The following is a 288,358-nucleotide window of genomic DNA, read 5'->3' as shown; positions in this document are numbered from 1 at the left end:
CACTCATTTACCCCAGCATTCTTTTTTATTTTCCAATATGTACCTGATTCCCTTTCCAGATGGGACTTTAGATTTTTTAGTAGAATATTTCATTGAGATTTAACTTCCCTTAAAGAGTAAGAATTTTATTAATGATTAATCAAGCACTCAACTCACTTTGGTTATGGTGGATTTTTTTTCCCTTGGACTATCTCTGACTCTATGATGAAGCAATGAGAGCTGTAAAGATACAGGTTTTGCTCCTGAATATTGCTTCAAGGCACTGTAGCTTTCAAAGTTGACCTAGCATCCACATTCAACAATTCTGGGAACACCTGGCACATGTGCAGAATGTGCATACTGTTGCCAATCTCTTCGCAATGAGTGCATTTCAAATATTGGAACCAGTTATTGTTCCAGTGTAAATGCTGTGTGAAAATGTACCAGCCGTCTCATTCTTGAGAAATGCACTACACAAAATACCAGTGCATCTCAGCTGCATGGTATGGGAAAGACATTTAATTACCATGGATTGTTCAAGTAGTTGGATCTTTAATTCCAAACTTTGAGGACAAAGCAACGAATCCCTTAGCAAAGTAAGGTTAGTGTGTCATGGTGATGTTTGCAGAGAAACTCTTTACAGTAAGTAGTTCTGGTTAAATTCATTTTGAAACTTGATAAAAGCTTCAGCTTACTGTTATTCATTTGTTTAGTGAATTGAAAAGCAGAGCTCAGCCTACCATCAAAATGGAAAGTCCTGTTTGCTGGAAGTATTACAGCTGATGAAAGGACATGACACAGAATTAGTGTTCCTAATGGTTCATGTAGCTTTTATGAGACTCAAAGAGCCAGTTAGGGCAGGGAGTACCTGATGTCCCTGCCAATACTTGTCCCTCAAACCACCAAAGAAGAATAACTGACCATTCAACTCACTGGTGTTCCTGAACTCCTGCTGTTTAGGAGATGACTCATTGCACTTATTTGGAACTCCCTTTCACTGTATTGGAGAGACTGAGGTTAGTTTTCTTCACCTGTGAGAATCTTTGGAGCTTAGTTTCATTTCTTAATGTTTCACCATTTCAGGTAGATTGGGAGCTGTTTTGATCTTTTTCATTTTATGTTCATTCCTTTTTAAGGTGATTTTCGATTTACATCTTAATATATTATTATATCTCTGACAGCTGAATGTGGAATCTTTGGTCTCTGATTGGAGATGTTCTGGCACTGGGTGGGGAACTGAAAGAAAGAGATTTCATTTGAATTAGAGTGGATTCATAAAGGCAGATAGCAATGTAATTGTGATTTGTTTGGGGGAGCAGAATTTGTCTCCTTTGGCAGAATGCACAACCAATGGACATATCTATGTTCACGTACCAGAACTAGAGCTATTAGTATTTCCAAACTTGTACTTCTAATCTATCAAATGCTGTTCTGCAAACACAGTGGTGTGTCTCCTTCCTTCTCTCACTTTCACCTCCATCTTTGACTCTTTACTTGATTTCACTGTTTCTATATTTGGAGGATAGTCTGTTCACCACCAATATCCACTACAAGCTCACTGACTACCATTGTTAGCTTGACTACATTTCCTCCCACCCTTACTCCTACAAAGGCTCTGTTTCATTCTCCCAATTTCTCTGCCTCCATTGCATTTATTCTGATCTTTCGACCTTCCACAGGAATGCCTCCAATGCATTCTCCATTAGAGAACATAGAAAAGTACAGCTCAGCACAGACCCTTCGGCCCACAATGTTGTGCTGAGCATTTACGTTAATCTGAGATCAACCTAACCTACACACCCCTCAATTTACTGCATTCCATGTCCTTGTCCAGCAGTTGCTTAAATGTCCGTAATGTCTCTGACTCTGCGACCACCACTGGCAGTGCATTGCACGCACCTACCACTCTGACATCTCCTCTATACCTTCCTCTAGCCACCTTTAAAATTATGATCCCTTGTGACAGCCATTTCTACCCTCGGGAAACATCTTCAGTTATCTACTCTATCTATGCCTCTGATTACCTTGTACATCTCTATCAAGTCATCTCTCATCCTTTTTCTCTCCAGTGTGAAAAGCTCGAGCTCGCTCAACCTCTCTTCATAAGACAACATGCCCTACAATACTGGCAGCATCCTGGTAAATATCCTCTGCATCCTCTCTAAAGCATCTACATCCTTCTTATAATGAGGCAACCAGAATCCGATACGATGTTCCAAGTGTAGTCTAACCAGCGTTTTATAGAGCTGCAGCAAAACCTTGTGACTCTTAAACTCAATCCCCCCTATTAATGAAAGTCAAAACACCACATGCCTTCTAAACAATCCTATCAACTTGGATGGCAACTTCGAGGCATCTATGTACATGGAACCCAAGATTCCGTTGCTCCTCCACACTGTCAAGAATCCTGCCTTTAACTCTGTATTCAACATTCAAATACAATGTTCCAAAAGGAATCACTTCGCATTTATCCAGGTTGAACTCCGTTTGCCACTTCTCAACCAAGCTCTGTATCCTGACAATGTCTTGTTATAGCCTGCAACAGCCCTCAACACTATCTAGCAACTCCACCAACCTTTGTGTCAAACTATCTAACCCACCTTTCCACTTCTACATCCAAGTCATTTATAAAAACTGCAAAGAGCAGAGGCCTAAGAGGCCTTAGTCCTTGCAGGACGCCACTGGTCACCAACGTCCAGGCGGAATACTTTCCGTCCACTACTACTCACCTGCCTTCTTTTGGCCAGCCAATTCTGTATCCAGACAGCCAAATTTCCCTGTATCCCATATCTTCTAACTTTCTGAATGAGTCTACCACAGAGAACCTTATCAAATGCCTTACTGAAATCCATATACACTAGATCCACTGCTCGACCTTCATCAGCTTGTCTCATCACATCGTAAAAGAACTCAATAAGGCTTGTGAGATATGACCTGCCCCTCATAAAGCCATGATGACTACCTTTAATCAAACTATGTTTTTCCAAATAGTTATAAATCCTAACACTCAGAATCCTTTCCAGTACCTTGCTTACCACAGCCATAATACTGATACGTCCATGATTCCCAGGGATTTCTCTGTTCCCTTCTTTGAACCAAAGAAAACATTTGCCTCCCTCCAAACATCCAGTACTACTTCCATGGAGAGTGGGGATGCAAAGATCATCACCAGAGATGCAGTAATCCCATTCCTCGCTTCCCATAGCAACCTTGAAGATATCTTGTTTGGCTCTGGGGACTTAACAACTTGGTGCTTTCCAGAATTTCCAGCACATCCACTTTGTTAATATCAATCTGTTCAAGCCTATCAACCTGGTCCATGGTGTTCTCACTATCAGCAAGGTCCTTCTTGCTCGTGAATACTGAAACAAAAAGCTCATTTAGGCTTCCCCGACCTCTTCAGACTCCAGGCACAAGGTCCTCTGTTATCCCTTATCAGCCCTATCCTCTCTGATCAGTGTCTTATTCCTCATGTAAGTATAGAACGCCTTTGGGTTTTCCCTAATCCTTCCCTCCAAGGCTCTTTCATGCACCCTCTGAGCTCTCCTCAGTCTATCTCTGAGTTGTTTCCTAGCCTACAATCCTCTAAGGATGTGCCAGATCCTTGCTGTTTCAACCTTAAGTAAGCTCCTTCTTCCTCTTGATGGGAAGCTCCACTTCTCTTGTCATCCAAAGCTCCTTTACCTGACTATTCCTTGCCTGTCTCAGTGAGAAAACATTATCCAACACTTGCAACATGTGCTCCTTAAACAGTCTCGACATTTCTCTGCCTTTCCCATAGAACAATTGTTGCCAACTTATACTCCACAACTCCCACCTAATAGCAGTATAATTTCCCCTCCCCAATTAAATGCCTTCCCACACTGTCTGTTCCTATCCCTCTCCATGCCTATGGTAAAGGTGAGGTAGTTGTGGTCACTGTCGCTGAAATGCTCTCCCACCAAGAGATCTGATACCTGGCCTGGCTTGTTGCCTAACACCAAATCCAATATGGTCTCCCCCTAGCTCCATCCAGACCATCTGCACTAAGGAGGTTCCAATCAATATTGGGGAAGTTGAAGTCACCCATAACAACAACTCTGTTACATCTGCACCTTTCCAAGATCTGCTGTCCAATCTGTTCTTCCATCTCTCTGCTGCTATTGGAGGGGTCTATAGAAAATGTCCAATAAAGTGACTGCTCCTTCCCTGTTACTGACTTCCACTAATACTGACTCAGTAGGCAAACCCAACTCAACAACCCCCCTTTCTGCAGCTATGATGCGCACTCTAATTAACAGTGCTACCCCCCCTCCTCTTTTACCCACCTCCCTGTTCTTTTTAAAAGATCTGAACCCTGGAACATCCAGCAATCATTCCTGCCCCTGTGAAATCCATGACTCCGTTACAGCCACAACATTGTAGTTTTTCCTCAACTAAGGAGTCCTCCTCCCCGGCAGTGTTGACATGGTTCTCAGCTGTGTCTGATCCATGTCCTCTATTTCTGCCCTCACCCTTGACCCTCCCTCCAAGAACAAGAACAGGTTTCACCTTGCCCTTACTTTCCACACCAGCGCCCACATTCATAGAATCATTTCCCGACACTGTGACCATTTCTCACAGATTGCCACCACCAAACTCATCCCTGTCCTCTATGGTCAGCTTTCCACAAGGAAGTTCCCTCCCTGACATCCTCATCCATTCCTCCCATCACCATCACTCCTAACACTGCAGGCCACCTACTCTACCTCCAAATTGGGATCTTCTCAAGGGATTGCAGAGAGTGAAATAGTAGACCTTTGACCCCCACCCTTCTTACTATCCAATGCTCCAAACACATTGAAGCAGCGATTTACTTCTACTTTCAATCTAGTCCACTACGTTTGTTGCTCACAATGCAGCCTCTTTTGTATTGACAGTATCCAATACAGACTAAATGACCATTTTGTAGTAAACCTCTACTCTACTCTGTAAGAAAGACCCTGACCTTCCACTTGCTTGCCTTTTCAATACACCGTCTTTCTCCCATGCTATCGTTTTCATTCTCTGCCTGCACCTTTCCAAGATCTGCTGTCAAATCTGTTCTTCCATCTCTCTGCTGCTATTGGAGGGGTCTATAGAAAACACCCAATAAAGTGACCGCTCCTTCCCTGTTACTGACTTCCACCAATGCTGACTCAGTAGGCAAACTCATCTGTACCAGCAAAGCTGATTATACGTTTGAAGAACACCACCACATTTTCTGCAGTTGCAACCTTCAGGACTCAAAATTTTAAATCTGTAAGTTCAAAGTAAGAATACGGTCATCCATTTTGGTTCACCCCTGCTTGCACATCCTGTTTTTAAGCTTACTGCCTTTGGTCTCAGCAGAGCTGACATATTGTCAACTAGGCAAAAGTGAGGACTGCAGATGCTGGAGATCAGAGTCAAGAGTGTGATGCTGGAAAGATACAGCAGGTCAGGCAGCATCCAAGGAGCAGGGGAATCAACGTTTTGGCAATAAGCCCTTCAAGAAATATCCAAACCTACCATTAATACCTAATTACATTTGATCTTCTTCCATGTTCTCTCAGTCTGCCATGTTCTCACTGTGTTCATTCTTGTCAACAGAAGTCCTGAAGTCCAGGCTACGAAGGCAGCTGCTGGCACAAAGAAATATGATCTCGCCAAATGGAAGTATGCTGAACTGCGAGATGTCATCAACACCTCTTGTGGTAAGAATCCTCTCAATCTAACAATGTTTTCCTCTTGGCTACAGTTCATGGCTCAAGTCCACTTAAGAGTGGTATTGGTTCACTTGAGACAGTGGCATACTAACTAAAGATTATGTCTTTATATTTATTTAATATCAGTATATTTCCAATAAACTGATTTTTAGAATTGCTATATTTTATGCTTTATCAATGTACAGTAGAATGTCATTCTTGTCAGTAATGTAATAACTGAAATAAGATGTGATTGCACTGGAGGAGGTATAATGGTGATTCATCAGGATTTTGCCTGGGGTGAAGCACTTTAGCCATGAAGAGAGGCTGAATAGGCTCGGGTTGTTTTCTTTGCAGCAGAGAAGGCTGATGAAGAGACCTGATCGAGGGGTATGGAGAGGGTGGATAGGAAGCAGCTGCTCCTTGCAGTTGAAGGGTCAGTAACGAAGGGGCACAATTTTAAGGTGTAGGACAGGAGATTTAGAGGGGACTTGGGGAAATTTCTTTTCAGCTGGAAGGTGAAGGGAATCTAGAATGCACTACCTGGGAGGATTGTTAGATTAGATTAGATACTTCACAGTATGGAAACAGGCCCTTTGGCCCAACAAGTCCACACTGGCCCTCCGAAGAGCAACCCACCCAGACCCATTCCCCTGCCCTACATTTACCCCTGACTAATGCAACTAACACTACGGGCAATTTAGCACGGCCAATTCACCTGACTTGCACATCTTAGGATTGTGGGACGAAACCGGAGCACCTGGAGGAAACCCATGACGACATGGAGAATGTGCAAGCTCCACACAGACAGTTGCCCGAGGCTGGAATCGAACACTGATCCCTGGCATTGTGAGACAGCAGTGCTAACCGCTGTCCACTGACTATGATTGTGGGAAATCAATCTTTGCTTATTTACATCCTTGCTTAACCTATGACCAACATGACTCCGTCTTATTTCTATGCGCTTTTCCACCTTTTCTAGCTGAATGGAACTGCCTCTTGCTCTGTTCTACTGTCCACTATGCAGTGATAGCCAGAGCTGCTTCATTGTTTCTGAGTCCCCAATGATTTATCTTTGGCCTTCCTTTCTCATTGCCATTTCCCTGATGCATGACATAATCATCTGCAGATACGCAATTAAATTCCATAGGTTTGTTGGAAACACTCAGTTTTATGTCTCTTCTGGCTTTCTTGACCACCTCCACTTCTCTTGCACTATTAAACTGCTGATCCAACATGCAGTTTGATCAGCATTAGTTTCCTTTAGTTCAGTGTTGGTAAAGCTGAAGCCCCTGTTTTAGGCCTGGCTAACAATGCTGCATTCTTGTTGCGGAATCCACTCCCACACTGCTTTCCCAATCTGAACCAGATTGTTTATTATCTTGATATCCAAGTTGAACCTACCCCTCCATTACACAGACCACCCTTGATTCACCTCTACGACACCACTCAATACGATCACTGCTATAGCTAACCTTGGGCTGAAGTCCTGATTGAATTTTTTTTATCCCCTCAAGGCTCAACTATTCCTATACACTCCCTCCCAATATTTCATTGTCCATCTTCTGTAGTCCCAATTTCCCACCATCCCTGTGCTCACTTGTGTATCTGACTATCTCAAACTTGAAAGTAAACTTGTATTTTAAATTTTTACTATAAAGTGAAAGTACAAAATGTGGAAATTACTTAGTCTAGCAATGATTCGGAGATGCCGGTGTTGGACTGGGGTGTACAAAGTTAAAAATCACACAACACCAGGTTATAGTCCAACAGGTTTAATTGGAAGCACACTAGCTTTTGGAGTGACGCTCCGAATCATGACTACTATCGACACCACTAACCACCACAATCACCTGATGAAGGAGCGTCGCTCCGAACACTAGTGTGCTTCCAATTAAACCTGTTGGACTATAACCTGGTGTTGTGATTTTTAACTAAGTCTAGCAACATAAAAGTGAACTGAAAAACTCAGTTAATCGCTATCTGTTTACAACTGCTGAGTATTTCTGGAAATTTGTTTCTGATTTGTCTTTCTGGCTTTTGTGTTGACGTTCTTGTTGTTTGTAGGTTGTTGCACTTTCCATCCCTGTTAGTGACCTGCCCATCTCTACATTTCGTTCCTGGCTTCTCAATTCACTCCACTACTAGAAATTGTACAGATAGCTGAAGGGACCTTAAGCATTAGAATATGTTTCCTTGAGCCACTCCATTTAGAGGCATAGAGATGTACTGCATGGAAACAGACCTTTTGTTCCAACTTGTCCATGCTGATCAGATATCCTATATTAATCTAGTCCTGTTTGCCAGCACTTGACCCATATCCCTCCTAACCCATTCCTATTCATATACCTATCAAGATGCTTTTTAAAGGTTGTAATTGTACTAGACTCCACACTTCCTCTGGCAACTCATTCTATACATGCACCACCACCTGCAAAAGAAAGTTGCCCCTTAGATTCCTTTTAGATCTTCCCCTCTCACCCTAAATCTATGCCGTCTAGTTCTGGACTCCTCCACTCCAGGGAAAATACCTCGTCTATTTATCCTATCCCATGTCCCTCGTGATTTTATAAATGTCTATAAGGTCAGCCCTCCGCCTCCAACACTCCAGGGAAAACAGCCTCAGTATATTCACCTCTCCCTATAGCTCAACCCCTCCAACCCTATCAGCATCCTTGTAAACCTTTTCTGAACCCCTTTCAAGTTTCACAACATCCTTCCGAGAGGTGGGAGAATTGCACGCAATATTCCAAAAGTGGTGCAACGAATGTCCTGTCCTGCTGCAACATGACCTCCTAACCCCTATAGTCAATGCTCTGACCAAACTCTGCCATCTTCTCCAACTCCCTTTTCTACTTTATGTCCCATTATTTCTATCAAATTTTTATGCATCCTTCCAAAAAACCTGTTCTTTGTTTTTAATGTGCCTGCCTAATTACATTGCTGGGAATGTTTTCTTGGTTAATGGTGTTATAATTAACTTCAACTCCCTAGTCTATAGAACAAAAATGTCAGGCAAGTTTCCTGTATCTGACTACATTCTTCTGGAAAGTGTACGAATGTGACTATCCGGTAAACCCATACTAAAGCATAACTGAGAATCTCTCCTGACTAAACAAATTTCTGATATACAAAGTCTGGATTCAGAGATAATTGAACAAACAATGTTATTCAGGTGTGTGTTGATGTCTGAAGATGGGGAAGGAGAAGAATTGGACAACCCTAAGACAAGGAGCTGTGTTTTGGTATTCAGAAAGATGGCTGTGCCTGAACTATTTCTTTCTTTACCGACTTGTTTTCCTCCAATGCTGCAACCACAAAACATTCCTGTCAGAGAAGGTGAGCAGTGATCTGACAGGTTGTTAACATTATAATGCAAGCAAGGTAGATGCAAATTCTTCAAGAACTTGCTTATCTCATCGCTTTGGGAGAGTTCCCCTCTCATTATTGCACTTTCAGAAGTGACCAACAGAAGAACTCTTCCTGGTTGGATGCCAATGAAGAATGGGGTCTTCATTGAATAAATATGTCCTCAGTCCTTCCTTGAAGAATCTGACTGTACTCAATCATGTATGTTACTGCAGATATTGAGCTGTTAGCAGCATGCAGAGAGGAATTCCATCGGCGGCTGAAGGTCTATCATGCCTGGAAATCCAGAAATAAAAAGCGCAATGCTGAAGCAGAACAACGCGCTCCAAAATCTGTTACTGATTATGGTAAGAACTGGAGTAATTGAGCACGTAATAAAATTTGAACTTGTCAATTCTATTGGATTCTATTGACATCTGGATTTTTGATGACTGGTCTGTGTATCTTTCTTTAATATTTGGTTCTTTCCCTGTTTATGTCTCCTTAGTCTTCTTACTTTGGATTTGTATCAGTGTTTTGGCTAATACTTACCTTTTCAATAAACATCACTCTAAAAGAAAAAGATTAGATGCTTATTTCATGTTGTTTGGAAACATTTGTACTTGACATTTCTTAGACCAAAACAATGGGGTACGCTTTGAAAGAATTTAATTGACTGGAAATCTTTGGCTGTTCTGAAATCATAAAAAGTAGCTGATAAATTCACACCTTTTTTCCCTTTTAACTTTCCATTATAAGAAATAGTTTTTATATGAATCAGAAGAAAAACCATCCCAAGCTGCTTTAGAGATTGAATCCGAAGTCTCTTCTGATTCAACCTCTATGTCAAAGCTATAAGAAAATGAAATACAGATTGCATGTTTTCTAATAGCTATATTTAATAAACAGTAATTGTGGGATTAAGGGAGTTGTGAAGTCTGCTGTTCCTACATTATTGAAGATTTTCATTACTGGTTACAGCTGCCAGTTTAATTCTGAAGTCCAAGTCTGATCCATATTGTCATGAAATATGCTTATTCATTTACAACAGCTCGGCAAAATCCCCCTCAGTTACAAGCTCGGCAGCAGGAGATTGCTCAGAATCGGACCCAGCGCTATTTCCGCATCCCATTTATCCGTCCAGCTGACCAGTACAAAGAGCCCCAGAACAAGAAGAAAGGCTGGTGGTATGCCCATTTTGATGGACCTTGGATTGCACGTCAGATGGAACTGCACCCAGACAAAGCCCCCATACTCCTGGTAGCTGGTAGGTGTCTCTGTGTGTGACAGCTCTGTCTTTCTGTGAACTGTATGCATGAACTCTGCTTTTTACAAACCTTTGCACACTTTACAATAAAGCCTCATCTCTATTCCATTTGACATAAGCTTGTGTCTGGTTCGGCACATTAATTTTATCCTTGAATATTTAGCATGGAAGCACCTTCTTGGCAGCAATGAATCATCAAGTGCACTGTAACGTGTCTGGTGTAAGTAAAACTTTCAAATTAGAAAGTAGGCCAAAAGGTTTCTTATTGTTTTTGCTCGATGTCTTCTAGCTATTTTTAAATATGTGTTCATTGACCCTTAAAGATACATTTGTTAAAATGCCCAGATCTTTTTTTCTCTGCCTTCTTAAATGTTTTTTTTTCACATGATGGGTGGTTTAATGTTATTCTCCATGTTCTCATTTATAACTGTTTTTAAAAGAAAGATCCCAATCTCCCGTCTACCTTTTATATATTGGAGCATTGTCTCCAGTACTACTACTTAGAGTCATGGAGTCCTACAGCATGGAGACAGGCCCTTTGGCCCAAACTGGTCCATGCCGAACAAAATGTCTCTTTGTGCTAGCCCTGTTTCTCTGCACTTGACCCATATCCTTTTAAACCTTTCCTATTCATGTATTTGTTCAAATGCCTTTTAAATTGGTATTAATGTATCCGCTTCAACCACTTCCGTTGGCAACTCATTCCATATACTCCCCACCCTCTGTGGGGAAAGAAATGTTGCCCTTCTGGTTCCCTTTTATTCTTTCCCCTCTAACCTTAATGGGATACCCTCTAGACCTCAATTCCCAACCCAGAGAAAAAGACTGAATATATTTACCTGATCCATGTCTCTCATGATCTTATACACATCAATAAGATCTCCCCTCAGTCTCCTCTGCTCGAAAGAAAAAGTCCTAGCCAGTCCAATCTCTCCCTAATAACTCAGTCCATTGAGTCCTGGCAACATCCTTGTAAATTTCTTCTGCACCCTTTCCAATTTAATAACATCCTTCCTATAGCGAGGTGACCAAAACTGAACACAATACTCCGCGTGGGGCCTCACCAACGTCCTGTACAACTGCAACATAATTTCCCAAATTCTATGCTCAATGCCCTGACTGATGAAGGCCAGTGTACCAAAAGCCACTTTCACAGCCCTGTCTACCTGTGACTTCACTTTCAGCGAACTGTGCACCTGAACTCCAAGGTTCCTCTGTTTCGCTACACTCCTTAAAGTCTGACCATTCAACATGAATCTCCTACCTAGATTTGACTATCCAAAATGTAAGACCTCACACTTATCTACGTTAAACTCATTTGCCATTTCTGGGCCCACTTCCCCAGTTGATCAAGGTCCTGCTGCCATTTCTGATAACCGTCCACAATGTCCATGATACCACCTATTTTTGTGTCATCTGCAAACTTACTAATCGTGCCTTGTACATTCTCATCCAAATCATTTGATATAGATAACAAACAGTAATGGGCTCAGTACTGACACCTGAGGTACTCTACTAGCCATAAGCCTCCAGTCTGATAGACATCCTTCTACTATTCCCCCCCTGCTTCCTACCCTCAAGCCAATTGTGTATCCAGTTTGCCAGCTCCCCCTGGGTTCCATGTGATCTAACCTTCCAAAGCTTTATCAAAGGCCTTTCTGAAATCCATATGGACTACGTTTAATGCCCTGCCCTTATCAACCTTTCTGGTCACTTCATCAAAGAACTCGAACAAATTTGAGGCATGATCTCCCACACACAGTCATGCTGACTGCTCCTAATCAAACCCTGTCTTTCCAAATACATGCACAGCTTATCTCTCAGAATATTCTCAAGTAACACACACATGTTAGGCTTACTGATCTATAGTTCCCAGGTTTTTCTTTGCAGCCATTCTTGAATAAGGGCACAACGTTCTCTACACTCCAGACGTCCAGGACCTCACCGTGGCTAATTCCTTGAACATGGGTGAGGTTCTGGAGGACTGGAGAATTGCTAATGTTGTCCCCTTGTTTAATAAGGGTAGCAGAGACAGGTAATTATAGACCGGTGAATCTGACGTCAGTGGTAGGGAAGCTGCTGGAGAAGATACTGAGGGATAGGATCTGTTCCCATAAAATGGGGGGAATAAAAATGGGCTTATCAGTAATAGGCAACATGGTTTTATGCAGGGAAGGTCATGTCTTACCAACTTAATCGAATTTTTTGAGGAAATAACAAAGTTGATTGAGGGAAGGGCTGCACATGTCATATACATGGACTTCAGTAAGGCATTTGATAAGGTTCCCCATAGGCTGATGGAGACGGTGAAGTTGCATGGGGTCCAGGGTGTACTCGCTAGATGGCTGGGCAACAGGAGAGCAAGAGGGAGATGTAGTGGAAGGGAGTTTGTTAAAATGGCGAACTGTGACCAGTGGTGTTCCACAGGGATCTGTGCTGGGATCACTGTCGTTTGTGATATACATAAATGATTTGGAGGAAGGTGTAGGTGGTCTGATTAGCAAGTTTGCAGATGACCCTAAGATTGGTGGAGTAGCAGATAGTGAAGGGGACTGTCAGAGAATACAGCAGAATATAGATAGATTGGAGAATTGGGCAGAGAAATGGCAGGTGGAGTTCAATCTGAGCAAATGTGAGGTGATGCATTTTGGAAGATCCAATTCAAGAGCAAACTATGTAGTAAATGGAGAAATTCTGGGGAAAATTGATGTACAAGGAGATCTGGGTGTTCAGGTCCATTGTTCCTGAATGTGGCAACGCATGCCAATAGAGTAGTCAAGAAGGCATAAGCATGCTTTCCTTCATCGGATGGAGTTGGCAGATCATGATACAGTAGCATAAGATTTTGGTTCGGCCATATTTGGAATACTGTGTAAAGTTCTGGTCGCCACATTATTGGAAGGATGTGAATGCTTTGGAGAGGGTGCATTGGAGGTTCACCAGGATGTTGCCTGGTATGGAGGGTGCTAGCTATGAAGAAGATTGAGTAGATTAGGATTATTTTCATTAGAAAGACTGAGGTTAATGGTGGACTTGATTGAGGTCTATAAAATCATGAGAGATATAGACGAGGTGGATAGCAACAAACTTGCCCCCACAGTGCGGACTCAATTACAAGGGGTCATGACTTCAAAGTGCGACAGGGGCAAGTTCTTTACGCAGACGGTGGTTGCCTGGAACACATTGCCAGTGGAAGTGGTAGAGGTGGGCACAATAGTGCCATTTAAGATGAATGAGCAGGGAGCAAAGGGATATAGACTCTTAGAAAATAGGTGACACATTTAGATAGAAGATTTGGATCGGTGCAGGCATGGAGGGCCAAAGGGCCTGATCCTGTCCTGTAATTTTCTTTGTTCACTGTTCTTTGCTGCAAAAATATCAGCCAGGCCCCCACAATTTCCTCTCTCACCTCTTGCAGTTTTCTTGGATATATCTGATAAGGACCAGGAGATTTATCCACCTTCATACATTCAGTGCATCCAACACTACCTCTGCTGTTATGGACTGTCCCTAAGATATCACCAGTAACTTCAAGTTCCCAAATCTTCATGTCCTTTTCCACGGTAAACAGAGAGAAATATTCATCGAGGACGTTGCCCATCTTCTGCAGTTCTACACATACATGAACACTTTGCTCCTTGAGAGGCCCTATATTCTCTCTAGTTATTCTTTTTCCTTTAATACACTTAAAGTACTTCTTTGGGTTCATCCGAATCTTCTCAGCCAAGGCTATCTTGTGCCCCCTTTTTGTCCTCCTGATTTCCTTCGGTGAGCTCCTGTGTTCCCTACATACCTCCCAGAGATATTAGTTGATCCTAGCTGCCTGTACCTGAGCCATGCTTCCTCCTTTTTTCTGGTCTAGGCCTCAATATCTCTTGTCGTCCAGGCTTCCCTATTCCTGCCAACCTTGCTCTTCACCCTCCGAGGAATGTATAGATCTTGAACTCTAGCTATCTCACTTTTAAAGGCCTCCCACTTGCCTGTACAGGACATTGGTCAGGCTTGAGCTTATAAGCAACAATTAACATTGAGAGGTAGGGTGCCAGTGAGCAGGAGAGGCCATTCCAAAATGGCACCGATTGGATTTCTCAGCCTTAGTCATTTTGAGTTGTAAATATTTTGTCGTCAACTTTTTCAGAGGTTCTGTGACCCACCTTTAGAACAGGTGGGACTTGAACTCAGGCCTCCTGGTGCAAAGGTAGGGATACTACCACTGCACCAGAGGAAACCCCAGTCAGTTGTATTCTACAATGAAGTCCTTACCAGCTGTGCTGAGGGAGGATATTCCTGGAAATACATCCAGGGAAGTTATTTGGGTGGAACTGAGAAATAAGAAAAGGATGATTACCTTATTGGGATTGTATTATAGATCGCCCAATAGTCAGAGGGAAATTGAGAAACAAACTTGTAAGGAGATCTCAGCTATCTGAAAGAATAATAGGGTAGTTATGGTAGGGGATTTTAACTTTCCAAACATCGACTGGGACTGCCATTGTGTTAAAGGTTGAGATGGAGAGGAATTTAAGTGTGTACAAGACAATTTTCTGATTCAGTATGTGGATGTACCTACTAGAGAAGGTGCAAACCTTGACCTACTCTTGGGAAATAAGGCATGGCAGGTGACTGAGGTGTCAGTGGGGGAGCATTTTAGGTCCAGCGACCATAATTCTATTCGTTTTAAAATCATGATGGAAAAGGATAGACCAGATCTAAAAGTTGAAGTTCTAAATTGGAGCGAGGCCAATTTTGACGGTATTAGTCAAGAACTTTCAAAAGTTGATTGGAGGCAGATGTTCGCAGGTAAAGGGATTGCTGGAAAATGGGATAACAGAAATGAGATAACAAGAATCCAGAGAAAGTATATTCCTGTCAGGGTGAAAGGGAAGGCTGGGAGTTATAGGGAATTACATTAGATTAGATTACATTACAGTGTGGAAACAGGCCCTTCGGCCCAACAAGTCCACACCGACCCGCCGAAGCGCAACCCACCCATACCCCTACGTTTACCCCTTACCTAACATTACGGGCAATTTAGCATGGCCAATTCACCTGACATGCACATCTTTGGACTGTAGGAGGAAACCGGAGCACCCGGAGGAAACCCACATAGACACGGGGAGAACGTGCAAACTCCACACAGTCAGTCGCCTGAGGCGGGAATTGAACCCGGGTCTCTGGCGCTGTGAGGCAGCCCACAAATGCTGGATGACTAAAGAAATTGAGGGTTTGGTTAAGAAAAAGAAGGAAGCATATGTCAGGTATAGACAGGATAGATCAAGTAAATCCTTAGAGTATAAAGGAAGTAGGAGTATACTTAAGAGGGAAATCAGGAGGGCAAAATGGGGACATGAGATAGCTTTGGCAAATAGAATTAAGGAGAATCCAAAGGGTTTTTACAAATATATTAAGGACAAAAGGGTAACTAGGGAGAGAATAGGGCACCTCAAAGATCAGCAAGGAGGCCTTTGCGTGGAGCCACAGAAAATGGGGGAGATACTAAATGAATATTTTGTATCAGTATTTACTGTGGAAAAGGATTTGGAAGATATAGACTGTAGGGAAATAGATGGTGACATCTTGCAAAATGTCCAGATTACAGAGGAGGAAGTGCTGGATGTCTTGAAACAGTTAAAGGTGGATAAATCCCCAGGACCTGATCAGTGTACCAGAGAACTCTGTGGGAAGCTAGAGAAGTGATTGCTGGGCCTCTTGCAGAGATATTTGTATCATCGATAGTCACAGGTGAGGTGTCGGAAGACTGCAGGTTGGCAAACGTGGTGCCACTGTTTAAGAAGGGCAGTAAAGACAAGCCAGGGAACTATAGACCGGTGAGGAGAAAGTGAGGTCTGCAGATGCTGGAGATCAAAGTTGAAACTTTATTGCTGGAACAGCACAGCAGGTCAGGCAGCATCCAGGGAACAGGAGATTCGACGTTTCGGGCACAATTCTTGAAGAAGGGCCTGTGCCCGAAACGTCGAATCTCCTGTTCCCTGGATGCTGCCTGACCTGCTGTGCTGTTCCAGCAATAAAGTTTCAACTATAGACCGGTGAACCTGACCTCAGTGGTGGGCAAGTTGTTGGAGGGAATCCTGAGGGACAGGACGTACATGTATTTGGAAAGGCAAGGACTGATACTCAACATGGCTTTGTGTATGGGAAATCATGATTGAGTTTTTTGAAGAAGTAACAAAGAAGATTGATGAGGGCAGAGCAGTAGATGTGATCTATATGGACTTCAGTAAGGCGTTCGACAAGGTTCCCCATGGGAGACTGATTAGCAAGGTTTGATCTCATGGAATACAAGGAGAACTAGCCATTTGGATACAGAACTGGCTCAAAGGTAGAAGACAGAGGGTGATGGCAGAGGTTTGTTTTTCAGACTGGAGGCCTGTGACCAGTGGAGTGCCACAAGGATCGGTGCTGGGCCCTCTACTTTTTGTCATTTACATAAATGATTTGGATGCGAGCATAAGAGGTACAGTTAGTAAGTTTGCAGATGATACCAACATTGGAGGTGTAGTGGACAGCGAAGAGGGTTACCTCAGATTACAACAGGATCTGGACCAGATGGACCAATGGGCTGAGAAGTGGCAGATGGAGTTTAATTCCGATAAATGCGAGGTGCTGCATTTTGGGAAAGCAAATCTTAGCAAGACTCATACACTTAATGGTAAGGTCCTAGGGAGTGTTGCTGAACAAAGAGACCTTGGAGTTCAGGTTCATAGCTCCTTGAAAGTGGAGTCGCAGGTAGATAGGATGGTGAAGAAGGTGTTTGGTATGCTTTCCTTTATTGGTCAGAGTATTGAGTACAAGAGTTGGGAAGTCATGTTGCGGCTGTACACAACATTGGTTAGGCCACTGTTGGAATATTGCGTGCAATTCTGGTCTCCTTCTTATCAGAAAGATGTTGTGAAACTTGAAAGGGTTCAGAAAAGATTTACAAGGATGTTGCCAGGGTTGGAGGACCTGAGCTACAGGGAGAGGCTGAACAGGATAGGGCTGTTTTCCCTGGAGCGTCGGAGGCTGAGGGGTGACCTTATCGAATGTTTATAAAATTACAAGGGCCATGGATAGGGTAAATAGACACAGTCTTTTCCCTAGTGTCGGGGAGTCCAGAACTAGAGGGCATAGGTTTAGGGTGAGAGGAGAAAGATATAAAAGAGACCTAAGGGGCAACTTTTTCACGCAGAGGGTGGTACAGGTATGGAATGAGCTGCCAGAGGATGTGGTGGAGGTTGGTACAATTGCAACATTTTAAGAGGCATTTGGATGGGTATATGAATAGGAAGGGTTTGGGGGGGATATGGGCCAGGTGCTGGTAGGTGGGACTAGATTGGGATGGGATATCTGGTCAGCATGGACGGGTTGGACCGAAGGGTCTGTTTCCATGCTGTACATCTCTATGACTCTATCTATCCAGGTTAACCAGTTAACTGTAATTTTCAGCATTTTGGCCCAGTATAAATTGCAGCCACTATTGCATGGATTTTCTTTCACATGGAGACACTCCTTCCTGATGAAGGGCTTTTCCCCAAAGTGTCTACTTTCTGCTCCTTGGATGCTACCTGCTTTTCCTGCATCACCCTTTTCAACTCAAAGTCTTAATACAAAGTCACTACTAATCACTAGATTCATATGATTAACCTTGAATACTTTGTTGGAATGCTGACTTTTAAGTTTGATTTCATGCCATATAAAAGTGTATTCAAACCTTGGGAACTAATGTTACTGCCTTTAGGATTTACTGCTTGCATCTCTTCCTTTCTAGACTGGAACGATTAGCTTTCTCCTCTTCTGTAGGTTTCATGAAATATTTCTGCATTATATTTTAGGTAAGGATGACATGGAGATGTGTGAGCTAAGCCTGGATGAGACGGGACTCACTCGGAAACGAGGAGCTGAGATCCTACCACGGCAGTTTGAAGAAGTGTGGGAGCGTTGTGGTGGAGTCACATATCTCCGCAATGCAATTGAGAGCAAGCAAGCCAGGCCCACATACGCCACAGCAATGCTCCAGAACCTTATGCAGTAGAATGGAATAGTTTTTGCCCTCATTACAAGTAGTGGTTTAGATGAAAAGACTTGTGAATGGAACAAAGGGAAGACTACTCCTCCCTGACAAAAATAGATCTCTGAGCTTGAAATAAATGTGTTTTTTTAACTTCCAGAATTCATGAGCACTATGTTGTGCAATGGTAATGAGTAAAACTAATCAAATAAAATTAGGAATAATATTCAGTGACACTAACCCAATTTCCTTAAAATTGTTTTGTAAACAATCAGGAGTAATGCATCTGGAGTGAATTACGGTTTATCAAAAATGCCACAGTGACATTTGCGATATTAAGCAAAGAATGAAGGTGGCTGATCTACAAGGTGTTAGTTCTTTCAAAGTCACATTTGTTGCGAAATATATGGTTTTATCCAGAGTAGTTTAAAAATCCGCATGCTATCACTTTTGATTGAATTGTTAGATGTTATTTGTTGCTTTGTAAAAGACCTTAATGGGAACAGCTGCTACTGTCCATGACCACCAATTTAGAGACCCTAATTCAGTAGTTTGAACACTGATATCACATTTCACAGCTAGATTATAAAATTATACTTGAAGGTTGCAGTTTTCCGGAACTATGAAATAACCTGCAATCCTTATAATTAGTGGGTCCTGATATTGGGTTCTTAAAAAAAATTACTTATTTATTTCAAGCCCTACAATTTTGGATAATCATGTTGTGCCTCTTTGACCCAAATAGATTTTGTTAATTGTAGGATGTTTTATTAATTTCTAATTATGTGATGTTTTTTTTGTGTAGTGAAGTCTTTTTTTGGTGTACTCTAATAATCAAACACATTGACCTTTCATAAACACTACAGTGAAATATCTTAAAACTGGAACTGTAATGCTTTTTGTACCAGACCCTTCCTTTCAAATAATCTGTTCCTGGAAATGGTTGGGGAATCTTGCAATTTCCCAGATAAGTTAAGCACAGTGCTGTATCTTCTTTAGCTTCTCATGAAAGAAGTATAATCTTTAAGAATGAGCTGGAACACAACCTTTTCCTTTAATATCTCTAGTAAAATTTGATCTCACTCCTTTCACCATTCCAACTTACTAAAGCCATATGCAGAAAGTTTTTCTTGCTGAGGTTAATGGTGACAAGTTGCCTTTTCAGAGATTTGGATAAAAGCAACTTCCTAGTCTGAAAGATGGAGTCTGTTGGCTCCTTTTGTATCCTTTCATTGCTGTTGAAATTAAAAGAAATGCATTATCTCTGCAGATGGGATTTGTGTACAGCTGACTAGAACAGGGGAATAAAAGTGTCAGCCTCTGAAAGTAGGCCAGCATAATCTTGCACTGCATGGCAGTTATAGTTTTTGTGGAAACCCCCAATCTCTCTTTTGTCAAAGTCTTAACTTGATAACTGGGTAGAATTTGCTGTAAGTAGGCTGGTTATTTATTTATGATTTCAAATGTGCAAAGTGATTCTCTAATAATCTGATTTACAAGCTCGACCTGAAAACAGTTCATGTTTTCATGATTCTTCCTGAATCACTTGGAACAAAGTCTGTTAAGATTTTACACAGTTTTACCATTTGATTTTGAATGATCTGTTTTCAATGGTGGCATACAGAAAATAAACACATTCCTTACCTGATGTCTTGGAACATGTTTATGCTTTTGTATCTTTTGCTGATGGTGTCAACTCTTCTGGTAAATTATGTATTGTTTCATTTTTTGAAGCCAGGAAGGGGTTTGACTATCTAACACATTTTACAATACTTTTTTTGTTGAATATGTGTCACTAGTAGCATAGTCAGTGACCTCTTTAGTCACTCACTTGACTTCATGAAGGTGTGATCGTAAAGTTGAAGTGTCTTGATGCCATGCTCATTGTTTCATTCAGTTTGTCGATGGATTGTGTGTCATGGCTTTTTTTAAAAAGGTCTCCTCATTATCCTGAGCAATGTTAACTGTTTCATGTTGTGCTATTGATAATTGTATTTGAAACAGGAACTTCCCTGTGAATATACTATGGATTTCAATATGTATTTGTAACAATCACATTTCCAATAGTGCTGTAATACCCTACCTCGTATGAAATCTGGTACGAGCTATTCTGGTCTCTCAAGTGATCATCTCAAAAGGTCAGGCAGTGCATGGGATCTTCGTTCCCCGCTAGCTGCAAAATTTGCATGTCTGAGCTGATGCCCTGGATACCATATGTGTTTTCCTTATTGTTCAGTATAGACCAAGACACACATGTTACTAAAAGTAAGCTATGAATTAATTAACTCAACTTTACTGACTCACTAGAATGTACATTATTTTTGATTAATCTATTTTCTTGAATTGCTCTAGGGTTATTTATTATAATTCACATAAAACATCATTTAGAAAAATTCCCCTGTTTGGTGTAACCAGTTCCGATTTTATTTACTCAATTACTTTTTCAATTGATACAACAATTGATACCATTAATTTCATTCATGTGAAACCTTTATGCCCAATCCAATATGATCACATTTTTAAAACATTGAACAAGCTCCTCAATTTATCTAAATTATGAAAACCTTTATATTTTTTAAGGAGCTGTTTCCCCTGAATATGACCTAATTCTGTTTTAATCATTTCAAAATGATTCCAAATTAGTCCTGTTAGACTGGTCTTATTTTAAGAAAATAAAATTAAACCTAGACAAAACATTTCTGCTTGCTACCTAAGAACCACATAAGTTCTCCCTTAAAGAAAATTTAACCGTCTCCATAAACTTCAGTTCTGTTTCACTCTTTCATTGCTCAAAAGAATAGTTCCTTTCAATTAATCTTAAATTCTAATTTCAGAAGCAATTTGTGCCCAGACTTAGTGATTTACATTAGAGATAACTGTTTGCAAATTTGTCCCATTTCAAGTACCCTGTCCTGGACAGCAACTTCCCTTAAATGGGTTAAGTCTTAAATTTTGAAAGGCAATATTTTAAATTCATATTATCACCTGTGATGTTTGATGTCTATAGGTAACTTTTCTAAACTGCTGCGTCTCTTCCTCACCATCAAAGCCATTTGGTTCAGAAAATAGTGTCTCCAAAAGATGAACAGAAAATCTGATGTGCCTCTATTTAAAAGAGCCATGGGGTTAATTTGTCAATCTATAATTTTCCTTCTGATTATTTGTGTATGAGATTAGTACATTTTGCATTCAGCAATAAAATGCTGTCAATGGAAAGACTTGGCTTGTTTGGAGGTTTGAAAGAAGACAGAGCATCACCTCGAGAAGCATCAATGTGTTATTTCACTTGAATTTGAAAAACCTCTTACATTAATAAAAGAATTGTGACATTTGTATCTTTTTCTAAAATCCAACCTTTTTTACCTTTATAAGCTTGCACAACGTTTCCTGAGGCCAGTAAATTCAGAAATTTACTTACAGCTCAAAGTTTGTGCGAAGATTTGTAGCTCGGTATACATGTGCAGCAGGTAATCAGAAAAGCTAATGGAATGTTGGCTCTTACTTCAAGGGGCCTGGACTATAAGAGAAGGGAAGTCTTACTGCAACTGCACAAATACTGGTGAGACCACATCTGGAGTACTGTGAACAGTTTTAGTCCCTATATTTAAGGAAAGATATAATTTCATTAGCGGCTGTAGAGAGAAGGTTCACGCCTGCTTGGAGAGATTGCTTTATGAGCAAAGGATAAACAGATTGGGACTCTACTCATTGAAATTTGGAAAAATGGGAGATGATCTCATTGAAACATATAGGATTCTTAAGGGGCTTGACAAGGTAAATGCTAAGAGGATATTTTCCTGATTCAGTGTGTCTAGGACCAGAGGGCAGAGATGCCAGGTTAAGACTGATGAGGGGGCATTTCTTCTGAGGGTTGAGTCTTGAGTACTATTTGCCACAGAGCGCGGTGGGGGCAAAGTCCTTGTGTATATTTAAGGCTGAGATAGATTCTTGATCAGTAGGGGAATCGAGGATTATGGGGAAAACACAGGACGTGAGCAATGTTGGATCAGCTATGATCCTATTGAACAAGTTCTGGGGGTCAAATAGCCTACTTCTGTTCCTATTTCTTATGGTCAAAAGTGGTGGGAGGGGGTGGTTGTGGGGAAGCTTGCAGTGCTTTGTAAACTTAGGACATTGTGACCTCATTTGAAAATCACTTTTATTTAAACAGCAAAAAGCAACAGCAATTTTAACCTATAGTACAATTAAAACAAAACATTTTGAAAATTTCATCGCTTTGCAAGTAAAGTTTAGTGAAAATATCTATACTGATGTCTTTAACCTAGTTTAGTTCAAAGATTTTCTACCAATTCTGGGTGCATAATCGTAAATTAAAATGAGTAATAGTGAAATGTTGAAATATTCCTTTCTGTAATGAGTTATAAATTCAAGTGCACAAATATGAACAATTTGTAGTTGAGTTTAAGGAATAATGATACTGACCATATTAATTCAAAATCCAGACACATCATCCACATGTCTTAAAAATAAAATGTGTAACAATCAACAAACTTAAACTTTGCATTGAGCTCTAGGGAAGATGTGAATTAGAAATTTTTATGCTTCCAATAACAAAGGGTTAAGCAGCCTTCTGGCTCTGTAAATGTAGTAGTGGAAGCTGGTAAGACCAAAAACAAAATCTCAGGCACTTTCTTTCAAGATAATCTTTCATTCTTGGGTCAAGAATTCTCCCACTTCTACAAGTAAACTCTGGTGTATTACCTTTTTAATACTAAAATCCAAACATACCGAAAGAATCCATTTCATCTTGTTGCAGTGTTAACTTTTGCTGTAGGCCTTTTAACTTTTGCTTTTTCCTAATCCTATTGTTAGATTTCAAGTATCAAACCCAGTGATTTTATGGACGGTTTTGTCCTCAACAGTTGTATGCTGTGAAAAGGCTGATCATGTCTTAAGTCTACAGTTTCCTATGATGCACGGTCTCAACTCAGCATCTATTTTCTCAGTTGACTGCAGAGCAGATTATGGTGTCTGTCACTACTTTTTGAAGGATAGTCTCTGGGAAAAGTCCTTGTTCTCAAATTAACAATCCAATGAATACTGCTTTCCTTAGTTCCTTTTTTACTAGTACTAGTCTACACAGCTTCTCGAGTTAAACAAATGTAAGAAATGGCAGATTTGAAAATCTTCTAGAAATAGCTGTCAAAGCAGGAATTGTGGGATTTGTTTTCATAGTTTATTTTCTCTCTCCAAACTTAACAGGTGAAAACCATTCATTTCCCTCTGTAATCAAACATGTATTTAATTTATGCATCTTGTTTAAACTCACTTCTCAATAATTTGGTTTAGAAACATTTATGAGCTTGACCGCCTTTTAAGGTGATCCTTGACCAAGGCTTAGTGCTGTCAGAGGTAGGAGTCACTGGTTGAGAAGCAACTATTATTTAAACACATTTGGAGAAGTAGCTTAAAGCTGAAAATGTGTTGCTGGAAAAGCGCAGCATTCAAGGAACAGGAGAATCGACATTTTGGGCATAAGCCCTTCAGGAATGAGGAAAGTGTGCCCTCGCTGAAGAAGGACTTATGCCCGAAACGTCGATTCTCCTGTTCCTTGGATGCTGCCTGACCTGCTGCGCTTTTCTAGCAACACATTTTCAGCTCTGATCTCCAGCATCTGTAGCCCTCACTTTCTCTCAAAGAAGTAGCTTAAAACCAGGATTATGAAATGTGATCGCCAGAAACTGCAGTATCTACCTGTGTGCGATTCATAGTCAATGAGAACTGTGTTTGACCCACCGGAAATGAAAGTGAACAGAGGCAGTCATACATTGTAGAGAATATATCTTAAAACGCCTAACCTGGCTGAAACCTTATACAAGGAAGCAAGAGTCATGGAGACAAAAATTGGCAGTTGTCCTTTTGATGCAAGAGGCAGCTATTTCTCACTGTGCTTCCAGAATTCAGGTTTGAGGGCAAATTGACCTCTCTCCCTTGCAAGAGATACTTGTTAGCTATGCCCTGGACTGGCAAATATCTTGCCAACATCATAGATTTCAAAGTGGTATACTGTAGTCTCTGTACCCTTTTGTTTCATCAGTCTGATTGAGCCACTGGAGCTGACCACACCACCTTGCCATTATTGTGCTGGATGAAACTATTGGTGATGTACCCCTGTGTGAGGTAGCCAAGTTTGTGATTGCCATTGAGGTTACTAGTTCTCAAAGCAGTAGTTGGATGGTATCCATATTATTAACCCTTCCCACCACTGCTACTGTACATGAAGTAGATTTTTCACAATTGACTGTAAACCTTTATATAAAAGGCATGATGTCTTATTTCAAATCATTCATGGTTGAATGGAACCTGTCTCTGTAGGTAAGGTTAGGGCACATTCTTACTTCTCAGACTCCCTTGCCAAATGCAACTCCATACCAGAATACAAAACCGGTTGCAGAGGCTCTGTGGTCAATCCTGATCAGCCATTGGCCCAGTCAATGATCTGCCTTTCCTGCAGGCCGTGTGTTAAACCCCATCCACCACTTTTATGTAGCATGAGTAAAGATGGTTCCAACCTTGCTGTTCTACCCTATGTTGTCTCTCAGGATGATATGAACTACCAACCCAATCAAAGATAGTATCACTGGGTTGCCTAGGTTCATTCAACTATGGAAAATCAATTGTTGCATGCTCCCTCTATCAGAGAATACTACTAGTCGATGGTTTTACTGGTGAAGCTTTCCACTGTGACCCTCTATTCAGACTTAGGCAGATTTTGAAGCAAGTCTTAAAAGGTGTCTCTCTGCCTGGAGCAAAAACCCAAACAACCACTACAATTCTCCATTCTCGTTACAAATAATGGTCTGCCCTGAGCATACTTCCAGCTAGATTTTTTTTAGCTCTTCCCATTAAATCTTCTAGATCCAGGTACTGTCTGCTGTTGATAGACAAATTCACCAAATGTGTAGAGAGTTTTCCCTGTAAGATGAGTACAGCTCTCATGCAATGAAACTACTGTTGGGGGAGGTTGTCAACAGGATAAGGGAAATCACATCAGGTCAATAACTATCCCACTCATATTTCACAGAGGAAATATTATTGAAACACCTTAAGAAAATTACTCCCATACGTCAAAATTAGTAGAGAGGAGCAACCAAACTAGCAAAATGAAGTTGAGGAAATCTCAGCAGACCCTCACAGAATGGATTAAATGTATTATCCATGTGACTGACAGCCCTGGATACTAGCAGTCCACCATACTTAGCAGTAATGGGTCAAGACTAATGGGGAGCTGCCCACCTCCTGACATTCACTCTGGCCCTATTCCTGTAAGTGGCAGCTAGTTGGAAATAGCTACAGTTGATGGTAGGATTCTAAGAAGGGGACAAATCACCATAGTTGAGCAGACAAATTAACTGGTATGATATTTAATGGAAGAAACATACAATGTGACAAAAATAATGGGTAAATCAGAGCATGAAGGAAGTTTTAAGAGATAATAAATGATGACCAAAAATATAATAAAGAGGGAGAAGATAAATTATAAGGGCAATAAGTACCATAATAGCAGACACTAAGAATGGCTTCAAATATTAAAAAAACGTGAGAGGCAACAGTGAACATAGGCACTTGGAGAATAAGGCTGGGGAAATAATAATGAGGATCCATGAAATAGCTAAAGAGTTGAACAAATGCTTTGCATCAGACTTCATGGTAGAGGATATCAATGACATTCCAAACTTACTAAATAATTGAGAGGCCAAGGGGAGGGGCAAGGAAATAATTATCACCAGGAAAAGAAGTACCAATGAAGCTGAGGGGCAATAAGTCCCCTAGAACTGATGGGATACGTTGTAAGGTTTGAAAGGAAGTAGGTGGAGGGATAATAGAAATCTTCCAAGAACTTTTAGTTTCTGGAAAAGTCCCATGATTGACAGTTTTTCAATGTAATATCCTTATTCAAAAACAGTGAGATGTAAATAAAACAGGTACCCATATTCCAGTCAGCTTAATGTGGGTATTTGGGAAAATGCTATAGTCTATTGCAAAGGATGTCAAAGAAGAACATCTAGAAATACATGATGTATTCAAGCAGAGTCAACACAGTTTCTTAGAATAAAAGATGGAAAAATGAGATTGTGCACTTTGGCAAGAGAATAAAAGAGTTGCAGCACATGGATTTGGGGCTCCTATTGCAGCAATCACAAAACTCTGGCATCCAAATTCAGAGGATCATAGGGAAAGCAAATTGAATCTTGGCCTTTATTTCAAAGTGACTGAATCATAAAAATAGGCCTTACTAAAACAATACAAGACACTATTTCACACCACACCTAGAATACTGTGAACAGTTTTGGTCCCATTATCTCAGGAAAGATATACTGACGCTAAAGGCAGTCCAGAGATTCCAGGTATTGAGGGATGTCCTTATAAGACAGGCTAAATAGGTTGGGCCTGTTCTTATTGGAGTTTAAAAGATTGTGAGGACACCATTGAAACATACCAAGTGTTTCAGCAACTAGACAGAGTAGATGGTGAGAAGTTGTTTGCTCTTGTGCAAGGAATCACTCACTTAAGATAGGAGGAGCAATTTCTTCTCCTGGAGTAGTAAATCTGTGGAATTCTTTTCCATAGAGAGCTGTTGAGGCTGGACAATTAAGTATGTTCAAGACGGAGACACAGTTTTTTAATTAGTAAGGCAATCTAGGGTTATGGAGAAAATACAGGAAAGCGCAGGATCATCAGATCAACCCAATCTCATTGAACAGTGGAGCAGACTTAATTGGCAGAATAGCCTATTTCTGTTCCTATGTCCTATGGTCTTATAAATGGTTTAAGGCAATCTAGAATGAGAAAGAGCCTAATGCTCATCTGGGACTATGGTGACTTTATCTTGTTATGTGTAGGCTCATGACCAACAATGCAGACTGCTCTCCAAAGAAAAGGAAACACCAGAAGTACAAAAAAATGGAGAAGTTGGAAGAGAAGAATGAAGAATAGGTTAAGCACAACATGATGACATCTCTTTAAGAAGACAAACATTTTAAATGAGCAGTAAGCCAGCGCAGCGAGTGGCAGCAGACAGCTGGAAAAAGCTGGAAATGCTCCAATAACATATTTCTAAAAGCCTAAATCAGCCAGAACAAAGGGAGATTGGTGAGGACTAATGACAGTTTCAGTAAAATAAGATAGGAGCAGATCCAAGTTGTCATCTAGCAAAGTGAGAGTTGCAAAGTTGCTTGTTAAAATGTCAAAAATGATATTGATACTTTTGAGGTCTTAAAAGTATTTGACAATTATTCTGTTTTATGAACCAATTGTATTCGGGAAAGGAAAGAGATTCAATAAAAGTGTAGCATTTCCTGGAGAACTTCTTAACAATTTCATCAGTGATCTTTACATGTTGACTAAACCTTGTGAATATGGAGCATTGCCACCAGAATTAATTACAGACGGTATTGTTGTCAGAATTTCTGATTCATCTCCTTCCATGTTTTTACAATCAAAGGAAGATGTCACACTAGAAATAACATTCAGCTTGTGAAACCTTCTGGGGAACAGAAGGATAAATTTACTTCAGAAAACCTCAGATCATATCAACCTCATATTATATGAGCATTTCAAGCAATCATGAGACAAAAAGTGTTTAAATTCTTTGTTGCTATAAGTAACTGGGGTAGCATGGTGGCTCAGTGGTTAGTACTGCTGCTTCACAGCGCCAGGGACCCAGGTTCGGATTCCAGTCTTGGGCAACTGTCTGTGTGGTGTTTGAACATTCTCCCTGTGTCTGTGTGGGTTTCCTCCGGGTGTTCCAGTTTCCTCCCACAGTCCAAAGATGTGCAGGTCAGGTGAATTGGCCATGCTAAATTGCCCAAGGTGTTACAGTGCATCATTCAGAGGGAAATGGGTCTGAGTGAGTTACTCTTCAGAGGATTGGTGTGGACTTGTTGGGCCGAAGGGCCTGTTTCCACACTGTAGGGAATCTAATCTAAAACTGTCCAAGATGTGAAGTAAACTAAAAATGCAGACAAAAGCAATATCCAGCTGTCTTAACAATATCACTTTTACAAGAAGTGATACATTTTAAAAAGATGCATTAACAAGAAACAATCCTTAACCACAGAAACAATGTTAGTTGCATTTGTAAAGTCAATATTTTGTTCCAAATATCATTAAAGAAATCTGTCGACTCCTAATGTAAGTCTCCAGAAAATTTAAAGGAGGATTCCAACCATCCAAAAAGTCATGTGCCATTGCCCAACTTGACATATGTCAGTAAGACTTTACTGATCTCAAACAATTACTGAAAACACAGCAAGAAGAAAACTAAGATCGGAGACATTGGTGTTATACCAATGTGTATTTTTTAAAAATCCTCTGAACTGAGGAAGTTGCTTACTTGTTCCATGCTGATGGAAAATCTTCAAGCTTTGACTTCCAGAAAACCTGGGTATAACCACCATATGAACATTTGAAAACATTAGTGGCCTCTGAAGAGAGCTGGTCCAGAGACCACAACTATTCGGAGAAGTGACTGTAAACACAACACAGCTAGAGCCACTGACAACAACAAAACCAAACAAAACAACATTGTTACAAGGTAGAATTATTTTAACCAAAGTCAAACAAAGATTATTTCTTTCACCAACTCAATTATCCTCCATTGCATGCTTTGAGGAAATTACAGATCTCTCATCAGCAACAGCGACAAATGTGTTCAGCAAAAGACATTTTCAGAAGTAAGAGATCCACCAGTCACATAACTTCAAGGAAAAGATAATCTATCCATCTGAACCAGGAAGAATGTATGGAGCCAGAGGCTTGGGTCAGGGTGGGTAGGAGGAGATAGTGATAAACATGATTTACTTGTTTAAGAATTGTATATTACCCAAAATTAGGAAATAAAAACTTGGGGCACTGTTGTATACAACAGTTTGCCTGAAAGGGTTCATTCAAAGCTTTGGAATAAGTCCACCCAATAATATATAAATGACTGTCTGGAAGGAGCTAGTCTTAGATTCATACAGCACGGAAACAGCGCCTTCAGCCCAACTCATCCATGCTGACTAGGTTTCTTAAACTGAACTAGTTTGCTTGCATTTGGCCCAGACCCTCTAAACATTCCTATCCATGTATTTGTCCAAATGTATTTTAAATGTTGTATTGTATTCACCTTTATTACTTTCTCTCGCAGCTTGTTCCATGTACGCACCGCCTTCTGTGTGAAATATTTCCCCCACAGGTCCCAATCTCATCTAGTTTTGGATTCCCCCGCCCTGGGGCAAAGATCTTGGCCACTCACTTTTTCTATGCCTAAACATCTATCAAGGGTCACCTCTATAAAGTTACCCCTCAGCATTCTATGCTCCAGGGGAAAAAGGTCCCAGCCTTTTCAGCCTCTCAGAGTCATAGAGATGTATAGCATGGAAACAGATCCTTCAATCTAACTTGTCCATACCGACTAGATATCCGAACCTAATCTAGTCCCACCTGGCAGCAGTTGGCCCACATCCCTCTAAACCCTTCCTCTTCATATACCCATGCAGATGCCTTTAAAATGTTGTAATTGTACCAACCTCCACCACTTCCCCTGGCAGCTCATTCCATACAAGTAACACCCTCTGTGTGTAAAAGTTGCCTCGAGAGTCCCTTTTATATCTTTCCCCTCTCACCCGGAATCTATGCTCTCTACTCTGGACTTCCCCACCCCAGGGAAAAGACTTTGTCTATTTACCCTATCCATACCCCTCATGATTTTATAGGGAAAACAGTCCCAGCCTATTCAGCCTCACCCTATAGCTCTCCCTATAATCCTGGCAACATCCTTGTAAATCTTTTCTGAATGCTTTCCAATAGGAAGGAGACCAGAATTACACGCAATATCCCAAACGTGGCCTAACCGATGTCCTGTACAGCCACAACATAACCTCCCAAGTCCTATACTCAATGCTCTGACCAATAAAGGAAAGCATACCAAACTCCTCCTTCATTATCTTTTTTGTTCAGCAGCACTCCCCAGGACCTTACCATTAACCCCATCCACCTGGACACCCCGTGCTGGCCTCTTACCCGCCCTCGATCTCTTCAAGCCAACTGCCACCGCGACATTAACCGCCTCAACTTCTCCACCCCTCTCACCCACTCCAACCTCTCACCCTCGGAATGTGCAGCCCTCCACTCCCTCCGTTCCAACCCCAACCTCACTATCAAACCAGTAGAAAAGGGAGGCGCGGTAGTAGTTTGGCGCACCGACCTTTACACCGCTGAGGCTAAACGCCAGCTCGCGGACACCTCCTCCTACTGCCCCCTTGACCATGACCCCACCTCCCACCACCAAACCATCCTCTCCCAGACCATCCAGAACCTCATCACCTCAGGGGATCTCCCATCCACCGCCTCCAACCTCATAGTCCCACAACCCCGCACCGCCCGTTTCTACCTCCTGCCCAAAATCCACAAACCTGACTGCCCCGGCCGACCCATTGTCTCAGCCTGCTCCTGCCCCACTGAACTCCTCTCTGCATACCTCGACACGGTCCTGTCCCCCTTCGTCCAAGAACTCCCCACCTACGTTCGGGACACCACCCACGTCCTCCATCTCCTCCATGATTTTCACTTCCCCGGTCCCCAACGCCTTATCTTCACCATGGACATCCAGTCCCTGTACATCTCCATCCCCCATCACGAAGGACTTAAAGCCCTCCGCTTCTTCCTTTCCCGCCGTACCAACCAGTACCCTTCTACTGACACCCTCCTTCGACTGACTGAACTGGTCCTCACCCTGAACAACTTCTCTTTCCAATCCTCCCACTTCCTCCAAACCAAAGGAGTAGCCATGGGCAACCGCATGGGCCCCAGCTATGCCTGCCTCTTCGTAGGATATGTGGAACAGTCCATCTTCCGCAGCTACACTGGCACCACCCCCTACCTTTTCCTCCGCTACATCGATGACTGTATGGGCGCTGCCTCGTGCTCCCATGAGGAGGTTGAACAGTTCATCCACTTTACCAACACCTTCCACCCTGACCTCAAATTCACCTGGACCGCCTCAGACTCCTCCCTCCCCTTCCTCGACCTTTCCATTTCTATCTCGGGTGACCGAATCGACACGGACATTTACTATAAACCGACCGACTCCCACAGCTACCTGGACTACACCTCCTCCCACCCTGCCCCCTGTAAAAACGCCATCCCATATTCCCAATTCCTTCGTCTCCGCCGCATCTGCTCTCAGGAGGACCAGTTCAAAAACCGTACAACCCAGATGGCCTTCTTCTTCAAGGACCGCAATTTCCCGCCAGACGTAGTTGACGATGCCCTCCACTGCATCTCTTCCACTTCCCGCTCCTCTGCCCTTGAGCCCCGCCCCTCCAACCGCCACCAGGACAGAACCCCACTGGTCCTCACCTACCACCCCACCAACATCCATGTACAACGTATCATTCGCCGTCATTTCCGCCACCTCCAAACAGACCCCACCACCAAGGATATATTTCCCTCCCCTCCCCTATCAGCATTCCGAAAAGACTACTCCCTCCGTGACTCTCTCGTCAGGTCCACACCCCCCACCAACCCAACCTCCACTCCTGGCACCTTCCCCTGCAACCGCAAGAAATGTAAAACTTGCGCCCACACCTCCCCCCTTACTTCTCTCCAAGGCCCCAAGGGACACTTCCATATCTGCCACAAATTCACCTGCACCTCCACACACATCATCTATTGCATCCGCTGCACCCGATGTGGCCTCCTCTATATTGGGGAGACAGGCCACCTACTTGCGGAACGTTTCAGAGAACACTTCTGGGACCAACCAACCCAACCACCCCGTAGCCCAACACTTTAACTCCCCCTCCCACTCCACCAAGGACATGCAGGTCCTTGGACTCCTCCATCGCCAGACCATGGCAACATGACGGTTGGAGGAAGAGCGCCTCATTTTCTGCCTGGGAACCCTCCAACCACAAGGAATGAACTCAGATTTCTCCAGTTTCCTCATTTCCCCTCCCCTCACCTTGTCTCAGTCAAATCCCTCGAACTCAGCACCGCCTTCCTAACCTGCAATCTTTTTCCTGATCTCTCCGCCCCCACCCCACTCCGGCCTATCACCCTCACCTTGACCTCACCTATCGCATTTCCAAAGCCCCTCCCCCAAGTCCCTCCTCCCTACCTTTTATCTTAGCCTGCTGGACACACTTTCCTCATTCCTGAAGAAGGGCTTATGCCCGAAACGTCAATTCTCCTGTTCCTTGGATGCTGCCTGACCTGCTGCGCTTTTCCAGCAACACATTTTCAGCATTAAGTGTGTAAGTCCTGCTCAGATTTGCTTTTCTAAAATGCAGGACCTTACATTTATCTAAATTAAATTTCATCTGCCATTCCTCAGCCCATTGGCTCATCTGATCAAGATCCTGTTATACTCTGAGGTAACCTTCTTCGCTGTCCACTACACCTTCAATTTTGGAGTCATCTGCAAACTTACTAAGTATACCTCCTGTGATCACATTCAAGTCATTTATATAAATGACAAAAAGTAGTTGACCCAGCACCGATCTTTGTAGCATTCCACTGGTCACAGACCTCCAGTCTGAAAACCAACCTTCCACCACCACCCTCTGTCTTATACCGTCGAGCCAGTTCTGTATCCATGCCGCTAGTTCTCCCTGTATTCCATGAGATTTAACCTTGCTAATCAGTTTCCCATGAGGAAACTTGTCAAACTCCTTCCTGAAGTCCTATGGATCATGTCTACCTCTTGGCCCTCTTTGTTACTTCTTCCTCTTTGTTACTTCTTCCTCTTTGTTACTTCTTCAAAAAACTCAATTAAGTTCGTGAGACACGATTTCCCATGCACAAAGCCATGCTGACTATCCCTAATAAGTCTTTGCCTTTCCAAATACATGTACATCCTGTCCCTCAGGATTCCCTCCAACAACTTGCCAACCAGTAGTGTCAGGCTCACTTGTCTATAGTTCCCTGGCTTTTCCTTACCACCTTTCCGGAATAGTGGCACCACATTAGCCAATCTCCAGTCTTCTGGCACCCCATCTGTGACTATTGATGATACAAATAACTCAGCAAGAGACCCATCAATCATTTCCCTAGCTTCCCACAAAGTTCGAGGGTATACTTGATCAGGTGTTGGGGATTTTTCCATTTTTATGCATTTCAAGACATCCAGCATCCCCTCCACTGTAATATGGACACTTTTCAAGATGCCACCATTTATTTCCCCACATTTCATATCAACCATGCCCTTCTCCACAGTAAACACTGATGCAAAATACTCATTTAGTATCTCCCCCATCTCCTGCAGTTCCAGGCATAGGCTGCCTTGCTGATCTTTGAGGGGCCCTATTCTTTCCCTAGTTTCCTTTTTGTCCTTAATTTGTTTATGAAAAACGCTTTGGATTCTCCTTAACTCTATTTGCCAAAACTATCTCATGTCCCCTTTTTGCCCTTCTGATTTTGCTCTTAAGTATACTCCTACTGTATTTATACTCTAAGGATTCACTTAATCTCTCCTTACATATGCTTCCTTCTTTTTCTTAACCACAACCTAAATTTCTTTAGTTATCCAGCATTCCCTACACCTACCAGCCTTTCCTTTCATGCAAACAGGACTCTCGTTATCTCATTTTTGAAGGCTTCCCATTTTCCAGTCATCCATTTACCTGCAAACATCTGCCCCCGATCAGCTTTTGAAAGTTCTTGCCAGTACCATCAAAATTAGCCTTCCTTCAATTTAGAACTTCAACTTTTTGATCTGGTCTATCCTTTTCCATCACTATTTTAAAATGGATAGAAATATGGTCACTGGCCCCAAAGTGCTCCCCCACTGACACCTCAGTCACCTGCCTTGCCTTATTTCCTAAGAGTAGGTCAAGTTTTGCACCTTCTCTAGTAGGTACATCCACATACTGAATCAGAAAATTTACTTGTATACACTTAAATTCCTCTCCATCTACACCCTTAACAGTATGGCAGTCCCAGTCTATGTTTGAAAAGTTAAAATCCCCAACCATATGCACCCTATTATAGTTAACTGAAGTCCCGTAACAAGTTTGTTTCTCACTTTCCCGCTGACTATTAGGGGGTCTTTAATACAATCCCAATGAGGTGATCATCCCTTTCTTATTTCTCAGTTCCACCCAAATAACTTCCCTGGATGTATTTTCAGGAATATCCTCCCTAAGTACAGCTGTAATGCTATTCCTTATCAAAAATGCCACTCTCTCTCTTCCCTTGCATGCTTTTCTATCCTTCCTGTAGCATTTGCATCCTGGAACATTAAGCTGCCAGTCCTGCCCATCCTGAGCCATGTTTCTGTAATTGCTATGATATCCCAGTCCCATGTTGCTAACCATGCCCTGAGTTCGTCTGCCTTCCCTCTTAGGCCTCTTGTATTGAAATAAATGCAGTTTAGTTTATCAGTCCTGCCTTGTTCTCTGTTTTGCTTTTTTCTGCTCTGACTGTTTGACTCACTCCTTTACCCAACTGTACCAGTCTCAGATTGATCTCTTTCCTCACTATTTCCCTGGGTCCTAAGCAACACCACCTCTCCCCTTACTAGTTTAAATCCTTCCAAGCAGGTCGAGCAAATCTCGCTAGCAGTATTTTAGTTCCCTTCCAAATCAGGTGCAATCTGTCCTTCTTGTACTGGTCACTTCTACCCCAGAAGAGATTTCAATGATCCAGTAATGTAAGCCCTTCTCCCCTGCATCAATTCCTTAGCCACACATTCACCTGCTCTATCCTCCTATTCCTAACCTCTCTAGCTCATAGCATCGGGAGCAATCCAGTTGGTACTACCCTTGCAGGCCTCTTTTTTAAATTCCTGCCTAAATCTCTGTATCCTGCCTTCAGAATCTCACCCTTTTCCCTTCCTGTGTTGTTGGTTCCAATGTGGACAATGACCTCCTGCTGGCCCCTCTCCCCCTTGAGAACATTCTGCACCCTCTCTGAGACATCCTTGATCCTGGCACCAGGAGGCAACACACCATTCTGACTTTTCACTGCTGGTCACAGAAACATCTGTCTATACCTCTGACTAGAGATTCCTTAACACAATTGATCTCTTGGAACCCGATGTACCCCTCGTTACATTAGAGCTAATCTTAATACTAGGAATTTGGCTATTCGTGCTACATTCCCCTGAGAATCCATCACTCCCTACATTTTCCAAAATAGCGTACTTGTTTGAAATGGCGATAGCCACAAAAGACTCCTGTACTACCAGCCCACCCCTCCTACCTTTCCTGGAGTTAACACATCTACTAGACTGTATCTGCCGATTTTCTCTCTTCCTGTAACTGCCATCCATCACACTCCCTTGCTCTTGTAAATTCCTCATTGCCTCAAATTGCCTATCCAACCAATCCTTGCAATCTGATAGGATTTGCAACTAAACACACTTCCTGCAGACATAATCATCAGTAACATGGATACTCTCCCTGAACTCCCACATCTGACAGGAATAGTACATCACTCTACTAAATGCCATCTCTGCTCCCTCACAATCTACAGACCCAGAAAATAGCACTGTCTTTTGGCTTTAAAAAACAGTGCTCCAGGCTAACTTCGTATTTACGGTTTATACTTTTAAAATTTAATTAGGTCTTATAAATCAAATCCTCCTGTCTTTGTAACATCCTTGTACTGTAAATCTTTTTTGCACCCTTTCCAGTTTGATAACATCTTTCCTACAGCAGATCTGTATGCAGTACTCCAAATGTGGCCTTACCAATGTCTTGAACAGTTGTCAGATACATCCCAACCCCTGTACTTAGAGCACTGACTGATGAAGGAAAGCATACCAAATGTTTTCTTCATCACCCCGGCAAAAAGTGACGACTGCAGATGCCGGAGATTTGAGTCAAGAGTGTGGTGCTGGAAAAGCACAGCAGGTCAGGCAGCATCCATGGTGCAGGAAAATCAATGTTTTGGGCAAAAGCCCTTCATCAGGAATGAGGTTGGGAGCCTCAGGGATGGAGAGATAAATAGGAGGGGGATGGGGCTGGGGTTGAAGATGTAATGGGTGGATGGAGGTGGGGGTAAAGGTGATAGGGTCAGAGGGGAGGGTGGAGTAGATAGGTGGGTAGGAAGATGGATAGATGAGACGGGTCATGAGGATGGTGCTGAGCTGGAAGGTTGGAACTGGGGTAAGGTGGGGGATGGGGAAAGGAAGAAACTGGTGAAACCCACATTGATACCTTGATACTGTCCTATCCTCCCGGGCCAGGAACTCCCCACATACATACGGGACACCACCCATGCCCTCCACCTCCTCCAAGACTTCCGTTTCCCCAGCCCCCGAATGCCTCATCTTCACCCTGGACTTCCAATCCCTGTACACCTCCAGTCTCCATGATGAGAGCCTCCAAGCCCTCCGTTTCTTCCTCTCCTGACATCCCTACCAGTATGCTTCTACTGACACTCATTCATTTGGCTGAATAGGTCCTCACCCTCAACAATTTCTGCTTCTAATTCTTCCACTTCCTTCAGACGAAAGGGATAGCTATGGGCATCCAGTTGGGCCTCAGCTATTGTCGGCTACGTGGAACTGTCTATCTTCCACAGTTTCACTGGCACCACTCCCCACCTTTTCCTCCATTACATTGATGACTGCATCGGTACCACCTCATTATTGAACTCGATAATGACTGAATAAGGCTGCAGAGTCTTCAAGCGGAAAATGGGGTGTCATCCTTCCAGCTTGCGCTGAGCAGGTCTGAGACAGAGATGTTGGCCAGGGAACAGGGTGGTGTGTTAAAGTGACAGGCAATTGGAAGCTCAGGGTCTTTTTAGGGCGGAACATAGATGTTCTGCAAAGCGGTCAACCAATCTACACTTCATTTCCCCAATGTAGAGGAGACCACATTGTGAGCAGCGAATGCAGTAGACTAGATTGTGTGAAGTGTGGGTAAGGTGCTGCTTCACCTGGAAAGTATGTTTGGGCCGTAGGATACTGAGGAGGGAGGAGGGTAATGGGCAGGTGTTACACCTTCTGTGGCTGCAGGGAAAGGTGCTGTGCGGCTGTGGTGGTAGTTGGGCTGGGGGGATGTGGGGAGGGGTATAGTGTTAGGTGTGAAGGAAGGGTGGACCATGGTGTCCCAGAGGGAATAGTCCCTATGGAATACGGACAAGAGAAGGGAATATGTGTCTGGTAATGGCATCTTGCTGGTGGTGGAGGAAATGGTGGCTGATTGATCTTCTGAATGTAGATGTTGATAGGATAGTACATAAGGACCAGGGGAACCCTATCGCTGTTGTGGGAGGGAAGAGATGGGGTGAGGGCAGAAGTGCAGGAAATGGGTCAGCCAAGATTGAGAAGCCTGTTGATAATGGTACTGAAGAGTCCTCGGTTGAGGAAGAAGGTAGACATTTTGAAGGCTCCCTTGTTAACGTTGGCCTCTTCGGAACATATGCCACAGAGATGGAGGAACTGCGATAATGGAATGAAGTCTTTACAGGAAATCGTGTGAAGATGTGTAGTCAGGGTGGCTGTAGATATCATGGGTTTATTACGGATATTAGTGGCCAGTCTATCACCAGAGATGGAAACAGAGATGTTGAGGAAGGGCAGGGAGGAGTCAGAGGTGAAAGTGAGGGTGGGGTGAAAATTGGAAATGAAATCGATGAACGTTTTCAATTCCGGATGAGAGAGGGAAGCAGCATCGATGATATCATCAATATGTCAGAGAAAGAGTTGTGGGAGTGGGGGCCAGAATAAGCTTGGAACAAGGAAGAGACGGGCATAACTCAGGCCTATGCAGGTACCCAGAGCCACCCCTCTGACTTAAAAAAATAAGAGGAGTTAAAAGAGAAGTTGTTCAGGGTGAGGACAAGCTTGGCCAAATGGAGGAGAGTGGTGGTGAGTGGGGAAGGTTCAGGCCATTGCTCCAGGAAGAAGCAGAGAGCCATGAGACCATCCTTGTGGGGGATGGACATGTAAAGCAATTGCACGTCTATGGTGAAGAGGAGGCAGCTGGCGACTGCAAACTGGAAATTCTGAAACTGGCGTAAAGTGTCAGAGGAATCATGGGTGTAACTGGGCAGAGACTGGACCAGTGGAGAAAAGAGGTAAAAACAATGACTGCAGATGCTGGAAACCAGATTCTGGATCAGTGGTGCTGGAAGAGCACAGCAATTCAGGCAGCATCCGACGAGCAGCAAAATCGACGTTTCGGGCAAAAGCCCTTCATCAGGAATAAAGGCAGAGAGCCTGAAGCGTGGAGAGATAATCTAGAGGAGGGTGGGGGTGGGGAGAAAGTAGCATAGAGTACAATAGGTGAGTGGGGAAGGAGATGAAGGTGATAGGTCAGGGAGGAGAGGGTGGAGTGGATAGGTGGAAAAGGAGCTAGGCAGTACAATAGGTGAGTGGGGGAGGAGATGGACCAAGTCAAGGTAGGAAGAGATGAAGAGTTCTGTGGGGAAGGCTGTAACAATGGGTCTGCCCAGGATATCCTGTTTGTGGATTTTCAGAAGGAGGTAAAAGTGAGCTGTCCAGGGCTGGAGAATTATCAGCTTGGAGCCATTGGAGGAGGAGATAACCAGATGAAATGAGATCAGTGATTGTGCTTGTTAAAATGGTCTAATGTTCCATGGTGGGGTCACGGTCCATGGGGAGATGGAAGGAGGTATCTGAGAGCTGGCACGCTGCCTTTGCAATGTAAAGGTCAGGAAGCCAGACTACAACAGCACCATCCTTATCAGCAAGTTAGGGTTAGATCTGAGCACAGAGTGCAGTGTTCAAACTGCACTCCCCAACGATCCCATCTTCCTCTGAACTGACTGCATTCCACCTACCTCTCCAGTACCATGGTTGACAGGGCCCTCTACTAGATCTGACCCATTTCCCACACTTCTGCCCTCGCCTCCTCTCTCCCTCCTGCAATAGCAATAAAGTTCCCCTTGTCCTTACCTACCATCCCACCAGCTCCCACATCCAGAATATCATCAGCCGCCATCTCCACTACCTTCAGCGTGATTTCACCACCAAACACATATTCCCCTTGTCCACCTTCTGCAGGGACTGTTCCTTCTGGGACACCCTAGTCCACTCTTACCTCACTCCTAACGCCAATGTCTCACTCTGCTCCACCCCCAAAGCCCCATGGCACCTTCCACTGTAGCCACAGAAGGGGTAACATCTGCCCATTTACCTCCTCCCTCCTCAGTTTTCAAGGGCCCAAACATACCTTCGAAATGAAGAGGCACTTTACCTGCATTTCTCACAATCTAGTCTGCTGCATTCACTGCTCACAATGTGGCCTCCTCTACATTGGGAAAGAAAGCGTGGACTGGTTGACTGCTTTGCAGAATATCTGTGTTCTGTCCGCAAAAAAGACCCTGAGCTTCCAGTTGCCTGTCACTTTAACAGCCCACCCTGTTCCCTGGCCGAATCTCTGTCTCAGGCCTTTTCACAGCAGAGAGCGGCGCGAGCTGGGCGGAAGTGAAGTTGGAGCGCAGAGCTAGTCGGGAAGGTAAGTGATTGATATTTGAGTGGGTTCTAGACCCCAGGCCCTCCTTCCCATCCTCCTCCTCTAACCTAACTTTAAAGTCCACAGGTAAGCTACTCAGTGTTCTTGTTTTGGAGACGAAGTATAGAATAATGGCAGCGCAGGAAGTGGAATGTTCCTCCTGCCGGATGTTTGAGGTAGGGGTGACCACCGATACTCCTGCCGACTTCATCTGCAGGAAATGCAGTCAGATCCTGCTCCTCACAGAACGAGTTAGGGAACTGGAACTGGAGTTGGATGAACTGAGGATTATTCGAGAGGCTGAGAGGGTGATAGATAGAAGCTACAGGGACATGGTTACGCCAGAGAACAGAGGTAGCTGGGTAACAGTTAGAGGTGGGAAGGGGAGGAAGCAGGCAGTGCAGGGATCCCCTGTGGTCATTCCCCTCAACAATAAGTATACCGCTTTGGATACTGTTGGGGGGGGGACCTAGCAGGGGTAAGCTGCAGTAACCAGGTCTCTGGCACGAGGTCTGGCTCTGAGGCTCAGAAGGGAAAGGGGGAGAGGAGGAGAGCGCTAGTTATAGGAGACTCTTTAGTTAGAGGGACAGACAGGCGGTTCTGTGGACATGGGCGAGACTCTCGGATGGTTTGTTGCCTCCCGGGTGCCAGGGTCCGAAATGTCTCAGACCGTGTCTTCAGAATCCTTAAGGGGGAGGGTGTGCAGCCAGAAGTCGTGGTGCACGTTGGCACCAACGACATAGGTAGGAAGAGGGGTGGGGAGGTCATTCAGGAGCTCAGGGAGTTAGGCTGGAAGCTAAAAGCGAGGACAGACAGAGTCGCCATCTCTGGGTTGTTGCCGGTGCCACGTGACAGTGAGGCAAGGAATAGGGAGAGAGTGCAGTTGAACACGTGGCTGCAAGGATGATGTAGGAGGGAGGGCTTCAGGTATTTGGACAATTGGACTGCATTCTGGGGAAGGTGGGACCTGTACAAGCAGGATGGGGTGCACCTGAACCAGAAGGGCACCAATATCCTGGGAGGTAGGTTTGCTAGCACTCTTCGGGGGGGGGGGGGGTTTAAACTAATTTGGCAGGGGGATGGGATCCGGACTTGTAGTCCAGCAAGTAGGCTAGGATTTGTCAGGATGTCCAAGAATGTAGGGAGGCTGTGGAGAAGGTAGCACTGACAGGGAGTACTTGCGGACACAGAGATGGGCTCAAGTGTGTATACTTCAACGCAAGGAGTATCAGAAATAAGGTGGGTGAACTTAAGGCGTGGATTGGTACCTGGGACTACGATGTTGTGGCCATCACGGAAACGTGGATAGAAGAGGGACAGGAATGGTTGTTGGAGGTTCCTGGTTACAGATGTTTCAGTAAGATTAGGGAGGATGGTAAAAAAGGAGGGGGGGGGTGGCGTTGCTAATTAGAAATGGTATAATGGCTGCAGAAAGGCAGTTCGAGGGGGATCTGCCTTTGGAGGTAGTATGGACTGAAGTCAGAAATAGGAAAGGAGCAGTCACCTTGTTGGGTGTTTACTATAGACCCCCAATACCAGCAGAGATGTGGAGAAACAGATTGGGAAACAGATTTTGGGAAGGTGCAGAAGCCACAGGGTAGTAGTCATGGGTGATTTCAACTTCCCAAACATTGATTGGAAGCTCTTTAGATCAAGTAGATTGGATGGAGCGGTGTTTGTGCAGTGTGTACAGGAAGCTTTTCTAACTCAGTATGTAGATTGTCCGACCAGAGGGGAGGCCATATTGGATTTGATACTTGGTAACGAACCGGGACAAGTGATGGGCTTGTTAGTGGGTGAACATTTTGGTGATGGTGACCACAATTCTGTGACTTTCACCTTGGTTATGGAGAGAGATAGGTGCGTACAACAGGGTAGGTTTTATAATTGTGGGAAGGGTAAATACGATGCTGTAAGACAGGATCTGAGGAGCATAGGTTGGGAGCATAGGCTGTCAGGGAAGGATGTCATTGAAATGTGGAACTTTTTCAAGGAACAGATACGACGTGTCCTTGATATGTATGTACCTGTCAGGCAGGAAAGAGATGGTCGTGTGAGGGAACCTTGGTTGATGAGGGAGGTTGAATGTCTTGTAAAGAGGAAGAAGGGGACTTACATAAGGTTGAGGAAACAAGGTTCAGACAGAGCGTTGGAGGGATACAGGATAGCCAGGAGGGAGCTGAAGAAAGGGATTAGGAGAGCTAAGAGAGGGCATGAAAAATCTTTGGCGGATAGGATCAAGGATAACCCCAAGGCATTTTATGCGTATGTGAGAAACATGAGAATGACGAGAACGAGGGTAGGTCCGATCAAGGACAGTAGTGGGAGACTGTGTCTTGAGTCGGAAGAGATAAGTGAGGTCTTGAATGAGTACTTTTCTTCAGTATTTACAAACGAGAGGGACCGTATTGTTGAAGAGGAGAGTGTGAAATGGACTGGTAAGTGAGAGGAGATACTTGTTAGGAAGGAAGATGTGTTGGACATTTTGAATAACTTGAGGATAGACAAGTCCCCCGGGCCTGACGGGATATATCCTAGGATTATGTGGGAAGCAAGAGAGGAAATTGCAGAGCCGTTGGCAATGATCTTTTCGTCTTCACTGTCAACAGGGGTGGTACCAGGGGACTGGAGAGTGGCGAATGTTGTGCCCCTGTTCAAAAAAGGGAATAGGGATAACCCCGGGAATTACAGGCCAGTTAGTCTTACTTCGGTGGTAGGCAAAGTAATGGAAAGGGTACTGAGGGATAGGATTTATGAGTATCTGGAAAGGCACTGCTTGATTAGGGACAGCCAGCACGGATTTGTGGAGAGTAGGTCTTGCCTTACAAGTCTTATTGAATTCTTTGAGGAGGTGACCAAGCATGTGGATGAGGGTAGAGCAGTGGATGTAGTATATATGGATTTTAGTAAGGCATTTGATAAGGTTCCCCATGGTAGGCTTATGCAGAAAGTCAGGAGGCATGGGATAGAGGAAAATTTGGCCAGTTGGATAGAAAACTGGCTAACCGGTCGAAGTCAGAGAGTGGTGGTAGATGGTAAATATTCAGCCTGGAGCCCAGTTATAAGTAGAGTTCCGCAGGGATCAGTTCTGGGTCCTCTGCTGTTTGTAATTTTTATTAATGACTTGGAAGAGGGAGTCGAAGGGTGGGTCAGTAAATTTGCAGATGATACGAAGATTGGTGGAGTTGTGGATAGTGAGGAGGGCTGTTGTTGGCTGCAAAGGGACTTAGATATGATGCAGAGCTGGGCTGAGGAGTGGCAGATGGAGTTCAACCCTGCCAAGTGTGAGGTTGTCCATTTTGGAAGGACAAATAAGAATGCGGAATACAGGGTTAACGGTAGGATTCTTAGTAAGGTGGAGGAGCAGAGAGATCTTGGGGTCTATGTTCATAGATCTTTGAAAGTTGCCACTCAGGTGGATAGAGCTTGTAAGAAGGCCTATGGTGTATTAGCGTTCATTAGCAGAGGGATTGAATTCAAGAGTCGTGAAGTGATGTTGCAGCTGTACAGGACTTTGGTTCGGCCACATTTGGAGTACTGTGTGCAGTTCTGGTCGCCTCACTTTAGAAAAGATGTGGAAGCTTTGGAGAGGGTGCAGAGAAGATTTACCAGGATGTTGCCTGGAATGGAGAATAGGTCGTACGAGGATAGGTTGAGCGTGCTAGGCCTTTTCTCATTGGAATGGAGAAGGATGAGGGGTGACTTGATAGAGGTGTATAAGATGATCAGGGGAATAGATAGAGTAGGCAATCAGAAACTTTTTCCCCGGGTACAACAGAGTGTTACAAAGGGGACATAAATTTAAGGTGAAGGGTGGAAGGTATAGGGGAGATGTCAGGGGTAGGTTCTTTACCCAGAGAGTGGTGGGGGCATGGAATGCGCTGCCTGTGGGAGTGGCAGAGTCAGAATCATTGGCGAACTTTAAGCGGCAATTGGATAGGTACATGGATGGGTGCTTAAGCTAGGACAAATGTTCGGCACAACATCGTGGGCCGAAGGGCCTGTTCTGTGCTGTATTGTTCTATGTTCTATGTTCTATGTTCTAGGCTGGCTGCAAGGTTCTAGTGAAGCTCAGTGCAAGCTGGAAGAACACCTCATTTTTTCGCTTGGGGACCCTGCAGCCCTCCGGACTCAATATCGAGTTCAATAATTTTAGGACCTGAATTCCCCCATGTCCTCCCCCCCCAACCCACACACCAGGCCTTGTTTCACATAGTCTGCCGTTATACACTACCTATTGTTAGTCACTAACGGTCTCTATTAACAGCTATTCACCTTCCCAGACATTGAGTTGTAGAGATGCACAGCACAGAAACAGACCCTTCAGTCCAACTTGTCCATGCCAACCAGATATCCCAAATTAATTTAGTCCCATTTGCCAGCACTTGGCCCATATCCCTCTAAATCCTTCCTTTAAATGTTGTAATTGTACCAGCCGCCCACCACTTCCCCTGGTGGCTCATTCCTTACATGCACAGCCAAATTGTTAGCCACTCCTTTGTCTGTCCAATTGCTCTTCTCTCTCTTTGGATTCTATCCCTACCTACCCTTTCCGCGTTACCCCCTCCCCCTACTATCTTCTGCATATAAACCAACATTTTCCTAGCTCCCATCAGTTCTGAGGAAGGGTCACTGGACCCAAAGCATGAACTTTGATTTCTCTTCACAGGTGCTGCCAGACCTGCTGAGCTTTTCCAGCAACTTCAACTTTGTATCCAATTGGCTAGCTCTCCCTGAATATCATATGATCTAACATTCCTTTGATCCCACACTTTCCATTTCACCTGCTGAGAGTGCAAGTCCAGACTTTCATTCCATAATTTGGAATGACCAGATCAGGGAGAATTGAGATCTCCCAGCACTTCCATCTGTGAACAATGTACTATGTTTGGAAATATAGTCAGTGAAAGAGATAAATATTTCAGTCAAGAATGTTCAGAAAATATTTTCATGTCAGTATATTGGAAATTGAGGAATATCTGTACTTGGTAATGATAGGGGAGGGGTGGTGATGAGGTTGGGGAAGGAGAGGTAAAGATATAGTTTAAGTAATATGTAGATAAACTTCTGCAATAAACTGTGATGTCATGGAGACTTCAGTAGTCATGCACTGGTATTTTGCTAGGTGGTTAGAATCTGTATAGTGCAGAACATGCTATCCTGTAACATAACCATCATATACAGTGTATTAATAAACATTGTTTAACAGTAACCTGGAAGTCTGGCCTGCACTTTGAAGGTCTGAAAAACCCATATTAGAGAATGGATTGTTAATTCAGAGCCCCAGGCAAAATTCTGGGCACCTGTGTTTGAATCCTGCCACAGCAGATGATGGAATTTAAATCATAGCTTTTTATTGAATTCATGAGTCTAATGATAACTACAAATCCATTGTCAATTGTTGGAAAAACCCATCTGGTTCACTAATGTCCTTTAGGGAAGGAAACTGCCATCCTTACCCAGTCTGGCCTACATGTGACTCCAGATCCACAGCAATGGGGTTAACTCTTAACTGCCCTCCGGACAATTAGGAATGGGCAACAAATGCCTAGCCAGTGGTTTCCTTCTAATCCTGTTAATGAATCAAACAAAACAAAAAACAGGTGGCTTTGGAGTGTTCAGGGAGTGAGGAAAGGTGTGACTACAGAATGGTCAAGAAGATGCAGGCAGATGAAGCAGGAGCCTCCTCTCGCTCTCTCCAATCAGTATTCAGTTCTAATTGCTAATGAAAATGATGGTTCATTTCTGAGAATATAAAGACAGCCAAGCACTAGACAGGTCAGCTGCACAGAGGGGTGTGAGATTCAATAGTTATGGGAACAGAGAGTCATTTCTGCAGTGCAGATATGATTCCAGGATAGTATGTTTCCTTCCTGATGTCAGGATAAAAGATGCCACTGAACAACCGTATGACACCTTGAAGGGTGGTAGGTGAACAACCAGTTGTCATGGTCCACATTGGTACCAATGACATAGCCAGAAAAAGGGTTGTGGTCTTGCAGTTGGAATTCATCCAGCTCTGTAAGAAATCAGGGCCTCAAAAGTAGTAACATTGGAAAAACTCTAAGTATAATACGCCAATGAGTATGGAAATAGGGGGAGAAAGCAAGTAAATGTGTGGCTGAAATGTAGATGACTTTAGATTTCTGTATCATGCAGTTGGGAAGAGTTGGGACCTATACAAGTTGTACCTAAATAGAACTCAGACAATCCTCTTGAGGGGCAATTTGCTTGTATTAGGAAAGCCAGGTTAAAATATTAGACAGGAATGCCGATATGCAGAGAGCATTTGAGATAAAGTTGGGACTGGAATTGTAAATAGTAGGTTATTCAATGTGTTTAGAACATTGATGCAAGTAATAACAATCTAACTTACTATGACTCTGCTTGTAAATGGAAACTGATAAATAGGATTGGTGAGTTACAGATGCAGACAGCTCAGTGAAAATGTGAGATTGTGGCGATAATGGAGATATGGCACAAAGAAGGGCAGGACTGGGTGATCGATATTCCTGGACCAGGTGATCAGCAAATGGAAGGAAAGGAGGAGGGCTGGCAGTATTGATTAAGGAGAATGTTGCAGTACTGCATATAAAGGATATCCAAGCAGGATCAAGAACAGAATCTATTAGGCTCGAACTAAGAAACTTTGTCCCATTACAAAGTTCAGTGTGGCGTAGAGGCCAAAAGCTAATGGGAAAGATGTGAAGGAACAAATTTATATGGAAATTTCTGAGAATGTGGTTTGAATAGGAGACCTTTAAAAATTCATTCATAGGATGTGAGCAGCATCATTGGCTTGTCCTGCATGTATCTTTAGTTAGATTTGAGATGGGGATGATTAGCTATCTTCTTGGAATGCTGAAGTCCTGGAGTGTAGGTACACTCACAGTGCTGCTAGGAAAGGACTCTCAGGATTTTGACTCAGTAACAGCGAAAGAAAGACAATTTCACTCCAAGTCAAGATGGAGCATTGGTTGGAGGGGAAGTTCTAAGTGTAAAGTTCCCAAACGTTTGATGAACTTTACCTTTTAGGTAGATCTCAAAAGGTGCTATCAAAAGGACTTCCTAAATATAGCCTGGGACAGTAATAGTGTGAAGGATAGAAAAGATCAAGAATTCTCACAGTGTTGAGAAGAATTTTCCACAACAGTATGTTTCCAGTGCAACAAGAAAGGAGGCATTTTTTGATCTGGTTCTTGGGAATGAGGTGCATCAAGCAGACCAAGTGTCAGAAGAGGAACATATAGGTGGCATTGAGCTTTGCATCATAAAGAATAGTCTATGAAAAAGGGCAAGGAACAATGCAGAGTAGGAGAAAGCCAACTTCAATAGAGTAAGAATGGATCTGACCAGATAAATTGAAATTAAGCGTTGGTAAACAAAATGTGATTGAACAATGAGCTGCCTTTAATGCAACAATAGATTGGGCACAGTCAATAGAGGTGAAAGGTGGGCTAAACAAATCCAGAGCTCCCTGGATGAAGAAGGAGCTAGGCAAGAACACAAGGATGAAAAAGTGAGAATGTGACAGGTAGCAAGTTGATAACTTGGAACTCTCTGCTGCAGGAGATAGGGGTCATCGAATATGTGTAAGACAGCTAGATAGATTCTTGTTTGGCAGCTGTTTCAAAGGTTAACACAGGGAGATGGAAAATTTGGAACTCAAAACACAGATGAGACATGATCTTATGGAATGGTAGAGCAGGCTATGTGGCCTATCTGTCCTCCAACTTTGAATGCAATTTGTATGTATGCATAATACAATTATGAAACAGGCTAGACCTAGAAGGTTTAATGGGGAACCGCAAAAACAAATGAAGAAGAGAGATAATGAGAAGATAAGATAAAAGAGAGATAATAACTTGAGAGTTGAAAACTCTTTGTAAATGCATATTATTAATACAAAGATGATAAAAGGTCAGGGATCAATTAAGCACCAAGAAAGGGATTTTTGCAGGATGCAGGAACCACGGCTGAGATTTTAAATGAATACTTTGCCTTTACCAAGGTAATGCTGTATATGTCATGGTAATATATGAAGCAATCTGACCCTAGAGGATTTAAAATAGATAAGGAGGTATATGATAGGCTGTCTACACATAAAGTTGATAAGACATCAGGACCAGATAAGATGCAACTAAATATATGAGTGTAATGAGAGTGGATGATGAAAAAACACTGGCTATCATTTTCTAATCTTCCTTAGACTTGGGTGATATCAGAAGTCTAGATGTTACACTCCCTTGCTTAAAAAGGTGCAAGGGTAAGCCCTGCATCCACAGACTAATCAGTTTAATTCTGTGGTGTGAAAGCTTCTAGAAAGTATAATAAATGTTACACCCTTTTGAAAGAATGGATATAAAAGTTAACCAAACAACTACAGACCAGTTCAATTATTTTAGACCCAGTGGTAGGGAAACTCTTAGAAATTATAATTTGGGACAAAATCAGTAGTGATCTGGGTAGTTTCAGACTAATTAAGGGAACTCTGGGTTCTACTTATTGAGGACAAATTGTGTTGAAGTACTTTGCTGGACTTTTTTTAATTGAAATAGTAGAGAAGGTTTAATTGGGTAATGTGGTTGATGTGGTGCACATGGATTTCCAAAGACATTGGTAAAGTGCCACACAACAGGAATATGAACAGATTAGAGCTCACAGAATAAAAGAGGCACTAGCAACATAGATACAAGGTTGTCTGTGTGAAGGAGACAAAGGGTAGTGATAAATGGATTTTTTTGGACTGAAGTAAGTTTTACTATGGAACTGCCCAGTGTCAATGTTAGGACTTTTGCTCCTCCTGATTTATGTTAATGACCCAGATCCTGGTGTGATTAAGTCCTTTAGCAGGTCTTGAATCCAAACCTTCTGTCCCAGACGCAACAAGTTACAGCTGACATGAGGAAGAAAATAAGTGTTTATTCCACAACAAAACACTGAAGGCTGAAAATGGAAATTTAGGATAGAGAATACTGGAAATACGCATCAAGTCAGGCAGTGTCTGTGAATACAGGAACAGAATTAAATTTTCAGGTCTATGATCTCCCAGTCAGATCTCAAACCTCAATCCCACTCCACTGTCTATTACTGGTTTTCTATTTCTCTTCTTCAAATTTTGGTCTGTATTTTTATCCACCAATGTTGACTATTACTATGGACGTTGAAAACTGGAAAAACAAACAGAAAACACAAGAAATATGTGATCAGAGAAGTAGAATTAACCTTTCAGTTGAAAGTTGTGAGTGTGAAATATAACCACTGTCGTTGTTTCAGCGCATGCTATGTCCAAAGGTAAAGCAGCAATAAATCACATCCACACCAACCTGATAGATCAAAACCTCGCAGTGTAGAAAGACTTACACTCTCCAATATTGTAGAAATATCCTCCAAACAACACAATTAAGTGAGAAAATATTTAAAAGGATTCAGTACTTATTCCCACATTGTCTTTGCCATCACTGATGAAGTCCAGGAAACAGGTACCCACAAATAAAGCCAAAACAAAATCACATTAATATCAATATCAGAGGTGAACATTGAACAAGTTTCCTGTCCCAAGGGGTCTCACTGCAGCGTAAATCTAATAAACATCAGTCAGTCTCACAATGCGCTCTCAATTTCAACACTTCGAACAACCAGCCTTTTCCAAGTACTTCTGTAAGCTGGAATTGAGACTAACTTCAATATCAGTATTGAATACATACAGGGGCCATTTTCATCCTTCATTAAGTTTATTAAAAATAGTTCATTGTGATCTCAAAGGTGAATCTTTACTGATTTTCCTTTAAAACTGCTCTTAAAAATGAGAAGTACCTTTGCTTGCTATAATGTTCTGTTATTAGCATTAATGATTCAGAGGATCATAGCCTGTTTGCTTAATAATAAATGAGGTAGTTGATCAGAATAGAGTTTGCATTCATTGTGTTACATACTTACTTTCCATTTTTCATGTTCAAGAGCCTACGCATCGGTGATTCATTTAATTGTTGGCAGTATAGATTTCTTAGTTAATAAGCTGCATTTTCTATCTCCAACTCTTAGGGCTCCATTTGTTTCACAAACACTGATGAGAGCAATAGAATTGATTCTGTACTGTGTGGAATTGTTCATACCGTTACTGTTTAACGGTAGAAGCTCTTGAATTACCATAGCAAATTGAAATGCATTTACATCAATATTTGTAAAATATGGGTTTACATCTTTGATCTTGTTCCAACTGCGGAGCTAGATTTTCTCTTTACAGATGCTGACAAATCTATGTTGTCGACAAATATTTCCAATAATATTTAGTATTGAATTTATCAAGGTATGGGGTTTCTTGTTTGCTGCACTTTTTTAATAAAAAGAAACATTTGAAACATCTTTTCATACTATAGACACATTGAAACATTGGAACTGGAGTAAGTTATTTGGCCTCTCAAGGCTGTTCCGCCATTCTTTGCAATCATGGCTGATCTGTCACCTAACATCATATAGCCTACTTTGTCCCATATCCATTAGGACATTTGGTTGACAAAAAAAACTATCAATCTTAGATTTAACATTAGCAATTCACTTAACAGAATTGCATTCACAGAAGAGAGCTCCAAACTTCTACTACCCTTTGTGTGAATTTTACCCCTAAAATGTCTGGCAGAAATATGCCAATCATGACTATTACCCTTTACGCCCTCAACTAGCACAAATAATTTCTCTTTATCACATTATCATCTCTCTTCAATATCTTGGAAATTTTAACCAAATCACCACACAACCCTCAAAATTCCAGAGAATATGCAATTTAACCCTTGGGATTTCAGATATCTCTTTTTATTCATGGAAATATAAACAAAATCCATACAAGCTGTCCTCAAATTTTAAACTGCTCTGCCCTGGTTTATTTCTGGCAAATTTGGACTTCAATAGAAACTATTCTCTTCCTGAATTGTGGTGTTCCAAACTGAACACAGCACCCTTTGGAGGGTCAGTGTGGACTTGTTGGGCCAAAGGGCCTGTTTCCACACTGTAGGAATTCTAATCCTACTCTAGCTGGGAGATGACCAATATAATCAAACTAATAGATACCATCTTGCCCATCAAATTCCAGCCTTTATAAGATAATAGTCAACATTCTACTCGCCCATTAATTCCATGTCTACCCATTTATTAACTTTAAATAATTTATGTTCTGAGCTCCCATATCTTTGTTTCTCTGTGGTTCCTAGTTCCTCAATATTTACATAATACTTAGCTTGTCTTTCTTATTCCCAAAATTAGCAATTCTCAACATTCAGTTTAATTTATCATTATTTTACCCAAATACTTAATCTGTTCATGTCCTTAATTAAATTTATAAGAAGATGTGGACGTCACTGGCTAGGCCAGCACTGATTGTCCATTCCAATTTGCCTTTCTGAAGTTCATAGTGAGCTGCCTATTTGAACTGCTGCAGACCTTGGCACGTAGAGACAGACACAGTGCTATTTAAGAGGGAGTTTGATGATTTGGACTCAGTGCCAGTAAAGAAACCCCAAATCAGAGTGGTGTGTGCTTTGATGATCCTTATATGGAGGGATTATCTTACGAGCAAATGCTAAAATAATATTGAACTTTAGAAAAATGAGAGGTGAACATATAGGAAGTAAAACATATAGGATTCTTAGAAGGCTTGACAGGTTAAATGCTGAGAGGATGGTTCTCCTCATGGGAAAGTCTAGGATTAGAGGGCTTAATCTCAGAATGAAGGGGTGCCAAATTAAGATTCAAATAAGGCAGCATTCCTTCTTTCAGTGGGTTTGAGTCTTTGGAACACCTTCCCACACTCTGCAGGGATAGAGTCCTTGTGTATATTTAAGGCCGAGATAGTAAGATTCTTGATCAATAAGGGAATCAAGGGTTATGGGACGAACACAGGAAAATTGATGTAAAGAATGTTGGATCAGTCATGAAGCTATTGAATGGTGGAGCAGGTTTGATGGGACAGATTGCTTACTCCTGTTACTAATTCTTGTGATCTTATGGCTTAGCAGGAAATATGCATGTAGCGGTTCTTATGTATCTGCGGCCCTTGTCCTTTGAGGTGGTAAAGGTTGCTGATTTGGAATTCGCTGTTGATGGCTTGGTGAGTTTTACCGTGTAGTTGGTAGACACACTGCTGCCACTGAACACTGGTGTTGGATAGTGTGTCTTTCAAGTATGTCACTTTGTCCTAATGGTGTTAAGCTTCTTGAATATTGTTGGAACTTCATTCATTCAGGGGATTAGGGTGTATTCCATAACACTCTTGATCAATGCTATGTAGGCAATGGACAGACATTTGTGAGTTAGAAGGATCTGAAATGACTGAAATATAACATCCATATTTTTGTATTCAATTCCCCTTACAATAAGCATTAACATTTGTTAGATTAGATTCTCTACAGTGTGGAAACAGGCCCTTCGGCCCAACACGTCCACACTGACCCTCCGAAGAGAAACCCACCCAAACCCAATCCCCTACCCTATATTTACCACTGACTAACACACTTAACAGTGTGGGCAATTTAGCATGGCCAATTCACCTGACCTGCACATCTTTGGATTGTGGGAGGAAACCGGAGCACCCTGAGGAAACCCACGCAGACATAGGGAGAATGTGCAAACTCCACACAGACAGGCAGGAATTGAACCCAGGACCCTGGTGCTATGAGGCAGCAGTGCTAACCACTGAGCCACCGTGCTGCTTTTGAAATTATTCATTGTACCTCCATACTAACCATTTGCAAATCATGCTGTAGGATACAGATCCTTATACACATCAGAGCTGTGATGCTGGGCTATTTTTCTTAGCGTTGAAACATATCTATCCTGAGTCTTCTGAAATATTCCCTTGAATGTCTGCCACTGCACATCTAACATAATTTACCAATTCACTGTGACTGGTTTAGATTTTAGTGGCCGATATTGGAGTTTAAATCCCTAGTCTTCGCCCCAGTCCTCTCTCCCCCAAGTTAAATTTGAAATTCAATAATATTGTCAGTGCTGACACCCAGGGACAACTTTACCATGTGGTAATTGATCGATTTTATCTTGTCTCACATTTCAAAAGGGAGTGTAGCCTGTTCTTTGCTTGGCTCCAGAAGATGCTGTTCTAGGAAACTATCCTAAAAACTTTTTATGACTAGCAAGGCTATTTTTGTGAATCTGATTTTTCCATTCAGTTTGGGTGTAAATTAAAAACTCCCATGATTTTGCTATATCTTTCTGACAAGCCCCTACTGACTTCCCCATTTAGCAGTTAGCAGTAATTCTATACTTTAACATCACAACTGGAAATCTCTCATTGCTCCTTCAGCAAAGTATCTGAAAGTGGACTTTCTTATAGCATAGATTGGTGGTTGGGATTGGTTGGCATCAACTTGCCACAATGCAGACCAAAAAAAGCCCCTCTTCCTATGGGACTGTTGTCTTACCGATGGGTGGGCAGCCCTCTCACTAACAAACTGAACCAAGCCAGGGCTAGTGGTCTGGTACCAGGGAAATTTCTATTTTGTTAAGAAATGGGGTAAACCCCTCTGCTAATTTAAACCAGCCTCTTAGAAAAGATTGCTGGAATCTGTTAAAATTTGAGATGCAAAAGAACAATCCCAGAGGTTACTATTTAAAGTAAAAGTTAACAACTTTATTCTTTAAATCCAGAAAATATTAAAATAAACAATTAATTACAACTCCTTTTTCTTAAACTTATATCTTTTACCTTCCACTCTACAATACTAGTCTGATTTAAAAGAAAATCCTGATTAAGATTTACAAAAAAGAAATCAAGTTTCCAAAAACAGTCAGCTCTGCCAATTCTCCTTTGTAGATTCTCACCAGATTATCCTTTATGTTCTGCTGCACACTCCCCACAGACAGGTGCCTTTCAGAGAGCTCTTCAGCTAACAGTCTACATTTACTGGTCTGTGACAGTTATTGCTGAAAATGTGTTGCTGGAAAAGCATAGCATGTCAGGCAGTATCCAAGGAGCAGGAGAATCGACGTTTCGGGCATGAGCCCTTCTTCAGGAAGGGGTGAAGAAGGGCTCATGCCCAAAACGTCGATTCTCCTCTTTCTTGGATGCTGCCTGACCTGCTGTGCTTTTCCAGCAACACATTTTCAGCTCTGATCTCCAGCATCCGCAGTCCTCATTTTTCCCTGTGACAGTTATCCCCAGTTGTTCAAAATGTCTGCTTTTATACCCCAAAACATTGGATTATTCCATTGGTTTTAATACCATCAAAATACTAAATTCAAATTTGATTGGATTTTGGTATCTTGGAGCATAATTTAAACTGGTTGGCCAAATTTGAATTTGTTTTTTTGTTTCATGGCAACCCAGCTGCTGCTATTTCTTTCAATCAAGTGTTACACTGATACCTTGTTCAGGACTTTCTGTGCTTTGTCAGTCCTTGCTCACTTTTCAACTCTCCAAGGTGCAGTACACCCCTATACCTTCATAACAATTTCCACAGATAAAATGTTTGCTTTGTTTTAAAAGTTCAGCCTTCCTGGTGAATTGCACTGCTTTTAGCAATAAAGCCTTCCTTAGCCTGAAAGATAAAATCATATGATACCACATTGTCGTGGATTTATTGGAAGAAGCTCTATCAGAATTTTCAAAGGCCCATGTTGGCAATTAATCAGATGGTACATGTCATTTATGAAAGAATTGATTCTCCCTTTTTCTGTTGCACTGATTAAATTTGGCTGGACTATGAAGTAGTTTGACCCTAAACTAAAATAGGAGTTGAAAACTTGTATTAAGTCAACATATCTTTTGCTATCTCTTGTTGCATGCCTTGTCTGATGATAATGGTATTACCATTTGCTGTTGATCACTTCCAACAATATACTGGCCTTGTTTTTGAACTCTTATCAGGCTGTGACACAGTACAGTATCATTAACTAAAATGTCAGTGCTCCTTGATACAATGGTCTGGTCAGGGATACTCTGCATGCTCTGAAAGGTCTGGTACACATGCTGAGATAAATAGTCCACAGAGAATTTGACAAAATTGAGTTTGAATGTAGTCAAGACAGCCTTGTACCAACATATCATCCACCATTGAATGGTGCTGTAGAAATAAGTGTAGATTGGAAAGGTATCTTTGCAGACATATTTCTAAGGTGTCAGGCTAACCGGTAATGTTCATGTTTTCCTTAAAAACAAAACAACTTTTTGGTCTCAAGCAGAAAACCCCAAACAGGTTGCTACCTTATAACTTAATATTTAAACACACTGAAGACCAGGTCTAGTCTGTTTAAGCCTTGCATAAGTGGTAAAATAAGAGGAAAGCAAGATAAAGTGAAGATACTCCAAGCCTGTAACTTAGAGTTCAATGCTGGTCAGAAGGTCATAACAATACAATTGGAATTATTGTGTAGAGACTGAGTATTCACATATCTGTAAGAGATTGCAGGGAGACTGTTGGTGTCCTGCTGATTATTTGTCACATTTTATTTTTCAAGCAAAGGGAGAACAGGATAAAACATCCTTCAGCCCAAATTCCTCCTATGTGAGTGTCATGGAGAAAATGGAATTCAAAAGAAACCAACAGGTCTTCCTGTTTCACAAAAGTCTGCCAAAAAACCCATCTCCTGTCTCCCTATCTACAAGGCACAGGTTCAGGAGCGTGATGGAATACTCCTTATGTGGATGGGTGCAGCTCCCACAATACTGAAGAAACTTGAATCATACAAGATAAAGCAGCCCAATTAATTGGCACAATATACACAACCTTAAATACCTGCTCTCTCTGTCAAGGCCACAAATTGGCAACGGTGTGTCATATGCAAGTTGTGCTAGAATAATTCATCAAACCTGTTCAAAAGCACTTTCCAACCAGCTATCTCTACCACCTGGAAGGATGAGGGTAGTAGACATATGGGAATGCCACATTCAAGTTCCTCTCCAAACTGCACATCATCCTCACTTGGAACTGTCTCACTATTCCTTCACTGTCAGAACCTTTAGAACTCTCCTCCTCATAGCATTGTGTTTGTGCTTACATCAGACAGATTGCAGTTGTTCAAAACAATGGCCATTGACAATGCAATGAATCACCAGGCACAGACAACAAATGCTCTCCCTCCAGTAGCACTCACATCCCACAGAAGAATAAAAAGAAACATGATCCAGGATCAGAGGGGAGAGGGTGGGCGGGTATCATGCATTTTAATAGTACCTTTCACAATATTAGATAGTAGCAGTGATTTATAGTCAATGCTGTGCTTTTGTAACATCACTATTGTTGTGTGTATGGTAAGGTCTCACAAAAAGAGAGGAGATAAATCAAACATTAATCTGTTTTACTTATTTTGAAGTTTTTTCCCCCCAACAAAAAAAAAGTTGTTTGAACATTTCTGCCTATTAGCTATAAAGCGATTTGAGAAAAATGGCTTTTTGGACAGATAACCATGAATCATCCAATTGATGAATGTGTCTGTTCTCTTCCATAAAAGAAAACAGCACAGTAAGGCCCTTCAACCCTCAATTATGCACCAATCTGAAGCCCATCTAACCGACACTATTCCATTCTCATCCATATGCCTATCCAATGACCATTTAAATGCCCTTAAAATTGGCAAATCTACAACTGTTGCAGGCAGTGGATTCCATTCCCCTACTACGAGTAAAGAAACTACCTCTGGCATCTGTCCTATATCTATCGCCCCTCAATTTGAAGCTTTGCTCCCTCATGATAGACATCACCAGAGGAAAAAGGCTCACTGTCCACCTGATCTAACTCAAATTATCTTATATGTCTCAATTAAATCACCTCTCAACTTTCTTCTCTAACAAAAAAAACAGCCTCAAGTCTCTCCAACTTTCCTCATAAGACCTTCCCTCCATACTGGGCAACATCCTAGTAAATCTCCTCTGAACCTTTTTCAAAGCTTCCACATCCTTCCTATAATGTAGTGAACAGAACTGTATGCAATACTCCAAGTGTGGCCACACCAGAGTTTTGTACAGCTGCAGCATGACTTCATGGTTCCAAAACTCAATCCCTTTACTAATAAAAGCTAACACACCATATGCCTTCTTAACAGCCCTATCAACTTGGGTGGCAACTTTGAGAGATCTATGTACATGGACACCAAGGTATCTCTGTTCATCTACACAACCAAGAGTCTTACCATTCACCCAGTACTCTGCATTCCTGTTACTCCTTCCAACGTGAATCATTTCATACTTTTCTGCATTAAACTCCATTTGCCACCTCAGCCTAGCTCATCTTTATCCCTCGGTAACCTATAACATTCTTCGTCACAATCCACAACTCTACTGACTTTAGTGTCATCTGCAAATTTATTAAACCATTCTCCTACACGCTCATCCTGGTCATTTATAAAAATGACAAACAGCAGTGGACCCATAACAAATCCTTGTAGTACACCACTAATAACTGAACTCCGGGATGAAAATTTCCCATCAACCACCACCCTATCTCCTTTCAACTAGCCAATTTTTGTTGGCTTCTAAATCACCTTCAATCCTATGCCTCTGCATTTTGTGCAGTAACCTACCATGGGGAACCTTATCAAATGCCTTACTGAAATCCATATATACCACAAAGTCTTTAACCTCATCCCCATTTGGTCACCTTCTCAGAATTCAATAGGTTTGTGAGGCATGACATACCCTTCACAAAACCGTGTTGACTATCCCTAATCAACTTATTCCTTTCTAGATGATTATAAATCCTCTCTAATAACCTTTTCCAACACTTTACCAACAACAGAAGTAAGGCTCACTGGTCTATAATTACCAGGATTGTCTCTACTCCCCTTCTTGAAGAAGGGAACAACATTTGATATCCTCCAGTCTTCTGGTATCATTCCTGTAGACAATGATGACAAAGATCAAAGCCAAAGGCTCCTCAATCTCCTCCCTGGCTTCCCAGAGAATCCTAGGATAAATCCCATCCTGCCCAGGGGATTTTTCTATTTTCACACTTGCTAGAATTTCTAACACTTCCTCCTTGTGAACCTCAATCCCATCTAGTTTGGTAGCCTCTCAGTATTCTTCTCAACAACATTGTCTTTTTTGTGTGAATACTGATGAAAAATATTCATTTAGCATTTTCCCTATCTCCTCTGACTCCATACGCAACTTCCCATGACTGGCCTCAATTCGTGCTAAAGTCATTCATACCTATAGAAAGCTTTACAGTTTTCCCTGATCCTATCCACCAACTTCTCATGTCCCTCTCCTCACTTGTCTTAGGTCTTTCCTGGCTACCTTGTAACACTCAATCACTAACTGAGTCTTTGCATCTCATCCTAACATAAACCTCCTTCTTCTCAACAAGAGATTCAATATCCTTCATAAACGACACTCCTTTTTAGCCAAGATGGAATAATTACAGCCCAGGACTGTACCATTGGATTTTTTACATCTACTGGAGGGGGTTCAATAGGGTCATCAGATCTGGCTTGCCATATATCTGGAAATACCATCAGATCATCTGTTCCCAATAATCTCAATGGCAATATAATATAGCCATTTTCATGGCCAAACATCTACTCAAGTCAGGCTCTCATTTACCCTTGTTCATTGATTCATGGCTGCCAGTCACCCAAAATACTTGTTTTTATATCTAACAATTTTCTAATCTGAGTATCGCAGGAAAAGGTCTGAAAAATGTTCTATCTTGCACTCATTAGGATTTTCACAAGAATGCCACTATAAAGAGGATCAATATTTCATAATATAAAAGAGTGCTGATTAGTTAGCAAATTGATGATGGTCATGGCAAATGTTCCAGGTTGATGATAACTGACAGTTATCTGCCAAGCATTTTGTTTAGATTTAAACCAGGCAGGTTAACTCTGAATGGTCAAGTTGTTGTTCTGAGGAATGAATCAGATACTGATGTCACACTTTCACAAAACAGCATCCAACATTGGGTGTGATTCTGCGACTGCATAAGATTTGCTAAACAATTGAGCATGCCAAACAAAATATGCTGACAACCAGTTGTAAATTGTGCTACTTACATTGGAAATACATATAACACCACAAAGGGCCCCTTTTTCAGTAATACTCAATTTACAAGTATCAAGTTCCATTCTGGCCACCTCTGAAGTCCCCAGCATCACAGGTCCCTCTATGCAGCCAATGCAATTCAATCCACATGGTATCAAGAAACATCTGCAAATATGAAATACGCTGGAACATTTCATTTTGACTAAGCAAGTCTCAACAAATGATGTACACTTGAGTGAGGTAGGATTTTAAAAAAATTCCGAGTTAAAATTTACATCTGAAGATCTATGCCACCTTTGCGTTCTGAAGAGGTCTTAGGTTAATGGTAATGGAACTGGGCAGGATAGTTGTGGCCATGACAGAGCATCCCTGTTTGTTCAGGATGCTCTTTTACAGCCTACACCTACTTGCTGCATTATCTGCAGATGGGAAATTTCACCACTGAAAATTCTCCTCACTGTAGTCACAGGGCAACAGATAAAAAGCAAAAAACAAAACTAAAAATTCACACACAGTAGTTATATGGATCCCAATGAAAAATAAAAACTTTCTTGGATTTAAAGTGTTAGATTAGATTACCTACACTATGGAAACAGACCCTTCAGCTCAAGTCCACACCGCCCCTCTGAAGAGTAACCCGCCCAGACCCATTCCCATACTCTATATTTACCCCTGACTAATGCACCAACACTATGGACAATTTAGCATGACCAATTTACCTGACCTGCACATCTTTGGATCATTCAAGTTGTTCTTGCCTGTAGCTCTGATATTGTCTCCTGTACATTCAACTTAAGTACTAATTTCCAGATGGAAATGTGAACAGGAATTTCATCACACAAGAATTACCTCCACACGGAGATGCAGTTGGTTCTGAAACAACATTATTATTTTGCTCAAGGAAGAACTGTAACAGCAGCAGAATCCAACACCAGACCCTTAAGCCAAGGGTTCCCACCCTAATTATATCCTCTCAAATAGCGTACCACAACATACCAATAAATACTAACCTTTTGGACCAGAGAACAGTTGTGGGACTACCTTTCTCTCTGTAATCAAGCTTTATCACTTTCCAATATATTTAATAAGGATTACCTCACCATTGAAAACTCAAGACACACTAATGAAACATTTATTATGCACCACTGCATTTACATTTGCCCAAGACAATGTGTAAATGGCACTTTTTTCCAAGTTACTGACACGAACATCTACACACAAAACCCAATCACCTTGAACACACTTTGGGAGATTGGGAGAGATCCCAGCCAATGCTTCCATGGCATACGCCCAAAATTGGAAGATTTCAACCAGGCAGTTCCAACCTTTATCATTGCATTCCAGAGCTCAATCTCAATTGTTAACAATTGAGACAATATTCATTCACTATGCTTTACTACCATACAGTAGTTTCTGAACATATACAGCCTTGAGCTAAAGATTTCACATTACTTTGTGAAGAAGTCACCCATCCTAGAGATGGAGACTAACTGGCACCTAGTTAACTGAGGAGACCTTTGTTTGCAGGTTTAAAACTGCTGTGTCTCCTTTGCAGTGTTCTTTTGCTCATCCCATTTGCAGCCTCACTCCTCTCCCCCTCTTACTATCTCCCTCTCTAACATACCTCTCTCCCAACAACTACTCCATGTGAAGCTCCTTCCCTCAAACCCCCTTGCTTTTCAGACTCCATCACCTTTCCACCTTGCAGTGTCTCTCTGTCCCCTTGAATAATTTTAGCCCCCTTTCCTTGAAGCCTCCCTCTCTTTAAGTACATCTAAGTCATCATTGGACAAGTATATAGAATAGTGTAGGTTAGATGGGCTTCAGATTGGTATAACAGGTCAGTACAACATCAAGGGTCAAAGGGTCTGTACTAAGCTGTAATGTTCTATCTCTTTCTCAATTGCACCTTGCCTTTCACTCTCTTCTCCCACTTTTTTTTTTCCTTTCTTTCTCCTCCATTCCCTCCCCCAACACAGCTGTAACCATTTAATACCATCAAACACCCTCTCACCACTTCTCCAATACAGGCTGTTGCTCTCCCTTCTTTATTGCTGAAGAAGAGCAACAGCCCATGATTGGAGAAGCAGCTACTCAAGATTCTGACAGTCCAATTAAAAGACTTTAATTAACATACAAAGGTTCTTCAAATTATGAACACCTGGTTTACAAATGCTCACACAAATGCATGATTCAACAAATGGGTAATTTTAAACATCCAACCTACAATCATTTTGTCCACTTATGAATGGTTTCTTTATATTGTCCTGCATTATCTTCCACCTTGGATAAAAATCAACTTCCAAGCGGATTCCAGAACAGAACCTGTTTGCAATTTGGGGGGCTGTCTGTATCATGATTGAATTATCCCTGGCAATTTGGGATGAATTTGCCCTGCACCGCTATGAGTTTTGAGGAAGGTCCAGGCAGCGGGCCGTGGAGGGGGTCGTTAGGGCCGACTGCCTGCCCCTCTTCCGCGGTTATGTTAGAGCCCGGGTGTCCTTGGAGAAGGAGCACGCGGTGTCCACCAACACCCTGGAGTTGTTCAGGGAGAGGTGGGCGCCGCAGGGAGTGGAGTGCATCATTTCTCCCTCCAACTCTATTTTGATTTAGTCCCTACCCACCCCTTCACTGTTTTGATCACACAGCACTGCCCTTTGATGTGAAGGGCAGTGCTTGTCACTGGCCACCCGGGTGTTTTCCTATCTTCCTGGTGGTGGAAATTGAATAAAGATTGGTGCACTTTGTGTCTTTCACTGTGTCTCACACCTGCACACACACACCATGGGTGCTGGGGATAAAATAAGCACTACTGCACTTAGGTGGTAGTGTGGGGGTTAAATAAAAAACAAAATAGAAAAAAAAAGAAAAAAAGAAAAAAAGGAAAAAATAAATAAATAAATAAAAAAGAAAAAAAATAATAAATAAATAGGGAAAGAAAAAAAAAATAAAACTGCCAAAAAAAAAAAAAAAAAAAAAAATGAGTTTTGAGGAAGGTCCAGGCAGCGGGCCGTGGAGGGGGTCGTTAGGGCCGACTGCCTGCCCCTCTTCCGCGGTTATGTTAGAGCCCGGGTGTCCTTGGAGAAGGAGCACGCGGTGTCCACCAACACCCTGGAGTTGTTCAGGGAGAGGTGGGCGCCGCAGGGAGTGGAGTGCATCATTTCTCCCTCCAACTCTATTTTGATTTAGTCCCTACCCACCCCTTCACTGTTTTGATCACACAGCACTGCCCTTTGATGCGAAGGGCAGTGTTTGTCACTGGCCACCCGGGTGTTTTCCTATCTTCCTGGTGGTGGAAATTGAATAAAAGATTGGTGCACTTTGTGTCTTTCACTGTGTCTCACACCTGCACACACACACAATGGGTGCTGGGGATAAAATAAGCACTACCGCACTTAGGTGGTAGTGTGGGGGTTAAAACAAAAAGAAAAAAAAAAAAGAAAAAAAGAAAAAAATAAAAAATAAACTGGAGTGTTCACTACCGCACTTAGGTGGTAGTGTGGGGGTTAAATTTTTATATTAAAAAAAAAAAAAAAAAAAAAAAAAAAAAAAAAAAAAAAAAAAAAAAAAATGAGTTTTGAGGAAGGTCCAGGCAGCGGGCCGTGGAGGGGGTCGTTAGGGCCGACTGCCTGCCCCTCTTCCGCGGTTACGTTAGAGCCCGGGTGTCCTTGGAGAAGGAGCACGCGGTGTCCACCAACACCCTGGAGTTGTTCAGGGAGAGGTGGGCGCCGCAGGGAGTGGAGTGCATCATTTCTCCCTCCAACTCTATTTTGATTTAGTCCCTACCCTCCCCTTCACTGTTTTGATCACACAGCACTGCCCTTTGATGTGAAGGGCAGTGTTTGTCACTGGCCACCCGGGTGTTTTCCTATATTCCTGGTGGTGGAAATTGAATAAAGATTGGTGCACTTTGTGTCTTTCACTGTGTCTCACACCTGCACACACACACCATGGGTGCTGGGGAAAAAATAAGCACTACCGCACTTAGGTGGTAGTGTGGGGGTTAAAGGGGAAAAAAAAAAAAAAAAAAAAAGAAAAAAAAAAAAAAAAAAAATCCCCCCCGGTCTCTCTGGGGAAGAGGCACCGGCCCTCGGAGGGGAGGGACTCTCCTGCAGCGCGCCGGTGGTGCTGCCCCTCTCCGGGGGACGAACCAACGGTGCCCCTCGACCCGACTCGCCCAAACCCCCGGGGGCTACAGCAGGGCCTCCTGCTGCCTCGACTCCTCCGGCCCCTGGGGAGGACCTCGATGACCACGAGGGCCCTGGTGCGGGCGACGACGGAGGACCCTCTGCTGGGTCGTCGAGCGGTGGAGGGGAGGAGGGTGTTATCCTCGCTCCTCCCTCCCAGACTGTTTTTCCGGGGGCCTTGGCCCTGGGGGATGACCTTTTCCTGGGGGATGACCTTTTCCCCGAGGAGCCAGGCGTCCCGGTGTCGGGAGAGGAGCGGGGCCCCGAGCCTCTGCCGCCCGACGACCCGAACTCGGGGCGTTCCGGGAAGGGGTGCGCCGAGGAAGGTACCGCCGGTGACCCTGGGGGTGGGGTCGCCGGGGGTTTGAGGCCGGTTGGCGGCGCCGGACCAGCCCCCATCCTCTCGGTGGGGGAGGGGTCGGTGATCGAGGGCGACCTCCCGGAGGAGGGTTCGGGATCGGTGGCGGACACCGGGGACGACGCGGACTCCGTCTGCAGTGACTTTTTTGAGTCCCGGGTGCCCCCCACCGATCTCCCCCTCATCCCCCTCGAGGAACTCCGGGAATTTGTCGAGGAAACTCGGAGTCGCCGGGATAGAGCCCAACTGGCGCTCGACCGCTGGAGCTCTTTCGAGAAAGTTTACTGGTCGACCCTCGCTGCCCGCCAGGCGCCTGGGCTCGACATTAACGAGCGAAAGCGAGTCAGGAACTTCCTGGGGGCACTCCTGGTGAGGGCGAGGGACTTCAGTGCCCCTCCCTCGTCCTCCCTGTAAATTTATACGGGTTTGTTAATTGTACCGGTGGTGGTTGCACAAAGCTTCCGACATGGAGACGACTATAGCCAGCCTCAACATCAACGGCAGCAGGGAGTCGCAGCGCAGATTCCAGACCCTCTCGGTCCTTCGGGACGGGAGGTATGCGGTGTGCTTCCTGCAAGAAACCCACACTACCCCGGGAGACGAAGCCACCTGGCTCCTGGAGTGGCGAGGGGGGGTCTACATGAGTCACCTCACCCGCAGATCTGGCGGGGTGGCTATCCTGTTGGCCCCGCATTTTCAGCCGGAGATCTTGGGGGTCAGGGAGCCGGTGCCAGGCAGTTTGCTTCACCTGACGGTTCGGCTGGGGGGCGCGGTGCTTCACTTGGTGAACGTATACGCTCCCCTGGCCGGGCCGAGGCAAATGAGCTTCTTCGAAGAAGTGTCCGCTCATCTCGCTTCCATCGACGAGAACCAGTGCGTCGTCCTCGGGGGAGATTTTAACTGCGTCCTCGAGGGCAGGGACCACGGCGGTGCCCGCACTGGCTGCGCGTCGGGGAAGAGGTTGGGGGACTTGGTCAAGTCCTTCGACCTGGTGGACGTCTGGCGGAATCTCCATCCCGACTCCATCGCCTTCACCTTCGTGAGGCCTGGGGTCGGAGCGTCCAGAATCGACCGCCTGTACGTTTCGCGGGCGTACGCCTCCTGTTTTCCGAAGGCCTCCACGCGGCAGGTGTCGTGCACGGACCATCACCTGGAGTGGGCGGAACTCCTTCCGTTCGGCGCCAGGCTGGGCTCCGCGTACTGGCACTTTAACAACCTGCTGCTGGAGGACGAGCGGTTCCGGGACTCGTTTCGTCGTTTCTGGGCCGGCTGGAGAAGGAAGCGGGGAAGCTTCCCCTCCCTGAGGCTATGGTGGGACGTGGGCAAGGCTCACGTCCGCGTCTTCTGTCAGGAGTACGCGAGGGGGTCGACGAAGAGGCGGAAATCCAGGATCCGGGAGTTGGAGAGGGAGTTGCTCGACCTGGAGTCACGCCTCGGTCAGCCCGACGCGGACCCGGCCCTGCGCGGGGCGTACGAAGAGAAGAAGGCCGCGCTCCGGGACCTGCAGCTCGTCGGGGCTCGGGGCGCGTACGTGAGGTCGCGGATCCAGCTCCTCCAGGACCTGGACCGCGGCTCCCCCTTCTTCTACTCGCTGGAAAAAAGGCGTGGCACCCGTCAGCAGCTCCTTGTGCTGCTGGCCGACGACGGGTCCCTCGTCTCGGATCCGGAGGGAGTCAGGGCCCACGTCCGGAACTATTACACGGCTCTGTTCTCTCCGGATCCGTCCAGCGAGGATGCTCGCAGAGTTCTGTGGGAGGACCTGCCGCAGCTCAGCCCGGAGGACGCCGGAAGGCTCGACGCTCCCGTCACCTTAGAGGAGCTGACCGGCACCCTCGACCGGCTCTCGAGGGGCAAAACCCCGGGGCTGGACGGGCTGACTGTGGAGTTCTTCAGGGCGTTCTGGGACGTCCTGGGGAGCGACTACGCACAGGTCCTGGGGGAGTGCCTAAATGCCGGACTGCTGCCCCTTTCTTGGCGCAGGGCAGTCATCGTCCTGCTGCCAAAGAAGGGGGACCTTCGTTCTTTGAAGAACTGGCGTCCGGTCTCCCTCCTCAGCACGGATTACAAAATCTTCGCCAGGGTGTTGTCTTCTCGCCTGGCCTCCGTGCTGGCCCACATGATTCACCCGGACCAGTCCTACACGGTCCCGGGCCGGAGGATACACGATAACGTCCACCTGGTCCGGGACCTGATCCATTTCTGTCGACGGGCTGGTCTGCCGAGCGCCTTCCTGTCTCTCGACCAGGAGAAGGCGTTCGACAGGGTCGATCACGAGTACCTGCTCGGGACTCTGCGGGCATTCGGGTTCGGGACGCAGTTCGTCGCCCGGATCCGACTTTTGTACGCCGCCGCAGAGTGTCTGGTTAAAGTTAACGGGTCCCTGACGGCGCCCCTTCGCTTCGGGAGAGGAGTGCGTCAAGGCTGCCCCCTGTCCGGCCAGCTGTATTCCCTGTGCGTGGAGCCTTTCCTGCGCCTCTTGCGGAGGAGGTTGTCGGGGCTGGTTCTGCGCGGCGCGGGCACGGGGGTGGTCCTCTCGGCCTACGCCGACGACGTGCTCCTCACTTTCACCGACCCGGCTGACCTGGGGAGGATGCGCGAGTGCCAGGCCGTGTACTCGGCGGCGTCTTCCGCCAGGATCAACTGGGCCAAATGTTCCGGACTACTGGTCGGCCCGTGGCGGGTGGACTCTCTGCCGGAGGAGTTACGGGGGTTCAGCTGGAGTACCACCCATCTCCTCTACCTGGGGGTCTACCTCGGCCCGGCCGAGGAATCCTGGCCGGCCAACTGGCAGGAGCTGGAGGCCAAAGTCTCGGCTCGCCTAGGCCGCTGGACAGGACTGCTCCGAGTGCTATCTTACAGGAGTCGAGTGCTGGTCATAAACCAGCTGGTGGCCGCCATGCTGTGGTACCGGCTGGTCACTTTGGTCCCTCCTCCTGGCTTTGTCGCTGACATCCAGAGAACGTTGGTCGATTTCTTCTGGGACAAAAAGATGCACTGGGTCGCCGCGCAGGTTCTGAGTCTCCCTATTGAGGAGGGCGGTCAGTCGCTGGTGTGCGTCCGCACCCAGGTCGCGACCTTCCGCCTTCAGACCTTGCGGCGATACCTTTACGTCGAGCCTCCTCCTAGGTGGTGCGCCCTGGCGACGTATTTTTTCCGCCAGGTGCGTAACCTCAACTACGACACGCAGCTCCTGTTCGTCGACCGTGACGGTTTGGAGGTCGCCCTCAAGACGCTGCCTGTCTTTTACCAGGACCTGATCACTGTCTGGAACATGGTCGAATCGCGTCGCGCCTACCCTCCGGCTGGAGTAGCGGCTGTCGTCAGGGAGCCGTTGCTCAGGAATCCGCACCTCCGTACTCGCGGGTTCGAGTGGCTGTCGGAGGGGAGGGCCGCGGCGGCGAGGGTGACCAGGGTCGGGGACGTGCTGGGTGCCGGGGGCCTGGGCTGGACGCTGCCGCAGGACATAGCAGGCAGGGCGGCGGTAGACGTCCAGTACGTGGCCACCGCCATCCGACGCCTCAAAACGGCGGTGCTCGGACCCGACGTAGTACACCAGTTGGAGGACGCTCAGGTGTGCGGTGGGATCCCGTCCGAGCTCACCCCAGCCCGGACGGAATTTCACATTGGCCCCAAGGTCCCGTACTTCCCGCGGGAGCCTGTGCCCCACAACCTGAGCCGCCTCCGAAATTTTAATTTTGTTTTGTTTAAAGAAATAAAAAGAAGAGCCCTGTATCGACTGCTGCTGCACACCATCCACCTCTTCTCCCTCATCCACCGTCCGGACACGCCTTGGCGTGCCCATTTGCCACCGGGCGGTGGGGATCCCCAGTGGAGGGCTCTCTACGCGGGAGTCCTCCCCCTTTCTCTCGGGGATCTGGGGTGGAGGGTGTTGCACGCAGCAGTCCCCTGCAACCGCAGATTGCGGTGGTTCACGGACTCCCAGCCCAACTGCTTGTTCTGTGGCGCTGTGGAGTCCGTGGACCATGTATATATTGGGTGTGGGCGTTTGCACTCCCTTTTTGATTTCCTTAAAAACCTTCTCCTCTGTTTTTGGCTGCACTTCAGTCCCACGCTCCTGATCTTTGGGCACCCGGTACGGAGGAAGGAGGGCAGGTCTGAAGACCTCCTCGTGGGTCTGCTCCTGGGCCTGGCCAAGCTGGCCATCAACAGGTCCAGGCAGCGGGCCGTGGAGGGGGTCGTTAGGGCCGACTGCCTGCCCCTCTTCCGCGGTTATGTTAGAGCCCGGGTGTCCTTGGAGAAGGAGCACGCGGTGTCCACCAACACCCTGGAGTTGTTCAGGGAGAGGTGGGCGCCGCAGGGAGTGGAGTGCATCATTTCTCCCTCCAACTCTATTTTGATTTAGTCCCTACCCACCCCTTCACTGTTTTGATCACACAGCACTGCCCTTTGATGCGAAGGGCAGTGTTTGTCACTGGCCACCCGGGTGTTTTCCTATCTTCCTGGTGGTGGAAATTGAATAAAAGATTGGTGCACTTTGTGTCTTTCACTGTGTCTCACACCTGCACACACACACCATGGGTGCTGGGGAAAAAATAAGCACTACCGCACTTAGGTGGAAAGAAAAAAAAAAAAAAAAAAAAAAATAAAAATCAACTTCCAAGCGGATTCCAGAACAGAACCTGTTTGCAATTTGGGGGGCTGTCTGTATCATGATTGAATTATCCCTGGCAATTTGGGATGAATTTGCCCTGCACCGCTATGAGTTTTGAGGAAGGTCCAGGCAGCGGGCCGTGGAGGGGGTCGTTAGGGCCGACTGCCTGCCCCTCTTCCGCGGTTATGTTAGAGCCCGGGTGTCCTTGGAGAAGGAGCACGCGGTGTCCACCAACACCCTGGAGTTGTTCAGGGAGAGGTGGGCGCCGCAGGGAGTGGAGTGCATCATTTCTCCCTCCAACTCTATTTTGATTTAGTCCCTACCCACCCCTTCACTGTTTTGATCACACAGCACTGCCCTTTGATGTGAAGGGCAGTGCTTGTCACTGGCCACCCGGGTGTTTTCCTATCTTCCTGGTGGTGGAAATTGAATAAAGATTGGTGCACTTTGTGTCTTTCACTGTGTCTCACACCTGCACACACACACCATGGGTGCTGGGGATAAAATAAGCACTACTGCACTTAGGTGGTAGTGTGGGGGTTAAATAAAAAACAAAATAGAAAAAAAAAGAAAAAAAGAAAAAAAGGAAAAAATAAATAAATAAATAAAAAAGAAAAAAAATAATAAATAAATAGGGAAAGAAAAAAAAAATAAAACTGCCAAAAAAAAAAAAAAAAAAAAAAATGAGTTTTGAGGAAGGTCCAGGCAGCGGGCCGTGGAGGGGGTCGTTAGGGCCGACTGCCTGCCCCTCTTCCGCGGTTACGTTAGAGCCCGGGTGTCCTTGGAGAAGGAGCACGCGGTGTCCACCAACACCCTGGAGTTGTTCAGGGAGAGGTGGGCGCCGCAGGGAGTGGAGTGCATCATTTCTCCCTCCAACTCTATTTTGATTTAGTCCCTACCCTCCCCTTCACTGTTTTGATCACACAGCACTGCCCTTTGATGTGAAGGGCAGTGTTTGTCACTGGCCACCCGGGTGTTTTCCTATATTCCTGGTGGTGGAAATTGAATAAAGATTGGTGCACTTTGTGTCTTTCACTGTGTCTCACACCTGCACACACACACCATGGGTGCTGGGGAAAAAATAAGCACTACCGCACTTAGGTGGTAGTGTGGGGGTTAAAGGGGAAAAAAAAAAAAAAAAAAAAAAAAAAAAAAAAAAAAAAAAAAAAAAAAAAATCCCCCCCGGTCTCTCTGGGGAAGAGGCACCGGCCCTCGGAGGGGAGGGACTCTCCTGCAGCGCGCCGGTGGTGCTGCCCCTCTCCGGGGGACGAACCAACGGTGCCCCTCGACCCGACTCGCCCAAACCCCCGGGGGCTACAGCAGGGCCTCCTGCTGCCTCGACTCCTCCGGCCCCTGGGGAGGACCTCGATGACCACGAGGGCCCTGGTGCGGGCGACGACGGAGGACCCTCTGCTGGGTCGTCGAGCGGTGGAGGGGAGGAGGGTGTTATCCTCGCTCCTCCCTCCCAGACTGTTTTTCCGGGGGCCTTGGCCCTGGGGGATGACCTTTTCCTGGGGGATGACCTTTTCCCCGAGGAGCCAGGCGTCCCGGTGTCGGGAGAGGAGCGGGGCCCCGAGCCTCTGCCGCCCGACGACCCGAACTCGGGGCGTTCCGGGAAGGGGTGCGCCGAGGAAGGTACCGCCGGTGACCCTGGGGGTGGGGTCGCCGGGGGTTTGAGGCCGGTTGGCGGCGCCGGACCAGCCCCCATCCTCTCGGTGGGGGAGGGGTCGGTGATCGAGGGCGACCTCCCGGAGGAGGGTTCGGGATCGGTGGCGGACACCGGGGACGACGCGGACTCCGTCTGCAGTGACTTTTTTGAGTCCCGGGTGCCCCCCACCGATCTCCCCCTCATCCCCCTCGAGGAACTCCGGGAATTTGTCGAGGAAACTCGGAGTCGCCGGGATAGAGCCCAACTGGCGCTCGACCGCTGGAGCTCTTTCGAGAAAGTTTACTGGTCGACCCTCGCTGCCCGCCAGGCGCCTGGGCTCGACATTAACGAGCGAAAGCGAGTCAGGAACTTCCTGGGGGCACTCCTGGTGAGGGCGAGGGACTTCAGTGCCCCTCCCTCGTCCTCCCTGTAAATTTATACGGGTTTGTTAATTGTACCGGTGGTGGTTGCACAAAGCTTCCGACATGGAGACGACTATAGCCAGCCTCAACATCAACGGCAGCAGGGAGTCGCAGCGCAGATTCCAGACCCTCTCGGTCCTTCGGGACGGGAGGTATGCGGTGTGCTTCCTGCAAGAAACCCACACTACCCCGGGAGACGAAGCCACCTGGCTCCTGGAGTGGCGAGGGGGGGTCTACATGAGTCACCTCACCCGCAGATCTGGCGGGGTGGCTATCCTGTTGGCCCCGCATTTTCAGCCGGAGATCTTGGGGGTCAGGGAGCCGGTGCCAGGCAGTTTGCTTCACCTGACGGTTCGGCTGGGGGGCGCGGTGCTTCACTTGGTGAACGTATACGCTCCCCTGGCCGGGCCGAGGCAAATGAGCTTCTTCGAAGAAGTGTCCGCTCATCTCGCTTCCATCGACGAGAACCAGTGCGTCGTCCTCGGGGGAGATTTTAACTGCGTCCTCGAGGGCAGGGACCACGGCGGTGCCCGCACTGGCTGCGCGTCGGGGAAGAGGTTGGGGGACTTGGTCAAGTCCTTCGACCTGGTGGACGTCTGGCGGAATCTCCATCCCGACTCCATCGCCTTCACCTTCGTGAGGCCTGGGGTCGGAGCGTCCAGAATCGACCGCCTGTACGTTTCGCGGGCGTACGCCTCCTGTTTTCCGAAGGCCTCCACGCGGCAGGTGTCGTGCACGGACCATCACCTGGAGTGGGCGGAACTCCTTCCGTTCGGCGCCAGGCTGGGCTCCGCGTACTGGCACTTTAACAACCTGCTGCTGGAGGACGAGCGGTTCCGGGACTCGTTTCGTCGTTTCTGGGCCGGCTGGAGAAGGAAGCGGGGAAGCTTCCCCTCCCTGAGGCTATGGTGGGACGTGGGCAAGGCTCACGTCCGCGTCTTCTGTCAGGAGTACGCGAGGGGGTCGACGAAGAGGCGGAAATCCAGGATCCGGGAGTTGGAGAGGGAGTTGCTCGACCTGGAGTCACGCCTCGGTCAGCCCGACGCGGACCCGGCCCTGCGCGGGGCGTACGAAGAGAAGAAGGCCGCGCTCCGGGACCTGCAGCTCGTCGGGGCTCGGGGCGCGTACGTGAGGTCGCGGATCCAGCTCCTCCAGGACCTGGACCGCGGCTCCCCCTTCTTCTACTCGCTGGAAAAAAGGCGTGGCACCCGTCAGCAGCTCCTTGTGCTGCTGGCCGACGACGGGTCCCTCGTCTCGGATCCGGAGGGAGTCAGGGCCCACGTCCGGAACTATTACACGGCTCTGTTCTCTCCGGATCCGTCCAGCGAGGATGCTCGCAGAGTTCTGTGGGAGGACCTGCCGCAGCTCAGCCCGGAGGACGCCGGAAGGCTCGACGCTCCCGTCACCTTAGAGGAGCTGACCGGCGCCCTCGACCGGCTCTCGAGGGGCAAAACCCCGGGGCTGGACGGGCTGACTGTGGAGTTCTTCAGGGCGTTCTGGGACGTCCTGGGGAGCGACTACGCACAGGTCCTGGGGGAGTGCCTAAATGCCGGACTGCTGCCCCTTTCTTGGCGCAGGGCAGTCATCGTCCTGCTGCCAAAGAAGGGGGACCTTCGTTCTTTGAAGAACTGGCGTCCGGTCTCCCTCCTCAGCACGGATTACAAAATCTTCGCCAGGGTGTTGTCTTCTCGCCTGGCCTCCGTGCTGGCCCACATGATTCACCCGGACCAGTCCTACACGGTCCCGGGCCGGAGGATACACGATAACGTCCACCTGGTCCGGGACCTGATCCATTTCTGTCGACGGGCTGGTCTGCCGAGCGCCTTCCTGTCTCTCGACCAGGAGAAGGCGTTCGACAGGGTCGATCACGAGTACCTGCTCGGGACTCTGCGGGCATTCGGGTTCGGGACGCAGTTCGTCGCCCGGATCCGACTTTTGTACGCCGCCGCAGAGTGTCTGGTTAAAGTTAACGGGTCCCTGACGGCGCCCCTTCGCTTCGGGAGAGGAGTGCGTCAAGGCTGCCCCCTGTCCGGCCAGCTGTATTCCCTGTGCGTGGAGCCTTTCCTGCGCCTCTTGCGGAGGAGGTTGTCGGGGCTGGTTCTGCGCGGCGCGGGCACGGGGGTGGTCCTCTCGGCCTACGCCGACGACGTGCTCCTCACTTTCACCGACCCGGCTGACCTGGGGAGGATGCGCGAGTGCCAGGCCGTGTACTCGGCGGCGTCTTCCGCCAGGATCAACTGGGCCAAATGTTCCGGACTACTGGTCGGCCCGTGGCGGGTGGACTCTCTGCCGGAGGAGTTACGGGGGTTCAGCTGGAGTACCACCCATCTCCTCTACCTGGGGGTCTACCTCGGCCCGGCCGAGGAATCCTGGCCGGCCAACTGGCAGGAGCTGGAGGCCAAAGTCTCGGCTCGCCTAGGCCGCTGGACAGGACTGCTCCGAGTGCTATCTTACAGGAGTCGAGTGCTGGTCATAAACCAGCTGGTGGCCGCCATGCTGTGGTACCGGCTGGTCACTTTGGTCCCTCCTCCTGGCTTTGTCGCTGACATCCAGAGAACGTTGGTCGATTTCTTCTGGGACAAAAAGATGCACTGGGTCGCCGCGCAGGTTCTGAGTCTCCCTATTGAGGAGGGCGGTCAGTCGCTGGTGTGCGTCCGCACCCAGGTCGCGACCTTCCGCCTTCAGACCTTGCGGCGATACCTTTACGTCGAGCCTCCTCCTAGGTGGTGCGCCCTGGCGACGTATTTTTTCCGCCAGGTGCGTAACCTCAACTACGACACGCAGCTCCTGTTCGTCGACCGTGACGGTTTGGAGGTCGCCCTCAAGACGCTGCCTGTCTTTTACCAGGACCTGATCACTGTCTGGAACATGGTCGAATCGCGTCGCGCCTACCCTCCGGCTGGAGTAGCGGCTGTCGTCAGGGAGCCGTTGCTCAGGAATCCGCACCTCCGTACTCGCGGGTTCGAGTGGCTGTCGGAGGGGAGGGCCGCGGCGGCGAGGGTGACCAGGGTCGGGGACGTGCTGGGTGCCGGGGGCCTGGGCTGGACGCTGCCGCAGGACATAGCAGGCAGGGCAGCGGTAGACGTCCAGTACGTGGCCACCGCCATCCGACGCCTCAAAACGGCGGTGCTCGGACCCGACGTAGTGCACCAGTTGGAGGACGCTCAGGTGTGCGGTGGGATCCCGTCCGCGCTCACCCCAGCCCGGACGGAATTTCACATTGGCCCCAAGGTCCCGTACTTCCCGCGGGAGCCTGTGCCCCACAACCTGAGCCGCCTCCGAAATTTTAACTTTGTTTCGTTTAGTGAGATAAAAAGAAGAGCCCTGTATCGACTGCTGCTGCACACCATCCACCTCTTCTCCCTCATCCACCGTCCGGACACGCCTTGGCGTGCCCATTTGCCACCGGGCGGTGGGGATCCCCAGTGGAGGGCTCTCTACGCGGGAGTCCTCCCCCTTTCTCTCGGGGATCTGGGGTGGAGGGTGCTGCACGCAGCAGTCCCCTGCAACCGCAGATTGCGGTGGTTCACGGACTCCCAGCCCAACTGCTTGTTCTGTGGCGCTGTGGAGTCCGTGGACCATGTATATATTGGGTGTGGGCGTTTGCACTCCCTTTTTGATTTCCTTAAAAACCTTCTCCTCTGTTTTTGGCTGCACTTCAGTCCCACGCTCCTGATCTTTGGGCACCCGGTACGGAGGAAGGAGGGCAGGTCTGAAGACCTCCTCGTGGGTCTGCTCCTGGGCCTGGCCAAGCTGGCCATCAACAGGTCCAGGCAGCGGGCCGTGGAGGGGGTCGTTAGGGCCGACTGCCTGCCCCTCTTCCGCGGTTACGTTAGAGCCCGGGTGTCCTTGGAGAAGGAGCACGCGGTGTCGACCAACACCCTGGAGTTGTTCAGGGAGAGGTGGGCGCCGCAGGGAGTGGAGTGCATCATTTCTCCCTCCAATTCTATTTTGATTTAGTCCCTACCCTCCCTTTCACTGTTTTGATCACACAGCACTGTCCCTTGATGTGAAGGGCAGCGCTTGTCACTGGCCACCCGGGTGTTTTCCTATCTTCCTGGTGGTGGAAATTGAATAAAGATTCGTGCACTTTGTGTCTTTCACTGTGTCTCACACCTGCACACACACACCATGGGTGCTGGGGATAAAATAAGCACTACCACACTTAGGTGGTAGTGTGGGGATTTAAAAAAAAAAGAAAAAAAAAAAAAAAAATAACCAGAAGATTTCACGGTTACGTTAGGGCCCGGGTGTCCTTGGAGAAGGAGCACGCGGTGTCCACCAACACCCTGGAGTTGTTCAGGGAGAGGTGGGCGCCGCAGGGAGTGGAGTGCAAATAAAAAAAAAAAATAAAAAAAAATGAGTTTTGAGGAAGGTCCAGGCAGCGGGCCATGGAGGGGGTCGTTAGGGCCGACTGCCTGCCCCTCTTCCGCGGTTACGTTAGAGCCCGGGTGTCCTTGGAGAAGGAGCACGCGGTGTCCACCAACACCCTGGAGTTGTTCAGGGAGAGGTGGGCGCCGCAGGGAGTGGAGTGCATCATTTCTCCCTCCAACTCTATTTTGATTTAGTCCCTACCCTCCCCTTCACTGTTTTGATCACACAGCACTGCCCTTTGATGTGAAGGGCAGTGTTTGTCACTGGCCACCCGGGTGTTTTCCTATATTCCTGGTGGTGGAAATTGAATAAAGATTGGTGCACTTTGTGTCTTTCACTGTGTCTCACACCTGCACACACACACCATGGGTGCTGGGGAAAAAATAAGCACTACCGCACTTAGGTGGTAGTGTGGGGGTTAAAGGGGAAAAAAAAAAAAAAAAAAAAAAAAAAAAAAAAAAAAAAAAAAATCCCCCCCGGTCTCTCTGGGGAAGAGGCACCGGCCCTCGGAGGGGAGGGACTCTCCCGCAGCGCGCCGGCGGCGCTGCCCCTCTCCGGGGGACGAGCCAACTGTGCCCCTCGACTGTCCCGCACCGCGGCCCGACTCGCCCAAACCCCCGGGGGCTACAGCAGGGCCTCCTGCTGCCTCGACTCCTCCGGCCCCTGGGGGGGACCTCGATGACCACGAGGGCCGTGGTGCGGGCGACGACGGAGGACCCTCTGCTGGGTCGTCGAGCGGTGGAGGGGAGGAGGGTGTTATCCTGGCTCCTCCCTCCCAGACTGTTTTTCCGGGGGCCTTGGCCCTGGGGGATGACCTTTTCCTGGGGGATGACCTTTTCCCCGAGGAGCCAGGCGTCCCGGTGTCGGGAGAGGAGCGGGGCCCCGAGCCTCTGCCGCCCGACGACCCGAACTCGGGGCGTTCCGGGAAGGGGTGCGCCGAGGAAGGTACCGCCGTTGACCCTGGGGGTGGGGTCGCCGGGGGTTTGAGGCCGGTTGGCGGCGCCGGACCAGCCCCCATCCTCTCGGTGGGGGAGGGGTCGGTGACCGAGGGCGACCTCCCGGAGGAGGGTTCGGGATCGGTGGCGGACACCGGGGACGACGCGGACTCCGTCTGCAGTGACTTTTTTGAGTCCCGGGTGCCCCCCACCGATCTCCCCCTCATCCCCCTCGAGGAACTCCGGGAATTTGTCGAGGAAACTCGGAGTCGCCGGGATAGAGCCCAACTGGCGCTCGACCGCTGGAGCTCTTTCGAGAAAGTTTACTGGTCGACCCTCGCTGCCCGCCAGGCGCCTGGGCTCGACATTAACGAGCGAAAGCGAGTCAGGAACTTCCTGGGGGCACTCCTGGTGAGGGCGAGGGACTTCAGTGCCCCTCCCTCGTCCTCCCTGTAAATTTATACGGGTTTGTTAATTGTACCGGTGGTGGTTGCACAAAGCTTCCGACATGGAGACTACTATAGCCAGCCTCAACATCAACGGCAGCAGGGAGTCGCAGCGCAGATTCCAGACCCTCTCGGTCCTTCGGGACGGGAGGTATGCGGTGTGCTTCCTGCAAGAAACCCACACTACCCCGGGAGACGAAGCCACCTGGCTCCTGGAGTGGCGAGGGGGGGTCTACATGAGTCACCTCACCCGCAGATCTGGCGGGGTGGCTATCCTGTTGGCCCCGCATTTTCAGCCGGAGATCTTGGGGGTCAGGGAGCCGGTGCCAGGCCGTTTGCTTCACCTGACGGTTCGGCTGGGGGGCGCGGTGCTTCACTTGGTGAACGTCTACGCTCCCCTGGCCGGGCCGAGGCAAGCGAGCTTCTTCGAAGAAGTGTCCGCTCATCTCGCTTCCATCGACGAGAACCAGTGCGTCGTCCTCGGGGGAGATTTTAACTGCGTCCTCGAGGGCAGGGACCACGGCGGTGCCCGCACTGGCTGCGCGTCGGGGAAGAGGTTGGGGGACTTGGTCAAGTCCTTCGACCTGGTGGACGTCTGGCGGGATCTCCATCCCGACTCCATCGCCTTCACCTTCGTGAGGCCTGGGGTCGGAGCGTCCAGAATCGACCGCCTGTACGTTTCGCGGGCGTACGCCTCCTGTTTCCCGAAGGCCTCCATGCGGCAGGTGTCGTGCACGGACCACCACCTGGTGTGGGCGGAACTCCTTCCGTTCGGCGCCAGGCTGGGCTCCGCGTACTGGCACTTTAACAACCTGCTGCTGGAGGACGAGCGGTTCCGGGACTCGTTTCGTCGTTTCTGGGCCGGCTGGAGAAGGAAGCGGGGAAGCTTCCCCTCCCTGAGGCTATGGTGGGACGTGGGCAAGGCTCACGTCCGCGTCTTCTGTCAGGAGTACGCGAGGGGGTCGACGAAGAGGCGGAAATCCAGGATCCGGGAGTTGGAGAGGGAGTTGCTCGACCTGGAGTCACGCCTCGGTCAGCCCGACGCGGACCCGGCCCTGCGCGGGGCGTACGAAGAGAAGAAGGCCGCGCTCCGGGACCTGCAGCTCGTCGGGGCTCGGGGCGCGTACGTGAGGTCGCGGATCCAGCTCCTCCAGGACCTGGACCGCGGCTCCCCCTTCTTCTACTCGCTGGAAAAAAGGCGTGGCACCCGTCAGCAGCTCCTTGTGCTGCTGGCCGACGACGGGTCCCTCGTCTCGGATCCGGAGGGAGTCAGGGCCCACGTCCGGAACTATTACACGGCTCTGTTCTCTCCGGATCCGTCCAGCGAGGATGCTCGCAGAGTTCTGTGGGAGGACCTGCCGCAGCTCAGCCCGGAGGACGCCGGAAGGCTCGACGCTCCCGTCACCTTAGAGGAGCTGACCGGCGCCCTCGACCGGCTCTCGAGGGGCAAAACCCCGGGGCTGGACGGGCTGACTGTGGAGTTCTTCAGGGCGTTCTGGGACGTCCTGGGGAGCGACTACGCACAGGTCCTGGGGGAGTGCCTAAATGCCGGACTGCTGCCCCTTTCTTGGCGCAGGGCAGTCATCGTCCTGCTGCCAAAGAAGGGGGACCTTCGTTCTTTGAAGAACTGGCGTCCGGTCTCCCTCCTCAGCACGGATTACAAAATCTTTGCCAGGGTGTTGTCTTCTCGCCTGGCCTCCGTGCTGGCCCACATGATTCACCCGGACCAGTCCTACACGGTCCCGGGCCGGAGGATACACGATAACGTCCACCTGGTCCGGGACCTGATCCATTTCTGTCGACGGGCTGGTCTGCCGAGCGCCTTCCTGTCTCTCGACCAGGAGAAGGCGTTCGACAGGGTCGATCACGAGTACCTGCTCGGGACTCTGCGGGCATTCGGGTTCGGGACGCAGTTCGTCGCCCGGATCCGACTTTTGTACGCCGCCGCAGAGTGTCTGGTTAAAGTTAACGGGTCCCTGACGGCGCCCCTTCGCTTCGGGAGAGGAGTGCGTCAAGGCTGCCCCCTGTCCGGCCAGCTGTATTCCCTGTGCGTGGAGCCTTTCCTGCGCCTCTTGCGGAGGAGGTTGTCGGGGCTGGTTCTGCGCGGCGCGGGCACGGGGGTGGTCCTCTCGGCCTACGCCGACGACGTGCTCCTCACTTTCACCGACCCGGCTGACCTGGGGAGGATGCGCGAGTGCCAGGCCGTGTACTCGGCGGCGTCTTCCGCCAGGATCAACTGGGCCAAATGTTCCGGACTACTGGTCGGCCCGTGGCGGGTGGACTCTCTGCCGGAGGAGTTACGGGGGTTCAGCTGGAGTACCACCCATCTCCTCTACCTGGGGGTCTACCTCGGCCCGGCTGAGGAATCCTGGCCGGCCAACTGGCAGGAGCTGGAGGCCAAAGTCTCGGCTCGCCTAGGCCGCTGGACAGGACTGCTCCGAGTGCTATCTTACAGGAGGCGAGTGCTGGTCATAAACCAGCTGGTGGCCGCCATGCTGTGGTACCGGCTGGTCACTTTGGTCCCTCCTCCTGGCTTTGTCGCTGACATCCAGAGAACGTTGGTCGATTTCTTCTGGGACAAAAAGATGCACTGGGTCGCCGCGCAGGTTCTGAGTCTCCCTATTGAGGAGGGCGGTCAGTCGCTGGTGTGCGTCCGCACCCAGGTCGCGACGTTCCGCCTTCAGACCTTGCGGCGATACCTTTACGTCGAGCCTCCTCCTAGGTGGTGCGCCCTGGCGACGTATTTTTTCCGCCAGGTGCGTAACCTCAACTACGACACGCAGCTCCTGTTCGTCGACCGTGACGGTTTGGAGGTCGCCCTCAAGACGCTGCCTGTCTTTTACCAGGACCTGATCACTGTCTGGAACATGGTCGAATCGCGTCGCGCCTACCCTCCGGCTGGAGTAGCGGCTGTCGTCAGGGAGCCGTTGCTCAGGAATCCGCACCTCCGTACTCGCGGGTTCGAGTGGCTGTCGGAGGGGAGGGCCGCGGCGGCGAGGGTGACCAGGGTCGGGGACGTGCTGGGTGCCGGGGGCCTGGGCTGGACGCTACCGCAGGACATAGCAAGCAGGGCAGCGGTAGACGTCCAGTACGTGGCCACCGCCATCCGACGCCTTAAAACGGCGGTGCTCGGACCCGATGTAGTGCACCAGTTGGAGGACGCTCAGGTGTGCGGTGGGATCCCGTCCGCGTTCACCCCAGCCCGGACGGAATTTCACATTGGCCCCAAGGTCCCGTACTTCCCGCGGGAGCCTGTGCCCCACAACCTGAGCCGCCTCCGAGACTTTAATTTTGTTTTGTTTAGGGAGGTGGAGAGAAAGGCCCTGTACCGACTGCTGCTGCACACCATCCACCTCTTCTCCCTCATCCACCGTCCGGACACGCCTTGGCGTGCCCATTTGCCACCGGGCGGTGGGGATCCCCAATGGAGGGCTCTCTACGCGGGAGTCCTCCCCCTTTCTCTCGGGGATCTGGGGTGGAGGGTGCTGCACGCAGCAGTCCCCTGCAACCGCAGATTGCGGTGGTTCACGGACTCCCAGCCCAACTGCTTGTTCTGTGGTGCTGTGGAGTCCGTGGACCATGTATATATTGGGTGTGGGCGTTTGCACTCCCTTTTTGATTTCCTGAAAAACCTTCTCCTCTGTTTTTGGCTGCACTTCAGTCCCACGCTCCTGATCTTTGGGCACCCGGTACGGAGGAAGGAGGGCAGGTCTGAAGACCTCCTCGTGGGTCTGCTCCTGGGCCTGGCCAAACTGGCCATTAACAGGTCCAGGCAGCGGGCCGTGGAGGGGATCGTTAGGGCCGACTGCCTGCCCCTCTTCCGCGGTTATGTTAGAGCCCGGGTGTCCTTGGAGAAGGAGCACGCGGTGTCGACAAACACCCTGGAGTTGTTCAGGGAGAGGTGGGCGCCGCAGGGAGTGGAGTGCATCATTTCTCCCTCCAATTGTATTTTGATTTAGTCCCTACCCTCCCCTTCACTGTTTCGATCACACAGCACTGCCCTTTGATGTGAAGGGCAGTGTTTGTCACTGGCCACTCGGGTGTTTTCCTATCTTCCTGGTGGTGGAAATTGAATAAAGACTGGTGCACTTTGTGTCTTTCACTGTGTTTCCCACCTGCACACACACACACCATGGGTGCTGTGGATAAAATAAGCACTACCGCACTTAGGTGGTAGTGTGGGGGTTTAAAATAAGAAAAAAAAAGAAAGAAAAAAAAAGAAAGAGGAAAAAAAAATAACCAGGAGATTCACACAGCATCACACTTTGATGTGAAGGGCAGTGTTTGTCACTGGCCACCCGGGTGTTTGCCTATAGAAAGAAAAAATGAGTTTTGAGGAAGGTCCAGGCAGCGGGCCGTGGAGGGGGTCGTTAGGGCTGACTGCCTGCCCCTCTTCCGCGGTTACGTTAGGGCCCGGGTGTCCTTGGAGAAGGAGCATGCGGTGTCCACCAACACCCTGGAGTTGTTCAGGGAGAGGTGGGCGCCGCAGGGAGTGGAGTGTATTATTTCTCCCTCCAATTCTATTTTGATTTAGTCCCTACCCTCCCCTTCACTGTTTTGATCACACAGCACTGCCCTTTGATGTGAAGGGCAGTGTTCGTCACTGGCCACTCGGGTGTTTTCCTATCTTCCTGGTGGTGGAATTTGAATAAAGATTCGTGCACCTTGTGTCTCTCACTGTGTCTCACACCTGCACACACACACCATGGGTGCTGGGGATAAAATAAGCACTACTGCACTTAGGTGGTCGTGTGGGGGTTAAATTATTTAGAAAAAAAAGATAGGGATTCACACAGCACTGCAAAAATAGAAAAAAAAAAAAAAAATGAATGGTTTCTTTATATTGTCCTGCATTATCTTCCACCTTGGATAAAAATCAACTTCCAAGCGGATTCCAGAACAGAACCTGTTTGCAATTTGGGTGGCTGTCTGTATCATGATTGAATTATCCCTGGCAATTTGGGATGAATTTGCCCTTCACCTCTATGAGTTTTGAGGAAGGTCCAGGCAGCGGGCCGTGGAGGGGGTCGTTAGGGCCGACTGCCTGCCCCTCTTCCTTGGTTATGTTAGAGCTCGGGTGTCCTTGGAGAAGGTGCACGCGGTGTCCACCAACACCCTGGAGTTGTTCAGGGAGAGGTGGGCGCCGCAGGGAGTGGAGTGCATCATTTCTCCCTCCAATTCTATTTTGATTTAGTTCCTCCCCTCCCCTTCACTGTTTTGATCACACAGCACTGTCCCTTGATGTGAAGGGCAGTGCTTGTCACTGGCCACCTGGGTGTTTTCCTATATTCCTGGTGGTGGAAATTGAATAAAGATACGTGCACCTTGTGTCTTCCACTGTGTCTCACACCTGCACACACACACCATGGGTGCTGGGGATAAAATAAGCACTACCGCACTTAGGTGGTAGTGTGGGGTTAAAAAAAAAATAAGCAGGGGATTCCCTCTGCTGGGTTGTCGAGCGGTGGAGGGGAGGAGGTTGTTATCCTCGCTCCTCCCTCCCAGACTGTTTTCCGGGGGCCTTGGCCCTGTGGGATGACTAAAAAAAAAAAAAGCAGGGGATTTAAAAAAAAAAGAGTTTTGAGGACCTGGCCAAACTGGCCATCAACAGGTCCAGGCAGCGGGCCGTGGAGGGGGTCGTTAGGGCCGACTGCCTGCCCCTCTTCCGCGGTTATGTTAGAGCCCGGGTGTCCTTGGAGAAGGAGCACGCGGTGTCGACCAACACCCTGGAGTTGTTCAGGGAGAGATGGGTGCCGCAGAGAGTCGAGTGCATTATTTCTCCCTCCAACTCTATTTTGATTTAGTCCCTACCCTCCCCTTCACTGTTTTGATCACACAGCACTGTCCCTTGATGTGAAGGGCAGTGTTTGTCACTGGCCACCCGGGTGTTTTCCTATCTTCCTGGTGGTGGAAATTGAATAAAGATTCGTGCACTTTGTGTCTTCCACTGTGTCTCACACCTGCACACACACACCATGGGTGCTGGGGAAAAAAAAAAGCACTACCGCAGTTAGGTGGTAGTGTGGGGGTTAAAGGGATAAGGAAAAAAAAGGAAAAAAAAATGAAAAGACTGTCCACACACAAAAAAAGAAAAAAAGAAAAAAAAAAGAAAAATAAAATAAAAGAAAAAAAGAAAAAAAAAAGAAAAGACTGTCCACACACAAAAAAAGAAAAAGAGAAAAGAAAAAAAGAAAAAAAAAGAAAAGAAAAAAAAAAAAAATGAAAAGACTGTCTACGTTAGAGCCCGGGTGAAAACAAAAATGAGTTTTGAGGACCTGGCCAAACTGGCCATCAACAGGTCCAGGCAGCGGGCCGTGGAGGGGGTCGTTAGGGCCGACTGCCTGCCCCTCTCCGCGGTTATGTTAGAGCCTGGGTGTCCTTGGAGAAGGAGCACGCGGTGTCGACCAACACCCTGGAGTTGTTCAGGGAGAGATGGGCGCCGCAGGGAGTGGAGTGCATTATTTCTCCCTCCAACTCTATTTTGATTTAGTCCCTACCCACCTCTTCACTGTTTTGATCACACAGCACTGCCCTTTGATGTGAAGGGCAGTGTTTGTCACTGGCCACCCGGGTGTTTTCCTATCTTCCTGGTGGTGGAAATTGAATAAAGATTCGTGCACTTTGTGTCTTCCACTGTGTCTCACACCTGCACACACACACCATTGGTGCTGGGGATAAAATAAGCACTACCGCACTTAGGTGGTAGTGTGGGGGTTAAATTAAAAAAAAAGAGAAAAAAAATAGAAAAAAAAAGAGTTTTGAGGACCTGGCCAAACTGGCCATCAACAGGTCCAGGCAGCGGGCCGTGGAGGGGGTCGTTAGGGCCGACTGCCTGCCCCTCTTCCGCGGTTATGTTAGAGCCCAGGTGTCCTTGGAGAAGGAGCACGCGGTGTCGACCAACACCCTGGAGTTGTTCAGGGAGAGGTGGGTGCCGCAGGGAGTGGAGTGCATCATTTCTCCCTCCAATTCTATTTTGATTTAGTCCCTACCCTCCCCTTCACTGTTTTGATCACACAGCACTGTCCCTTGATGTGAAGGGCAGTGCTTGTCACTGGCCACCCGGGTGTTTTCCTATCTTCCTGGTGGTGGAAATTGAATAAAGATTCGTGCACTTTGTGTCTCTCACTGTGTCTCCCACCTGCACACACACACCATGGGTGCTGGGGATAAAATAAGCACTACCGCATTTAGGTGGTAGTGTGGGGGTTAAATTAAAAAAAGAAAAAAAAAGAAAAAAGAAAAAAAAAGAAAAAAAGAAAAAAAAATAAACAAAAAAAAAAGGAGAAAAAGAAAAAAAGAAAAAAAAAGAGTTTTGAGGACTGCTACCTGGTCAATGCGCCTGGGGTCATTAGGAAACAGTTTCTCCTGATTAGTACAATCTGCTCTTCCCTGTCTTCAGTGCTGTGCATAAAGGATGTGTCAAGAATAAGAACCTACTTCAATCATGGTGACCATGAAAGTATTTGGTTCGTTTATCTCCTTCAAGGAAGAAAACCAACTTTCCTAGATTACCCAGTTGACTTTTAACTGAGTCTGAGGCAAGGACATTTCATTGTTGTGGAAGAAAGTGTATGTTTTTGAATTCTCTCTGTTGAATGTTCATGTTACTATCCAGTGTTATATTGTTACTCTTTGGGGGCTTGACTAAAATTGCAGGCTCAGCACACTCTCTCCCTTGTATGCACTGTAAAGGGCAATGCCTGCAATCACTCTCAACAGAGATAATTAAGTTGTTGTAGTTGAACTCAAAGTTCTGTGAGCACTCTGTCGCATGTGAACAGTATTGACACTGCTGTTTTGCCATGCATTTTCTTACCTTGACTGATTGTGTTCCCATCAACAACCAACACACCCAGATGTCAAGCTCTTCCTTCTTTCACTCTCCAGTCTTCCACTCCCCCAACTCCATTTCACAACCACCCCCTTTACTACTGACTTAGCAGTCCTGACCCTCCAGCCAAATTGCTTTTCTTCTGCTCCCCTTTCTTGTGCTTCAGAATTCAACAAGGAAAATTACAGACCTCAGACACAACTGCTCAAAAATGACAGTTAAGTCACTTTTACATGGACCTGAAGTGGGCACCATGAGATTCTTGCGTATCAATAACCTTATCTTGAAGGTCAATCATAAGCTTAAAAAGTTTTATGTGAATTTATATTCATGGCAAGCAACTATATCACAAGTGGGAAACTGCTACAGGCTGGCATGAGGTCTCTAATGGAACAAAACACACCACTATCTTAATCTGCATCTCTTCCTTCCAAATTCCATCACCTCTTACACAGTGCGTCCCACTCTTGCAGGTTCAATTGAATGTCACTCGCTGGGTGAATTGGGTTTAGTACTTTGTATATATGTTTATTTCTTACAAGTATGATTCTCAACACAAGTAAATCATTTTCTTGCTATGATTGTACAAAACATTACATTACAACGATCAAGCATACAGACAAGGGAATTGCATTTATGTGACACCTTTAATGACAGAAAATATTCCAAGGCGTTTTATAGAAAGAGAGCAGAATAAAGAAAGAACAATGATCTTCAATGGAGAAATTAAAAGTAGGAACATAGTCAAATTGGTTTTCCAAGACTCTTTAAAGGAGGGAGAGAAGAAAGACAAGTTCCATAGAGTAGGGTCATGGGAGCTGAAAGCTCTGTCATGGATGGTAGGATGGAAGAGGAAGGTAAGGTAAATGTTCAAGATGCTTGAGATAGATGAGTCATGAGGCTACATTGATACAGAAAGGTCATGTTGATGAGCTTTTGAGAGATTGGTAAATGAGAAGTGAGGATTTTGAAATTACTAAACCCATACGTGGAGTATTGATTTCAATATTTGCAGCAATTTTGATTATTTTCTGTTAGGTCAGAAATCCTAATGAATTGTGCTTATAATAACAACTTACATTTATTAAAGCACTTCACCTTCTCCATTGTAATATATTTAAGGTGCCTCACAGTAATGTTGACAGTGCACTGTCATTGGTATTGGTATTAGGAAACAATTGATCAAAGAGGTAGGCTTAAAGGAAACTCTCACAGGAAGAGGAACAGATAGAGCCAAAGAAATCATTATTTTTTGAGTAATGTAGTAAAGTGTACATTAGCTGCTTGCATACTACTCTAACACTACATTTCTTGATTTTAAAAATTTTCAGCTTTACAGGTCTACTTCAAGAACATTATTAATTAGTCCTTCCCCATGTATACTATATCGTTGATTTCCTCAATACATAGCAGTCAATATAGTTATCAAAATACAGAAATACAAGTGAATGGAGTCATCAGAACTACTGTACAAGGCAGAGGCTTCGGGTGTCATGTGAATGCTGTCTGTAATTGAACTGTTCTTCAGAAAGTGGTCACTTCAGTAAGAGGCTCCATTTTCCATCTTGACGGGAGATTGTGGAAAGATGCACTATTCACCTGCAATTCTGGTAATGTCCAAAGCTGTAACAAATACATCAGTTGGATTAGAAACTTTGCTACTCTCAATCTCCACATTTACTATCAACTGATTAGACAACATGTTCCTGATCTCTGGAGTGGCCCCTCAGAATGAATGAAGCAGGAAGTTGGTGGTTAGGTACATTTTATTTTATGCATGAATGAATAGATTTGATGCAGTGGGCAAGCAAGCTGTTAGTAGATATCAGGTTATGGCAACAGATCCTTTTTTAATATATTGACGGAGAATTTCAAAGATTAGTGTAAAATTCAATCCAATTTTGTGTGGTCAACTATGTAGGATTGTTTTGAATACTTAGGGATTAAAGATGAATTTCCAGGACACATTGTCCATCTACATCTTAAAAGTCATGTTATTGTTCGTATGCTCACTTTCTTTATTAGCCACCTTTAGGTCACTTTATGCTTTGCCACATTCAACACCATCTTGCATGTTTCTATTCATTGTATATTTCTACTTGTATATGCCTGAAACACTTAACTATCCTTAATAATATTTTTCATTTTGCCATGTTTTATATAATTTACAAGCTTTGTTTAAGCTCTCTAAGTCAAGGTTGTTTGTAAGAATTGTTTTTAAAAAAAACAACGGATCTAAAAACACTGCAAACCATTCCCTGGCCTGAATATATGCATTTGTTACCACGATTGTCTTTGTTATCTTGTTCAAATGTCTTTTGAAGATCCACACACAATATCTGCTGTATTATCTTTATCAACTTTCACCACTATAGCATCACAGAAGGCAATCGTGTTAGTCAGACATGGTTAGCTTTTAATAAATGCATGTTGGCTATATTTGATTAATTGATTCCTTTTCAAATGAAATTTCATATTGTCTCAGAAGAAGCCGTCCCATTGCTGATGTTGACTGGCTTTTTGGACAGAATTTTAATTTTTCTTTTTTTTGTTGAGATCTGATATGGAGTTGAGCATAAAAGCAGAATGAAATTCACTTGGGAGGGATCAGTTTACCCAACTCATTATATATACATACCAAGCAAAATAGCAAATTTTATGGGCAGGCAGTTCTGAGACCAGTTTGAACCTTCAGAGCTCCAATAAACAGATTTAAAAGGTACCCATTTCACTCTCTGCAAACCAGGACAATTATTCAACCTCTGCTTATAATGCTTACACATCCTGGAGATGTATGAGAGTAGACAAATGTGGCACTGACCTTTAGCAATGCCTCCCTATAGATACTCCCTGTGGCTGTCTAGGAGAGAAGGGAAGTGCTTGTCCTGTGGATGACAACCAGAGATCATCTTGACTGACAGGCAGCCTGGACAGTGGTGGCTGAGGAGCACCTGGAGCTGCTCAAAACCTGTGTAGTGTCTAATCCATGTCTGTCACTTCATTGCAGCTACCAATGTAATACAATTGGCATCACAGCAATATTATTTCTTACACATCCATCAGAGTTCAAATGTAAAAGGCGCCATAACATTCAGCAGCTCACATCAGGTCACTGACCTTTCATCACAACTAGGAGAACGTGCACATCTTTTTCCATCAAAGGAATATGCTCAGCTGGTATCTGAACTCTTATCTTCACTGAATGTGCTCTCCCCTACATTGTCACATTATAATTCTGCTGTACTTCCATTTACCTGAAGTGTTCTGAGGAAGAGTCATACTGGACTCAAAATGTAAATTCTATTTCTCTCCACAAATGTTGTCAGACTTGTTGGGTTTCACCAGCATCCTCTGTGTTTACTTCCTTCGTTATTGCAGAGGAAACATACTGATTAGGGAATTCCTTGTCATCACATAACAGTAAAAATTCTTCTTCCCTACCATTAGCATTGAGTTGAATATCCCTCTATTGTTTTTATGGTCAGTTTTGTAGTAATGGAAAAGCACTAGACTGGCAGTCATGTCAGAGGAAGGGTTATACCCAAAACATCTCTACCTCCTGATGCTACCTGGCTTGCCATGTTCTTCCAGCCTCCTGCTTGTCTAAATTGTTGAGTTCAGGCATTCAGTAGAAGTGGGAATTCAGTGCAATGAAGAAGGAAATGGTGCTTTTATTTTGTCTGAAGTACATTGAGGGTGCTTTTCTGTCATCCCTAAGCTTGGAAGCAGTAACCTGCTATTAATTACAAAATGAAATAATTTAAATAAAAAGAACAAATAGACTTGGCAGGGAGATGGTGTGTTATTAGTGTAGCCTGTTTGTACAGACCAAGGCGACACAAACAACTGTCTGTTTTTGTTTTATCAGTTTACAGAATGTGGATGTCCCTTGCTGGGCCAGCATTCATTATCCATCCCTAATTACCTACAGGACAGTTAAGAGGCAACTACATTTCCTTGGGTTGGGAGTCACATGAAGCTAAATCAGGAAGAATGACAGATTTTCTTCTGTAAAGGTCATTAATGAATCAGATTGGGTTTTACAGCAATCAACGGTGGGTACGTGGTCACCACTAGGCTAATTTATAATTCCAGATATTTATTGAATTCAAACTTGATCTGCCTTGGAGGGATTCAAACCCAGTCCCTAGAGGATTAAACAAAAGCAGAGAGTGCTGGAGAAACACACCTTGTCTTGTAGCATTGATAGAGAGAAAACAGAGTTAACATTTCAGAGTTAACAGCAGAACTTAATGTCCAGAATATTCGGTTAAGTTATTAGACCAGTGATGTTATCACTATTCCACCACATAGCATCATTGAAATTCCTCAAGATGCAGACATTTAAACCAGATAAATTATATCTGGGTCTGTGGCTTGAGGAACTTCAACTCGAAGTTGCTGAATGGGCAGTACACTCCATGAGGCAGTCACACCACTTCAGCTAAGTAGAATTTTGAGCTGGTCAATGGTCAGGTACAGGAGGCTGTGACTGTTTTTACCAGATATGATCTTTATAGAGGTTTATAAATTCATGAGGGGCATGGATAGGATAAATAGACGAAGTCTTTTCCCTGGGGTAGGGGGTTCAGAACTAGAGAGCATAGGTTTAGGGTGAGGCAAAAAAGATATAACAGAGACGTAAGGGGCAACTTTTTCACGTATAGGGTGGTACATGCATGGAATGAGCTGCCAGAGGAAGTGTTGAAGGCTAGTACAATTGCAACATTTAAAAGGCATCTGGATGGGTATATGAATAGGAAGGGTTTTGAGGGATATGGGCCGGGTGCTGGCAGATGGGACTAGATTGGGTAGGGCTATCTGGTTGGCATGGACGAGTTGGACTGAAGGGTCTGTTTCCGTGCTGTACATCTCTATGATTCTATGACTCTATATGCCTTTAAGGAAGATTTGTTCCACCATATTTCTTGGAGCCAAACTATCTGCTCTGAGCTAAGCTAACTTCAGTTGTTTTTAAAAGTTAGAGCAACAGAAGCACCATGAAGGGATGGGGTTAGGCTCCCACAGAACCAGGATTTAGCTTAACTTTTAGTAATTGTTAGAGTCTTGAAGCTAACTATGGAAGCTGCTATACATCTCTCCATACTATAGCAGAATGTTTGAGTTTTCTCTTTCTCTCTCTGTTTTCTTTTGATGTTTATTCTTCCTGGATTGGAGAATTGCATGTGAGACAATCTATTTTACTGAATTTGCCTTTGCCAAGGGTGTGTTAATGTGATGTTATCATATTGGAACAGTTGCTGTTTAGTAAAATAAGGATTGTAGAAGCGTTACTCAAGTTTTACTAGATACAGACTATTCACAGGAATATAATCAGATCAAGGATCAAATTTTACATCAAAACTATTCAAGGAAGTTATGGATAACTTGGGAATAAAACAAATAAAATCCACTGCGTACCATCGAGAATCACAGGAGTATTTGAACAGTGGCATCAAACTTTAAAGGCCATGTTGAGGGCTTATAGTCAAGACCATCCAGAGGATTGGGATAAAGGAATTTCATTTGTACTTTTGTAGTTAGGAATACATGGAATGAATCAACTAAATTCAGCCCATTTCAATTTTTTTGGGGCATGAGATAAGAGGACCACTGAAAATAGTTAAAGAGAAATTGGTGAGTCAAGTTGGGAGACTACATATTTGGATTGTGTGCCAAATTTTAGATAAAGATTAAATAGAGTGGGCAAGCTGGCTAGACAACATTTGAAAGTATGAAGTGAAACAGGAAGCAGACAAGAAATTAAAAATTCACCATTTTGCTAGTGGAGATAAAGTGTTAGTGGTAGATGAACCTTTGAAGGCAAGGTTTAGTGGGCCTTGTCAAACCAAAGGGAATTTAAGAACATTAGATGGAAAGAAATCTCACAGGGTGTATCATATCAATATGTTCAAAGGTATTTTGAGAGGAAAGGAAAGCAAAAGGAGAATGTGTTACTGGTTACAAAACAGAGTGAAAAACTAAATTCAGATGATTCTGAATTGGACATTTCTCAAATTAAAATGGGCAATGAGGAAATTCTTAAATATCAGAATACATTTTTGAATTAAATTCCAGAGGAAAATCAAAATGACCAGAAAGAGTAATTACAATCACATGGGGAGATATGTAGGAAAAGTACTACTCTGATTATGCATGATGGAGATAGAGGAAATGCTGTTCCAATTAAACAACATGCTTATAGACTTAATTTTCTGAAGTTTGCACTGGTTCAAAAAGAGTCATAGAGGCGTAGAGATATACAGCACAGAAAAAAGAGATTATCTTAATTGAAGTGAGTTGCAATGAATGGAGCTCACCCGTACTAATGGTGGCAAAACCAGGTGGTACCCAACAATTATTTGTGGATTATCACAAAGTCACAAAATTTGACTCATGTCCTATTCCATGTTTGGAAGCCTGTATTGAGAAGGTGGGACATACAATTTATATTTTAAATTGGACTTCTCAGAGCATATTGGCAGGTACTTGTATCTCAAAGAACAAAGGACATTTCAGCTTTCATCGCACTGAATAGACTGTACCACTTTAAAGTCATGCTGTTTGGTATGAAGAATATGCCAGCTTTATTTCAAATACTAATCAATAAAATTATTTCAGGATTATCCAGTTGTATTATGTACATAGATGATTTAGTGATTTTTAGTCACACATGAAAGGAGCATGTGGAGCACCTATCAGAATTGTTCGAATGACTTTGGAAGGAGAGCTTAGTGATAAACCTGGCCTAAGAGTGAGTTGACAAAATCCCAAGTCATGTTCCTGGGCCACAGGCAAATGGCTTCATGGGACATGAAAACAAAATTTATTGGGGAGTTTCCCATACCATTGATGAAGAGGGAAGCATTACGATTCTTGGGACTGGGTGGTTTTTATTGAAAATTTGTACTGAATTTTAACAGTGTTGTTGATCCACTGACTGACCTGTTAAAGAAGTGGAGAAAATTTCAGTGGACAGGGGAATGTCAGAATATGTTTGACAATCTATAAGCTATGTTAGCCACTGCCCCAATGTTAACCACACCTAAGTATGCAAAGCCATTCAAGGTGGTTAATGATGGAGTGTTGTGGATGTAGATGCTGTACTCTTGCAAGACAACAATGAGAAGATAGAAAGACATGTTGGGTATTTTTTCCAAAATGTTGAATATTCATCAACAGAAATATTCCACAATTGAGAAGATGACCTTGAGTTTGGTGTTTGCGTTGCAACATTTAAACATTTCTGTTGCCAATAATGCATCTGAGACAATTATATGTACTGATCATAACCTCTAAAAGTTTTTGGAAATGTTTAAGGATAAAATTCCAGGTTATTTAGATGGAGCTCATTATAGCAGCCATTCAATTTGAAAATTATACACATGGCAGGATGAAAGACCATAATTGCCAATGCATTGTTATGATTTAGATGATTGAAGATGGAGGTGTTTGGTGGCAGAAAAAATGGACTGAGATGAGCTGTATAATTAATTTTTTAGAGTAAGTGGCATGTATATACACACACACACACACACATATATATACTACATACAATAGCGTACTAATAACCTGATAGATGTTTACAAAATTGTGAGAGGAATGGATACTTGGAGTCTTTTTTTCTAAGGTAGGAATGTCAGTTACTAGGGGACATATGTTTAAGGTAGAAGGGAGTAAGTTTCAAGGAAATGTGAGAGGCAATTTTGGGGCAGCACAGTGGCACAGTGGTTAGCACTGCTGCCTCACAGCACCAGAGACCCGGGTTCAAATCCCGCCTCAGGCGACTATCGGTGTGGAGTTTACACATTCTCCGGTGTCTGTGTGGGTTTCCTCCAGGTGCTCTGGTTTCCTCCCACAATCTAAAGATGTGCAGGTTAGGTGAATTGGCCATACTAAATTGCCCGTAGTGTTAGATGAAGGGGTAAATGTAGGGGGGTGGGTCGTGGGTCGGTGTGGACTTGTTGGGCCGAAGGGCCTGTTTCCACACTGTAAGTAATCTAATCTAATTTTTTTGCTCAGAGGCTGGTGCCTTGAGTGTGCTGCCGGAGGATTGGAGGCAGATGCAATAACAGCATTTTTAAGGCATCTTGACAGACACATGGATAGAATGGGAATAGAGAGATACATAGAGGAAACAGTTTTTAGTTTAGAAAGGCATCATGTGTTGACACAGACTTGGCTGACCAAAGAGCCTGTTTTTGAAGTTTGGGGAATACTCATCCTGTGATTGAATGAAGTTGTGGACACAGCACAGGACAAACACAGTTGCAGGAAGTGTCATTGACTGAGCAAACTTGGATTCAAGGTTACAAAACTCACGTCGCTTCTGGAGTCACATTTGTGCATCCATTAAAAGCAGCTAACTACGTGGATAGCACATTTAGGGATGAGGTCACACCTCAGCTTAGAAGCATAAAGGGAAAAAGGGAATGGGTGACAGGCAGGCTGTCTAAAAATTCAGACAGGTATTGAAGGAGCTTCTTGAGTCTATCTTGCTTGGCAATCTGTATTCCATTTTGGATACCGGTGAGAGGTATGTTTTCTCAGGTGAGAGCAGCTAGAGTCATGTCAGTGGCATCACTGGTTGCTCAGTTGTACAGAGTTGGAGGTGAGGAAGAAGAATGGAACAGCAATAGTGACTGGTTTTTCCACACTTAGGGGGTCAGGAAGGCATTTCTGCAAAATATCAACATTACAAACAGAACAAGTGATGGCCTGCTGGTTAGCACTGCTCCCTCACAGCACCAGGAACCCAGGTTCAATTCTACCTGCAGGTGACTGCCTATGTAGAGATTGCACATTCTCCCTGTGTCCGCATAGGTTTCCCCTGGGTGTTCAGGTTTCCTCCCACTGTCCAAAGATGAGCAGGTCAGGCCAACTGAGGTGCTAAATGTAGTGTTCAAGGATGTGTAGGTTAGGTGCCTTATCCAATGGAAATGCAGAGTTACAGGAATAGGGTGGGGGGATGTGTCTGGGTGGGATCCTCTTCGGAGGGTCGGTGTGGACTGTTGGGCTGAATGGCCTGTTTCTGTCCTGTAGGGATTCAATTCTATTCTAAAAAGACTCTTGGACAGTATGTTGCCTCTCTAGCTACAAGGTAAAGGACGTTATAGAGTGGCTGTAGGAAATTCTTCTGGGAATAGGTGAACAACCAGATGTTGTGGACCATGTTTGTACCAATGACTGAGGTAGCAACGGGGATGAGCCTTGTAAGCAAGTTTCAGGAAGCTAGGTAGGAAATTTAAAGTCAAGATCTCTAGAACAGTAGTTTCAGGATTATTCCCAGCCCTATGTGTGGGGGAGCATAATAATTGAGAATTGAACAATTGAACGTGTGACTGGAAAAGTGGTAAAGGAGGGAGAACATTAGATTTCTGGAGCATTGAGACTGGTTCTAAGGAACATGAGACCTGTATATGATGGATGGCCTACACCCGAACAGGACTGAGATAAAGATCCTTGCAAGGAAATTTTTCTTGGGCAGTTGTGGAGGGTTTAAATTAAGTTGGCAAGGGCATGGGAATCCGAGGACAAATTTAGACCAGCTAATAGGGAGGCATAAATCTGGTAAATCATGCTGAAAGACAGAGGAAGCAGAGTTTAAATAAGTGGAATGCACTTGGATTTGGCAGTATTAATAGGTATATATGTAGAAACACGATTAAGCAAATACAGCTGATGAGTTAACAGGACAGATAGACACATGGTAGCATGATATCATTGGTAAACATCCTTGGATATAGTTTTCAGGCAAGTTGGAGATGAGTATGAAAAAGGTGAGGGGTGTAACATTATCAGTTAAGGAACCAATCACAGCTGTGAAGAGGGATGATATACTAAATGAAACATCAAATGACGCCATTGGGGTCAGCTCAGAAACAAAAAGGAGTAGCCACACTGCTCGGTACATATGATAAACTCACTAAATAGTGGAAGAGAGAGGAACTATTATGTTGGCAAATTTTAATAGGCAATTAAAATTGTGGATGTCAATTCCTCAAATGTCAATTGGTATAGAAACAGTGTGACATGTACAAAAAAATGCACCATTGTTAAAAGTTTCAAGAGAAATTTTTTAACTTACATAACAAGTCAAACAAGAAAGGGTACGATTCTAGATTCAGTCTTAGAAAATGAAGATTAGTCTTAGAAAATGAAGAGCAGGAGCCCTTCCTGATGAAGGGCTCTTGCCCAAAACATCGATTTTCCTGCTCCTCGGATGCTACCTGACCTGATGTGCTTTTCCAGCACCACTGTGGCAAGCTGTGCAAAGCTGACAGTTGATGTGGCAAAAGTGGGCCGGATACAGATACATGAGGGAAAGTCAGTGACAATCATCAGGAAGTATTCAAATCTAAGATTCTATGGGCTTAATGTAGACATGACCCCCCCCCCCCCAAATATAAAGGACAAAACTATTAAATCTAGATGCAGAAGGCATTAGTAGGTGTTGCTTAAAGGAAGTTTGATAGTAGTTAAAGTGTAGAATTTGAATTTGAAGAGTACAACAAAAACATTATAGTGATAATAGAGGATTTCAACTTTCAAATAAGCTGGGCAAACTAAATTCAAAGTAATAGTGGGGAGGATGATGCATGGTATATACCAAGTTGTACAATGGAAAAAGAGTTAATTAATAACTGTTTAGTAAAGAAGCTTCTAGGAAAGAGTGACCATAATATGACATAGCATCTTATTTTGAGTTTGAATGTTATTTAGTTAAGACTGAAGCCAGGGTTTGACAAGGGAGTCAAATGTTATGAGAAGTGGGCAAGAAAGTGAAGTTCAGGCCATAGTCAAATCAATCATGATTTTACTGAATGATAGACCAAACTCAAGATGCAATGAGCTATTCCTGCTCCCTTTTTATGTTTAATAGGCCAGTTGATTCCAGTAGTTCTTGAGACTACATTAAAATCTATGATGGTGGGAAAGAAATGGTATTGAAAGGTTTAATGCATAATTTACAACAAGTATGCAATCTTTTAAGGCACAAATAATGTACCAAGCAGGCCCACAAGAGGAATTAAATATATATCACATCAAAAGGCTTGTAATGTTGTAAAAACGTGCAGTATGCCTGAATATTAGGAGAATTTAGAATTCAGTAAAGCAGAATCAGGAAACAGAATATGAAAGTAAGTGAGTAATAGATGTAAAATGACATTGTTAATATTTCTATTCATATATAAATAAGACATTAGTGAAAGTAAACATGCGCCCAATATAGGTGGAGAAATAAGAACTGGGAAATGATGGAAAGGCCAAGGTGTATAACAAACTTGCTGACCTGGAGTTTTATAATTTTGTTTCACAGAGAGTGTGGCTGAAATGGTGTTGGAGCCCTGATCCAGAGGTCCTGGCAGCCACCATTTACAATCAGAAGGCGGGAAAGAGTGGGAGGAGAAGGGTGGAATGGGTTGAGTTGCATTCTGCATATCCATGATTCGAGAAGGCAGCTGTACATGTTAAAATGATTAGATTAGATCCCCTACAGTATGGGAACAGGCCCTTCAGTCACACCGACCCTCCGAAGAGTTACCCATTCCCCAACCCTATATTTACCCCTGACTAAAGCACCTAACACTATGGGCAATTTAGCATTGCCAATTCACCTGACCTGCACATCTTTGGATTGTGGGAGGAAACCCACACAGATACAGAAGAATGTGCAAACTCCACACAGAAAGGTGTTCGAGGTGGGACTTGAACCTGGGTCCCTGTGAGGCAGCAGTGCTAACCACTGAGCCACCGTGCTGCCCTGTTACTGCCTTCCAGTTTTCACTAGTGGGAAGTACAAAACATGATTTTTGGGTTTACAGTTTTTGGGTGAAGGTCTAAAGCTGCTAAAGTTATTTATTGAGATATGGTACTATTATGAAATCTACTGCCTAAAATATTCATTTATAACGTCATTGGTTAGATATATATTGTGAAGTTATCTTGAAAAGAAAACTTTGCAAAGCAAAAGACATGAACTGCAACAGCAACAATTTTATATTTTGTTAAGAGCAAACTACTTGGATGGAGACCGAGTCTGCAACATGCTTAGAGAAGATCACATGACTCAGCTTGTGGGGGAAAAAGTATTGGTTTTGAACACAGACATTTGGAGGATTGCCATGGGTTCATCAAGCCTTTGCCCTCCCTCTCTCTCTTTCTCTGGCAAATCCTCTCAACATACTTTATGGATTGAACAGCCATTGGAAGACATTAACAACTCTCGAGGAGGGTTCTCAAAGGAGAAGTCTAAATCTATACTACTGTCTCCAGAAAAAAAGAACTTATTGATCCATACCTGATCCAAAAAGAAACCCAATGCTAAAATCTTGTGTGGAAAGTGGTTTGGCTACCTAACAACATTTGAGACAATCTATGAATAAGTCTCTGAACTGATTTGTTGCCTGGCCAAAATACTTCTAAGATAACACTTTGCTATTTTTTGTGTGGGTATGTAATATGTGCACATTTTATCCAATAATTGCCCAATGCCCTTTTGAATGCCTCAATTGAACCAGCCTCCACCACACTGCCTGGCAATGTATACATATCCTAACTAGTTCCAAAGTGAAAAGATTTTTTCTCATAGATCATTGTTTCTTTTGCAAATCACTTTAAATCTATGTCTTCTCATTCTTGTTTCTTTTAAAAGCAGTAACAGTTTCTTCCTATCTCCTCTATCCAGCCTACTTATGATTTTGAAAACCTTGATCAGAGTTCCTTTTAACCTTCTTCTCTCTCAGGGAAACATTAGGAATATTTGCACCTTCACTTGAATAATTTTAAAAAAAATATCAATTGACTTGAGGAGCCTGGCTAAGTTGTGTCTGATATTGGAACTATATACAGCTACAAGGCAGTTGTTAGATCTCAACTGTACTGTGTACATTTCTAGGTGTCATATTACAGGAAAGATGTGAATGCATTAGACAGAGCACACAAGCAATTTATAAGAATCATTCCAGACATGATAAACTTCAATTACAAGCATAGGTTGAAGAAACTGGAATTGTTTCCCTGAGAGAGAAGAAGGTTAAAAGGAACTCTGATCAAGGTTTTCAAAATCATAAGTAGGCTGGATAGAGGAGATAGGAAGAAACTGTTACTGCTTTTAAAAGAAACAAGAATGAGAAGACATAGATTTAAAGTGATTTGCAAAAGAAACAATGATCTATGAGAAAAAATCTTTTCACTTTGGAACTAGTTAGGATATGTATACATTGCCAGGCAGTGTGGTGGAGGCTGGTTCAATTGAGGCATTCAAAAGGGCATTGGGCAATTATTGGATAAAAATAATATTAACTGTATGGAGAAAATGCATTGACATTAGATAATAATGCTCATTTGAAAAGAGCTGGTCTAGGCACAGTGGGCTGAATATCACCTTTTTAGGCTGTAAAACTTCTGTCATATTATTGATATCACTTGTTAATTACACCCACATTTTCAAATTTAATACTTATTTGTGGGACAATGAAAATAATTGGTTCACCCTTCTGAACAAGGTCATAACAGTATTTGTTTTTGGATAAATTGATGGACACCTTGTAAAGTGACATAGTATGTTCTTGGGAAGGCAAGGTTCCCTTTGGGATTGTTGAAAGTAGTCATAAATGTGTATTAAAAGTGGATCAACTCATTGGATTTGTCAAGCTCACTAGAAATGTAAAGCTTTTAAGGGAATTGTTAAACTCATTGGAATTATTAAGCTGTCAAGGCATTTAAATGTCCTGGAATTCAAATTTTTGAATAAACTGTCTGTTGTGTAAAATAGAATTAGTACTTGTTGTTTCATACTGACATATGCCTAAAGATTATCAAAAAGGATTTGTGTTGCATAACTGACTGACAGCTCCAAGTGTTTATGTAAAGCCTTTTAAGCAGGTCTATGAATGCAAACATTTGTTTTTATAAGGGATTAAGTAGTTGAAGGAAGTTTTTTTTAAATCAACAAGTGTTTTCTAAAGAGTGAATTCTTCAATGGTCACTTAAAACTTACTTAAACACATCCCAGTATAACTTCTGAGGATTGGCTATGGTGTGGGCTTTGTAATTGGCATGGACGGTGTAAGGGGAAAGGGTAGTGGGCATGACTTTATGTTTACATGGGGTTACAAAGGACTATGGGGCAGGGGGTGACATAGAAAGGTCATGGGGAATGTATGGGTCATGTGAAAGCCATTTAATTCTTAATGGGATTGTTCTATGAAGAAAGACTAGTATATTATGTTTACATTCCTTGGAGTTTAGAAAATTGAGAGGGGATCTAACTGAAACATAAATTTCTCAAGGGGCAGCTAAGAAAATGTTACCTCTGGGAAATGTAGAGTGCATGGTCACGGGCTTGATAATTTGAGATGAAACTCTTTACTCATAGGATTTTAAATTTTGTTGTTCCCTATTCCGTTAGATGCTCAATCATTGAGTTTATTCAAGATAGAGGTTGATTTGTTTTAGTATTAAGGGAAAGAAGGAAATTTGGTGACAGTGGGGATGTGGAGTTAAGGTTAAATATCAGTCATGAACTTGTTAAGTGGAAGACCAGGCTAGAAGGGGCAAATATGTTCCTTCAGCTGCTAGTTCTTATATTCTAAAGAATAAACAATGTATCTGAGCAGTTGGCCACGAGTATTAAGGCCCATTGCCACCAATCTCTATTCTTCCATTTCATGCTCATGCAGCAGTACTTGTCTAAGCATCTAGTATTTTAGGGTATCTGAAAGGTGAAAAGCACAGTGTTGAGTTGAGGTCAGCAGAGGGTGAGGCGAAAACAAGAGAGGCATGTTTGCAATATGTGCAGCTTGATAATTGGAAGAAGTTGTGCAAAAGTGGAAATTGGGATATGTAAATAAGGATGAGGTAGAATAAACTAAAACAGGAATTATTGAAAAAAACTCAGCTGGTCTGGCAATATCACAGCATTATGAAGAAGGCTCAGTGGGACTGAAATGTTAACCTTGCCTTCTCTCCACAGACGCTGGCAGACCTGCTGAATTTTTTTCAGCAATTTCTGTTTTGGTTCTTATTTCCAGCATCTGCAGTTCTTTGTGGATTTTTTTGGATTAGATAAGACATCCCATCTAGAGAGTCTAAGGCCACAGGGCAGCATCTCAGAACAAAGGGATGCTGATTTAAAACTGAATGGAGGAAGAATTTATTCTCTGAGGGTTCTGAATCTTTAGAATACCTTGTCACAGAGAGCTGTTGTGACTCAGTCCTTGTGTACATTTCAGGGTGAGACAAATAGATTCTTGATTAATAGAGCAATCGAGAGATATGGGGAAAATGCAGGCAAGTGGATGTGAGGAATGTCAGATCAACCATGATCTTATTGAATGGTGGAGCAGGTTTGACAGACCAAGCACCATTCTTCAGACCCTATTTCTTATGGTCATATTATCTCATTATCATCTTTAATTCTTATGACCCACTGTTGCCCACAGCCGCGGTCACAGTCACTCCAAACTATTAACTCCTCCACCATCAGGGTGAGGACAAGCAACTGTGTTTTTTTGCAGACTGGCTGGGTGTGGTTTTAGTCAGTTGTGTGCCATTTATCCTGCAATGTATTTAGGCGATGGTTAGATGATGTGATTGAATAGCTGGCAGGGTGTGAACTATGTTGAGGCTTGGAACAATGCTCTATGTGTGTGGATGAGGTAAAGCAAATTAACTTTAGGCATGAAGAGTGATTGATAGAGGTTGTTGGTAGGTGGAGGATGGGTTTGGAAAATTGAACTATGTGTGAGGCTAAAGGGGCAGTTAGTAGAATGTGACATTTTAAGTTGCATTTATTGACCTTGGCCACTCATGAGGTCACCAAATGTCTTTTAGCATTGCATTTAAATGCTCAGCTTACATTTCTGGCACTGATCTACACAGTTGCCTGTTCCTATCACCTCCCCAAAATTGCGTGGGTATCTCTTGGAATCTGTGGATAGAAAACCTCTCTCTTTCTGTTAACCTCCTGCACCAAGGGCTCAAGTGCTACATGGAGCTCCTTGGAGCTCACTATCTTCCATACTGTGCTCATGAAATGAACAACTGCCAGATTGAAAGCGATGTTGCAAAAGAAGCAAGTGGAATGTGAAAATCTTTTTCACTCAGGGAGTAGACAGGATATGGAATGCACTATCTAGAAGTTTGATGGAGGCAGGTTCAAGTGTGGAATTCAAGAGGGCATTGAATAATTACTTTGAAAGAGCAAGTGTACAAGGGTACCGGGAAGAAGTAGGAGATTGGTACTCGGTAATGATGATTGTTAGAAGAGATGGTGCTGGCATGATTGGCTGAATGGTTCTTTCTGTGCCATTACAATTCTGTGATTGTGTAATTCTCTGCATCATTGCTGTGTTTTTTCCAGTTCAAGGTCACTTAAGCAATAAATTCCAATCATCTGCTCTAGCCATTTAAAAGGTACAGTCTTACTTCAAGTGGTACATATTTACTTGAACTTGAGACATTTAAAACACCACTCAGGAATGCAGACCCCAACTGCATGTTTAGTACTACTAATATCATGAAGTCTTGAAAATGCTGAAAGTAAATAAGAAGACAGTATAAAGTTCACAGCCTGCTTGCAACAGAATGAATCAGAGTGAATTCGAGTGTACGTCAAATCATTTTCAGTCCGTATCCAATATTTCATCTTAAGTCTTATTCTAACCAACCTGTTCAACCTTATATAATACTTCACCTTAAGTCTTATCCTAACCAACCTATCAAGGCCAGTTCTAATGCAAAAGATTTAAATTAAATGTCTGTTAAACCTTTACTACTCTGATGGCTATTGTCCTTGTAGCTTAAAATTTTTTTATGCTTGTAGAGTCCCATCCCTGGTATCATCCTGGTGAATCTACGCCATTTACAAATGTATGGTTTTAACATCATTTCTGTTATTGATTACCCAAAACTAATAACAATACTTCCAATATGGCCTAACATTTACCTAGTACAATCTATTATCACATCTTTACTCTCATTTGGATGCCTACTTTTAAACCCTTTTCACCCTGAGGTGGAAATTCAAAGGTAACAGTTTATAAATTGAAATAGACTTATCTAAAAACATGTTTTCTTTTCAAAGCTCACCTCTCTGGGTTGTGGAAAATTTTCAGATTGCGTGCTTTTCAATGCTAGCTTGTCAGACCAGGCTTTGAAAGGAACTCCAGTGACCTATGCAAATAAAACACAGAACAAAATTCTATTGCATCAATAATTCAATCATGTTGAATGCAGAATTTGAGGTTAGTATCTAACATGTTGTAGGAACAGGGAATACCAATGCTTTATTAATGTGATTCATTTTATCATTGCAAAATATTTTATTTATAAACTAGAATTTGATGAAGAACTGAAATACACAATTATCCAATTTGTGTTAGATTAAAATGTTCACTCTGTAAATAGTGCATTGACTTCATTTCAATTTCTTTTGCATGCCAAACAAAGCAGCAACTAATAGATTAGGCAGCAAGCGTGGCATTAAAAAACCCTAGCAGTTTGACTTAGAGGGAGAAAGTGAATGTATGGTAACCAAGTGTTTGCAGATGACACAAAAATAGTTGAAAAGGCAGGTTTACAAGAAGGATATAAACAACTTACAGAGAGATAGCGATAGGTTGAGTATGTGGGTAAAATGTTGGCAAAAGATGTATAATGTGAGAAAATGTGAAATTGTTCATTTTGGAAGGGAGATCAAAACAACAGTATTATTCAAATGGAGAAAAACTGCAACACGAAGGGACTTGGGGTGTTTGTACACAAAACACAGAAAGCTAGTACACAGGCACAGCATCTAATTAAGAAGGCTAATGGAATGTTGGTCCTTTTTAGAAGAGTAGGGAAGTCAAAGGTGCTGGTGAGACAACACTTGGAGTACTATGAGCAATTTTGGTCCCCTTATTTAAGAAAGGATATAATTTCACTGGAGGCAGTTCAGAGAAGGTTCAAAAGGAATGTTCCCAATATGGATAGATTGTCTTGTGAGCTAAGGTTAAACAGATTGGGACTCTACCCATTGGAATTTGGAAGAATAAGTAGTGATCTCATGGAAGCCTATAGGTCAGTAAGGGGCTTTACACAATAAATGTTAGAGGATGTTCCACTCATGAGAAAACTGAGGACATAGCCTCAAAATTAAGGGGCACCAATTTAAGATTAAGATGAGAAAAAAAGTTTTCTGAAGCTTGAGAGTCTTTGGAACTCCTTGCCACAGAGAGCGGTGGGGGCAGAATCTTTGTGTATATCCAAGGCTGAGTTAGATTCATTGTTGATCAGTAGGGGAATCAAGGGTTATGGGGAAAGAACAGGAAATTTGATCTGAAGAGTATCATATCAGCCATGATCGTATTAAATAGTGGAGTAGGCTCTAATCTATTATTGATATCTTACGAACAAAGCTGGAGGCAATGGCAATTAGGGGTAAAATGTGTCATGAGTTGGAGTCATACCTAGCATAAAGAAAGATGATTGTGTTTGTCAGAGGTCAGTCATTCAGCTTCAGGGTATTACTTCAGACCCAACCATCTTCAGGGGCTTTATCAATGACCTTACCTCCATCATAAGGTCAGCATTGGGGTTGTTCACTGATGACTGCACAGTCTTTAGCACCATTTGCAATTCATCAGATTTTGAAGAAGTCCATGTCAAAATGCAGGAAGATCTGGTCAACAGCTAGGCTTGGATGGCAAGAGGCATGTGTGCCAACACGTAGCAGACAATGACTGTTCTATAAACAGAATCTACCAATTGCTCCTTGACTTTCAGTGGCATTATCATTGCTGAGCACTCCATTATCACATCCCTATATGTTACCATTGACCAGAAAGGGAGCTGGACTGGTCATATTACTTTAGTTACTGCAAGAACAGGTCAGAGGTTAGGAATGCTTTTGTTAGCAACTCACCTCCTCTATCATCAAATCCTGTTCACTATCTACAAGGCATAAAGAAACCTGGATGACTGCAGCTCCAACAACACTCAAGAAGCTCAACACCATCCAGGACAAAACATCCAATTTGATTGGCATTGAATCCACAAACATTCATTCCCTTCACCATCCATGCACAGTGGTAGCAGTATGTATTAGAATCAAGATGTACTACAAAAATTCACCAAGGCTCCTTAGACTGTATCTTCCAAATCCACAAGCACTACCATCTTGAAGGATAAAGGAACAGAAACATGAGATCACAACCACCTGAAAGTTCCACTCCTACCCACTGAACATCCAACAGTTCAAGAAAGCAGCTCACCATGACCTTCTTAAGGGCATTTAGGATGGATAACAAATGCTGGTCTCGTCAGCAACACCCACATTACTGGAATGAATATTAATAAAATAATCATCAAATTCTGATAACATTAATTCGTTTGATTTCTGAATGGTTTGCTTTTCCTTCTCCATGGAATGGTAAAGATTTATATATTTTTTAAGAAGTTTAAATGATAAACAGCCATAACTATGTCAGAGTAAATGGTGAGGGCTCAGGTACTAATTCTGGTAACGGAGGCCTGTGACCAGTGGAGTGCCACAAGGATCGGTGCTGGGTCCTCTATTTTTTGTCATTTACATAAAGGATTTGGATGCGAGCATAAGAGGTATTGTTAGTAAGTTTGCAGATGACACCAAAATTGGAGGTGTAGTGGACAGCGAAGAGGGCTCCCTCAGATTACAACAGGATTTTGACCAGTTGGGCCAATGGGCTGAGAAGTGGCAGGTGGAGTTTAATTCAGATAAGTGCAAGGTGCTGCATTTTGGGAAAGCAAATCTTAGCAGGAAGCATACACTTAATGATAAGGTCCCATGGAGTGTTGCTGAACAAAGAGACCTTGGAGTGCAGGTCCATAGCTCCTTGAAAGTGGAGTTGCAGGTAGATAGGATAGTGAAGGCGGCATTTGGTATGCTTTCCTTTATTGATCAGGATTTTGAGTACAGAAGTTGGGAGGTCATGTTGCAGCTGTACAAGACATTGGTTAGGCCACTGTTGGAATATTGCATGCAATTCTGGTCTCCTTCCTATCGGAAAGAAGTTGTGAAACTTGAAAGAATTCAGAAAAGATTTACAAGGATTTGCCAGGGTTGGAGGATTTGAGCTATAGGGAGAGGCTGAACATGCTGGGGCTGTTTTCCCTGGAGCGTCGGAGGCTGAGGGGTGACCTTATAGAGGTTTACAAAATTATGAGGGGCATGGATAGGGTAAATAGGCAAAGTCTTTTCCCTGGTGTCGGGGAGTCCAGAACTAGAGGGCATAGATTTAGGGTGAGAGGGGAAAGATATAAAAGAGACCTATGGGGCAACTTTTTCACACAGCATGTACATGTATGGAATGAGCTGCCAGAGGAAGTAGTGGAGGCTGGTACAATTGAAATATTTAAGAGGCATTTGGATGGGTATATGAATAGGAAGGGTTTGGAGGGATATGGGCCGGGTGCTGGCAGGGGGGACTAGATTGGGTTGGGATAACTGGTCGGCATGGACGGGTTGGACTGAAGGGTCTGTTTCCATACTGTACATCTCTATGACTCTATAAATGTGGGCAATACTGTTGCTCATGCCAGAAGCCTTTGAACTGAGTGGCTTGCAAGGCCATTTTAGCAGGTTTCTAAGAATCAACTACACTGCTGCAGCTCTGGTGTCAAATGTAGTCTTTATGGGTAAGGAAAGCAGATTTACATCCCTAAAATATAGAGCTAATCCAGATAGGTATTATGTCAATTGATGATCGTCATCATGACCATTGTCAATGGTATTAGCAGGTTTAATCATTGAATTCAAAATCCACTTGCTGCTCTGGAATTTGCACCTATGTCCCAGGACCTGGACTCTGGATTACTAGTCCAGTGATAAGCCCACTTGACTAGCACCCCATCACCCACCTTCAACATTCACTCCCTTCACCACTGATGCAGCGGCAGCATTGTGTGCAACCTATAAGACACTTAACAGCAATTCACCAAGGTTCCTTTGGTAGCACCTTCCAAAATTATGACTTCTGTCATCCAGAAAGTGAAAGATACGTGGCAACACCATCCTCCCCAAACCACACAGCATCCTGAATTGGAATTAAATCTACTTGAAGAGTTGAATATCACCTGGATCATCTCAGACTTCTCCAAGGTTATCTCTCGTCTTGCCAAAATGTACCAATTAGGTGTGAGTAGGGTTGAGGGATGGGCAATATCATATTAAAAGGTAATTATTAAATCTTTACTCACACTTTGCCTTCTGGATCACATTATATATATATGAATGAGGCATTATTTCAGTTATTACTGCTCATATTAACATAATGGATAAGGGAATCTGATACTGTGGTAAGCATCCACATTCTAAAATGCAACACATTAGATCTAAACATTTTTAGGTTACCCCAAAATCTGCGGATCGTCATCTCACGTCTCTGGACTAATCAATGGCATGATAATGGCACAGCTGCCATTGTGAGTTCGAGGAATCAGACCACAGTTTTATACTTGGTTTGTAAAACAAAACAGTTGCATCTTATGCATTTGAAAACATAAAAGCTGGCATATTCTACAAATTTTCTTATTGTAAAATATGGGTTACTGTTGGATTAAATTTTCATGAGTTTTAAAAGTCTAGCCCCCTCAAGTTGAGTATCTGAATTGAGGTTGTTACATTTGTGGGAGAGGAGTAGGATGGGGAGATCAAGAGAGACATTCGTTGAGATAATAAAAACAGTTAGCAGCTTTCATAAAAGATGGAAATATTGTTTCTGAACTGGGTGTAAGGATCAAATTCCTGCAGATGCTGGAAAAAATACTGAAAACAACAAATGCTGGAGATCACAGCATCCATAGAGAGGGAGCAAGCTAATGTTTTGAGTCCAGATGGCTCTTCATCAGAGCTGAAATGAAGTGTGGAGGGGACAGTATTGATGCAATAGTTTGAGGAGGGGTAGTGTGTGGGTAAAGGGTATAGGGGACTGATGGAGAAAAGATATCGCTAGTCCAGATTAAGTGATCAGATTGTGAGAATGGCTACAATGATGTGTCTCCTGCCAGATTTGAAAGGACATTAAGTGGAATGGGGTGGGGGGGGGGGGGGGGGGGGGGGGGGGGGGGGGGGGTGGAGGACATGATAACAAGTTAAAAGAAATGGCAGTTGGTTCACAATTTAAAGGAGCTGAAGTCAATATTAAGTCCAGAAGGCTGTACAGAGCCTAGAATGAAGATGAGATGTTGGTCTTCTGATGAAGTTAAAATGTCACGGGGGAAGGTTGAGGAGGGTGGGGGGAATGTCAGTTCTATCCTTTGCTTCTCTTTCAGGGCACATTGGGGACTTTAGGCTTAAAAATCCCACTACCAAAAAAACTTGCTGCAACAGCAACTGAAAGTCTGAACTCTTTCAATCCACACATGTGGACTCCCCCATTCCATGCAAGTAAGCCTAGACAAGACCTTTGTCCTTTCCAGACAGGACTAATAACGATGGCCCCAATCCAGTTAGCTGCCTCCGTCTCCCATTCTCTCACTTCCCCTCCATTTTAACATAGGTATGTGAATCCCCCCAGTTAACCCACCTCCATATCAGCGTAGGTATGTGAGTTCCCCATTTATAGCAGGCAAAACCTTTCTGCCTTAATTCCTTTCCATTAACACATAATCACGGAAGATATAATAATCGATTTCTATAGTCCATTCACACATTATTTCAGGACATTGACAATCATCAGGTTTTGAGGAGAAAGTGAGGACTGCAGATGCTGGAGATCAGAGCTGAAAATGTGTTGCTGGAAAAGCGCAGCAGGTCAGGCAGCATCCAGGGAACAGGAGAATCGATGTTTAAACTTTCCTCATTCCTGAAGAAGGGCTTATGCCCGAAACGTCGATTCTCCTGTTCCCTGGATGCTGCCTGACCTGCTGCGCTTTTCCAGCAACACATTATCAGCAATCATCAGGTTTTCTAAAATCTTAATTGTCTACTTTAAGTTATGTGATGTCAATTATCCATGTGACTGATAAGTCTTTGTTCAACTTCCTATAAAATATACTGTCTCTGGATGTAATGCAGAAATTCGTGAAGAAGAGCCGCTACAAGTAGGCACTCAGCTACTTTAGTGACGTTAGTGCCGGCTGTCCGATAATAAAGCTACCATTGTTGAACAGAAAACGTGTCGTCTGGATTTGTGGAAAAAAAAATGGACATCAACACTTCCAGTTTTCACTGTGATTTATTGGAACATTGCAGCATGCTGAGGACTGGACGCTGTTAAAGTGACCGGATGTGGGAAGGTCAGGATCCTGCTTGGATGGTGAGCAGGGAAGAAGTGAAGGGACAGATATTGCACCTTCTGTAGTTACATGGGAAGGTGCTGTGGAGAGGGAATGGTGTTGGTGGTTGTGGAATGGATTTGAATGTCTGGAGGGAACAATCCCTGCGAAATGCAGACGGGGGAGTGAGGGGAGGATGTGTTTGGTGGTGACGTCCTGCTGGAGTTGTCTGAAATGGTGGAGAATGATCCTTTGAATGTGGAGGCTGGTGAAAAGTGACAACAAGGGGAAGCCAACCACACTGTCGTGAGTGACGGGAAGGGGCAAGGATGGAAGCATGGGTGATAGGTCAGATACGCATGAGGGCCCTGTCAATCACAGTGGGTGGGAAACCACGTTTATGGAAGAAGCAAGCCATATCAGCAGTGCCGTTTTGAAAGGTAGAATCATCTGAATAGGTACTACATAGGCCAAGGAACTGGGAGAATGGGATGGAATTCTTGCAGGACGTGGGGTCTGACGAGCCCTAGTGAAGGTACTTATCAAGTCAATGGCTTTGTAGTGGATGGAATGGACAGTTTAGTCTCTGAAATGGAGACAGAGAGGTCAAAAAAGGACAGGAAGTGTCAGAAATTGACAATGTGAGTGGTGGAAATTAGAGGAAAAATGAATGAAATTTTTAAGGTCCTGGCAGGAGCATGAAGTGGCACCGAAGCAGTTGTTCATGTATCGAGAAAAAAGCTGTGGGAGGGGCCAGTGTAAGACTGGAACAAGGATTGTTCCACATACCCCGTAAAGAGGCAGGCACAAATGGGACCCATGTGGCTGCCCATAACTACTCGTTTGACTTGGCAGAAGTGAGATGAATTAAAGGAGAAATTGTTCAGTGATAGAACAAGTTCAGCCAAGCAGAGGAGAGTGGTGGTGGATGGGGATTGTACAGGCTTGCTTCTTCCTTAACCATGGTTTCCCACTCACTGTGGTTGACAGGGCTCTCAAAGGATCATTCTCCACCATTTCAGACAACTCCAGCAGAACGCCAGCACCAAACAAATCCTTCCCTCACTCCCCCTGTCTGTATTTCGTAGGGATTGTTCCCTCTGGAACATCCTAGTCCATTCCACAACCACCAACACTGATCCCTCTCCACTGCAACTTCCCATGTAACGGCAGAAGATGCAACATCCCGTCCCTTCACTTCCTCCCTGCTCACCATCCTAGGCCCTAAACAGCCTTTTCAGGTGAAGCAGCATTTCACTTGTACCTCCTCCAATTTTGTGCATTGTGTTCACTGCGCTCTGTGTGACCACTTTGTGGAACACCTCCAGTCTGTGTGCAAGCAGTACCCTGACCTTCTTGTAGCTGATCACTTTAACACAGCATCCGGCTCGCATGCCCACTTGTCTATCCTTGGCATGCTGCAGTATTCAAATGAATCCCATCACAAACTGAAAGAACAACATCTCATCTTCAGACGAGGATCTTTACAGCCTTCTGGACTTAGTATTGAGTTCAGCACCTTTAAATTGTGAACCAACTCCCATTCCTTCCCTTTCTTTTAGCTTGTCTTCCCCTCCCCCCATTCCACTTACTGTTCTTTCAAGTCTAGCAAGAAACACACCATTGTTTCGTCATTCTCACATTCCAATCGCTTAATGTAAACTACTAACATCTTTTCACCGTCAGCACCCTACATCCACTACCCCCACCTCCTCAAACTATAGCATAAATGTTTTCCCCCCAACTCTAACTCAAAACGTTAGCTTACTCTCTCTCCATGGATGCTGTAATTTTCAGCATTTGTTGTTTTCTGACCAAGTTCATGAGCACAATGTTGGAAATCCACAAGGTATTTGTGTTTTATTGGATTGCACACTGTTGTGTTTTAATGTATACATCATAATCAAATTAACTGTGTACCTTTCGTAGTCTGATGATAGTTTGAACAACTTTGTCCAAAGTGAATGTTCAGCTACTCTTGTTGCTTCATAGGTATGTCACTAAATTGTAACTTGGCATGGCTTATAAATGTTCTAATCATGCACTTCTGTCCATTGTCATCCATTTTGAGAAAAGAAAACTAATTCAAAAAACTTCACTTGAATAAAAATGGAAAAAAAATCCATTAAAAAAAAGGCATTCTGGAGAATTCAAAAAAAGAAAATGCAGTACCTTAAAAAAGGTTTGACATTACCTCTTTGCTAAAGTTCAGATTTTCCTGAGTGGGTGTTGCAGCAGCAGTGGTGGTGCGGGAACAGCTAGGCATGCTGGAAGAATCAGTTGGTGGCTGATGGTCAACTATCAATGGTTCATCATGTTCGAAAGCTTGATTAACATTTGCCTTGCCCTCAGTGCCATTGATGTGTCTAAGTTACAGAACAAATTGCGAATTCCTCAAACATTGTCAGAAAAATATTAGAAAAAAATTCAAAATGCACGAAAGAAAAAAATTGCTTTTAAAGGAAAGAAAAATGGAAAAAAAAATTTAAAAGCTTACAGTAATTGACCATTCCTGTTTTTCATCGATTTGTGGAATATCTTTGGCAAGATGAGAGTAATCGATGAAACAAGGAGCAGCAAACCAAAAATGGACACAATAGTAACCATGGTAATTAACGGCTCAGACTCGAGCTCAATGCAGTTTTCCCCTCGATAAGACCATTCGGAATCTATGTGGCATCTGGAATTTAGAACGTAAGAATTATCTGGACAAAATATTGTTGTGTTCAGAAGTGTCTTCTAAGATAAAACTTGCTTTTGGAAAATAAGAGTGGGTGTTAACATTAGAAACCATTTCAAACTCCTATTGTTATGAAGAATTATGGCTAACACCAACAGGGTTTGATTTTGTTCCATCAGCTTCTGTTCATCATCAATGTTTATATAGGCATCTAGTTTGAAATTGTAATGTGAAGTAAGTTAATGTGTCTCTCAAGTGTTAAGTTCATTAATTTAAGTGAACTGTTTTAAGTTGGGAAATCACAGATAAGAACTATGACCCATTGTGCAGAGTAACGTCAAGTCAGACAAGGTAAAGTATTGAAGTGGTTAAATTGGAAGACAGAATTGAGTTGACAAATTTAAAGTTTTGGCATGTTAGAGAAGGAAAGAAAAACTAAGACAACTGAAGTGTTGCACAATTTGAAGTGCTGGGAAAAATAATTAAGTACAATAATTCATGCCATGTGTCTCAATTGCAGCAAATGGAGGATAAGTTGTATGCAGGATTAAAATGGGGGTTATTTTGGCTAACTTACCCTTGTGTCCTGTCATAATGGTGGAGGATGAATGCATTTGACTTGCTATAAGGAAGTCAAGAGGAATGAATAAAATGTTGACTTGAAATTAACATCAGAGAAGACAAAAAAGCCAAAAATATTGATGGATAAAGAGAGACAATGATGAGGGAAAATCAATAATAAGAGTTGTGAATACTAGTTTGATGTGAAATTTAAAGTTATAAAAGAACCAAGATTTTCACTATCTCATTGGTGGAATAAAAAACTAGAACTGAACAAGACTGCTGGAGGTTGTGATGTAGAGTGTGCAACTTGAATAAGATTTATGGTGAAACAAGTCATCAGCAAAATAAAATAAACACATGCTGCTTTGAGCAAGAATGAGTGGACTAAAACAGACAAAAAATTATTTGCGAGCCTTTGAACCAATACAAAAGAACAGTAATCAACACGAGCTCAAATGCTGTTATTTTAATGAAAATTAAGGCCACATGGGCAGCTTTAGTGGGAAGGTAGTAACAAGAGTAGGTCATTCATCTCCTTAAGCCTGTTCCATCATTTTATGAGATCAGGGCTGATTTGTATATTTAACTCCATTCACAGGGTTACAGGGAGGAGATAGGAGAATGGGGTTGAGAGATTTATCAAGGCATGATAGAATGGTGAAGCAGCTAAATGGCCTAATTCTGCTCTTATGCCTTACACTCTTATGGGCACCTAACTAAGATCTATATTTTTATACAACACAGAAATTGCTGGAGAAATTCAGCAGGACTGGCAGCATCTCTGGATAGAAAGTAGAGTGAACATTTCTGGACCAGTCTTCAGCCTTTTGGATTATGTTTCCATTGACTGCTACATTCTATTGATCTGCGTACATTGATTCTTGGATCTCTTTGAATCATAGAATCCCGACAGTGTGGAAACAGGCCCTTCAGCCCAACAAGTTCACACTGACCCTCCGCTGCCTAATCTACTCAGACCCATTCCCCCACTTCGCTACATTTACTCCAGTCTACTGCACCTAACCTACACGTCCCCCCACACTATGGGCAATTTAACATGGCCAATTCATCTAACCTGCACATCTTTGGATTGTGGGAGGAAACTGGAGCACCCGGAGAAAACCCATGCAGACATGGGACGAATGTGCAAACTGCACACAGACAGTTGCCCGAGGTGGGAATCGAACCTGGGTCTCTGTTGCTGTGAGGCAACAGTGCCAGCCACTGAGCCACCGTCCCTCCCTCAAATGGAGCCCTATTGTTTCTAACATTTCACCAGTTCATTAACACTTGAATCAATCTACATTTAGACAAAAATTAATAGACTAACATCCATGTTGAAATGCATCTGCTGAAGTTTATCCACTCACTTAAGCGAAAATGTCTTGTTATTTTATGATTTAGCCAACCCAAGTTACTGTGTACCAATTTTTGTCTCATTGACAAATCCAGGTGGATGGTTCCATGTTACATTATTTAAGTCTATTAATAAATTATGGATGACTAATGAAAAGTTAAGATGTCAGCATAGATCCTTGCGGGCCACCACTTGTCTCTCCTTGTAATTTGAGCATGTATCCATTATTCCTGGACTTCCCAGTCTCCTGATGCCACTTACAGACTCCAAGGTAGATCAATAATCTATCTTAAATTCCATGATCTTTAATTTTAACTACAATCTTTTATGTGAACCCTCTCAAATGCCTTTGAGAAGCTGATATGAACTAAAATGATTGCCAGTCTCTGCTTACTACTTTAGTTTCTTCCACAAAAAAGCATCACTTAAGTCTGTTAGACATGACTACATCTGTATATGTCCATGTCTGCACTTCATTATCAGCTCAAAGCTTTTTTTTAAAGTGCTCAGTCTCTTTCCTTAACTGTAGATTCCAATAATTCCCCTAACAGCTGATGTTAGACTAGCATGTCTTTAATTTCTTGATTTCTTCCTTCCACCTTTCCTAAATAATGCAGTTACATTTCAGTACCTTTCATAGGGTCATGGTTAATTTTAAATGAACAATCAGCCATGAAGCACTTTTAACTTGATCCTTAATTGTTTCTGTGCACGTTATGACTGATGATTTTCATCATCTATTTTTATTGTGGATTTTTTAAAAATGTTGATATTATTTTAAATTGATAAAAAAGGTAAATGGCCAGAGCTGAGAATGCAGACACCACTTAAGTAGAGAAAATGAACAGGGAAGAAATAATGGATAGATGACAGCTAGCCTGAGGTTAAGAAGCTACAGATTGTCAGATAAGAAGTTGATCATTATATTCGTTTTGAGAAAGAATGAATTTGAGGAGGGGACAATGCAGAAGACCCTGATTTTGATTCAGTAAGGAGAAGTATGCAGGATAATGGCCATGGTGTTTTGTGGAGTGGTAATCATCAATGGACTGCCACTTTGCCTAAGCTTTTAACTGCCTTAACATTGCTCTGCATTTTTTGCCATGTATTCCAAGCACAGCACATTGCACCACAGAGTTGGGACTTTTGGGGAAGGGTGGCAGAGTGGAGACAGTACCTACCCCCTTCCTGTGGTATAAGCTTCTAGACATTAGGTTTAAGTGTCTAGTGGTGAATGTTAGTGAATGGGTGAATGGCTGAACGTTGGTTAATAGGTAAGTTAATGAGTGTATGAATGGGTGAATGAGTGAATGAATTAATATGATGGGAGGACAGGTGTTGAGGTAAGTGGGCAGGTGACTAGGCTGAGTGAAATATTAAGCGGATGAGATGGCAGGTGAGTGGTGTAATGGGTGGACAGAATGACAGTCAGAGTGGCATATGGGTGAGGTGGCAAGGTGAATGAGGTTGGTAGATATTTCAGTGGGTGGGTGGGTTGGGGGAGTGATTGAGGTAAGTTGAAATGATAGTCAGATGGTTGGGGAGTTTAGTCATGTTGGATTAGGAGGGTAGTCAGGGGTACATTGGTAGTCAGTGGGTCAATGTGAGTGATTGGGAAGTCAGTTGTGTAGTTATCCAGGAGACAGAATATGTGTTTTCTGTTTAACATTTCAGAGTTAACTATTCAGCTAAGTCTGTCAGAATTGCTTGAACAGAGCATCAGACTTTCTCCACAATTTCCACTGAGGTCAGCACAATGGGACTTCCATTGGACCTTGACATCCATCTTGGTCATATATCCCGACTCTGACAATCAGGAGACCAGACAATTTGGATCATTTTTATGTTTCAGATTGACAGTACAGAAGAAGGACAAATTGAAGAGAGATGATCACAATGCTCAGATTTTGGAAGTAACTTTTTATTTGATTGAACAATATATTTTTGTCTTCAGATTAAACAATCTATTCTTGTCTTCATTTTCAGTTTGCTTCAGGTAACTAGACAAGTTGGATATTCAGGACCTAGATGAAGTTGGAATTCACTAATGAGAGTTGTTGCTAGGGAGGAAACTATTAGGCATGAAAAAGCAATTAGCAGCAAAAGAATACATATGTGACTCTTTGTAATCCTTCAAAGTCAGTGAAAAAGTTATTCGGATGGGATCAGTAATTTCATAGAAAGAAGTGTTGGATAAATGTGAGTTCAATCTTAGTCATGTTGAGGGAGGGTCTGGATGTTATAGCTATAAAAGCACTAGAGTTGTCATATTCTGAGAACAATCTTATGTGACAATGATATATCAAAACGCTTTATTCTGGTGTAAATCTTTTGCTTGAATGAACAACAAAGTGCAAAACAATTCGTAACATTCATGATGTTAAGAACTGGACAACATTTGTTTTATTTATATACTTTTCTCATCAAGCCTTTCCCCAATGTCACAAACCTGCACACAGCTCCCTTCTCTGGATCTATTTCACATCTGCCATTGTTGAGGCAATAGTTTGGTCTGAGGTTGCAGATGCTCTGGCAGGGCAGTCCATCCACACTGATATAACCAGGGTAGCACACACACTCAGCTTCTTCGGTCTGTTTGTTGACACGACACTCAGAAAATTCATTACATGCTTGGAACTTACATGCATCGGCTTGATCAGCTGAAATGAGATTCCAGATTAATCCAACTATTGGAAACATTTTAAATAAACACATATTTTCAAACTATAATCAGGGACATTACTGATGACAACTTCACAGATAAAGGTCACCAACGCTAAGTGGATGTATTCCTAAATGCTTCCTTGAAATTATGAAGCACCTTTAAGAGCCACAACCCAATCCTATTGCACCCCACCACCCATCCCCCAAATTATCTCCAGGTCACCAGACATTCCCATCTTCACTGTTCCTTGCATTTCCATGGCAACTGAGAAACAAATAGAATCTTTTTTGACAAATTTTAACTGTAAGCCAAACAAACTTAGTTGTCTTCTCCAATATTTTAATAACTCAAATAAAATTATTCCAAAAGAAGAAAAAGGAACAGCTCTTTATTTATGTCTCCGTGTTTTTCTCCAGCCTCGTTAACAGCAGTCTCCTGAAGAATAATCATTGATTCCCATACACTTCAGAACATCTTGCAATGTGATGACCCTTGTGCGGATGTTGGCCTAGTATCCTTACATATTTAAATACGGACTTTATTGTGATGACTACACTAGTGGGAGATTAAAATGTTGGTATTTTGCAACTTGTAATTTGAGTTTGACAATTGCTTTATCAGATATACTGCTGTGCTATGGATAGGGACGTTCTCAAATACACTGCATCGCTTAAACTAAATTTGACAAATTTTGGTACATGATTCTTTCAATGATACCTCTTGTTATACCAGTTGACACACTTATATGTTAAATAGTAACAACTAGCAGTACCTCAGTCCATTTAGTTCATGGACATCTGCATATGGGCCCAGAGTTTATTGTTATATTCATGGTGATTATACTGATGTTGAAAATATTAGTGCTTGTTTAATTGCAACTGTGAAATTGACAGAAATATCTGCCATCTGCATATATATATAAAATTAAATCCAATTATCCAGAAGTTGGTGCCAGGAATTTCCTGTTTCTTCAAAAGATATGGTGTTAAGTCCCCATATTGTACTACAGACGTAATGTGCCTCTGTTAATAGTAATACTTCCGTTAAAAAATGCCCTCAAAATTTATGCTTCTTTTAAATGAGGTGTAATGAGGGTTTAAGTGGTATATTAATGCAATAATAGTTCTGAAAAAAGTTAATCTGTATTTGTGGCTAACAAATTTCTACATTGCGACAAAAACTGCATAGGCTTGTGATAAGATTATTTTAATTTGATATTTCAATTTTTATCTTGTTCCCGTGTGTCTGTTTCAATCTTTATTTTGCTTTATGTAATATTTAGAAAAAAATGAAAAATAATCAGTGCAATTTATTTCCTAGACACGGATTAAGAAGTCTTCACCATGATTGGCTGCTTCACTTGCTTGATGACATCAATGTTGCTGTGTGTGTGGGGATTTCCTTGATTTTCCGCCTCAATTAATGTAACATCAAAAAAAGGTGAAATCCATGTGGCAGAGATTTTATGGGGCTTTGAGGTTAGTAGTAAGCACTTTGATTTCACTGCTTCCATGAACTGTAGGCTTGGGATTTTAAAGATCATTAATTATTAACCTATACACTGAAAACGTAACATACATTCTGTTTGCCTCCAGTTTTTTGAGCCCTTTCAAAATTTAGCCTCCCAGCAGAAAATCTGAATCGATGGTTACACATTTACCTGGTTCCACATCCAGAGAATATCTGTCGATTTCCAGGTTATTCCTTTGGGCTGCTGCATTACAGAAGTCTTCCAAGACACAGTAGACTGCTTGGGTGACGTTGTATGGCACAGACTTGGCAAACTTCATCTTGCTGTTTACAACAATACTGCCATTCCGAAAATTCAAAATCTCCAGTTGTCTAAATCCAGTCAGATTGGTCTGCAAGTATGGTAACAACTACAAAGACAAAGAAAAATCATTACCTTCAAATAAGTCTATCCCAATTCCACTTAACTGGTATTTTCCAGGATATTTACTATTTTATCCATTAGTGGTAGCAGATTGCTAGATGGTCATGGGTTCACATCATTCTTGACAGACTTCAATACATGCTTTAGGTTGAAATATCCAATACAGTTCTTTAGCAGACTTGCAATGTGGAAACTGCTATGAAGGTTTAAACTGAAGCCTCAGCAGTCCACTTAGCTGGGTGTAAAATATTTCATAACATTCAAAAACTGGATATGATGGTGAAGGGGTGTTCTGGTTAACATTTATCCCATAATGAATAGAACTGAAAAAAAACAGTTACTTGTTCATTGTGTCAACCTGCTCATGAACAATCTAACTGCTGGGGTTCCTACATTACAACAATAGCAACATTTTCAGAAAAAAATAAATCCTACCATACAGGGTTCAGCATGACCTGAGGATGTAGGATGCACTCTATGAGTGTAGCTTTCTTTTTCTATTTTTTGTTTTCCTCATTTATTTTGGTCAGATATAATTCTGTAATTGGGAGATTAAATGGCATCTTCATGGTAAAGGCAATCCATAAATTGGGCAATGGATATCCAACATTATTTCAATAAACATCATGGACTCCTAACAGACAATTGGATCGGACTCACCTCTTGGGATAGAAGATGTCAGAATCATTTCCAGAAATGGTTGGGTGAGGACTGGTTGGTAGAGATCAGCCAGTGGGCTCACATTTCACATGGGCACTCCTTAATTGACTTGGATGTAGGTTGGTGGTCTTTCAAACCTGTGACCTCTATCACTTATGGGCTCCTGTGGTACAGCAATAGCAAGTCTTCCTATGACCAGGAGGGTCTGGTTCAAGCCTGACCTGTAGCAGAGGTGTGTAGTAACATCTCTGGACATGTTGATTGGCATAAGCCCTTGGTGAAGGGGCGATACTCCTGTTCCTCGAACGCTGCCTGACCTGCTGTGCTTTTCCAGTGCCACACTTTTCGGCTCTGATCTCCAGTATCTGCAGTCCTCACTTTCTCTGGCTGGAATGACAGTCCCACCAGAGGTGGTAGCACATTGGTATACAAAGGGAAGGCAACTGCCTTAAGAGTCTTCAACATTGATTCCGAACATTGTGAAGTCTCATAGCATCAGGTCAGACACAGATAAAGAAACTTCCTGCTGACTACTATATACCACCTACCCTCGATTGATAAATCTGTGCAGCACTAAGGGTAGAAAGGGCTCAAAAAGTACTCTGTATGGGGGATTTCAATAAACAGCTCATGAGTCTGACTGATTTACTGAGAAGCCTTCAGACTGCTGGAACGGCAGGTAATTTCTCTCTCTCTCCCTCTGTACAGTAAAAGTAGGTACAGCCAGGAGAAACCAGTTGTTTTCTCCTACCAGTTGCTGTAAGCTGTTGCTATTAACCAGTAAACTAAGAAACTTTGTAGTTCATGTATCAATTGCTTGTGCCCCCTGAAAGTCACGAAAGAACCTAGAGAAAGGGAAAATAGACGTGCTGGTGAGTCAAAAGAACATCTCAGTGAACTCAATGAATTGGATTAGAGAGTATGAGCTTTAAGGAGAGGCTAGAAAAATTAAAGTTGTTTTCTTTGGAATGGCAGAGGTTGAGGAGAGGCTTGATAGAAGTTTATAAAATTATGAGATGCATAGATAGGGTTGATGATCAGAATCTTTTTCCCAGAGTTGAAGTGTCTAATATTAGGGAGCATACATTTATGGTGAGACGGGGCAAGTCTTTTTACACAGAGAGTGGCAGATGTCTGGAATATGCTGCTAGTGTGGTGGTGGTGGAGGCAGATATGTTAGGGGCATTTAAGCTGCTTTTAGGTATGCACAAGAATATACAAGGAATGGAGGAATTTTGGCTAAGTGCAGGCAGAAATGATTAGTTTAATTTGGTGTTATGTCCGGCACAACACCATGGCCGAATGGCCAGTTATTGCACTGTTCTATGTTCTATGTTCTAGCTCTGTGGACTGTGCTTTTGAATACCCTCCACCCAATAAATCAATGTTTTTACTCATTTGTGTCTATCTATATCTATGAGCATGCAGGGCTTTTAAATAGGAGGTTAAAGTTTTAACTAGTATCTTGATAGTTCCTAGCTATTTAGTCGTGATTAGAATTTACCTATTTATAATAAAGAATAGTTTGTGTTAAGTACAGCAAGCTGCTCACTATTTCCTGTTAACTTGATTCCAACAGACAGATTAATTAGCGATTTTCATGCCTTGATTAAATTATTAAATGCTGTGGCAAACCCAGGAACAGTGGGCTTGAGAATCAGAGCACTTTCGCAAATGGATTGGAATACATGTGAAACTCCCTTTCTTAATGGTGGAATAAGAACAAATGCATAAAGTGGTGAAGGAGAGGAGCTGTACATCAAAGGTGACAGTGAAACATCTGGGCGGTTGTGCACCCTTGGTTTGTGGTGACACTTTATGTGTGCCAGTCTGTATTTGCAATGGTAGTGTTGGCACCATCCTTTTTGGCTCAGAGAGAGTTGCAGTCAATGCTGCTCATCCTGGGTTACAGGAGCTCAGTGGCTTGAATCAGATGATTTCTGATGTTGATGGCATCCTGATCAGGGTTTCAAGCCTCAGGGCAGGCCTAGCCACCACCCTGCGTAGTTATCTATCACTGCCTCCTCCTCCTCCATGTCCTGCTCCTCTTTCTCCAATGAGTTGTGTCCTTGCAGGGTTGTACCTTTTATGCACTCTGCAACATTCTGCAGGATCATGTTATGGAGAGTGCAGCAGAGCATCACAATGGGTGAGAACCTTACAGGAGAAAGTTGCAGTGTGCCACCTAACCAACCAAGCATATGAACCATACCTTCAGAAAACAGATGGCCAGTTCAGTACTGCTCGAAGTGAGTAAATGGCTTTGATTGCATTACCTCTACTCATGTAACTTTGCCTCTTGTAATGGAATGAGTAGGCATCTCTTCAAGGAGTTTCCCTTATCCCCTCAGAACCACTAGCAGAAGTTGCGGCTTGAAGTAAAGAGCTGTACCAGCATAGACTGATAAGACAATAATGTTAGCTGCCAGAAAATTAGTGCATACATGTTGGAAGCTCTTGTTGTGATCATGGACTTATTGGACATTGAGGGAATGGAAGGCCTTCCTGTGGAGATATTAATAGTTGCATAGATTAAAGAAATGATTCTCTGTATTCCCCGCAAGTGCAATGTTGGAAGTGGAACCCCCTGCTTTTAGAGCCAGCAAGGCACTGAGTATCTGGAAATGAATGCGTGGTCCAATTCTGGCAAGTAGGATGTCAATGACCAATGAGACACAGTGGTTTGCATGCATTTGTAAGATGCAACCAAAGTCTAGAGCTGATCTTGTAGAAAATCAGAAGCAAAAATGTTCAAGACTGCAATGTTTTTGATGCTACTGGCAGGATTGTGCTGTGTTGTGAGATGTGAGGTCTTTGGTGATGAGATCAGAAATCTCAGAGAGCATTTCCCTGGAGAATTGCCATCTCCTCCATCACTAGTTCTCAATTATCTCCAGGTATAGCACCACATTTTCTAGGACAGACTATACTGATGATATCATTATATTCTATCCTGTGTGTTTCTCTCCTAGACCCTCCTGTTGAAAGAGGTCAGCCCTTCCTGCAGAAGTGTTGCTCCTCAACATGACTAGACCCAAAATCTGAAACATGATTTCTTGTTGTCAGTGACAACCTACTTCTATGCCCATGCAGTGAGGTGAGGATCACTTGGATTGTCCATTACATTTGCCCACTCTCCTCACAACCCGTACTATGCCAATGGTAAAGTCTCACTCTACACCACTCACTTACATGGGCACAGCTTATTCCTTAGGGCTCACTGCACTTGACCAAATCCATTCACTGGTGTATCCCTCATAGTGCTTGTAGTCTGTGTTCTACCTCCAAAATCAGAACCTGTCCAGTGGGACCTGAAATTTCAACTCAGTTTATTTGATTAGTGAGGAAAGCAAGAATTTGGAGAGCACTATTCTCCAGCTAAGGACCAGCAGGAACCTCTGACAATCAGCAAAGTAATGGAGGGAATGCTTATCTTTGGGAAAAGAGGGACAAGTTGTGCACAAAGGGAGCCTCATTATGTAATCAGGAAGAACTTTTGGTCTGTATGGAAATCTAAACTTAAAACTTGTAAATCTTTACTTGCCTCAGTCTTTTTTGAAATTGGCAGATTCACCTGTCATGTCAGACACTCACAGTTGGTGTAACTTAATGAAGAAACTGTCCTTGCTTTCCTCCTTAAACCTTTTACTAATATTGCTATCCCAAAAGACTGTGCGTGTGTCTGTGTGTGTGTGTATGTGTCCCAGGCCAAACTGTTTGCCTGTTCAAAAGACAGGTCAATATCAGGTTATGGTAGTAAGGTCATAAGACTACAGTTGCTGCCTTTATTTTAAGTGATCCCACACTTACTTTCCATTCTTGACTGGTTTCTGTCTAAATTGTCCTCCACTATTCCACATTTGTTGTGAGAGATTTGAATGCACAATACCAATCTTCCCCAATGGGTATGCATTATTAGTTAGAAGCCAAATATATCAAATACAGCTGACAGTCTCAGGACTCAAACGTAGGATATCTGTCAATGTGAAGTTGATATCCTCTTATAGATCAAGTCATCTTACAATTTATAGGATAACTGTATTGCCGTTGTCTAAGTGGAAATATGTTACATACAATTGCTTGAAATTTTGGATAGGCTCAAATAATTAGTCTGCGTAGTAATAGACTTGATTAAATAAGAAAAATCCTTGTGTTATGATGATAAATGTGCTTGCAGCTGGATTTGCATACCAAACAATTTGCACACTTGTGGCAGTTCCTTCCAAGGTGCTGACACCTAATCTCCCAATCTATTAAATCTACTGAGGAACGTGAATAATCATAAATATAAGTTGTGTGTTCCTTCCTCAGTATACAATCTTCAGTAAGAACAGGCAAAGGTCATTCGGCCCTTGAGTCTGTTCTGTCAATCAGAACATTGCAGTTTTCAAACTCACTTACCCATTTCTTCAAATTCTTTGATGCCTTTCAACAACAAAATCTATCCATCTCAATATTCTAAGTTTTTAAAATTGATTAAACATTTAGTCTTATTGGTGTGAGGGCTCTTGCTTTTGATTGATCTTTGTGTAAAGAAGTGCTTCCTGATTTCACCCCTGAATGGCCAAGTTCTGGTTTTCAGATTATACCCCTTAATTCTGAAATTTCTGCCCTACAGGGAATATTTGCTTGATTTATCTTCTACTGAATCACATTACTGTTTTAAATAACTCAATTTAAAAGCTTTTCTTAATTTACTCATTTTGGGATGTTATTTACTACCCTTCACTAGTTATGATTAGTTTCCCTACAGTATGAAAACAGGCCATTTAGCCCCACAAGCCCACACCAACCGTCGGAACAGTACCCACCCAGACCCATTTCCCTCTGACTAATGCACCTAACACTATGGGCAATTTAGCATGGCCAATTCATCTAACCTGCATATCTTTGGAGTGTGGGAGGAATCCAGACCACACCCACGCAGACAAGGGGAGAATGTGCAAACTCCACACAGACCGTCAACCGCAGCCCTGGTGCTGTGAGGTAGCAGTTCTAATCACTGTGCCAACGTGCTGCCCCTAGAGAAGTCTGTGGTGAACTGTGTTTATGAACTGCTGCAATCTATTTCGTACAGGTGCACCCACAATGCTGTTAGGGAGATTGTTCCAGCTTTTTGACTCAGCAGCAGTGAAGAAATGATGATAAAGTTCCAAGTTAGCCTGATTTTGATTTGGAGGGAAAATTGCAGATAGTGAGGTTCTTATGTGGCTGCTGTTCTTGACATCCAAAGATTTGTAGAGGTCACTCATTTGAAAAGTGCTGATAGAAGGAGCTCTGACGATTGGCTGGTTAGTAGAGCCATAATGTGGTGGTATTCAAACAAGTAAATGTTTAACTTGTTGGGTGGGATGCTGATCAAGTGGTATGCGTTATCCTGGATCATAGATAGGGTTAATGGTAGGTGTCTTTTCTCTAGGATGGGGGATTTCGATCTAGGGGGCATATTTTTAAGGTGAGAGGAAACAGATTTAAAAAAGACATGAGTGGCAAATTCGCTACACAAAGGATGATTTGTGTGTAAAACCAGTAAAAGAACAATAATATTTGGAAATAAACATACTGGAGCTCTATGTTGTCAGACCAATGTGTTTTACTGGCTTTTCTTTCTGGGATGAAGCAACTGAAGATGGATAGGTCTAGGATGCTACCCTGAGGAATTCCTACAATATATCTTTGAATTGGCCTCCAACATACAACTATCTTTCTTTTTTTCCATTGACTTTAATCTTATAAAGGACTCCAGACAACAAGTTCGGTCAAATACTATTTTATGCCCCTCCCCTGCAATCGCCAAAGGTGTAACACCTGCCCATTATCCTCCTTCCTCCTCAGTATCCAAAGCCCCAAACATACCTTCCAGGTGAAGCAGCACTTGACGTGCACTTCACACAATCTAGTCCACTACATTCCCTGCTCTATGTGGTCTCCTCCACATTGGGGAATTGAAGCATGGATTGGGTGACCGCTTAGTAGAATATCTACATTCTGTTCGCAGAAAAGACCCTGAGCTTCCAGTTGCCTGCCACTTTAATACATCACCCTGTTCCTTGGCCGACATATCTCTCAGGCTTGCTGCAGTGTTTCAGCAAGGCTCTGCACAAGCTGGAAGAACAATACCTCATTTTCCGCTTGAGGACCCTGCTGCCTTCTGGACTTAATTCAAGTTCAATAATTTTAGGGCATGAGCTGTCCCATGTCCTAGCCCCCAACCCCACACACCAGGCCTTGATATCATGGAGTCTACCATTATACTGCCTATTGTTAGCCACTAACAGTCTCCAGTAACAGCTATTCACTCTCTTAGTCAGATTGTTATTCACTCTTTTGCCTGTCCAACTGTTCTTCTCTCTCTTTTGGGCCCCATACCCACCTATTGTTTATTCCTTACCCCTCCCCCCACCCTACCTTCTGCATATAAACCACCATTTTCCTAGCTGCCATTAATTCTGAGGAAGGGATCATTGGAACCAAAATGTTAACTCTGATTTCTCTTCACAGATGCTGCCAGACCTGCTGAACTTTTTCAACAACTTCTACTTTATTGAATCAAGGCTGAAATGAAGTCTGAAGTCAAGTGTTCCAGTAGAACCTGAACTGAGCATCAGTGAGTAATTTATTGCTGAGTAAGTGCCACTTGACAGCACTGTTGACAGCACATCTTGTCATTCTGCTAATGACTAAAAGTAGGCTGATATCACATTATGGTAACTGAATATGTTCTGTTTCCTGTGGACAAGAAATACTGCATCAATTTCCCACCCTGTCAAATAGATGTCACAGCTGTCTCTGTACTGGATCTATCTGGTTATGGCTATAGATAATTCTGGTGCACCACAGTTGTGATGTTGTTAGGGCTCATAGCTTTTGCTATATCCAAAGTGTTCAGTCATTTTTTGATATAACATGGACTGAATCAAATTTGTTAAAGACTTACATTGTGATCCTGATGTCTTCTTAATGATAGATCATCTGCTGACTGAACACGGTTGTGAGCCTTTCCCAGCACAGCTATGCTAAAGACACTTCCATTGTCAAAGATGGACATGTTTTGGAGCCTCCGTCTCTAGTTGGAAGGATTGAAGTGCTTCCATATGTTCCATTAGTTGTGGAATTGCTTGGGTGGACCAATAGCTAGCATGCAAACAACCCTGTGTTGTATCTTCACTAGGTGGCACCTTACTTTTAGTTATGCCTAGTGCTGCATGTTCCCTTGTTTGGTAGTAATGTTAAAGTGAGGACTATTCTGGCCAAGAACATACAAATTGTGGTGAAATTCTACTGTTGCTGATGGCCCATAATGCCTCAAGGATGCTTATTTTCAAGATGCCCAATTTGTTCTGCATTTGTTCCATTTAGTATTGTTGTAATGCCACACTACACAGTGGAAGGAGTCCTCAGAATGAGAAGAGTCTTTGACTCATAAGGACAATGCTGCAGTCTCTGCTACCAATACTTTTAAGGGCAGAGGCATCTATGGCCCATGGATTGATGAAAACAATGAGGAGAAAGTGAGGTCTGCAGATGCTGGAGATTAGAGCTGAAAATGTGTTGCTGGAAAAGCGCAGCAGGTCAGGCAGCATCCAGGGAACAGGAGAATCGACGTTTCGGGCATAAGCCCTTCTTCAGGAAAGCCCTCCTCCCTACCTTTTATCTTAGCCTGCTGGACAAACCTTCCTCATTCCTGAAGAAGGGCTTATGCCCAAAACGTCGATTTCCTGTTCCCTGGATGCTGCCTGACCTGCTGCACTTTTCCAGCAACACATTGATGAAAACAATGTCAAGCATTGGTAATTTTGTTTTCTTTCTGTAGCAAATCATAATTTAAATTAAAATACATCTTGTTCCTTCTTAATCTGGGAGTCTCGGGATTAGGCTTTTGCCAGATCACAGAATTTGCTGGCATATGGGAGATCATGTATATTCAATGCACAAACACTTCAAAAGAAAATAATTCAGCTTGACTTTAATCAATCACATAACAAATAGATGAATGATTTTGGATATAAAAAGACAGTACTGAAACTGAATAAAGTCTAACTAAAAAGTAGTATGAATAAAGGTCAGAGCAGGCCACTAGACATTATAACAGGGAGAAAGGGAAGTTTGATGGGTGCTGGACTACAGATAGTTGCTGCATCAGAGAGTGTTAGAACAGCCTGGACCTAGTTACATTTATGATCATCCTGACTTTATTTTAATACCAGGTGTATGTCTCCTCCCCATTTTGTTTTCTCCATTGCATATATGTTCATCTCATTGTGCTTCTCCAGATAATTCTGATATCTTAATATTCAGTTATCTAGCTATTATTTTAACTACAACTTGCATATCACATTTGGCTTTATTAGTAATCAGTTTGTGGAGCTTAAATTCATCTGATTAATTTATAATCAATTGCATTTCAATACACTTGATTAGCCTTGTTAACATTTTTACAATGACTTTATTGGTTCAAAACTTTCTCACAATGGACTAGATTTAGTCAATTTACTTTTCACATTTTGTACAATAAATTTTGCTGGCCAGGTATCTTTCATCCTGAAACATATCATTGATGCTTAATGTTTGAAAACCTAACAACCTTCCTTACATAGTTGCCAGTTTCATTTCTGTTTATAATGCAAATTATTAAATCAGTTTGCAAGTTGTGTAGAAGTATGTACAGAACAATAGACTTGGGATATTATCCAGGCATACTGAGGTCTGATGGACTATCGATTAACCTTGATACTCTCGATTGCATATTGTATTTGTTTCCATCATTAAAGTCTGTGCTGATATTTCATGGAAGATGACTAGATGAAGGTGTGTATGATGAGGGCACTGTACTTCGGAAATTGTCTGAATGAAATTGCAAGTGTAAAACTACATGAATATTGTGGTGTGTAAATATGCGTAAACATTGTACATTGTATATAATAGTGAAATGCCTAAAGGGATTCACATGCAGTAGTTGTAGTTCTTTAAAAAAATAAATTAAGAATTTGGTTTTAAAGGGCACTAAAGGAGGAAAGTGGTTGGAAGTTATCCAAGTGAACTTCAGAGTATGGGAGATTAGGCTACCATATTGAACTTTTCTAAGTGAAATTCTCTGTAGACATTGCTCTGCTTCTATTGTTGCCATTGCCCATATATATTCCCAGACCAGTATGTAGATACAACCATTTTACATTGGGTCAATGTGGAAGTATCAAAAGCAATTGACTTTAGATACACATGTGGGGAAACTAAATCTAACTTTTGACAATGGTGCAAAATGGTGATGTTTCAACTTGTTATATATTCTCCAAATGGAATGAAACTTTGGTAACTTGTTAGTCTATGTATTATTGCAAATTCATAATTCTTAAAAGGATTCTTACACATATGTCCACCTGCCTCCTGAGAATAGAGAACCAAATACTGGAGGACTAAATTATTCCAAACACTGTAAAGCCATTCACTTACCAGTTGAAGGAATTGTTGTTCCAGTGTCCTGTATTCCGGGGAACTCTTATTGAAAAGGTCTTCAGAAAACAACATGTTAGTGACTCGTAAACTGAAGAACACCACCAGTTCTTTAGAGGGAGCAGACGTCAAGGAGCTTGATGTTAAATATTTCAGAGGAGGCGAAGATGTGATGAAGGAAGTACTATGCTTACCTCCATCCAGTATGTCTGTGCTGCCTACAGTCTCTGTATCCCCAATAATAAATTCATCTCTAATATCTTCTTCTCCTGTTTCAAAACCTGTAGTTTCATTACTGGAATTCTGAGGAGCAGCAGTTGTGAGCAGCACATTGGGAGAGATATTGGTCTCACCGTCCAACTGACTCCTGCCTGTAGAGTGAAGCTGTTCAGAGGTTGGCAGCATAACAGCTACTGGCAGGGATGAAACTGGAGAGCCTGTTAATGAGTTTCTACGTTGAGTGGTTGTTGTTTTTGGTGTTGTAAATTTGAGTGGAGTGGGCTCTTGATCTGTCAAACTGTCTGTTGCTGACATCTGGGCTTGTGAGATGTCACTTGTTAATAATGGTGTGGCAACATTTTCTTCAGCTGTTTCTCCTAAGCTGTCAAGAGGAGATGGATGGTCTGTCAAAAATTGACGTCGAGATTCTGAAATGAAAGGAATATTCAGATTAGATAATTTTAATCATGCACTGTTCCTATATTTTGCTTTTTCAGACATGTCCAAAATCTTGGAGCTTAAAGAAAACATTAGGCTTTGCACATTTATAGGTATAATACAAATACATCACAAATATTGGCCTACATCTTCTGGATTGTCAAGGTGGAAGATATGTCAGGAGATGCACCTCAGGATGCTTCAGAAGTCATGTTTTTGTACATAGGTGGAAACGGCTCAGAAACTTTCATTTTCTGATGGACTGAAACCTTTTGTGTAAGTCTCTGGTACTGAACTCAGGGCAGACATATGGGCTAGAAATGCAGCACTTAGTTAGATACTTGCCTGGAGATTGTCAGATGTAATACCTGGCTTAACAGCTGGTTAATTCCACTGAGCAACACAACCAATCCTCTCTCCTTCACCGTCACCACTCCATATCATTAACTGCACTGCAAATTTGTTAAGCCTTAAGACACCACTTCAGTTTCAGTTTTTTTTAAGTGTTTCAATTTTAAAAAGGCAGCAAAGTCTAAGTCTTTACCTCAAAAGGGATTTAAATATCATAATACCACAGTTGTAGGTTATTAAAGTAAAAGAAATTACTTTAGCACCTCAAACTAGAGACAAAACGTAGGTACAGAAAAAAGCTACTTATAAAGATAAAATCAAATTCATTCTGTTGTCATTGTTTGATGTTTTCTCATTCCAAGATTGAAAATCTGAGGTTAAAATTTAGCTGCAGTGATGGCTTGTGTAGCTGTTTTGGTCACTGTGGACTGAGCTGAACAAGTTCTGGCAGAGAGTGTAGGCCTTTCTAATTTTATTTTATAGCACTGCAGGTTATAGCTTTTGATACTTTAGTGTAATTCTGCAGTTCTTCAGCTTGTTTGCCTTCTTAGGTCTCTCTGTTGAGAAACCTATCTCCAATGACATTTCTCAGAATTCTTCTTGAAATTGCTGCTAAGTTTGTCTTGTACAGGTCAAACCTGAAACGCTATTATGTGAATCGGAATTATTCATTGCTGCATAAAACAATGGGCTCTTCTGAAGTCTTGAATTCTCAAACTTTCAGAGGTACCCATTGTGTTCTCCAAGCTTGAATTGAATTTTGAACTTTTAATTTTTTTTCTAATTTATTCCTGAGTTTTTGTATTTTTGTACCTAATGCGGAGCTTTTTATTTCTTTGTTTTTCTAATTTTTCTAATTTAATTATCTGTGCTTAGGTACCTTAGTATCCAAGATGGTACAATGAGTGGTGACTTGTACATTTTTCACTGTACTCATGTGAGTACATGTGACAATAAAGGTAATTCTGATTCCACATGTCTCCAAGTGTGCTAAACACCGTCTTAACCACCCTGTCTACCTGTAATGCAATTTTCAAATAACTATGTACCTGAACAGGCAAATAACATGATGATCAGTAGCAGCAACAGTAGGAGGTTAACAAGAAAATGTGCAGCTGAAAAATCTAACTTTCTGAAGGCACTATTTGCATGGCAGAGTGTTGGTTCTCTAGACCTCTCAGAAAGCTAACATTGTTGTGGCGAGTGGTGACAAATATTGGGAATGACAGCAATACACTGGCTACCTTTGATTAGACCTCAGAAAATTATTGCCTGCAGGATCAGTAACAAGCTGCTGTTAGAGATCTGCAACTTGACAATAGAGAGGGAAGGGACAGCGAGGTATACCCTGCAAGAAGCACTGCCCATAAAACAAGGTCAACAAGCACAGGCCTTTACCTGTTGGCTTAGGTTCTCACATCTAATGGTAACAAGTATTGGCAGACTCCCGAAAGGCTACAGGCTTCCTGCTGAACCTATTGGTCAAGTGTTAGTGGCTATGGAATTGCTATCAACCTGGTCAGAGACATATTGTGGGTCTCTCACTCAGCCACCTGTTAATGCATGAGACAATTGGCTAATAGATTGTTTACCAAATCCAGAAATTATATGAACCTTGCCTATAACAACACTGGTCAGATCGAGTGGGTGCTTAACTTTGCATTTCTCGCTGGTTTCCTATGCAACCAGACCATCATTGACTGCACATACATGATGGTCTGCGTATCTCCAGATCAAACAAGGGTACTCATTAAGCACAAAGTCTTCTTCTCCATCAGTGTGTGATTAGTGTGTTATCATCAAAAGGTATTTCTTTATGCACTTGCAAGATTCTCAAGGAGCTGTCTTATGATGCTTCATGCTACGCAGTTCAAGCTCCATTACATCAGACACCCTAATGCAATGCCTGCTATAAGAATTGGGACATCAATTCCAAATTGACTAATTTCAGAAATTTCAACACAATTGTACAACTGTGTTATAAATAAATATCATATGACCATCAGATGTATGAGGGAGCAAGTTATGGGTGTGCTTCTTGAACCTTTAATTCAATTCCTTATGGAATATGATGTGGAGATGCTGGTGTTGGATTGGGGTGGACAAGGTCAGAAGTCACATGACAAAGGTTATGGTCCAACAGGTTTATTTGAAACCAAAAGCTTTTGGAACGCTGCTTTTTTGTGAGGTGAAGTGTAGCACCCTCTTGAAACATTGCAATCCATCTGGTATATGTAAACTCACAATACTCTTAGGGAGTGCATTTTCGGATATTGACAGGTCCCAGTGAAGGAACAATGATATCTTTTCAAATTAGAATGACGTGTGGCTTAAAAGACAACTTACAAATGGTGGTGTTTCCATGTATCTGCTGTCATTGTCCTTTGAGCTGGTATAGGTTGTGGGTTTACAAGCTGCTGTTGAAGAAGGCTTGGTGGGTTTCTGCAGTAAACCTTGCAGATGCTATTCACTACTGTAAATGGAGAAATGTTTAAGGTTGTGGATGAGATGTTAATCAAGTAGGCTGGTTTGTTCTGCTGGGTACAGCATTCCTTCTAATTTTCTTACTAGCTGCATAGGCTTCTGAGACAGTGACTTCCTAAAACCAGGACTCAATCCCACAATCAGCATGTTCAACTTTTGGAGCAGCTATGCACTCATGCAGCTGTGCTGCTTTTCGGGAATGTTAGTTTGGAGTCAAACTTTTTGAGTGTCATTCATCCAGCTAAGTGGACAATATGCCATCACACACCTTCTCAAGGGAATTAGGGATAGGTACCAGGTTCACATCTAATGGTCAATAAAGCAAAGTTTTTTAATGATGTGGTTATGTTTTGATGAGGTCCTGTGTGGTACCATCCAGTACTGGAAGGAACCGGCACCAGTGAGGTGTTGTGTTGGTCAGTCCTGTATTAGTGTGGTCTTGTATGATATGGCCCTAGACTAGCATGATCTTTTACACAAGGAACAGTACTGAAATATCCAGGTAACGGAATTGTTCAATACTGGTCTTGTGCCATATGGGTATGGTCCTGTGCTGATTTAATTTGTTGCAGGTGTAGCACCTTCCTGATACGTTTGTGGACTAATTTGATAGTCTTCTGCTAATTTAGATTTCTGTGGTTTAGTGCTCTGCTTGTATGCTCCTCGCTTGGTTTAATCCTGTGCTGGGATTTTCCTATATGAGTCTGGCCCTATTCCAAAATGGTGTGACAGTGGTATGATTTGTATTGGCTTGTGATTTTCTCATATAGTGCTGTATTAGCATTGCACAGTCCAGTACAGTGTTGTATTAGTATATTCTTGTGCTGGTATGGTCTGGTTCTCATGGTCGAAATCAGTTGCTCACCTTTTATCTGGATCTTTGGTGTAACAGTTTCCCTTGTGGAAAATGCAATATCTCAAAATAAAAGACTCACCTTCTGCCTTACTTATACCAATTTGTGATGATGTCCAGCCTGGCATTATGCTGATATCAATTGCTCCTGCATCAAATTTTGATCCAATTCCATTGTCACTCGTAGTTTCCTGGGATGGAGGGATTGTTATACTGATGCCCTGGTCATCTTCTATTGAAGTTCCTGCCATAGTATTAGATATTGTCTCCTGATTGAAAATAAATGGATAGATTGTAGTGTGAATGATTTCGCTGGACTGCTGTGCTTGTTCAATAATGTTTGACTCCACATTTTCTTCATCCTGGTGTGGAAGGGCTTCCTTTATGTAAGGAGGCAATGTATTGCTGTGGTGTTGTTCTGCTAGTTGCTGAATCTGTGCATCCAAGGACAGATTCTGATTGACTGGCTGTGCAGTAGGAGATTCTGTGATGTTCCGAGCAGCAAAGCCTTCTGTCTCCTCGGTGATAACCTGTGCAGCTGAATGGGAATGTTCAGGCTGTACAGCAGAATCTGTGGTACTAATTAAATTTTCATCCAGCGTAACATCCTCCTTTATTTCTTCTTTGTGCTCAGATTGCGCAGTTGGAGGAGATGTAGCCCTACCAATAACCTTATCTGTAGCAACATCCTCTTCCATTTCCCAATGTAGTTCAGTTTCCTGCATGTGTTCAACCTGTACAGTTGAGGTAGCCATGTCACTGATGGTTCCTTCAGTAATTGTTGGTTTGGTCTCTACCATGTATTCGGGCTGATCTGTAGCAGAAACTATGACACCAGTTATGTTTTCATCCATAGTCATCTGTTGCATATCAGATGAAACAGAGGTGGATATGCTAATCTCTTCTGTAACTAAGAGATCACCAGTCATTACAACCGTGGTTGTAAATGTCAGACTACTGATCTGGTGTCCACTTTCAGTCACACCTCCATTAGAACTAGTTGGTGGCACAGATGTGGTCTCTTTATCTAAGAATGTTTCCAGTGGGACATTAAGTAATGTTTCTGTCACAAGTAGTTGACTTGGCAGATCATCTGGGAGACTAGTGGCTCCAGTTTGGGTGGGATCTATTCGTGTAACCTGTACTATGGTATCAGTTATGACTTCATTAATGGTTTCATCAAGTTTTCCTTCTGAAGGGATGGCTGGAATCTTCTCCATCAACTTGTCCTCCACAAAATCTCCAGTGATCGCTGGACTTAAATGACTCTCCTAAAAAAAGAGAAAACATACTTTTGAAAAATACATCATGGTTCCGCAGAAAATATTAGTGCTACTTGCTTCTTTAATTCCAATTTAATTCTGGAACTTGTTGTCCCTTCAATGTTTCAGCATTGCCATTTTCCTTACAGCTTCCCCAGTTCAAAACCTTCCCCGACACTGGTTTTGGTTCCCTAACCCCTTCCATGTACCCTTCTTCTCCTTCCTGCTGGGCTGTCTTTGTTAATGTAAAACACCGGTGATGCTTTGTTCCATACCAGTGGAATGGTAGGAAAGTCATTGGTAACTTTAATGGAGAGACCAGTATTTAAAGAATTCACCATTGTCATGTTTGACACCAGAGCACTCCTTGTTAAAAATTGCACTTGCACATACGTTTTACTTTCTCTTGTAGTATCAAAGTCTCCTATTTAATAGATCCATCCCACCCCAACTATTGTTAGTATATATCCAAGCTGTTTGCTGCATTTTAAAAGCTATTCACTTATCCATTTATAAAGACTTGAATTGACTATTGCTTTCTCAATGATCAGCCTCAGTTAATTCTCTAAGCTCATACTGAGTCTAAACTAACAAGTTGTCCATATCTCCTTGGCATCACATGAGTGGATTGCAGAGAGGCAAATCTGACGGGAATTCCTCTGGTGAATTCTGTACGTACTGACTTTTCTCTCTATGTTCCACCCTGCCTTTGGCTAATGTTCATTGTTTTAACCTGAAGAGGACGAGAATTGGCTGGTGGCTGCTAGGAGAAAAATGTCCCAAAATCTACATTATGCATCGACCCTTATCAATCTACACATAGGCAGCTAAACATAAAGAACCTGACAGAATGAAGGATCACTCTGTAAACATGACACTCAGGGACTGATGTATAACATTGTTTAAAATTCTGTTGAAGAAATTCATAGGATGCAAAGCATACCAGTTCGGTGGGAGTCGGATCCAAGTTGGGAGCCAATTGGTCGAGATCATCAGAGGCTGCAGGAAGAATATAGTGAGAAAGAATTAAAAATTTCATGTCATAAAACTTAAATGATATAATTTAGAAATAGTGGTTTCAGAAATTCCTTAGATTAAATAGAGAAATTTTTTAAACTTAAAATCTCTGTGTAGCCTCCTTAATAAGAAAGTGGTAAGAATATGGATCTTACTACAATGTGGAATAGTTTAAATGATGTAAAGATCACTATTTTTATTTTTCTGAATTTGTGATTATGGATTGAAATGGGAAAAGAATAATTTTAAAAACCTAGGATTGCTGAAAGATTATTCCAGGTTTCAAAAGCAAGCAACCTGACACCCATGGTTTTCACAGCTGCTTGATCAAGCAGTAATTGATTTGTAGTTTGCAAACAAGCTGCAGCCAAGCATGTGTATGAATAGTGATTCAGCCAGCAACAAGTAGCCGATTGGTCTGCACACTAGTGACCATTTATCGATAACAAAGGTCTTCTGCCTTTCAACTCCTATTAATAGGTTGTCATCTAACTGAACAGCTTGGAGCTGTCAGATATTCACCAGCTCAGTGCCTTTCTCTGTTCCTTGCTATAAAAAAGACTTTAAGCCTTAAGAAAGTTAATATTTGTTTCCTTCAGTAGTTGTACCCACCATTCAAAAGGCAACAACATTGGTCAGAGACTCATGAAAGGTAGAACACATGGACAAACAGATTGCCTACTCCTTGGGCATCCCGCAGCACTGACTCTCTATATTTTACATCGCCCTTTCACAATCACGGCTGGACAACTCTTTGACATCTACACCTTTGTTTATAAAAGGAGTCAAACATTAGGGATTTTGAACAAGGATGGACAAAGTTTTCTCCAGAGGCCAATGCCATATGGAGGTATAATTAGTAAGTTTGCAGATGACATCAAAATTGGAGGTGTAGTGGGCAGCAAAGAAGGTTATCTCAAATGGGATCTTGTTCAGATAGGCCAATCGGCTGAGGAGTCGCAGATGGAATTTAATTTAGATAAATGTGAGGTGCTGCATTTTGGAAAGGCAAATCAAGACAGGACTTATACACTTAATGGTAAGGTCCTGGGGAGTGCTGCTGAACAAGGAGACCTTGGAGGGCAGGTTCATAGTTTCTTGAAAGTGGAATTGCAGGTAGATAGGAGAGTGAAGAAGGTCAGACTATTGAGTACAGGAGTTGGGAGGTCATGTTGCAGCTGTACAGGACACTGGTTAAGTCACGTTTGGAATATTGCATGCAATTCTGGTCTCCCTCCTGCAGGAAAGATGTTGTGAAACTTGAAAGGATTCAGAAAAACTTTTACAAGGATGTTGCCAGGATTGGAGGGTTTGAGCTATAGGGAAGAGGCTAAATAGACCAGGGATCATGATTTAGAGATGCCGGTGTTGTAGTGTGGGTGAAGAAAGTTAAAAATCACACAACACCAGGTTATAGTCCAACAGGACAAGCTTTTGGAGCACTACTCCTTCATCAGCTCCTGATGAAGAAGCAGCGCTCCGAAAGCTAGTGCTTCCAAATAAACCTGTTGGACTATAACCTTTTGTTGTGTGATTTTTAACTTTTGACTGAAGGGGTTTTCCATGGAATGTTGAAGATTGAGGGGTGACCTTACAGAGGCTTATAAAATCATGAGGGGTAAATAGACAAGGTCTTTTCCCTGGGTTAGGGAGAGTCCAGAATTAGAGGGCATAGGTTTAAGGTGATAGGGGAAAGATATAAAATGGACCTAAGGGGCAACTTTTCCACACAGAGGGTGATGCGTGTATGGAATGAGTTGCCAGAGGAAGTGGTGGAGGCTGGTACAATTGCACCATTTAAAAGGTATCTGGATGGTAAGAGTGAAGAAGGGTTTATAGAGATATGGGCTAAGTGCTGGCAAATGGGACTAGCTTAATTTAGGATATCTGTCGGCATGGAGGAGTTGGCCTGAAGGGTCTGTTTCCGTGCTGTAAACCTCTATGATTCTATGTGCATACATTGCTCCCCCGATTGCAGATTGTGCAAGAGGTGTTCAGTACAGACCTCCATCCATCGTATCCAGTCATGCCAGCTGCTAGATGGTGTGAAATGTGTTTTGCATTTGTACAGAGAGATCTCAAACTCATGCAAAAAAAAATAACATTGTGAACTTTTATGAAAAAACTATTATTTACCTAAAAAACCTCTTCACCCATTCCACCAAAGTGTCTTCAAAGTTTTTTTCCTGTCATTCCCACTATGCCTCAGTGTGTTCCAACCTGTACGCAGTTTGGGTGAAAGGAGCCTGCTCTGTTGGGGCCTGTTGGACTTGGAAGCACTTGAGTTTAGTCAGGCCAGACATGTCAAGGGTCTTCTTGCCAGTTTGGACTTCAAAGGGTCAGAGGGAGCTGGCAGGAGGTGGAGGGCCTGGCCAATTCTTCAGTGTCCAGAGTGGAAACTACTAAGGGACCTGACTATGGTTCTACCTTCTGGCTAGGTGTCTTATTACACCACCATGCACCTTGTGAGTGTAGAAGACCCTGTCACCATACCTTTGGCCCTGGAAACCAGGGCTGGTCAGATGGGGAGCAGGTGTGTACATCTCTCTAGCAGTCCCTGAGGGTGTTGGGCCTCAATCTCCATAGCAGACATCAACCTGCCCATGGGGGCAGATAAGTGATGGTGCACCCCCCTTCAAGTGGTCCTCGGGGAAGAGGAAACCTCTTCTGGCACCACTGCATCAAATAGGACCTGCAGATCCCTGTAGGAGAAATGTGGTGCTATCTTTCCCATTTCTGACATCTTGTCCACATGTGCTTTATTGAGCACAACAGCTTGAGAATACCTGTGCTTGTCTGGGTTCACAGTAGGTCTTTCAAACATGATGCACGTGCGAGCGATGTTGATGTGTTAGCAGATATTCACTAAACAGTGAGTTGTTCTGGAAACAATACTGAGTAAGCTGGTGCAGTAATCGGATTTGAGAGTCACTAAAGAGGCATGACATGTAATTAATAAGGTGTGTTTACTAAGATAGGGTGAGAAAACCTGCTGGGAACCATGGCAAAAATGCTCCAAAAACCTCTAACAAAACCTGGTCTAAGCTTAAAAAAAAGATTCAGCTCAAAGTCTTTATTTACTGTAAGTCTACTTGCTTTTATGGACAACAGACAACTGCTTCACAAAATATCATGTGTTAGAAATAGATCCAAATGTTCAATGTAAATGACATTAACTAGAGAGGGGGAGGCAGCAGCAGACAGTTCCAATGAGGAAGTTACAAACCTTAAATAGACAATGCAGTCACAAATGAAGTTCAGGTGCAAAATGTTGCGTGTTGGGGCAGTAAACCTCAGCACAGAATTTGGGAATGGGTAATTTGGAAATGTTGCAATAAAGGCAAGTTCACTGTTACTTCAATACAAATTGTTTCTACTGAACTGGGCAACTTAGGTAGGATGCTCTTTGGAGGGTTGGTGCAGACTTGATGAGGCAAATGGCTTCTTTCTGTATTGTGGGGAACTGATGATTCTTTGATATTCAAACTGGGAAAGAGAAAATTGAAGGCCAGCAACAGGGATTTCGTCACAAGACGACTGACTTGAGGAATTGACTCTGACTATGAAAGGAGAAGGAGGAGGACACATCCCCATCTACATCAAAGGAGCTGAGGTGGAGACGATGGAGAGCGCAAAGTTCCTCGAAGTGACAATAACTGACAACCTGTCCTGGACTTTCCATGGAGATGCGATGGTGAAGGAGGCACAATGATTCCTCTTCTTCAGGTGGTTTAGGAAATTCGGTATGTCCTCAAGGACCCTCACCAACCTTTACAGATGCACCATAGAAAACATACTGCCTGAGAGCATAATGGCAACGGCTCTGCCCAGGATAGTAAGTAACTACATAAGGTTGTATACACAGCCCAGACCATCACACAAGCCAACCTCCCATTCATGGACTCCATTTTCATGGCTCATTATGCAGAAAGGCTGCCAACATCAAAGATCCCTCGCACCCCAGTAATGTTCTCCTACAACCTCTTCTGTCAGGCAGAAGATACAGAAGCTTGAACATGCGCACTAACAGGTTCAATAACAGCTTCTTTCCTGCTATTATTAGAGTGATGAATGGATCTCTCTAACTTCAAATAATGTTGCATTTGCTGATGTTGATCTTGCTTTGCACACTTCCTGTGAAGTGTAACTTTGTATGCCTTGTTCTATCTGATCTGTATGTCCTTGTTTGCTATGATCTGCCTGTACTGCTGGCAAAACAAAGCTTTTCACTGTAATCTGTGGAAATCTGTGTTTCTGACTTCCTATGCAATTTTAATCCATTAAAGTGATTTTTTTCCACATTCCCGGATTTGGAAGTCAGCATGATTGGTGAACTTGGTGAGGAACATTCTACAGCAGGTTGCAGACCTAGGTAGGGAGTTGAAACTGTTCATGGGACTGAGCTGGTAGGTGAGGTACAGTCCCCATTCCTAGACATGGAGTCTGATCCTGGCTCCCCAGGGTATTTTCAATTCCTGGCCATAGAAGAGATGGTAGGAGGAGAATTTAATTCTTGGGAAACATTATTGTGGCCTTTTGACTCGCAAATTGTGCTGTAAAGGCAATTACCAAAGATATCCATGCGTCCCTTCACGGACACATTTCCCAAGACCTGAGAAATCTGACTACTCAGAGTTAAATCTGATAATCTGAGGCTTCATTATAATATTCAATATTTAATTGGTTTACCCACATCTTGGGAGTGGGTTGACTGACCCCTGTTGTCCTGCCTCTATTAAATCCAAAAGTCAATGGATGGAGGTGGTTAAGGTTGAGTTTAATTTTAAAAAAAATCTCTCACCTAATTTTAACCAATTGTCTTCACAGATTAAAATTCATTCCTTTGTTTGTTTGTGTATTGTGTACGTTACTTCATACATATAATAGAGATTGAATAAAAGAAAATTAAATATACCAAACATGAGATAACTCTTTACTAAATGAGCAGGCAACAGATGAACAAATTATTTCATTGGATACTGATTATATCACCATGGTAATACTGTTTTGAAAAGAATTACTTTGTTTAAGATGACTTGATCAAATAAGATCAGCATTAGAGACTTTTTTAAAAATTGTCTTTTTAGTCGTATAGTCCAAAATGGGTTCCTTATTATTTTCTTTCAAAATCTTCTTTTACACATTCAGCTAATGCGTACAACATTATTTTACTTGAGGTAGCCATTAAACCATTGCTAAATTATCTCCCACAGCAAAGTTTTAGTTGTTATTTCTTTCCTGCACATGCACCTCAAAGGCTGCTGTTGCATTTTGATCCAGCAAGGAATGACAATGATAGAGGCAATATTGAGGCATTTAACTCACATCACTGCTCCAATCTAGGGAGGTCAAGTCTTAATGAAGGCCAACTCACCAGTGTATTGACTCTAGGCCACCATCATTTCGTTTTTGAAATTATCATCTATTTACCTATGTGTCTCAGCAAAATCTATTCCTTGTCAATAACAACATAAGGCTTTAGCAAATTGATCAAACAGGTTAATTACCATCAGAGTAATATGAGATGAAGGCAGCCAAGCATGGTTACCTGCTTAAATTAGACAACAGATTACCTTGAGTAAATCGAATTGAACTTGGATCCATTGAAAAAGACGTATCATTGAGTAGTGCCATGGCAACCATGTCCTGAAATCTGGTTACTGTGATAGTGGCCAATGGTTTTTCTAGGAGCTCCTCTTGTGGCTCAAACAGCAAGTCTCCATTCTCGACTTTATTGGAGCCGATGTTTAGCACATCATTCCGAATGTCACTCAGTGTGGCTGCCCTCTTATCAAAGATGGCGGCAAAGTGAATCATGTGACCATCCTCACTGAAAGAAAAGTAATTTGTGATCAGATGCATTTGATCAATGCCTTAGTGCAGAAAAAAAGTTTAGTTTAATTTATGATTTGGAGGTGCCGGTGTTGGACCAGGGTGTACAAAGTTAAAAATCACACAACACCAGGTTATTGTCCACAGGTTTATTTGGAAGCACTAGCCTTCAGAGCACTGCTCCTTCATCAGATGGTAGTTACTTTACACTTCAAGAGCCCTAACGTGGTTGTAAAATTTGGAAGCTAGGATTGTGCCAACATGTAGAACTGGGCTGGTTTTTGACATGACTTACTTCCAAATAAACCAGAACTATAACCTGGTGTTGTGTGATTTTTAATGTAATTTTTACAGTCAGGTATTGAATTACATTAACCACATGCCCACCACTGCTTTTATTATTTGTTAGATTCTTCCTTTCTTTCTTAATTCGCTGTAAATTACTTTAGGACATGATGAAGTGTTAAAGATGGTCTCCCAATACATGTTCTCTCTTGTATGCACTGAGTCTTTATTATATCAAAATTTGATTGTGCTTGGTGCTTTGTAAATTGAAAGGTGAATCACCATTGCTTATGACAAATGTTAAATCAGGAATGATGCATTGGTCTTATGTTACTACTCCCTCCCCTATGAAAAGCAAGCTTAGTTTTCATGAAGAAAGCAAAAAGAATATTGCTATGAAAGAAGATGTTCATGTAACCAGGCACTACTTGAATACCGGGAGAAAGTGAGGACTGCAGATGCTGGAGTACCAGAGTTGAAAAATGTGCTGCTGGAAAAACACAGCAGGCCAGGCAGTATCCGAGGAGCAGGAGAATCGACGTTTCGGGCATAAATTTTGCAATCAGCAGTGAAATGAGGGTTCTCATCGCTGAGCTCAAAGTAAGTGTCCATAAAGATTAATGAGCTCTTGTGGTATGGAATTCACCTTTTCTGATTTTGACTTAGTTCTGATTTCAGGGGATCTCTAGCAGCCGGTCTTCAAACAAGCTAAGCAACCAGTCACGTTGAAGAAGTCATACACAAGGCAAATCAGAAGGCAACAAATTAGTTTCATCTTTCCCTTTTTATAATTTTATGTGAAGTTGAATAAGCGGCTGGGATATCTACTTGGGATTTAGATAAACACTGAAATATTGTAAACAATCTTTTAAAAAAATTAATGTTCAAATTTGTGGAATTTTTACCATGATTGTCACAAGTAGTTAGTTTCTTGTAACGTCAATGTGATTATTTGCACACAGCAGTAAGTGTGATTTAGGGTGCTGTTTAAAAGCCGAGTTACAGATCAATCGAAAGGGGTAACATTTTAAAGGATTTTTTTTAACAGCCACAAAACCATTTGAAAAATGTAAGCTTATGTCAATTCAGTGATTTCTAACTGATTTCCGTTTGCAAGGACTTCAACATTGCATTAACAAAAGAGAAACTGTCGGCATTCCCAATCATTGCCCTTTTTATTATTCTGTTGTGGGTTGTGGGCACTGCTGCATGGCCACCATTCATTGCCTGTCTCTAGTTCCCCTTGAGATGGCAATGGCGAGCTGGTTTCTTGAACCACTGCAGTCCACGTGCTGAACATAGACCAACAATGCTGTTAGGGAGGGAATTCCAGTATTTTAAATCAGTGACAGTGAAGTAACAGCAATCTATTTTGAATTCAGGATGGTGAGTGGCTTGGAAGGGAACTCGTAGGTGTTGTTGTTCCCATGTATCTGCTGCCTTGTCCTAGATGAAAGTGGTCGTGGGTTTGGAAGGGGCTGTCTAAGGATCTTTGGTGAATTTCTGCAAAGCATCTTGTACACACTGCTGCTACTGAGTATTTTTTGTGGAAGGAGTGGATCTTTTCTTAGATTACATTACTTACAGTGTGGAAACAGGCCTTTCGGCCCAACAAGTCCACACCGACCTGCCGAAGCGTAATCCACCCAGACCCATTCCCCTACCTTTTACCCCTTCACCTAACACTACGGGCAATTTAGCATGGCCAATTCACCTAACCTGCACATTTTTGGACTGTGGGAGGAAACCCACGCAAACATGGGGAGAGTGTACAAACTTCACACAGTCAGTTGCCTGAAGTGGGAATTGAACCTGGGTATCTGGCGCTGTTGATGTGGGCTGCTTTGTTCTGGATGATCAGATTAGATTCCCTACAGTGTGGAAACAGGCCCTTCAGCCCAATCAGTCCACACCGACCCTCCGAAGAGTAACCCACCCAGACCCATTTCACCTAACACTATGGACAATTTAGCATGGCCAATTCACCTGACCTGCACATCTTTGGACTGTGGGAGGAAACTGGAGCACCCTGAGGAAACCACACAGACATGGGGAGAATACGCAAAAACCAGACAGTCGCCCAAGGCTGGAATCGAACTTGGGATCCTGGTACTGTGAGGCAGCAATGCTAACCACTGAGCCATCGTGCTGTCTATAGATAGCAAGCTTCTTGAGTGTTGTTGAATCAGCACTCTTCCAAGCAAGTGAGGAGTATTCCATCACACTCCTGACTTGTGTCTTGTCAAGCTTTGGGGAATCAGGAAGTGAGCTATTCATTATAGTATTCCAAGCCTTTGACCTACTTGTGTAGCCACTGCATTTATCTGGGAAGTGTAGTTGAGTGTCTGGTCAATGGTAACCCCTGGATGTTGATAGTGGGGGATTCAGTGATGGTAATGCCATTGACTGTCAAGGGGCAGCAGTTAGATGGTCTCTTAATGAAGATGTCCATTAGCTGCATTTATGTGGAACAAATGCTACCCTAAGCCTAGATATTATTCAGGTCTTTTTGTATATGTATATGGACTGTTTCGATATCTGAGATGTCAGGAATAGTGCTGAACATTGTGCAATCAATGGTTGTAACACTGCCTCATTACCATTCTGATTATTTAGATCAGGTTAATACGAAATGTGTAGAATAGTATAAAGACTGAAGAATCATTGTATCACCTCATGTGATTTTTCTAATTTGGAGAATGCTTCCTTTATGAAATCGAAATAATATTCTCAAATTGAAAATAATTTGAACTTCAGCCATTGGTGCAAAATAATTAATGTTGAACTGGGTGCGTTAGTGGAGAGGTGTGCATGGATAACCAGCCCAATTATTGTACTGTCCAAAGTTCAGTACATACTTGCAGCCCTCAAAGTATTACCCTCTCATAAAGCAGCAACATAAATTGATCCAAATATATAACAAAACTAAGAACAGTGGATGCTGAAGATCTGAAACAAAAATTGTTGGAGAAACTCAGCAGGTTTGTAAGCATCTCTGATTTAACATTTTGGGTCCAGTGATACTTCTTCAGAACTGATAGTACCCAGGAAATGTTGGGAATTTATGTTAATATCATGGTTGGCAAGGGAGATGGGGGCAAAGGGAGTAAATGTTTAGGGAAAATAGAGCCCAAAAAGAGAGAGAGAAAGACAGTTAGGCACACAGAGATGGTTGATAATATGCAAAGCAGAAAGACAAAAACTAGGTGAATGGAGTTGTCTGTACAAAAAGCAGCCCAGCTGACAGAAGGCAGAGAATGGTTGTAGATGGAAAGTATTCTGCCTGGAGGTCAGTGTTGAGTGGGGTCCCCCAGGACTCTGTTCTTGGGCCTCTGCTCTTTGTAGTTTTTATAAATGACTTGGATGAGGAGGTTGTGGCAAATTTACAGATGGCACAAAGGTTGGAAGTGTCGTCGATAGTATAGAGGGCTACTGCAGGCTGCAGCGTGACATAGACAGGATGCAGACCTGGGCTGAGAAATGGCAGATGGAGTTCAACCTGGATAAATGCGAACTGATGCATTTTGGAAGGTCGAACTTGAATGCTGAATATAGGATTAAAGACAAGATTCTTGGCAATGTGGAGGAACAGAGGGATCTGGGTGTGCAAGTACACAGACCCCTCAAAGTTGCCACCCAAGTGGATAGGATTGTTAAGAAAGCATATGGTGTTTTGGCTTTCATTAACAGGGGGATCGGGTTTAAGAGCCGTGAGGTTTTGCTGCAGCTCTACAAGTCCCTGGTGAGACCACACTTGGAATATTGTGTCCAATTCTGGTCGTCCTATTACAGGAAAGATATAGAGGATTTGGAGAGGGTGCAAAGAAGGTTTACCAGGATGCTGCCTGGACTGGAGGGCTTGCCTTATGAAGAGAGGTTGAATAAGCTCGGACTTTTCTCTCTGGAGAGAAGAAGGAAGAGAGGAGACCTGACCGAGGTGTACAAAATAATGAGAGGAATAGATAGAGTCAATAGCCAGAGACTTTTCCCCAGGCAGGATGGACTGGTATGAGAAGTCATAGTTTGAAGATATTAGGAGGAAAGTATGAAGGAGATGTCAGAGATAGGTTCTTTACGCAGAGAGTAGTGAATGCATGAAATGCGTTGCCAGCGGTGGTGGTGGAAGCAGAGTATTTGGGGACATTTAAGTGACTGCTGGACATGCACATGGATAGCAGTGAGATGAAGAGTGCGTAGGTTAAGTTACTATATTTTACATTAGGATTAAATCTTGGCACAATGCCGTGGGCCAAAGGGCCTGTTCTGTGCTGTACTTTTCTATGTTCTATGTTCAGATAGGGCCTGGAATGTGGCAGTGGGAAATGGAAATGAAAGAATATGCTCATATTGTAAAGTTATTGATCTCAATATTGAGTGCTGAAGGCTGCACATGCTCCTGGAACACCGAAGGTGTCAGTCTGCAATGCTCAATTGGAATACATCATCACCAGGACTTTCCAACAAACACTAAGACGTCGCTTGGTTGAAAGGGTACCACCTATGAGATCCTACATTTACGCCCGGACTCTCTCCCTGGAAGCGGCTACCGAGAAGAAGAGACTGTCACATATCTCCTTCTGGAATGTTCCTTTGCAAAGAAGGTCTGGGGAGAGCTGCAGCAATTTTTTTTTCTTTTGAGGTTTGTCCCAAGCAGCTCCATGATGCAGGACTGTCTGCTCTACAGTTTATTCCCTGGGACGTATGGCGAGACAAACGTCAACTGCTTTTTTTTATCTATCTGCAACTTGCCTGTCTTCCAGTTTAAAGAGTTGACCTCATCCAAGTGTTGAAGACCGGCACATTCTAAGGTCCAGGATTATGTGTGAGGGATGCGCTAAAACCTGCGGCAGCTGGCACAAAGGTGCAATGCATCAGCTCCTAAAATGGGTCAGCCTTGGAAAGACTGTAGCCTTTAGGGAAGTGAAGAAATAGCTACCATTCTTTAAGGTGTTGGCACACTATGATCCCAAGCGAGACCTGCTATCGACATGTGATTTCTCCTCATACAGCATCATAGTATTAGCTCGTAGGTGGAGAGGAACACTCAGTCCAGGACTTAGACTGATGCGGAGCACAAACACACCCAGATAGAGAATGAAGGTTTGGCAGTCATTTTTGGAGTCAGAAAGTTCCACCACTGCCTTTACACAGAATCGTAGAATCCCTGCAGTGCGGAAGCAGGCCATTCAGCCCATCAAGTCCACACTGATCCTCCAAAGAGCATCTGCCCAGACCCACTCCCTCTACCTGCAACCCTGCACTTCTCATGGCGAACCTGAACATCTTTGGATTGTGGGAGGAAACCTGTGCAAATATGGGGAGTGAGTGCAAACTCCATGCAGACAATCATTGGAGTATGGAATCAAACCTGGGTCTCTGGTGCTGTGAGGCAACGGTGCTAACCACTGAGCCACCATGACACCCATTATGGACATAAATCTGTAATAATAATGGACCACAAACCCCTACTGGGTCTACTTGAAGAGGACAAGGCAGTGCCAGCAATAGGGTGTATGAGATATAAGGAGAGGCTAGAAAAAATCAGGTTGTTTTCTCTGGAGTAGCAGAGGCTGAGGGGAGACTTGATACAAGGCTATAAAATTATGTGATGCATAGATAAGGTTGAGGGTCTGAATCTTTTCCCCAGAGTTGAAATGTCTAATATGAGGGCCATGCATTTAAGGTGGGCAGGGGGAGTTCAAAGAAGATTTGAAAGGCAAGTTTTCTTTACCCAGAGTGGTAGGAGTCTGGAATGCCCTGCCAGGTCTTGTGGTGGAGGCAGATAGGTGTGTTTAAGGGACTTTTGGATAAGCACATGAATATACAAAGAATGGAGGGATTATGGACCATGGGCAGGCACAAGGGATTAGTTTAAGTGCCAGCATGTTCAGGCTAATATTGACTGGTGGTAATGGGGGAAAACCAATGGGCTGAAACAAGTGGAATGGAAATGAGTTTGGACTTAGAGTGACCAGATTACAGGAAAGGATGGCATATTATAATGGAAAGCAAGAGTGATTGTCCTGAGCAAAGGTCACCACCAGATATTGTCTAAACTCCAGCAGAGTCATCCAAGGATTTCCAAAATGAAGATGTTAGCAAGGAGTGCAACTGGTGGCTAGGACTAGATGCAGACATAGCTGTGTTGGTGAGGCGGTGCTCAGAGTACCAGCAAGGACAAACATCACTGCCAGCAGCTCCCCCATATTCAAGGGAATAGCTGGGTAAATCCTGGACTCAGTTACTCATCAGCTATGCAGGTCCTTTAAATGGGTTCAATAGTCATTGTGAATGCCTATTTAAAGTGGCTGGACGTCCATTGAATTCATTCATTGGTTTAAGTTATTTCAGATGAAACACAGAATTTTCTTACCTCTGTATAAAATGTCAGGGCAGTTCTAGGACAGTTCTCATTGCCATGTCATATCAGTTGGAAACCATTGAACTAGAGAACACGTCATCCTAGATTGGGCATTGTGTAACAAGAGAAGGAATGAATAACAGTTTGTCTATGTGAGGTCTCTTGGGCAAGAATGACCTAATGTAATAGAATTCTTCATTAAGATGGAGAGTGATGTACTGAGTCTGAGACCAGGGTCCTGAATCTAAATAAAGGAAACTGCGATGGTATGAGGATAAATTAGGGCATGTTATTTATCAGGATGATGGTAGATAGACAATGGGAAACACTGAAAGATAGGATGGAGGAACTGCAAAAGTTGTTCATTCCTGTCTGGCACAAAAATAAAATGGGGAAGTATGAGAGTAAGCTTGCAGGGAACATGCAAACCTATTATAAAAACTTCCATAGGTATGTGAAGAGAAAATGTTTGGACAAATGTAGGTCAGAAGCAATGCAAGTTATAGCAGAAAAAAAAGAGATGGTAGACCAATTAATTACATATTTTAGTTCTGTCTTCACAAAGGAGACACAACTAACTTCTCAAACATATTGGGGAACACAGGGCCTAGTGAGAGGGAGAAACTGAAGGAAATCAGTATTAACAGGGAAATGGTGTTGAGGAAATAAATTGGATAAATCCAATAAATTCCCAGGGCCAAATAATCTACATCCCAGAGTACTTTTAAGGAATATTTTAAAGAAATAACAAGTGCATTGGTGGTCATCTTTTGCAATTTGATAGACTCGAACAATTCCACAGATTGGAAGCTAGGTAGTGTAACCCCATTATTAAAAAATAAGGTGGAGGAACAAAACAGCAAATTATAGACCTGACATCAGTAGTTAGGAAAATTCTTGAGTCCATTGTAAAAAAAATAATAGCAGAGCACTTAGAAAATAGTGACAGAGTTGAGCGGATTTAGCATAGATTTATGAAAGGGAAATCATACTCGGCTAATCGACAGAATGTTTCAAGAATGTAACAAGCAGAGATGATCGGGGAAACTGGTGAATGTGGCTGAATTGCACTTTGAGAAAGCTTTCGATCAGGTCCCATTGATTAGTACGTAAAATTAATGTATGTGGGATTGGGGCTAGTGCACTGACATGGCTAGGGGACTGGCTGGCAGACAGAAAACAAAGAATAGAAAAAGTCCTGTTTATTTATAAATGGTAGGCAGTGATTAGTGGGTTACTACAGGGATTGGTGGTTGGACACCAGCTATTCATAATGTATTTTAATTATTTAGATGAGGGAACTAAATGTAATTCCACTTAAATTTGCAGATGACTCAAAACTGGGTGAGAAGGTGAACTGTGGGGAGGAAGCAGAAATATTGAGTGAGTGGGCAAATGTATACCAATGATAAATGTGAGGCTATTCACCTTGGAAGCAAACACAGGAAGATAGGTTATTATCATAATGGCAATAGGTTGGGAAAGGGAGATGTGTAACAAGACCTGGGTGTCCTTGTACACTAGTTACTGAAAGTAAACATGCAGGTGCAGCAGGCTGTGAAGAATGCAAACAGTATATTAGCCTTAATTGTAAAAAGATTTGAGTACAGGAGCAGAGGTGTCTTGCTGCAATTTTTACAGGGCCTTGGTGAGACCACACTTGAAGTACTGCATGCAGTTTTTGTCTCCTGTCTGAGGAAGGATGTTCCGGCTATAGAGGGAATGAAACAAAGGTTTACCAGGCTGATTCTTGGGATGGGAGCATTTATGTATGAAGAGATACATTGGATCGCTTATGATTATACTAACTGGAGTTCAGAAGAATGAGGGGAATCTGATAGAAACCTATAAAATTCTAACAAGACAAGACAGGATAAATGCAGGAAGGATGCTCCCAATGATTGGGGAGTCCAGGACTAGGGGTTACAGTTTACAGACATAGGGTAGGCCATTTAGAACTAAGGTGAGGAAAAGTCTCTTCACTCAAAGAGTGGTGAGTATGGAATTTCTACTACGGAAAGCAATTGAGGCCAAAACATTGAATATTTTCAAGAAGGATTTAGATTCAGTTTTTGGTGTTAAGGGGATCAAAGGGTATGGGAAGAATGCAGAAACAGGGTAGTGAGTTGGATAGTAAGCGGAATTACAGGCCCATCGACCCAACAAGTCTACACTGACCCTCTGAAGAGTAACCCACCCAGACCCCTACCCTTTTATCCAATATTTACCCCTGACTAATGCACCTAATGGTGCATTAGTCAGGGGTAAATATTTGTGGGCGGCACGGTGGCACAGTGGTTAGCACTGCTGCCTCACAGCGCCAGAGACCTGGGTTCAATTCCCGCCTCAGGCGACGGACTGTGTGGAGTTTGCACATTCTCCCCGTGTCTGCGTGGGTTTCCTCCGGGTGCTCCGGTTTCCTCCCACAGTCCAAAAGATGGGCAGGTCAGGTGAATTGGCCATGCTAAATTGCCTGTAGTGTTAGGTAAGAAGGGGTAAATGTAGGGGTATGGGTGGGTTGCGCTTCGGCGGGTCGGTGTGGACATGTTGGGCCGAAGGGCCTGTTTCCACACTGTAAGTAATCTAATCTAATCTAACCTACACATCCCTGAACACGATGGGCAATTTAGCATGGAAACATTCCTAGAATTTGAAAATTTTGTAAAATTAATACCAACTCATCTACCACCTCATTAAGAACACCTTATTGGATCCTAAGATGAATTCCATCTATACCTTAAGAATTCTCAGCCAACAGTTTCATCAGTTTGCTTTGTCCCATTTCCTTTATGTTTGTAATTTTGCTAGGTTTCTCTCTCCCTTTCACTTCCCATTAACGGATTATTCCAGTTTATTCCAGATTGAAGTCACCCAAGATTACTGCCATCTGTTTATCACAAGCAATTAACATTTCTTGTGTGCTTTCACCCACGTCATGCTTACAGCTTGGGGGGGTCTATAGACTACTCCCACTAGTTACTTCATTCCCCTAATATTCCCCATCTTCACTCAAACCAATTCTACAACTTTATCTCCTGAAGGAAGGTCATCTCTAAATATTGTGTAAATGCCTTTCTTGATTAACAGTGGTACCCCTCCACCTTCACCTAGCTTCTGATTTCGTTGAATGTTATACAGTCACTCAGTGTTCAGGACACAATCCTCGTCATCCTGCAGCCATTCTCTATAATGGCTATCAGATTGTATTCATTTACTATTTCCTTTTATGGTTATTATTTATTAGTTCCCCAGTCATGCAATTCACAAGAACACAGTTCCCAGCATGATTCAGGTACAAACTTTCCTCAGTACAGGTGTCCACTGGACTGGAACCCATTTCTTTGAATCCTGTATTCATCTCTTTAATTCTATGTATCCAATGTGAATTTGCACACAGCTCAGTTAATAATCAAATTTTAATTTAGGGTTCACCTCTTCATACCGTTTATGCAGAACCTCTCACATAATTTTACCTATGTAATCATCGGCACCTACACAGACCATGACCATTGAATTCTCCCCCTCCATTGCAAGTTCTTTTCCAGCCCTAAGCAAATGTCCTGATCCATGGCATTGGGCAAGAATCACAGATACCTGGATCTTGCTCTTTCTTTTAGACAATGGTGTTAATCCTCCTCACTATACTATCACCTACTACCACTACATTACTTGGTGCTCATCCCAAGAGAACATCTTATTGTACATGGTGCATGGTCAGTTTGCTTATCCTCCAGTAGCCCCTGCATTCAATTAAACAGGCTAAGAGACTCCCAGACCGATTGAACAGTTGTAGAAAATGACACGCCTACATTCCTGTCCTCTGTCCCTTCCCTACATAACTTACTGAGAATCATGCCCACCTGACCCTGACCAGATCAGAAAGCTCTATCATAAGGGGTGTGGCTGCCTCCTGCCACAAAGAATCCAGGTAATTTTCTCACTCACTGGATGTTGCAGTGTGTTTATTTCAGCTCATCTGAGCCAAAATTGCTCAAACTTCAAACACTTACTCCAGAATTTGCTCCCTGAATCATAATGGTTTCCAATAGTTTCTACATGCTGCATCTAGGACACATCACTTGAACTGTCATCATGAATGATTTGAATTATTTAGTTATATCACCCACTTGCATATGATGTACTATGTATATTTTATTAACTTTAGCATTTAAGAATAAAATGACTACAAACACTTAGGAGAGAACTCATCAAAGAGCTACCTCCTTTCTCTTTCTTGGAACAAGAATCAATTCCAGTCGGTTCCAACTGATCCAGCTGTGTTATTGTCTTCCTGCCACAGGATCCCTTTTTTTAACCTACTCCTCTGTTATGCTGACCACCTTGGAATCTTCACTTTATCATCACCTCTAGATGATGCTGATTGCCTGTCATAAGGTCTTCACCTTTCCTGCTCCTCTCGGTGATGCAGACTGCCCATTTTGTGGCTCTCATCTTACCCGTTCCTCAATCACAACAGAACCAATTTCTCCTCGTTGTTGTGGAACTACACGCACCATTCATTATATGAGATTACAGAACTGAGCATGAGAGGTAACTCTCCTTAAATGCATAGAGTGATGCAGTATTTTGATAAAAATGTACTTTTGATCCAAGCCAAAATTGTTGTGTACAACATAGCACAGTGAGCACAGCAAACAAAGTCATATGATTTTTAGACATAAAAGAGCAACAGGTAAATAAAACATGAGAATCTGCAGTGAATGATCAGATTCCAGAACACTGCCAAACATAAAAATGGTAAAAGTGACAATCAGGAAGCAGTAATTTTAAATTCTTGGAGTGTATTGTAGGAGAAAAGTTATAAAGAAAAAGTCAATGAAAAATTAAGCCCTTCAACCCTGCCTATCTTTCAAAACATAGGAAGGATATTATTAAATTGGAGAGGGTTCAGAAAAGATTTACCAGGATATTGCTGGAAATGGAGGGTTTGGATTATAAAAATAGCTTGGGACTTTTCTCACTGGAGTGTAGGAGATTGAGGGTGCATAGAGATTTATAAAATCATGAGGACTTTAGGTGAATAGCAGATGTCCTTTCCCCAGGGTGGTGGAGTTCAAAACTATGGGACATATTTTTAAAGTGAGAGGAGAAAGTTTTATAAAGGCCATGAGGAGTAATGTTTTTTACACAGTGGAATGAACTATGTGTAAAATGAACTGGCAGAGGAAGTGATGGATGCAAGTACAATTGTAACACTTAAAAGACATTTAGATATGTACATGAATAGAAAAGTTTTGGAGGGTATTGGCCAAGTGCAGGCAAATGGGACCAGTTCAATTTGGCAACATGGTCAGCATGGACTAAGTGGACGGAAGGGTCTGTCTCCACACTGTATGACTCTATGCTATAACACTACAACTGTTGGGTGGCATGGTGGCTCAGTGATTAGCACTGCTGCCTCACAGTTCCAGGTTTGATTCCAGCCTTGGGCGACAGTCTGTGTGAATCTGCACATTCCCCCAGATTCTGCATGGGTTTCCTCCCACAGTCCAAAGATGTGCAGCTTAGGTGAATTGGCCATGCTAAATTGCCCATAGTGTTAGGTGTATTAGTCAGAGATAAAAAGGCTGTGGGTGGGTTACTCTTTGGAGGGTCGGTGTGGACTTGTTGGGCTGAAGGGCCTGTTTCCACACTGTAGGGAATCTAACTATGACTACAATTCTATGATGATAATGTGCTTGTGTGTAGACCTCAGCTGCATTTTCCTGTCCAATTTCTATATCCTTTATTTTCTTTGGATTTAAGACCCCATTTATCAGTGTTGAATATAAATTTTACCTTGTTGATTTTAATGACTGAATGTCGACAGGCCTTTAGGGTAGAGAAGTCCAAAGATTCTGAATCCTCTCTATTAAGAAATTATTGCAAGTCAGGCAGCATCCGAGGAGCAGGAAAATCGACATTTTGGGCAAAAGCCCTTCATCAGGCATTCTTGATGAAGGGCTTTTGCCCAAAGCATCGATTTTCCTGTTCCTTGGTTGCTGCTTGACCTGCTGTGCTTTTCCAATACCACACTCTTGACTCTAATCTCCAGCATCTGCAGTACTCACTTTCACCTATTAAGAAATTATTACTTATATCTGACCTAAATAGTTGACTCTTTATCTTGATATTGTCGTCACTGCTTCTACATTCTACATCTAGGAAAATAGCCTCTTAGCATTTAACCCACCCAGGCCTTTCAGAATTTTATGTATTTCAATTAGATCACCCTCATTCTTCTAAATTTCAGACACTATAAGCCTGGTCTTCTTAATCTCTCCTCAATGCATGATCCTCTCTGACAATCATCTTTGTGTTCCTCTCAGGTAAGTATATCTTTCCTTTGGTGCTAACATCAGAACTGTCTCTCTGAATTTAATAGTTTCTCACTGTTTAAAGAACATCTGAGTCAAATTTTCCCAGCTGCTGAATGATATAGGGAAAGTCAAAACGGTTGAGAAAATATGGTGATACTGGAAAAGTCAGATTCTCAACACTATATATTCAATTTTTTTTCAATCAAGTGTTAAATAGTGAGACAAGAATCTTGCTCATAAATAGTGACCAACTTATTTGCATGTATGTGCATGTCATAAGCACTGAATCTTGCCTCATTCATTTACAATTTCCTATTCTCCCAAGCATTGGCAGCTAGAAACTATATAATGACAATTCCTGACACAAAAGTCAAAGTAGGTAACAGGTGGCTCCAGCAAGGTGGTGGACATGTTGCTGTACAGCATCATTTTTCAATGTCACATCTACAGCATGTGCCATTGCAAACACAGTGAATGCACTTTAATCAAATGGACATGTCTCCAAGTCTAAGGGATTAGTCCTTGGTGAAGTCACCATGGACTTGGATGGTAATCAGTTGACAGGTACTGCCACAGTCAGTCAAGGCCAGAGACTGATGTCAGGCTTGGTGCTTGGACACTGTCAATCCACTGCATGGTGTGCTCAGGGGTTCCATATCACTGCAGGTCAGCAAGTGGGCTCCAGTCAGTCCATCAGCTCCAATGTAATAAGGCTGGAGAAATCATGGAAAATCAATCTGGAGTTGAACGGGAACAGTCAGAGGCTTGGTCTATCGCTTATGTAGAATATTCAGTAAGGGGAAGGGAGTGAGGCATAAAGTTGCTGTAGTCAGAAGATATCCTGGGACACTGTCATAGAGCTATGTCAGCTGTTCCAGTAGACCTGAATGGGTGGTTGACCATCCTACCCTGGTGGCTGTAAGGGTCAGGGCTTTGTTAAAATTTTATGCAACTGGGATCTATGTGAATCTCACAATCCTCAATCCACAAATGTATTATGACTGTTACTGATTAAATTTGTGCTAGATCACATAGCTGCAACTTGTTTCTCTGTGACAAGGCAGCCGAGAAGTAAGCTTTGCCAAATGGCTGGTGACCTCAGTGCTATAGAATGTTGCAGGTTGCATTGAGAGCACCATATCCTAATGCAGCTGACTTCATCAACAGAAAAGGGTTCTAGTCCATCATCATATAAGTCATCTATGATCATTGGTATAATATCTCAGACTGCACCATATTCCCAGGGATCTGCCATAATTTGTATGTACTTGAGAATTCTCATGTTGTTGCTTTGTTTGAAAAGCTCAATATCTTATAAAGATGACTGGGAAACACAAGATAGCCTCTGCAAACATGCTCTGTGAAAAGTGTGTCTGCTATTATGGAGCACATGATAATGCAAGCAGGGTGCCATAGTTGGTATGGTGTATACATAATGAGGAAAGCCACAGAGAATTGTGTGAGATAATGCCTGAGAGCTCACAGTGAGAAATAATTACTTAATCTCTGAAACTGAATGCCAATTTTGGTAAAATTCAGCCACTGTTTTTTCTATTCTTCTGAACTACTGAAGTATTTAACTTCACATGTCTTGTGTACTGACTCAATATCTATATATTGTGGGAAAAACTTTAATTGCAAAGATGCAGCAGGTTTGGATGTAGGTGGAGGTTTAAAATCAATAAAAATGTTATTTTATCAGAAACAATCCACTCATGCGCATATGAAGAACCATCCAGTGTGGATGGATACATGAAGTGGCATGGGGAATGTTTATAGGGAGAGTGGGTGTTAGGGGGAGTGAGGGGTGAAGTCTGGTTTATGGTTTATTCACTTATAGGAAATACCAATGCAGTGTCAGATTACTGAAACCCCTCTCCCCTCCTGTCCTTATGCCTAGCACTGGCCAACTACTGCACTCAATCTGGTGCCGCCCAGCTCAATACCCAAGGAACAAGAATTCTAACTTCATGGACACTCTCTCCCAGGTTGGTTTTATGAAACTGGAAAATGTCCTGAATTTAAAAAAAAGATGCACTTCAGGTCATTGTGAAAGATGAGGTAATTCAATTAAAGTGTTTAAGGAAGAGGTATTAAATGCTTAGTTTGTACATAAAGTTAATAATGCCCATGATCTTGATCAGATGCATCCAAGAGTACTGAAAGAAGTGGTAGCAGAAATTACCACAGCACTGATCATAATTTTCCAATCTATCTTGGAGTCAGGAATGGCGCCAGAGGGCTGCAGAATTTCAAGTGTTACACCATTGTTTGAGAAAGATCTAAAGATGAGCTCAGCAACTACAAAACTGTCAGTTTAATTTTTGTTGTTGGGGAAGATTCTTGAAACAATAATTCAGGACAAAATAAATAGTCACCTGGGAAGTGCAGGTCAACTAAGGAAAGCTAGCTTGGATTTGTTGAACTTGCTAAAGACTTTTAAGAGGTAACAGAAAAGTTTGATGAAGATAATGCTGTTGATGTGACGTACATAGCCTTCTAAAAACATTTGATAAAATGCACATGGAATAAAAAGCAACATGGCTGTGGAAATGGATAATTTACAAAAACTGATAGTAGTGGTGAATGGATGCTTTTGGGCTGGTTGTTTTTGGTTTATGGTGAATGGAACTGAGAGACATGAAAGCATTTCAAGAACGGAACAGTATTGCTGCTGCCATGTCCTGATGAAACATATATAATCACAACATTTCTTTTGAGGTGATGAATTTACTGCTTTGCAGGTGATTTCTAACATTTTAGAAATTTTGCTGGTTTTGACTTTGTCGATATTGAATTTTCTGCTGTCAGCTTTCACTACAGAATGGGAGCAGTTTATGTGATCTCTGATGACATAAGAGGAGCAGCAACAGTAACAGAAGTAGCCACTGCAGCAAGCATAACAACTATATCAAAATAAATGGTCACTTTGTTCCAATGTCTGGACATTGGCAGACCTGCTGAGTTTCTCCAGCACTTACTGTTTTTATGTTAGATCTCAAATGTTCATCGTGTTTTGTTTTTAACATCAGCAGCTATATTCTCCGTAGCCACATGCAACACACAAGTGGAGATGGATGCAGAGTCCCAGCTCAAAGGAGACGAAACCCACAATACAGGCTTACAGAGAAAGGCTCACCTTCCTTGATATGTTGACGCAACAATGTTTCAAGTGGCTCAGGCTTTTAAGCAGGTCATTGCTGACATGTACAACAGAGTCAAGTCTTCCAAGAATAATCTATAGCTTGAGTTATTTGATCTGTTAGGAGGCTTATCCCAATCCAGTTTAAATGGAGCAGTTACAACAGAAGAATCCTCTTTATCCAATACAGAGGCCAGTTTATCAATTTGAAGCCTCTGTCTTCAACTATGTGTTTCAACTATGTGAACTTGTGTTTGGCTCAAGTAGCCATCCAGAGATTCTAACCTTTCTCCTTATTAATTTGGATCCTTCATCCTCAAACCACTTCAGCAGAACTTCATTTCTCATTTGATCTAGGTCATTAATTTCAACTTGAACCACAACAACTGCATCTTCTCTCTCACTCTCCAAATTCTTCTCCAGTCATTTAAAAACATCCTGAGCCCTGCCACCAGGCAAGCACCACAACCATCAGAACTCCTACTCAAGGCTGCAAAGTACATTATTAAAGGCTTTTCAAAGATTGAGTTATTAGGAGACTAATCATTTTTGATTTCAACACAGTGTGAATGAGGAGTGTAAGATGGTGAATCTGTTTCAAAACCAACAGCTAAATCAGTTCAATTGAATTTCCAAGGGAAAATTCCAAGTTCTTCAATATCTCCAGGTTGGAAAAGAGTGAAGACTCATCAAGGTAGGAGGAAATCTGTAATTATTGATAACCTGCAAAGTCTGGTGAAATGAGATGAAATTGGAATCATTTGTCTCCAGATTTGAACAACAGTAATATCAAATATAGATAAATGTGTCTAGCCATGTTTACTAGATCTTTCATTAAGATTACCTCCACTCATCTCACACCAACTACTAATTAGAATAGTCCAGAACACTGCCTTTCTTGGCTCAGCATTTATGAGCAAAGATTTTGAGATATCTATAATTTGAAACACAACGTGTATAGCTGTATTAAGCACAATGATTAATTTCTTTGTTTACCTACCTAGATCCTAATACTTGAATTTCTTTGAATCCTGGCTGGATTTCAAAAAGATTCCGCATCTGGAAAGGAAATAAATATCTGAATCATAAAGCTGTATTTGGATAATTGGGGAAACTACAAAGCACACTCTGTATTGATACCCCCTGCGCTTATTTACAGGATTTTGCAACTTGGGTACAGCACCCCATGCATGATTCTGAGGTAGTTTGTTGCCATTTCATGAAATAGACCTAAAGCTTTCAGTATATGATATTACATTGTTATACAATAGTTACGGCAGAGAAATAACATATTTGATTCAACAGCTGTATATTATTTGCATGCTTTCTGTGTTCTGTATGTTTTTAATGCAAGCGAATGAAAGGTTTTTCAAGTAAAGAGATGTCTCAGGAAAGTGATAAGAATTTGGAACTTGCTACCACACTGAGTGCTGGTGGTGAATTGGATATATGTATTTTAGAGGAAATACACAAAGGAGACCTTCACAGAAGGTTATGGTGCTAGGATTTGATGAGGTAAGAGTCGATAAAGTGTGGCGCTGGAAGAAGCACAGCAGGTTAGGCAGCACCTGAGGATCAAGAGAGTTGATGTTTCTGGCATAACCCTTCATCAAGACTGGGGAGAGGGAAAGGGGCCTGAGAAATAAATGGGAGATGGGGCTACGGGCAAGGTAGGTTAGATGGCGATAGGTGGGATGTGATTATGATAGGTTGGTGGGAAGTGTAGAGTGGATAGGTAAGATGGAAGATGGACAGGTAGGTCAGGTCAAGAGGGCAGAGCCGAGTCGGAGGGTTGGATCAGAGATGGGGTGGGGTGGGGGAGAGGTGGGGGGTGGAGAGGAGATTTGGAAACTGCTGAATTCAATGTTGAGGCCACGTGGTTGAAGGCTCCCCGAGGCAGAAGATGGGGTGTTCTTCCTTCAGTTTGCAGATGGCCATGTTTAGGCTTTGGGGTGGGGGTGGGGGGAGCAGACTGGATATGTCATGGGGAGAGTGGGAGGGGGAGTTGAAATGGATGGACACCGGAAAGTGGGATACAGACCAGAGATGTGCTCTGAACAAATCCGCAATCTTGCACCTGGTCTCTCCAATATAGAGGAGGTCACATTGGGATCATTAGATGCAGTAACTGAGGTTCGAGGATATGCAAAGAAATCGCTGCGGATGTGGAAGGATCCTTTGGGGCCTTGAAGGGAGGTGAGGGGTAAGGGGTGGGTGCAGATTTTGCATTTCACACAGCGGCAGGGGAATGTGCCAGATGTTTAAATTTTTGAATCACAGAATCCCTACTGTGTGGAAACAGGCCCTTCAGCCCAACAGGTCCACACCGACCCTCTGAAGAGTTACCCACCCAACTCATTCCCTCACCCTATTACCCTAAATTTATCCCTGACTAATGCACGTAACCTACACACCCCTGAACACTATGGGCAATTTAGTATGGTCAATTCACCTAACCTGTGCATCTTTGGACCGTGGGAGGAAACTAGAGCACACCGACACAGACAGGGGAGAGAATATGCAAACTCCAAACAGACAGTCGACCGAGATGTGAATCAAACCCAGGTCCCTGGTGCTGAGAGGGGGTTGGTGTGGACTGTGGACCTAACAAGGGAGTGATGGAGGGAACAGTCTGTATGAAATGCAGATAGGGGTGGGGAGAGAAATATATTTTTGGTGCTGGGGTCTGAATGTAGGTGGCGAAAATAGTGGAGGATGATACGCTGGATATGGAGATTAATGGGGTAGAATGTGAGGGACAAGGGGATTCTACCCTTGTTGGGGTTTGGGGGTTGGGTCGAGGGCAGAGGTGCAGGAAATAGAGGAGATGTGACTGAGGACATTGTTGATCACGAGGAGGGGAAATTATGGTCCTGGAAGTATCTGGGGTATCCTGGAGCAGAATTGCTCATCCTGGAAGTGGAAACGGCGGTCGTGGAGGAATTCGGAGTAAGGGACAGTGTTTTTACAGGAGCAGGGGTGGGAGGAGGTGTAGTCAAGGTAGCTGTGGGAGATGGTGGGTTTGAAGTCGATGTCAGCATTAAGTTGGTCACCAGAGATGAAGACTGAGTGGTCCAAGGGGAACGAGGTATTGAAGATGGTCCAGGTGAATTTGAGATCAGTGGTGCTGGAAGAGCACAGCAATTCAGGCAGCATCCGAGGACAGGCAAAATTGACGTTTCGGGCAAAAGCCCTTCATCAGGAATAAAGGCAGAGAGCCTGAAGCGTGGAGAGATAAGCTAGAGGAGGGTGGGGGTGGGGAGAGAGTGGCATAGAGTACAATAGGTCAGTGGGGAAGGAGATGAAGGTGATAGGTCAGGGAGGAGAGGGTGGAGTGGATAGGTGGAAAAGGAGCTGGGCAGGTCGGACAAGTCCGGACAGGTCAGGGGATCGAGTTTCTGGAGGTTAGAAGCTAGGATGAGGTGGGGGAAGGGGAAATGAGGAAACTGTTGAAATCCACATTGATGCCCTGGGGTTGAAGTGTTCCGAGGCGGAAGATGAGGCGTTCTTCCTCCAGGCGTCTGGTGGTGAGGGAGCGGCGGTGGAGGAGGCCCAGCACCTCCATATCCTCGGCAGAGTGGGAGGGGGAGTTGAAATGTTGAGCCACTGGGCGATGTGGTTGATTGGTGCGGGTGTCTCGGAGATGTTCCCTAAAGCGCTCTGCTAGGAGGCGTCCAGTCTCCCCAATGTAGAGGAGACCCTCTTCCTCCGCTACATTGATGACTGCATTGGCGCCACCTCGTGCTCCCGCGAGGAGGTTGAGCAATTCATCAACTTCACCAACACATTCCACTCTGACCTTAAATTTACCTGGACCATCTCTGACACCTCCCTCCCCTTCCTGGACCTCTCCATCTCCATCAGTGACGACCGACTTGATACTGACATCTTCTACAAACCCACCGACTCCCACAGCTACCTGGATTACACCTCTTCCCACCCTACCTCTTGCAAAAATGCCATCCCGTATTCCCAATTCCTCCGCCTCCGCCGTATCTGCTCCCAGGAGGAGCGGTTCCATCATAGAACACACCAGATGGCCTCCTTCTTTAGAGACCGCAATTTCCCTTCCCACGTGGTTAAAGATGCCCTCCAACGCATCTCATCCACATCCCGCACCTCCGCCCTCAGACCCAACCCCTCCAACCGCAACAAGGACAGAACGCCCCTGGTGCTCACCTTCCACCCTACCAACCTTCGCATAAACCAAATCATCCGCCGACATTTCCGCCACCTCCAAACAGACCCCACCACCAGGGATATATTTCCCTCCCCACCCCTCTCCGCCTTCCGCAAAGACCGTTCCCTCCGTGACTACCTGGTCAGGTCCACGCCCCCCTACAACCCACCCTCCCATCCTGGCACTTTCCCCTGCCACCGCAGGAACTGTAAAACCTGCGCCCACACCTCCTCCCTCACCTCTATCCAAGGCCCCAAAGGAGCTTTCCACATCCATCAAAGTTTTACCTGCACATCCACTAATATCATCTATTGTATCCGTTGCTCCCGATGCGGTCTCCTCTACATTGGGGAGACTGGACGCCTCCTAGCCGAGCGCTTTAGGGAACATCTCCGAGACACCCGCACCAATCAACCACATCGCCCAGTGGCTCAACATTTCAACTCCCCCTCCCACTCTGCCGAGGATATGGAGGTGCTGGGCCTCCTCCACCGCCGCTCCCTCACCACCAGACGCCTGGAAGAAGAACGCCTCATCTTCCGCCTCGGAACACTTCAACCCCAGGGCATCAATGTGGATTTCAACAGTTTCCTCATTTCCCCTTCCCCCACCTCATCCTAGCTTCTAACCTCCAGAAACTCGATCCCCTGACCTGTCCGGACTTGTCCGACCTGCCCAGCTCCTTTTCCACCTATCCACTCCACCCTCTCCTCCCTGACCTATCACCTTCATCTCCTTCTCCACTGACCTATTGTACTCTATGCCACTCTCTCCCCACCCCCACCCTCCTCTAGCTTATCTCTCCACGCTTCAGGCTCTCTGCCTTTATTCCTGATGAAGGGCTTTTGCCCGAAACGTCAATTTTGCCTGTCCTCGGATGCTGCCTGAATTGCTGTGCTCTTCCAGCACCACTGATCCAGAATCTGGTTTTCAGCATCTGCAGTCATTGTTTTTACCAGGTGAATTTGAGGTCAGGGTAGAAGCTGATGGAGTAGTGAATGAATTTTTCAAGCTCCTCGTGGGAGCATAAGGCAGCGCTGATACAGTCATCAATGTCGCAGAGGAAAAGGTGGGGAGAGTGCCAGTGTATCTGTGGAAGAGGGATTGGTCCATGGGTATAGCCGGTACCCATACAGCTATCCACAGAGGTAAGGTTGAGTCGATTTGTGCAGAACATTTAGACTGAATAGCCCATTTCTGTGCTGTCAGGACCATGCAATAATGTACAAATGGAAGCTACAGTCCCCTCACTAACTTTTAAATGATGGTGGGAGATAATCACTCTCAGATGGAGACAAAAACCCAAAAATGTAATTAGACAATAGACAATAGACAAAAGATGCATGAGTAGGCCATTCTGCCCTTCGAGCCTGCACCACCATTCAATATGATCATGGCTGATCATTCTTAATCAGTATCCTGTTCCTGCCTTATCTCCATAACCCTTGATTCCACTATCCTTGAGAGCTCTATCCAACTCTTTCTTAAATGAACCCAGAGACTGGGCCTCCACTGCCCTCTGGGGCAGAGCATTCCACACAGCCACCACTCTCTGGGTGAAGAAGTTTCTCCTGATCTCTGTCCTAAACGTTCTACCCCGTATTTTTAAGCTGTGTCCTCTGGTTCGGCACTCACCCATCATCGGAAACATGTTTCCTGCCTCCAAAGTGTCCAATCCTTTAATAAACTTATTTGTCTCAATCAGATCCCCTCTCAGTCTTCTAAACTCAAGGGTATACAAGCCCAGTCCCTCCAGTTTTTCAGTGTAAGGTAGTCCCGCCGTTCCAGGAATTGACCTCGTGAACCTACGCTGCACTCCCTCAATAGCCAGAACGTCTTTCCTCAAATTTGGAGACCAGAACTGCACACAGTACTCCAGGTGTGGTCTCACCAGGGCCCTGTACAGCTGCAGAAGAACCTCTTTGCTTCTATACTCAATTCCTCTTATTATGAAGGCCAGCATGCTATTAGCCTTCTTCACTACCTGCTTTACCTGCATGCTTACCTTCATTGGCTGGTGTACAAGAACACCCAGATCTCTTTGTAATTAGAAGAATATATGTTTCAGCCAATGAATTCAGCTGAACTACATTTTTCAATTTTCACTACATGGAAAAGTGAGCAGCTTTTTTTACAGCAAAAAGTCAGTATATTCAACGAACTTGCCTGAATCTCAAACCTTCGGATAAGTTCCTGATACTCGAGTGAGTTCGGCTCACTCAACTCTCTGCTATAACTTTGATTGTTGAGTTTAATGCTGAACTCCACAACCTGTTCTGATGACTGCTCTGGGACAATGTTGGTTACATGCAGATCCTGAAGCAGATAGAAAGGATATGATCCATCACATAGAATGTGCTATTAAAAAAAGGAAATACTTAATGCACATTTACCACTATAGTGTTGACATCACCACCGAGTAATGAATCTCTTCACCTCATACCTACTTTGCAGAGAATATGTTCTGTGATACTTACAATTCTGCAAGTGCAGTGATAGGTTTGATCAAATTATAAATGTTAATGTCCTTATAACCTAGAAGATATACCAGGGGAGAAAAGAAACTAGCTGCACCAATCTTGAAGAAAATTAACCTTTACATAAGGCAAACCTCGAGGAAAATTAAACATTTTCAAAACTTGAATTATATTAAGATTCTGGAGGGGTGGATATTAAACACTAAGTATCAAGGAACATCAGTCCATTTAAATTTTCTCTGAAATACATGCACATCCACTGTTGAGAAAATGTAATCTCTAATTACTTTCACCAGTTTTCTAATTAATCTGATTGTTTTTTACAGTCTATGACTTGACTTTTCAACTGAGCCGTTGTGGGAATAGAAGATTTGTTTATGTTGACAATGAAAACAAATTATTCCCCTTCTTCAAATGTCCACTAATGTCTTTTAGGGAAGGAAAATGCCATTTAGTCTGGCTGACACGTGAATCCAGACCTTAACTGCCCTCTGGCAAATTAGAGTTAGGCAATGAATGCTGGTCTAGGCAATGATACCCTCATCCTGTGAATGAATTTAAAAAACACAGACATTGATTGGAACTCTGCTGCCTGGCCTGCCAACATATATTGTCTATGTAAATTTACAAAATTGTCGTGATTTCCATTTTGCATTTTGTAAATATTTAAATTCTGGCTCATCCAAATCTGACTAACATATCTCAGCGTACTTATTGCTTGTTCAGAACCATTTTATAGCACATCTAAACCATGATTAATAAGTAATTGAATTTTGCAAATCTCACCTTAACAGGAATTTTAGTTTCATTCACAATCTCATTAGAGACCACAATGTCTGGAATTGATGTGGTTTTTGACACTGGGACAGCAGGGATCTCTGAAGAAAATGATACCAATCAGAAGTTAGAGAAAGATACCCTGATGCTTTAAGTCTTGCTGTATGACAAAATTGACTGATAGAATTAGTCTCGGAGTAAAAATAAAATACTGCAGATGCTGGAAATCTGAACTTCAAAGAGAAAATGCTGGAGGAACTCAGCAGGTCTAGCAGCATCTATGGAGAGAGAACGTTTACATTTCACATCCAATACGACTCTACTTTAGAAGAAGCGCCATGTTACTGCCAGACTTGGTACGTTTCTCCAGCACCTTCAGTAAAGGAAAACCTGCTTATTAACTGGAAGGTCAAAGATTGCAGCCCCAAAGTGTCCACCGACCCTGATATCTTACTAGGAATAACTATTATAGATTATTCTGGTGCTACCTGTCAATAGAAACTAGAAAACAACAGCAAGTTATAATACACTTGTTTGAAATCAATACCATCTGAGAAAAAAAAACAGAAAGTACAGGTCAGCCAATCAGGAATTCAAACCTCTATTAATTTAATACCCCTGGAGAAAGTGGGACCTGAACCCAGGCTTGATGGTCCAGAGGTTGGGACACTTCCATTTGCACCACAACAGTCCTTCAAATCTCCATATTCAAGTGGTGACTCGAAGGTGCAGGTGTTGGACTGGTGTAGACAAAGTTAAAAATCAAACAACATCATGTTATAGTCCACCAGGTTTATTCAGAGGCACTAGCTTTAGCCACAACCACCTGATGAAGCAGCAGCACTTGGAAAGCTAGCGCCTCTGAATAAACCTGTTGGACTATAACCTGGTGTTATGTGATTTTAACCTATATTCAAGTGGTGAAGTGATGACACATACCTTAGTCACTTTGATCTTACTAGATCAGATATATGCACATGAATTTTTGCCAATTTGAGTGCTGACATGATAGTTTATTAAATAGATAAATTTGATAACAAAAGGTGAGTCACAGAACCCTTTCTGCCTCTCTTAAAACTCCAATTATTATTATATACGTCCCATGTCCATCTCATTTATCTTCTAATGGCTAGTTCAAATATAGTGGGACATTCCCATTCAAGTAGATTATTAAGAAAATCTACTTAATGAGGATGCTGAATAGCCTTGGTTTTTAATCAATTTTCAAAGGCTTTGCAGTTTATACGTGAAACATTAAATAACACAAGTTGACATGAAATAATACCTGCTGTTAGTGTAGTGAGTTCACCTGGCTGATTATCCACAGGAATACTTGCTCAGCAAACAGAGAAAGGGATACACATTAGAAATTTGACATTGTCATTTCATTTTAGCTCATTTGTTATTATTCAAAAAGACACTTAATATGGACTACATATATAAACAATAATAATATAAATCACTTCAATTTGAGCTAATACCCAGTTATGAAAATATCTTGACCTGCTTCATTTTAGATTAGATTAGATTAGATTACTTACAGTGTGGAAACAGGCCCTTCGGCCCAACAAGTCCACACCGCCCCGCCGAAGCGCAACCCACCCATTCCCCTACATTTACCCCTTTACCTAACACTACGGCAATTTAGCATGGCCAATTCACCTGACCTGCACATCTTTGGACTGTGGGAGGAAACCGGAGCACCCGGAGGAAACCCACGCAGACACGGGGAGAACATGCAAACTCCACACAGTCAGTCGCCTGAGGCGGGAATTGAACCCGGGTCTCTGGCGCTGTGAGGCAGCAGTGCTAACCACTGTGCCACCGTGCTGCCCACTGCCACCGTGCCGCCCACAGTTTGGGATTTACATAGTCGTCACAATTACTCAGTCAGAACATTGTTATATTTATAGAAAGTGTGGAAACACAAGAGCTAAATACTGCTCTGTGGTATTTTTGTGATAATGTGACAATTTTTGACAACTTTTGATGAAGCGAACAGTAGCAAAAGGCCTAATGCAATAGGTTTCCACAACATATCTGTTGCTTACCTTGGTTGAAGATCACTATCTTGGATACGCAGTCTCTGTGAAGCAATGGAAAACCATCATTTTTAATCTTTTAAGAAAGTGTAATAACGATATGGAAAAATCTACAAGGCAAATTGGATTCTTACATTTAATATGACTGAATTTCATATCAGTGTAATATTAAAATGTTAGAATATCATTGATGTGAATATTTTAAATCTCAATGCTCATTATTGTGGAAAGCTGTGAGTAAAACTTGCACAAAATGAGTTAGCATCCAAGACTGTCTCTGTTCAAAGTTGATTCCTTACCTTTTGAACCATGGTTAGATGTTCTTGGGATTCACTGAAGTTTTGCCCAATCTGGAATAGATAATGTGTTTCTCGCTGACAAATATTGACCCATTGCTGGTACTCTTCATTCTCTGGAATTCTGTCCAAGAAAATCCGAAATGCTTCCCAGACGGCTTCCTGGCAAACTGAGCAGAGGACAATGCATCAAGACAAGTAGCCTGATTGTCAGATATAGCAAAGTCTCATGGTTTCACCATGAAATGTGACAATCTGAAATCTTGACCATCACTGTTGTCCATTAAACTTATTTTTGTCTTTAACTCAACCTTGTTAAATATTGTCTATGATATCAAAGGGAGTTAAGTGTGATTTGGCTATCATAGGCTCAGACACACATGTTTTGTTTCAATATTAGATTAGCAAAACATTAAGGAGGACTATAACTGAGACAGGTGTTTGGAAAATATGATCCCGTTAGTAGCTGAAGGCCTAAAAAGAGTTCAACATCTTTTATATTTGCGATCATACCAAACAAATTGCATCATTTAATCTAATATCTACACCCCCTTGATCTCGGCCCTTCAGCATTTAGGTTCCCCAATTTATAGGTAACAGTGAGTTTTTAAACACACAGGACAGACTTCCTCCAATGTGAACAATAAAGATTAATTGGTTCAAACTAAAAAGCTGCAACTTTATGATTAAATTATGACACAGAAACATGATTACACTGTCGGTTTTGATGATTATCCCCCACAAAGATTGGCGTGAATGGAGTTTTCAATCCCATAGACACATCGTATTCCTGAATATTGCATTCTTCTTTCCATCTACCTAACTTATCTTAAAATGTTAGCATGGTTTTCAGTTCAAAAACCAACTCCAAATGTGTTCCAAAATCAATCACTGATTATGGCAAGAACACAAAAAAACAGGATATATGACAAGAGATCAGAATTTCTCTTCACGTGGGTTATATTATCATTAGTGGCTTTTGATCATTGCTTTATTCTTACTTCTGGATGGGCTTTTCCAAGAACTAGTCTCACCATATTGCTTGCTTTGTTATGTATGTTCAGTGCTACCACTTTTGTTTGACATCAGGGAATTTTCCCTTGTGTCCTGCCCAAAATGCATCACTCAACTAACATCCTTTAAAACATTAACGGATTATTATTACATTGGTGTTTGTGGGAGCTTGCTGTGAGTAACTCGGCATGTGTGTTTCCGACATTAAATTTACAAGTGAGTACATTGTAAAAGTACTCCCCTATATAGGTTGTTTTAGAATATTCTGAGGTAATGAAAGGCATTATAGAATGCTCTGTAAACATTAGAGCAAGGAGGAATGTAGCATGTATGTGCCAGACATTTGTGCATGGATTTTAGGATTGGACAATGCATACTATTGAAGGGAAAATAATTATGTGCAGCATTTGCTTGGAGAATGGGAAGAAGGCTGGAGGGTTTGAGTCATAGGGAAAGGCTGAATAGGCTGGGCTTTTTTCTGTGGAGTGTCAAGGGCTGAGAGGTGACCTTATAAAGGTCTAGAAAATTATGAGGGGCATAGTTAGGTTGAATAGCCTGGGTCGTTTTCCTGTAGTGGGTGAGTCCAAAACTAGAAGGCATAGGTTTAAGGTGAGAAAGGAAAGTTTTTTATAAAGTACCCAAGAGTTAACCGTTTCATGCAGAGCACAGTGCCTATATGAAATGAGCTGCCGGAGGAAGTGGCAGAGTCTTGTACAATTACAACATTTAAGAGGCACTTGGATGGGTATATGAATAGCAGGGGTTCAGGGATATATGGGCCAATTGCTGGCAAATGGACTATGTTAGATTACGATGTCTGGTCAGCATGGACAAGTTGGACAGAAGGGTCTGTTTCCCTGCCGTATGACTGTTTCACTCTATGACTGAAAATGATTTGCAATGAGAAGTATTTCAGACTGATGATAATGACTAGCTGGTGCCTTCCTAAGATCAATTCTTATTGACCTTAAGCATTGAATTTGATTGTAATGAACCTACATAAACTTTGCTGTAAAATTGACAATCACTGGAGTATAATTGAGCATCCAGTGCATTTGCCAAATTTTTTTTTGTAGGACATTTAGGAGTAATTTAGGAGTTCTATCATGGTCAAAGCTCATTGAAACCAAATTTGAAACCCTGAGGCAGATTCTCAGCTACAATGAATGTGAAACAGTGATCAAAAACACCACTGCATCAAAATTGTTGTTAGTGCCAGACACATAGTTACGAACTAAAATTCATTAAGAAAATCTAAGATACTTGTAAATGAGCTTGTAATTGGAAGTTTAGTTAACAGATGCACTCGGTTACATTCAACCAGTGGAAATATAAGACTTAGGTTTTGTCTACTTTGAATCAAATGTCAATAATAGCAACAACAACAACATGAAGTTTTATCATTGTTAACAGAATAAAAAAACACCAGGAATGTCACCTGTGTCCAAGGTAGTCAAGCTACATCCTGGTGAATCCCTGGTGAAAATACTTCTGACTCCCTTTGCACCAAAATTCCACCTGGAACCAGGTTCCCAACAGTAATCAGAAACTCAGTCAGACTTTGTCACTCTGCTGCAGTCTTGTTCACATTGATTCTGCTCCTTAGTAACCATCTCTCACGATTGTACTTAATTATCCTTAATTAACAGAGCTTCTCCACTACATTTTCTGAGCTGTTCATGTGCAAACTTAGCCTTTTGCATTTCCATTGCCATGTCATTAACCATACTGCCTTCAATTGTGTTGCCTTTAGAATAATTTCACCTGTCTTTTGCCTCATGATGCGATTTAAACCAAGTGCCCAATGTTTGAACTAACCGACTAGTTCAATATTTTCTTGTAATTTCCTCAATGTCTAACATTAGGAAGACGGAAGAATCCGTGGCTGTAAGACAACAAAAGCTGGGACTTGAATATTCAAGAGCACATGACATTTTGGAGCAGCAAGAAACTCTGTGGTAGATGAATTGTCCTTTCAAACTGAGGTTTGAGCCACATAAATGCAGCTCCTATGTAATCCTGCATACCTATACTGATGCTCTGGGCAGGAAACAGACCAAAGATTACTGGTGCGAGGGGGATAATTTAATTAACAACTAAAGGCAAACAAAGAAATTTAATGACATTTTAAAGGTAGAAAGCAAACATTTCCTTTATGGCAGAAGTGCCTCTGCATCATAATCCTAATTATCTGTATATGTTGATGCAAAGTAATTCACTCATGTTTTAGATGCTATCAGATTCTTGTGGGCTTGGCTACCTCTTTTAATCGCACTCTATCTTCTTCACCATCCTTGCCATCAACAGTGGCACCCTCAGCATCTCTGTCAGTCTCCCCTTTTTCCTCATTTGAGGTCGCTCTACCTCCCCCTCTTCTGGTTCTAACCCTGCCATTGAGCTAGGTTGTGAAAGGTGTTCCAACCAATCACTATTCTGGAGACACAATTCAGCAAATGATGAAATACTCCTCCTGAATAATCCATATGGAAGCACATCTTCAAATAAAAAAAAAATGCCCTTCAATGATGGACATGGCTAAAGTGAATATATGGGTAGCATTTTAGCATTTTTAACACTGGTTTAAAGGTTTGCAATGGATTAATTAGCTTGCTTTCAGGGTAAACCTTGTCACCCATGAGCCAGATCTGGAGATAATGCAGGTGATGCAGGGGAACGAATATTTGAGGAACCTTTGGAGTTGAGTAGAATGTAGCCATCATGACAGTCCCCTAAACAGCAAGCACACATCCGCAGGAATTGTTGCCTGTGTTGACAATTGAGCTGGTCATTTAAGGAATGAAATCCCTTCATGTTCATGAATCTGGTTGGGTGATGCCATGGAGCTCTGTGCACTACATGGATACAGTCAGAGACCTCTTGTACCTGAAGGAACCCAGCAATATCTGGAACATTAGCTTTTGGGTATTAGGTGACATTGAACAACTGTATTGTTTTACTGTAAGTGGCAATGGTGAACTCACCAGTACACTTGTGAGATAGCAATTGGGAGAAGCCACACACATCCACATTTCAAGCTTGAACTCAGCTGATGGCTAGGAACATCAATGCTCCTGTGGTATTCAGTGCCACAGGCCACTCAGTCTGCCTAGCTATAGATTTGCCCCTGTTATGTGAAAGTGTCTGGCACTGCCTTTCATTCACCCACAAGGTAGCTGCAATGCCTTTGGTGTATCCTCACCAGTTGTGCTGCTTGATAATGTTGGAAACCCTGGTTCCCCTCTCCAGATACTGCTTGTTTGTCCACTGCTGCAGTCCCTGAGCATTATATCTCTGGTTCTTATTGCACTAAGATTTCCTTCCTCTTCTCCTCCCCCTTCTTCATTCCAATAATCCTAGTACAACAACTGGATTTAATTGATTAACATCTGGCATGATAGTACTGTTTAGTGAAGAAATACCAGGAATGATACAGAATGTCAGTGACTAGGAGTCAAAATGTCAAGATTATCTGCAAGACAGCCAGGAGTGAATTGAGGGGAAATTGCTTTACTCAGTGGGTTGTTAGGATTTGGAATCTGCTGCCTGGGAAAATGGTGGAGTGGATTCCACAGGAGGTTTCGAAAAGAGCTGGATATATATTTGAAAGTGATGAATTTAGAGGGTGATGGATAGCGCTGGAGAAATGGACTAGCTGGGTAGCTCTTTCTGGAGCTGGTGCAGACATGATGGGTGAATGGCCTCCTTCTCTATTGTAAAATTCAATGATTCTATGATTCTGTAAAAACAGAGCTGGAGTTGGCCATTTGGCCCTTCAACCCTGCTCTGCCAATCAATATGATCATAGCAATCATCCAACTCAATACCTGTTCCAGTTTTCTCTATATACTCTTTGATCCCTCTAGACCTAAGTCCTTCTTGAAAATATTCAATGTTTTGTCTTCGACCACTTTCAGTTTCAGAGAGTTCCACAGGCTCAGCACTCTCTGTGTGAAGAAATTTCCCCTCATTCCAGTGCTATCCTGTATCCCTACACTGTGACTCCTTGTTCTGACTCCCTGGTTTTGGGAACTTCCTTCCTGCATAGTCTTGTTCGAACTTTATAGGTTTCTACAAGATCTCACCTCACGTTTTGAAACTCTAGTAAATTTGGTCCTTACCAATCCACTCTTCTTTTTACATCAGTCCTGCCATCCCAGGAATCAGCATTTGTTTAATACGCTTGTTAATCATGCTTTCAATTTGAAATATTGACAGAGTCGAGCCATCCTTTGTGCCCTTGCCAAGTTGCTCATGCGTTCGATGAAAGTCTGCGCTGCAGCAATCTCTCCATGGTAAGGTGTATCTTCCAATGACTGTCTTTCCCCTTCATGATGCTGCCATGTGCAAAATTATTTGTAGATATTTTTTCATAAACCTGTTTAGGATGTTTTTACACACCTCTGGAGCAGATGAAACTTGAATTTGGGCCTCTTGGTTCAGAAGTAGGAACACTACCACTGTGCCACAAGAGCCCTACTGCAAGTTATTTGTAGCTTGATCTTTACGTTGCTTTCCATGAATGTAGCAATTATTTTAGCATGACACTGGTGGCCTTCATTATCATCTCTGGTACAGCCTTACAACATCAGAATCTGTTGCCTACATAACAGTTTTATCCGCATTTCCTTAACTTTCAGAAACATAGACTGTGAATGCTTCTACGTGGCTGCACATGTACATGTACATGGATGCACAGCAGCATCACCACTGTTGGTTTGAAACATATATTGTCTGCAAGGCTTCGTACAGAGAAAAACGATGGTTGTTGTTTTTTAATTTGAATCCTTCACTGTCTACCCCTCTAAATTATACATTTCCTAACACTGTAGATGGCATTCACCTTTCCTCTGGCATCCCCTCGGTCCTTTTCCAATTTCCCTCTGTGTCTACTTTTTTTTTACTATCTCCCTTGATATCACTGCTCTTCCCTTTAATGCCATTCCCATCCATATCCCCAAACCAAGCTTTACCCTTGCACTGCCCCTTACTCAATTCTCTTTCTCTTTCTCACTGCCCACCGAACTACTCCACTGACTTCACCACCCTAATATACAGTTTCCAATCTCCCTTGTTTCTATAATTGTGTTTCTCTCTTCTGTCTCTCAGTTTCTTTCCTCCACTGTCCAGGATCCTGTCATTTCCATTGACGACCATGCCCTTCATTTTCCACTCCTTACAGTTTCATTCCACGTAACCCATCTTTATTTCAATCTTTTGAGTTGAACTTAGTCGCACTTGCCTGCCCTGGTGAAGATTTTTGGTGGTTATCTCACTCAAGCAGGATTGTTGACCCAGTCAGGCTTCACTCATAGAATCACAGAATGCCTACAGTGTGAAAACAGGCCCTTCGGCTCAGCAAGTCCACACTGACCCTCCAAAGAATATCCCACCCAGACCTATTCCCCTATTACTCTACATTACCCCTGACTAATGCACCTAACCTACACATCCCTGAACACTATGGTTAATTTAGCATGGCCAGTTCCCCTAACCTGCTCATCTTTGGATTACAGGAGGACACACATGCAGACACGGGGAAAATGTGCAAGCTCCACACAGACAGTCATCTCAGGCTGGAATCGAACCCGATTCCCTGGTGCTGTGAGGTGGAAGTGCTAACGACTGAACCACTGTTAGCGATGTAACAAGAACAACCAAAAGTACATATGACTGAGATAGCTCATGGTCTGCTGGACCCAGTCAGACTTCACCTTTCTTGCTATAAGAGGTTGCATATAAAATTACTTGCTTATGAAGGATCCAAGTTCGTGAAAAGATTTGTACTCACCAGAGGTTGGAGGAAGCAGTCTACCTCACTAGGTATTTGGCTCATATGTATTTGCATTTACGAATATGCAGGTTTCCCATTTTTGTCCATCAGATTTGCTTTCCTCAGTGTCATTCCAGTGGCTGGAGCGTTAATGAGAATTCATGGCATGCTAATTAATGCAAAAAGCTGATCACCTAAACAGTTCTGAAGACTCTTCCCATCTTGCTGGAGGTGTCAGAAATGGCAGCTAATGATCCTCTGGATATGGATGTTGCTGAGATGGTAGGTGAGGACAAGGGGGACCCTATCGCTGTTACGGGAGGAAAGACAGGGTAAGGTCTGAAGTGTATGAGACAGACTGGACCCAGCTGATGGCCTTGTCAACAATGGTTCTGGGGAATACTCAGTCAACTGCATTCCATGCTGTCAGATCCAACCCTGACTTTATTATTAAACCAGCCAATAAGAATGGTTCTGTTGTAGTCTGGTGGACCGATCTCTACACTACTGATTGCTAGGTCTCTGATACCTCCTCCTATTCCCCCCCAAACCATGATCCCAAGATGGAACATCAGGCTATTGTGTCAACTACAGTCACCAACTTCATTTCTTCTGGTGATTCCCTCCGCCACTGCCTCCAGGTTGACTGTCCCCCAACCCCACATGGCTCACTTCCACTTCCTTCCCAAAGTTCACAAACAGGACTGCATGGACACACCCATTGTTTCTGCCTGCTCCTGCCCCATGGAGCTTAACTCTTCCTACCTTGACTCAGTCATTTCTCCCCTGGTCCAGTCCCTGCTGAGAATTTCCAGTTTGCAGGATCTAGCTGCCTCCTCTTCACCATTGACATGCAATCCCTTTACACATCCATTCCCCACCAGGATGGTCTCAGGGCTCCCTGTTTCTCCCTGGAACAAAGGCCTGAGCAACTCCCATCCACTACCACCCTCCTTCACTTGGCCGAGCTCATCTTCACCCTGAACAATTTCTCTTTTACCTCCTCTCATTTTCGTCAGGACAGAGGGGTGGCCATGAACACATGCATGGGCCCTAGTTATGCCCGTCTCTTTGTGATGTACATGGAACATTCTTTGTTCCAGTCCAATTGAGGCCCCCAACCACAAATCTTTCTTTGATATATCGATGATATAAATGGTGCTGCTTCCATCTCTCATCTAGAATTGGAAAGGTTTATCAATTTCACTTCAAATTTCCACTCCATTCTCACTTTCCCCTGGTCCATCTCCGACTTCTCTCTTCCCTTTCTCAACATCCATGTTTCCATTTCTGGTCACCAATATTCACTATAAATCCAGCGACTTCCACAGTTATCTTGACTACACATCCTCGCACCCTGCTTCCTGTAAAGTCTCTATTCCAATCTCCCAGTTCCTCCATCTCCACTGCATCTATTTTGATGATACCAACGTTGACACGGGAGCCTCTGAAATGTCCACCATCTTCCTCAACCCAGGAATCCCCAGCACCTCAGTCTGGTCCGACCTATTTCCTGCACTTTGGTCCTTACACCCTCTCTTACCTCTCGCAATAGTAATAAGGTCCCCCTTGTCCTCACCTACCATCCTACCAACATCTACATCCATACGATTATTAGCAGCCATCTCTGCCACCTCCAACGAGATGCTACCACCATACACATATTCCGCTCCCCTCCTTTGTCAGCCTTCTACAGGGACCATTCTCTCTGGGACACCCTGGTGCACTCTTCCTTCACTCCCAACACACCCCCGCAGCCCCAAGGCACTTTCTCCTGCAACCACAGAAGGTGTAATATCTGTCTATTTACTTCGTCCCTCTTCAGTGTCCAAGGGTCCAAACATACCTTCCACGTCAAGCAACGTCAACCTGCATTTCATGCAATCTAGTTTACTGCATTTACTGCTCACAATGTGATCTCTTCTGAATTGGGGAAAACGAAGCATAGACTGGGTAATGGCTTTGCAGAACACCTACATCCTATGCGCAAAAAAGACCCTGAGCTTCCAGTTGCCTACCACTTCAACACACCACCCTGTTCCCAGGTTGTCATCTCTGTCTCAGGCTTGTTGCAGAGTTCCAGCGAAGCTCAGTACAACCTGAAAGAACAGCAACTGATAGTCAGCGTGAAGACCCTTCAGCTCTCCAGACTCAATATTGAGTTCAATTATTTTAGGACTTGAGCTCCCCATGTCTTTTTCCCAACCCCACACGTCAGGCCTTGTTAACACAATCCATTGTTAGCCACTAACAACCTGTATTAACAGCTATTCACCCTTCCAGCTGTATTGTTACCCGTTCCTTTTCCTGACCAACTGTTCTTTTCACTCTTTGGGCTCTACCCCCCACCCCCCCCCCCCAACTATCATTTACTCCTTACCCCCTCCCCCACACCTATCTTCCACATATAAACCAACATTTTCCTAGCTACCATCAGTTCTGAGGAAGGATCACTTGACTCGAAACATTAACTCTGATTTCTCTCCACAGATGCTGTTAGATCTGCTGAGCGTTACTAGCAATTTCTGTTTTTTTGTTTTTGATTTACAGTATCCGCAGTTTTTTTGGCTTTTGCTGTCCTTGTCCTTTAGTTGGTCAAATAATGAGGTTTGGAAGTGCAGCAAAAGAAGCCTTGGTGTGTTAGTGCAGTGCATTTTGTGGATGGGGTATACACAGCTACCAATGTGAGCTGGAGGTAAAGGAATGCCTAAGCTGCTGATGAAGCGGGCTACTTTGTCCTGAATAAAATTAAGCATCTTGAGTGTCACTTGAGCTGCACTCATCCAGTGACATTTATCAGACCTCAAATATTGACTCTGATTTCCTCTTCACAGATGCAGTCAGACTTGCTGAGTATTTCTTGCACTTCCTGTTTTATATCAGACTTCCAGCAACTACAATATTCAGCATTTATTTCAGCATCTGAGGATTTGTGACTAGAACTGAATGCTGTGCAATCATCAGCAAAAATCCCAACTTCTAACCTTATGATGGAAGGAAGATCATTGATGAAACAGTTACAGAGTCAACTCATAAAAATGTGTTCTCAGCCCCCACTGTACTCCCTGTATACTCACGACTATGTTGCCAAATTCTAAACAAACATCATTTACAAGTTTGCTGATGACACCATCATGGTAGGACGGATATCAATCAATGGTGAGTCAGAATATAGAAAGGAGCTAGAGGGCTTCATGACTGGTGCTATGGTAATCTCTCTCACAATTTCAGCAAAACTAATGAACTGATCATTGACTTCAGAAAGAAAGGAGTAGAACATGTCCCCGTCTACATCAATGGAGTGGAGGTTGAGAGGTTGGACAGTGTCAAGTTCCTAGGAGTGATGATAACTGACAACCTGTCCTAGACGTTCCACGTAGATGTGAATGTCAAGAAGGCACAACAACGCTTCTTCTTCCTCAGGCAGCTCTGGAAATTTGGCATGTCCATAAAGACCCTCACCAATGTTTATGGATGCACCATAGAAAGAATATTGTCTGAGTACATAATGGCCTGGTATGGTAACTACCCTGCCCAGGATTGTAAGAAACTACAGAAGGTTGTGTGCACAGCCCAGACCATCAAGGAAGACAACCTCCCATCCATGGACTCCATTTACACTTCTCGCTGCCACAAAATGGCTGCCAACACCATCAACGATCCATCGTACCCTGGTAATGCTCTCCTACAACCTCTTCCATCAGACAGAAGATACACGCACCAGCAGGTTTAAAAACAGCTTCTTCCCTGCCATTATTGAACTGATGAATGGACTCCCTAACTTCAAATAATGCTGAAGGTGTTACTGTTGTTCTTGCCTTGCACACGCTGTGTGAGATGTAACCTGTATGCCTTATTCTGTCCAAGTTCTTTTTCACCTGTATGTCCTTGTTTACTATGATCTGCACATACTGCTTGCAAACAGAGCTTTTCACTTACCTAGGTGCACGTGACAATAAATTAAATCAAAGTGTACAGTCATAGAAGCATACAGCATGGAAACACACCCTTCAGTCCAACTCATATATGCTGACCACGTTTCCCAAACTCAACTTGTCCCAGTTGTCTGTGTTTGGCCCATATCTGTTGAAATCTTTCCAATTCATGTACCTTTCTAAATGCCTTTTAAATTTTGTAACTTTATCTGCATTACCACTTCCTTTGGCAGTTCGTTCCACATACGAACCACCTGCTATGTGAAAAAATTATTTCTCGGGTCCCTTTTAAATCTTCCTCTCTCGCCTCAAAATTATGCCATCTAGTTTTGAACTCCCCAACCCTTGAGAAAAGACCTTTGCTATTCACGTTATTTATGCCCCTCATGGTTTTATAAATCTCTATAAGGTCAAGCCAATTTTGTTTCCAAGTGACAAGCTTTCCCTAAATCCCATATGACCTAAATTTACCAACCACTCTACCATGCAGAAACTTGTCAAAGGCCTTACTGAAATCCATGTAGACAATGTCTATCACTCTGCCCTCAACTAACTTCTTGGACGCATCCTCAAAAAAACTTGATCTATTTTGTGAGACATGATTTTCCATGCACAAAAGCCATGCTGAATGTCATTGTCAGTCCTTGCCTCCCCAAATGCATGTCAGGTCTATAGTTCCCAGGCTTCTCCTTACAGCCTTTCTTAAATAAAGGCACCACGTTAGAAGATGTTTAAACCTTTACTACCCTGAGGAACTCATGCACGCATGTCCTGGCATTGAGATAATTTGTCTTTAACAGCCACAATACCTTCCTTTGTACCAAAGGGCAATTACAAGGGAATAAGGGCAGTGCTAGCTGGAATGGCTGGGAAAGGGGTTTAGCAGCAATGATGGTTGAGGAACAATGGCAGCATTTAAGAAAATAATTCATGACTCATGACAGTTTGACAGAAAAATTCCAGAAAAGGACTGTGTGCATTCCCCTAACCATGCCTCTCAGGATCTTATACACTTCCGTAAGACCCTCCCTCAGTCTCCTACGCTCTAAAGAAAAAAAGTCCTAGCTTATCCAAGCTCTTCCTATAACTCAGTCCATTGAGTCCTGGCAACATCCTTGTAAATTTCTTCTGCACTCTTTCCAGTTTAATAACATCCTTCCTACAGCAAGGTGATCAAAACTGAACATAATACTTCAGAAGCTGCCTCACCAACGTCCTGTACAACTGCAACATAATTTCCCAACTTCTAAACTCAATGCCCTGGTTGCTGAAGGCCAGTGTGCCAAAAGCCTTCTTCATTGCCCTGTCTTCCTGTGACTCAATTTTCAGAAAACCATGCATCTGAACTCCAAGGTCCTTCTGTTCCACTACACTCCTTAAGGCCCTACCATTCACCATGAAACTCCTACCTTGGTTTGACTTTCCAAAATGCAAGATATCACACTTAAACCCCATTTGCCATTTCTTGGCCCACTTCCCCAGCTGATCAAGGTCTTGCTGCAATTTTTGATAACCTTCCTCACTGTCCATGATACCGCCTATTTTAGTGCCATCTGCAAACTTACTAATCATACCTTGTACAGTCTCACCCAAATCGTTGATATGAATAACAAACAGTAATGGGTCCAGCACAGAGCCCTGAGGCACTCCACTATTCACCGGCCTCCAGTCTGACAACAATCCTTACACTATTACCCTCTGCTTCCTACTATCAAGCCAATTGTGTATACTGAGATACAGGGAAAAGTGTTGTCTTATGTGCTTTACAGGCAGATCAAACTATACAAGTGCTTCAGAGTAACAGGACAGAGTGCAGGGTACAATGTTACAGCTGCTGAGAAAGTGCAGAGAGAGATCGACATTAATATTAAAGAAGTCCATTCAAGAATCTGACAACAGTGAGGAAGAAGCTGTTTTTGAATCTGTTCATAGAATCTGTTCAGCCTGATGAAAGAGGGTGAAGGAGAGCATAATTGGGGTGGGAGGGCTCTTTGATTATTTCAGTTGTTTTCCCAATGTAGCGTTTTGTTAAGCAATTTGATAAAGAATACCCTTGAAAGGATAACAGAGGACTTGAGCATTAACCATATTAACCACATTGCCAAGTTTGTTATTTTGTAAAATGCAGAAGGAAAAGTCTGATCCCACTGTATTTTTTTTACCATGGTTTAATTCAAAATTTCTTAAGTAAGTGCAAATTAGAATTGCAAACCTATAAACTAACATTAACGGATATAATTGAATTCTTTTAAACAGACAACAATAGGCAATAAAGAAAATTCCTGCTCTGTCAAATGGGACAAAAACAGCAAGTGGTACAAACAGATAACCTCTAAAAGAACACCATAGCACATACGGGGCAGAGAAAGAATCACTACACTGTGGAAGCAGGCTATTCAGCCCTTACTGACCTCCAAAGAACGTCTCACCCAGACCTCCCCCAACCCCATAGCTAATCCACCTGGCCCACAAGTTGCTGCACACTATGGGCAGTTCACCTAACCTCCACATCTTTGGACAGTGAGAGGAAACTGGAGCATCCAGCAGAAACTCATGCAGTCACAAGGAGAATGTGCAATCTCCACAGATAGAGTCACCCAAGGGTGGAATTGAACCCTGGGTCCCTGCTGCTTCAGATTGGTCCCTGCTGGGGTAGCTGTGCTAACCACTGAACCACCTTGGTATGCCAGCTGACTGTGGAGAAATAAACAATTGCAACTTAAGTACAGATCCTTACAACTAAAGATCAGAGGTTATGTCCTATTGAACATTAAGGAATGCAAACATGTGTTTTTTTAATGATTTGGTAAAATTGTAAAGTGATTGAATTTCACTCTTATCAGTAGAATTCAAATAGGTGCTGTCTTATTAAGTAAATAAAATTATTATGAAAAGTGTTTAGATTAATGTCAGTAAGATTTATCCAAGAATTAACTTTCTAGTTTAAAACCAACTTACAGCATGCAAATAGCAAAGGTTGTAAACTGCAACTGCAAGACTGAGACTGTTTGATCTCCCAGGGTTGAACAAGAATGAAGCTGCCCCCAATTTGTCAGCCTTGTCACAGAACAAGATTGGATGTGTAGATTAGGGGATGTGGCTAACAATGATAACAATATTGCATGTGAGCGTTATATTTGATTGGGAAAAAGCATTGTCCAAAGAAGAACTTCTCCCACATTACATTGGTAAGGAACTCTGAATAAAGGTCTATTGTGCTGCTCAACACAGGATTTTTTTTGTCATTTATTTGTGGAATGCAGGCATTGCTGGGGCCAACATTTATTGCCTGTTCCTAATTGCCCTTCAGAAGGTGTTGGTGAGCTGCCTTTTTGAACCACTGCAGTTCACTTTCTGTGGGTTGACTCATAATGCCATTAAGGAGGGAATTCCAGGAGTTTGACCCAACAACAGTGAAGGAACAATGATATAATTCCAAGTTAGGATGGTGAATGTCTTAGAGAGGAACTTGAAGGTGGTGGTGTTTCCATGTATCTGCTGTCCTTGTCCTTCTGGATGGAAGTGGTTGTGGGTTTGGGAGGTGCAGTCTGAGGACCTTACATGTCATTCACACTGCTGCTACTGAGCATTAGCATTGGAGGGAGTGGATGCTTGTGAATGTGGTACTAATCAAGCAGGCTGCTTTGTCCTGGGTGGTGTCAAGTTTCTTGAGTGTTGTTGGGGCTGCACTCATCCAAGCAAGTGGGGAGTGTTCCATCACATTCCTGACTTATCCTCCTAGATGATGGAGAGGCTTTAGGGAGTTAGTAGGTGAGTTACTCGCCACAGAATTCCTAGGCTCTTACCTGCTCCTGCAGCCACTGTGCTTATGTGGTGAGTCCAGTTGAGATTCTGGCAATGGTAACCCCAATGTGTTGATAGTGGGGAATTCAGTCATTTTAACACTGTTGAATATTAAGGGGCGGTGGTGAGATTGCTTTTTATGTACAGGACATACCTGGGCAAATTACCACATTATCAGGTAGATGTCAGTATTGTAACTCTACTGGAATAGATTGGCGAGGGCATGTTTTAGAGCACAAGTCCTTAGTAATATTGATAAAATATTGTCAGGGGCCACAGCATTTGAGCATCCATTCTCTCCAATTGTTTCTCAATACCATGTGGAGTGAATTGAATTAGCTGAAGACTGGTATCTGTAACACTGGGGACCACAGGAGGGGGGTCGAGATGGATCATCCACTTGGCACTTCAGGCTGAAGTTCGCTGCAAATGCTACTGCCTTATCTTTTGTACTGATGTGCTGGGCTCTTCCATCATTGAGGATAGGGATATTTACAGAGCTTAGATCTGATCTGTTGGTTGTGGGATTGCTTATCTTAGCTCTGTCTACCACTTGCTGTTTATGCTGTTTAGCATTCAAGTACAGGAGAACCTCGATTATCCGAACTTGATGGGCTGGTACTATTTCATTCGGATAATCGATTATTCGGTTAATTGGTCAAATGCCTTTTCTCTGGGACTCGGAAGTTTTAAAGTCTGCTCCTCCTTCAAGAGACGAGCAGCAACGCAGAGCGCATGAGCTCCGCGCCCCACCCCAACACCACCCCACCCCCCAACCCCGTCCAACACTACTCCCTGACACCAACACTGACCCCAATACCATCCAACACCGCCCCCTTGCCCCACAACACTGCCTCCCTGCCCCCAACACCGTCCAACACCATCCCCGCCCCCAAAACTGCCCTCCCCGCTCCTGTGTAACACTGCCCCCCACCCCCAACACCACCCCCCGCCCCCAATCCCATCCAACACCACTCCCCTGCCCGCCTCCCATCCCCGTAGATACTTGCCCTCACTCTGGGGCAGCTGGACAGGATATCAACAACGAGACTGCTGAAGTTGCCTTTGTGGGGTAAGTCTCCAAATAGTGCGTGCGGGCGTGCACACACATACACACACGTTTTTACTGCAACTTTTTGACAGGTTCCACCTCTGCCCTGTACAGGACAATGTTGGAGAGATTATCTGGGGAAGGGGGATGGGGTTAGGGTACACTCCTCTGTAGAACTGCAGGGAAAGTGTGGGGAGAGAGAGCATGGGCGGACAGTCATTTGGAGACAGCACCTGTTTAATCACTGTAAACAAAAGATACGATCACTGTTGGAAACACGTCTTTGATGTAATGTTTCCATCGGGACCTCCAGATCTCCTTCGGATAATCTGATTTTCTGATAATTGGTATCCGGATAATCAAGTTTCCTCTGTAGTCCTGTTTGGTAGCTTCACCAGGTTGACATCTCATTTCTAAGCATGCTTGGCGCTGCTCCTGACAAGCCCTCCTGCACTGTCTGTTGAACCAGGGTTGATCCCAGCACTTGATGGTAATGGTTGTGTGCCAGGCCATGAGGTTACAGATTGTGCTGGAGTACAATTCTGCTGCTGTTGATGGCCCACAGCACTTCATGGATGCCCAGTCTTGAGTTGCTAGATTTGTTCAAAGTCTGTCCCATTTAGAACGTTGATAGTGCCACACAACGTGATGGATGTTATTCTCATTATGAAGGCAGGACTTCATCTCCACAAGGATTGTGCAGTGGTCACTCTTACCTATACTTTCATGGACAGATGCATCTGCAGCTGGCAGATTGGTAAGGATGAGGTCAAGATGTTTTTTCCCTCTTGTTGGTTTCCTAACCACCTGCCACAAACCTAGTCCATCAGTTATGTCCTTTAGGAACCGACCGGCTTGATCAGGAGTACTGCTGCCGAGCCATTCTTGGTGGTGGACATTGAAATCCCTCACCAAGAGTACATTTTGTGCCCTTGCCATCCTCGGTGCTTCCTCCAAGTTTTGTTTAACATGGAGGGGTGAGGACCATACATGGTCGTCAGTAGGAGGTTTTCTTACCCATGTTTAACCTGAAGCCATTAGAATTCAGAGTTAATGCTGAGGACTCCCAGGCAACTCCTTCCCATCAGAATATCACTGTGCTGCCACCTCTGCTGGGTTTATCCTGCCAGGGACATATCCAGGGATGGTGATGGTGGCGTTTGAGGCATTGTCTGTAAGGTATGATTCCATGAGTATGACTATGTCAGGCTGTTGCTTGCCTAGTCTGTGAGGCAGCTCTCTTAATTTTAACATGACCCCAGATATTAGGAGGGAGGACTTTGCAGGGTCAACAGGGCTGTTTCTATTGTTGTTTCATTGAGACTTTATAGTGTTGGTACAACTGAATGGCTTGCTAGCTATTTCAGAGGGCAAGTGAGAATCAACCATATTTCTGTAGGTCTGGAGTCACATAGAGTCATAGAATCATAGAGGTGAACAGCACAGATACCAGACCCTTTGGTCCAACTTGTCCATGCCGACCAGATATCCTAACCCAATCTAGTCCTACTTGCCAGCAACCAGCCCATATCCCTCAAAACCAGACCGGATGAGGATGGCAGATTTCCTTCACTGAAGGACATTAATGAACCAAATGGGTTTTTACCAACAATCAGCAATAGTTTCCTGGTCATCAGTGGATTCTTAATTCCAGATTTTATTTACTGTGGGCAAATGTGAGGCTGTACGCTTTGGCGGGATGAATAAAAGAGCACAATATTATTTAAATGAAGAAAACTGCAGAAAGCTGTTGTTCAGAGAAATTTGGGAGTCTTTGAGCATAAATCACAAAAAATAAAAAAATTCAGCATATATTAGAAAAGACAAATGGAATAGTGGCCTTTATTTCAAATGAAATATATTAAAAAAAAGTTTTGCAAGGCACTAGTTGGATCACAGCTGGGATACTGAGAACAGTTATTGGTCCCTTTTTTCTGAGGAAAGGTATACTGACGTTGGGGGCAGTCAGAAAAAGTTCACTAGAATCATACAGTACAGAAGGGGCCCTTTGGCCCATAGAGCCTATATCACCAAAAATATATTACTACCTACGAAAACTCTCCAAGGAGCTTCAGAGGAATGTACTGAACAATATTGTCAAAGGGGACATAAGCTCCTAATTAATGCTACCATAATGAATGAGGGCATTCATATTTTATTGCATAAATGCTACTCAATACTCCTTCACCGACGAAGGAGCAACGCTCCGAAAGCTTGTGATTCCAAATAAGCCTGTTGGACTATAACTTGGTGTCATGTGATTTTGACTAGATTGATTTGGTGATTATTTAAAATAGAAGTGAAATCTATAACCTTTAAAAAGTGCTTGGATGAGCACTTGAAAGGTCATGTGATCCTTGGTAGGAATGAATACACAATGAAGTTTTGAATATCTTATTGAGACATCAAAGATTTTCGTGGAGTTTAATGTGTAGCCATGCAAATGTTGTTTGTCCTTCTGGCAGAGTTTAGGGCCAGGGGTGCAATTTAAAATAGAGATGAGGAGGATTTTTTTCTCTCAGAGGATTGTGAGACTTTGGAACTTTTTGCTACTGAGAGCTGTGGAGGCAGAATCTTTGGGCATGTTTAAGGCTGAGATAGATAGATTCTTAATCAGTATGCGGAAAATGTGGAAAAGTGGTACATGATGAATGATTGATCCTATTGAATGGTGGAACAGGCTCAAGGAGCTGCATGGCTTCCTCCTTTTCCTTCTAAGTGGCATAATCTCAGAACAAGGGGTCGATGAGCTAGGACAGAGATGAGGCTGATTTTTGGTTCTCATAGGGTAGTCAATATGTGGAATTCTTTACTTCAATTGTCATTGAGCATATTCAAGATTGTGATAGATAATTAATCAGTTAGAAGAATCAAGGGTTATGGGGAAAATGCAGGAAAGTGGAGTTGAGTACCGTCACATTAGCCATTAGCTCATTAAATATCAGAGCAGATTTAATGGGCTGATTAGCCTCCTCTGCTCCTAAATCATACTTATGGTCTAAGTATGACTCCAGCAAGTGGAGAGCTTTCCACCTGATTTCTAAAGCACTTTATAAATCCACGATTCACTTTAAAGTTACGACCATTTCTATAAGGTATGAAATGAGGGAAGTAACTTGTACATTGTAAGATTCTACAAACATTGATTGTATAGTGATAAAAAGTTGCTTTTACAGTGATCTTGACTGGGAACTATTGCTGTCAATATACTGAGAAAAGGTTTTCTGTGTTTCATTGAATTGTGCCTTGGAATCTTTTACATCAACCTGATGATGGACGTCCTTGTTTGAAACTTGGCACTTTAAGTGTAGCACTCAGTTCTGAATTCTATGGAATAATTTAGCTAGACTTTAAGGTCTTATGGAATTATTTCAGTTCAATTGTATTCGCCATACCCATCTAAATCAATCCAAATTGATCAAGCATTCTCTGGCTCTGTGACAAAAAAGAAGTTTTGTTTTGTTTCCACATTGTTATTTTTAATTGTCTTCAAATGAGCAAGTCAGTTTTGTGGATCAATCAGCTGAACTCAGAATCCTAATTTCACGCCTGGATTTGCAGTTGTTTCTATTGAGATGCAGTTTTCTTGCAACTAAAATAAGTGGTGTTCAGAGTATTTGAAATCCTTTAGTGCTATTTACTCATGACAATGAATGGGAATGAAGAAACCATTGGAGTAGAAAATGGGTAAGTTATTGTACAGTACTGCAACAATGGTTTCATTTTGTTCTGTGCTCTGGATGAAACTGTTCAGGCCTTGGATATTTTTAACCACTTGACTGCTAAATGTTTATCAATTCTTTCATTATTTTCTGATATTTTAATATGACTGTTTCAAATCATTCCTGCAAAGTGTAAAATTGTTTATATGTAGTCAACATTGATGTTATTTTTAAAAGTACATTGGCAGCCTCTTGTGAACCTGTTTAGTGACTGCACCAAAGTAAACAAATAACATAAGTTAAATTTATGGTCTATCAAACCAGTTTCACTATGGGATCTGACTTGTCCTGTATTACCATCAGCTGAGATCATAACACCGAGTGATCCAGCTTTCAAAACCAAGTTGTCACAGAACTGGAGAATGCCCAATCAATTTGGATTGATTTAGTTGCGCATGTCAAATAAAATTGAACTGAAACCATTTCCTAAGACTTTAAAATCTTATGACCTATCTGTGTCTCATCTAAGGACCTGCTCTGATCAGTAGCATGAGTGGTCTGATTGGCTTCATCTTGTGCACCTTTTCCACAACATCCGGCACCTAGAAGAGGAAGGGCAGCAGAAGTGTGGATCACCATGAATCATCGTCCTCCAAATTCCCCTCCAAGTCACTTACTGCGCAGACAGAGACATATATCACTGTCCCTTTTTTGTCACCAGCCGAAATCCTTGAACAATTACCTCCCAGCATGACAAAATTCCTTTTATTTCACAGAATTCAACATTTCATGAAGAAAACCACAGTGAACACCTTCTAGGGGTCAACTAGAGATGGGTATAAATGCCAGTCCAGTGCTACATAGACTGAAGTATTCACCCACATATCATTTAAGTGGCAGCCTAACTTCACTTGGCCTTCACTCTGTGAAAGATTATTACTCTGTGAAAGATTATCACTCTGTGAAAGACTATCACACTGTGAAAGACTATCACTCTGTGAAAGACTATCACTCTGTGAAAGGTTATCACTCTGTGTTATGACCTCAGCTGATAGTAATTCAGGACAAGTCAGATTTCGAAGCTCCTCGGATGCTGCCTGAACTGCTGTGTTCTTCCAGCACCACTGATCCAGAATCTGGTTTCCAGCATCTGCAGTCATTGTTTTTACCTGGATAGACCATTGTTTAACTTTTGCTATTTGTTTACTGTGGTCGTGAGTAACCGAACATATTCACAAGAGGCTGCTAACGTACTTTTAAAAATAACATCAACATTTATTAGTGACAAAAGGAACAAAAACATAAACAATTTTACACTTTGTAGGAATTTTTCAAAACAATCTTATTAAAAATATCAGAAATAATGATTCAACTCTTTTACAATTAACAATAACCTTACAGATACTCAAACCTGAGGGAAAGATTGCCCTATCGCCACTTTAAAGTTCCTTTTATCAGTTAATATGACTGTCATTGTTTTCTAGAGCTTTTCTTTTGATCATTGATAAACTAACACATAGAATTTCCATGCTTTCAGCTTCGAGTAGTTTTCTGTTGCTGGAGTTTTATTCTGAGCCACTCTGGACTTTTTCTTTAACTCAGATCTTTTGGAGCCAGCTAAATTTAACAGCACTTGTCACTCTGACTGAACTTGCACACAGAGCCTTTTTAAATGCATCTTCTTCGGCCAGATTTCTTGGTTTCTCAGTGCACTGTACAAGGAATTGAGGGAAAGATTTTTATCCAATAGTTGTGAACCCCTAGAATCCTCTGCCTGAACGGTTGAGAAGCAGAAGCCCCTGTTGCATTTAAATAAAATAGTTAGGAATATATTTGAAATGTCTTAGCCTAACCAGACCAAGAGGCAGGGAGGGAAATTAGGCTGAATAGCTCTTTCTCAGTCGGCACAGACATAATGGGCTTAATGGTTAATAGATTATTTTTGTGTTGTAACTTTTTTCTGTTTCTTGTTACATTTTTACAGGTCTTTGGTGAGATTAAACCTGGAGAACTGTTTTGGTCCTCATACTAAAGGAAGGATATGTCTTTCTGAATGAGGCTGGAATGAAAGCTCACTGGTTTGATTCCTGAGGTGAGAAGGTTGTCCTGGGAGGAAAGGTTGAGTAAACTACACTGTACTCAGATTTTAGAAGAATGAGAGGTGATCTCATTGAAGCATACAGGATTCTGAGGGGGCTTGATAGGGTAGTTATTGAGAGGCTGTTTTCTGGCTGGAGAGCTTAGAATTAGGAATAAAGCTTCAGGATAATGGTTTGCCTATTGAACACTGAGATGGATAGTAATTTTGTGGGGCATAAATACTGAGAGAGGGAAACGTTTCCTTTAACATCTTGTTGTTGTACACAGACAACTTTCTCAATGCACTATCCCTATAAAGTTTCTTCGGATGTAATTTGCCACAGGACAATACTTGCACAGAACGTTTCAACCTTCTGTGCAGCCCAAAACACAGTCGAGCTGAAGGAACATTGTTAAAAGTCTGTGGTTGTTCAGATATTCAATCTATTTGAAAGATCAATTTCATTTTTTAGACTCTAAGCGAACAAAGGGAATACAGACATTGTGCAGGAAATTGGAGTTAAAGTAGAACTTAGCCATTTATACAATGGAGGGACAAGCTCAAGGGGTGTACTAGTACTTCTATTTCTTATGGTCTGAAGTGGGTAAGACTTGAATAATCAGTTGCTCTGGTATAGTGAAGGACAATTAAGTGGCTTTTTAAATTGGCAAATCACATATAGAAGAAAAGATTTCAGAGCAGTGAATGTTACTTTAGAAACTTCTATGAAGTGAAAAACAAACTGATTTCATAACCATGAAACAATAGGGGAGCAGGACTGAAATGTACGCAAGTAATAAATTTACAATAACCCTCCGGGAATGGATTGTGGAAAGGTAAAATTATAACCCCTCGCAATTTGGAAAAAACTGCTTTTTAAAGCCATTATCCTTAAGGTTCTGTCAAGATATACATCAGTTTGGACTGAAAGCAATTAAAGAGCCTATTGGCAGGTGCTAATGTATCTCTTTATAACTGATGCACAAACAACCTTTACCTGTTGAGAAGAGAAAAGTGTTTGAGACTTTTTTATTGACGATTTTGGGTCACACATTTCTTGCATAAATGTTTGTGGAGTTAAGGGTTAATCATTTCTTTACTATAGGAAAATGTATTGAATGTTCATGTAAAAGCTATGCCATTGTGCTGTCAGATCACATGGAATTGGAGATTGGGACTATATGAATCCAAAGTACACCTCCCATGCAATTCTCTAAATGTAACTATGCTTCAAAAGCTTGTTACTGCTCACTGATATGACTGTAGAAACCATCTTATTAATATATTTCTGAAACATGGCAGACAAAGGGAAAGTGGTGTCCTGTTTTACCAACAGGAACCTGGAGGCCCTAGTTGATGAAATGATGCAGAGAAGAACTACTTTCTTCCCCTAAGACTGTTAATAGGGGCCACAACACCAGAACCTGTTGCCACCCAGGTGAGTGCAGTCTCCAGCATCTGGAGGATTGCCCCAACAGTGCAGAAAGAAGACCAATTAACTTTTCAACTCCACCAGGTGAAGTGCCACCACTTTTTCTTGGATACAGATATGGCTCAAAGGTAGAAGACAGAGGGTGGTGGTGGATGGTTGTTTTTCAGACTGGAAGCCTGTGACCAGTGGAGTGCCACAAGGATCGGTGCTGGTTCCTCTACTTTTGTCACTTACATAAATGATTTGGATGTGAGCAAGATTCTGGGTAATCCAAGATGGAGGGCAGGAAAGATTTCTGGATGTAAGAGCTGCTCCTTTGTTTGAGGTATTTTAGGTGTTGGAGGTGATTTCCTCGAATTCCAGGAGCAGCAATTACTGTTTTATATGCTGTTGTATTGTTTTGGAACTTTGGAAAAAAAATGTCAAAACAACAGCAGTTTAAAAGGGAGAAGACAGACAAAGGAAGCACATGGTGAGGATAGTGCAGGAGAGAGAGAGAGAGGGAGAGAGAGAGAGAAAAAAAAAAACCTGCACAGTTACTGCCTTTGCTGTTTGAATTTGTGTATCGCTGGACATTGGAGTGCATCTGGGAAAAGTAACAAACAGTGAAATTCACAACTAATCTTGGAGGAACTGTTGGGCGAAGTTCACAGCCAAGAATCAGATAAGTTAATTGTTGTTTTAAGCCTGTCCAAGAGAAAGGCTGCAGTAGTGAGTATAGTGGATTCTTTCTTGATTATATGTGTTTGGAGATCAGTCTCTTGATTAAACTTAAAATATAAGCCATAGCTATTAATTTAACCTGGGGCAGTGTTTGTAGAGGAATAAGACGGTGTTATTTTCCGGGTCTGTAGATTGTGAAGGAGCAAAAATGGCCTTTCCAGTGATATGCACTTCTTGGCAGATGTGGGAGTTTAAAGAGAGTTAAAGGGTTACTGCGGATTATATCTGCCATAAATGCTGTTGGATGCGAATCTTATCAGATCGAGTGGATCAGTTGGAGACAGATAGAAGCGATGAGGAATTTGCAACAGCAACAGTATGTGATGGATGGCAGTTACAGGAAGGGGGGAACGTCTCAGATACAGTCACGTAGATGGGTTAACTCCAGGAAGGGTGAAAGAGGTCAGCACCTAGGGCAGGAGTCTTTTGTGGATGTACCTATTTCAAACAGGTAAGCTGTTTTGGAAAATATAGGGGGTGATAGATTCTCGGGGGAATGTAGCACGAACAGCCAAGTTTCTGGTATTGAGACTGGCTCTAATGCAATGAGGGATACATCGGCTTCCAAGAGATCAATTATGTAAGGGAATTCTATAGTCAGAGGTACAGACAGACATTTCTGTGGCCAGCAGAGAAAAAGCAGAATGGTGTGTTGTTTCCCTGGTGCCAGGATCAAGGATGTCTCAGAGAGGGTGCAGAATGTTCTCATGAGGGAGAGGGGCCAGCAGGAGGTCATTGTCCACATTGGAACCAACAACATTGGAAGGGAAAGAGTTGAGACTCTGAAGGGAGATTACAGAGAGTTAGGCAGAAATTTAAAAAGGAGGTCGTGAAGGGTAGTAATATCTGGATTACTCCCAGTGCTACGAGCTAGTGAGGGCAGGAATAGGAGGATAGAGCAAATGAATGCATGGCTGAGGAGCTGGTGTATGGGAGAAGGATTCACATTTTTAGATCATTGGAATCTCTTTTGGGGTAGAAGTGACCTGTACAAGAAGGACGGATTGCACCTAAATTGGCAGGGAAATTTGCTTGAACTGCTTGGGAGGATTTAAACTAGTAAGGTGAGGGGTGGGACCCAGGGAGATAGTGAGGAAAGAGATCAATTTGAGACGGATACAGCTGAGAACACAAGTGAGTCAAACAGTCAGGGCAGACAGGGACAAGGTAGGACTAATAAATTAAACTGCATTTATTACAATGCAAGGGGCCTAACAGGGAGGGCAGATGAACTCAGGGCATGGTTATGAACATGGGACTAGGATATCATAGCAATTACGGAAACATGGCTTAGGGATGGGCAGGACTGGCAGCTTAATGTTCCAGGATACAAATGCTATAGGAAGGACAGAAAGGGAGGCAAGAGAGGAGGGGGAGTGACATTTTTATAAGGGATAACATTACAGCTGTGCTGAAGGGGGTATATTCCTGGAAATACATCCAGGGAAGTTATTTGGGTGGATCTGAGAAATAAGAAAGGGATGATCACATTATTGGGATTGTATTATAGACCCCCCAATGGTCAGAGGGAAATTGAGAAACAAACTTGTAAGGAGATCTCAGCTATCTGTAAGAATAATAGGGTAGTTATGGTAGGGGATTTTAACTTTCCAAACATCGACTGGGACCGCCATAGTGTTAAAGGTTTAGATGGAGAGGAATTTCTTAAGAGTGTACAAGACAATTTTCTGATTCAGTATGTGGATGTACCTACTAGAGAAGGTGCAAAACTTGACCTACTCTTGGGAAATAAGGCAGGGCAGGTGACTGAGGTGTCAGTGGGGGAGCACTTTGGGGCCAGCGACCATAATTTTATTCATTTTAAAATCGTGATGGGAAAGGATAGACCAGATCTAAAAGTTGAAGTTCTAAATTGGAGAAAGGCCAATTTTGACGGTATTAGTCAAGAACTTTCAAAAGCTGATTGGAGGCAGATGTTTGCAGGTAAAGTGACGGCTGGAAAATGGGAAGCCTTCAGAAATGCAATAACAAGAATTCAGAGAAAGTATATTCCTGTCAGGGTGAAAGGGAAGGCTGGTAGGTATAGGGAATGCTGAATGACTAAAGAAATTGAAGGTTTGGTTAAGAAAAAGAAGGAAGCATATGTCAGTTATAGACAGGATAGATCGAGTGAATCCTTAGAAGAGTATAAAGAAAGTAGGAGTATACTTAAGAGGGAAATCAGGAGGGGAAAACGGGGACATAAGATAGCTTTGGCAAATAGAATTAAGGAGAATCTAAAGGGTTTTTACAAATACATTAAGGACAATAGGTTAACTAGGGAGAGAATATGACCCCTCAAAGATCAGCAAGGTGGCCTTTTGTGGAGCCACAGAAAATGGGGGAAATACTAAATGAATATTTTGCATCAGTATTTACTGTGGAAAAGGATATGGAAGATATAGACTGTCGGGAAATAGATGGTGAACATCTTGCGAAATGTCCAGATTACAGAGGAGGAAGTGCTGGATGTCTTGAAATGGTTAAAAGTGGATAAATCTCCAGGATCTGATCAGCTGTACTCGAGAACTCTGTGAGAAGCTAGAGAAGTGATTGCTGGGCCTCTTGCTGAGATATTTGTATCATCGATAGTCACAGGTGAGGTGTCGGAAGACTGGAGGTTGGCAAACGTGGTGCCACTGTTTAAGAAGGACGGTAAAGACAAGCCAGGGAACTATAGACCGGTGAGCCTGACCTCAGTGGTGGGCAAGTTGTTGGAGGGAATCCTGAGGGACAGGATGTACATGTATTTAGAAAGGCAAGCACTGATTCGGGATAGTCAACATGGCTTTGTGCGTGGGAAATCATGTATCACAAACTTGTTTGAGTTTTTTGAAGAAGCAACAAAGAAGATTGATGAGGGCAGAGCAGTAGATGTGATCTATATGGACTTCAGTAAGGCATTCGACAAAGTTCCCCATGGGAGACTGATTAGCAAGATTAGATCTCATGGAATACAGGGAGAACTAGCCGTTTGGATACAGAACTGGCTCAAAGGTAGAAGAGAGAGGGTAGTGTTGGAGGGTTGTTTTTCAGACTGGAGGCCTGTGACCAGTGGAGTGCCACAAGATCGGTGCTGGGCCCTCTACATTTTGTCATTTACATAAATGATTTGGATGCGAGCATAAGAGGTACAGTTAGTAAGTTTGCAGATGACACCAAAATTGGAGGTGTAGTGGACAGCGAAGAGGGTTACCTCAGATTATGAGGGGCATGGATAGGATAAATAGACAAAGTCTTTTCCCTGGTGTTGGGGTGTCCAGACTAGAGGGCATAGGTTTAGGGTGAGAGGGGAAAGATATAAAAGAGACCTAAGGGCCAACGTTTTCACGCAGAGGGTGGTACGTGTATGGAATGAGCTGCCAGAGGAAGTGGTGGAGGCTGGTACAACTGCAACATTTAAGAGGCATTTGGATGGGTAGATGAATAGAAAGGGTTTGGAGGGATATGGGCCGGGTGCTGGCAGGTGGACTAGATTGGGATATCTGGTTGGCATGGACGGGTTGGACCGAAGTGTCTGTTTCATGCTGTACATCTCTATGACTCTATGACTCTACAAGAGGTACAGTTAGTAAGTTTGCAGATGACACCAAAATTGTAGGTGTAGTGGTCAGCGAAGATGGTTACCTCAGATTACAACAGGATCTTGACCAGATGTGCCAATCAGCTGAGAAGTGGCAGATGGAGTTTAACTCAGATAAATGTAAGGTGCTGCATTTTGGGAAAGCAAATCTTAGCAGGACTTATACACTTAATGGTAAGATCCTAGGGAGTGTTGCTGAACAAAGAGACCTTGGAATGCAGGTTCATAGCTCCTTGAAAGTGGAGTCACAGGTAAATAGGATAGTGAAGAAGGCTTTTGATATGCTTTCCTTTATTGGTCAGAGTATTGAGTACAAGAGTTGGGAGGTCATGTTGCGGCTGTACAGGACATTGGTTAGTCCACTGTTGGAATATTGCATGCAATTCTGGTCTCCTTCCTATCGTAATGATGCTGTGAAACATGAAAGGGTTCAGAAAAGATTTACAAGGATGTTGCCAGGGTTGGAGGATTTGAGTTATAGGAAGAGGCTTAACAGGCTGGGGCTGTTTTCCCTGGAGCATCGGAGGCTGACCTTATAGAGGTTTACAAAATTATGAGGGGCATGGATAGGATAAATAGGCAAAGTCTTTTCCCTGGTGTCGGGGAGTCCGAAACTAGAGGGCATAGGTTTAGGGTGAGAGGGAAAGATATAAAACAAACCTAAGGGGCAACTTTTTCACACAGAGGGTGGTATGGGTATAGAATGAGCTGCCAGAGGAAGTGGTGGTGGCTGGTACAATTGCAACATTTAAGAGGAATTTGGATGGATATATGAATAGGAAGGGTTTGGAGGGATATGGGTCGGGTGCGGCAGGTGTGACTAGATTGGGTTGGGATATCTGGGCGGCATGGACGGGTTGGACTGAAGGGTCTGTTTCCATTCTGTACATCTCTATGACTCTATGACCTCACATACAGCCTTTTTCTGCTACTGCACATGCCTTGCACCAAAGTTCATGCTCTAACATTGTCATGAATGCATGTCCTCTCTCTCAATCACTCTCAACACCCTCAATCCCCCTATTCTATTCATCCTACATGCCCTCTGCAGTTCCTGATCTCTTACTCAGGGCACTCCATCACTATTCCCCCACCTGGCCCTTTTAACCCAGAGGCTGCAGGATTGCAGCAACATGATGGCATTCCTGCTGCTTTAATCATGTAATCATCTGGCTGCCTCCAAGAACAGGTTGATGTTTGCCATGGCAAGTCACATCAAGCAGATATAGAAGGAATACTAGGACAGTCCAGAAAGCAGAGGAGAGAACATGAACATGATAAGGCACTTGGGAGAACTGGAAAACTAAGTTATATCTACTTTAATGCAAAGAGTCTGACTGGTAAAGCTGACAAACTTACAACATTTGTCCACACATGGGAATATGATGTTGTTGAAGTCACTGGGACCCGATGAAGGAAGGGCAGGACAGGAAGTTCAACATTCCAGAATATAAACATTTCAGGCATGATCGGGGGTAGGTACAAGAGGTGGGGGCACTGAATTATTAATAAATGAGGCCATCACTGCAGTAATAAGGAACTAGGTCTCAGAAGGCTCTTTAAATGAGACCATCTGGGTAAATCTTAGAAATAAAAAAGAGCAATCACTTTACTGGAATTATACTATAAGCCTCCCAACAGTCAGAGAGAGATACAGGAACAGATAAATAGGCTAATCGCAGAGGGATGTGAGAGAAATAGGATTATAATTGTTGAGGATTTCAAGTTTGCTAACATTTAACTGGGATCGCCTTAATCTGAAAGAACCAGAATAGGTAGAAATTTTGAAGTGCATCCGAGAGATCTTTTTGTGCCAGTATGCAAATATTCCCACTAGATATGAAACAGTGTTAAGTATATTGCATGGAAATGAAAAAGATCAAGTGGTTGAAGTGTCAGTGGGTGAACACTTTGGGGATAGTGACTATTACTCTGTAAGTTTCAATTTCATAAAGGAAAGAGATAAGGATAATGCAGAATTTAAGTACCTAAACTGGGGGAAGGTCAATTTCAATATCATTAAATGAGGTCTGGCAAATGTAGACTAGGGACAGTCTACATTTGGAAAGTGACGTTTCTGTAAAATAGTATGGTGAGAGTTCAGCGCCAGCATGTTTTTGTTTAGATTAGATTAGATTACTTACAGTGTGGAAACAGGCCCTTCGGCCCAACAAGTCCACACCCTGCCAAAGCGCAACCCACCCATACCCCTGCATTTACCCCTTACCTAACACTACAGGCAATTTAGCATGGCCAATTCACCTGACCTGCACATCTTTGGACTGTGAGAGGAAACCGGAGCACCCGGAGGAAACCCATGCAGACACGGGGAGAACGTGCAAACTCCACACAGTCAGTCGCCTGAGGCGGGAATTGAACCTGGGTCTCTGGCGCTGTGAGGCAGCAGTGCTAACCACTGTGCCACCGTGCCGCCCACATGTTCTTCGAAGAGTGAAGGAAGGTGCAGCAAGTCCAAGGAACCTTGCATATCAAGGAATACTGAGAGTTTGATGAAGAAAAAGAAGGAAGAATAAATTAGGTGCAGATCACTAAAAATAGGGCAGACCCTTCAGGAGTATGGAGAGTATAGCAGGGATGGCTAGAAAAGAAATTAGGAGGGCAAAAAGGGGCCATGAAATATCTTTGGCCCACAGGATTAAGGAAAATCCCAAGGCATTTTATAAGTATATTAAGAGCAAGAGGATTACCAGGGAAAGAGTGGGGCCCATTACAGACCAAACGGCTAATCTGTGGTGGAGCCAGAGGATATGAGTGAGGCATCACATGATTATTTCTCTTCAGTAACCATAAAGGAGAAAGATATTGTAGTTGGAGGTTTCAGTTGAGATCTGAGTATGTTAAGATTAATAAGGAGCAACTATTAGATGTTTTAGCAAGCATAGAGGTGCATAAATTCTCAGGCCCTGATGACATTATCCCAGGCTGATATGAGAGGCAAGGGAGGAGATTAATGGGGCCCTGTGGAGATATGTACTATTCCACTGGCCACTGCTGGATAGCGAATGTGTTTTTTTTTCAAGAAGGGCAGCACATATAGGCCAGGTAATTACAGACAAGTTAGTCTGATGTCAGTGGCTGTGAAATTATTGGAAAAAATTCTGAGGGACAGAATTAATCAACACTTGGAAAGGCAAGAATTGATCATGGATTGTCAGCATGGATTTGTTGGTGGGAGATCCTGACTAATTTAATTGGGTTTTTTGAAAAGGTGACTAAATATATTGATGAAGTAACGCAGTTGATGTGGTTAACCTAGACTTCGGTAAGGCTTTTGACAAGTTCTCCCATAGAAGGCTCATCTAAAACATAACAGCCCATGGGATCGAATATGTGTTGTAAACTGTATCCAAAATTGGCTTGCAAGTAGGAAGAAAAGGGCAATGATGGAGGTGCCTTTGTGATTGGTGACTAGTGCTACATTACAGTGATCAGTGCTGGGATCCTTGCTGTTTCTTATGTACATTAATAACTTGGATATGAATGCAGATGATATCATTAGTAAGTTTGCAGATAATATGAAAATTAATGGTGTTGATAGTGAGAAGGATGATCCCAGACTGCAGTTTGATATTATTCAGCTGGTAAATCGGGAAGAACAATGGCAGATGGATTTAATCCTGATAAGTGTGAGGTGATACAATTTGGGATGTTGAATAAGGGAAGGATTTATATAATGAATGATGGGTCCCTTGGGATTACTGAGGGATATTTGTGTACAACTCCATAGATTCCTGAAGGTGTCAGCATAGGTAGACAGGATGGTGGAAAAGGCATATGATTGCTTGCCTTAATTAGCTAAGAACAGAATATAAGAGCAGGGAAGTGTCATTGTAACTTTACAAACTATTAATTAGGTCATAGATGCACTAATGTGTGCAGTTCTGGTAACCAGACGAGTGGAAGGATGTGATTTCATTGGAGAGGGAGCAGAGAAGATTCACCAAGATGTTGCCTGGATGAAAAATCTTGGTTATGAAGAGAGACTGTATAAGCTGGGGTCGCTTTCCCGGAGCATAGGAGGCTGTGGTAGAAATATGGAATGTGTTACTTGATGGGATAGTGGAGATAAGTACACTTCTAACTTTTAAAAAGTATTTGGACAAGCAATGAAATTATCAGGGCACAATAGGCAATGGACAAAGTGCAGATAAATGGGATTAGTATAGAACCTTTGAAAAGATTTGTAGCTCGGGTTGTGGGTGAAGTCATAGATTTGTTCGCCGAGCTGATTTTTTTTTGCAGACATTTTGTCAGCTCACTAGGTGACACCATCAGTGCTCCTCTGGTGAAGCATTGGTGGTCTGTCCCACCTGATATCTATGTGTCGCTGTTTTCTGATACTTCTGGTTCTGTATCTGTGGTTGTATATGGGGGTTCAATGTGCTTATTGGTTGAGTTCCAGCTGGAGTGCCAGGCTTCAAGGAAATGACTCATGTGTCTCTGTTTTGCCTGTGCTAGGATGAGTACATTGTTCCAGTCGAATTTGTGTCTCTCATTGTCTGTCTGTAATAAGTGAGAGAGTACTGGTCGTGTCTGTCAGTGGCAAGCTGATGTTCATGCACTCGTATGGTCAGTGTTCTTCCTGTTTGTCCTGTGTAGTGTTTTTCACAGTCCTTGCAGGGTATCTTGTGGATTATGTTTGTCCTGTTGGATGTGGGTGGCTGATCTTTAACTTTTGTGAGGGTCTGGTGAAAGGTGTTTACTGGTTTGAAGGCCACTGTAATTCTTAGGGGTCTGAGTAGTCAGGTAGTAATTTCTGCTGTATGATCACTGTTGTGTCTGGCCATGTAGTGTTTTCTTCCTTAGGCTTATGGCTTAAGTACCTGAGAATAGTGCTCTTGAGGTACCCATTCCAATTAAATTCCTTGAATAAGTGTTCCTGTTCTTCCCTCTGGCGTTCTGGATTGCTGCAGTGTGTCATTGTTCATTTATACAGCGTCTTAATGCAGCTTCATTTATGGGTGCTGGGGTGGTTGATTTGATAGTTCAGTGTCTGGTCTCTATGGATGTTCTTTCTGTACACACTGTCTGGAATTCACCGGTAAGTGTGCATTCCACTAGAACATCCAGGAAGGGGAGCCTGCTGTTGTTCTCCGCTTCTTTCGTGAACTTTATTCCAATGAGGATGTTATTGATGTGGTGGAGAGTTTCTTCCAGTTGTGTCCATTTAATGATGACAAAGGCATCATCTACATACTTGATCCAGTGTTTGGATTGGATTGTAGGGAGGGCAGTATGTTCCAAATGTTGCGTTACTGCTTCTGCTAGCAATGCTGGGATTAGTACAGTATGATGTTTGTTGGTCAACGTAGGCATGGTGGGCTAAAGGACCTGTTTCTGATGCTGTTTGACTTTATGGCTCTGTATGCACCTGGACTAAAATTAAACCATTTGGTTATAGCTTGAGGATCATGTTTCCAGGACAGTGTCAGACTTCAGAGATCAGAGGTAAATTACAGCATGGGACCTTTACATCCTTGGTTCACATACTATGTTACAGTGATGATATTCTGAGTATGTGTCTTCTCATCAGTGTCAGGGTCTACTGGTATACTGTTCATGAGATATCACGTAACAGCAATTCCTATTCCTCAAGATTTTTCCATTCTTGATACATATGTGTATGTTGGCATAATTCCACATGTGTGAACTTCAAGTACAGCAAGTCAGTCAACCACAACATTGAAAACTAACAATAGACCCTGAAGCACAACATAAATTTGTGAGTATTTCAGATATAATAGAGTGAATCATGTCAACAACTAAGTGGAGACAAACACAAGAAAAGCCTATTGCGAAGAATGTGGAAGAATGAAAAACGATGTCTGAAGAAGCTGGTTTCTACAGATTAGAGGCTCAGCAAAACCATGCAAGTACTAAGATGTTTTGTGACTGTGGGCTGTTGGGAGTTGACAATGAAATGAATTGCTGAATTGATCAATTTGTTCCTTTGTATAATATTGTGACCTCTATTCTTATTGTGCCTGGGCACCAAACAAAATTACTTTACATTGCCATCTCTATCCAGGGCACATTGTAAAACACCAGTCAGTGTGGTTGGAAAATCAAAAAAAATTAGTTGAGGATAACCAAATATCTGTTTTGACAGTGAGCCAATCTCTTTATTATGCCTGATTGTTTTTTTCTGATGGGTATGAAATTATCTTGCTACAAACCAGTTTCAAGCAGGTAATTCTTCTTCCCAGGAAACCAAATGTCCAACTTTCTCTGACTTTGGAAGTTCCTGATTTATCAAACAATTCTCTTACAGTAAAAATTGAATCTTGGCATTAAAATGCAGAATATTTTGATCATCACAGTATATTTGGACATTCATGGAGTTGTACCTTGTTCTGTTGAAGAACATTATGGATACTGAAGAGATACTTGGATAGATTCACTTTCCAAACAGCCATGTGAACTGTAAGTTTTGTTGAATACTGTGTTGGTGAATATTTAGAATGGAGCAATGAGTATCTGCCAGAAGGATGCAAGGTAGGTGGATTATGGCATCAAGCAGTATGTCAAATAGATTTGACTCCTCCACCTACTCCAACAATGCTACTTAAAAAGATTATCAATTATTTTCAGTTTGTTTCTGATTGACTCTACTAGTTGTAACTGTAAATGTTAAAGTGCAGAAATAAATTGAGGCGTTGTAGAATCGATCAAGCTGCTTGAAGTGGAAGAAGGAGGAGGGGAGAAAGTAGGAGGCCATATTTGTGCAAAGTGTTCAGATCTCATATCTGAAGATTAGCCAAGGAATAGTATGTGAGAAGTCCATACTTTTGTAAGGGTATCTTCACTGCTGGAGCAACAATTACAACTCTAGATCAGGGCAAGAATGATATTGTTTCGTGACTTTGAAGCTAATTGCAGCAAAAACATTTATGGGTCTGTCTCCTTTTAAGATAGAGCTGGAGATATTTATGAAATATATCAGAATCTTCTATCTATTATTGTATCGGATAAGTTACTGGGACTTTTTATTTTGTTGTCTTTTGCCAGACAGCGGCTGTGGAATGACGATGCTATTGATTATTTGCACATTACTCTGCGGGTACCACAAGTCAACTGTGAATAAAAAGGATTCCTGTCCCTTAACAGCTACCAAGTGCAGAGAATCAGTCACTAATATTCTAACACTAGTCACAACCTTGTGGACTTCACAGTACCAGCTTCATTTAAGCAACTATGACAAACCAGAGAGGCACCTGCTGATGATATGCCTCATGATTCTAACGTGTAATCTACACACGCACACATGGGCAACATGCATGCAATGGAAGCTATACAAGAAATGAAAAAGCAGACTGGTACCATGCTGTAACAACACTTCTGCTACCTGATCCCCTCTGGGCGAGCCCTGTAATACTCAGAATAGCGAGTATCAAAATACATGATGGTTTGGTTCATGCTGCACAACATAGTTATCATTAAGTGACAGGCCTTTCCACCAGCTATATAATGAGCAGAAGAGAAAGAGGAGGAGCAAGTACAAGGGCGAAGGAGTCCAGAGTGTGGTGCTGGAAAAGCATCAGAGTAGCAGGAGAATCAACGTTTCTGGCATAAGCCCATTATCAGGAAACAACATTGGGCTTATGCCCAAAACATTGATTCTCCTGCTTCTCCGATGCTGCCTGGCCTGCTGTGCTTTTCCAGCACCACACTCTTGACCTGATCTCCAGCATCTGCAGTCCTCACTTTCTCCAAGGGAGAAGGAGGAAAAGAAGGTGGAGCAGTTTAGACAGTTGAATTGAAATCAGGCTATCTATGCGGAAAGCTTCCAAGTATGACGACAATAAACTCAACCTAAATTTCCCTGATGAAGGAGCGTCGCTCCGAAAGCTAGTGTGCTTCCAATTAAACCTGTTGGACTATAACCTGGTGTTGTGTGATTTTTAATTTTGTACACCCCAGTCCAACACCGGCATCTCCAAATCATAAATTTCCCATTCACCACAGCATCAAATCTTACTGTTCTTCCATCAATGATATCACATTGTCCTTTGACAGTAAAAGAGAACACAAAGTAAACATTCCAAAAGTAATCACACTCTTAAATTTCTTAGTGCCTATCTTCCATGTACCTTACTCAGTCCAGGGGCTCATGCATAGTGTTTACATTATGGCTATTAGAAGGCTGCTGCCTTTCAGTAGGAATCTAAGATGGAGGACAGTCATAAGCAACCTAGGCCAGAGAAGGTCCTGCTTTAGGTGCATCTTTTGGTATGGTTGACAGCAGTCTAGGCTAAATGAGTCACAGGCAACAGTAAAGGAATTGGTAGAAAACTAGTGGTGGCATCAAGAATCCTGTCACCCTATCATACTGTCCCTATAACAGACCACCAGACATGAAACAATCTGCTTGTATCAGTGCAATTTGTTTGGTTGATAGGCTTACTGTAGTTAAATAGTCTACAAGGTATGACATTTTTTGTAAGGTTTGCGATGGTGATAGGTGAATGAGGATGTGATAGCTATAATGCTAGTTTACAATCCTGATTACCTGTCTGTAGTTCAGTAATGGGAATGTGATGAATTGAGCAGTATCTGTATCAGATTAGTTGATAGTTATGTGTCACAGTTATTGTAATGACCAAGAAACGTGACGTTGCTGTGCTGCCTGCATCATACTGAGTGAGTATGGAATAATTACACACTGCATGTGTGTAATTATTCCATACTTTTTTGGAGGGATAGGGTCTGTTCAGTCCAGTTCCCATTATATTCATCAGAATATTTGTTTGTTTGTCAGTACAGTGGTGAAGACGAAATTGTGTGTTTAATTTACTAAGGAATTTCGGGGTTAAGTAATGTTGCAATTAAGTTAAATTTGTCTCTTAGGTGTTTATTTCTGAGGCTCACAAGATATCTAGGCTTCTGTTTAGTCAAAAGATTGTTGGAATATCATACGTTTTAGAAATGAAGTTTTTGTAAATCATATTGGTTTGAGGTAATGGGTTAAACTAACAAAATGACAGAATGGTCAGAATACAGAAGGAGTCTTTTTGGCCTGTATCAGTAGGGATTATGTATCCCCTTATAGTATTGAACTGACTTTGTTTAGATTAGTTACAGAGTGGAAACAGGCCCTTCAGCCCAACAAATCCACACTGACCCACCCAGAACCATTCCCCTCTTCACCTAACACTACAGGCAATTTAGCATGGCCAATTCACCTAACCTACACATTTTTGGACTGTGGGAGGAAACCGGAGCACCCAGAGGAAACCCAAGCAGACACAGGAAGAATGTGCAAACTTCACACAGTCAGTCACCTGAGGCAGGAATTGAACCCAAGTCTCTGGTGCTGTGAGGCTGCAGTGCTAACCGCTGTACCACCGTGTCGCCCGTGTTCATTGAGCGTAGCAAGAACCAGTCTGAACATGTCATGGCATTTGTCACAATTCCTACACTATTGAGAGATGAATTTGTCCATTTAAGTTGGTTGTCTTGATTGGAAACTTAGTGTTAATGGTCACCTCAGAGATAGCAGTGCCTAAATGTTTGGTAACTTTACACTTTCATTGTTCACCATACATTGTGCATTTTCACTAAAAAAGAGATTTTACTTCCAGACGGCAATTAATGAATGTTAACTACTGCCGTGGCTCCTGTGTGAAATGCCAGTTCTAATACACAGTTCTCAAAGTATTATTACTGTCTTAGTGTAAAATCATTACTCATTGTTTATGCAAAGTTTTATTTGCAACTGAATATTTTAGTTTTCAGTTTTTGACATCACAGCTTCCCTTCCTTTGCCTTGTAAGTAAATTCTGCAGTCTCTGAAATGCTGAACTTGTATCTCTGGATTAGCTGAAACTGTCAACACCAGCCCAAGTTTAGGTGTTGAGATCTTTGGTCATACTGCCTCACATCCAGCACAAACACCTTGAGCAAAGCATTCAACAAGGTTCCACATGGTAGACTGGTTAGCAAGGATAGGTCACATGGAATCCAGGGAGAGCTAGCTATTTGGATGTGTTCGACAAGGTTTCATGTGGTAGATTATTTAGCAAGATTAGATCAAATAGAATCCAGGGAGACTAGCTATTTGGATACAAAATTCATAGTTCCTTGAAGGTGGGATCATAGTTGGACAGGGTAGTGAACAAGGCATTTGGAACGCTTACCTTTTTGGTCAGTGTATTGAGTATAGGAGTTGGGAGGACATGTTGCAGCTGTGCAGGACATTAATTTGGCTACTTTTGGAATGCTGGGTTTAATTCTAGTCCCCCTGCTATAGGAAGGATGTGGTTAAACTTGAAATGGTGCAGAAAAGATTTACAAGGATGTTGCCAGGGTTGGAGGATTTGAGCTACAGGGAGAGGCTGAATAGGCTGGGGTTATGTTCCCTGTATTATTGGAGGCTGAGGAGTGATCTTATAGAGTTTTATCAAATCATGAGGGGCGTGGATAGGGTGAATAGCCAAAGTCTTTTTCCCATGGTAGGGGAAACTAGAAGGCATAGTTTTAAGGTGAAAGGGGAAAACAAATGGACTTAAGGGGCAACATTTTTATGCAGAGGGTGGTGCACATATGGAATAAGCTACCAGAGGAAGTGGTGGAAGTTGGTACAATTACAACATTTAAAAAACTAGGAGAAATGAGGACTGCAGATGCTGGGGATCAGAATCGCCAGTCAGGCAGCATCTGAGGAGCAGGAGAATCGACGTTTTGAGCATAAGCTCTTCATCAGGAATGTTGACAAAAAAAGTCTGCTCAAAAAGTCAACTGTCCTGCTCCTTGGATGCTGCCTGACCGGCTGTGCATTTCCAGCACCACACTCTTCCACATTTAAAAAGCATCTGGATGGGTACATGAATAGGAAGGGTTTAGAAAGATATGGGCCAAGTGCTGGCAAATGGGACTAGATTAATTTAAAATATCTGGTCAGCATGGACAAGTTGGACTGAAGGGTCTGTTTCCATAACTTTATGACTTTCTTTATGGAAAAGGGCTGCTTGATAAAGATTTGTGTTAAGAACAAACAGAGTGAGTAGAGGCTACTCACTCATTGATGATGCTGATTTGTAAAGTGAAGTAAGTCCTAGAGAATATTTTCACCATATACATATTTGCACATGAGAGACCTAACTTCAAATTGTTAAACATGAAATGCATTTCTTACCCTTTAACTTGTAATATGCAAGGTGACTGGCCATGATCTGCCGCATTGATTCTGTGGTGCAAACTTTAACTCCATTTGGGAAAAAGGTTGACCTTTTGGCCCGGTACTTGGCAGTCCAGTTGACTATCCTTCCAATGGTTGAGGATTGTCGGTTGTTTGTTGCATTCAGAGACTCTGCAGATGCAATATTACTTTCCCTCTCTCGAGTATTCTCTATTGCAACACCATCTGCAAACACAAAATAAAACATAATTACTTTAATTATTTTCTTACTACAAAGCTGTCTTGTTTTTAGTGGTTATAAGTTTCAGCTAACTGAATCATAAAATCGTTTATGACCGACTGAAGCTAATAAGCCCATCATTCTTGTACCAGCTCTTTCCTAGGCTAACCAATTAATTCTACTTCTCATCCCTGGAAATGCTTTCATTACAAGTGTATATTCCCTTTTATAGGAGCTAATGAATTAGCTTCCATCACTCTGTCAGACAACAGATTCAGATCAGAATAACTTGGCCAGTAAATTCTCAGGAAAGTCATATTAAATGACAATCTAAGTTGCATTTCAGTCTAATATAATAAAAATGAAATACTGTGCAATTCAAACTAGCAATGAAAGTGTGGGGGAGATCTATCATAACCAAAGGTGACAAAAATAGAGTTGACCAAACTCAGCCTCAGTCTGAAGTCACACAACACCAGGTTATAGTCCGACAGGTTTATCTGAAATGGCATAGATGTTTGGAGTGCAGCCTCTTTGTCAGGTGCTGTGAGAGATTAGGGCACACATGTACCCTGCTCTTTCACTGTACCTGATGAACAGCTGTGCTTTGAAAGCCTGAGTGATTCCAGATAAACCTGTGGGACTATAACCTGGTGTTGTGTGACTTCAGACTTTGCTCCCCCTCGCACCCCAGTCCAACATTGGCACCTCCACATCAAATTCAGCCTCAAATTGAGAGAACTAGTGACCATTCATTAACTTCAAATGAGGCCATATGGATCCTTGGAGTATCAGAAAAAAAGAGCCAATGAATGAATAGTAACAGCAATAAATTATATTTTATATTTTATATTTCAATTTAATCTGAACTGGAATAGTAGGAAGAAGAAAATAAATAGACTGTTCCTAAAAAATAACATATACACCCTTTACAAGAAGCAAAAGAGAACATGTCTCTTTTTAGAAATATCTGTCATGTCATACAAAAGAGCCATACCTGAAAAGTGTTACAACACCTAATTGTCCTCTAAATTATGATGACAGGCTTTAATAACCCCTACCAAATATCCAAATAATAAAATATAAATAAATCATAAAGTGAGGTGAGGAATAATAGACCAGCCAAAACACAATTATATCTCATCATGTTTCTTCCCTCAAACAGGTATCACAAAATCATTGATTAAATTAATCAAATTTTTTTTCAGAATTTTAGTTTAGGGTGAGAGGGGAAACTCTTTCACGCAAAGGGTGGTGCATGTATGGAATGAGCTGCCAGAGGAAGTGGTGGAGGTTGGTACAATTACAACATTTAAAAGATATCTGGATGGGTATATGAACAGGAAGGGTTTAGAGGGATATGTGTCAAGTGCTGGCAAATGGGACTAGATTAATTTAGGATATCTGGTTGGCATGGATAATTTGGACTGACCAGTCCTGTATACCTCTATGACTCTAAGACTGTAGTGTAACTTTTATAATCTACAAAGAGGTGAATTTGTACAAAAAGGAATAGAAAATTAACTTTTAAAAACACATACAATATTGAAACTTCTGTAAAACCTCATTAAGCTATTAATAAATTTTTGTTCCTCCTCAGATAGTTCTTCATACACTTTACCAATGATCAGTCTCATAAGTAACCTTCATTCTTTGTCATACAGAGTATTCTCTTTTCTTTGTAATGTCTAAGTAGTGTAATGTGCTCATCAATCAAATAGGGAATATTGTTACTATATTAGCTTTTGGATATATCAATGTTGTAATCTGTAATCCCTTATTATTAGACTATTATTGTGGGCGGCACGGTGGCACAGTGGTTAGCACTGCTGCCTCACAACGCCAGAGACCCGGGTTTAATTCCCGACTCAGGCGACTGACTGTGTGGAGTTTGCACATTCTCCCCGTGTCTGCGTGGGTTTCCTCCGGGTGCTCCGGTTTCCTCCCACAGTCCAAAGATGTGCAGGTCAGGTGAATTGGCCATGCTAGATTGCCCGTAGTGTTAGGTAAAGGGATAAATGTAGGGGAATGGGTGGGTTGCGCTTCGGTAGGTCGGTGTGGACTTGTTGGGCCGAAGGGCCTGTTTCCACACTGTAAGTAATCTAATCTAGACTAAAGGTACTCCTAAATCATAGTTTTACTGACAATTATTAGAATACCTTCACTATTTAGTGCATGAATTAAAGATTACTTCAGCTGGTTGGGTGATCAACACAGACTTTTAATCCTGAGGTATTGCAACAGCAAAATGTTTTACTCTGAACCAAAATGGTGCCAGGCTGTATTTCCAGAAGATCTAACCCTGAACCCAGGACTCCTACATGTCAAACAGAGGAAGTAGCTTGCTATAAACAGAGCTATAGACATTCCCACAACCAATGAATCAGATCTAAGCTCTGCAGTATAGGCACATCCAGTCAAATATGGTAATGGACATTTAACAATTATCAGGATGAGGAGGCTTCATGAGTGATCCTATTCTTAATAATAAGGGAGTGAGGGCAGTATGTCAGTGCAAAAGACAAGGCTGAAGCATTTGCAGCCATTTTCATCCAGAAATGCTGAGTGGGTGACCCTATTCCTGAGGTCCTCAGCATTACAGTCTTCTGCCAATTTGATTCACTGCATGTGAAGGGTATGAATGCTGTCAACACTATAGGCTCTGATAACATTCCAGCAACTTACTCCAAAACTATCCATATCCCGAACAAAGCTGGTTAAGGTATGCCCAGTCCACAAAAAGCAGGACAAATCCAATTGCCCCCTGCTAATTACCCCCTCACCTATCTACTCTCAATTAACAATAACGAGGAGATGTCAACAGTGCAATCAAGTGACACTTACTCAAAAGTAACCTGGTCACTGATGATCAGTTTGAGTTCCATTCGGACAACTCTTGACCTCTTTATAGCTTTGGTCCAAACAGGGACAAAAATGCTGAACTCATAAAGTGAGGTGAAAGTGACTGTTTTTGGCACTGAATATGGCTTCAAAGAACCTTAGTAGAACTTGAGTCAATGGGGACTGGGATGAAAACCACCTCACGAGTTGGAGTCAGACCTAGCAGGAAGATGGCTGTGGTAATTGATGATGCATCATCTCACTCCTGGAATATCACTGCTGGATTTCCTCAGGGTAGTGTCTTAGGCTCAGCAATCTTTACCTGCTACATTAATGATCTATCCTTTATCATAAAGTCAGGAGTGGGGATGTTCACTCATGATTTCACAATATTCAGCACCATACACAGATATTGAAGTAGTCCATGTCCATATAACAATATCTGGCCAACATCCAGGCTTGGGCTGATGAATGACAAGTGACATTAGCACCATGTAAATACTGGACAGTCACAATTTCCAACAGGAGAGAATCTAAACATTTCTTTTAAACATTAGAAGTCATTACCATTTCTGAATTCCTCCACTATCAATATTTTGGGAGTTAGCATTTAGCAGAAACTGAACTGGATGAGCAATTTAAATAATGTAGCTACGGGGCAGTTCAGGTGCTGAAATTCTGCAATAAATAAATCAACTCCTGACTCTCCAAAGCTTATCTACCATCAGTAAAGCTCAAGTCAGGAGTGTGAAGGTATATTATCCACTTGCCTGGATGAGCGCAGTTCCAACAAAATTCAAGAAGGTTGACACTATTCACGGCAGAGCAACTCATTTGATCAGCATCCCATCCACCACTTTAAACATTTACTTCCCCACTACTAACACACAGTGGTGGCAATGTGTGCATGTATAAGAGATACTGTAGCATCTCATCAAGACTTCTTCAGCAGCATCTTCCAAACCATAATCTCAATCATTGAATAGAACAAGGGCAGAAGGTACATCACCAAATGTAACTAACCCTCCAAGCAACACATCATCCTGACTAGGAACAATATTGTCATTCCTTCACTGTTGCTGAGTCAAAATCCTGGAACTGTCTTCCTAACATAACTTTTCGACACCACGTGAAATATAATGGTTCTAGAAGAGCACTTACCTCCATCTTCTCAAGGGTAATTAGGGATGGGCGATGAGTGTTGACCTAACAAGCGAGCAATTTTTAAATTGCTATTAAGATATCCAAAACATGGTTTGTGGGCTTTTCATTTGTCCAGAAAACGTTTAAAGTTATTGTAGTTACTTAATTATGCAGAGAGTCCTTATTTAAAGGCAATAGATCGTTTAGGTAGGTTCAGAGAGACTTTTGAAGAGATAAAGTGCCCTTTGGGAGAGGGAAAGTATCTTTTGGGATTGTTAGAAGTAGGCATAGCTGTGTATTAAAAGTGGATAAACTAATTGAATCCATAAAATCCATTGGAAATGTCAAACTGCCAAGGGAACTGTTAATCTATGAAGGCATTCAATATTTTGAAGAAAATGTCTACAGTTTCAAAAAATTAATTACTTGCTATTTCACTTTATTGACACATTTTATAGTATTTGTTCTGCATCACTGGTTTAAGCCCTATCATTATTACAATAGGGTCCCTGTAGGTTCACAGTTTGATTGATAGCTCCAAATGGTTATAAAGTCTTTGATGTGAAATTATGATGCAATTTTTAAACATAAGGAATTAAGTTGTTGTAAATATTTTAATGCAGTGAATTTTTTAATCAATGGGAGTTTTTTCTAACATAGTTAAAAAAACATACTTTTTTCAACATATCAATTGATGCCTAAAACTTTTTAAAATTTGTCTCAGCAGGGATCCTGAAGTTTACCTATGGTGGATACAAACTAAATTGGCATGGAGGGTATAACTGGTGGCTAGGGGCATGGGTTGGCTTGAAATAGACAGGGGGTGATAAAGGACTTCATTGATGTGTAGAGGATAAGGACGGCATGGATGATGTATGAAACATGGGAGGATAGGCCATAAGCCATTTGGCCCCTGGAACAACCACAGATATTATCCCTTAGATTTTTTTTGCCTATCTAGGAATTTATTGGTGGGTAAGGATTGTCTGTTTAGAGGCACAGAACATCACAATTATGTGGGACAGGCTGGATGAACCTTTAGATCCTGTCATTTCTAATATGTTCAAGTGTAAATTATATGTTGTTTAGAATGGCTTTAAGCTTTCAAAGACAAAGGTATGTTTGCTGCTCATAGCACATTTTTGCTTTCATTAAACTTCAAATCTGTGATGAAGGAAGATGACTCATTTGCACTTAACTTACCTGAGGGCAGAAGCTGTAAGCATGTTAATGGTATTTCTTGGAATGTTTTATTTATTTCTCAGGCTCAGCAAATGTTCAACATTATATTAAAAAATGAAGCAATATATGTTATATCTTGTGGTAAAAATGTGACATAGTTTACTGAAAGTGAATATTTTGACTCAAGATAACAGTAATATGCTTTAGTTTAACCTTTCATTTGCTTGTTCTATGAAAATTTTATTCAGTTATAGGGACATATGCTTTTGTTTTGCTACTGCACCACAGAAGAAAGATTTTAAACTTAACTAAGAAAATTACAACAATATAGGTAATGTGAGTCCATCTAGAGCACATGAACTGCAATGGTTCAAGATAGCAGCTCACCACCACCTTTTCAAGGACAACCTGGTTCGGGCAGTAAATACTGGACAGCCAGTGACACCCACGTCCCATGAGTGAATAAGTAAAAAATAACAAATGGGTGAAGCGGAAACCTTACTGAGATGTGTTTAAGATGTGTCTAAACCTTATAATAAGAATACTACCAAATCCTCCAACACCCAGGATCTGTGTTATTCAGTATATGAACTACCTACTTGCCTTACTTCATTGCTCTGTCGTCCTTTGATCAACCTTTTTAAAAATCAGTCAAAAATCTAAAGTAGGTTTGTGAAGACCCATAGAATCCTTCAGCTTGTGAAAGATTGCCCACTCCATGATGGGGTGCTAACAAACTGTTCACTATGAAAATGGTAATGGTTGAGTACCCAGAATTAAGGGAAGATACAAGACAGGGTGGAAGGCAGCAGTCAGTAAATGACAAGAGGGATGATGTACAAAGCAAAAGAAGGGGGCAATAGGTTAAACTAAATCGCTAAAGGTGGATGCAGAGGAGGTATAAATAGAAATAGGTTTACTACTATCTAATGTCTGCAAAGATAGTGGTGGTAGTTGTGAATTAAAGTTGTTGAACTCAATTTTGAGGCCACATAAATTCTATAACAGAACAATTAGGCTGTTAATCAAGCGTCTTTGAGTTCCATTAGAATAGTGTGGAAGGCCAAGTAAATTAATCATAGCAGTGGGATGGTATTATGTTCTTAAATAAGATCCCTAAATTTCACTGTGGTCCAATTAAGGGCTAGAAACCTTTTTGCTGTTAATTAGAGACAATTTGAAATCCCAATTACTCACTTAGAGAAGAAATAAACAAGATTTCATTGTTGTTAAACAAACACAAAAGTACAAAAGCCAGAAAAGCAAATGGTCAACAATATTTATCTTATGCTCTAATGAGTAGAATTAAGTTGCTGTAAATATGAATTAACAGGCAAACTGTGGTCATACCCACCTCTAGCTGCATATTAAATGGCAGAGACATCAAAACTAGATCCTGCTGGTTAATAAGTTATAAAAACAGATCAATAAAAAAAAGAGCTACAGACAAAAGATCTATTTGCTGACTGCTACATATAGAAATAACTTGTACCTCATTAGTGAAGAAAGAAAACGGGATCTTGGGGTATACGTTTAGAAGGATAGAGTACTGATACTTACACGTCAATAACAAGTGTTCGATGTTGCAACTGCACCACTGTCACCTTTGTGAAAAATGTCAGGGAGATTTGCAGCCATCATCCTCTAATTTGAGAACTAAAGTTCCTGTTTCATCTAAGTGGTAGAGGAAAACCACTTGGTAGTCTAACGAGAAGAGGCTGTTGTCTTAAACAAAATTGATGGCACAGTGGCTCAGTGCTTGCCACTGCTGCCTCAGAACACCAGAGACCTAGGTTTGATTCCAGCCTTGGATTACTGTCTGGATCAGTGCAGTCATTGTTTTTACCTCTTTGGATTACTGTCTGTCTAGAGTTTACACATTCTCCCGTCTCTCTTTGGGTTTCCACCGGTTGCTCCAGTTTTCTCAAAAATGTGCAGATTAGATGGATGAGCCAGGTAAATGTGGGATTCTGGGATAGGGTGATGGGTTTGAGTTTGTGTGGCTTTGGCTCGGATGCTGTTTGGCAGGTCAGTGCGGACTCACTGGGCTGAATGGCCTCTCTCCAAATTGTTCAGATTCTAGGATTCTAAGATGTAGTTTATTCTCCAACAGCAATCGGATAGAAGCAAAATTGGTATAATAGACATTGTTACATGCCTATGAAGGAGATGTCCTTTGAGATCCAAAGCCGTTCTCCTATCCAAGTCCATATGACATCATCACGTTGTGCAGTGCTTAATGCACTCCTCAGCATTAACCCCTTCAGTGTCTAACATCTTATACACTATCTCTCCTCAAGTGTTTATCCATTATTAATCCTTATATATTGATATAATTAAATTTGCCAATACTCAATCTCTATCCACGTGTTTGGCATTACAAGTGATCCAATGGTTTTGCTACTTTACTGAAGAGCACTTTGGAAAATAGCTAAGTCTTTGGTTTGAAGACTGTTGATCTTGATTCAATTCATGACAGTAAGAAGACTGTAAAGTTCCTGTCTACTTTAAGCTTTCCTGCTGAAAAGACATCTGCTCTATTACCTCATCTGTGGGAACTTTAATCTCGTGAATTTCCTTTGCAGAGGACATATTTCTTGCTGAACCAGGCAATTGCTCATAGCAGAGTCTGGAGGATATTCAATTACCCGAATTTCTTTCACAGAGGATGGGTGCCCTGTTGAAACAGGAACCTTTTTATGAAATCCTAGACCACTGAACCAGGCCATTTTCTGTTTTTGCAAGCATCCTGGACCTTTGAGCTAGGCAATTTTTTTTTGAATGCATCCTGAATCTGTGAACGTTTATCTTCCCACTTTTCATGGTGGCATATGCAGCTTATCTTCAATCCACGTGAGTAAACCTTATTCTTTATAATATAGTGCAGAAGTAGCAAGAATACAGCTGGGCAGCAGAGGAAAAGCAAGATTGGCATTGGGAATAAAAGCAGCATGTTGATGGTGAGAACAAAGTGGGGGGGTCAATGGGGAACTGCGAGACCAGCAGTAGAGGTAAAAGTGGCACTGAGACAGCGAAAACACAGTGAGAGCAGTGGAAAATAGCAAGTCCAGCATCAAGTAATCTGATTTCCTGTGATAAGGTTGCTCTTCTCTTGTAGGGTTGAACTATGATGCTTCTGGACCTCTATGTAATTAGATCAATATATAAGGATTAATAATGGAGAAACACTTGTGGAGAGATAGTGTATAAGATGTTAGTCAGATCTTCTATAATAAATCTGACAATAACAACAATTTGTCGCTAATTTTGTCTCTTATGAACTCTGATTTCAAGGCTCCATAAGTTACATTTTTCCATTATCAGTAAGGGTTATTAACAAATTTTACTGAATGCTCAACTCTTCTGTTAAGTCTTGCTCTTTCAGAAAATATATTCATCCTACAGTTAAAATAATTGTCAAAGTTTGAAAAACTTCTTCAAAAGTACCTATTTTTCTTGTACGTATAGTTTAATGACAACATCATCAGCTTTGTTCCACTTGAATACAGGGTGGCATAGTGGCTCAGTAGTTAGCACTGCTGCTTCACAGCACCAGGGACCTGGATTTAATTCCAACCTTGGGTAACTGTCTGTGTGGAGTTTGCACATTCTCCCTGTGTCTATATGGATTTCCTCCCACTATCCAAAGATGTGCAGGTTAGGTGAATTGGCCATGTTAAATTGCCCATAGTGTTCAGGGATGTATAGGCTAGATGCATTAGTAAGGGGGAAATATGGGGGAATGGGTCTGGATGGGTTACTCTTTAGAGGGTTGGTGTGGACTTATTGGGTCAAATGGCCATTTTTCACACTGTAGGGATTCTAAACTCTAAAAGTGAACATAGAACATTACAGTGCAGTACAGGCCCTTTGGCCCTCGATGTTGCACTGCCCTGTGAAACCAATCTGAAGCCCATCTAACCTGAGTGCGTTTGCTCGTTCAGATTCTGATTTAGTATCTAGTTTGGAAACAATTCTGTATCTTAAGAACTACCTTTTCTGAGGTGTGCAATCTATATTCTATTTGTCCCAACTCTAAAATTTCCAGGATTTACCAAATGAATTATGCTTTTTATAGTTCAAAAGGATGAATCTTATTCTCTTTAATGTATTTCACTAGTTGATTTGTGTTGTCTGCAGTGCAGTGGATGATGCTGTTGATTTCTAATTGTTTTTTACCCTGGATGAGTCTCACTGTCTATGTTCTTAACAAGTTTGTCCTGCTTTGGCTAAGGTATAAATAGCTGATCTCTAACTTTCCTCTGTAGCCTCAGTAATCTTCTTACATTCTTTTCCATTAGCTTTTGCCTGCCTCAGCTTCTAAAGTGCCCCATAATTATTTTAATTGGGACTTTGTGATGTTCTTGCTGCTGCAACCTTATTTTTAATTTACTTCTGTGACTCTTAATTTCCCTTACTGTAGCCATGCCTCATGGTAGTCACATGCAATGGTGGCAGTGCTCACTTTGCGCTGTAAGAACTTTCTTATAGTTTTCTCAGCCTATATTTTTATATATTTTTCTTCTTGTCCACCAGGGATTTGAACTTTACTTATGCAGCCACTGGTGTTTGTTTGCTCACCAAATGAACCTTGTCTCAGGTCTGCCTCTACTGTTATTCAGCATCTATGCAATCTGTTTGAAGTGTGACAAGTATGACTATTTCCGTATATGATCTCACTCACACTGTCTCATACCAAGTCTGAAATGCATTTTTCCATTGTTTTTGGATTTTGGCTTGTTGAATCTTACCATCAGTTACTCTTCTGCAGTTGTTTTTGAATATGCAGCTTTCCCAACTGCAGACTGTCTGGACAACTAGCCTTCTTAAAGCTATGTCTGGAGATTACTTTAAAGCTCACTCGAATCCGTGCCACTGTTCATCAAATTACATGGGCAGTCAAAATAAATCTGTATCGTTTCTCACTATATGATGGCTCATCGTCTCTGACATTAGATTAGCTTCCATACAGTATGGAAACGGGCCTAACAAGTCTACACCGACTCTTTGAAGAGTAACCCACCCAGACATATCCCCTCCCCTATATTTACCCCTGATTAATGCACTGAACACTATGGGCAATTTAGCATGACCACTTTACCTAACCGGCACTTCTTTTGGATTTTGGGAGGAAACTCACGCAGACACAAGGAGAATGTGCAAACTCCACACAGACAGTCACCCGAGATAGGAATTGAACCCAAGTCCCTGATGCTGTGAGGCAGTAATGCTAACCACTGAGCCACCATGCCACTTGATGGAAACTATATCACGTAGATTTTCTGCCACCATCCTTCTTTAAGGTTTGAATCTGAAGGGTTGCCTGTTCTGGTGTGGTAGAGAAAAAAACACATGGTCAGTTGCAATAAGGGGATCTTGCCTTAAACAAGATGTAATTTATTGACCAATAGCCATCATGTTCACGTTACATTGCTATTATAGATATTGTTGTTAAAACTGAGGGAGTCTTATTTGATAGAATCATAGGAGAAAGTGAGGACTGCAGATGCTGGAGATCAGAGTCAAAAAGTGTGGCGCTGGAAAATAACAGCCCATCAGGCAGTATACAAGGATCAGGAAAGTCGACGTTTCGGGAATAAGCACCTCATCAGGAAAACCATTCCTGATGAAGGGATTATGCCCGAACCGTCGACGCTCCTGCTCCTCGGATGCTGCCTGACCTGCTGTGCTTTTCCAATGCCACACTCATAGAATCATAGACTCCCTACAGTGTAGAAGCAGGCCGTTTGGCCCACCAAGTCCACCCAGACCCTCTGAGGAGCATCCCAACCAGAACCATCGCCCATCCTATTCCTGTCACTCCATATTTCCCACGGCTAATCCACTTAACCTGCATATTCCTGGATACTATGGGCACTTAGCATGGCCAATCCACCTAATCTGCACATCTTTAGACTTGATATGTCCATTTCTTTGGAGATCCAGAATTGTTCTCCTGCCCAAGTCTGCATAATATTACTATATGCCATTGTGAGCACAACTCAGACTGAATCCTTTCAAATCCTAACACTTTTTACAGCAATAAGTTTCTTCAGAGACCTGGTCTGGTCCCCATCAGGACTATTGCATACAATGCTGGTTAGCCATAATAAAGTCACCACACCTTTGTCTTAAACAATAGATCACAAAGCAATGATAATTGGGATAATCACCATAGTCATCAAGAGAAATAAGAGCAAGTAGAAATGCTTCAGCTGAATCATAACGTATGGAAAAAAAGGACAAAGACTTGCATTTGGACAATTGCTGATCCATCCCAGATCAGCAAGAAGGTTGAAGGTCAAAGAGTTGCAAGAAAATTGGCTGAGTCTTATAAAGGGTCCTGTTACATTTTTTCTTCCTCCCCTCAAGTAGTGTTGACTCTTTAAATAATTATGAAAAAATACTATATCATCTTTTGATTCACATGTCTATTGTTTTTTAAAATGATTTGCTTCAAATTCCTGTCTGGTAGGCTTCTCTGGTGTCTACTACATCTAAGGTACTAAGTGATCATTTTTCTCATGCAACTCTGAGTTGGCTGCTTCTTTTTCCATTATGAGGGCGGACAATACAACTCAACCTGATTCTGCCCTCACCTGACTTTCTTTAACAATCTTTTCAACATTGTTGGAAAGTGATCATTCAACAGAAAAGGAAATTTTGACCACTTATCATGCTTGAGCTCAAGGTCCTGAAGGAGAAAGTGAGGTCTGCAGATGCTGGAGATCAGAGCTGGAAATGTGTTGCTGGAAAAGCGCAGCAGGTCAGGCAGCATCCAGGGAACATCGATTCTCCTGTTCCCTGGATGCTGCCTGACCTGCTGCGCTTTTCCAGCAACACATTTCCAGCTCAAGGTCCTGAAGATAGCTTCAGGAATCCCCAGTAACAACCAGCTGACGCCACCTACCAATGCAACAGAGACCAGGAATACAAACTCAATAAATTTCTGTGTGATATAAATGAATTTATTTTCAACTAAGGCTGAGTTAAAAAAAAGGCTCAGTTCCAACATCTGTGTCTAGATTAGAGTGGTGCTGGAAAAGCACAGCAGGTCAGGCAGCATCCGAGGAGCAGGAAAATCGTCATTTCGGCAAAAGCCCTTCATCAGGAATAGAGCCTCTATTCCTAATGAAGGGCTTTAGCATGAAACCTCGATTTTCCTGCTCCTTGGATGCTGCCTGACCTGCTGTGCTTTTCCAGCACCACTCTAATCTAGACTCTGGTTTCCAGCAACTCCAGTCCTAGTTTTTACCTCAGTTTCCAACATGTTACTTTGCAATGAGCATGTCAACTTTGGAGCAAAATGAAAGCAAAAACAGTGTGAACGTCGAATGGCTTCTGCAAACGTTGGTTGATAGGCTCTATCAGGTCACAACTATAAACTTAAGATATACGCCATAGCTATTAATTTAACCTGGGGCAGTGTTTGTAGAGGAATAAGACGGTGTTATTTTCTGGGTCTGAAGATTGTGAAGGAGCAAAAATGGCCTTTGCAGTGATATGTACTTCTTGTCAGATGTGGGAGTTTAAAGAGAGTTTAAGGGTTGCTGCGGATTATATCTGCCATAAATGCTGTTGGATGCGAATCTTATCAGATCGAGTGGATCGGTTGGAGAGACAGATAGAAGCGATGAGGAATTTGCAACAGCAACAGTATGTGATGGATGGCAGTTATAGGAAGGGGGGAAAGGCTCAGATACAGTCACATAGATGGGTTAACTCCAGGAAGGGTGAGAGAGGTCGGCACCTAGGGCAGGAGTCTTTTGTGGATGTACCCATTTCAAACAGGTATGTTGTTTTCGAAAATGTGGGGGGTGATGGATTTTCAGGGGAACGTAGCACGAACAGCCAAGTTTCTGGTATTGAGACTAGCTCTAATGTAACGAGGGGTACGTCGGCTTCCAAGAGATCAATTGTGTAAGGGGATTCTATAGTCAGAGGTACAGACAGACATTTCTGTGGCCAGCAGAGAAAAAGAAGAATGGTGTGTTGTTTCTCTGGTGCCAGGATCAAGGATGTCTCAGAGAGGGTGCAGAATGTTCTCACGGGGGAGAGGGGCCAGCAGGAGGTTATTGTCCACATTGGAACCAACGACATTGGAAGGGAAAAGGTTGAGACTCTGAAGGGAGATTACAGAGAGTTAGGCAGAAATTTAAAAAGGAGGATGTGAAGGGTAGTAATATCTGGATTACTCCCAGTGCTACGAGCTAGTGAGGACAGGAACAGGAGGATAGAGCAAATGAATGCATGGCTGAGGAGCTGGTGTATGGGAGAAGATTCACATTTTTGGATCATTGGAATCTCTTTTGGGGTAGAAGTGACCTGTATAATAAGGACGGATTGCACCTAAATTGGATGGGGACTAATATACTGGCAGGGAAATTTGCTCGAACTGCTTGGGAGGATTTAAACTAGTAAAGTGGGAGGGGGAGGTACTGGGACCCAGGGAGATAGTGAGGAAGGAGATCGATCTGAGACGGGTACAGCTGAGAACAGAAGCGAGTCAAACAGTCAGGGCAGGCAGGGACAGGGTAGGACCAATAAATTAAACTGCATTTATTTCAATGCAAGGGGCTTAACAGGGAAGGCAGATGAACTCAGGGCATGGTTAGAGACATGGGACTGGGATATCATAGCAATTACAGAAACATGGCTCAGGGATGGGCAGGACTGGCAGCTTAATGTTCCAGGATACAAATGCTACAGGAAGGATAGAAAGGGAGGCAAGCGAGGAGGGGGAGTGGCATTTTTCATAAGGGATAGCATTTCAGCTGTGCTGAAGGAGGATATTCCCAAAAATACATGCAGGGAAGTTATTTGGGTGGAACTGAGAAATAAGAAAGGGATGATCACTTTACTGGGATTGTATTATAGATCCCCCAATAGTCAGAGGGAAATTGAGAAACAAACTTGTAAGGAGATCTCAGCTATCTGTAAGAATAATAGGGTAGTTATGGTAAGGGATTTTAACTTCCAAACATCGACTGGGACTGCCATAGTGTTAAAGGTTTAGATGGAGAGGAATTTCTTAATTGTGTACAAGACAATTTTCTGATTCAGTATGTGGATGTACCTACCAGAGAAGCTGCAAAACTTGATCTATTCTTGGGAAATAAAGCAGGGCAGGTGACTGAGGTGTCAGTGGGGCAGCACTGTGGGTCAGCGACCATAATTCTATTCGTTTTAAAATCGTGATGGAAAAGGATAGACCAGATCTAAAAGTTGAAGTTCTAAATTGGAGAAAGGCCAATTTTGACGGGATTAGGCAAGAACTTTCGAAAGCTGATTGGAGGCAGATGTTTGCAGGTAAAAGGATGGCTGGAAAATGGGAAGCCTTTAGAAATGCAATAACAAGAATCCAGAGAAAGTATATTCCTGTCAGGGTGAAAGGGAAGGCTGGTAGGTATAGAGAATGCTGGATGACTAAAGAAATTGAGGGTTTGGTTAAGAAAAGAAGGAAGCATATGTCACGTATAAACAGGATAGATTGAGTGAATCCTTAGAAGAGTATAAAGAAAGTAGGAGTATACTTAAGAGGGAAATCAGGAGGGCAAAACGGGGACATGAGATAGCTTTGGCAAATAGAATTAAGGAGAATCTAAAGGGTTTTTACAAATATATTAAGGACAAAAGGTAACTAGGGAGAGAATAGGGCCCCTCAAAGATCAGCAAGGTGGCCTTTGTATGGAGCCACAGAAAATGGGGGAGATACTAAATTAATATTTTGCATCAGTATTTACTGTGGAAAAGGATATGGAAGATGTAGACTGTAGGGAAATAGATGGTGACATCTTGCAAAATGTCCAGATTACACAGGAGGAAGTGTTGGATGTCTTGAACTGGTTAAAAGTGGGTAAATCCCCAGGACCTGATCAGGTGTACCCTAGAACTCTGTGGGAAGCTAGAGAAGTGATTGCTGGGCCTCTTGCTGAGATATTTGTATCATTGATAGTCACAGGTGAGGTGCCGGAAGACTGGAGGTTGGCTAACATAGTGCCACTGTTTAAGAAGGGCGGTATAGACAAGCCAGGGAACTATAGACCGGTGAGCCTGACCTCAGTGGTGGGCAAGTTGTTGGAGGGAATCCTGAGGGACAGGATGTACATGTATTTGGAAAGGCAAGCACTGATTAGGGATAGTCAACATGGCTTTGTGCGTGGGAAATCATGTCTCACAAACTTGATTGAGTTTTTTGAAGAAGTAACAACGAAGATTGATGAGGGCAGAGCTGGAGATGTGATCTATATGGACTTCAGTAAGGCGTTCGACAAGGTTCCCCATGGGAGACTTATTAGCAAGGTTAGATCTCATGGAATACAGGGAGAACTAGCCGTTTGGATACAGAACTGGCTCAAAGATAGAAGAGAGAGGGTAGTGTTGGAGGGTTGTTTTTCAGACTGGAGGTCAATGACCAGTGGAGTGCCACAAGGATCGGTGCTGGGTCCTCTATTTTTTGTCATTTACATAAATGATTTGGATGCGAGCATAAGAGGCACAGTTAGTAAGTTTGAAGATGACACAAAAATTAGAGGTGTAGTGGACAACGACTACAACAGGATCTGGACCAGTTGGGCCAATGGGCTGAGAAGTGGCAAATGGAGTGTAATTCAGATAAATGCGAGGTACTGCATTTTGGGAAAGCAAATCTTAGCAGGACTTATACACTTAATGGTAAGGTCCTAGGGAGTGTTGCTGAACAAAGAGACCTTGGAGTGCAGGTTCATAGCTCCTTGAAAGTGGAGTCACAGGTAGATAGGGTGGTGAAAAAAGCATTTGTTATGCTTTCCTTTATTGGTCAGAGTATTGAGTACAGGTGTTGGGAGGTCATGTTGCGGCTGTACAGGACATTGGTTAGGCCACTGTTGGAATATTGCGTGCAATTCTGGTCTCCTTTCTATCGGAAAGATGTTGTGAAACTTGAAAGGGTTCAGAAAAGATTTACAAGGATGTTGCCAGGGTTGGAGGATCTGAGCTATAGGGAGAGGCTGGGACTGTTTTCCCTGGAGCGTCGGAGGCTGAAGGGTTACCTTATAGAGGTTTACACAGTTATGAGGGGCATGGATAGGATAAATAGGCAAAGTCTTTTCCTTGGGGTGGGGGAGTCCAGAACTAGAGGGCATAGGTTTAGGGTGAGAGGGGAAAGATATAAAAGAGACCTAAGGGGCAACATTTTCATGCAGAGGGTGGTATATGTATGGAATGAGCTGCCAGAGGATGTGGTGGAGGCTGGTACAATTGCAACACTTAAGAGGCATTTGGATGGGTATATGAATAGGAAGGGTTTGGAGGGATATGGGCCGGGTGCTGGCAGGTGGGACTAGATTGGGTTGGGATATCTGGTCGGTGTGGTTGGGTTGGACCGAAGGGTCTGTTTCCATGCTGTACATCTCTATGACTCTATAACTATGACAGCGAAGTTGAACATTACTTTCTAAAGCTTTTACACTGGTTATGTAATGTGTCAGCTATAGCTCAGTTGTAGTACTCAATGCCTGTAAATCATAGGTTATGAGTGAACGTCTTCTTCTAGAGACTTCTATACATAGTCTGGTTGTCACTGCCAGAACAGTCCAGTCAGCCACTTAGGTGGGCACTGGTAGGCCTTTCCATCCTATTGTAGCACCAGCACAGGTAACTGTCCCCAATGCATTCACCTGGTGTAATGGTTGGAGTTGAGTGAGGGCATATGGGGTTTGGTGGGTCACTGGCGAGGTCAAGCAGCTCGAATAAAAGGGCAGGGATGTGATTCTCAATAGGGTCCTTGTTTCCTGATGCCTGGTTCCTTGATCAGGCACTGAATGTATTTGAACAAGAGATTTTCCCCAAGAACCTGAAGGCAAATTTGATGGTTGGTTTCTCAGTTTTCCGGTGTTGCAACTTCCTGCTGCTGATTGATTGGTGGCTGGATGTAATCCTTGTTAAATGTCCATTTAAGGGCATCATTTGACATCAGAATGGGAAAGCAGTCCTTAAACCTTCCTTTCCTAGACTTAATTCGACCAGAGGCAGGAAGACGATAGAGTTCCAATCCATGATTAAATGCTTCTCTCTCCTGCCTCAAACTCACCTTGGCAAAGACCACTGACTTCTGCCATGAATATAGATTGGTTTTACAACCTCACAACATCCCAAAATGTGTCACATTTCAGAGTTTAGGTTAGGATTTGCTATGCAGGCAGATTCAAAGTGAGATCAGAAACTTACAGTGTGTGTATCTTAGTTTTCTTCAAACATTGAGCAAGAAAGTGGTTTACAAAATGAGGAGCAATTAAACGTCTCCAGCTCAGAAAAAGCAATGGAATGCATTGGAGAGAAGTGAGTAAAAACTCAATTTGAAGGTGCATTTTTCAACTTTTTAAATTTTAAATTAAAGCCATGATTAATTAGACAGATATTCTAGAGAGGAAGGTTCTCAAAACCCTCCTGTAGCATTGTTCCCCCTAACATCCCACTCCTTCACCCCAGCTACCATCCAAATGCCTTAAAGGAGGCTCCATTCAGCAGCTACATTGTTCCCTGACTCCTCTGGGGAACCTGGAGGCTCACTGGAAAATCCAATCTTAGGCCTTAATAGGGCTTTAGCAAAATCGATTGGCTATATACTGCCTGCTGCTGGGTGGCCCTATCTTACCCACTCACTAATAGCCTCTGGACAGGTTATTATTGGGAAAGTGGTAAACCAGTAAGTAGTTTGAGTTTATACTTTTGTTCCTACTCCCATCAGAGCCATGAAGTTCAACCATAATTACATTGGAATGAGAGAAATTGTCTGATTCCCAGGGTTGGCGAATGATGGATGAATAAAAGTCTAGATGTCACAGGCTAATAATTTAGTTAGAACATTTTGAACAAATTAGAACAGCAAGTAACAGAAAGTGTGTCAATTTCTATCTTGTAGATTCTGGACATTTCAAAATCTTACCGCAGGTTTCAGTTATTTTATATAAAAATATTTTTTTATAAAAACACTTTGTTCATTCTATTATCTTATGTTGGAAGAGAGGATAATCAGAGTTTTCTTTTTGTCAAAATTATCAATTATGTGCAACAAATTATCAGAGGTTTAGCTATAAACAAGAATCTATCCAGCTCTATGGAGACAGCAGCTGTCCTGCCTTCTGAACCATGATTATTTATGCATAATCAAGTCTCGCTAAAACCATTAGAGAAACTAATGCAATAAGCCTCTATTTTGTCAACAAGCATCACATCAACTGTGTTCTGCAAGCAATTAGTCAAGATAAATTAATATCATTTACCAAGTCCAACAGAAAGCCATTGTTTTACTCCATAATGAAGTAAAGTGAGCAACATTCACAGGTTTGACAGAATAAATCATGTTTAACTGAAACAAAAATAAGTAGCACAGAATTATTTACAGTCGCCAAACAAGAAGTAGCTCCAACAAAATATCAGGGACCAGTTATAGTGCAAATTTTACGTCAACATAAATTGGAAGTGCTTGTAACAATAAAATATTAACTTTGGAATGTTTTTCTTTATTTAGATGCAGTTTGTGACTCCACCATTGCAGGCAATCTCATGCTATCTGTACTTCATGTGGAATATAGGTACTGGTGAAAGCCATTCAATCGCTCCAGGGTGTTTTGCTGTTTATGGCCGATGTGTATCTATAGTCTGTATATCTACTTGGTGACAAATTCCTCAAATCCTTTCCTAATAAAAGATATTTCAGCCACAATCTTGAAAGTCTCAATTGATCTGGACGCATCAACTTTTTGGGGAAAAATATTCTCAAAATACATGCACCTTTGTGTGAATAAAGTTTGCTGCTATCAACTCTGAACAGTGTAGCTCTAACATTTGGTTTACGACCTCTTGTTCTGTACTCCTCCCCCCCATAGGAAGTGGTTTCTCTCTATTCACTGTAATAAATTATCTCAGGCTCTCAAAAACAGTGCCTGATGACAAAGCAAATTGGAAAGAAGACCATTCATTGACAGCTCAGATACGTACACTGAGAAAAATGTGTACAAATTCTGGAAGGACCTGAATTTACCAGTCAACAATTAAAAAGTGATCACAGTTAAAAATCTAAGACCTTAAAGGCTCTCGGTACTTTCAAACTGTATAAGCTTTATTCTTTCAGTCTGTACAAAGAACTCCCTTTTTAATTTATTATCTCTGTGTTTGATCTTATGATTTTCTTATTGTTTCTGTATTGGTAGATAATAAAATTTGTCTTTCTTTCCCTCAAGAAAACTTCAATGATTTACCTGGATAGCATGCAAACCAATACTTTTCACTGTGTCTCAATACCTGTGACACTAATAAATGCAAGTCAAGTCAAATAAAATCATTTTGATTTTCTTAATTGCTTATTTAACGGAAATGGGGTTCCCAACTGTTAAAAGAAATAAAGATATTTGTTATGACTGACAAAGACAGGAGCCAAATAAACAGAGCCAAGAAGGTGGCAGATTTTGAGGAAATCTGCAAATTAAGTATCCTTCTCATCTTAAAGATCACCACATTGGGGCACAGCCCTTCAGGAAGGGCTGAAGAAGGGCTCATGCCCACAACGTCGATTCTCCTGCTCCTTGGATGCTGCCTGACCTGCTGCGCTTTTCTAGTAACACATTTTCAGTCCTATTCTGCTTAATAGCATTCTTTTATTTTCCCCAGTTCCTGTGTAATATGTTGAGGCACTTACTGTTTTGTTTTGAATTCCAGAGGTTTGTGACAGTGAATTCCTTTGAAATTAAGGCAACATTTGACAAAATACTGTGTCAAGATACTTAACCAACAATTACTTATCCACTGGCACTCAGTTCGGGTTCTACCAAGCTAACTCCTCATCTAATTTTTGACTTGTTCCAAACAGGGATAAAGAAGCTGAACTCAATATGTGAGGTCAGAGTGACTGCCTTGACATCAAGGTAGCATTTGACAGAGTGTGGCATCAAAGAACCTTAGCAAAACTGGAGTCAATGAGAATCAAGAGGAATGCTCCCCATCTGCTAAAGCAAAGAAGATGACTCTGATTGTTGGAGGTCATTCGTCTTACTGGGACATCACTGTAGGAGCTCCTCACGGTAATGCTCTAGCCCAAACATCTTTACCAATGACCTGGCTTCCATAGTAAGGGTGCTGTTCATATATGACTGTACAATTTTAAGCATCATTTGTTGCTCCTCAGATATTGAATCAATCTGTTTCCATTAAGGAACAAGACATGGACAACAGGCTTGGACTAATCAGTGGCAGTTATTATACAGACCGCTGAACTGCCAGACAATGACCATTTGGGCAAAAGAGAATCTATCAATCTATCCTTAATAATTAACTGCATTATCATTGCTGAATCTTTCACTCTTAACATCCAATGCATGACCATTGACCAGAAACGTAACTGCATCAGCCATATAAATAATTTGGCTCCAAAATCAGGCAAGAAGGTATGAATTCTGTGGTGAATAACTCATCTCCTGACTCCCCAATATCTGTCCTCCAACTGCAATGCATAAATCAGGAGTGTGATGAAATGTTCTCCATATGCCTGGACAGGTGCAGTTCCAACAACAGTCAACAAGCTCAACACGTCCAGGACAAAGTAAAGCCTTAATTAGCACTCCATCCAGCACCTTCAACAATGCACAGTGTCCTCCATTTACAAGATGCACTGTAGCAGCACACCAAAGCTGCAATCTCTACCATTTAGAATGTCAAGTGCAGCAGATGCAAAGGAACACCACCATCATCTCCAAGTTCCCCTTCAAGCCACATATCTTCCTGACTTGGAAATATATTGAGTTCCTTCACTGTCACTGGGTCAAAATCTTGGAACTTCCTTCCTAACAGCCCTGTAAAGTGTATGTACCTTGCATGTACTGCATTGGCTAAAGAAGGCAATGCAATACAATGTTTTCAAGGGCAATTAAATATGGGCAATAAATACTGGTCAAGAAAATGACACGTGCATCCTATGAATTAGTTAAAAAATAGAAAAAGAAACATCCTTGCAATTACTTAATGGACTATAAACATCACTCACAACTGGCAGCAGTAAGAATTCCAGATACAAAACAGCGAAATGAAGCAGCATGTTGGAGCACCTGTGAGTACCATTGTCCACTTCACATCTAGAACTTCTCATCTTAGCTGTGCTGCTGTGGGAAGGCTGTCCAGGCAAAGGATTTAAACTCAAAGGAAGAATTAAGACCGTAGGAATTGCTAAAAAAAAATGCCAACTATCTTCATCTATTTTCGCTTTCTGTCATTCAATTAGGTAGACAGTACAACAATAAATAATTCTAGCATAAATATATATCAATTAGTTTATAACAGACTCAGCTTTGAGATGAGGAAAATCCTGATGGTGATAATAGGTAAGTTCTAGAAATTGTAGGTCCAATTACCTGTTTCTCCCAATATCTCCCATACCCATGGTAATTTCTGAAGGCAACTACCTAACTTGCATTTGGATAAATTAATATGGATTCTACCACCTCCCCAGGCAACATTGTTCTTTGAAATATTTACTGGAGCAGACTGCCTCATACTGTGCACCAGAAGATGTTTTTACTGCACCATTCAGATCAAATTGATTTTACTGTGTAAATTGCTGTAAGTTTGAGCTGATAATAACAAGACAAAGGCAACTAAAGCACTGAGACTCCACACCTTTAATTATTCACTTTCTGCCAAGCAGAGATTAGTGGGCAATCAGCAACAATTATCACATGAAAACATGCACATGCTGTTAATTATTAAATTCATTTTCTAAGGTAAGTTAGTGCAATACTGCAGCAATTTAGATAGATAGAGATAGAGATGTACAGTATGGAAACAGACCCTTCAGCCCAACTTGTCCATGCTGACCAGATATCCTAGATAAATGTAGTTCCATTTAGCAGCATTTGGCCCACATTCATCTAAACTCTTCCTATTTATATACCCATCCAGATGCCTTTTAAATGTTATAATTGTACCAGTCTCCGCCACTTCCTCTGGCAGCTGATTCCATACATTCATCACCCTTTGTGTGAAAAGTTGCCCCTTAGGTCCCTTTAAAATCTTTCCCCTCTACCCTAAACCTATGCCCCCTTGTTCATGCAATTCATGTTGGGGCTAATCACAGGATAATGCATTTGCAAAGCCAGTCATGGAACAAAGTAAATCTTCCAGCATCTTGTGGTGAATTACATTTCACTGGATTTCTCCTCCTCACTAACTTGTGGAGAATTCACATATTAATAATGGTGTGCATTGCTCATTTTCCATGAAATCATAGCCCATTGTTTCCACAGATTAGTTTAGAATTTATCTCATTTGAATGCAAGTTTCTGTTGTCCTGGTCTAGTTTTCTTCAGGTGAAGTAGTTGTTCATGGTCCAAAGAATGTATATACCTCTCTTTCAGCAAGTGAAATAAGGGCTAAAAGAGTATTGGGAAGGAAATTGCATATTGTAGCTCCTGGAGACTTTAGACAAAAGAAGAGAAAATTCTTATACCGTTATAATGCTTCCTAACTCCTTTAAGTCACGCTATAAATAGAATACTGATCTTTCTTAAGTCATCGTCCATTGAAATATTTTGTACAATAGAATTAGCAAATCCAACATTTCATAATCAACTTACCTTTGTTCCCATTAATTTGGTGTGTTGCAAAAATGATAAAAAGTATTAATTCAATTTGCAAATGCATGCTTAATAAATGCATTTACTTATGCTGGATCCTTCACTTTCAGTAACGGAGCCTCTGATTCTTGGTAGTTTTAGATCTGGTGATGTTATTTCAATAGAAATTTCCAAAACATTTGTTGAAGGGGAAAATAATTGCAGCTGCAGGTCTCTGTCAACAGGATCAGAATGGCTCACACCAAACGACTTCCAAAGTAAGTAGTAGCTGAATCTCTTAAGGTTGGGTGGAGATGTGGATGGGATGGACTAAGCAATCTTCCTCCCTTCAAAATTGCCCTTGCCAAACTCAAGAAGGCCAATTTGGGATAAATCGTTCCTGAGCTCACAATTACAACAGGGTGACGAAAATGACAACGTGAAAATGAAGCACTCTCTGTTCAGGAAATAATCTGATCCTGACGATCAGTTGTAAATCTCTTTTACACGTCAGCTAGTGGGACCCTGCTCATCTTATTAGCAGCATTTGCCAGAGGCAGCTTTTAGTTCCCAGCTACTTCAATTTCCGAATCGCTCCCAATTACAGATTCAACTGAGCAACTCAAAATGCTTCAGACTTCTTGTGTTTTAGAACTTGTGGCAGAGAGTGCACTAGAGCCAGATCCCAGTTCTTCAGATGTTAACTGATCTTCTTTGATATTTGGGTACTTCAGTTAGATTTATTCACAGTGGCAGTTCAAAGTGATGGTTACCAGAAAGCGGTTACTCCATTCATAACAAGCCACTGATGCTGGCTTGTTTGTCTGTAGTTTTTATCTGAACTGATAAAGTGGGACATTTATTCCAGTCTCTTTACCTCGTCTTTATATAAATCAAGGTACTGTGTTACATTTAACAAAATGCATAGAAGACCTGATAATTTAGTGGGTGAGTGAACAATACTCTGTGGCACTGTATAACACACATCAGGAGGAGCAAAATTGGGTCTTTTGTTTGTGCTTGGTTAATTGATATCACCCAGGGCAACAGCGAAACACTGTGATTTTCTCAAGCATGGAGGGATGAGCTAAAAATAACATCAAGATATTACACAAAATACACAGCGTGGTAAAGAGAGATTTGCATTTATATAGTACCTTTTATGATGTCAGGACACCTTGAGTTACTTGATAACCAATGAAATGCATTTGAAGCATAATCAGTTAGAGCATGAGAAACATAGCAACCATTTTCTGCAGAAGTAGGTCCCACAAACACGAGTCTGATTGTGGTTAGAAAATGTGTTTTAGCGAAGTGGGCTGAGGAAAAATATTGGCTGGAACATTTGGAAATTCCCCTTGCTCTTCTTGAAAATAGTGCCATGAAATCTTTTAATTTACCCAAGAGGATTGATGGGACAAATTTGATTTGGACTTCTGCTTCTAACTCCTGAGTTAATGGAGGATTGATAATTCCCTCCACATTGTGGAAAAGCTTATCATTTTGCAGCTGTATTCAAGGACTGCTACTAAATGCAGGATTGTTCCCTGACATGAATCACAATTCACAAAGACCTGAGGATAAAACTGGAGAAACAAAGATAAATGAAGAGAATTAATGACTGCTTCTTAGAACATACTGACAGTGAGAAGCTCTGATTAATGTGTTACACATCAAGATGTATGTATTTGATTAGCATGTAGCTAATGGTGTAATCAAGAGAGGAAGTAATCTGTGAATGTGCTGTGATACTACTTCATTTATTGGTTAATTAAATATTGGGAAAAATCTTATAGGGGTCTGAATGACACGATCTATGATGAGATTTGAAGCAGAATTGCATGTGAAGTCCAACAAAGGCTGTCTTGAAATCGATAGCAACTTTAAAATACCAGCAACAAATACAATGGCTTGCCATCCTGGATCCTGAAGAAAATGTTAACCGTTTGGCTGAGGCTTGGCTTTGTTTTTGGGTTTTGCTGTGGGCTGACTGGGAGACCCTCTGTTCAGGATATGGCCTGAGTGAGGCTGTGCAATTGCCTTCAGTCAAGCTGTGCTCCCCAAGCTCAGTCGGACTTGCAAAGATGTCCATTCCATTGGAATACCCTGTACCTCATATGCTCCACTTGCTGCATTTTTCATTGATAAAGCCAGTTGTAGTGCCTGTTGAATTCCAGTTGGATTTCAACCAGTAGGTATTTTTGCATGGTTGCATCATTGATCTTGTACACCAAATGGCTTCTCAGCATCACATTAAGGTTTAAACCAAAGTCACTTGCTTCTGCGAGTCATCTTAACCTTGTTTAAAAATCCTGATATGGATTCCCCTCGTCATTAAATTGCTGAGTAAAACTGATGGTATCTCAGTATTAGAGGAAGCTTCAGGTTGTAATATTTCTTGACTAAACCTGAGGGAAAGTTAGGCTCCTAATAACCAAAAAAGCTATGGGTTCACAAGCTGTCAGGAGAATTATTTGTTGCTTTTCAACTGCTCCAATGCCATTTGTTAGGAAAGAATAATGCAGTCTTTCCACACATTGGGCTCAGTCTTTAACTGCAAGATCGATTGTGTCAAGTTTCCCAAAAAATAGCATTATGCCAGAAATGCTTACTCCAACGCAAAGATTGTTGCGAGCAAATTTCTTCAGGTGCATGCTTTTCTCTTGCCACTGCTGAACTGTCATAAAGATGAACAAATAGAAAGAGAGCTGCTTTGTCATCTTTGAAGACAGTTCAAAGTCCTGGGTCTTGTGGAAGGACATACAGACTGGTAAAGTTTTGTAAACAAAAGTATTCTTCATGTGATAGATGTGATTTGCTGTAGAGTATAGAATCTCATGTTTCTGTTTTTTTGTATACAGAAGTACTTAAGGATGAGAAATTCTTGTTTTTCCAAATGATCTGCATTTTAATTGTGATCGTTGTATATCTTTTGTAGCTTCCAAAGTTATAGTAGAGCAAAATAAGTTTAATCCCTCAAGGGTAAGTTGCAAATCCATTCATAATTTTCTTCTTATACTTTCCTTGCCTCATCTCCAGAATGCATTGCCTTATAGTAAACTGAGTTAGTACTAAAATCATCCATTGAGATCAAGGATGACTTTCTTGCAGTCCGGTTTGATCCATTCTGAGGTGGTTGATAAATCTAATTTGCAATTAGTAGATTTGGTTACACATGGGGTAGGTGGTGTTTCAAGAATTCAGTAGATCAGGAATTTTGAAGTTGTATCCTCTATATTCAATACCTCAGTTTCCCGTCAAGACGCTGATGATAAAGTTTCTGTGATTATACCTCATTTATTTGTCAGTCAGCAGCATGGAACTCCAATGAGTTGGCAGGTATTTTTGACCTCTGCAGCAATGCTTTGAGGGTACCTCTAAAGCATTCCTGTTGTCCTGCTGGAAGTCTCATGCTGTACCTGACTTCTGAATAGACAGCTGCTTCATATGTCTGGTATTGAATGGCATGTCCTCCCAGTGAAGCTAGTTTCAAGTGATTAGTACCTTGACATGCGATACGTTGGCTTAGCAAAGAATGCTGCAGTTGGGACCACCTTTTCTGCAGTTGGATGTTAGAAGGTGTTATATATGAAGACATTGCTGATAGTGCGTCTGTAGTATTTGGAGCTACCCACTGTTGTCCAAATCTCTGATACATATAGGAGTGTGGGAATTGCTGTTCCCTGATAAACTATCACCTTGCTCAAATTCTCTTATTCCCCAATCAGCTGGCTGATTAGAAGTGAGAGTGAATTTTGTTTTTTTGTTTGCCCTTGTTGAGAGGTGCATCTCAGCATACAGAAAATGCCTGCATTATCCAAGATCATCTTGATCTTAATTGATAGGATAAGGTGGTGTGTTGTTGTTCAGAAGGAGGATATGCCGAAAACATTGAAAAACATAGATAAGTTGCTTGGGCCAGATGGGATATACCTAAGTTTACTACATGAAGTGAGGGAAGAGATTGCTGAGCCTTTGGCGATGATCTTTGCAGTGTCACTCCTATTCGTGAGTAATGTCCTGTGCATAATACAAAACTTAGGTTTGTGGTTTTCCCTGAACTATTGTTGCTCCTGCTGAACAGGAACTAACCAACTGCAATTCCAAGTACCTTTGAGCATGATGCAAAATGTGCTGGAATCATGGACTTGTGCCTGACAGTTGTTGCTCTCCTCTCTTAATTTCCTTTGCTTATATATAATCCAGCAGATGATATTGCATTGTTACCTGTATTACATGCACTAACTGAAATGAACCAGAATTGCACACAATATTCCAACAGTGGCCTAACCAATGTCCTGTACAAAACCTCCCAACTCTTGTACTCAATACTCTGACCAATAAAGGAAAGCATACCAAAAGCCGCCTTCACTATCCTATCTACCTGCAACTCCACTTTCAAGGAGCTATGAATCTGCACTCCAAAGTCTCTTTATTCAGCAACACTCCCTAGGACCTTACCATTAAGTGTATAAGTCCTGCTTAGATTTGCTTTCCCAAAATGCAGCACCTTGCATTTATCTAAATTAAACTCCATCTGCCACTTCTTAGCCCATCTGGTCCAGATCCTGTTGTAATCTGAGGTAACTCTCTTCGCTGTCCACTACACCTCCAATTTTGGTGTCATCTGCAAACTTACTAACTTTTTCTCTTATGCTCGCATCCAAATCACTTACGTTAATGACAAAAAGTAGAGGACCCAGCATCGATCCTTGTGGCACTCCACTGGTCACAGGCCTCCAGTCTGAAAAACAACCCTCTACCACCACCCTCTGTCTTCTACATTTGAGCCAGTTCTGTATCCAAATGGCTAGTTCTCTCTGTATTCCGTGAGATCTAACCTTGCTAATCAGTCTCCCATGGGGAACCTTGTCAAACGCCTTGCTGAAGTCCATATAGATCACATCTACCACTCTGCCCTCATCAATTCTCTTTGTTACTTCCACAAAAAACTCAATCAAGTTTGTGAGACATGATTTCCCATGCACAAAACCATGTTGACTATCCTTAATCAGTGCTTGCCTTCCAAATACATGTCCAGCCTGTCCCTCAGGATTCCCTCCAACAACTTGCCTACCACCAATGTCAGGCTCACCAGTCTATAGATCCCTGACTTTGTAATATGGGCATTTTGCAAGATGTCACCATCTATTTCCCAACAGTCTATATCTTCCATATCCTTTTCCATAGTAAATACTGATGCAAAATACTCATTTAGTATTTCCCTCATTTTAATAGGCTGGGGCTGTTTTCCCTGGAGCGTCAGAGGCTGAGGGGTTACCTTATAGAGGTATACAAAATTATGAGGGGCATGGATAGGGTAAATAGGCAAAGTCTTTTCCCTGGGGTCAGGGAGTCCAGAAGTAGAGGACATAGATTTAGGGTGAGAGGGGAAAGATGCAAAAGAGACGTACGGGGCAACTTTTTCACACAGGGTGGTACGTGTATGGAATGAGCTGCCAGAGGCTGTGGTGGAGGCTGGTACAATTGCAACATTTAGAAGGCATTTGGATGGGTATATGAATAGGAAGGGTTTGGAGGGATATGGGCCGGGTGCTGGCAGGTGGAACTAGATTGGGATGGGATATCTGGTCGGCATGGATCGGTTGGACCATTCTGTACATCTCTATGACTCTATAACTGTGTGGCCAATTGGGACTAAGTCCACAGATGCCAATATGCCATCATTAAGTCACCCTCTATTTACATGTGGAGAGTCTTGACACTGATAAGTTCCCTCAGAGCCAGATCTCAGAGTAAACAGAACCTCTGATACTCCTGTTTATATCTATCAGCCAGGGCTCCCTGATTAAATTTAGAAGCAGGCTAATCGGCCCATTAAGTCCACACTGACCTTCCGAAGAGCATCCTATCCAGACCCAGATCCCTTACCCTCCCGCTGTAATCCTGCATTTCTCAAGGCAAATCCACCTAGCCTGCACATCCTTGGACACAAGGAACAATTTAGCATGGCCAATCCATCCTATCCTGCACATCTTTGGATTGTGGGAGGAGCACCCAGACATGAGGAGAATGTGCAAATTCCACACAGACAGTTGCTTGAGGCTGGAATCAAACCCAGGTCCCTGGTGCTGTGAGAGAGCAGTGCTAACAACTGAGCCATCATGCCGCACATCTGATTGGACCAGATTAACAGCCCCAATCATGGAACTCATTTTCAATGCGGTCCACCTGGCTGACTGTTATGAAGATGTGGGTGTACTGTATCTTTAAGTGAGTTAAAAACTTGTAGAACTACCTGACAGCACCAAGTGTTCTGAACAAGATATAATGTAACATGTGGTCCAGTAGCAAGTGTAGCTGTTTGCCTGGAAATGACAAAACAGATTCGGATTAGGCCAATCAGTTTAAATTATATCCCCCCCAAAAATCTAAACTTCAAACAAGTTTGAATTGAGTATATTTATGATCTTAAAAGTCAATGACACAATCTGATATTTTGGGGGCATAAAACCGGGGAAAATTGAACAGTTGGAGGAGAACTCCCCTTTAGAATGAAGAATGCACCCGCCACATTCCAAAGATTTATGAAAAGAGTTGTGGCTGGGTTAACAAACTGTGCAGTTTGTTTGGATGAAGTAGTCATCTATAGTAAGTCTTGGAAAGATCACATGGTACAGTTGGTAAAGCTCTTTGTATGACTATGAGAAGCAAAATTGGTGATAAACTTAAATAAAACTGAATTTGCAAAAGCAGAGGTGACCTTCTTGGGACATAACATCGGTCATGGAAGTTTGACCCCATGGAAAGCAAAGACGAAGGCCATGGAGGAATTTCCATGACCAACCTCAAAGAAAGAGATGCTTCAATTCTTAGGATTCAATGGATTCTATTGGAAGTTTATTTCAAGCTTCAACAGTGTAGTGGAACCGTTAACCGATTTGCTGAAGAAGAACACAAAGGTTCGGTGGACAGAGCCATGCCAGGAGGCATTCAACCATTTGAAAGCAATATTAACCACCAAACCAGTTTTGACCACACCAAACTTTTCAAAACTGTTTAAAGTCACCATCGACACTAGTGACATAGGAGTTGGAGCTGTACTCCTACAGGAAAATGAGGATGGGATTGAACTACCAGTTGGTTACTTTTCAAAGAAGATTAACATTCACCAAAAGAAATATTCCATGATTGAAAAGGAACTATTAAGTTTGATACTGGCCTTACAAGATTTTAATGTGTATGTCACTGAACAATGTGTTGGAGACGGTTGTGTACACAGATCACAATCCGCTTACATTCTTGGAACGCTCTAAAGACAAGAATATGAGACTATTTTATTGGAGTCTAATATTACAGACTGTTACTTTAAAAATTGTATACGTTATGGGTCATAAGAATGTAATCGCGAATGCTTTATCGCAGATTTAACTGATAAAGTTTAGATGAGATTTGTATTTATTTAATGGGAAGAAGTTAAGATGACCTTATATTAAAGTTATCTACATGTTAGGGTAATGTGTTATAAAAAAGAAGAAAATGAAGCCATCTTAACATTATGATGGTTCATTTTTTCTTAAGGGGGAGGAATAAAGATGTAGGTGTATTCTACTTTTAAGGGAGTTAAAAGCTAGCAGAACTACCTGACAGCACCAAGTGTTCTGGGCAAGATATAATGTAACATGTGGTCCAGTAGCTAGTGTAGCTGGGTGCCTGGAAATGACAAAACAGATTTGAAATAGGCCAATCAGTTTAAAGTATACCCCGAACAAATACCAACCTCCAATTAAGTTTGAATTTAGTATGTTGACAATCTTAAAGGCCAATGACACAATCCAACGCTTTGGTGGTATATGACTGGGAAAAATTGAACAGTTGGAGGAGAACTGCCAAACCAGTGAAGGCTGCAGACTGCCCAGAGAATAGTTCTCTTAAAGGTACGTGTATCAATCAGAGACCTTTGAAGCAGAAATCCTGAAGAAGAAGAAAAGAAGTTTCGACATCTGGCTGGTTTTGAAATTTGAATTTTTTTTCCAGTAGATCTTAATCGGGGGTTTTATTGGACTAGTATTATAGAAGGGAAAGTAAAAGATAGATTAGAGGCAGGAGTTGTAAATTGTTGTTAGTTAATTATTTTCTGTTATACTTTAAGAAATAAAGTTGTTACTTTTACTTTAACTAGTTCTTGGCCACTCAAATTTTAACAGATTACCACATGGGATAAATCTTTTCAGCGTTGCTGGTTTAAATTAAGTAGGAGGGTTTACCCCATGTCGTAGCACTGACCTCATTACAATCAGTACAAGCTTGCTCCAATATTTATGCCTTTACCAAGCAGTGAGGCAAAGTTCTCACCAGGCCATAGAGAATGCCAATTAAGGGGGATTATAGCTTGCTAAAAGCCTCACTAAAGCTACAATTTGCTTCATTAACATTCAGTTTCCTATCATAATGTGCCAAGCATGCTAGACATCAAGAATCCTTCACATGGAAGTCAGAGTGGGTGCCCGGTGAATGTAGCTTGCTGCTGGCTGCAAGCTGTGCCCCATATTGGTCAGCACCAAACAGCATCTCAGGGCATTACCCATGGCACATGAGTATTGGCATCCAACATGTCGACCCCTCATAATCCTGAGAGAATTTCTCTGATCCATTTGCAGGACCCTTAGGAAGCATATTGCAGGATGCACCCGAAGTGAAAGGACACTTTGCGGGCAAGGACAGGCACCCAGCTTACTCGTTCAATCAGGCTGCATCTCAGAGCTACCAATATATGTGGCACGTACCTGAGAAGTCACTGTATCCTTGCCTTGCCTTGCGATGCCATGGCTTTTAGGTTGTTGGTTCTTTACCCAGAGCAAAGTCTATCACTACTGCTGTACTGAAATGTTCTATTCCACAGATATAGGGTGATTGCTTGTCATTAGGATCTATCCGGGTTGGGGAGAGATATGATGCTTTGCTGTACAGCACACCAAAACATCAAACTAACATCTACAGCATGTATAATGCTTGTAAGTAGAATATGTCAAACTATAAAATTAGAGAGGGCAATGATCATTCCTACAGGGCCATCATAAGCATTCAGGGGAGTTGCAATTGTGAACTGGGGAGCTGCAAACAAAATAGTCAGAGATCTAGTCAGTCATGTTTAGGAACTGTTTGTCAAAGTCAGTTGGATGTCCAGGGCAAATACATTTCTGGCTGTTGATCGTTAGGGAGAATGCACTTGGCTTGCAGGTTGGGGTGTGGAGGTGGGGGGAATCACTGCCAAAAGGAGAGAGGAAGTTATGATTGTGGGGAAAAGCAGAGGTATGTGCAGATATGGGGACAGAGACATAGACAAGAGGGAATCTCAAGGTGCATGGAAAAGTAAGATGAACAGCATCAGAGGACATGGTAGTCTACAGAAGTTGGGGTTATTGGCAGTGACCATCTATGTAGTCTCTACAGGGGAGGCTAGGTGGAGGGTGGCATGAATACAGTATAATACTCAGGGGCAGGGAGGACAGTTGGAGACAATGTTCAATGTAGTAGATTTCAGTGTGAGGGAATGGAAACATGTTGTTGAGGTAGTGGAAAATGGTACATGGAGGCTCTGGGAGTTGGTCAGATGGACCCCAATGCTTACAATATTCACTGCAAACTATATTTCCTACCATTACGTGATGGTGTCTAGATGTGAAATGCAACAGAAAAATGGCTTATCCGATACCCAGGGTGCATGGAGCAAGAGTTAGTTTGATGGGTGAAAGTGCAGGATTTATGTCTGCTGACCATTAGGGCAAAAAAATGATGCATACATTTACAAACTCCATCTACATTTCATTTCCAATCATTTTTTTGCCCATTTGCAACACATGGGGAGTGAACGTGCTAAGGCTTCAAATACTAGTCAAGAGTGTTCGGTTCCATACCATTGATGCTTGCAATAATACCATCTCAATGAAGCAGAATTTAGCAGCAATGGTTTAAAAAGAGGAAATTGCTGGCCAAAAATGTCCCATCACTTCTGAAATTCTAACAGTATTGTGGGAAGAGGGGACCATCACTTCAGCATATGTCATGTCAGTACAACTTGATGGTATTAGGCAAGAATTTTCAAAAGCTGATTGAGGGTAGATGTTCGCAGGTAAAGGGATGACTGGAAAATTGAAAGCCTTCAGAAATGAGATAATGAGAGTCCAGAGAAAGTATATTCCTGCTAAGATGAAAGAAAAGGCTGGTAGGCATAGGGAATGCTGGATAACTAAAGAAACTGAGGGTTTGGTTAAGAAAAAGAAGGAAGCATATGTCAGGTATGGACAGGATAGATTGAGTGAATCCTTAGAAGAGTATAAAGGCAGTAGGCGTATACTTAAGAGATAAATCAGGAGGGCAAAAAGGGGACATGAGGTAGCTTTGGCAAATAGAGTTAAGGTGAATCCAAAGGGGTTTTGCAAATACTTTAAGGACAAAAGGGTAACGAGGCAGAGAATAGGGCCCCTCAAAGATCAGCAAGACAGTCTTTGTGTGGAGCCACAGGAGATGGGGGAGATATTAACTGAGTATTTTGCATCAGTATTTACTGTGGAAAAGGACATGCAAGATGTAGAATGTAGGGAAATAGATGGTGGTGTCTTGAAAACTGTCCATATTACAGAGCAGGAAGTGCTGGATATCTTGAAATGCATAAAAGTGGATGAATCCCCAGGACCTGATCAGGTGTACCCAAGAACTCTGTGGGAAGCTCAGGAATTGATTGCTGGGCCTTTTACTGAGATATTTGTATCATCGATAGTCACAGGTGAGGTGCCGGAAGACTGGAGGTTGGCTAACGTGGTGCCACTGTATAAGAAGGGCGGTAAAGACAAGCCAGGGAACTATAGACCAGTGAGCCTGACGTCGGTGATGGGCAAGTTGTTGGAGGGAATCCTGAGGGACAGGATGCACATGTATTTCGAAAGGCAAGGACTGATTAGGGATAGTCAACATGGCTTTGTGTATGGGAAATCATGACTTACAAATTTGATTAAGTTTTTTGAAGAAGTAAAGAAGAGGATTGATGAGGGCAGAGCGGTAAATGTGATCTATATGGACTTCAGTAAGGTGCTCGACAAGGTTCCACATGGGAGACTGATTAGCAAGGTTAGATCTCACGGAATACAGGGAGAACTAGCCATTTGCATACAGAACTGGTTCAAAGGTAGAAGACAGAGGGTGGTGGCAGAGGGTTGTTTTTCAGACTGGAGGCCTGTGACCAGTGGAGTGCCGCAAGGATTGGTGCTGGGTCCACTACTTTTTGTCATTTATGTAAATGATTTGGATGTGAGTATAAGAGATACAGTGAGTAAGTGTGCAGATGACACCAAAATTGTAGGTGTAGTGGACAGCGAAGAAGGTTACCTCAGATTACAACGGGATCTTGATCAGATGGGCCAATGGGCTGAGAAGTGGCAATTGGAGTTTAATTTAGATAAATGTGAGGCGCTGCATTTTGGGAAAGCAAATCTTAGCATGACATATATACTTAATGTTAAGGTCCTAGGGCATGTTGCTGAACAAAAAGTTCTTGGAGGGCAGGTTCATAGCTCCTTGAAAGTGGAGTTGCAGGTAGATAGGATAGTGAAGAAGGCGTTTGGTACGCTTTCCTATATTGGTCAGAGTATTGAGTATAGGAGTTGGAAGGTCATGTTGTGGCTGTGCAGGACATTGGTTAGGCCACTGTTGGAATATTGCGTGCAATTCTGGTCTTCTTCCTATCGGAAAGATATTATGAAACTTGAAAGGGTTCAGAAAAGATTTACAAGGATGCTGCCAGGGTTGCAGGATTTGAGCTATAGGGAGAGGTTGAATAGGCTGGGGCTGTTTTCCCTGAAGCATCAGAGGCTGAGGGGTACCCTTATAGAGGCTTATAAAATCATGAGGGGCATGGATAGAATAAATAGACAAAGTCTCTTCCCTGGGATGGGGGAGCCCAGAACTAGAGGGCATAGGTTTAGGGTGAGAGGGGAAAGATATAAAAGAGACTAAAGGGGCAACATTTTCATGCAGAAGATGGTATGTGTATGGAATGAGCTGCCAGAGGAAGTGGTGGAGGCTAGACAATTGCAACATTTAAAAGGCATCTGGATGGGTATGTGTATAGGAAGGGTTTGGAGGGATATTGGCCTGGTGCTAGCAGATGGGAATAGATTGAGTTGGGATATCTGGTCGGCATGGACCAAAGGGTCTGTTTCTGCGCTGTACATCTCTATGACTATGACTATGACTATGACTATGACTATAACTAAGGACTCATACGAGCAATGAATACTTGAAGAATTAATATGGATCTAGGGTGGGAAAGGGATGGTATGCAGCAGCCACACTGTTTGATGTAGTGTGCTGGTCACTCAGCTGGAATCTATAAGGTCACCCATCAACCTCCAACTATGTACATGCTCTGACCATGGTTGTGGTGAAGATCTGGTTCTGCAACTTGGACTAGTGGGCTCTCCAGTACAGTCCAGACAGAATGTGTCACATATCCTCACATATGGTGCTTTGCACAGTTGGAACAGGCAGTGAGGCGATGTGATAGATTTTAAGGAACTGTGGGAACAGGAGCATTCTTCTTTTAAGGACGAAGAGGACAATGGAGATGAGAAGGCCCTCATTGTGCATGACAGAGCTTTGGACACTCCAGGACCTGACTGACATCCAGTTCCATTGGGTCAGAGCTGGGTGCAGCAGACTATCATTGAAACGTAAAATAGTTGTTGGTCATGTCACCAGCATTTGGTTTGCATTTTGGGAGCAATACTGCAGCCTCCCTACATATTTCCCTTATGTTAGGCTTTGCTGGATGTAAATACAATCTCATTTTCGGATTGCTTGTCTGTGTATGATAATATTCCACTACTGGACAATGACACGTTATGGGACTTCAGTAGGACAGAGCAGCAGTGAGGCTGTAAGAGAGGCTGTTTGGGTGGGATATAGCAAAGGACAGGTCAACTCCGTCGCCTAGTAGTTAAAAAACAAGTATGGTGTGAGGGTGGGGTTCTATTTGTGAAGGAGCATCATCCATGCTAGTTATGGTTTTGTGGCTGAAAGGCAATACCAGATTGCTGATGTTAATCCAGATATACAGTGGCCTTTTAAAGATGACAATGGTGCCAGGAATACCAATCTTTCAGTGATTATCCATTAAGTGGCAAATTGTTTCAGAACTGTTGCATGGTAAGATGTGGGCCATATTGAATGAGAGAGCCACTATGGGGTGGTGGTAGTAGGTAGTTAATGAGGTGTGTTGAGCAAGATATAATGGGAAATCTTGCTAGGCCATGTGACAAGAAACCTCTCCAAACAACTCAGAAATTAGCCAAAAAATTCAGCCTTTAATCTTACCCAAATAAATATATAGAGAATCAAAAATAAATATCAAGGGGAATAACTAGAAAATACTCCCTTCCAAGCTGTATAAGTAGACTCTGCTGAAGGTATCTATTAATAAGTCTTGGAACTTAGCTAAGCATTCATAATGATGCTATCTGGTAATTGTAAAAATAGAGACCGATTACCAGACAACTTTTTTTCCAAAAACAAAAACAGAAATTGCTGGTAAAGCTAAGCAGGTCTGGCAGCATCTGTGGACAAAGATCAGAGTTCTACCCTTAGAGAGTAAACTCTGACTTCTCTCCATAGAGAAAGCTGGCAGACCTGCTGAGCTTTTCCAGTAACTTCTGTTTTTGTTTCTGATTTACAATATCCACAGTTCTTACAGTTTTTATTGTTTTCCCAGAGTAAAGTCTTTGATTAAGTGGATTCTTCCTGACTGAAGGAACTACTGTTAGTTATTTGTTACATTCTCTTGCAAACCATAGAATATAGCATTAAAGCTTTTGGTTCATCACTTGAAATATGTATTCCTCATTACCAGCAAACTTTCACTGTTCAAGTATTTATCTAATTTTCTCTTCAGTGTTACTGGTGAATCTATTTCTACTGTCATTTTAGGAAGTATACTTCAGATCATCAAAAGTGCACTGTAATTTTCATAATTCTCTGCCTTTGGTTACCAAGCAACCTGCCAGCAAAATGGTTTTGCCTTGTCTACCCTCTTACAACCTATCCGCATTTTGAATCTGTCCCTTTTAACCATCTCTGCTTTAAAGAGAACAAACCAAATTTCACAATCGTAGACCCCAATCCCTGCAAGTGGTTATGTTGGAACAAATGAGATGAAAGAAGATAAATGTCATCCAATGTCATTGCCCAATGTCAACGTTATGTGAATCTCTGAAAGTATAATAGCCATGGTCTAATGGAATGCAGACTAAGTTCAAAGGGCCAAAATGCTTCTACTTGTCTTTATGTTCCTATTGGCTTCAGAATTCTTTGGAATGTCTTGAAGGCATCAAATACAATGTATCAACATTTTCCTTTCCTCTTTTCCTCTCTCTTTCATGTACTCTCCTTTACTTCTCTTACTATCACTGAATGTCTCAACTTATCAGTACAATTATGGATAGAATTTTATTTAAAATTATACAACTGCAGTAGAAGGGATGGCAGTGAACTAGAAACATAATCACTGCAGCAGTGAGCTTACCTGTGGCTGCTTAACTCACAGTCTGTGGTGAACTGAAAGTAGAAGTTACCATAACTTGAGAGGACCTTGGGTTACCCTCTCATTTGAGAAAGACAACTGGTGTGGAATTAACATAGGAGTCACCATGCTTCACATTGAGGATCGATCATGAGAAGATGGGAGCCTTCAAGGTGACCTCAGTTGGTATAGGAATTGAACCCACGTTGTTGGCAATGCTTTGTGGAGCCCTCAAGGAATAGTGCACACCAAGAGAAAGCAGTACTACATGACTAATGTGCACCTTGTCTACGCACAGACACACAAACTTTCCTATAGCTGTAAAAATAGGCAGGGTTATGAACAATGAACTTTATAAATTGGCAATGTTTTGAAATATGCCTTTAACTCAGAGTTGAACACACAATTCCAGATGAACATCTCAGATCTGAAATATGCCAGTTTAATCATGGTATCATCAGAAATAAACTCACACAGAAGACCATTGAAATGTAATTAACTTTGACCTGGAAGCAGTAAAGGGAAAGAAAAGCAATAATTAATTTGACACCTCTGGGTACTCTGTAATTATTTTTAACAACGTGTGAAATTCACTTTTAAGAATTTGATCTTTTAAAGACATTAATTAGAGTGCATGAGCAATTAGAAATGTTGGTCATTTGACCTATAGTTTCCTGACCAGGAACTATTACCAATAGAAAAGATGCTAATACATAGAAGCCATGTGCCCACAGAATACAGCAAAGCAGACATCTACAAAAAGAAAAGAGGGCAGAAAACAAGAAAGGATGCACGTGCAAAATCTGTTTTATCTGAAAGCTGCTGTGGAGACTCGGTTTGAAGTTGAAATTGGGACTATGCAGGTTCTGTAGACTGCTTATCAACACAATGAGGTAGTCTCTATTGTTTCTGTAATTCCATGTGTAAGTTCTAATCCACTTCGTGATTTTATTGTTAATGTATATGTTTATACTGATTCTGACTTGTTCACAAGAAGTGAGATATTGTCCAATTCTTTGTTCATTCAGGGTTGGTTAGTAAATTTGGTTATATTGGTCTACAGTTCCCAAGTTCATTGGAATTTTCTAGGGTTTGAATTAACAAGATTTCACATTTACATTTTCCAGTTCAGTGAAAAGTCAATATGACTAGTTTTAAAGCTTAGGCATTTGTGGAAAGAGAAGATTTTTCTGATGGTGCTTTGTAACAGTTAACAAATATAGACTCAATGAAGCATGTATAGAATAATTAAAGATTGACTTTCATACAAGAACATTTGGATCCCTTCATACATTTCCCTATATATCACCATTTATAAAATACTCCGCATTTCTGTGTTTCATATTGAGAAGGCAAGAAATCTGAAGAGTTGGTTAGTACCCAAGGCTCAAAGAGGAAAGGAAAGTTGTATTAGTGATAGAGTAACAACTAATCAGAATGAAACGAGATAAATCCAAGATAGATTGACTTAGAACAAGCAGAAATTATCAACAGAGAAAATAGATAGCAAGTTGAGAAAACTCAAAATAGTAGCAAAGAAATATAGAAGCCAGAACGAGGAGTAGGATATTTGGCCTTGAGACTGGTCCACCATTTAATCTGATCTTGACTGATCCTCTCTCTCACCACCACATTGCTTTCTCCCCACACCCTGTGATACATTTAATATCAAAAAATATATCTACTCCTTCCTTGAATATATTTAGTGACTTGGGATCTCCATAGCTTTCTGTGATAGATAATTCCAGAGGTTTACTAATTTTAGATTAGATTAGATTACTTACAGTGTGGAAACAGGCCCTTCGGCCCAACAAGTCCACACTGACCGGCCGAAACGCAACCCACCCAGACCCATTCCCCTACACCTAACACCACGGACAATTTAGCATGGCCAATTCACCTAACCTGCACATTTTTGGACTGTGGGAGGAAACCGGAGCACCCGGAGGAAACCCACGCAGACACGGGGAGAATGTGCAAACTCCACGCAGTCAGTTGCCTGACGCGGGAATTGAACCTGGGTCTCTAGCGTTCTGCCACCATGCCGCCCAAGATATTTTTCTTCATCTTCATCCTAAATGGTTTGCCCTGTACCTTGAGACTATGTTTTCTGATTCTAGATTTCTAAACCAGAGAAAACATCCTCTCTGCATCTATTTTATCTAGTCCTTTTAGAATTTTATATTTCCTTCAAATCTCCTCTCATCCTTCTAAACTCTGGTGAATACATGCCCATTTGAACCAATTTCTCCTCATAGAACAGGTATACTAACCCTGATATCAACCTAGTGAACTTCCACTGCATTCCCTCTATGTTAAGTATATCCTTTCTTAGCTAGGGAGACCCAAATTGTATGCAATACCTCAGGTGTGATCTTATCACAGCCCTGTATAATTGCAATAAGATGTCAATACATCTGAACTCTGTTCTTTTTGCAATGGAGGCCAATATACCATTTGCCTTCCTAATTGCTTACTGCAGCTGCCTATCTACTTTCATTGACTTTCATACAAGAACACCCAGATCTCTTCATACATTTCCCAATATATTATTACTGTATTTCTGTTTTACATGCCAAAGTGTGTGTATAGTTTCACATTCTGTCACATTACATGCCAGATATAGTGCATTTGCCTACTCACTCAACTTGTCTATACTACTGCCTTCTTACATCCTCCTCACAACTTACAATCCCATCCAGTTTTGTGTCTTCAGTAAATCTGGAAATGTTACATTTAGTTCCCTCACCCAGGTAATTTATACAGATTATGTATAGTTGGAGCCTAAGCACTGACCTTGTGGTTCCCCATTAATCACTGCCTGTCACCTGGAGAAAGATCCATTTAATCCCACTCTGCTTCCTGTCCATCAACCAATTCTTGATTCACGCCAATATATTACCCTAATCCCATGTGCTTTTATAATAGCCTCTAGCATTTTCCCTATTACTGATTTTAAGCTGACTAGTCTGTAATTCAGTTCTTTGTTCTCTCCCTCCCCTTCCCTTTTAAATAGTGGAGTTACAGTTGCCAGTCTCCAATTTGTAGAAACTACACCAGAGTGTATAGAATTTTGGAAGATGACCAGCAATGCATGCAATATTTCTTTAGCTCTCCAGGATGTAGATTATCAGGCCCTGGTGATTTATCAGCTTTTTAATTTAATTTAATAACTCGATTAATTTCCTCAGTACAATTTTCTTACTAATACTGATTTCCTTGAATTCCTCCATCTTACTAGACTATTGGTTCCCTAACATTTCTGTGAGGTTATTTGTGCCGTCTTGTGTGAAGACAGAATCAAAGTACGGTAAATTCTCGGTTTCCGCAGGTTCACAACTCACAAATTTGCTGACCAGCCAAAATGTAAGTAGCAACAAAATTCAACATTCGCAGTAATACTCATATCTGCAATTTTTAACCTATTTTTAATCTATATTTTTAATGGGCTCCACACTTGCGAATTTCATCATTCACAGTGGATTCTCAGAAACAGAATCCTCATAGATATGAATGAAATGTATGTGTGCAATTTTTCTGCCATTTCTTTATTCCCCAGTATAATATTCCCATCTCCTGACTTTAAGGAACTTAACTTTGTCTTTACTGATCTTTTTCTCTTTATTTGTCTTTAGAAGCTTTTGTAATCAGTTTTTATGGTTCATGTAAGTTTACTCTCATACTCTATATTTACCCAATTGATCAAACTTTTAATCCTCTTTTGCCAAATTCTAAAGTGCTTCCAATCTTCTGGCTTTTTTTATATAGCAATTGTAAATTTCTTCTCTTTGAATTTAATAAATATGCCTAATTTCTTTTATAAACCACGGATGAGCCAACTTTTCAGTTTTGATTTTGCACCAGGCAGAAATTAATAATTGTTGTAATGTATACATACATTCTTTAGATATGAATCGTGTTACAATGTAGAGACAGTCAGCTGAACCAAAGCAGTAAACTCAGTAAAACTAAGCCGTCGAAGGTCCCGAATAGTCACTCCAATGGTTCCTAACCAGAGTTTTCAATATACAATCCCAGATTTTATTAACCTCCAGACACCTGTTTTGTATCTTAAACAAAAGACTTAACGACTGATTAAATGTAAACTAGTATTAGCAAGAGAAAATTAAACAGCATTGTAAAAAGATCAGTTCAAAACAATTATTTCCAACCCCATTCACACAAAAGACAGAATGACAAACAAACAAAATGAAGGAATATATAAAATAAGAAAACTGGCCAGACTGCTTAAATGGCTTTCATGATGTGTTATTTCACAGGTATAAAAGTGGACTCCTTGTCTGGTTCTTTGAAATGTTGATCAGGGTCACCTTCACCCAGGCAAAAGCAGCAATATCCGTAACTCAGATATCCTCTTTTTGTGTTTTGGGAAGCTGATGTATCAGATTCAGCAGGGAACGTTCAAATCTTCATAAAAACTGAAAGAATTGCTGTAATCTCAGAATTACTACAATGCCATATGCAAGCAAGAGTAGAAATAATTAGATATACAGATGAATAAGTGTCTGGAACAATGGTGTAAGATGGAGAGATTCAGGTTCCCAGGACATTGGAATTGTTTCAGGGGAATGTTGGACTGGTACAAGCAGGGGGATTGCATCTGGGCAGGATTGTGAACAATGTCTATGGGGGATGGTTTGCTAGTGCTGTTGGGAAGAGTGGAAACTAGAATGACAGAGCGATGCGAACCTGAGCAGAAAGCAAAAAGATAAGAAGTAGAAGTGGAAGGTGAAAACAACAAATGGGGCCATGGTACAAAATAAAGCTAAAATGATTAAAACTAGCCTTTCACAAGAAAAGCTTTCACGATCAGATAGCTGAATTAGCAATGCAATAGATATAAATGGCGATGACAGAGTTGGGATTATGGAAACATTTCTGCAGGGTGACCAACAATATTAACTGAATATCCAAAGGTATCATTTGGGAATGACAAAGGGGGAAAAGAGGTGGGGTATTGTAGTTATTAAAGGAGTAAAGCAATAGAACAATGAGCAAGTATATTAGCTTAGAAAATCATGGTGTGAAATCTATGTGGATGGAGTTAAACACCAGGAGGCAGTAAACATTGTTGGGTATTGTGTATAGGCCCCCCAAACAGTATTGGAGATGAAAGGAAATGCATTAAACAAGAAATCAGAAACACAGGTAATAAGTACACAACTGTAATGATGAGCAACATTTCATAGACATCTAGATTGGACGAATCAAAATAGCAATGATATGAAACAGGAAGATTGTCTGGAATGTGTAGGTTAGGTTTATTTTAGACCAGAGCATTGAGGATCCATTCAGAAAAAAGTTCTGACTTGAATACTGTGAAATGAGAAATGCATAACTAACACTCTTCTTTTGTGGGATCCCTTGGGAACGAGTGACCAGAATATGTTAGAATTCTCCATTTAGATGGAGAATGGTCGATTCTGAAATTATGATCTTGAATCTTAAAAAAAAGGAACTATGAGGGTATGAGGTACAAATTTGCAATGCTAGATTGGGGAACCTTATTAAAGGGGTTGATTGTTTATAGGTAATAATTGTTAGAACCTTTACTGATTTTTTTCATTTTATTTTATAATCATTTTTGAATTATGAGCTATAAATGACTGATGGACTTTGGAACAGCTTGGGTTAAAAATAAATAAACAGGCCAAGCAAGCTTACTTTTTCTGTAACCAGGCTATAGTCCAACAGGTTTATTTGGAAATACAAGCTTTTGGAGTGCTGCTCTTTTGTCAGGTAACACTGACAAAGGATCAGTGCTCTGAAAGCTTGTACTTTCAAATAAACCTGTTGAACTATAACGTATAACTTATAGGGGTGGCATTGTGGCTCAGTCGTTAGCACTGCCTCCTCACAGTGCTAGGGACCCGGGTTCAATTCCCACCTTGGGTGACTGTCTGTGTGGAGTTTGCATGTTCTCCTGTGTCTGCATGGGTTTCCTCCCACAATCCAAAGATGTGCAGGTCAGGTGAATTGGCCATGCTAAAATTGCCCATAGTCAGGGGTAAATATAGTTTTGATTAGAGTGGTGCTGGAAAAGCACAGCAGGTCAGGCAGCATCTGAAGAGCAGGAAAATCGACTTTTCGGGCAAAAGCCTTTAATCAGGAATGAAGGCAGAGAGCCTCCGGGGTGGAGAGATAAATTGGAGGGGGAGTGGGGCTGGGGAGAAGGTAGCCAAGAGTACAATGTGGGGATGAAGGTGATAGGTCAGAGAGGAGGGTGGAGCGGGTAGTTGGGGAGGAAGATTGGCAGATAGGACAGGTCTTGAGGATGGTGTTGAGCTGGAAGGTTGGAACTGGGGTAAGTTGGGGCGAGGGGAAATGAGGAATCTGGTGAAGTCCACATTGATACCCTGGGGTTGAAGTGTTCCAAGGTGGAAGATGAGGTGTTTTTCCTCCAGGCGTCGGATGGTGAGGGAGCGGCGGTGGAGGAGACCCAGGGCCTGCATGTCCTTGGCAGAGTGGGAGGGGGAGTTGAAATGTTGGGCCACAGGGCGGTAGGGTTGATTGGTACGGGTGTTCCAGAGATGTTCCCTAAAGCGCTCTGTGAGGAGGCATCCAGTCTCCCCAATGTAGAGGAGACCGCATCGTGAGCAACGGATGCAATAAATGACATTGGTGGATATGCAGGTGAAACTTTGATGGATGTGGAAGGCTCCTTTAGGGCCTTGGATGGAGGTGAGGGGGGAGGTGTGGGTGCAGGTTTTGCAATTCCTGCGGTGGCAGGGGAAGATGCCAGGAGGCTTCCTCTCCCGACGTCCCCAACAGTACCCTTCCATTGACAATCTTATTCGTTTGGCTCAACTGGTCCTCAACCTTAACAACTTCTCCTTCGAATCCTCCCACTTTCTCCAGACAAAAGGGGTAGCCATGGGCACCCGTATAGGCCCCAGCTATACCTGTCTCTTTGTCGACTACGTAGAACAATCCATCTTCCTTAGTTACACCGGCACCACTCCCCACCTCTTCCTCCGCTACATTGATGACTGCATCGATGCCACCACGTGCTCCCGTGAGGAATTTGAGTAGTTCATCAACTTCACCAACACATTCCACCCTGATCTCAAATTCACCTGGACCATCTCTGACACCTCCCTCCCTACCTGGACCTCTACATCTCCATCAATGACAAGCGACTTGACACTGACATTTTTACAAACCTACCGACTCCCACAGCTACCTGGATTACCTCTTCCCACCCTACCTCCTGCAAAAATGCCATCCCATATTCCCAATTACTTCACCTCTGCCGTATCTGCTCCCAGGAGGACCAGTTCCAGCACAGAACACACCAGATGGCCTCCTTCTTTAAAGACTGCAATTTCCCTTCCCATGTGGTTGAAGATGCCCTCCAACGCATCTCATCCACATCCCACACCTGTGGCCTCAAACGCCACCCCTCCAACCATAACAAGGACAGAATGGCCCTGGTCCTCACCTTCCACCCTACCAACCCTTGCATAAACCGCATCATCCGCCAACATTTCCAACAACTCTAAACAGACTGCACCACCAGGGATATATTTCCCTCCCCACCCCTTTCTGCTTTCCGCAAAGACCATTCCCTCTGTGGCTACCTGGTCAGGTTCACACCCCCCCCCAAAAACCCACCATCCCCTCCTGGCACCTTCCCCTGCCACCGCAGGAATTGCAAAACCTGCACCCACACCTCCTCCCAAACCTCCATCCAAGGCCCCAAAGGAGCTTTCCACGCCTATCAAAGTTTCACCTGCACATCCACCAATGTCATTTATTGTATCCGATGCTCCCGATGCGGTCTCCTCTACACTGGGGAGACCAGACGCCTTCTCGCAGAGCACTTTAGGGAACATCTCCGGGACACCCGCACCAATCAACCCCACCGCCCTGTGGCCCAACATTTCAACTCCCCCTCCCACTCTGCCAAGGACATGCAGGTCCTGCGCCTCCTCCACTGCCACTCTCTCACCACCTGACGCTTGGAAAAAGAACGCCTCATTTTCCGCCTTGGAACCCTTCAACCCCAGGATATCAATGTGGACTTCACCAGTTTCCTCATTTCCCCTCCCCTCACCTTACACCAGTTCCAACCTTCCAGCTTAGCACCATCTTCATGACCTGTCCTACCTACCAATCTTCCTTCCCATCTATCCGCTCCACCCTCCTCTCTGACCTATCACCTTCATCCCCACCTCCATCCACCTATTCTAGTCCTGGCTACCTCCTCCCCAGCCCCCTCCCCCTCTCCCATTTATCTCTTCACCCTGGAGGTTCCCTGCCTTCATTCCTGATGAAGGGCTTTTGCCGGAAACGTCGATTTTCCTTCTCGTCGGATGCTGTTTGACATGCTGTGGTGTTCCAGCACCACTCTAATCTAGACTCTGATGTCCAGCATCTGCAGTCCTCACTTTTGCCTAGGGTAGGGATTGGGTCTCAGTGGGTTACTCTTTGGAGGGTTGGTGTGGACTTGTTGGGCTGAAGGGCCTATTTCCAGACTGTAGGGAATCTAATCTAAACCTGGTGTTGTGTGATTTTTAACTTTGTCCACTCCAGTTTAAAACTGACACCTCCACACTTAGTCTGTGAGGCCAAGCCTGAAGGTCGGAGGAAGAGTCGTTGGATACAAAATGTTAACTCTGATTTCTGTCCCCAGATGCTGCTAGATCTACTGAGCTTTTCCAGCAATTTCTAGTTCACATCTTCATGTATCTTAGCAGCATTCTAGAACCATCTTTTAGAAAACACAGTTAAATAAAATAACTTTAATTCTGGTTCTGCTCTGATACAGATCAACTCATGTTGAGGCTTCTGTCACCATTCAATACTGCCATCTAGTTGAATAGAAGCTCTTCTGAAGACTTACTGGAACCATCTTCCAGGTTCTGATCTTATTAGTAACCAACTTCTGCTATCTATTCAAATACAATACTCTTCCTGCGAGTTGCTGTGTCTTTTAATCTAGAGTCAGTCTGCAATTGACATTCAGCACTTGCAAACAGTTCCCCATGCTCATTGATCTCAATCTTGCCCAGATGCAACCGGTCCGGATGTCACGGGAACCTGAATCCCTCCGTCTTACCTTATGTTTCCATCCACATATTCATCTAGTCTATCTACACTTGTTACCATGTGGCATTGTAGTAATCCTGAGATTACTACTTTTGACGTCTGGCTTACTTTACATCTTAAATCCCTATATTCTGCCTGTAGGACTCTTTCTCTTTTTTTAACTTATGTTGCAGCTACCAAAACATACGTTGGTTGTTCACCCTCTCCCTTCAGAACACCCTGCAGCTACTCTGAGACACACTTGACCCCAGCACTTGAAAGGCAACATATATCCTGGAGTCTCCAGTGCACTGCAGAAATGTCTGTCTGCTCCCCTTACTATTGAATCATCTGTCACTACAGTTGTGTCACCCTTCTTACAACCATAAGATCCCTAAGTGCAGAAAAAGGCTATTTGACCAATTAGGTCTGCACAGACTCTCCGAAGAGCATCCCACCCTATCCCCATAACCCTGCTTTGGGTTTTTACCATGACTAATTCACTTAACCTGCACATCCTTGGACACTACAGGGCAATTTTAGCATGGCCAATCCACCTGACTTGCACATCTTTCGACTTTGGGGGGAGGGGGTGTTGCAGAGAGATGGGCAGAGCACCGAGAGGAACCCATTTGCAGACACAGGGAAAACGTGCAAACTCACACAGTCAGTTAAAACTAGGGTTGACCCTGGGTTCCTGGTGCTGTGCGATAACAGTGGTAACCACAGTGCCAGCGTGCTGCCTACCTGTGCACCAGAATTATTCTGGTGCCATTGACTTGACCTGCTAATATTCCCTGGGAAGTTGACGCCAAAACATTATCTCTGTTAGAGAGAGAGGGATAGTCCTGGGGGTGTCTTGCACTGCCTGCTTTCTTTCCTCTATTCTTATGGTTACCCGCTCCATTCTGTTTGCTCAGTCTTTATTTGTGGTGTCACCAGTTCACGGAACATGTTATCCATTATAATCACAGCATTATGGACGTGTCAGAATGAGTCCACCCTTTGCTGCATCTATGAAATGCAGTTAACCAGTAGCTGCAACAGGACACACTTTCAGCAATGTGGTCACTGGGGATACTGGAAGTGCCAATGACTTCCAACACAGTATAGGGGGAGCATATCATGAGTATGAACTTTGCTGTCATGACTTCCCATGAAGGATGAGTTACACCAGTAGATCTGATTTGATGAGGAAATGTGAGGCTCACTCAGAAAGAACTCTTAATTTTGGATTGATGAAGAATTTTTGCTTGGTATATAAATTTAGTGATGAGGCAATAGCGACGTACTGTGTAATGTGAGAAAATGACCTCAAATCTGAATTTGCTGATCAAATGTAGGGTCTCCTACAAAACAGTTGGTAGGGAGAGCTTTGGAGGTATACTGCAGAGCACTCATATTGCTTGAAAGAATTAAAGATTGCTGTACTTAATGCCTGTAAGTTGGTGCCAGAGGCCTGCAGGCTGAAATTTAGAAATCTGTGATAGAGAGAAGGATGTACTCTAAATGATAAAGTCCTGAACAATGGAGTTTACAACTCACAGAAATTCCCCTCCTCTCTGGCCTTGCACTGACAGGCTGAATCAGGTGATTGCAAGAGTAATGTATTTTTATTCATGGGCAAAATGTCACTCATTCTTGTCCATTTATGCAAAGTAGTGAATTATTATTCTTAGAGACACAGATCAATAGTTACTGATGTTGTCAGGTGACATTAAGTGCACTCCAGGATGTTTGCTCAATAAAGACACACAGATGCTGGTTTTGATGGAAATTGTGCGTCTTTGTTTGTGTGGAGCTCATTTAAAATGTGACCTAATTACTGCAGTATACTTTGGTGGTGTTATAGATTTTGTGATGAAATCCTCAATTTATATCCATTTTTTTGGACTCAGCAAGTCAGTAATCTATGACTGAGTAATATTTATGGAACTGTTAGTTTTATGAGTTGCTAGGTAGCAACATATAGTTCTACCCAGCAATAGAGGAGGGGCTTAGAGTCATGCAGCACAGATCAGACCCTTCTGCCCAACATGCACTTGCCGACCAGGTTTTCTAAATTCAACTAGTCCCATTTGCCCACATGCCTCTACACCTTTCCTATCCATGTATTAGTCCAAATGTCATTTAAATGTTGTAATTGTACTCGTCTCTAACACTTCTGACATCTTATTCTATACAGACACCACCTTCTGTGAGAAAAAGTTGCCCCTCAGGTCCCTTTAAAATTTTTCCTCTCTTATGCCCTGTAGTTCTGGACTCCCTTACCCTGGGGGAAAAAAAACCTTGGCTACTTACCTTTACCTATGCCCCTCAAATCATGAGAGAGAATGCGTTGTGAGAGACAGAGAATACATGAGTGTGAGAGAGCGAGAATGCGTGTGTGCGTGAGAGAGACACACACTCACTCCCACACACACTCACTCCCACACACACTCATATGAAATAACTATCTGCCCATTCTAAAAGATGAGAAACTTAACAAACAATCCAGGTCTTCTTCAATATATCATTTCAGTTACATCACACTGTAAGCGTTTACTATAAATTCTGTGCCTTACAATCTTATACCGCACAACCATCTGATAAAGGAGCAGCGCTTTGAAAGTTAGTATTTCCAAATAAGCCTGTTGGACTGTAACCTGGTGTTATGTGATTTTTAACTTTGTATACCCCAGTCCAACACTGGCATCTCCAAATCATAGAGTTTGTTTAAAACTGTGGAATCCTGTGACTTTATTCTTTTAATTAAATGTCTCAAACTTTGTCTACTTTAAAAATTACAGGTCCTATTGTAACTGGTCAGATTGTAACATTAGCTTGGTGGTTTGGTTTGGGTTTGTACCAATTTTCATATCTTCAATGTACATTTTCCATGAGTAAATCTCTTGGCTGGGTGTCAGGCTTTGCCATCTTGCATATTTTGGGGAAAGCTTGCTGAGACTGTTAAAACTAAAGCTTTACGGGCAATGTTGAGGGACGTTTTTAATATTTAACCTATTTTTCTAATCAACCAGGTCAGAGATGTTATTACATATGTCTGAAGCAGGTGGTACTTGAACTTAGGCCTCCCATTCCAGAGGTGGGGACATTACCACTGTGCCACAAGGACTTAAAAAGTTCTCTGTAAATCTGATTGGACACATCTTTCGTAGAAACAATTTTTCAATGAGTCAGAAGCTCCACCTGTTAAGAGACATTGCAGCATAAGGCTGAGAAGAAAATATTGATGGCAATTGGAGCCAAGTTGAAATTGCCAAAATTAAAATTATAAGCGAAACATAAGCAAGATATGGCACGGCAAATAGCAATAGCACTTAATGCTAATGATTAAAGAAAGGAAAAGAATGCTTTGCAGGAAGTGAAGAAGTTGCATTCATTGGTGAAGCCTTACAGCTACAGGTGAAGATAAAAATGAAAATTTTGAAAGTCAACTGCTCTTCCTAGAGCAGAATTAAAGTTCAAATGCAATGAGAAGACAAAAGACAAAAGCAGATGTTGGGCTGGATCTTATCAGGGTCAGTGTGATATGGGCGATGGTGTGATTTGTGGCAGAATCAGATGAGAGGTATATTGAGGCTCAATGTTGGGAGCATCTTGTTCAACTTGTAAGCTTCTGAAAAGCGATTTTTCAATTAAGGGGAAATATTTGTTAAATATTTTGTTAATGGCCCAGGAAATTTAAGCAGGTACCTCATGCTGTTGAAAGACATATTGCATAGGATCAAACAGCATGATCCATAGAGTCCAGCTGCATGCAACCCTTGTCTACAGACACAGGCTTCTGGCATTTGCCAACTCTTCACAACCATCATGTCACCTTTCTAGTTCACAGGCAGAGCACTCTGGAAGCACAAATGTACAATGGAGGACACACATGCAGTTAGCATTAGGTGCTAACAGGAATACTTTGAGTGCTCAGACGTGGTCCCTGCCCACTGACTGCAACAGGGCAAAAAAAAGCTGTGGATGCTGAAAATCAAAGGCAAAAGTAGAAATTGCTGGAAACTCGAAACTTCAACTCTACTCTCTCCACAAATGCTGCCAGACCTACTGAGATTTCTCAGCAATTTCTGCATCTCAGGGCGGCTTGCTTGCTCTCCAGGCACTCACTCACTCACTCACTGATGTGCCTACTTGCGTGCTTGTAGCGTCCATATCTTCTTTTCTCTTGATATCCCAATTAGCAGTCATACAACCAGGCAGCTTGCCTTGCTGGTCAGCATTGCTTACTTTCTTTATGTCAGTGTGCTATGAACCTCACTGCACCATCTGCCAGCAACTTAAATGTCAAACACATCTGATGTGCAGACAGCTATGTCTCAAAATATCAGGGAGCGAGTCCACACTAAAGTTGATTGAGTCACCCATCAGTCAGAGGGCACACATAGTAAGTCAAGGGCAGTCTCCGTTACCAGTTCAGGGGATTGACTACGATCAGTCATCTCCTTGGAATGTTCTCAGTCAGGAGATTCATGCCTGTGAAGTCCAGGGAGTGGGCCACAGTCAGTCCTGTGACTCCATAGTGGAGAATGGGGCTAACACAGTCAGGGAGATGTACAGTCACCAATCAGGTGGTCTGGGCACTTTTGGTCTGGGCTGTCTGGTTGGATAACTCAAGGGGGTTGGCCATGGCCAGTTGATCAGATCCATAAGCAGAAACTACACAGTAAGGGGTGGTGGCAGGGGGAACTTGGGGGCCACTTATACAGGAAGAAGACTTAACAAGTTTTTCAATACAGGGACTGCAGGTTGGGAGGTAAGTGGGATGATAATTGTCAAGAGGATCAGAGTATCTGTGAAGATGGACACATTAAAGCATGGACAGCAAGTGGGTCATGCAGGAGAGTTTAGTCCCTCTAGAGCAGGCAAAAGTGAGTACTGCAGATGCTGGAGATTAGAGTCAAGATTAGAGTAGTGCTGGAAAAGCACAGCAGGTCAGGCAGCATCCAAGGAGCAGGAAAATTGACGTTTCAGGCAAAAGCCTGATGAAGGGTTTTCCTGCTCCTCAGATGCTGCCTGACCTGCTGTGCTTTTCCAGCACTACTCTAATCTTGTCCCTCTGGAGCAGTCTAGTTTCAAGGAGGAAGTGTGAGGGCAGGATATGATCATACTTGTCATGTCACATCATATCCAAGGGCTGGGAGAGAAGGTGAGCAGACTCACTGGATGTGGAGTGATCACTGTTTCCTTCCCTCATGCTGGAAATCAGAAGTGCGCATTGGGAAGGAAATGGCTGCAATCATACACAGAGTGGACAGTGTAAGTGACTCAACCTGTGAGGGAGGGGCTGCAGGAACAACAAAATAAAGGCTTTTAATGGGAAAGAAAAGTCTACACAGACCGATAATCTATATGGGTCACAGCCCTGTGGGACTCTAATTCTTGGCCATCCTAATGCATTGACATCTCTCCCCCAGGCATCACCAACACATTCACACCAATACTTATGGGCATTTTTCAGTTGGAAAAAATGGGATGTTGTAGGATGAGGGCCAATGATGTCAGCAGACAAGTGGTATATATACTAAACAGTTGAGAGGTTTGAGGGGTGTGGAGGTGTGGGAAGGATTATGGTGGAGGTGAGCAGATTTGCGGAGATGGAACTCAGAGAGAAAACAAGAGATATGAAAGGGGTAAGCAGACAAGTGGATTATTGATAGTAGACCAGGACAGAAGAAAAGCTGAATAAGGTACCTTAATTTCTCTGCCATCCTTATCCATTCTAACCTATCTCTGTCTGAACTGAATGCACTCCATGCTAACAGATCTAATCCTGACTGTGTCTTCAAGCCTGAAGATTCCTGAAGAAGGGCTCATGCCCGAAATGTCGATTCTCCTGCTCCTTGGATGCTGCCTGATTTGCTGCGCTTTTCCAGCAACACATTTTCAGCTGTGTCTTCAAGCCTGCCAATAAGGTTTGGTCAATACGCTCTTGTTTGGCATATTGACTTCTACATTGAGGCTGAATGCCAGCTGTCAAATACCTCCTTCTATCTCTCCCAGCCCGACTCCGCCATTGAGTATCAAGCCATTGTGTCCACAACAGTAACCAACCACTTTTCATCTAGAGATCTCCCACTGACAGCCTCCCAGCTGCTAGACCCCAACCCCTTAAAATGTGCTTTTCACCTTCTCCCCAAAGTCCACCATCAGGACTATCCAGCAGACCCATTGTTTCAGCATGTTCCTGCCCCACCCAACTTACTTCTTCCTACCTCAACTCAATTTTTTTCTCTCCCTTGTCCAGTCCTTTCTCACTTCAATCTGCAATTCTTCTTGAGCTTTACATCGGTTTCAAAATCTCCAGTTCATGGACACCAGTCGCCTCCTCTTCACCATGGACACCAGCCGCCTCCTCTTCACCATGGACACCAGCCGCCTCCTCTTCACCTATACACATCCGCTCCACATCAGGATGGTCTTTGGGCTCTCGGCTTCTTCCTGTAAAAAAGGCTTTAATCATCCCTATCCACCACCACCTTCCTCTGACTGGTTAAGCTCATCCTTACTTTGAACAACTTTTCTTGAACTTCTCTCATTTTCATCAGATCAAAAGTGTGGCCATGGATACCCACATGGGCCCCAATTGCGCCTGTCTCCTTGTGAGGTACCTGGAACATTCTTTGTTCCAGTCCTCTTCTAGCTCCCACCTGTAACTCTTTCTCTGGTACATTAGTGTTGCTCTCCTCTCTCTCATTTGGAATTGGAGAAGTTTATCTATTTCACTTACAATTTACACCCTGCTTTCATCTCTGACTCCTCCCTTCCTCAACATTTCTGTTTGCATTTTCTGGGGATAAACTGGCCACTGATCTCCATTACAAACCCACTGACTTCCATAGTTACCTCAACTATACATTGGACGCCATTTCCCTAGACCTGCGTTCACCCCTGAAACATTTGGATAACACTGACACCTATGTCAGATTCCTGCTCATCGACTACAGCTCTGCCTTCAATGCCATAATCCCCTCCACACTGATCTCAAAACTGAAACCTTGATCTTGGCTCTGCCCTCTGCAACTGCATCCTTAGCTTTCTGATCCACAGACTGCAATCAGTGAAGGTAGGCAATTCCACCTCTTCCACAATGACACTGGAGCCCCCCAAAGAATGCATTCTCAGCCCTCTACTGTACTCCCTGTACACCCATGACTCTGTTGCTAATTTCCAAACATACGCCATCTACAAGTTTGCTGATGACACCACTGTGGTAGGACTGATATCTAACAATGATGAGTCAGATTACATAAAGGAGGTAGAGGGCTTGGTGACATGGTTCAAAGTAAAAACTTTTCTCTCAATGTTGGTAAAACTAACGAACTGGCCATTGACTACAGAAAGAAAGGGAGAGAACACCCCCCCATCTGTATCAATGGAGTGTCAAGTTCCTTGGAGTAACGATAACCCACAATCTATCCTGGAGATCCCACGTTGATGTGACAGTTAAGGCATAACAACACCTCTTGTTCCTCAGGCGGCTCAGGAAATTTGGCACATCCACAAGGACCCTCACTAACCTTTACAGATGCACATTTGCAAGCTTACTGTCTGGGTGCATAATGGCCTGCTATGGCAACTGCTCTGCCCAGAATGATAAGAAACTACAGAAGGTTGTGTGCACAGACCATCACAGAAGCCAAGCACCCATCCATGGACTCCATTTACATTTCTTATTGTCATGGAAAGGCTGTCAACATCATCAAAGACCCTGCCTCCCAGGTAATGCTCTCCTATCCTTTTCTGTCAGGCAGAAGATACAAAAGCTTGAATATGTGCACCAGCAGGTTCAGGAACAGCTTCTTCAAATAATGTTGATCTTTTTAATGTTGTTCTTGCCTTGCACATGCCCTGTGCAGTGTAAACTGTATGCCTCACTCCATCCAGGTTTTTTTCACCTTATGATCTGTATGTCCTTGCTTACTATGAACTGCTGCACTGCTCGCAAACAAAGCTTTTCATTTACTTAGGTACACATGAAAATAAATCAAATCAATCAATCAATTGTCATACCCTGCTTCCTGTAAGGGCCCCACCCCATTCTCCCACTTTCTCCATCTCTGTTGTATCTGTTCTGATGATGCCACTTCTGCATGGGGGCTCTCAGAAATGTCCACTTTTTTCCTCAACTAAGGATTCCCTGATGTTGATAGGGCAAATGTTGACAGTTGAGAGCAATCATGTTTGACTCATCTCCCGCACTTCTGCCCTCACCCCTTCTCTTCCTCCCACAGGAACGATAGGTTCTCCCATTCTCACTTACCACTCCAACAGACTCTGCACCCAAAAGATCATAAACTGCCATTTCACTCACTTCCAGTAGGATGCCAGCATCGAATACACAATTCCCCAACGCTTCTTTGTCAACATTTCACAGGGACCGTTCCTTCTGGGACACCATGGTCCACTCCTCCTCCATTCCCAACAACACCCCACACCACCACGATACCTTCCATTCAATTCAAGCATGTGTAACACCTGTCATTTACCTCCTTGCTCCTCACAATTCAAGGACTCAGATGTACCTTCCACGTGAAGCAGCAATTTACTCACACTTCATTCAATCTAGTCCACTGGATTCACTGTTCAGTGTAATTTCCTTCAATTTGGAGAGACCAAACGCAAAAGAGGTGATTGCTTTGCAGAACTCCTGCATATTGGTCGTAAAAATAATCTGACCTTCCGGTTGACTACCGCTGAAAATATCACCATGTTCCTATGCCAACATTTCTGTTCCAGGCCAACAGTAGTGCTCCAGCTTGCCTCACCTCAAACTCGAAGAACAGCATCTCCTTTTCTGTTTGGGGACCCTGCAACCGCAAGGATTGCACAATAGGTTTAATAACTATAGATCCTGATTCCATTCTGCCACTCTTTTTGCCAAACTCCACATCTTGGTCCTATCATGACATGGTTGCTTTTGCACAGCTAACTCATTCTCACACATTCTTAGTATTACCACAGGACGTGAGTTGCTTTCAGCACAATCTGCATATTCTCTGCTACACTAAGCTCTCATTATCACTTATTCAGCTTCTCCTCTGTCATGGTGTTCCATCAATAATCCCCACCCAACTGCCTACCTGGTCTTTCATGAATACTCCCCACCCATCTACCTACATAGCCTTCCATCAATAATCCTTGCCCATCTGCCTACCTGGCCCTCCATTAATAGTTCCTGCCCATCTGCCTACCTGGCCTTCCATCAATAATCTCCACCTATCTGCCTACCTGGCCTTCCATCACTAATCTCCACCTATCTGCCTACCTGGCCTTCCATCACTAATCTCCACCTATCTGCCTATCAGGCCTTCCATCACTAATTCCCGCCTATCTGCCTATCTGACCATCCATCTCTAATCCCCACCTATCTGCCTCCTTGGCCTTCCATCAATAATCCCTGACTATCTGCCTACCTGGCCTTCCACCAATAATCTCCGCCTATCTGTCTACCTGGCATTCCATCACTAATACCCGCCTATCTGCCTACCTGGCCTTCCATCAATACTCCCCGCCTATCTGGCCTTCCATCAGTAATCCCTGACTATCTACCTACCTGGCCTTCCATCACTAATCCCCACCCATCTGCCTACCTGGCCTTCCATCACTAATTCCCGCCTATCTGCCTACCAAGCCTTCCATCACTAATCCCCGCCTATCTGCCTATCTGACCTTCCATCACTAATCCACACCCATCTTCCTACCTGGCCTTCCATCACTAATCTCCGCCTATCTGCCTACCTGGCCTTCCATCACTAATCCCCACCCATCTGCTTACCATGCCTTCCATCACTAATCCCCACCCATCTTCCTACCTGGCCTTCCATCAATAATCCCCGCCCGTCTGCCTACCGGGCCTTCCATCAATAATCCCCACCTATCTGCCTATCTGACATTCCATCTCTAAATCTCCGCCTATCTGCCTATCTGACCTTCCATCACTAATTCCCGCCTATCTGCCTATCTGATATTCCACCTCTAAATCTCCGCCTATCTGCCTACCTGGCTTTCCCTCAATAATCTCCGCCTATCTGCCTCCCTGACCTTCCATCAATAATTCCTGCCTATCTGCCTACTTGGACTTCCATCACTAATCCCCACCCATCTTTCTACCTGGCCTTCTATCACTAATCCCCGCCTATCTGCCTATCTGACCTTCCATCACTAATCCACACCCATCTTCCTACCTGGCCTTCCATCACTAATCTCCGCCTATCTGCCTACCTGGCCTTCCATCACTAATTCCCGCCTATCTGCCTACCAAGCCTTCCATCACTAATCCCCGCCTATCTGCCTATCTGACCTTCCATCACTAATCCCCACCCATCTTCCTACCTGGCCTTCCATCACTAATTCTCGCCTATCTGCCTACCAAGCCTTCCATCACTAATCTCCGCCTATCTGCCTATCTGACCTTCCATCACTAATCCCCACCCATCTTCCTACCTGGCCTTCCATCACTAATCTCCGCCTATCTGCCTACCTGGCCTATCACTAATCCCCGCCTATCTGCCTATCTGACCTTCCATCACTAATCCCCACCCATCTTCCTACCTGGTCTTCCATCACTAATCCCTGCCTATCTGCCTACCTGGCCTTCCATCAATAATCCTCACCTATCTGCCTACCTGGCCTTCCATCAATAATCCCCCCCTATCTGTCTATCTGGCCTTCTATCAATAATCCCCGCCTATCTGCCTACCTGGCCTTCCATCACTAATACCTACCCATCTGCCTACCTGGCCTTCCATCACAAATCCCTGCCTATCTGCTTATCTGGCCTTCCATCAATAATCCCCACCCATCTGCCTACCTGACTTTCCATCACTAATCCCAGCCTATCAGGTCTGAAGATATCCTCGTGGGTCTGCTCCTGGGCCTGGCCAAACTGGCCATCAACAGATCCAGGTAGCGGGCCGTGGAGGGGGTCGTTAGGGCCGACTGCCTGTCCCTCTTCCGCGGTTACGTTAGGGCCCGAGTGTCCTTGGAGAAGGAGCACGTGGTGTCGACCAACACCCTGGAGTTGTTCAGGGAGAGGTGGGCGCCGCAGGGAGTGGAGTGCATTATTTCTCCCTCCAACTCTATTTTGATTTAGTCCCTATCCTCCCCTTCACTGTTTTGATCACACAGCACTGCCCTTTGATGGGAAGGGCAGTGTTTGTCACTGGCCACCCGAATGTTTTCCTATCTTCCTGGTGGTGGAAATTGAATAAAAATTCGTGCACTTAAAAAATAAAAAATAAACAGGAGTGTCCCTCCCCTCCCTTTCACTGTTTTGATCACACAGCACTGCCCTTTGATGTGAAGGGCAATGTTTGTCACTGGCTACCCGGGAGTTTTCCTATCTTCCTGGTGGTGGAAATTTAATAAAAATTCGTACACTTTGTGTCTTTAAAAAAAGAAGAGAAAAAAAAATCCCAGCCTATCTGCCGACCTGGCCTTCCATCAATAATACCTGCCTATCTGGTGTTCCATCACTAATTCCCACCTATCTGCCTATCTGGCCTTTCATCACTAATCTCTGCCTATCTGCCTACCTGGCCGCCCATCAATAATTCCTGCCTATCTGCTTACCAGGCCTTCCATCACTCATTCCCGCCTATCTGCCTACCTGGCCTTCCATCACTAATCCCTGCCTATCAGCCTATCTGACCTTCCATCACTAATCCCCACCCATCTTCCTACCTGGTCTTCAATCACTAATTCCCGCCTATCTGCCTATCTAGCCTTCCATCAATAATCCCCACCCATTTGCCTACCTGGCCTTCCATCATTAATCTCCACCTATCTGCCTACCTGGCCTTCCATCAATAATCCCCACACTCCGCGGTTACGTTAGAGCCTGGGTGTCCTTGGAGAAGGAGCACGCAGTGTCCACCAACACCCTGGAGTTGATCAGGGAGAGGTGGGCGCCACAGGGAGTGGAGTGCATCATTTCTCCCTCCAACTCTATTTTGATTTAGTCCCTACCCTCCCCTTCACTGTTTTGATCACACAGCACTGCGCTTTGATGTGAAGGGCACTGCTTGTCACTGGCCACTCGGGTGTTTTCCTATCTTCCTGGTGGTGGAAATTGAATAACGATTGGTGCACTTTGTGTCTTCCACTGTGTCTCACACCTGCACACACACACCATGGGTGCTGGGGAAAAAAATAAACACTACCGCACTTAGGTGGTAGTGTGGGGGGGGGTTAAAAAAAAAAAAGCAAAAAAAAAAAATAAACACAGTTCAGAATTGAAAAAAAAAGAGATAAGCAGGTAGTTTAAAAAAAAAAAAAAAAAAATAATCCCCACACTCCGCGGTTACGTTAGAGCCTGGGTGTCCTTGGAGAAGGAGCACGCAGTGTCCACCAACACCCTGGAGTTGATCAGGGAGAGGTGGGCGCCACAGGGAGTGGAGTGCATCATTTCTCCCTCCAACTCTATTTTGATTTAGTCCCTACCCTCCCCTTCACTGTTTTGATCACACAGCACTGCGCTTTGATGTGAAGGGCACTGCTTGTCACTGGCCACTCGGGTGTTTTCCTATCTTCCTGGTGGTGGAAATTGAATAAAGATTCGTGCACTTTGTGTCTTTCAACTGTGTCTCACACCTGCACACACACACCATGGGTGCTGGAGATAAAATAAGCACTACCGCACTTAGGTGGTAGTGTGGGGGTTAAATTAAAAAAAAAATTAAAAAAAAGAAGAAAAAAAAATTAAAAAAAGAAAAAAAATCCCCACCCATCTGCCTACCTGGCCTTCCGTCATTAATCTCCGCCTATCTGCTTACCTGGCCTTCCATCACTAATTCCCGCCTATCTGCCTACCTAGCCTTCCATCACTAATCCCCACCCAACTGCTTACCTGGCCTTCCATCACTAATTCCCGTCTATCTGCCTATCTGGCCTTCCATCACTAATCTCCGCCTATCTGTCTACCTGGCCTTCCATCAATAATCCCCACCCATTTGCCTACCTGGCCTTCCATCACTAATTCTCGTCTATCTGCCTACCTGGCCTTCCATCAATAATCCCCACCTATCTGCCGATCTGGCCTTCCATCATTAATCTCTGCCTATCTGCCTACCTGGCCTTCCATCAATAATCCCCACCCATCAGCTTACCTGGCCTTCCATCACTAATTCCCGTCTATCTGCCTACCTGGCCTTCCATCAATAATCCCCACCTATCTGCCTATCTGGCCTTCCATCACTAATCTCCGCCTATCTGTCTACCTGGCCTTCCATCACTAATTCCCGCCTACCTGCCTACCTGGCCTTCCATCACAAATCCCCACCCATCTGCTTACCATGCCTTCCATCACTAATCCCCACCTATCTGCCTACCTGGCCTTCCATCAATAATCCCCGCCCGTCTGCCTACCGGGCCTTCCATCAATAATCCCCACCTATCTGCCTATCTGACATTCCATCTCTAAATCTCCGCCTATCTGCCTATCTGACCTTCCATCACTAATTCCCGCCTATCTGCCTATCTGATATTCCATCTCTAAATCTCCGCCTATCTGCCTACCTGGCTTTCCCTCAATAATCTCCGCCTATCTGCCTCCCTGACCTTCCATCAATAATTCCTGCCTATCTGCCTACTTGGACTTCCATCACTAATCCCCACCCATCTTTCTACCTGGCCTTCCATCACTAATTCCCGCCTATCTGCCTATCTGACATTCCATCTCTAAATCTCCGCCTATCTGCCTACCTGGCTTTCTCTCAATAATCTCCGCCTATATGCCTCCCTGACCTTCCATCAATAATTCCTGCCTATCTGCCTACTTGGCCTTCCATCACTAATCCCCACCCATCTGTCTACCTGGCCTTCCATCACTAATTCCCGCCTATCTGACTACCTGGCCTTCCATCACAAATCCCTACCCATCTGCCTACCTGGCCTTCCATCACTAATCCCTGCCTATCTGCCTACCTGGCCTTCCATCACTAATCCCCACCTATCTGCCTACCAGGCCTTCCATCACTAAGTCCTGCCTATCTGCCTACCTGGCCTTCCATCACTAATCTCCGCCTATCTGCCTCCCTGGCCTTCCTTCAATAATCCCCACCCATCTGCCTACCTGGCCTTCCATCAATAATCCCCACCCATCTGCCTACCTGGCCTTCCATCACTAATCCCTGCCTATCTGCCTACCTGGCCTTCCATCACTATTCCCTGCCTATCTGCCTACCTGGCCTTTCATCACTAATCTCCACCTATCTGCCTCCCTGGCCTTCCATCAATAATCCCCACCCATCTGCCTACCTGGCCTTCCATCATAAATCCCTACCCATCTGCCTACCTGGCCTTCCATCACTAATTCCTGCCTATCTGCCTACCTAGCCTTCCATCAATAATCCCTGCCTATCTGCCTACCTGGCCTTCCATCACTAATCCCCTCTCATCTGCCTACCTGGCCTTCCATCACAAATCCCTACCCATCTTCCTACCTGGCCTTCCATCACAAATCCCTACCCATCTGCCTACCTGGCCTTCCATCACTAATCCCTGCCTATCTGCCTACCTGGCCTTCCATCACTAATCCCCACCTATCTGCCTACCAGGCCTTCCATCACTAAGTCCTGCCTATCTGCCTACCTGGCCTTCCATCACTAATTCCTGCCTATCTGCCTACCTAGCCTTCCATCAATAATCCCTGCCTATCTGCCTACCTGGCCTTCCATCACTAATCCCCTCTCATCTGTCTACCTGGCCTTCCATCAGTAATTCCCACCTATCTGCCTACCTGGCCTTCCATCACAAATCCCTACCCATCTTCCTACCTGGCCTTCCATCAATAATCCCCGCCTTTCTGCCTATCTGGCCTTCCATCAAGTATCCCCACCCATCTGCCTACCTGGCCTTCTATCAATAATCCCCGCCTATCTGCCTACCGGGCCTTCCATCAATAATCCCCGCCTCTCTGCCTATCTGTCCTTCCATCAATAATCCCCACCCATCTGCCTACCTGGCCTTCTATCAATAATCCCCACCTATCTGCCTATCTGGCCTTCCGTCACTAATCCCCACCCATCTGCCTACCTGGCTTTCCATTACTAATCCCCGCCTATCTGTCTAACTGGCCTTCCATCACTAATCCCTGCCTATCTGCCTTACTGTCCTTCCGTCAATAATCCCCGCCTATCTGCCTACCTGGCCTTCCATCAAATTTCCCCGCCTATCTGCCTATTTGGCTTTCCATCACTAATCTCCGCCTATCTGCCTACCTTGCCTTCCATCACTAATCCCCGATTATCTGCCTACCTGGTCTTCCATCCCTAATCGCTGACTATCTGCCTATCTGCTCTTCCTTCACTAATTTCTGCCTCTCTGCCTATCTGGCCTTCCATCAATAACCCGCCTATCTGCCAATCTGGCCTTCCATCAATAATCCCCACCTATCTGCCTATCTGGCCTTCCATCACTAATCCCCACCTTTCTGCCTATCTGGCCTTCCATCAATAATCCCCACCCATCTGCCTACCTGGCCTTCTATCAATAATCCCCACCCATCTGCCTACCTGGCTTTCCATCACTAATCTCCGCCTATCTGCCTTACTGTCCTTCCGTCAATAATCCCCACCTATCTGCCTATCTGGCCGTCCATCACTAATCCCTGCCTATCTGCCTACCTGGCCTTCCATCAATATTCCCCGCCTATCTGTCTATTTGGCTTTCCATCACTAATCTCCGCCTATCTGCCTATCTGGCCTTCCATCTCTAATCGCTGACTATCTGCCTATCTGGCCTTCCATTTCTAATCTCCGCCTATCTGCCTATCTGGTCTTCCATCACTAATTTCTGCCTATCTGCCTACCTGGCCTTCCATCAAAATTCCCCGCCTACCTGCCTACCTGGCCTTCCATCACTAATCCCTGCCTATCTGCCTACCTGGCCTTCCATCACTAATCCCTGCCTATCTGCCTACCTGGCCTTCCATCACTAATCCCTGCCTATCTGCCTACCTAGCCTTCCATCACTAATCCCCACCTATCTGCCTACCTGGCCTTCCATCACTAAGTCCCGCCTATCTGCCTATCTGGCCTTCCATCACTAATCTCCGCCTATCTGCCTCCCTGGCCTTCCTTCAATAATCCCCACCCATCTGCCTACCTGGCCTTCCATCAATAATCCCCACCCATCTGCCTACCTGGCCTTCCATCACAAATCCCTACCCATCTGCCTACCTAGCCTTCCATCAATAATCCCCGTCTCTCTGCCTATCTGGCCTTCCATCACTAATCCCCACCTTTCTGCCTATCTGGCCTTCCATCAATAATCCCCACCCATCTGCCTACCTGGCCTTCTATCAATAATCCCCACCCATCTGCCTACCTGGCTTTCCATCACTAATCTCCGCCTATCTGCCTTACTGTCCTTCCGTCAATAATCCCCACCTATCTGCCTATCTGGCCGTCCATCACTAATCCCTGCCTATCTGCCTACCTGGCCTTCCATCAAAATTCCCCGCCTATCTGTCTATTTGGCTTTCCATCACTAATCTCCGCCTATCTGCCTATCTGGCCTTCCATCTCTAATCGCTGACTATCTGCCTATCTGGCCTTCCATCTCTAATCTCCGCCTATCTGCCTATCTGGTCTTCCATCACTAATTTCTGCCTCTCTGCCTATCTGGCCTTCCATTATAACCCCGCCCATCTGCCAACCTGGCCTTCCGTCACTAATCCCCACCCATCTGCCTACCTGGCCTTCCATCACTAATCCCCGCCTATCTGGCCTTCCATCACTAATCCCCGCCTTTCTGCCTACCTGGCCTTCCATCAATAATCCCCACCCATCTGCCTATATGGCCTTCCATCACTAATTCCTGCCTATCTGCCTATCTGGTCTTCCATCACTAATTCCTGCCTCTCTGCCTATCTGGCCTTCCATCAATAACCCCGCCTATCTGCCTACCTGGCTTTCTATCACTAATCTTTGCCTATCTACCAACCTGGCCTTCCATCAATTATCCCCACCCATCTACCTGCCCCTTTCTCCGTCTCCACCTATTCACTCACCTCACCACTTCACTTCCTGTCCTCAGCATGAATACCACTTTGTCCTAGCTGCCATCTGTTCTGATGAAGCATTGCCAGACTTGAAATGTCAATTTGACTATCTCTTCACAGATGTTGCCAGACCTGCTGAGTTTTGGCAGCAAATTCTCTGTCTCTAAAAGTCCTGTTCCTCTTGCTTCCAGATAAACAGCCAGAAACAAGTTCAAAGCTGTGCTACTTTTTAAAATAGTGCCAAATAACATACAGTGCATTATAACCCATGCCACCAAAGTGCCTTCAAAAAGTTTTCTTCTTTCTCTCTCTCTCATTACATCTTAGTGTACTCTCTGATTCTACAGCTGGGGTGGAGATTTGGTTGGACGGTCCTGGAGCTGCTTGTGTGTGAACCTGTCAGACATGCTACGGTGTTTTTGTCCGTTGAAATTTGACACTCAGCTGTGTCAACAGCCAATGTTTAAAAGGTGTAGGCAGGTTAGAGGTGGAAGGCCTGGCCACTTTTGGACTGTCCTGAGGGGAGATTCGAAGGGTCCTGTTTCTGGGTGACCTCTGGCACCACCGAGTCTGCTCATTAGAGCAGTGTATGGCAGCTTCCCTGACCCCTGTTGCCAAGCCTTCAGTCCTTTTTAGACTAGATTACACAGTGTGGAAACAGGCCCTTCGGCCCAACAAGTCCACACCGCCCCGCCGAAGCGCAACCCACCCATACCCCTACATTTACCCCTTACCTAACACTAGGGGCAATTTAGCATGGCCAATTCACCTGACCTGCACATCTTTGGACTGTGGGAGGAAACCGGAGCACCTGGAGGAAACCCACGCAGACACGGGGAGAACGTGCAAACTCCACACAGTCAGTCGCCTGACACGGGAATTGAACCCAGGTCTCTGGCGCTGTGAGGCAGCAGTGCTAACCACTGTGCCACCGTGCCGCCCACCATGATGGTGGGCCAATGGCTAGAATGATGGAGTGAGGGTTTGTGAGTATCTCCAACAAAGGCTGAGGAAGCTGGACATGGCTCTCCAAGGCAACTCCCAATCTGTCCAGCCAGACAGTTGCATGACTCACTGCACTGCTACAGTTCTTGGATAATGAGTGCCTTTGCATGTGAACATAGGGGCCAATCTCTCCTGATTGGAACTGAACAGGTATCATCCTCCAAATTCCTGGAGGTCTGTCTTGGCCAGCAGCAAGGTGCACACTTTTAAAACATTCATTTTTGGGATTTGAGCATTACTGGCTGGCCAGCATTTATTGCCTGTCCCTAAATGTTTTTGAGAAGGTGGTGGTGAGCTGCCTTCTTGAACTGCTGCAATCCAGTTGCTGTGGGTTGACCCACAATGCCATTCAGGAGGGAATTCTTAGACTGAGCTCCCAAATTTTGTAAATTTTCCACTGAGGTGTCAGTATCTGAGCTAGTGGGGATGGTGCAGAAAGCAACCTTGCAGATGCTTCCTCTGAGGCCTTGTTAGTTGTGTCATCAGAGATTGAGGAGGTGGTTTCTGCGAGCTGGTTTCTGCAGGAGCTGACTATTTAACCACAGAGGTGGTGGATATGCTGGCAGAACCTGCAAAGCACAATAGAGAAAGTGACACAGCAAGTAGTTAGAAATGGTGTGCAACAACTGACACTTGTTTCTGAAAACTGGCTAAATCCTTAAAGGCTGGGATTGGGACCATCCAATTAACTAACTCAGTGAGATAGTCTGTAGTGTATCTGTTATTGTGTGTAATTTATAGTTTGTCCTGATCATAATTTATTTTGGTGATTTAGCTTTAAGTGGATTATAGAAAAGTATAAATGTTTTTCATAACTGTTAATTACTTATCTTTTATTCGTAAAACAAGTAAGTTGACATAGTCCCAAGGGCTGCTCTCTCATTAGAGAGAACCAACTGGTGATGATTTAACCTGAGAGTCACCACACCTCACGCAAGGGATGGGGTTAAAAAGGCAGGACCTTCATGGTAACCTTGGCTGGTGCAGGAAATGAACATACACTATTAATGTTACTCTGCATTGCAAACCAGCTGTCCAACCAACTGAGCGAACCATTGTATTGTATACTTTGTATCTTACAGGCACAGAGGAAGGAGCATATTGGTGATAAGGTTGAATAATTCCAAATCTCTAGTTTCCAATCTGTAATAAATTGAAAGTAAGCATGTGGCATGGCAGGGTGGCTTAGCCAAGTGGAATACCCATCTAATAACATAGGCAGTTCTAGATTGTTCATCTCGACTATGCCAACTCATGTGCAGGAAGTGCAAGAGTTTTGGAACTTTATGGACAGCTTCAATAATTCTGCTGTAACCGTGAAGTTGAGAATTGAATGGATTGTGCATTCAAGGTGGTCACATGACACATTAGGAACATGCAGACAGGAAAGGAACAGATGGCCGTTAGACAATTGAGGAGTAGGAGGTGGCAGACCCAGGAGATTCTTGCACTACCTGATTCACCAACAGATTTTCCAGTTTGGATAATTTTCAGGGCAGTGGTTCCTTAGACGAATGCAGCAAGAACATAACATGAGGAAAGGACTGCTGGTACATCCAATGTTGTGACTGAACAAACTGAAACAGACTGTGAAACAGACTTCTCCCTGTGTCAGTCAAAATCAAAACTGCAACTTGGACTGCTATTTTGCAATTCAAGGCAGGTAACCTTGGGAACATTGCTGACAGCACTTCCCAAAATAGAGTTGGAGGGAGAAATAATGCACTCCACTCCCTTCCAACTCTTTGAAGTAAGACAAAGTCATGTCATCCAGGATCTGGAACAGCCAATGAGCAAATAAATAGGACCCTTAGGCACAGTTAAGGTAGAGATTAACAAGACCTTTTCTAAAGTGAAGTTGAAGAAGCTCCTGTGAAAATTGGATTATAGTTGCAGAGAATGTAACGTAGAACTGAGATCTTTGTGGTTCTCTGATTCTGATCACCAAATTTTTGTTCGAAGACTGTTAGACCTTAAAGTTTGGAATTGCCTGTATGAATTTCTTGGCCCTTCTTCCCTCCTTTTACAGCATGTATTCAAACCATCACTTACCCCACCTGCCCGAATATTTCTTTTTGTTGCTTAGTATTCATTTTTTGTCTGAGAATTGCCCCCACATAACAGGCTGGGATATTTTACTGCATTAAAGGAACAATGCAAGTCTGAAAGATGACATTGTACAGAAACCTCTATTAAATATCATACTGAGACTTACCTAAAGCAACATTTGTCTACAATGTTCAGTATCAGAGATAAGTCTGTTACCATTGATATCAGCTATATGGAAATTAATATGGTCTCATTCACTGTGCCTGTCTAAGTGAACATAGTACTATTCATTGAGAAAATATAAGTCTGTTGTATATGCACAGACAGTACTTCATTAATAATGGAAACTGCAACAAATATTTTCACGGTTTGGATAAAAAGGAATTGCAATTGTTTGGATAAAAAGGAATTGAGTGTGTTTCAATTCTTTTTGTAGCATTTTGAGACCTGAAAGGGCTATGGTGCTCACAGAGGCATTGCTCAAACCTGGTGGTCAGCAGATTTCTAGTTATTATCAAGACAGTTAATAGAGGATTAGGTGTAGGCTCCATGGATTAAAGTGCTAATGCAAAATGAAAGAAGCTGTTATGTTTTCTATAAATACCAAAGTCCAGTCAAGAACTGTGTTGAGCGCTCCATGATAATTAACAATAAAACTAAAGGGGAAGGTTTAATTCCCTGTGCCCAACACTTATTGCAAATTTCCTATCCTGCAGCTATTTTAATGTCCCTGTTTTCTCAGGTTGTCAGGGCATCTGTTAGACTCAAGCAGGGTGTTTGTAGGTATATGTAAATTGGCTTTCACAAATCGCTTTTATTGGATGCAATTGCTATTTTCACTGGCTGCTGTGCGGTTGACAACTGCGGCTGGGAGATAGCAAGGACTGCAGATGCTGGAAATCAGAGTCGATAAAATGTGGAGCTGGAAAGGCACAGCAGGTCAGGCAGCATTGGGGCAGCAGGAGAGTCGATATTTCGGGTCTGGACCCATCATCAGGACTGGCCAGTCCTAATGAGAGGTCTTGATCCGAAACATCGACTCTCCTGGTGTCCCAATGCTGCCTGACCTGCTGTGCCTTTCCAGCTCCACATTTCATCCACTACTGTGACTGTCCCCTCAGTATAATGAAGTGGACACCCATGGTAGCTCCTGTCAGGTTAAGTGTGAAACTTAGTTCTTGATGCTAACCCTCTTGTGATAGTGGGACAGCTTTGAGGAATGGGAGGTTGATGACAGCTTTAAAAACAGGAAACACATACTAACACAACTTATACTGCCTGCTAACATTGTCAGAATGCTGGGAATTAAGGCATTTATATCCTACATGAAGTAGGATAACTTCCTAACATTTTTAAATCAAGCCTGGGTCCATGGCACTGTGAGGCAGCAGTGCTAACCATTGAGACATCGTGGTAGAGTAGTCTGTTGTCAGCATAACTATGGGACCTACTGTAGTTTTAGATAATGTTTTCCAAGGGAATGTATTTGGGAGTGTGATATAAAAATAACAGTTACCGTTTGGGTTTTCCAGTGCTCAGGAAACTAAGCAGTGAAAGGGATGTAGCAGTATCAGCTTATGACTTTCTCAGCCTTCCTTAGTATTCATTCAGGTATTGAGTAAAAATTAATATTTACAGCACATTAGGGTGAGTTTTCTCCCACACTTTTCAGTGTCCATCCATTTGTGAGTTTTATGGTTGAGTAACAATATTTGTTATCTCCACTAAGGCATGTGTATAAATTGAAATTGGGAATTGATTCTTAGGATGTGGGTGTGGAAAATAAGAGCTGGAATAGGCTATTCAGCCCTTCAAGCCTTCTACACTATTCATTCTAATCATCTAACTCAATAGCATGCTCCCACTTTTCTCTCATATCCTTTAACCCCCTTTAGCTCCAAGTGCTATATCCAATTCCTTTTGAAATCCTACAATGTTTTAGCCTTGACTGCTTTCTGTGGCAGTGAATACCACAGGCTCACCACTCATTTCAGTCACTGTCTCAACTATTAATCCATGCCTGTTCTTTTTTATTTCAAAAACATACTTTATTCATAAAAATATTTATTTTTACATACATAGTCACTACTGCAGTTCAGTTCTGTATAGTCTTAGTGTATTGAGAACAAGCTAACATTGGAGTTTGACTCTCCCGACAGATCCAGCAACCCAATGGCACTTCTTACTTATGCAATATATTATTCATATATATTTGAGGGTCTGATAGCTGAATGGACCCCCATTTGTACTTTGACCTTAGATGGTGGTCTTTCCTCACTGTGCCTTTGTGGCAGCTACTCCAAGCTTTAGTGGATCCCTCAGCACATAGTCCTGGATCTTAGAATATGACAGTCTGCAACACTCAGTCGGGGTCGATTCCTTGCTCTGGAAGGCCAACCAGTTTTGGGCAGACCAAAGAGTACCTTTCACTGAGTTGATGGTCCTTCAGGTACAGTCAATGTTTGTCTCAGTGTGCATCCTGGAGAACAGACCATAAAGCCAGAGGCCTATGTTACGGAACTGCTCAGGATGAATCTTGACAATAAAACATTGCATTTCTCACCAGACTTCCTTTGCAAATGCACATTCTGGCAGGAGATGTGTGACTGTTGAAGGCAGCATGCAGTGGCACAGAGAGCCTGGGTAGACATGAAGGATCTTACCCAGGCAGTGCCCTTCTGACCACCAGCAAAGTGATGTCTTGTTGGAAAGTTCTGCTGATGAGGCTTTCTGCCAATTGACCCTGACAGTCTGCTCAGGGAACCACCTGACAGGATCCACCTTTTCCTGTAGTCTCGAGGATGTTATGTCCTGATGAATTTGTGGTTAGACGTGTTTTACATAGCCAATTGCTCCATGAAGGACCAGTGCTACAGAACAGTCCAGCTACTTGGAGCATTTGGCAACATCAAGTTCAGTCCCATCCTTTGCAACTCTGGGGACAGGGAGAACCTCAATGTACAGTGACATTAGGTGGTTTGCGTGCCAGGTGTCTACACACAGCTTGATGCAGCCACACATAAAGAATATCGTTAGGATGAGGGCAACATTGGAAGCGTTCTTCCCTTCTCTCACTTGTCCCCAGTGACACTGAGATAGCCAGAGCGCAGACTCCAAAACCAATTGATGTCCTAGCCAAAGAGGTTGACCTGCGCATGTCAGAAATAAAAGTCCATGGCTGGAATAAAGCAAAAGTCAAATGATCTCCCTTGGACATACTGAAGAAACAGCCAGATGGAAAATACGTGATGGTTGCCAGATAGGAATGTATTATTTTATTTTAATACCAGTCGATATGAAACCATGGTGTGAATTATTTTTCAAGAACCAATGTTAGTGCTGTTAAAGTACATAAGCTAACACTTCAGTCCTTCAGGGAAGATTGAATGGGCTGGGCTCTTTCACTCGAGGAAATAGAAGTTTGAAGGAGGTTATGATCGAGGTTTGTAAAATTACAAAGGGCTCATTAGGAAAGACATGGAGATGTTTCCACTAGTGAGTGAGACGAGAGTCGGGGACCATAAATATGAGAGAGTCATTAAGGTTGCATCAAATGGGATTAGGGGTAATTTATTAGCTTGGATAGATGACTGGCCGATGGACAGAAGACAGAGAGTCGGAATAAATGTTTTTTTTTCTGGATGGCAAAATGTAACTACTGGGGTGTCACAGGGTTCAGTCCTTGGACCCCGGCTATTCACAATCTACATTCATGACTTGGATACAGGGATAGAAGGCTCTATAACTAAATTTGTGGATGATACAAAAATAGGTGGGATGGCAAGTTGCAATGAGGACGTAAGAATCTTACAAATGGATATAGATAGATTAGGAGAGTGGGCCAAATGTGGCAGATGGATAAGTTCAAGATAATGCATTTGGGCTGAAAAAAATGGGAAGGCGCCCTATTACCTAAATGGGGGGGGGGGGGGGGGATCTTTGGGGTGCTCCGGTGCAGAGGGATCTGGGTGTCCTTGTTCATGAGTCACAACATATGAGCATGCAGGCACAGCAGATAATAAAGAAAGTGAATGGAATAGTGGTTTTAATAGCTAAAGAAATAGAATATAAAGATAAGGAAGCATTGTTGCAACTATATAAGGCATTAGTGAGACCGTACCTGGAGTATTGTGAACAGTTTTGCTCCCCTTATTTGAGGAAAGACGTAGTGGCATTGGAGGCAATTCAGAGGAGGTTCACCAGATTGATTCCAGTGTTGAGGGATCCGTCATACTAAGAAAGATTGAACATTTTAGGCCTTTACTGTCTTGAATTTAGAAGAATGAAGGGAGATCAAATTGAGGTATTCAAGATGAAAGAAGATATGGATAAAATAAAAATGGAGTGGATGCTTCCTCTTGTGGGGCATTCTTGGACGAAAGTCATTGGATAAGAGGTATTGCATTTCAAACAGAGTTGAGGAGAAAGTATTTCTCCTAAGGGTTGTGAATCTGTGGAATTTGCTACCTCAAAGTATAGTGGATGCTGGGAAAGCGAGTAAGTTTAAGGAGGAGTTCGACAGATTTTTAATTGGTAATGGGTTGAAGGGATATGGAGATAAAGCAGGAAAATGGAGCTGAGGAGCATATCAGCCATGATCGAATGACAGAGCAGACATGATGGGCCAAATGGTCTAATTCTGCTCCTATATATTATGAAGTTATGAGCTTTTCCAGAGCTTTGTACATGGTGTCCCTGTGGACATGATCCATCTTAGATGAAGTGGAAGCTGGTTCGGGTGACAGCAAGGAAGCAGGTTCGGGGAATGGGCTGGAGGTAGATCTAATGTTGCCTCACATCTGTTGAAAAGGTTCTCATTCACAAAGAGAGGGAGCAGTCCTCCCAAATGCCTAATTTCTGTCAAATTTTCGAGATGTTCCTCCCAAATGTTTGCACATGCCCCACCCAATCCGAACCATATTCCCAGCATCTTCAGGTATTCTGTCCTGAGAGTGAAGGGCATAAACAGTCAATTGGCCCAGTTCCTAAAGAACGTGGTCTCACTGTTGCCTCGATTTATCTTGCCTCCCGAGGCCAGTTCAAAACTGATCATAGGTGCTCATGAGTCTGCACACTGACAACGGATCCAAGCAGAAAATGGAAACATGGCTTTGACCCGTATGCCTCTGCTGTCTTGGAATTGTCACCTTTCTCAGGCTCACATCCTGTCTGATGGACTTGGCAAAAAGCTCTGTGCAGCATACAAACAACGCAGAAGAGAGTGGGCAGCCCTGTCTCTCTCTCTCTGGGAAAGATTGGCAAGGTTTCTGATTCTCACTCATTGATTGGTGGCTGCACGACTGATGTTGGTCAGATCTAATTGTGATTCCCTCCCCAAAGCCCATTTTGAAGAGCAGCTTCCACATGTAGGTGTGTCATATCCTGTCAAAGACCTTCTCTTGATTCAGGGTGATAGGCAGACATCCACACCCCCTGTCCTGCACATTGACGATCGTATGCCTGAAGAGCGTGAGGATCTCAGAGATTGTCCTGCCTAGTACAGTACAGCACTGGTTTGGTTGGGGTGAATCACTGATCCCAGAGTAGACCTGACCCATTGCTGATGATCTGAGACAGGATTTTGTAATCTGCATTCAGAAATGAAAATTGGTCGCTAATGTCCAATTTCCTCTCTCTCCTCCTTCTGCTTGTAGATGAGGGTGATGATACCCATCCTCATGGACTCACACATGCTGCATGCCAGAAACATATTATTATGCTGCTCCTGACAGTATTGTTGTATACATTACAAGAGAACAATGTAATGAAGATCAATCTTTGCTGCAATGGTGTTGTTTGTCTCTAGTGGAGTATCTCCTCATGCAGGTTGACCTTTGTGTCAACCTTTCAGTTGCAGCGGAGCCTGTTCTTGAATAATTATCAAATTGCTGGCATTCCCCTTTAATGACAGAAGATTATAGATTGGCTGCCATCAGGATTAGTGAACAGATGACAGTACTGAACAGCAGACACTTAATGAGATTCAAAAGACACCCATCGAGGCTTAAGAATGCAAATATATTTTTAGAACAAATGTAAGCTCAGTTAGCGAACCACTCAAAAGTACATCAGTATAGATTGTATAGCTTCTGAGACTGCTGTGCTAATTACACAAGTTTGTATCCAGTTCACAGCAAACAGTGGCTATCAGCCATCTGTAATACTTCTCAACGTCTCTATTGACCTAAACAGGAATGATAACTAGGAGACATGCACTAAGTGTTGTGCTAATTTGATGTACTAATATTGCCTGTTTTACATGGTCACATAAAGACAAAAGTACTCATATTCTGCATGATAACTATCTTTACTTCTCTCATTTTGATTTTGATTGTTATATTAATATCACTTCAGTCACTTCATAAACTGTTCTCCATTTAAGCGCTTGGGGAAGTTCAGTTTACTTCTTGTGCGCTTAATTCTTATTTCTTATTCTGTTCCAGTTATATGTTGTTCCTCTTTTTCATCCAGTTTAACTGTTGAAGTAAAGTGCCTTTCAGTTTTAGCCAGGGATAAATAAATTCCCTTCTGGAGAGGTAGTGGCAATTATTTAATTTGCTAGCTTGAACATCCTAAGGGGAATTAAAATGTTCTCTGAAAAGGAAGAACATACAAAATGATGAGAAGATAAGAGAATTACACTGTGAATTGCTCATTGCAGACATAATTGATCAAATGGCTTCCTTCTGCACTATAACTACTCTGTGATTCTAGTTATTGCTGCTTGCTTCCAATTCATTAATTGTTCCCAGCCCACTCAGACATATATCCTAATTTCCTTCATTTACCTGCCACCACCTTCAACACTATCTCCACAGGGCTTGGAAAATTCTGGCCTAGCAGTTCAGAATGATAGATCAGCATTATTTGAACACTGAAAACTTGTTCTAGGTATAAACATTCATTTCTACTTGACACATGAATTAATATTGAAGAGGGCCGAGAAAGGCATGAACTGGCATGATTTCCTGAGCAACTGTTATTTTTAATTCATTCTCCCAAACCACCATATCTGGTAGAAGTAATGGAAATCTCAATCATCAAGATAATTATTTTTGTTTAGCTGGGTGTCAGCCATTCACAGAACCATGTCATTTCAAATTAACTTATTGAAAACAGCTCAGAGGAAAAAATTCTGTTTTTTCAATATGGAGTGAACATTGTGTCTCCAGAAACATATTCTGACCACCAGCCTCATAAGAAGCTATTTTTCTTGAGCCATACAATGTTCTGTCATCTTCAGTAAAATTGCAATGTTATCAATACATTCCTCATGGGAATAAAATATAGCCTGTTCATTTCCAGTTTCTGCACAGGTGCTAAAGCATTTGACGTTTTTCCTACAATGACCTGGAGTATCATCTTAGCAGTGTTTGAAAGCAGTAACATTCTGTAATTTTCAGATTTAACCACCCAGTCTCCCAGACCATGTATGGCTTCTCCTTCTGGTAATACTGAGGACACCTCAACACCATCCTCCCATCTGTACGATCACTAAAGCTATGCCAGTCACTTTCACTCAGTCCTTTCACACAACACTTTCACTTTGTTGGTCTCCAGAACGACATGGCCCACAATAAGCACAAAGAGGCAAGGCGGGTGGAAGTTCAGCTGCTCATGCGATAAGGTGGGATCCTGACTACAGCCACCCCAAGCAGTCCACTGACAGTGCCCATGACTTGTGGAAACTTGCTGACTAATAGCAGGCCCTTGGATTTGACTGAGGAGTGTTCCCCTCTAAATTTGAGACACAGCCATACAGATGTTTGCTGCATAGGCCGCTGGCACATGGGATGTACACAGTTCAGAGGACCTCCTCATGAATTTCATCCTGGACCTGGGCATGATGACCATTAACAGGCCAAAGTAGGAAGTTGTTCAGTTAGACTGCCTGCCCTTCTCTCGAAGTTACATGTTGTTTTGTGTCCTGGCGGGGGGGAGGTTGGGATGGGGGGAAGGGGGACTGCATGTGCATGGGGGGGTCCCCTAAAATTCTTGAGGCTTTTTCTTAATTTAAATTTGTACAACTGATTTTTATTGCAGCGTTCATAAGGGGCTGACACTCTAATTTGGTTTGATTTTATTTAATTGATTAATTTGTTTAGTTTACTTAAAAAGAATAGCTCATGCCATCCAATTACAACCTGATTGTATGAAGTATTGAATGAAAGGTACATTGTAGTAAGAAGTAAGAGTGATCCTATTGCCATGTTAAAGGAAAAAGATGCTGAGCAAGAACCTGTCTAGCATAGACGAGCTGAAGGAAATTGATGTTAGTGTCAGACAGGAGGTGGAGGAAGCAGCACAATTTGCCACCATTGATCATGAACCTGCTTTAGATGATCTGGCCCACAACAGTTACCACAACGAAGCAGCATTTGATGTTCATGGCACTAACCCTTGGACAAAATATAGATCAGTCTCCGAAAGGAATAATGCCCTTCAAATTTGTTACACAATCACCTACAACCAACAAATACATTCAAATGGAATCTGAAAGTCATATTCATAAAAGATTAATCTTTCATAGAGTCATAGTGTCATAGAGATGTACAGCATGGAAACAGACCCTACGGTCCAACCCGTCCACGCCGATCAGATATCCCAACCCAATCTACTCCCACCTGCCAGCACCCGGCCCATATCCCTCCAAACCTTCCTATTCATATACCCATCCAAATGCCTCTTCAATGTTGCAATTGTACCAGCCTCCACCACATCCTCTGGTAGATCATTCCATACACGTACCACCCTCTGCATGAAAACGTTGCCCCTTAGGTCTCCTTTATATCTTTTCCTTCTCACCCGAAACCTATGCCTTCTAGTTCTGGACTCTCCCACACCAGGGAAAAGACTTTGTCTATTTATCCTATCCATCTCCCTCATGATTTTATAAACCTCTATAACATCACCCATCAGCCTCCGACGCTCCAGGGGAAACAGCCCCAGCCTGTTCAGCCTCTCCCTGTAGCTCAAATCCTCCAACCCTGGCAACATCCTTGTAAATCTTTTCTGAACTCTTTCAGGTTTCACAACATCTTTCCGATAGGAAGGAGACCAGAATTGCACGCAATATTCCAAAAGTGGCCTAACCAATGTCCTGTACAGCCGCAACATGACCTCCCAACTCCTGTACTCAATACTCTGACCAATGAAGGAAAGCATACCAAACACCTTCTTCACTCTCCTATCTACTTGCCAAACCACTTTCAAGGAGCTATGAACCTGCACTCCAAGGTCTCTTTGTTCAGCAACACTCCCGAGGACCTTACCATTAAGTGTACAATTCCTGCTAAGATTTGCTTTCCCAAAATGCAGCACTTCAATTTATCTAAATTAAACTCCTTCTGCCACTTCTCAGTCCATTGTTCCATCTGATCAAGATCCTGTTGTAATCTGAGGTAACCTTTTTTGCTGTCCATGACACCTACAATTTTGGTGTCATCAGCAAACTTACTAACTGTACCTCTTATGCTCACATCCAAATGACAAAAAGTATTGGCAAATCCTTGTGGCACTCCACTGGTCACGGGCCTTCAGTCTGAAAAACAACCCTCCACCACCACCCTCTGTCTTCTACCTTTGAGCCAGTTCTGTATCCAATTGGCTAGCTCTCCCTGTATTCCATGAGATCTAACCTTGCTAATCAGTCTCCCATGGACAACCTTGTCAAACGCCTTACTGAAATCCATGATCACATCTACCACTCTGCCCTCATCAACTGTCTTTGTTACTTCCTCAAAAAACTCAATCAAGTTTGTGAGATATGATTTCCCACGCACAAAGCCATGTTGACTATCCCTAATCAGTCCTTGCCTTTCCAAATACATGTACATCCTGTCCCTCAGGATTCCCTCCAGCAACTTGCCCACCACCGAGGTCAGGCTCACCGGTCTATAGTTCCCTGGCTTGTCTTTACCGCCCTTCTTAAACAGTGGCACCACATTTGCCAACCTCCAGTCTTCCGGCACCCCATCTGTGACTATCGATGATACAAATATCTCAGCAAGAGGCCCAGCAATCACTTCTCTAGCTTCCCACAGAGTTCTTGGGTACACCTGATCGATTTCCCTACATTCTATATCTTCCATGTCCTTTTCCACAGTAAATACTGATGCAAAATACACGTTTAGTTGGAGGAACGTGAAGGTAGTATGGGATATTGGTGCAGAGGGGATGAGGTGCTTGTAAGGTATTTTTTAAAAGGGTAAATTTTTATTTTTTGGCTCATAGCTTGTAAGGGTTTTCTTATAACTGCAAATTGAAGCCCAGGATTGGGGCCCAGCATGGAAGAGTGACATCACAGATAATCTGTAAGTTCATTGGTTGGTGACAGTTACTAATTTGGCTATCTATTGCAGGTTACATTTAGATTGAAGGTAAATAGGGGAAATATTTACGGGTTAAAAATATCTAATTAAGAACAAAGTAATTAAATAGAGATGCATGGATAGGCAATGTGTTGTACCTGAATGATATAGGACCTGGTGGACCCCATTATGGTTCAAAGTGACCACATCTATAGTAAGTGTTAGTTGCTTAAGGAACTCTGGTTCAGAGTTAATGAGCTGGAGCCTGAGCTTTGAATGCTGCAATGTGAGGGAGGGACAGAACTACCCAGATGCTATTTTTCAGGAGGCAGTCATATCGCTCAGGTTAATGACTTTCAGTTCAGTCAGTTCAAAGATTGTGCGAAGATTTGTAGCTCGGGTGCTCGTTGTTGTGGTTCTGTTCGCCGAGCTGGAAGTTTTTGTTGCAAACGTTTTGTCCCTTGGCTAGGCGACATCATCAGTGCTTGGGAGCCTCCTGCGAAGCGCTTCTTTGATGTTTCCTCCGGTGTTTATAGTGGTCTGTCCCTGCCGCTTCCGGTTGTCAGTTTCAGCTGTCCGCTGTAGTGGTTGGTATACCTGGACCCAATATACCAACCACCACAGCGGACAGCTGAAACTGACAACCGGAAGCGGCAGGGACAGACCACTATAAACACCGGAGGAAACATCAAAGAAGCGCTTTGCAGGAAGCTCCCAAGCACTGATGATGTCGCCTAGCCAGGGGACGAAACGTTTGCAACAAAAACTTCCAGCTCGGCGAACAGAACCACAACAGTTCAGTCAGTGGTCAGGGACAGGAGGGTGTGACTGTGAGTGAGGCAGGTAGATGAACCTATGAGGTATTACTGAAGGAGTTTCAGCCCATGGGTTTGTCTAACAAGTTTGAGATTTGTGCTGCCTGGATGGATGAGAGCAGGGGACTGTTGGTAGGATGAGCAAACTGACTATAGCACCATGGTACGGGGAGCCATTCAAGAGGGGGGTAGAAAAGAGAAATATAAATAATCGTATAATTATGGAAATAGATTCTGTTTTCTGTGGCCAGGATCGAAAGTCCTAAAGGCTATGTTGCCTGGCTGGTGCCAGCGTTCGAGTTATCTCAGCTAGGCTGCAGAGGAACTTGGAGTGGGAGGGTATAGATCCAATTATCATTGGGATCGATATGGACAATGACATAGATAGAAAGAGAAATGAGGTTCAGTTGAGGGAATATGAGCTAAATTATAAAAGCAAAACCAATAAAACGGGCGGCACGGTGGCACAGTGGTTAGCACTGCTGCCTCACAGCGCCAGAGACCCGGGTTCAATTCCCACCTCAGGCGACTGACTGTGTGGAGTTTGCACGTTCTCCCCGTGTCTGCGTGGGTTTCCTCCGGGTGCTCCGGTTTCCTCCCACAGTCCAAAGATGTGCAGGTCGGGTGAATTGGACATGCTAAATTGCCCGTAGTGTTAGGTAAGGGGTAAATGTAGGGGTATGGGTGGGTTGTGCTTCGGCGGGTCGGTGTGGACTTGTTGGGCCGAAGGGTCTGTTTCCACACTGTAAGTAATCTAATCTAATCTAAAAAATAAACTCTGGATTACTACATGCACCATGAGCAGATTGGCACAGGGACAACAAATTTAAAGAAGTAAATGCATTGCTCAAAGATTGGTGTAGAAGAAACTAGTTTAAATTCATGGCATGTTGGCACCAGTAATGGAGAAGGAATGAACTGTTCCAATGGGACAGGCTCTACCTGAGTTATACTGAATTGCATAACTAAGGATATAGATAGGGCTTTAAACTAAATAGTGATGTGGTGGGTTCAGTTGTTTCAAACATCATGGAAAAAGTTAAAGGTGGGGGATGGCTCAGAAGAGGTTATTCAAGTTTACAGTACAAGTAATAGGACAACGAGTATGGAAAGTTTGAGGAATCTAACTTCAGGCACAGCAGATAAGGGGATAACTGTGAGAAGGGAGCAGTCAAAGCCGAACTGAAGGTGTTGTATTTTAATGCGTGCAGTATTTGGATGAGCTTGTAATGCAAACTGAAATTGGTCTGATGTGTGGGTAGCACAGAGACCGTGGTTACAAGGGGATCAGGGCTAAATGTTAAAGGATATGTATACTATAAAAAGGACAGGCAGATGGGCAGAGGCAGTGGTGTTGCCTTGACAATAAGAAATTAAAACAATAACAAGAAATGATATGGAGTCAGAAGGCATAGAATCTGTGTGGGTAGACTTAAGGAACTGCCAAGTAAAGACCTGATGGAGTTATGTATAGATCCCATGAATCATGAGGCAGAAAAGACATAATAAAATGGGACTGTTGTAATAATCATGGGGGAATTTCAACATGCAAGTAATCAGCTTGGTAGCAAATCTCAAGAAAAGCAAATTGTGCAAAGTTAATGAGATGGCTTTTGGAAGAAGCTTGCGGAAGAACCCACAAGGGAACAGGCAATTCTGGATCTGACAATGCACAGCGAGGCAGACTTGATGAGGGAGCTTAAGGTGAAGGAACCCCTAGGGGGCAGTGACCATAATCCAATAGAATTCATCCTGCAGTTTGAGATTGATAAATTGGAGTAAAGGTAATTATAAAGACATGAAGGAGGAGTGGGCCAGAGTTGATTGAAAGGGTAGAATAATAAGGAAGACAGTGGAGCATGTGATAGACCAGGCCAGGCTTCCTCAAAACATTTCAAGAAGGTAGCAGAGACCCCAGCATTTCTAGGTGATTTAAGCAGGTGTAGAGTGGATATGCCAAGAGTGATGTAGCTGGCTCAACCACTCAGCTTTAAACAAAACAGAATTAATTTACAGACTACCAAATGAAACACAAACAAAAGAAAACAGAATATAGAATAACTTAACCTATTCTGAAACCCAAGTGATGCTATCACAACTTCATGATGCTGATCCAATTTCCTGCAATATCCCCATAAACACCCTGGCAAAAAAGGTAAGATCAGACACAGGTTCTTACAGGAGAGATGTCAGAGAGCGAGTCAGCCAGAAAACCTCTTTTGAATCAGGGATCCTTTTCCCCCAGCAGCTTTCTTTGACTAGTAGCTTCAAGCTAAAAAAAAACTGAGGAAAAAAACTGAGCTGGGAGATCTGGCCAATCCTCTTTCATTATGGAATGTTTTTAAAAATATCCTTAAAGGCTTCCTCTGATTGTTGACTGAGACAGTATCTGTTAGCTATTATTTAAGTAGCCAGTTCAGACATATTGGCACCTCTGCCTATATGACCCCTCTCTAAAAATTCTAAGGGCAAAATAACCTTGTTAAAGAAACAACATCATCACAGCAGCAAGACAAGGAGTTTCTTTGGATAATTCAGGAGGCACGGCAGAAATTTATCCCAAGGAAGAAAACACATAGGAAGGGGAGAATGAGGCAACCATGGGTGACATGGAAAGTCAGGTACAGCATAAAAGCAAAAGGAAAACACATATAAAGATTGGTGGGAAGCCAGAAGATTGAGAAGCCTTTAAAACCAGCACAAGATAACTAAAATGCAATAAGTCTGTGTTTGGGGTGTGGGGTTGGAGGGTATTGTGGGGAAGAAGATGAAATATGAGGGTAAGCTAGCTAATAATATTAAAGAAGATTGTAAGAGTCTTTTTACATATATAAAAGGGAGGAGATGAAACAGTGGTGGAAAATAAGGCTGTCATATGGCGTGAATGCCACTTCCTACTTTTCAGCCTAAGCCTGGATATTGTCCAGGTCTTATCGTCAGGTCTTACTGAACATGGACTGCTTCAGTATCTGAGGAATCAGGAATGGTGCTGGACATTGCACAATACATCATTGGCAAACATTCCCCACTCCTGACCTTATGATGGAGGGAAAGTCATTGACAAAGCAGCTGAGGTTGGTTGACCCAGTACACTATCCTGAGGAACTCCTGCAGAGATGTCCCAGTGCTGAAAATCACTAATGTCCAATAATCACAGTCATCTTCCTTTGTGTCAGGTATGACTCCAATGAGTGAAGAATTTTCCCCTAATTCCCATTAACACCAGTTTTACTCAGGCTCCTTGACGCCACACTTAGTCAAATGTAGCCTTGAAGTCACAATCTGTCACCCTCTGGAATTTATCCGTGTTTAAGCCAAGGCTGTAATGAGGTGAGGAGCTGAGTTGGCCTGATGAAATCCAAACTAGTGTCAGTGAGCAGGTTATTGCTATGCACACGCCACTTGCTGACTGCTGTTGGTGACACCTTCAACATTTCACTGACAATTGAGAGTAGAAAAGTAGGGTGGTAATTGGCTGGTTTAGATTTGTTCTGTTTTCTTTTGTACAGGACATACCTGCACAATTTTCTACATTGCCAGCTAGATACCAGTGTTTTAACAGTACTAGAGGCTACAGTGAGTACTGGAGCACAAGTTTTCAGTACTTTTGTGGGAATGTTATCAGGGCCGAGGTCTTTGCAGTATCCAGTGATTGCAACTATTTCTTGATTTCATGCGGAGTGAGTTGAATTGGCAGATGACTGGCATTTGTGATGCTGGAGACCACTGGAGGAGGCTGAGATTGCATTTCCTTAGCAATTCTGGCTGAAGATCACTGCGAATACTTCAGCCTTGTCTTTTGCAATAACGTGCTGGGTTCCCCCATCATTGAGAATAGGGATATTTGTGAAGTTTCCTTCACCAGTGAGTTGTTTAATTATCCACCACCATTCATGACTGCAGAGCTTCGATCTGATCCAATGGTTTTGGAATTGCTTTGCTCTGACTATCACTTTGCTGCTTCGGCTGTTTGGCATGCAAGTACGTAGTTCATTAGGTTGATACATTTTTATGTATGCTCTCTAGCATGCCCTCCTGCACTCTTGAACCAGCACTAATTCTTGGCATGATGCTAATGGTAGAGTGGAGGATATGTTGGGCCATGAGATTGCAAATTGTGTTGGAGTATGGTTTGCTGTTGCTTCTACCTCTTTGGGCTGTTACTTGAGCCTTGTGCATGAATACCTGAAAAATTTGAAGGAAAATGTCTTACCTTTCTCATCCCCAGGATTATTTCAGGAGTATTAATCATGAAAAACTCATATGCTTCGGAGCCTCTTGTAAATATAGGTGCTTCTTGAATTTTCAATTCTGACAATTTACTGGTTAAATTTCAATCAATACCTGGAATCCATACAAGCATGATTCGAACTGGTCTCCCATCTATTGCCCTACACTTCAAAGAGCAAGCAAATTAAAATTAAATTCATAAGGAGAAGGTACATGGGAAGACCAAGAACTGATACTTTCAATTCAGCCTACAAAAATGTCAGGAATATATTATGAAACATAATTAGGGATTACAGTACCCAGAGAAGCCATTTCTATGCTACTCATTCCATAATAAGTAGAAATCAAATGTCTATTCCCAGCTTTGTAGATTTAACAAAGTTTATAAATATTAAGAGGTGAAGACTGCTCAACTAATCTCCCAGAAGGCGCTTTCTGGTCTTCAATAGCACTCCACTTCTCAACTGAGATTCTGAAAAATGGTTCAAAGCCAATTCCACAGCATCTTATGCAGTTACCTTGAACACAGGGGGGAAAAAAAGCTTTTCTGTTCTGAAGCACTGAATTGTCAAGTTTGATTTCTGAAAAGGTTCTACTACTTGAGATTTACTTGTCAAACTTGCAGCCGTTTTGAAAAAGGCGGACCTGGAAAATAAAATCTGGGACAAACTTTTCAGTTGTTTCCATGCCAAATCCCCATTCAAGAAATAGGAGCAAGCATTCCTCAGAAAATTTGTAAATTTATTGTTAATAATAAGCAAGTACATTAAACTAACCAAGGTTGCTTTAAAAACCAACACCAGTTTAATTGTGTACAACAGTTGCACGGCATCGTCCCCTGAACATGGCTGGAATTCAAGCTTGTGAATGACAAGATAGAATAGCAACTCATTGATTTTTTTAAATTGTAGAACTTCCAGTGTAACACAGCAATACTAATCCAGACACACAGTGCTTTGGTAAGCTGAAATTTACCACATGTTGTCAGATGTACAACTTCAAACAGGAAACACTTACTTAGCTGACTTATCTTCGGTAGAACTGCAGCACACCATCAGTCCTAGGTAGTTCTGCAAGGCAGACTTCAAATTATGCAACTATGCTGAGCAGAAGCTGATGGCTGAGTTCTGTACCCAAGACGATGGCCTCAGCCTTGGCCTTGAGTTCATGTCACACAACAGGTAACCCCATCAAACCATATACTCCCACACACAAACACTCACACACGCCAACTCGTACACCGACAGAGACACTCTCCTACACACAAACACACACACATGCACACTCCTACACCTACAGAGACCCTCTCCTACACACACTCACACATGCACACTCATACATCTACCGAGACCCCCTCCTACACACAAACACGCACACATGCACACTCATACACCTACAGAGACCCTCTCCTACACACACTCACACATGCACACTCATACACCTACCGAGACCCCCTCCTACACACAAACACGCACACATGCACACTCATACACCTACCGAGACCCTCTCCTACACACAAACACTCACACATGCACACTCATACACCTACCGAGACCCCCTCCTACACACAAACACTCACACATGCACACTCATATACCTACCGAGACCCTCTCCTACACACAAACACTCACACATGCACACTCATACACCTACCGAGACCCTCTCCTACACACAAACACTCACACATGCACACTCATACACCTACAGAGACCCTCTCCTACACACAAACACTCACACATGCACACTCATACACCTACAGAGACCCTCTCCTACACACAAACACTCACACATGCACACTCATACACCTACAGAGACCCTATCCTACACACAAACACTCACACATGCACACTCGTACACCTACAGAGACCCTCTCCTACACACAAACACTCACACATGCACACTCATACACCTACAGAGACCCTCTCCTACACACAAACACTCACACACGCACACTCGTACACCTACAGAGACCCTCTCCTACACACAAACACTCACACACGCACACTCATACAACTACAGAGACCCTCTCCTACACACACTCACAAATGCACACTCGTACACCTACAGAGACCCTCTCCTACATACAAACACTCACACATGCACATTTGTACACCTACAGAGACTCTACACACAAACACTCACACATGCACACTCATACACCTACGGTGACCCTCTTCTACACACAAACACTCAGACACGCACACTCGTACACATACAGAGACCCTCTCCCACACACAAACACTCACACACGTACCCTCGTGCACCTGCAGAGACCCTCTCCTGCACACAAACACTCACACATGCACACTCATACACCTACAGAGACCCTCTCCTACACATAAACACTCACACACGCACACTCATACACCTACGGCGACCGTCTCCTACACACAAACACTCACACACGCACACTCATAAACCTACAGAGACCCTCTCCTACATACGAACACTCACACATGCACATTCGTACACCTTCAGAGACCCTACACACAAACACTCACACATGCACACTCGTACACTGTCAGAGGCCCTCTTCCACACACAAACACACACACATGCACACTCATACACCTACCGAGACCCCCTCCTACACACAAACACTCACACATGCACACTCGTACACCTACAGAGACCCTCTCCTACACACAAACACTCACACATGCACACTCATACACCTACAGAGACCCTCTCTACACACAAACACTCACACACGCACACTCGTACACCTACAGAGACCCTCTCCTGCACACAAACACTTTCACACGCACACTCATACACCTACAAAGGCCCTCTCCTACACACACTGACACATGCACACTCATACATCTACAAAGACCCTCTCATACACACAAACACTCACACACGCACACTCATACAACTACAGAGACCCTCTCCTACACACACTCACAAATGCACACTTGTACACCTACCGAGACCTCCTCCTACACACAAACACTCACACGTGCACATTTGTACACCTACAGAGACCCTACACACAAACACTCACACACGCACACTCATACATCTACAAAGACCCTCTCCTACACGCAAACACTCACACATGCACACTCATACACCTACAGAGACCTTCACCAACACACATACACTCACACATGCACACTCGTACACCTATAGAGACCCTCTCCTACACACAAACACTCACACACGCACATTCATATACCTACAGAGACCCTCTCCTCCACACAAACACTCACACATGCACACTCATACACCTACAGAGACCCTCCTCTACACACAAACACTCACACACGCACACTCGTACACGTACAGAGACCCTCTCCTGCACACAAACACTTTCACACGCACACTCATACACCTACAAAGGCCCTCTCCTACACACACTGACACATGCACACTCATACACCTACAGAGACCCTCCTCTACACACAAACACTCACACACGCACACTCGTACACCTACAGAGACCCTCTCCTGCACACAAACACTTTCACACGCACACTCATACACCTACAAAGACCCTCTCCTACACACAAACACTCACACACGCACACTCATACAACTACAGAGACCCTCTCCTACACACACTCACAAATGCACACTCGTACACCTACCGAGACCTCCTCCTACACACAAATACTCACACGTGCACATTTGTACACCTACAGAGACCCTACACACAAACACTCACACTCATACATCTACAAAGACCCTCTCCTACACGCAAACACTCACACATGCACACTCATACACCTACAGAGACCTTCACCAACACACATACACTCACACATGCACACTCGTACACCTATAGAGACCCTCTC

General features: G+C 43.1%; 2 protein-coding genes across 8 annotated transcripts in view; one reads left to right on the top strand and one right to left on the bottom strand.

The window, feature by feature from the left end:
* LOC122552951 (unconventional myosin-VI) overlaps positions 1-21,626 on the top strand; it is a 276,023-nt gene extending 254,397 nt beyond the window's left edge. For all 6 annotated transcript variants that reach the window (XM_043696239.2, XM_087991501.1, XM_087991500.1 and 3 more), the window contains 4 exons: positions 5,569-5,672; positions 9,248-9,379; positions 10,063-10,278; positions 18,111-21,626. In XM_043696239.2, the coding sequence (XP_043552174.2) occupies positions 5,569-5,672; positions 9,248-9,379; positions 10,063-10,278; positions 18,111-18,310 (652 nt within the window). In that variant the 3' untranslated portion in view covers positions 18,311-21,626. The remainder of the gene's footprint in view (positions 1-5,568; positions 5,673-9,247; positions 9,380-10,062; positions 10,279-18,110) is intronic.
* A 63,079-nt stretch (positions 21,627-84,705) lies between these two features.
* On the bottom strand, positions 84,706-226,167 carry impg1a (interphotoreceptor matrix proteoglycan 1a). 2 transcript variants are annotated; one of them, XM_043696237.2, is made up of 18 exons: positions 225,576-226,167; positions 202,584-202,811; positions 164,378-164,544; positions 164,088-164,122; positions 163,322-163,368; positions 162,046-162,137; positions 160,949-161,098; positions 155,603-155,661; positions 138,236-138,492; positions 132,589-132,644; positions 130,466-131,654; positions 126,039-126,685; positions 115,695-115,914; positions 113,819-114,029; positions 109,266-109,448; positions 108,963-109,134; positions 100,622-100,705; positions 84,706-85,150 (listed from the first exon to the last, which is right to left on the bottom strand). In XM_043696237.2, the coding sequence occupies exons 1-18, from the start codon at positions 225,655-225,657 to the stop codon at positions 85,052-85,054; spliced, it is 3,978 nt and encodes a 1,325-aa protein (XP_043552172.2). In that variant the 5' UTR covers positions 225,658-226,167; the 3' UTR covers positions 84,706-85,051. The 2 variants fall into 2 exon arrangements, with proteins under 2 accessions (XP_043552172.2, XP_043552173.2); XM_043696238.2 differs by lacking the exons at positions 108,963-109,134; positions 109,266-109,448 and having other exon boundaries at positions 225,576-226,164.
* Positions 226,168-288,358: the final 62,191 nt, after the last annotated feature.

This window comes from Chiloscyllium plagiosum, unplaced genomic scaffold (assembly GCF_037043375.1).
Source record: "Chiloscyllium plagiosum isolate Xiang-an unplaced genomic scaffold, Cpla_swu_hap1 HiC_scaffold_10, whole genome shotgun sequence".
Taxonomy (NCBI): Eukaryota; Metazoa; Chordata; class Chondrichthyes; order Orectolobiformes; family Hemiscylliidae; genus Chiloscyllium; species Chiloscyllium plagiosum.
Note: the sequence above shows the minus strand (reverse complement) of the source record. Positions and strands in the feature narration are given on the sequence as shown.

Excerpts from the sequence above, each read along its gene's own strand:
- impg1a (XM_043696237.2), bottom strand. The coding sequence starts at position 225,657 with ATGCATTTATTAAGCATGCATTTGCAAATTGAATTAATACTTTTTATC. Across the intron at positions 164,545-202,583 it reads TGCATATTACAAGTTAAAGG|TTTGCCAGGAAGCCGTCTGG; the intron begins GTAAGAAATGCA and ends TCCTCTGCTCAG. Across the intron at positions 161,099-162,045 it reads AAACTAAAATTCCTGTTAAG|GATCTGCATGTAACCAACAT; the intron begins GTGAGATTTGCA and ends TATCTGCTTCAG.